This window comes from Hypomesus transpacificus, chromosome 11 (genome assembly GCF_021917145.1).
Source record: "Hypomesus transpacificus isolate Combined female chromosome 11, fHypTra1, whole genome shotgun sequence".
In the NCBI taxonomy this organism is placed as follows: domain Eukaryota; kingdom Metazoa; phylum Chordata; class Actinopteri; order Osmeriformes; family Osmeridae; genus Hypomesus; species Hypomesus transpacificus.
The window spans coordinates 1,957,858-2,246,215 of NC_061070.1; the positions used below are offsets into that span (position 1 = coordinate 1,957,858).

Genomic DNA, 288,358 nt, shown 5'->3' on the forward strand with positions numbered 1-288,358 from the left:
CTGAGGAGCACAGAATCCTAGAATAGAATCTCCTGAAGGTTATTAGGCCCAGGTTCCAACCCTGGCTCGCTCGGCGTCTGGGCTGAAAGCTGGCATGTCTGTACGGGGAAATAAGCTCAAGAGAGACCTGCACCCACGGTTCTGCTGGAGCCTCAACACTGGCTCTCCTGAAAACGCCTCCACACTGAGCGGCTCGTCAGAAGACAGGGAGGCTGGTGGTGCTCTGAGAGAGGCTGGTGGTGTTCAAGGAGAGGCTGGTGGTGATCAGGGAGAGGCTGGTGGTGTTCAGGGAGAGGCTGGTGGTGTTCAGGGAGAGGCTTGAGGTGCTCAGGGAGAGGCTGGAGGTGTTCAGGGAGAGGCTGGTGGTGTTCAGGGAGAGGCTGGTGGTGTTCAGGGAGAGGCTGGTGGTGTTCAGGGAGAGGCTGGTGGTGTTCAGGGAGAGGCTAGTGGTGTTCAGGGAGAGGCTGGAGATGTTCAGAGAGAGGCTGGTGTTGTTCAGAGAGAGGCTGGTGTCGTTCAGACAGAGGCTGGTAGTGTTCAGAGAGAGGCTGGAGGTGTTCAGAGAGAGGCTGGAGGTGTTCAGGGAGAGGCTTGTGTCGTTCAGAGAGAGGCTGGTGGTGTTCAGGGAGAGGCTGGTGGTGTTCAGAGAGAGGCTGGAGGTGTTCAGAGAGAGGCTGGAGGTGTTCAGAGAGAGGCTGGTGGTGTTCAGAGAGAGGCTGGTGGTGTTCAGGGAGAGGCTGGTGGTGTTCAGGGAGAGGCTGGTGGTGTTCAGGGAGAGGCTGGAGGTGTTCAGGGAGAGGCTGGAGGTGTTCAGGGAGAGGCTGGTGGTGTTCAGAGAGAGGCTGGAGGTGTTCAGAGAGAGGCTGGTGGTGTTCAGGGAGAGGCTGGAGGTGTTCAGGGAGAGGCTGGAGGTGTTCAGGGAGAGGCTGGTGGTGTTCAGGGAGAGGCTGGAGGTGTTCAGGGAGAGGCTGGAGGTGTTCAGGGAGAGGCTGGTGGTGTTCAGGGAGAGGCTGGAGGTGTTCAGGTAGAGGCTGGAGGTGTTCAGAGAGAGGCTGGGAGTAACTTCTGACACCAGACACCCACAGTGTTGGGTTAGTACCAATGTAACCCTAACCCTAATGTAACCAGTGTGAATCGATGAAACTCACTCCTCAGGTATGTAACAGGCCACCCGCGTCATCGAAGAGCTAGCTTTTCTTTGGCGTAGCTGGTAGTGGTTGCACTTGGCAGTCCAGAGGTGGCAGGTTCGACTCCCGATGGCAGTGATTGATAGCCTCGCTGCCAGCCCAATTTTTTTTCGGGAAGTTGGGTCTGGGGTTGGTAGTTTTGGGAAAAAGTATGTCCGAACAGGAGCTATTCGGACCAATCAAATTGTCAGGGCGGTGATCAACAGTAACGTAATCAACCACCTCATCAAAGAGCGCTTCGGTGGAATTTGTTTGGAACAAACAACATACTACGTTGCTCTGATTGGTTGTAGGTATATCCAATTGAGCGAAGAGGCATTTTACGAGTTTGGTCGAAAAACGCCCCATACTCACAGCCCAACGGAAAGTTATCAGACTCATATTCTGACTCGAATTATATGACATCGTCAGGCTAAGTGAACGACGCCCCAGGCGGAGCAAGACCACGCCTCTTACACCCCCGTTACATTAACACATTAACACATTGCTGGTCAGGCACAGTGAGAAACCAAGCGAAACCACACACCAGAGGAAACCACACACCAGGCGAAACCACACACCAGGGAAAACCACACACCAGGGGAAACCCCACACCAGGCAAACCCCAGACCAGAGGAAACCACACACCAGGGAAACCCCACACCAGAGGAAACCACACACCAGAGGAAACCACACACCAGGGGAAACCACACACCAGAGGAAACCACACACCAGAGGAAACCACACACCAGAGGAAACCACACACCAGGGGAAACCACACACCAGAGGAAACCACACACCATAGGAAACCACACACCAGGGGAAACCACACACCAGGGAAACCACACACCAGAGGAAACCACACACAAGAGGAAACCACATACCAGGGGAAACCACACACCAGAGGAAACCACACACCAGAGGAAACCACACTCCAGAGGAAACCATACTCCAGAGGAAACCACACACCAGAGGAACCCACACACCAAGCGAAACCACACACCAGGGGAAACCACACACCAGGCGAAACCACACACCAGAGGAAACCACACACCAAAGGAAACCACACTCCAGGGGAAACCACACACCAGGGGAAACCACACTCCAGAGGAAACCACACTCCAGAGGAAACCGAACGTTTTATAAGTGCTTTGTGATTGCAGACATAAAATACAGTACCGCATTTTTTGGAAATAAAACTGCGGCTTGTACCCTGATTTTACAGTTTTCTTGTGGTTGTACGGCTTATATTTCGAAGCAGCTTATAGCCCGGTTTTAGAAAAAAAAGTGGTTTCACCATGAGCAGCACAGTACAGATGTTTCACCGTGAGCAGCACAGTACAGATGTTTCACCGTGAGCAGTACAGTACAGATGTTTCACCGTGAGCAGCACAGTACAGATGTTTCACCATGAGCAGCACAGTACAGATGTTTCACCATGAGCAGCACAGTACAGATGTTTCACCGTGAGCAGCACAGTACAGATGTTTCACCGTGAGCAGCACAGTACAGATGTTTCACCGTGAGCAGCACAGTACAGATGTTTCACCGTGAGCAGCACAGTACAGATGTTTTACCGTGAGCAGCACAGTACAGATGTTTAACCGTGAGCAGCACAGTACAGATGTTTTACCGTGAGCAGCACAGTACAGATGTTTAACTGTGAGCAGCACAGTACAGATGTTTCACCATGAGCAGCACAGTACAGATGTGCAATGACGTTGTGCCTCACAGGTGCTACATGTTATTTAGAAATAAAGACTTGAATTTGCAACCCCACAGGCCGTTTCTGCTTCTAACTGGAGTGAAGCACGTCTCCCCAGGTTTTAGTAGCACCATAACTTTGTTATGTTGGGCCTTGTTAGCAAACCAAAAACATAGTGTCTTTAGACTTTAAACTACACAGATGTTGGCAGTGATGTAACTGAAAGAACATCCACCTTTTCCATCACAAGAGCATGAATGTACGGCCACCCTTCTGGGTAGTGAAACAGGCAACCCCGTCTCTCACACATAGTGCACATACACACACTCACACACGTACACACGCTCATACACACCACGCCTTCCGCACATAGGACACACACACTCATACACAGTCACTCAAGAGGACTGGAGGAGCAGGGTGCGAAAGAGGAGTACTGGAGGAGCAGGGTGAGAGAGAGGAGTAGTGGAGGAGCAGGGGGAGAGAGAGGAGTACTGGAGGAGCAGGGGGAGAGAGAGGAGTAGTGGAGGAGCAGGGGGAGAGAGAGGAGTACTGGTGGAGCAGGGGGAGAGAGACGAGTACTGGAGGAGCAGGGTGAGAGGAAGGAGTAGTGGAGGAGCAGGGGGAGAGAGAGGAGTACTGGAGGAGCAGGGGGAGAGAGAGGAGTAGTGGAGGAGCAGGGTGAGAGAGAGGAGTAGTGGAGGAGCAGGGGGAGAGAGAGGAGTACTGGAGGAGCAGGGGGAGAGAGAGGAGTATTGGAGGAGCAGGGGGAGAGAGAGGAGTAGTGGAGGAGCAGGGTGAGAGAGAGGAGTACTGGAGGAGCAGGGGGAGAGAGAGGAGTACTGGAGGAGCAGGGGGAGAGATAGGAGTACTGGAGGAGCAGGGGGAGAGAGAGGAGTACTGTAGGAGCAGGGGGAGAGAGAGGAGTAGTGGAGGAGCAGGGTGAGAGAGAGGAGTACTGGAGGAGCAGGGGGAGAGAGAGGAATAGTGGAGGAGCAGGGGGAGAGAGAGGAGTAGTGGAGGAGCAGGGGGAGAGAGAGGAGTACTGGTGGAGCAGGGGGAGAGAGAGGAGTAGTGGAGGAGCAGGGGGAGAGAGAGGAGTACTGGAGGAGCAGGGGGAGAGAGACGAGTACTGGAGGAGCAGGGGGAGAGAGAGGAGTAGTGGAGGAGCAGGGGGAGAGAGAGGAGTACTTGAGGAGCAGGGGGAGAGAGAGGAGTAGTGGAGGAGCAGGGGGAGAGAGAGGAGTAGTGGAGGAGCAGGGGGAGAGAGACGAGTAGTGGAGGAGCAGGGTGAGAGGGAGGAGTAGTGGACGAGCAGGGGGAGAGAGAGGAGTACTGGAGGAGCAGGGGGAGAGAGAGGAGTAGTGGAGGAGCAGGGGGAGAGAGAGGACCACTGGAGGAGCAGGGCGAGAGAGAGGCTGTAAGGGTTTGAGTCACCAGAGTTGCCCTCTGACCAGCAGGTGAAACAACCACTCATTATTCAATGTAATTTTGTAAATTCATAGATTCCTGGTGTCATGCCAGTTTTATGAGTAGCACTTTCCTTACTTATGGCCCATAGCGAAACCATAGCTTGCTTTACGACTGCAATGCTAGAAAGATTAATACCAAACGCATTATGCATGTGTAATGTGTTTTGGCGTGTTATTCTTGAATGTGAGTCTGACTGGTGCTACATGACAGGGTTCAGAAGAATGACTTTGCACGGGTAGAGAGATGGACCCCACACAGCACATACACATGCAAATACACATCAAATTAACAATCATAATCTCCAAAATGATCAAGATAATAGCAGACAGAGGCCTGGGTGAGGGCAGAGGAGTACAGAACTGCTCACAGAACAGTAATAATATTCCATCACATTCATTCAGCAAAAGCAACCTACCGATACTGCATTTAGAGAGTACAGCTCAAGATCAAGGATTAGAAATGCTTAGTTACGGACAGTGTTTTGGTGATCTAAGTAGCGGTCTGTATTCACCACCCCTAGCCAGTTCGTCAGTAGTACTTCACATCCACACTAGGCAGTATTGCAGTAGTACTTCACCAGGCAGTATTGCAGTAGTATTTCACCAGGCAGTATAGCAGTAGTATTTCACCAGGCAGTACTGCAGTAGTATTTCACCAGGCAGTATTGCAGTGGTACTTCACCAGGCAGTACTGCAGTAGTATTTCACCAGGCAGTATTGCAGTGGTACTTCACCAGGCAGTATTGCAGTAGTACTTCACCAGGCAGTATTGCAGTAGTACTTCACCAGGCAGTATTGCAGTAATACTTCACCAGGTAGTATTGCAGTAATACTTCACCAGGTAGTATTGCAGTAATACTTCACCAGGCAGTATTGCAGTAGTACTTCACCAGGCAGTATTGCAGTAGTATTTCACCAGGCAGTATTGCAGTAGTACTTCACCAGGCAGTATTGCAGTAGTACTTCACCAGGCAGTATTGCAGTAGTACTTCACCAGGCAGTATTGCAGTAATACTTCACCAGGTAGTATTGCAGTAATACTTCACCAGGTAGTATTGCAGTAATACTTCACCAGGCAGTATTGCAGTAGTATTTCACCAGGTAGTATTGCAGTAGTACTTCACCAGGCAGTATTGCAGTAGTACTTCACCAGGCAGTATTGCAGTAGTACTTCACCAGGCAGTATTGCAGTAATACTTCACCAGGTAGTATTGCAGTAATACTTCACCAGGTAGTATTGCAGTAATACTTCACCAGGCAGTATTGCAGTAGTACTTCACCAGGCAGTATTGCAGTAGTATTTCACCAGGCAGTATTGCAGTAGTACTTCACCAGGCAGTATTGCAGTAGTACTTCACCAGGCAGTATTGCAGTAGTACTTCACCAGGCAGTATTGCAGTAATACTTCACCAGGTAGTATTGCAGTAATACTTCACCAGGTAGTATTGCAGTAATACTTCACCAGGCAGTATTGCAGTAGTATTTCACCAGGTAGTATTGCAGTAGTACTTCACCAGGCAGTATTGCAGTAGTACTTCACCAGGCTGTACTGCAGTAGTACTTCACCAGGCAGTATTGCAGTAGTACTTCACCAGGCTGTACTGCAGTAGTACTTCACCAGGCAGTATTGCAGTAGTACTTCACCAGGCAGTATTGCAGTAGTACTTGTAAAGGAAGAATTCGAGTGGCACTGTGTCGATCTGAATAGTCAAGGGATATGGTTTTAATACAATTTATTAGACTATACAATTACATATGATTTAAACAAAGTACTTTGTGATCCGTCTTGGCGAAGGGTGTGATAGCCACAAATCGTTCGCAAGAGTGATGATCAGCCAGCACACATGCACTGCCTTATATAAACTTAAGATCAAATGGCATTCTATATGGTCAATCAATCAATGAAACAAACTCTGTGATTGGCCAACTCAACTTGGTGACAGTTTGAAACAATACATCTCCTATGTGTCCCGAAGTTCTTTGATGTCACAGCTCTCTCCAGAGCAGTAGATAATAAAGCCACAGGGGTTGACCAGTCAAATGGTCAACTGTCCTTTGTGTGACCATCTTCAAACAATACTTTTAATTAACACAAACAATGAAACAGGACACAGTCCTTCTAGCCAAAGTTCAGAGCAACTGTCTCATTGACCCCTTACAGTAACCAGAGGACAGAAGGCCATATAAAATGCTTCACCCATCCCCCAGGGCAAGCTGCCCACAGAGCCATCAGCACCTCACATTCCTTTGAACTCAACTTAATTATCTTCCCTTCCTGTCTCTTACCAATGAACATAGAAGATTATAGATTTCATACACATACATCTATGCATATGACCAACATTTCCATTACATACTTCACCAGGCTGTACTGCAGTAGTACTTCACCAGGCTGTACTGCAGTAGTACTTCACCAGGCAGTATTGCAGTAGTACTTCACCAGGCAGTATTGCAGTAGTACTTCACCAGGCTGTACTGCAGTAGTACTTCACCAGGCAGTATTGCAGTAGTACTTCACCAGGCTGTACTGCAGTAGTACTTCACCAGGCAGTATTGCAGTAGTACTTCACCAGGCTGTACTGCAGTAGTACTTCACCAGGCAGTATTGCAGTAGTACTTCACCAGGCTGTACTGCAGTAGTACTTCACCAGGCAGTATTGCAGTAGTACTTCACCAGGCTGTACTGCAGTAGTACTTCACCAGGCAGTATTGCAGTAGTACTTCACCAGGCTGTACTGCAGTAGTACTTCACCAGGCTGTACTGCAGTAGTACTTCACATTCAGAACTCCCAGCTGACAGCCACAGGCTGAGACATGTGCCTTGACAACCTCCAGGCACATAAAACATCATGTGAATAATAACATCAAAACTGTTTTAGGAAGGAGTTCAAATAAATGCTTCACATGCAAAATGTTTTATGGGTAAAATGTGTTTGGTGTGAATGTTCGGCCCCAGATGTCGACAGACTGCGAACATGTTGAAGGCTGGAGATCTCTTCACGGACATGTGCTTCCACCCCATCTCTCTGTCTCTCTGTCTGTCTCTCTGTCTGTCTCTCGCTCTCTGTCTCTCTCTCTCTCTCTCTCTCTCTCTCTCTCTCTCTCTCTCTGTCTTTCTCTCTGTCTCTCTCTCTGTGTCTCTACCTCCTACCCATCTCTCTCAAATTCAAAATGCTTTATGGGCCTGGATGTTTGGAAGCCCATAGAGGACTATATTCAATTCCTTTTCAATACATGTAAGTGTTATATGAGACAATATTGAAATGAAACTGCAACAATCCAAATTGCATTTGCATTGTCACGTCATATGGGCATTTTATGACGATGTAAATGGAATAACGGTTTGACATTTCATTTGCAAAGGCATACCCCTCTTTACAGTGGACTATGTTCAAATGTTAATGCAAATGGGAAAATTCAAATGCAAAATGCAACAATGTAGCCACATTTTCCATTAGTGCAAGCATTATTTGAGTCTCTTTGACACAGCATTCCAATGCAATAAGCTAACCAGCACTCCCAGTCATTTCCACGCTCTTTTAGGGACACAATTCAATCATGAAAATGCAATCCGTCAGACCTCTCATCAAGAAAGGTCTTCAGTCTCTGTAGAGCAAACTCCATAGGCATTCTACCTAAACCTGACTTTTGAGGTCATTGTGTGATGGCATCGTCTGTATCGCTGCTCTTTGTAGCATTGGTTGTGCTTAAGTCACTAAGGCGGGCTGATCCTGGCCTGCACATCAGTGTCTATGCTCCACCTGGTCTCACTGGAAGATGTTTGAATGAAGTGAAGGGAACACACACAGCAGTGAGGTGTCACTGTGTGAAGATGGTCACAGTGAGCTCAGAGCTACAGGCCGGGCAGTGTCTGTAGGGTTCTTCTCATCATTATTAATGCTGTAATTTTCAAGCTGTCCTTTCACTAGGAACTGCCTCATGGTATAACATATTTCAATGACTTGATTGAGTGTTTCCAGAAAATGGGGAAAGAAGATGACCATAAATTACTTTGTTCCAAAACATCCCGTTCTCAGGAACACTAAAGCTCTCAGTGACAACGAGAGGCTGGACCTGCCAGCAAATACTTATTACTGACACACACACACACTCCCACACACACAAACACACACACATGCTCAAACATATACACACACTCAAACACACACGATCACACAACACACACACCTACAAACACAACACACAAACCAGATATGATTTTTGCTAATTAGAATTGCTGATGGCCCAGCCTCCTCCAACACTGACCCTGGGCCCTCCTCCAACACTGACCCTGGGTCCCCCAACACTGACCCTGGGCCCTCCAACACTGACCCTGGGTCCTCCAACACTGACCCTGGGTCCTCCAACACTGACCCTGGGCCCCCCAACACTGACCCTGGGTCCTCCAACACTGACCCTGGGTCCTCCTCCAACACTGACCCTGGGTCCTCCAACACTGACCCTGGGCCCTCCAACACTGACCCTGGGTCCTCCAACACTGACCCTGGGTCCTCCTCCAACACTGACCCTGGGTCCTCCTCCAACACTGACCCTGGGCCCTCCAACACTGACCCTGGGTCCTCCCCAAACACTGACCCTGGGTCCTCCTCCAACACTGACCCTGGGCCCTCCAACACTGACCCTGGGTCCTCCAACACTGACCCTGGGCCCTCCTCCAACACTGACCCTGGGTCCTCCAACACTGACCCTGGGCCCTCCAACACTGACCCTGGGCCCTCCAACACTGACCCTGGGTCCTCCAACACTGACCCTGGGTCCTCCCCCAACACTGACCCTGGGTCCTCCAACACTGACCCTGGGTCCTCCTCCAACACTGACCCTGGGTCCTCTTCCAACACTGACCCTGGGCCCTCCAACACTGACCCTGGGTCCTCCAACACTGACCCTGGGTCCTCTTCCAACACTGACCCTGGGTCCTCCTCCAACACTGACCCTGTGTCCTCCTCCAACACTGACCCTGGGCCCTCCAACACTGACCCTGGGTACTCCTCCAACACTGACCCTGGGCCCTCCAACACTGACCCTGGGTCCTCCTCCAACACTGACCCTGGGTCCTCCTCCAACACTGACCCTGGGCCCTCCAACACTGACCCTGGGTCCTCCAACACTGACCCTGGGTCCTCCTCCAACACTGACCCTGGGCCCTCCAACACTGACCCTGGGCCCTCCTCCAACACTGACCCTGGGTCCTCCAACACTGACCCTGGGCCCTCCTCCAACACTGACCCTGGGTCCTCCAACACTAACCCTGGGCCCTCCAACACTGACCCTGGGCCAAGTGTTCCTCAGGTTCTGATTGGACGCTCCCTTCAGCCAGATCCCAAGGATCAGGCCTGTTCATCTCAATGTAATCAGTTAAGCGTGGAGTGCTGATCTAGTTGTACTGGGCCAGGGACATAGCTCTTGCTTTCCAGATGTGGACAGGAACATTTCTGCGCATGTCATTTATGGCACATAAATTCATAACAAATGTCTTTCTACAGAATTGGATTCATATTGTATTGAGTCATCCTGTTCTTGCACTAAAGGGGATGATGTCATGGACACACATGGGCACCTTCACCAGAAGAACCTTCACCAGTGGAACCTTCAACAATGGATCCTTCAGCAGTAGAACCTTCACCAGCAGAACTTTCACCAGTGGATCCTTCAACAATGGAACCTTCACCAGCAGAACTTTCACCAGCGGAACCTTCAACAGCCAAACCTTCACCAGTAGAACCTTCACCAGTAGAACCTTCTCCAGCGGAACCTTCACCAGTAGATCTTCACCAGTAGAACCTTCACCAGAAGAATCTTCACCAGTAGAACCTTCACCAACGGAACCTTCACCAGTAGAACTTTCACTAGTAGAATCTTCAGTAGTAGAATCTTCACCAGCGGAACCTTCACCAGTGGAACCTTCACCAGTGGAACCTTCACCAGCGGAACCTTCACCAGCAGAACCTTTACTAGTAGAATCTTCAATCAGTGGATCCTTCACCATTGGAACTTTCATTAGTACAACTTCTCAACCACCAGTACGTAACTCCAGAGAGGCCAAGGCTTTCCTATTTTAATAAACCACAAGAGAGAACATTCCATAAAACCACTTGTATTTTTTTATTAAGAAAGAAGTCACACTCCAGGCAACTGACTATGGAAAGATGTTTGTTCCTGACCACATCTGTGTTTGGGTGTTGTCGTGACGAATACACGGTGTGTGTGTTCTGTGTGTGTATGATACTGGTCTCTGGTCTTGGTTGTGGAGCCCTCTACTCTCCAGGGTTTTGAGACAGGAGAGGCTGGCCCCATCGCTGGGCAGGGTTAGACACAGGACAGGCTGGCCCCATCGCTGGGCAGGGTTAGACACAGGACAGGCTGGCCCCATCGCTGGGTCGAAACACACCAAGCTGCCCATCCAGGGTCCCGGTCAGCAGCTATGAAAGGGAGGGAGGGAACATAAGGAGACTGTACATCACTGTACACCTCATACACCAGTCAAGCATGAAATAACTAATGTTAGCATCAGGATATAAGCTGGAGCATAACATGATTCCAACCAGATCAGTGACTGGTAGCCATTTGCTCTAATCCGCATCCAACCTAACCACAACCCTGGTTCTGGAAACGTCTTTAGAGAAACATGGCTTATACACACACATTCTCAATTCACTTTATCAATCCCAAACTGTAGAGGGTGGGGATGAGGGGAGCATGTGGCCTGACCAGGGTCAAGGATCACAGGTCATCATAGGTTAGCGGTCAGGGCTCTGGTCAAGCTGCTGGGCGGAGCTCTCTATGTTCCTCTCCTCACTCCTGAATCTCCTACTGCACGGTCAAGTCCTTCTGATGCACTCTGCCCTGGACCCAGTAGCTCTCTTACTGTACTGTATTTAATGGCATGGGGATGGTTAGCTCAGTGGTAGAACATGGGGATGGTACAGCTCAGTGGTAGAACATGGGGATGGTCAGCTCAGTGGTAGAACATGGTGATGGTTAGCTCAGTGGTAGAACATGGGGATGGTTAGCTCAGTGGTAGAACATGGGGATGGTTAGCTCAGTGGTAGAACATGGGGATGGTTAGCTCAGTGGTAGAACATGGGGATGGTTAGCTCAGTGGTAGAACATGGGGATGGTATAGCTCAGTGGTAGAACATGGGGATGGTTAGCTCAGTGGTAGAACATGGGGATGGTTAGCGCAGTGGTAGAACATGGGGATGGTTAGCTCAGTGGTAGAACATGGGGATGGGTATAGCTCAGTGGTAAAACATGGGGATGGTTAGCTCAGTGGTAGAACATGGGGATGGTTAGCTCAGTGGTAGAACATGGGGATGGGTATAGCTCAGTGGTAGAACATGGGGATGGGTATAGCTCAATGGTAGAACATGGGGATGGTATTTAGTCATCAGAAACACCTCATTTGCAGACAGGAAAGCGGTTCCATGTGGCTGGTCTGTTCAGACTAGTCTGTTCAATCTGGTCTTTCAGACTGGTATGTTCAGAATGGACAGTTCAGAATGGACTGTTCAGAATGGACGGCTCAGAATGGACGGCTCAGACTGTTCAGAATGGACTGTTCAGAATGGACTGTTCAGATCCCTCCTTGTATCTCTCTGGATCTGTTTCAGGGCTCACAGACTGTAACAATATATTCACTTAACAGATGCTTTTATCCGCAGCGACATACAGGTGGGGATTTGAACCTGTGACCTTTGGATCTGCAATGAAACGATCTGACCCATACCCCATCCCAGAGGCCTGTCTCCAGCCTCAGTGGTTACACGGTGGGTTATTTAGGGTGGATTTGGCTCAGGGCTGTGGAAGAATGATGCACAAATCAAGAGTTCAAAGCACAAAGAATAAAGACAAGACATGATTGAGTTTGCAATATGGGGTTAAATGTTCAGGGGGGGGGGGGGGGGGGGGGGGGGGGGTAAGAGAAGAGGGGAGAGTAGGAGATAGGAGAAGTAGAGGGGGAGTAAGAGGGGTATAAAATAGGAAGGGACAAAGAGAAGAGGGTTAGGAAGGAGAGAAGAGGGGTAGGAAGGAGAGAAGAGGGGTAGGAAGGAGGGAAGAGGGGTATGAAGGAGGGAAGAGGGGTAGGAAGGAGGGAAGTGGGGTAGGAAGGAGAGAAGAGGGGTAGGAAGGAGGGACGAGGGGTAGGAAGGAGGAAAGAGGGGTAGGAAGGAGGGAAGAGGGGTAGGAAGGAGGGAAGAGGGGTAGGAAGGAGAGATGAGGGGTAGGGAGGAGGGAAGAGGGGTAGGAAGGAGAGAAGAGGGGTAGGAAGGAGAGAAGAGGGGTAGGAAGGAGGGAAGGAAGACAGAAGAAGAGAAGATAGACAACATTCTAATAAAGGGGTCTTAACCACTATACCTCCAACTCTGTTTCACTTGACATGATATCACATCAACACAACCACACACAGTGTCCCATCATGCCACTGCATTACATTATAGTAGCTATGCAGCCTGGACCAAATCATGAGGGCAGTCTAACCTTAAACTAGGCCCCAAATTACAGCTTTGACATTTTTGCATTGGTATTCAGGAAAGTGAGAATTACCATATCAGCATAATGAACCAATCACAGAGTCAGCTGTGGGCCTGCTGGTGTTTCCAGCGAGATGGCCACCATGAGACTAGATGAACAAATTTCTGGAAGAGAGGAGAGGACAGGGAAGAGACCATGCCTCCCATTCCCCTCCCCATCCCCTCCCCCACACTCCTCTCCCGCACCCTCCCCTTTCTAAGGCCTCATGATTCCTCTCCCTGTTGAGGACGCTTGCCTGTTGAAGCTCCTGCTCCAGGCTCTGAACTCCGTGCTACACTCTGGTGTGACATTCTAGAACAGTCAGAAGAGACATATGTTGTTTGCTGTCTGCGCTGATGAGAGAGAGAGAGGGGGGGAGCGAGAGAGAGAGAGGGAGAGAGAGATAGAGAGAGAGAGAGAGAGAGAGAGAGAGAGAGAGAGAGAGAGAGAGAGAGAGAGAGAGAGAGAAAGAGAGAGGGAGAGAGAAAGGGAGAGAGAAAGGGAGAGAGATAGAGGAAGGGAGAGAGAAAGGGAGAGAGAGAGAGGAAGGGAGAGAGAAAGGGAGGGGAGGGAGATCCGGTCTTTGACAGCTCTCTGGAACCAGATAGACAAGATGAAGAGAGAGCCGAAGCGGAAAGATGAGAATTGTTCGTTCACTGTGACCATTGGAATCCTGTAGAACTAGGTGAGGGGTGTGTGCAGCACCACTGCAGTACTGGGGTAGGTACTGTACAGTACTAGGGGCTGGTACATACAGTCCACTCCTTGACTCTGACCACTGACATAATGTAGAACTAGGCACTCCATGATCTTCTGCTGTACATCTTCCATGGACTATTTGTATGTTGTGTGGGGGAGGTTGGAAGGGGGAGGAGGAGAGAGAGACGGGAAGACAGCAGGAGCTCTCCCATATGGTTCTCATATTCCCAGATCTTCTGGCGTGTCAGGGTGACAGTCTCCTCCTCCCACAGACAGCTGCAGGTGTCAGCGAGCGGTCACACTACTGCTCAGACACTACTGCTCAGACACTACTGCTCAGACACTACTGCTCAGACACTACTGCTAACACACTACTGCTCAGACACTACTGCTCAGACACTACTGCTCAGACACTACTGCTCAGACACTACTGCTAACACACTACTGCTCAGACACTACTGCTCAGACACTACTGCTAACACACTACTGCTCAGATACTACTGCTCAGACACTACTGCTCAGACACTACTGCTCAGACACTACTGCTCAGACACTACTGCTCAGACACTACTGCTAACACACTACTGCTCAGACACTACTGCTAACACACTACTGCTAACACACTACTGCTCAGACACTACTGCTAACACACTACTGCTCAGACACTACTGCTAACACACTACTGCTCAGACACTACTGCTCAGACACTACTGCTCAGACACTACTGCTCAGACACTACTGCTAAGACACTACTGCTCAGACACTACTGCTCAGATACTACTGCTCAGACACTACTGCTAACACACTACTGCTCAGACACTACTGCTAACACACTACTGCTAACACACTACTGCTCAGACACTACTATCAGACACTACTGCTCAGACACTACTGCTCAGACACTACTGCTCAGACACTACTATCAGACACTACTGCTAACACACTACTGCTCAGACACTACTACTCAGACACTACTGCTCAGATACTACTGCTCAGAGACTACTGCTAACACACTACTGCTCAGACACTACTATCAGACACTACTGCTCAGACACTACTGCTCAGACACTACTGCTCAGACACTACTATCAGACACTACTGCTCAGACACTACTGCTAACACACTACTGCTCAGACACTACTGCTAACACACTACTGCTCAGACACTACTGCTCAGACAGTACTGCTCAGACACTACTGCTCAGACACTACTGCTCAGATACTACTGCTCAGACACTACTGCTCAGACACTACTGCTCAGACACTACTGTTAACACACTACTGCTCAGACACTACTGCTCAGATACTACTGCTCAGACACTACTGCTAACACACTACTGCTCAGACACTACTGCTCAGATACTACTGCTCAGACACTACTGCTCAGACACTACTGCTCAGACACTACTGCTCAGACACTACTGCTCAGACATTACTATCAGACACTACTGCTAAGACACTATTGCTCAGACACTACTGCTCAGACACTACTGCTAAGACACTACTGCTCAGACACTACTGCTCAGACACTACTATCAGACACTACTGCTCAGACACTACTGCTCAGACAGCACACCTCTCTCTCTCTCCCTCTCTCTCTCTCTCACTTTTTTTTCATTTCTCTTTCTCTCTCCCTAAATCTTTCTGTCAAACTTTCTCTGAATCACTCTCTCTCTCTCTGTTTCTGTCTCTGTTGGTGGTCTGACAGGGTGTGTGTCAGGTGGCACACCTGCCTGCCTCCACTCCTGCCTGCCTCCACCCCCTGCCTGCCTCCACCCCCTGCCTGCCTCCACTCCTGCCTGCCTCCACCCCCTGCCTGCCTCCACTCCTGCCTGCCTCCACCCCTGCCTGCCTCCACTCCTGCCTGCCTCCACTCCTGCCTGCCTCCACCCCCTGCCTGCCTCCACCCCCTGCCTGCCTCCACCCCCTGCCTGCCTCCACTCCTGCCTGCCTCCACCCCCTGCCTGCCTCCACTCCTGCCTGCCTCCACCCCCTGCCTGCCTCCACCCCTGCCTGCCTCCACTCCTGCCTGCCTCCACCCCCTGCCTGCCTCCACCCCCTGCCTGCCTCCACTCCTGCCTGCCTCCACCCCTGCCTGCCTCCACCCATGCCTGCCTCCACTCCTGCCTGCCTTCAAGCTCCAATGTGTCAGTTGTGTCAGGAACAGAACAGGGTCCCCTCAGGCATACCCTCCTGCTGTGATGGTCTACACCTCAGAACACTCAACATCAGTGTACAGGTCCACAGGAGAGGGGGCAACAATTTATGGGACAGACTCACTCAGACAGCTACAGTCTGACACAGCTTCAATCTGATACAGCTACAGTGTTCAGACAGCTAGTATCTGATACAACTACAGTGTGATACAGCTACAGTCTGACACAGCTACAGTATGATACAGCTACAGTCTGACACAGCTACAGTGTGATACAGCTACAGTCTGACACAGCTACAGTCTGATACAGCTACAGTCTGACACAGCTACATTGTTCAGACAGCTACAGTCTGATTCAGCACAGTGTTCAGACAGCTACAGTCTGACACAGCTACAGTCTGATACAGCTACAGTCTGATACAGCTACTGCCTGATACAGCTACAGTGTTCAGAGAGCTAGTGTCTGACACAACTACAGTCTGATACAGCTACAGTCTGAAACAGCTAGTGTTCAGACAGTTACAGTCTGATATAGCAACAGTCTGACACAGCTACAGTCTGATACAGCTACAGTCTGACACAGCTACATTGTTCAGACAGCTACAGTCTGATACAGCACAGTGTTCAGACAGCTACAGTCTGACACAGCTACAGTCTGATACAGCTACAGTCTGATACAGCTACTGCCTGATACAGCTACAGTGTTCAGACAGTTACAGTCTGATACATCTACAGTGTTCAGACAGTTCCAGTCTGATCCAGCTACAGTCTGATACAGTTACACTGTTCAGACAGTTACAGTCAGATACAGCTATAGTCTGATACAGCTAAGTGTTCAGACAGCGCCAGTTTGATACAGCGACAGTGTTCAGACAGCTACAGTCTGACACAGCTACAGTCTGAAATAGCTACAGTGTTCAGACAGCGCCAGTTTGATACAGCGACAGTGTTCAGACAGCTACAGTCTGACACAGCTACAGTCTGATACAGCTACAGTGTTCAGACAGCTACAGTCTGATACAGTTGTGCAGGGTGGCCAGAGGCAGGGTACAGACAGGACATCTCCTAACTCAGCTCAGTGCTGGGGTCAGCTCACACACAGCCGGACGAGCCAGGCAGAAACATAGCCTCTCTGTGAAACATGAGATGTTCAGCCAGCCATCAGAAGAGGTCTCTGGCCAGGCCTGCAAGGTGGAGTGGGAACGTAATCCACGCAGATAGACAAAGAGAGGAAAACGTGAACGAGACAACAACATTGCTCCACAGCTGAGAGCTCAGGGGCTATTTAGAGTTGCATTAGAGCTAATGAGACGTCTCTCTTTGGAGGCCCGCATCAGGGTCCTACTGGGATTGGAGCTGGCTAACATCCTGGCGCTAATACAACTGGTGGGAAAGACTTGAGAGAAAGAAAGAGAGAGAGACAGAGAGAGAGAAAGAGAGAGAGAGCAGCTGTTCCTGCCTACAAGATGACAACCCTTAAGGGTTCAGGGAGAAACACTGATCCTCAAGGACAGCCTGCGTTTTCCAGATGCTGTTCTGAAAGGTCCACATCACCTGCTGTCTCTACGGGGTGGGGACAGCCTTTAAAGAATGGAAGGCCAGCCTTTTAAAAACAAGAGGCCCAGCCTCTCAGGACTGCAGGGATAGTCTTCACAAGACTGAAGGAAAAGCCTCAACAAATAGCCCTCAAGTCAAAATAGAGACCAAATTAGAGGTAAAGTTGCCCTTCACCATAGTTTCAAGTTGTTATTGTCAGGTGCACAGAACAACACAAGGTCAGACTGAGCACTGAAATTCATGGGACAAGACAACGCAAACAACCTGGCATAACATAACATATACAGTAAGTACTAAGAACATATATTACATCTATGATAAGCTAAATTAAAATAAGATAAAATAAAAATAATAATAATAAACATCCTAATATACAAAATATACAATAATGCGATCAGTTAGCCAGAGCAGGCTCCAAGAAATTCGTAAAATAGTCTATAAAATATGCAAAGGCTCATGGGTAATCCACAGACCAGTGTCATTGTTCACATCCTGACCCTGGGAGGAAGACAGGCTCCACAGTTGGTCTGCATCAATGGTTCCATCACCTGCAATGATGATCGACAGACCAGAATAATAAGATGCTTTTATTCATAGCGACGCACAGGGGGGATTTGAACCCGCAACCCCTCAATCTGCAGTCAAATACTCTCACTACCAATCCAGTAGAGAAGCCAGGGAGGGTGTGTCTGAGCTGCTGTGGTGCGTGACAGGGCTCAGCCGGCTGATCAGAACATCCAGAGCTGCAGTTTGACTAGCACTGAGCTGACAGCTAATCACAGGACTGCAATCTGATTGATACTGGAGCTGATGGCCAATCAGTGAGCTGAAATCTGACTCCTTCCAAAGCAGGCCGCCAATCACACGACTACAGGTTGACTCCTACTGGAGCTGACAGCTAATCACTGAGCTGATCCAATGAGGTGCCATTCTTTCCTGATGATTATTTTAATCAAATGTAGCTTATCAAGCTATGTGCTGGCAAAATACTGTCCTGATAGCATACGGGAATACCAAAAATCTTACAGTCCGTTTGAATGATACAGGAGCTGTTCTGCAGCCCTCTGGCTACTGTGTGTGTGTGTGTGTGTGAGCAGAATCATCTCAACTAGAACACCCATCTTCTGATCCACAGAAGCTTGATTGTTGTCTTCCTGCTCTGCTCGTCCAGCAGGTCCTGTGGACAGAAGGTCCTCACAGTCACCTCCATGTCCTGCACCTTGTCACCATCATCGATTTGTCGGCCTGCCAATCCAACAGCTCCACAAGGCTGCTGGCTGGGAGGCCAGGGGCGGCGGAGACACAACCGCCAGGTCGCACATTCTGTACAAAACCAGCCAAAGAAAGAAATATTGGAATTTAACACAAAATCCAGGTGTCTGGAAAAACAAAGGAATTACGAAGACGTCTTTAAGAAAACGGTGGATTAGAACATGTGCTTTGTTGTAGGAAAACATGTTCTGTTTTCTGTGTTTAGACGGTTTCTCAGGTCCAGATGGTTCGTCTGACAGCTCATGGACATAAACACTAGCTTTAAAATATTAAATCACCCAGAGTCAAAGATGAATACCTTCGACGCAATAAGAATCGAAGTGGATGTCCAAAGTGATTGAATGGGAGCATTCCTCTTTTGGAATGTGTTCCACCTCACACAACTGATAGAAGCCTTTTATCAGGACATCACAGGAACTCCTCGGAACAGTTAATACCCGAAACATCCTGGATATTTGGACATTGCACAACAGTAAAATTATCAGGTGGTCGGCATAGCTCAAAAGTGGAGCATTTGAATTGCAGACCCAGAGGTTGAAGGTACTTAAAAAAAAGCTGATAAAAGTGTCGGCTGAATTAAAACGATGACAGCCCAGTAGGTCTGACAGCAACAGCCTAGAGCTCTCCCCAAGCAAAAACATTGTATTAAAAGTGTAGAAACACAAACATACTTAGATATAATTAAGTTGGCATTAAGCATGTGAATATACCAAATATGTACATTTTAAGTACACTTCCAATTGTATAGAAATAAATGTAATGAAAATGTATTTCTTAAGATGTCATTTAACTATAGAGTCAGGGATCTCTGTGTGTGTGTGTGTGCGTGTATGTGTGTGTGTGTATGTGGGTGTGTGTGTGTGTGTATGTGGGTGAGACTGTGGCTAAATCCTCATGAAAACTGGGGAGTACTGGGCCTGTATGGACTGGACATCAGAGCCCAAGAGCATGCAGTGTGGTGTGTGACGTGTGGTTCATGACAAACAAGCCTGAAAAAGAAAAGGGTATGACACCATGTGGAGCAGCACTAAAACCACAGAGCCACGAATCTGACAAGTTATATACACAAGTGCACCACCAACGGGCACGCCAGTGAGTTTCACACATTTAAGAGCCCATGTTGCTGCTGGGCTCGGCTGTGAGGCTCTGCCCAGGAAGGAGCTCCCAGCTTAGCTCCCATGTTGCTGCTGGGCTCGGGCCTCCAGCCCACAGGGAACTGTCCAACCACTCACAGAGCAAACAGCAGCCAAGTGACACAGCTACAATGAGTTGTGCAACACTTTCCACCCAGTTCAGGAAATTGCTCCTACTTGCTACATACAGAGACATGTGCACACACCATAAAGGAACAGCATTTCCAAACATCCAGGGCTTTGAAGTCATAAGGACATTTAGGGTCACTGCAGTAGCCTCTTCCTATGTAAACCACAATTCACACTATTTACAGTTAAAGTATGTTAAAATATGTATAGCTCTAGATCAGTTTAGAAAAAGTGCACCGGTCCACAATCTTAACTGTCAAAAAATACTTAAGCACAATGATGTTGGTGCTCCAGTGTGCCTCTGGTGGAAGAGTGTCAGAACAGGGCCAAATGGACAGGACAGCAGCAGCACTAGGAGAGAACTAGGACCAGGACCGCTGGGCAGGGCTGGGCAGGGCAGGACCGCTGGGCAGGGCAGGGCTGGGCTGGGCAGGGCAGGGCTGGGCAGGGCAGGGCTGGGCTGGGCTGGGCAGGGCTGGGCAGGGCTGGGCAAGGCAGGGCTGGGCAGGGCAGGGCAGGGCAGGGCAGGACCACTGGGCAGGGCAGGCTTGCTCAAACTAATGAAGAATTATAACTCTGCAGGGACCACAACAGACAAAGCTTGCGCAAGTTCAGTCAGGCAAGACCAATCCCTGCACCCGGGCTTAATCGTAGTGTACACTACTCACTCCCCCCGCTAAGAACGCCCTACCTTTCCCCCGTTGCTGGGTCGGGCGGTCACTGGGGTTCAGGTTGATCAGCGCTCCCGCTATCAATTAATGGCGTCACATGATCCGTGCCTTTAAATATGATTCTTTCCCTGTGTAGTTTGTCCATGTTATCAAGTGCGCGACCCTCCACCACCCCGTTGCCACCCGGTTCCTCTCTCAGTCTTCGGCTCGATTGGTCGTCGGCTGCGACACCGCCACCAGTGTCTAGACTCCGTGGGGGATTCTTCTTCGGGCAGGCGCCTGTTGATTTGTATAATTCCACGTGGGTTCAAGCTCCAAACACCATAGTTCAGAGGGCCAGCCCAGGACCAGGACTAGCTCAGCACCAGGACCAGGACCAGGACCAGGACCAGGACCAGGACCAGGACCAGGACCAGGACCAGGGCCAGGACCAGCACCAGCACCAGGACCAGGACCAGGACCAGGACCAGGACCAGGACCGAGGGCCAGGACCAGGACCGAGGGCCAGGACCAGGGCTAGGGCCAGGGCCAGGGCCAAGCTCCCATCCAGGATCTGGAGACGAGGCCTGTGTGATTATTTGGGTTGTTTGCCAGCAGTCGCTAGTGTACTCAGAGGGTCTTTATCTAGTTGACAGCCTGCTTCTTGCTGCATGACACCAGCCCCCAGCCCTCCCCTAGCCCCCAGGCCTCCCCAGCCCCCAGGCCTCCCCTAGCCCCCAGGCCTCCCCTAGCCCCCAGGCCTACACCAGCCCCTAGCCCCCATCCCTCCCCCAGCCCTTCCCTAGCCCCCAGGCCTCCCCTAGCCCCCAGCCCTCCCCCAGCCCTCCCCTAGCCCCCAGCCCTCCCCCAGCCCTTCCCCAGCCCTCCCCTAGCCCCCAGCCCTCCCCCAGCCCCCAGCCCTTCCCCAGCCCCTAGCCCTCCCCTAGCCCCCAGCCCCCAGCCCTTTCCCAGCCCTCCCCTAGCCCCCAGCCCTCCCCTAGCCCCCAGCCCCCAGCCCTTCCCCAGCCCCCAGCCCTTCCCCAGTCCTCCCCTAGCCCCCAGCCCTCCCCCAGCCCTCCCCCAGCCCTTCCCCAGCCCTCCCCCAGCCCTCCCCCAGCCCCCAGCCCTCCCCTAGCCCCCAGCCCTCCCCCAGCCCCCAGCCCTTCCCCAGCCCCTAGCCCCCAGCCCCCAGCCCTCCCCCAGCCCCCAGCCCTTCCCCAGCCCCCAGCCCTCCCCCAGCCCCCAGCCCTTCCCCAGCCCCCAGCCCTCCCCCAGCCCCCAGCCCTTCCCCAGCCCCTAGCCCTTCCCTAGCCCCCAGCCCTTCCCCAGCCCCCAGCCCTCCCCCAGCCCCCAGCCCTTCCCCAGCCCCCAGCCCTTCCCCAGCCCCTAGCCCCCAGCCCTTCCCCAGCCCTTCCCCAGCCCCCAGCCCCCAGCCCTTCCCCAGCCCCTAGCCCCCAGCCCCCAGCCCTTCCCCAGCCCCCAGCCCTTCCCCAGCCCCTAGCCCTCCCCCAGCCCCCAGCCCCCAGCCCTTCCCCAGCCCCTAGCCCCCAGCCCCCAGCCCTTCCCCAGCCCCCTGGCCTCCCCATCCAGGAGGGAGAGGATTGAGATAAAAGGAGAGAGGATGGAAGAGAGAAGGGAGGATAGGACAGTGAGGAAAGGATAGGAGAGTGAGGAGAGCAGAGATTTCTTCCTCAGTTATTCTGTATTCTACTGAAAACACATTTGTTCCAAGATTCCTCTAGAACGTAATGCGCTCTAAAAAGACCACTAAGTCTGATCATTCATCAACCATGACATTCATCTTCATCATCATCCTCCTCCTTTGTGCTTCTGTGACCCTCCTCTTCCTCATGACGGTTTGCTAATGGCTTTAACATCCCCAAAGTTACCTAAACTCCCACAATAACAGGCTTCTAAATTACCAGAAAAGAAATCCCTGCATAAAATACATCTGAGCCAAACTCCTATCTGACAGTTTATCATGTCGCTTTGGAACATATTACAATGTTCTAATGTGTACTCCAGACATCAGGACCTCCTATCCTAGACATAAATCATCCTGTCTTTGAACATTGTCACAACAACATGGGGTTTGTGAGAGGGGAGGTGAGGGGGCAACAGAGACGTTCTGAGGTCAGAGGGACTGGAAGGTAAACATCCAGAGAGAGAACTGTACACCAGTCAGTCAACAGCTGCCCAGGGACAACATGGTAGAAAATGATGGTTGAATTCAAAACCTTAACAGAAGGAAAGGTAGAGCCAGGAAGGGAGGAGAAGAGAGGAGGAGAGGTCAATGGAGTAGAGGACAGGAGAGTGGAGGAGAGGTGATGAGAGATGAGGAGGTTGGAGGAGAGTGGAAGAGATGGGGAGAGCAGGGCAGGGGTGAGATGGAAAAAGGAGGATGGGAGAGAAGAGAGGACTACTGCTCTAGTTTGAGTCGTCATAAAGAATGTGATGCAGATGGATGATGTAGGGAGGAGAGGTTTGGCAGGAGCTGCTGCTGTGTGTTAGGAGAAGCCTTAGAGCCACAGCCTGACGCCACGTGAAGTCATTAAAAGCTTGCTGCCGTGTCAGGAGGAATAGTAACACTGGCGTCAAGGGTCAGCAAGACAAGGAGAGACTTTATTTCCAGGATCAGTTAGTGCTTTGTCTCCTTCTGCCTCAAGCAGGAAAGCAGTTGACACAATCCTGCTAGCCTTCCTACTAGCCTTGATGCAATTCTTCTTGACAGCCTTCCTAATAGCCTTCTTGCTAGCCTCCATGCGTACCTTAATGCTAGTCTTCCAGCTAGCTTTAATGCTAACCTTCTTGCTTGTCTGTATCCTGGCAGCGGTGTGGACTACATGAATTGGTGAAAACCTCACAAACTACCAGTCTAATCGCTGAAGGTGTTGTAGAAGTAATGAAGGTGTTCTAGATGACTGAAGATGTTCTAGAATGACTCAAACTCTTTAGGTCCATCTTAAGTGTCAACATACCAAGTTGCTTTTAACTACTGCACTTCAGCTACCTAGGATGGACATCCAGTTCCCCTAGGGAATGGTCAAGTCATGATTTAGGGAAGTACCCTTGAGGAATGCATTTCCTTTTCTTTCCATACATTTACATGTATATTTCATTTATCCTTGTCTATATAAAGGCTTCAAAGCTTTAGTGGAAGTTAACAATCTATAAATGTTCTATTTCAGTCTAAAAGCGACCCCCGCCCTCCATCTGGAAAACCCAGGCCAGCAAGCCGTATGGCCGGGGCTGTAGAACAACTGCTATCAATACTGTGACGAGCAGATGTGTGCTTAGAGAACCTGACTGTTGCTGTTCCTGAACACATCCCAGGAGCATGTCTGGGCTGCTGCTCTGCAGGCCTGGAAGCATGGAGCCTGATGGGATAACCAGGGGCTGGCCTGGGGCACTGCTGTAGTGTGATGTTACCTCAGGTACCTCAACACTGCATTGATGCTGTAGTGTGATGTTACCTCAGGTACCTCAACACTGCATTGATGCTGTAGTGTGATGTTACCTAAGGTACCTCAACACTGCATTGATGCTGTAGTGTCATGTTACCTCAGGTACCTCAACACTGCATTGATGCTGTAGTGTGATGTTACCTCAGGTACCTCAACACTGCATTGATGCTGTAGTGTGATGTTACCTCAGGTACCTCAACACTGCATTGATGCTGTAGTGTGATGTTACCTCAGGTACCTCAACACTGCATTGATGCTGTAGTGTGATGTTACCTCAGGTACCTCAACACTGCATTGATGCTGTAGTGTGATGTTACCTCAGGTACCTCAACACTGCATTGATGCTGTAGTGTGATGTTACCTCAGGTACCTCAACACTGCATTGATGCTGTAGTGTGATGTTACCTCAGGTACCTCAACACTGCATTGATGCTGTAGTGTGATGTTACCTCAGGTACCTCAACACTGCATTGATGCTGTAGTGTGATGTTACCTCAGGTACCTCAACACTGCATTGATGCTGTAGTGTGATGTTACCTCAGGTACCTCAACACTGCATTGATGCTGTAGTGTGATGTTACCTCAGGTACCTCAACACTGCATTGATGCTGTAGTGTGATGTTACCTCAGGTACCTCAACACTGCATTGATGCTGTAGTGTGATGTTACCTCAGGTACCTCAACACTGCATTGATGCTGTAGTGTGATGTTACCTCAGGTACCTCAACACTGCATTGATGCTGTAGTGTGATGTTACCTCAGGTACCTCAACACTGCATTGATGCTGTAGTGTGATGTTACCTCAGGTACCTCAACACTGCATTGATGCTGTAGTGTGATGTTACCTCAGGTACCTCAACACTGCATTGATGCTGTAGTGTGATGTTACCTCAGGTACCTCAACACTGGATTGATGACGTCGTCCCCAAGAAGGTTGTCCAGTCTTTCCCCAATCAGTAGCCCTGGGTTGATGCTGCGATCAGGGCCAACCTGAGAGCGCGGTCTGTCGCCTTTAACTCTGGGGACCCTGATCAGTACAGGACGGCTAGATACGACCTTCTGAAGGCCATCAAAGCAGCGAAAAGGGCCTACAGGACCAAGGTGGAGTCCAGCTACCATGGCTCTGACCCCAGGTGCATGTGGAGTGGACTTAAAGCCATTACAGACTACAAAGGGAGAGACTACAATAGGTTGATACCCTGATATAATGGTGTCAGGACAATAACCTCTCTCTCAACGTCAGCAAGACTAAGGGGATGATTGTGGACTATAGGAGGCGGCAGAAGGGGGAGCATGCACCCCTACACATCAACAGATCCAAAGTGGAAAAGGTCAGCTGCTTCAGGTTCCTTGGGGTGAACATCAGCAATGATCTCACCTGGTCTGTTCACACGGACGAGGTGGTCAAAGGGGCCTGGAAACGCCTCTTCTTCTTGGGGAGACTGAAGAAGTTTGTCATGGACTCAGTTATCCTCACTAACTTCTACATATGCACTATAGAGAGCATTCTGACTGGTTGCATCACAGTGTGGTATGGGAGCTGCACAGACAGGGACCGCAAGGCCCTATGTAGTGTGGTCCGGTCTGCTGAGTTCATCATTGGCAGGAAGCTCCCAGCCCTACAGGACACCTACCACACACGATGCCTCAGGAAAGCTGGCAGGATTCTAAGAGACTGTACCACCCATCCTTCAGTCTTTTTACTCGTTGCCTTCTGGCAGGCGATACCGTAGCATTCGGTCTCGCACACGCAGACTAGACAACAGTTTCTTTCCAAGGGCCATCAGGCTTCTGAGTGAACATTGATATGGACACTGATACACTTCTCACTAGTCACTTTACACACTGTCACTTTCAGCTACTGGTTGCACTATCAGCAATATTGCTCTAATTGTACCTTACTCGTCTCTAGGTTAGTATAGGTTATAAGGTTAGTATAGGATATTATGTGTATTAAAGGTTTAGTATACTGTATTGTTTATTATTTTATTGATGTCACTTCAGGTGTAGTGTGATGTCACCTCAGGAGTAGTGTGATGTCACCTCAGGTGTAGTGTGATGTCACCTCAGGTGTAGTGTGATGTCACCTCAAGTGTAGTGTGTTACTTCAGGTGTAGTGTGTTACCTCAGGTGTAGTGTGATGTCACCTCAGGTGTAGTGTGTTACTTCAGGTGTAGTGTGATGTCACCTCAGGTGTAGTGTGATGTCACCTTAGGTGTAGTGTGTTACCTCAGGTGTAGTGTGATGTTACCTTAGGTGTAGTGTGATGTCACCTTAGGTGTAGTGTGTTACCTCAGGTGTAGTGTGATGTTACCTCAGGTGTAGCAGGGTTGAAAGTAGCTGTGAGGACCACATCAGATTGCTTGTGCAGCTTGTGGAGGTAGGCGCTGTGACGAAGGTCATATACATAGGCCTGTCAAGACATACCAGGAATCGGAGTCATTAGAGTCAAGCTGAGTCAGATTCATTCACATGAGAGTCAGATTCATTCAGATACGACACAGAGCAGCACTCTCTCTTCTAGAGCATGATTCTACTGTGCTAGTGCAGGATTCTATTGTGTTAGAGCAGGATTCTACGTTGTTAGAGCAGGATTCTATTATGTTAGAGCAGGATTCGACTGTGCTAGAGCAGGATTCTACTGTGTTAGAGCAGCATTCTACTGTGTTACAGCGGAATTCTACTGTGTTAGAGAAGGATTCAATAATGTTACAGCAGGATTCTATTGTGTTACAGCAGGATTCTATTGTGTTACAGCAGGATTCTACTGTGTTAGAGCAGGATTCTATTGTGTTACAGCAGGATTCTATTGTGTGTTTTAGAGCAGAATTTTACTGTGTTAAAGCAGCATTCTACTGTGTTACAGCAGGATTCTATTGTGTTACAGCAGGATTCTACTGTGTTAGAGCAGCATTCTACTGTGTTAGAGCAGGATTCTACTGTGTTAGAGCAGCATTCTACTGTGCAGGAGCAGGATTCTACTGTGTTAGAGCAGCATTCTACTGTGTTAGAGCAGGATTCTACTGTGTTAGAGCAGCATTCTACTGTGCAGGAGCAGGATTCTACTGTGTTAGAGCAGCATTCTACTGTGTTAGAGCAGGATTCTATTGTGTTAGAGCAGGATTCTACTGTGTTAGAGCAGGATTATATGGTGTTAGAGCAGGATTCTACTGTCTTAGAGCACCACTCTACTATGTTATAGCAGGATTCTACTGTCTTAGAGCACCACTCTACTGTGCTATAGCAGGATTCTACTGTGTTAGAGCATCATTCTACTGTGTTATAGCAGGAGTCTACTGTGTTAGAGCATCATTCTACTGTGTTATAGCAGGAGTCTACTGTGTTAGAGCACCATTCTACTGTGCTATAGCAGGATTCTACTGTGTTAGAGCATCATTCTACTGTGTTATAGCAGGAGTCTACTGTACTCAAGCAACATTTCCCCCCGTCTGCCCTATAAACAAACAAACTGTCACCATGTGGAAAATATCACAGAACGAGATATGTTTTCAATTTTGGAAAGTCTTCTAGCTTTGAGGAGGAAGAGAGGGTGAGAGGCTGAAGGAGAGAGGAGGGTGCACACAGATAAACCAGATGCTAGAATGTTTGTAACCAGACGGCGAGTCATCACATTCCTGCAGCTGCTTGTTATTAGGGTTCCCTGGAACGCCTGTGAGCATGCTCCCTGAAAGAGGCTTCCTGAACACGTCTAGCCACTGCACATCCACACCACCACACCAAACACATCTACTGGAGTCCTGATTCTGGGGTTACGGGTACTGCTAGGGTTGTTATCGGGTTAAAGTCGGCCTTAAGGTTAAAGTTTGAGTTTGGGTTTTTAGTTATAATTAGGGTTAAAGTCTGGGTTCAGTTTAACAATTTCAAATGACGATATAGGGACTAACTGGGGTCACAAAGGTATAGTCAATTATAAATTCATTGGAGCTTTTAGAAATCTACCATATGGTAGTATATGGTCTGAGTTAGTTTCTACAGGTTATGTTCTACAGGTTAGGTTATATAGGTTAGGTTATATTGGTTAGGTTAAATAGGTTAGGTTCTACAGGTTAGGTTCTACAGGTTAGGTCAAATAGGTTAGGTTCTACAGGTTAGGTTAAAAAGGTTAGGTTCTACAGGTTAGGTTCTACAGGTTAGGTTCTAGGCTGAGCAGATTAAAATAAGCTTGGGAGTGTTTCCCTTTAGAGGACGGAAGTTCTTTTTTCCATGATTGTCTTGTGAAATACTAAGACAAGTACAAATGTCTCCGAACCGCTATCCCACTACCACACAACTGCTGCTTCCAGGAAACAGCTGCTGCTTCCAGGAAACGCTGAAACGTCCTTGGAGACGCTCCCTGCTCTCATTCTTCAGGACTCTCAGTTTCTGAGATTAATATCAACCATCATCGTTTATATTTCAGCCTGCGCACCGCTCTCACTGAACACACACGCTCAAGTAAACACACACCACCTATACATGTTGCTTTCACTGAACACACACACGGATGCATGTACACACACGTACAGACATGCACACAGACACGCACACACACAGACATGCACACACACACAGACATGCACACACACACAGACATGCACACACACACAGACATGCACACACACACAGACATGCACACACACCAGGAGGAATGAGAGATAAAGGAGGGAAGAGCCCCATGAGAGAACCCTGAAGAGCAAGTTTCCACTGTGGAGAAGATCAGTACTCTTTCTTTCTCTCTCTTTCTGTCCTCTCTCTTTCTCTCTATCCTCTCTCTCTTTCTCTCTATCCTCTCTCTCTCTCTCTCTCTCTCTCTCTCTCTCTCTCTCTCTCAGGCATGCAAACATCTCAGGGGTAAAAAAAGGTGAGAAGGATACGGTGAACCCCCGGCCCTCTAGGGTGGTCCAGGGGCATGGTCCCCTTGAAGAGGGGACCCCCCTTTAATTTTTAAAGTTAAACGCATCAATCCGGTGCACTTTGAGAGCAAAATTAGGAGGCTAGATCTACGTAGAATCTGTGCTCTTGTAAACAATGTAATGTTCTTTTAACCATAAAGACATTTTTTTGTATAGCATACAAAAAAAGAATGTCTCTGATAAGCTGTGAGGTTTAGGCATTAGGAGTGATGATTGGTTCCAGAGCCAGTTGTAAAGTAGCGAAGCACGGGTAAAATGCTGTGTTGGCCACGGCCACGACTCCCCCGCCCCCACGACTCCCCCCGCCCCCACGACTCCCCCGCCCCCACGACTCCCCCGCCCCCACGACTCCCCCTCTCATTTTCTCATCGGATCTGCACAAATTACGTTGGTTACCCATTTTGGTTTCAAGTCTCACCTAAAGGTGATGAGTTTGCATGCCTGCTTTCTATCCTCTCTCTCTCTTTCTATCCACTCTCTCTTTCTATCCTCTCTCTTTATATTCTCTCTCTTCATATCCTCTCTCTCTCTCTTTCTCTCTCTCTCTTTCTCTCTCGCGCTCGCTCTCTCTTTCTCTCTTTCTCTCTTTTCTCTCTTTCTCTCTTTCTCTCTCTTCTCTTCTCTTTCTTTCTCTTTCTCTTTCTCTCTTTCTCTTTCTCTCTTTCTCTTTCTCTCTCGCTCTCTCTCTCTCTCTCTCTCTCTCTCTCTCTCTCTCTCTCTCTCTCTCTCTCTCTCTCTCTCTCTCTCTCTCTCTCTCTCTCTCTCTCTCTCTCTCACACCATGGAGTTTAATGCAGACCTCTATAGGGCTGGGGTCAGGAATCCTCAGAGTGCCCATGAGCTGATGCAGGACCTTCCAAAGCTCAGATCAGACCAGCGGGAGGCTTTAGAGGTGGAACTCATTCTCCAAGAGCTCACTGCTGCAGTCCAGCAGCTGTTGGTGGGGAAATCCCCAGGGCTGGATGGCCTACCAGCTGAGTTCTACAGGGACTTTTGGGGCCTGACCTACTGGAGGTTTACCAGGAGGCGTTTGGGGAACACATGCTACAATGCCTTTTTCTCTTTTATGTTTGGACTACAATATATTTTCAAAATGTTTGGCCAACAGGCTGAAGTTGGTGCTAGACAGCATAGTGCACAGAGACCAGTCCTACTGTGCTCCAGGAAGGTCACTAATGGATAAAACATTTCTGAAGCGGGATGTCATTGATTTGGGTATTCTGCCAGTTGATCAAGAAAAAGAGTTTGACCGTGTTTGTCATTCATATCTATTTGAAGTGATGGATTATTTGGGGTTTGGAAATGTGTTCATGTCATGTGTGTGATTGTTGTATTGTGATGTCTCTGTTATGGTAAAGGCGGTGTGTGTGTGGGGGGGCGGGGGGGGGGGGGGGGGGTGAGCCGGCCAGTCCTAGTTAGGAGAGGGATTAGGGAGGGGTGTCCACTGTCCGGCCAGGTGTATGCTCTGACCATAGAGACAATGCTATGCTGCTGTAAGAGGCACTGTTGGAGGTCCTCTCAGTGGACTTGAGTTTCAGCACCAAACTCATCCCTGATAGGATGCTGGCACACCCTATGTAAGCCTCCCACAGGGTAGCGCACAGCTGATCTGCAGTGGAGGATTATCCACTGGGGCCATCGCACGTGGCACAACCGGATCCTATGGTGGAGATGTCTGGTCCGAGACAGACCAGGACTCAGACATATCTTTTATTTAACCTTTTTGTTTGAATAGGAGTAAGATTTTTTTTTTTTTTATGACTGTTGTGGTGTAACTGTTGGCTAGATGGCAATTTTGACTGCCCAATACAGATCTTTCAGTCAAAGTCTCTTTCTTTCTATCCTCTCTCTCTCCCCCTCTCTCTCACGCTATCTCCTTTTTCTCTCAGGATAGAGAGAGAGCTATAGAGAGGAGAGAAACAGATATTTGTACAAAGAGGAAAGAGGTGGAGGAGAGAGAGCTACAGAGAGGAAAGAAACAGGTACAAAGAGGAGAGAGAGAGGAGAGAGGGAGAGAGGTATAGGCCAGACAGAAGAAAGCATTACCAGTTTAAGTAAACATCCCAGAGATACTAGCAGGACGCCAGCTCCCTCCTACTGGCCTCCTGCAGGTCCCTGGGTTCAGAACGAGACATCCACATCTGCACCAGATCCAGCCTATAACTTATTCACATCTGCACCAGATACAGTCTATAACTTATTCACATCTGCACCAGATACAGTCTATAACTTATCCACATCTGCACCAGATCCAGTCTATAACTTATCCACATCTGCACCAGATCCAGTCTATAACTTATTCACATCTGCACCAGATCCAGTCTATAACTTATCCACATCTGCACCAGATCCAGTCTATAACTTATCCACATCTGCACCAGATCCAGTCTATAACTTATTCACATCTGCACCAGATACAGTCTATAACTTATCCACATCTGCACCAGATCCAGTCTATAACTTATCCACATCTGCACCAGATCCAGCCTATAACTTATCCACATCTGCACCAGATACAGTCTTTAACTTATTCACATCTGCACCAGATACAGTCTATAACTTATCCACATCTGCACCAGATACAGTCTATAACTTATCCACATCTGCACCAGATACAGTCTATAACTTATCCACATCTGCACCAGACCCAGTCTATAACTTATCCACATCTGCACCAGACCCAGCCTATAACTTATTCACATCTGCACCAGATACAGTCTATAACTTATCCACATCTGCACCAGATACAGTCTATAACTTATCCACATCTGCACCAGATCCAGCCTATAACTTATCCACATCTGCACCAGATACAGTCTATAACTTATTCACATCTGCACCAGATACAGTCTATAACTTATCCACATCTTCACCAGATACAGTCTATAACTTATCCACATCTGCACCAGATACAGTCTATAACTTATCCACATCTGCACCAGATACAGTCTATAACTTATCCACATCTGCACCAGACCCAGTCTATAACTTATCCACATCTGCACCAGACCCAGTCTATAACTTATCCACATCTGCACCAGATCCAGTCTATAACTTATCCACATCTGCACCAGATACAGTCTATAACTTATCCACATCTGCACCAGACCCAGTCTATAACTTATCCACATCTGCACCAGATACAGTCTATAACGTATCCACATCTGCACCAGATACAGTCTATAACTTATCCACATCTGCACCAGATACAGTCTATAACTTATCCACATCTGCACCAGATACAGTCTATAACTTATCCACATCTGCACCAGATCCAGCCTATAACTTATCCACATCTGCACCAGATACAGTCTATAACTTATCCACATCTGCACCAGATCCAGCCTATAACTTATCCACATCTGCACCAGATACAGTCTATAACTTATTCACATCTGCACCAGATCCAGTCTATAACTTATCCACATCTGCACAAGATCCAGTCTATAACTTATCCACATCTGCACCAGATCCAGCCTATAACTTATCCACATCTGCACCAGATCCAGTCTATAACTTATCCACATCTGCACCAGATCCAGCCTATAACTTATCCACATTTACACCAGATCCAGTCTATAACTTATCCACATCTGCACAAGATCCAGTCTATAACTAATCCACTTCTACACCAGAGCCAGTGTATAACTTACAGTAACTATGTTCTATAATACTCGACTGTCTTACAGTAACCATGTTCCATAGTATTTTACTATCGCAGTAATTGTGTTCCAGTGTATTCCAATAGATCATGTTTTTGCAGGCTTATTTACAGGGTGTTGCTCTACTTTCTATTTGCACTATTTGTATGTCACGGTGGATACAAAAATTGAATACGTTATATTTATAAGGAATTCAAATGCTTCTCATAGATTTGACTGTTCCAGACAGTTATGGGTGCAGATCTCCTCTACACTGTTGGCTGGGTGTGAGGGCTCAAATGGAGCAATATTTAGTCAGCTGCAGATTGGCGAGTTTAGCAGTTTTTATCTACATTTCCGGTCAATGTATACACACACACAAACATGCATCACACACACACTCTCTCTCTGTCCCTTACACACACACACGTTATAAATGGTTTCTCAGGTATTTGAAGGATGTAGCAGAGAGCAGGGTGCGTCCAGGTATTCCTGGTCAGGTAGCAGAGGTCACAGATGGTAGACAGCTCTACCTGTCTCACCTAGGTGACTAATCAATCATCCTGACCACCCTGCTCAACAACACTGACCCCCGGCCCCTGCACACCTGAGGTCAGACCCTGGCTGGAGGCTGGGGGCCAGGGGTGTCACACTGTGTCCTGAGACCTCTGGAGCAGTGGGATGACTTTTCTAATACTCTGCCGTTATGGACAGTTTCACACATGTAAAATGCAGTGGAAGAGAGTTGGAAATGATCATTGGACCAACACAATCTCAACATTGTATTGTGGTTGTTGATTGGTTAGTCACAGATCCCGCCTTGAGGAGGACAGCAGGAGCCCACGCCCACCCCAGGGGTCACTGTTGAAGCATTTTAATAGGAATTTCAAGAACGGATATTTTCCAAAGAAGAGAATAAAATGATCTTGTAAATGATACTGAGATTTGGTAATGGTTTATTTCCACCAATCAATCTCTTTTTTTTACCTCCCTATTGCCTCTCCAAATTGGAGGAGCACCTTCCTCTGCCTCCATGGAACAGCCTCCTGTGCTCTGGGGGACACACCATCTGTAGCTCTGTTAGCAGGCTAACAGCTAGCAGGTTAGCTGGCTAGCAGGGGCGTTTCTACACGGGGGCCTACAGGGGCCAGTGCCCCTGTAAAAATGTCCCTGGCCCCCCCTGTGGCCCCCTGAGCTGACAATTTTTTTTTTATATATACTTTTTTTTACACGTTTTTTTCTTCTAGTAGTCATTATGAAATGAGGAATGGACATTGCAGCCTTTTTTGCCCCAGTAAATAAACAACTTTTTGTATGATTTTAATGTAAAGCAAAATTAAAGGATTGTTGTTTCCGTTTTTTAATGTGGCCCTCTGATTAAACACTGACCCCCCCTTGGCCCCCCCAGTAAAATGAGTCTAGAACCGCCACTGCTGGCTAGTATGGTTAGCTGGCTAGTATGGTTAGCAGGGTTAGGCCGAATCCCAATACTCCCCCCTTACCCCTTCCCCTTAACTTACCCCTTCCCCTTGGCCCTCGAAAGTAAGGGTTAAGGGCTACATAGCCCTAGGAAATGGGACGCCACTTGGTTACAGGTACGTCATCTAGCACGTATCGATATTTCCAAAGCAAGTAGTGTTATGCACTGATATTAAACGAAATTCGCTGCTAATGGAGTTTACTTAGAACTGTAGACATGCTAGGCAAAGAAATGCAGGACTGTTGTGCAATTCAGAACTGTAACATTAACGTACCAAACTAGCGATTTTTAGAAACGTTTCAATTAGGAAAATGGTAGCAAATATATATGTTCATGACTGTATATAACACAAAACAAGACTGTCATTATTTTTTTATCAATTAATTAAGCCGATAATATAACATTTGTCGGACTCTCTGGATGATTTGGTCGCCATTGTTGCCGGTCGCGCAGTTTTCACATAGCCCTAGGTTTCAAGTAAGCTCCCGATCTCACTTGGTTTTAAGGGGTGTATAGCCCTTAGTCTTAGCCCTTCCCCTAGCTCCAAAAGAGTATTGGGACACCACTAGCTCTCACGGGAACGCGCAAAACTAAGGGGAAGGGGTAAGGGGAAGGGGTAAGGGGGAGTATTGGGATCCGGCCTTAATGATTTGCTTGGTTATGGGTAACAGGGTTAGTCTGGTTAGTGGTGAATTGTTTAGCATGATGATCAGGGTTAGTGCTGTACTGTTTAACATGGTTAACAGAGTTAGTGGTTAGCTGTTTAGCATGGTTAACAGGGTTATTGCTGAGCTTTTTAGCATGATTAACAGGGTTAGTGGTTAGCTGTTTAGCATGGTTAACTGGGTTAGTACTGAGCTGTTTAGCATGGTTAACAGAGTTAGTGCTGAGCTGTTTAGCATGGTTAACAGGGTTAGGGCTAACAAGTGTAGCATGTTCAGCATGGTTAACAGGGTTAGGGCTAGTAAGGTTAGCATGGCGTGGTTAAGGTTACTCACACAGCCGTCCTCGGAGCCGGAGCAGATGAAGCGTCCACAGGGGGAGAAGGCACATGTGCAGAGGTGGCAGCGGTTCAGGTGGTTACCATAGCGACGTACACACCTGATATGGAAAGCACAGAACATCACGCAACACTAACCCTAACCCTAACCCCACATAACTCTAATCCTAACCCCCAAACCTTCCATAACCCTAATTCTAACATCCAACCTTCCATAACCCTAATCCTAACCCCAAACCTTCCATAACCCTAATCCTAACCCCAATCCTAACCCCACGGCCCATTCCTATGTGATGTGGTAAATCAGAAATGGAAGACAAACATTTCCACCGGCCAGTGCACACAAAACAATCCGTCAGACATTTAGTCTGACTAATGACGGCAGGGAACCTCTAACATTTCATCTTGACGTTTTCCTGAAAAGGAGAGAGGGACAGAGACAGGCGGGGAATGTGAAAGAGAGAAGCGAGAGAGAGAAATGAGAGACAAGAGAGATGAAGAAGGGGATAGATGGGGAGTTTGAGGGAGAGGTGGAGAGAGGGAGACGTGGAGAGAGGGAAAAAGGTAGAGGGAGACTAGAAAGAGACAGGGCTGAGAGCGAGACAAACAGAGGAAGAGAAAGAAAGATTAGACAGAGAGATGAGAGAGAGAGAGTACTAGTCAGAGAGTTTGCTTCCACAGCCAGCTGCAGCCCAAATGCATCATAGGAGAGAGCCAGTCCTCTGTCATCACTTACAGCTAGGAGGGAAGTCTAGGAGCTAGGATGGTCTAGGAGCTGGGATGGTCTAGGAGCTAGGATGGTCTAGGAGCTGGGATGGTCTAGGAGCTGGGATGGTCTAGGAGCTGGGATGGTCTAGGAGCTAGGATGGTCTAGGAGCTGGGATGGGTTAGGATATGTGATGGTCTAGGAGCTGGGATGTTCTAGGAGCTGAGATGGTCTGGGAGCTGGGATGGTCTAGGAGCTAAGATGGTCTAGGAGCTAGGATGGTCTAGGAGCTGGGATGGTCTAGGAGCTGGGATGTTCTAGGAGCTGGGATGGTTTAGGATATGGGATGGTCTAGGAGCTGGGATGGTCTAGGATCTGGGATGGTCTAGGATCTGGGATGGTTTAGGAGCTGGGATGGTTTAGGATATGGGATGGTCTAGGAGCTGGGATGGTTTAGGATATGGGATGGTCTAGGAGCTGGGATGGTCTAGAAGCTGGGATGGTCTAGGAGCTGGGATGGTCTAGGATCTGGGATGGTCTAGGATCTGGGATGGTTTAGGAGCTGGGATGGTCTAGGATCTGGGATGGTCTAGGATCTGGGATGGTCTAGGAGCTGGGATGGTTTAGGATATGGGATGGTCTAGGATCTGGGATGGTCTAGGAGCTGGGATGGTCTAGGAGCTGGGATGGTCTAGGATCTGGGATGGTCTAGGATCTGGGATGGTTTAGGAGCTGGGATGGTCTAGGATCTGGGATGGTCTAGGATCTGGGATGGTCTAGGATCTGGGATGGTTTAGGATCTGGGATGGTTTAGGATATGGGATGGTCTAGGAGCTGGGATGCTAAAGGGGGGAGGACAAGTGGGTGGGTTCTCACCTGAGAGAGCGCAGGTCCCACAGTTTCAGCCCATCTGTGACTGCACTGGTGAGGAACAGGTTGTAGGAGTCTGGAGTCTGACAGCTGAACATAGAGCCCTGTACACACACACACCACACACATACACACACATGCAAAGAATACACATTGTCACATTGAGATAGTGGTTCAGGCTAGAGAAAGAGAAAAGGAGAGAGAGAGAGCCAGAGAGAGAGAGAGAGAGAGGGAGAGAGAAAAATAAAGAGTGTAAAGGGGAGGGAGGGTGAGAGAAAGAGAGAGAGAGGGAGGAAGAAAGGGGGGTGGAGGAAAGAGAGGGGGGCTGAGAGAATGAGAGAAGGCCTTAAACCATGTTGGTAGCCAGTGTTTCTCTGATGGAATGGAAACTAATGTGTGGTTGTTTTCCAACCCTCCCCGTAGTTCCTACAGGAATCTCCTGCTTTCACTGTCTTTCTCTCTCTCTCTCTCTCTCTCTCTCTCTCTCTCTCTCTCTCTCTCTCTCACTGTCTCTCTCACTCTCTTTCTCTCTCTCTCTATCTCTCACTCTCTCTCTCTCTCTCTCTCTCTCTCTCTCTCTCTCTCACTGTCTCTTTCACTCTCTCACGCGTAAAGCTCTTATCTGGATAGGAGAGCTTTCCAGTAAAAATGGGGAAAGAGAGGGGAAACAGAGACAGAGAGAGATAGTTACACTTTTATTGCCATGAATAATGATAATACATAAATAATCATATAAAAAATAAAAATGAAGGTTTTTATTGTTTTACTTTATACACAAATTTATTTTGAATTATCTCATAATGTACTGTGTGATGTTCCATTACAATGTAAAATTGTGGAATATTAGTTTAAAGAAGTGTGTATCAATCTATGATCTATGTAGGTGTGTATAAATTACTTAATGAGAAACTTCATTGAGAAAATGAGAGAGAGAGAGAGAGAGAGAGAGAGAGAGAGAGAGAGAGAGAGAGAGAGAGAGAGAGAGAGAGAGAGACTAGGGTCATATCTGGCTCAGGACCCCAGAAATACCTTTTGCTCTCCCAATTCTAAACATCAGGACAGGTCAACATAAAGAAGGAAAAGGTGGGGGCAGTGAGGGGGAAGAGGGAGGGTGTATGTATGCTGTTTCCAGGCTGAGTCAATCCCCTCTGATCCTCATGTATTAACACTCTGGGCTCCAGCCCCTCAGCCCCCCGCCCCCCCTCTGGAGAGGCTACCCATCACCAAGACAACACTCCCCCTCAAACACTGGATCCCCAAATCCACCAGACCTCCAGGCCCCCCAATACAACAGGCTCTCCAGCCCCCAGGCCCCTCACATCCACGAGGCCCTTTGGCCCCCCATCCAGACCTCCAGCCCCCTGGCCCCTCACATCCACGAGGCCCTCCAGCCCCCCATCCAGACCTCCAGTCCCCTGGCCCCTCACATCCACGAGGCCCTCTGGCCCCCCATCCAGACCTCCAGCCCCCTGGCCCCTCACATCCACGAGGCCCTCCAGCCCCCTGGCCCCTCACATCCACGAGGCCCTCCAGCCCCCCATCCAGACCTCCAGTCCCCTGGCCCCTCACATCCACGAGGCCCTCTGGCCCCCCATCCAGACCTCCAGCCCCCAGGCCCCTCACATCCACGAGGCCCTCCAGCCCCCCATCCAGACCTCCAGCCCCCTGGCCCCTCACATCCACGAGGCCCTCTGGCCCCCCATCCAGACCTCCAGCCCCCTGGCCCCTCACATCCACGAGGCCCTCCAGCCCCCCATCCATCCACTCACCTGCGCTACTAAAGCCGGGACCCCACACTGACGCAACTTCACCACTGAGTCAACACATCACCTCCTGCCCGCACTGCATTGCATACAAAGGCTGGCGTGACGGGTGGAGCGGTGAGGCAGGAGAGGGGCCGGGGTGGGAGACTGGCTCCCTGCTGGAGATGCCTCTCTGTGTTAATCAGCCACCAGGAGATGTTGACCCAGCTAATCCATCCTAATCCATCCTAATCCGGCCTAATCCCACCAACCCATGATGTGACGTGGTGGGGCCAGCTGTTGCCAGGGCAACATGCAAGAAGGCAGGATTCTCTTCATGTCAACATCAGGATGAATGGAGACAGTCCTCCCCAGCTATCTGTCTCCAAGCCACCACTTTATCCATCAGATCACAGAACCTACCTACAGCTTCAAAGCTCTGGATACTTTTACTGCTGGCAGGTTCATCCACATCACATCCGAAAGAACTAGTCCAAATGGCGTCATCTGGAAGTTTTGCTTGAACTGACTCAAACTGACTTTACAGAGCTGTAACAGTAGATGCACCAGCCAGTCCACAGGCTCACCTGGTTCTGTGTGATGTGGTGGGCAGCTCTGCTGTGGGCCTCAGGGACCTGTGCTGCCACTGTGTCCTGGTTCAGGTCCATCACCTGGAGCGAGCGGTCCGCCCCACACGCCAGGACCAGGTCTGACCACAGGTAAGGACCAACACCATGAGCTAAACAGCAGATCACCTGCATTCTCCAGCATACACAGTCACATCTACCTGTCCATGTGATAGGGTTCACCTGTATAGGAGAATGTTAACCTCTAGGGAGAATGTTAGCCTGTGTGAGTTAAGGCTAACCTGAGTGAGTTAGGGCTAACCTGAGTGAGTTAGGGCTAACTTGAGTGAGTTAAGGTTAACCTGAGTGAGTTAGGGCTAACCTGAGTGAGTTAGGGCTACCCTGGGTGAGTTAGGGCCAACCTGGGTGAGTTAGGGCTAACCTGAGTGAGTTAGGGCTAACCTGTGTGAGTTAGAGCTAACCTGTGTGAGTTAACCTGTGTGAGTTAGGGTTAACCTGAGTGAGTTAGTGTTAACCTGTGTGAGTTAGGGCTAACCTGAGTGAGTTAGGGCTAACCTGAGTGAGTTAGGGTTAACCTGAGTAAGTTAAGGCTAACCTGAGTGAGTTAGGGGCTAACCTGTGTAGAGGCCTTTTTCTTTACTGACAGCTTTTTACCTTCAGCACAGTTAGGAATAAGCCCAGACAGACACAGTGGAAATTCTTACCAACTATCTCATATCTACTTTCCATTGTGTCTCTGGCCAAGCAGCACAATGGTGTGGAATACCCGAGGAACAGACGCTCTTCCAAACATTGCTATAAATGGCCTTGTAGGTTGACTGGATTTATTAGATAATAAAAGCATAATGCATTTATAACGAGGAGGGGTTGGAGCATTCCTGGGCTGTGGAAGCAGTACAGCACAGTGACTTGTAGCTGAGCCAGCCTGAAAGATAATAATGGCTGATAACACTGTTATCTTTAGAACACTGTTCTGATCCATTTAAGATTAAGGAAATGTTTTTAATCTTTCGTTTTAAACCATAACCCTGACCTGGCCAGGTGAAGGTTCTAACCCAGGTAAAGGTTTTAACCCAGGTAAAGGTTTTAACCCAGGTGAGAGTTCTAACCCAGGTGAAGGTTCTAACCCAGGTGAGAGTTCTAACCGAGGTGAAGGTTCTAATCCAGGTGAGAGTTCGAACCGAGGTGAAGGTTCGAACCCAGCTGAGAGTTCTAACCCAGGTAAAGGTTCTAACCCAGCTGAGAGTTCCAACCCAGGTGAAAGTTCCAACCCAGGTGAAGGTTCTAAGCCAGGTGAAGGTTCTAACCCAGGTGAAGGTTCTAACCCAGCTGAGAGTTCCAAGCCAGGTGAAGGTTCAGGGAGGATACAGGAGTGGAAGCTGTTGACGGCGGACAGGGAGGTGATGTCTGTGGAGGCAGAGGTCTGGAGACGACACCCCAGCTGGACAGCACTCCTCTGGTGATACCTGAGGAACAGGAGACCATCACACACGCTGAGCACACACACGCTGAGCACACACACACTGAGCACACACACACAGAACACACATACACACATTGACGAAACACACACTGACCGCACACACAATAAGCACACACACTGACAACACACACACACTGGCCATACAGACACACTGGCATCTCTTGCACTCCGAGATCTAAACACTATTTAATAACAAAACCTGTTCTAAGAGGTAGAAGGGCTGTGTAGAGGTCAGGAGAACAACTGACTGCACATGGAGGGCTCAGGTCCCCACTCTGAGCCTTGAACTCTGACCTTTCAAACTTGACTTCTGAACAGTGAACCTTGAACTCTGAGCCCTGAACTCTGAGCCCTGAACTCTGAGCCCTGAACTCTGAGCCCTGAACTCTGAGCCCTGAACCTTTTGATGGAGTCTCGGGAGTCGTCCAGGTGCAGCAGGTAGAGGAGCAGGGAGGGGCCAGACGCCAGCAACAGGAAGCGGTCCAAGTAGTAGAACTGAGCAGCTCTGATTGTCTTAGGGAACCTGTCAGCCGCCTGCAGGACAACGAAGAACCAATCAACAAACTGAAGTAATCATCAAACCCTGCCCCAAATGACACCCAGAGCGATGCTGTCTATCTGGTCAGGAAGAGGGGAGTTATGTAAAGGTATTCTTCCATTATGACTGTGTTTACTGTAGCTATACTATATTTATCAGAAGATCTTTTTCCCTCCTCTCCCTCCCTTTCTCTTGCTGAGCAGTGTATCTTCCAGGTTGTGTTAGGAGGTTTCACTGGGGCTGCACACTGTGGAATGTATTTTTTTCCATGTGGAAAAAGGGACTCATGAAAGAGAATCCTGGGGATAGGAGGAGGGGGGGAGGGGAGAGAGGAGGATGGAGATGAATTAAGGAGGGAGGGGGGAGGGGAGAGAGGAGGATGGAGATTAATTAAAGAGGGAGGGGGGAGGGGAGAGAGGAGGATGGAGATGAACTGAGAAGGAGAGAGGGGGGAAGGGAGAGAGGAGGATGGAGATTAATTGAGAAGGAGGGAGGAGGGGAGAGAGGAGGATGGAGATGAACTGAGAAGGAGAGAGGGGGGGAAGGGAGAGAGGAGGATGGAGATGAACTGAGAAGGAGAGAGGGGGGAAGGGAAAGAGGAGGATGGAGATGAACTGAGAAGGAGAGAGGGGGGAGGGGAGAGAGGAGGATGGAGATGAATTGAGAAGGAGGGGGGAGGGGAGAGAGGAGGATGGAGATGAACTGAGAAGGAGAGAGGGGGGAAGGGAGAGAGGAGGATGGAGATGAACTGAGAAGGAGAGAGGGGGGAAGGGAGAGAGGAGGATGGAGATGAACTGAGAAGGAGGGGGGAGGGGAGAGAGGAGGATAGAGATGAATTGAGAAGGAGGGGGGAGGGGAGAGAGGAGGATGGAGATGAATTGAGAAGGAGAGAGGGGGGAAGGGAGAGAGGAGGATGGAGATGAATTGAGAAGGAGGGGGGAGGGGAGAGAGGAGGATGGAGATGAATTAAGGAGGGGGGAGGGGAGAGAGGAGGATGGAGATGAACTGAGAAAGAGAGAGGGGGGAAGGGAAAGAGGAGGATGGAGATGAATTGAGAAGGAGAGAGGGGGGAAGGGAAAGAGGAGGATCGAGATGAACTGAGAAGGAGGGGGGAGGGGAGAGAGGAGGATGGAGATGAATTGAGAAGGAGGGGGGAGGGGAGAGAGGAGGATGGAGATGAACTGAGAAGGAGGGGGAGGGGAGAGAGGAGGATGGAGATGAACTGAGAAGGAGGGGAGAGGGGAGAGAGGAGGATGGAGATGAATTGAGAAGGAGGGGGGAGGGGAGAGAGGAGGATGGAGATGAACTGAGAAGGAGGGGAGAGGGGAGAGAGGAGGATGGAGATGAATTAGGAGGGACGGGGGGAGGGGATTGGGGGGAATCGAAGAGAGGAAGATATGGGGATGGGGGGTGGGATAGGGGGGAAGAGGATAGGGGAATAAGGGGGAGGTGGATAGGGGTAATGGGGATAGAGTTGAGTGTATGTGTGTGGTGTGGTTTGTGGTGTTTGTGTGCGTTGTGTGTGTCTATGTGTGGTGGGTGTGTGTGTGTGCGTGTGTGTCTTTGTGGTGTTTGTGTGCGTTGTGTGTGTCTATGTGTGGTGGGTGTGTGTGTGTGCGTGTGTGTCTTTGTGGTGTGTGTGTGTGTGGTGTGTGTCTGTATGGTGTGTGTGTGTGTGGTGTGTGTCTGTATGGTGTGTGTGTGTGTGCGTGTGTGTCTTTGTGGTGTGTGTGTGTGCGTGTGTGTCTTTGTGGTGTGTGTCTTTGTGGTGTGTGTCTGTATGGTGTGTGTGTGTGCGTGTGTGTCTTTGTGGTGTGTGTGTGTGTGGTGTGTGTCTGTATGGTGTGTGTGTGTGCGTGTGTGTCTTTGTGGTGTGTGTGTGTGTGGTGTGTGTCTGTATGGTGTGTGTGTGTGTGGTGTGTGTCTTTGTGGTGTGTGTGTGTGTGGTGTGTGTCTGTATGGTGTGTGTGTGTGTGGTGTGTGTCTGTATGGTGTGTGTGTGTGTGGTGTGTGTCTGTATGGTGTGTGTGTGTGTGGTGTGTGTCTGTATGGTGTGTGTGTGTGTGGTGTGTGTCTGTATGGTGTGTGTGTGTGTGGTGTGTGTCTGTATGGTGTGTGTGTGTGTGGTGTGTGTGTGTGTGGTGTGTGTGTGTGTGCGTGTGTGTCTTTGTGGTGTGTGTGTGTATGGTGTGTGTGTGTGTGGTGTGTGTGTGTGTGTGTGTGTGTCTTTGTGGTGTGTGTGTGTGCGTGTGTGTCTGTATGGTGTGTGTGTGTGTGGTGTGTGTCTGTATGGTGTGTGTGTGTGTGGTGTGTGTCTGTATGGTGTGTGTGTGTGTGGTGTGTGTCTGTATGGTGTGTGTGTGTGGTGTGTGTCTGTATGGTGTGTGTGTGTGTGGTGTGTGTCTGTATGGTGTGTGTGTGTGTGGTGTGTGTCTGTATGGTGTGTGTGTGTGGTGTGTGTCTGTATGGTGTGTGTGTGTGGTGTGTGTCTGTATGGTGTGTGTGTGTGTGGTGTGTGTCTGTATGGTGTGTGTGTGTGTGGTGTGTGTCTGTATGGTGTGTGTGTGTGGTGTGTGTCTGTATGGTGTGTGTGTGTGTGGTGTGTGTCTGTATGGTGTGTGTCTGTATGGTGTGTGTCTGTATGGTGTGTGTGTGTGTGGTGTGTGTCTGTATGGTGTGTGTCTGTATGGTGTGTGTCTGTATGGTGTGTGTGTGTGTGGTGTGTGTCTGTATGGTGTGTGTGTGTGTGGTGTGTGTGTGTGTGGTGTGTGTCTGTATGGTGTGTCTGTATGGTGTGTGTGTGTGTGGTGTGTGTCTGTATGGTGTGTGTGTGTGTGGTGTGTGTCTGTATGGTGTGTCTGTATGGTGTGTGTCTGTATGGTGTGTGTGTGTGTGGTGTGTGTCTGTATGGTGTGTGTGTGTGTGGTGTGTGTGTGTGCTCCACCAGAGTGAGGGAAGGCTCAGGGTTAGGGTCAGGGTCAGGGTTAGGGTTAGGGTCAGGGCTGCTGGAGGACCAGATGTTGACGGTTCGGTCCTCTGATGCACTCAGCCACCACTGTCTGCTGTGGCTCCAACACACCCTGCTCACGGCCTTGTCATGACCTACACACACACACACACACACACACCACACCACACACACAGAATAACTGTTTATTTGTCAAACCAGTCTCCTCCACCAGGAGCAGCAGCCATTTGTGTACATACTGCAGTGAAGTCAGCCAGATCACACAGAGCTAACATAGAGTCTGATCCAATATCCTGTCAACCTGAAGAGTCTGATCCAACATCCTGTCACACCTGTAGAGTCTGATCCAACATCCTGTCACACCTGTAGAGTCTGATCCAACATCCTGTCACACCTGCAGAGTCTGATCCAACATCCTATCACACCTGAAGAGTCTGATCCAACATCCTGTCACACCTGTAGAGTCTGATCCAACATCCTGTCACACCTGCAGAGTCTGATCCAACATCCTGTCACACCTGTAGAGTCTGATCCAACATCCTGTCACACCTGAAGAGTCTGATCCAACATCCTATCACACCTGTAGAGTCTGATCCAACATCCTATCACACCTGTAGAGTCTGATCCAATATCCTGTCACACCTGTAGAGTCTGATCCGACCACATCAGACAAACCTAATCAGCCCTCTTTACACCCTCAGTATGCTGATTACCCACCAAACGCAGATGCAAAGGAACCATAGAGTTGGGGGGGGGACTTCCCCAATCTGCACGTGAGGCCCTCCTGCTAACTTCAAAGGGCCTGTTTGAGACTACACGTCTCATTTGTGCTCTTTGAACAAAAAACATACGTTGATCAGAACTTTTGAGGAAAGTTCTTCAGACTTCACCTTTACCACAATAGTAGACTTTAATAAATTAATTGTAAATATATTTTGACGTGTGCATGTTCACTAATGTTACAATTGGCTCTACACTTAATCCACAATAATGAACAAATTAATTACTAAAAATGAGATTAATGATTATATATTAATTCCTTAATCTCCTAAAACCAATAATAAGGTGGTGCCCCATTCTAAACTAAATACTTGATTATAAATTAAGCATTTATATTCTTAAAAAGCAAACCCCACCCCAGCCCACCTAACCCCAGCCCACCTAACCCCAGCCCACCTAACCCCAGCCCACATAGCCCCAGCCCACCTAACCCCAGCCCACCTAACCCCAGCCCACCTAGCCCCAGCCCACCTAACCCCAGCCCACCTAACCCCAGCCCACCTAACCCCAGCCCACATAGCCCCAGCCCACATAGCCCCAGCCCACCTAACCCCAGCCCACCTAACCCCAGCCCACATAGCCCCAGCCCACCTAGCCCCAGCCCACCTAACCCCAGCCCACCTAACCCCAGCCCACCTAGCCCCAGCCCACCTAACCCCAGCCCACCTAACCCCAGCCCACATAGCCCCAGCCCACATAGCCCCAGCCCACCTAACCCCAGCCCACCTAACCCCAGCCCACATAGCCCCAGCCCACATAGCCCCAGCCCACCTAACCCCAGCCCACCTAACCCAGCCTACCTAACCCCAGCCCACCTAACCCCAGCCCACCTAACCCAGCCTACCTAACCCCAGCCCACCTAACCCCAGCCCACCTAACCCAGCCTACCTAACCCCAGCCCACCTAACCCAGCCTACCTAACCCCAGCCCACATAGCCCCAGCCTACCTAACCCCAGCCCACCTAACCCCAGCCCACCTAACCCCAGCCCACCTAACCCCAGCCTACCTAACCCCAGCCCACCTAACCCAGCCTACCTAACCCCAGCCCACATAGCCCCAGCCTACCTAACCCCAGCCCACCTAACCCCAGCCTACCTAACCCCAGCCTACCTAGCCCCAGCCCACCTAACCCCAGCCTACCTAACCCCAGCCCACCTAACCCCAACCCACCTAGCCCCAGCCCACCTAACCCCAGCCCACCTAACCCCAGCCCACCTAACCCCAGCCCACATAGCCCCAGCCCACCTAACCCCAGCCCACCTAAACCTGAGGCTTTCATCGTCCAATCACATCTAGCTGGCCAGGACAAACAACCAATAGGATGACTGCAGTTTTAACAAGGAATAGCCTTACTGAAGCCTTATATAGCCTTACTTCTGATTCAAACCAAATATGGATTACATTTAGTTGCCATAATAAATAATGATAAAGATAATGGTAATGAACACTTCGAGTAGGGAGGGAGGGAAGGAAGAAAGAGGGAGAAAGGAGGGAGGAGAGATGGAGGCACAGAAGGAAAGAGGAGAGAGGGGGGAGAGATGGAGAGAGGAAAGTGGGAGGGAGGCTGTTACCGGTGTAAACTGCAGGGTGTCCAGTTAGAGTAGACTTGTACAGCAACACAGATCGGTCTCCCATGCCACAAAGAATCTGCTTCCCATCTCCTGGAGAAAGACCCAGAAAGAGACAGAGAGACACAGAGAGAGAGGATATCTCTGGGCAAAGGGCCTTCTGCAAGCCGTGCTGCTAGATATGTATCTAAAAGTCACAACCTGAGGGACATTGAATCAACCTTGTATGACTGTTAAAACCTTTCTGTATCTTAACATGCATTTATCTGTTACTTTTCTACAGTCCCCAACTTACTATGCTACTGTTATTTTGCCATATTATTATTGTTAGACTCCTTGTTAATTGTTATATATACAGTATATATACAGTGTTTCCCACACATAGACTAATTAGTGGCGGTGCGCCACAGAATCAACACCGGCCGCCACATATAGCGTTTCGTTATTTCTTTTTTTACAATATTTAAACATGCAGCATATTTGTTCAGCTGCATTTCCTTTCCCTGCTCTCCCTCCATCTCTCAGTCACTCACGAGTCTCTCAAATACACACACACACACACACACACACACAGTCACAACGTCAGCACACGTTAGCAACAACACTCTGCGATATCAGCAAAGCTTCAGCATTAGTACCGTAGCTAAAAGTCTAGGAAAGTTGAGGCTACTTTTCGCTAGGTTCCTACTAACACGTCTTAATCTGCTAGACCAGTAGGTTCCCCTTCGTTCTTTTGGTGAGCAGTCCCACGCCACAAATTGCTTTCTAATCTGTGGAAAACACTGATATTTATATACAGTACTGTGCAAAAGTCTTAGGCACAATAAAAATAAATAAAAAGTTAAAGACAAAATGCTTTAAGAAATAATGAAATATTTTTTTTACAAAAGATTTAGCAAAATTGCACTTTTATACCGCTGTCAAATAAAAAAATTATATTACATATATTTCTTTGATTAAATGTTGCATTCAAATCTGATACACTTAAACGAAAAAATGTAGCAACATTAAATTTAGATTTACTATAATTCTAATGTATTTTTACTACAAATAGGTACGATACAAAACTTTCTGCATCACTGTAAGTACCTCATCTGCCTCCTCACCGACGAGACACCAGAGATGTCGCCTACTAATTAATAAACTGCTTTGCGCAATTCCTGTGTTGTTCTTAACTACAAATGAAATATTAATAATAAAAGCTGCCTTCGTGTACACACCGCCTTCATCGAAACATGTAATTCAAGAAAAGCTGTAGCATTTCATCGAAGAAAAACACTATAAGTACATTATTTGTGTAAAAAATCTTGGGTGCCCAAGACTTATGCACAATACTGTATGTTAAAATGTCCATTCAATATGGACTGCTTTGGCACTACTGCTCAACCCGAACTGTCATGCCAATAAAGCATTCTGAACTTAACTGAACTGAGAGAGACAGAAAGAGAGACAGAACAAGAAAGAGAGAGACACAGGGAGAGACATCAGAGGAGAGAAACAGAGAGAGAAAGAGAAGCACAAAGAGAGAGATACACAGAGAGAGAGACACAGAGAGAGACACAGACAGAGAAAGGCACACAGAGAGACAGAGACAGAAAGAGAGAGAGGAATAGAGAGAGAGAGAGAGAGAGAGAGAGAGAGAGAGAGACAGAGAAAGGCACACACAGAGAGAGACGTCAGCAGAGAGACACAGAGAGAGCCCTCAGCAGCACTCAGTAATCCTCCATATGGCCTGCCACCAGGTGAGGTGGGAAAAGCCTTACCTGAATACTGGCAGCAGCAGACAGGTGTGGGGGAGGGGCCTGTGCTCAGGTGAGCGTGTAGAACACTCGGCGCCACAGTGTCTGATGGGTAATCTCTCAGCAGACTTCTAGGAGACAACACACCAAGAGGTTGACACAGGAAGCACGGTGGTAGGTCATTCACCTCCAGAAGGTCAATTCCAGGTTGAATCCATCAAGCTGGTTCTGGGGTGACTGCACCAGAAGCCCAGCTCACCTGGAGTGGTCGGGCTTCGTGTGACCTGGGGTCTTCGGAACATTGGTTTTGGGTGAAAACATGGTCCTCCTAGAAAGACACATTGGTGCTCAGAATAATTTTTCATCCAGACTGAGCCTACTGCTACTCTGCCCTGGCCCTGGTCTATCTACCCTGGTCTACCTACCCTGGTCTACCTACCCTGGTCTAACTACCCTGGTCTATCTACCCTGGTCTATCTATCCTGGTCTATCTATCCTGGTCTATCTACCCTGGTCTATATACCCTGGTCTATCTAACCTGGTCTACATACCCTGGTCTATCTACCCTGGTCTATCTACCCTGGTCTAACTACCCTGGTCTATCTACCCTGGTCTAACTACCCTGGTCTATCTACCCTGGTCTACATACTCTGGTCTATCAACCCTGGTCTACACACCCGGGTTTATACACCCTGGTGTACATACCCGGGTCTATATACCCTGGTCTACATACCTTGGGCCCTGGTGGTATCCTGATGACCGCACCTGGGAGTGGAACACCAGAGGCTGCTCTCTGACCCCTGAAACCACACACACACTGCTGCTGTTACTGCTGTTGTTACTGCTGCTGCTGCTACTGCTGTTACTGCTGCTGTTACTGCTGTTGTTACTGCTGCTTTTACTGCTGCTGTTTCTGCTGTTACTGCTGCTGTTTCTACTGCTGTTACTGCTGCTGTTACGGCTGCTGTTACTACTGCATTACTGCTGCCGTTACTGCATTTACTACTGCTGTTACTGCTGCTGCTGTTGCTCCTGCTGTTACTACTGCTCTTACTGCTGTTACTTCTGCTGCAAGTGCTGCTGTTACTGCTGCTGATACTGCTGTTACTGCTGCACTGCTGTTACTACTGTTACTGCTGCTGAGGACTGGGGGGGTAGTTACTGCTGCAGTTACTGCTGCAGTTACTGCTGCAGTTACTGCTGCAGTTACTGCTGCAGTTACTGCTGCAGTTACTGCTGCAGTTACTGCTGCCGTTACTGCTGCCGTTACTACTGCCGTTACTACTGCTGTTACTGCTGTTACTGTTGCTGTTACTACTACTGTTACTGCTGTTGTTACTATTGCTGTTAATGTTGTTACTGCTGCTGTTACTACTGCATTACTGCTGCCGTTACTGCTGTTACTGCTGCTGTTACTGCTGCTGTTACGACTGCTGTTACTGCTGCTGTTAGTGCTGCTGTTACTACTGCACTGCTGTTACTACTGTTACTGCAGCTGAGGACTGGGGGGGGGGTAGTTACTGCTGTTACTGCTGCTGTTACTGCTGCTGTTACTGCTGCTGTTACTGCTGTTACTGCTGCTGTTACTGCTGCTGTTACTGCTGCTGTTACTGCTGCACTGCTTTTACTACTGTTATTGCTGCTGGGGCTGGGGGGGGTAGTTACTGCCGTTACTGCTGTTACTGTTGTTGGGGACTGGTGGGGTAGTTACTGCTGTTACTGCTGCTGGGGACTGGTGGGGTAGTTTCTGGTGGGGTAGTTACTGGTGGGGTAGTTCCTGGTGTTACTGGTGGGGATGTTACAGGAGGGGTAGTTCCTGGTGTTTCTGGAGGGGTAGTTCCTGGTGTTACTGGTGGGGATGTTACAGGAGGGGTAGTTCCTGGTGTTTCTGGAGGGGTAGTTCCTGGTGTTACTGGTGGGGATGTTACTGGAGGGGTAGTTCCTGGTGTTACTGGAGGGGTAGTTCCTGGTGTTACTGGTGGGGTCATTTCTGGAGGGGTAGTTCCTGGTGTTTCTGGTGGGGTCATTTCTGGAGGGGTAGTTCCTGGTGTTACTGGTGGGGTCATTTCTGGAGGGGTAGTTCCTGGTGTTACTGGTGGGGTAGTTTCTAGAGGGGTAGTTCCTGGTGTTACTGGTGGGGTAGTTACTGGAGGGGTAGTTCCTGGTGTTACTGGTGGGGTCATTTCTGGAGGGGTAGTTCCTGGTGTTACTGGTGGGGTCATTTCTGGAGGGGTAGTTCCTGGTGTTACTGGTGGGGTCATTTCTGGAGGGGTAGTTCCTGGTGTTACTGGTGGGGTCGTTTCTGGAGGGGTAGTTCCTGGTGTTACTGGTTGGGTAGTTACTGGAGGGGTAGTTCCTGGTGTTACTGGTTGGGTAGTTAATGGAGGGGTAGTTCCTGGTGTTACTGGAGGGGTAGTTACTGAAGGGGTAGTTCCTGTTGTTACTGGTGGGGTAGTTACTGGAGGGGTAGTTCCTGGTGTTACTAGTGGGGTCATTTCTGGTGTTACTGGTGGGGTAGTTACTGGAGGGGTAGTTCCTGGTGTTACTGGTGGGGTAGTTACTGGTGTTACTGGTGGGGTAGTTACTGGTGTTACTGGTGGGGTCATTTCTGGTGTTACTGGTGGGGTAGTTACTGGAGGGGTAGTTCCTGGTGTTACTAGTGGGGTAGTTACTGGAGGGGTAGTTCCTGGTGTTACTGGTGGGGTAGTTACTGGATGTTGGAACAGTTCCCTCTTCCTCATCCTCTACTCCTGTTAGAACACCCACCTTGATGCAAACTGAACTCACTTTTTCCACCGCCATTAAAACGTGTTTGGTTTCAAAATAAAAACCAATCCTGTCAACTGCAGGCAGGAGAAGGAAAAGTCAAGCAGCTCTATGGTTACTTAGTAAGACAGGCCTCCGAGGACTGGAGGGAAAGAGGGAGAGCGAGAGGGACAAGAGAAAAAGAGTAGAAGACAGAAAGAGAGCGAGGTAGAGGGAGAGGGAGGGAGATATATATATATATATATATATATATATATATAGAGAGAGAGAGAGAGAGAGAGAGAGAGAGAGAGAGATGAAGAGGTAGAGACAGGTCTGAAGAATGGGACCAGTAGAAGACGTTCGGAGGAAAACAGGAGTTGGTGAATATTTGTGGTTTTGGGTCTGATGTTGCAGTCACGCACCAGCTCCTAACTCAGAACACTCACACACATTCACACTCACACACATACACACTCACACACGTACACACTCACACACATACACACTCACACACATACACACTCACACACGTACACACTCACACACACACATACACACTCACACACATACACACTCACACACATACACACTCACACACACACACTGGGGAGTCCTGCTCCTTAGCAGCCTGCCTCCAGCACCTTGCTAACTGTCATCATGGAAACCACAGTCTAAGCTGCTGTCTCCAGCACACACACAGCACACGCACACTGCACGCACACACTGCAGACACACACTGCACACACACACACAGCACGCACACACTGCAGACACACACTGCACACACACACTGCACACACACACACCGCACACACACACACTGCAGACACACACTGCACACACACACTGCACACACACACACCGCACACACACACACTGCAGACACACACAGCACACACACACAGCACACACACACTGCAGACACACACTGCACACACACACTGCACACACACACTGCGCACACACACACACAGCACACACACACTGCAGACACACACTGCAGACACACACTGCAGACACACACTGCACACACACACACACACAGCACACGCACAGTGCACATACACACTGCAGACACACACTGCACACACACACTGCACACACACATTGCACACACACACCGCATACATACCGTACACACACCATACACTGCTGTCTACTGCAGAGAGGTGCGCAACTGCTGCAGACACTGACCTGTCTGCCTGGTTGTCTGTCTGTCTGTATGTGTCTTTCTGTCTGCTTGCCTGTCTGTCTGTCTGTCTGTATGTGTCTTTCTGTCTGCCTGCTTGTCTGTCTGTGTCTCTCTGTCTGCCTGTCTGTCTGTCTGTCTGTTTGCATGTGTCTGTATGTCTGCCTGCCTGCCTGTCTGTCTGTCTGTATCGATCTGGGAACATACCTGTCTTGTCTGTTACTAGCCAAACAATGTGTTCGCTTAACATCAGCCCCACAGCAATGCTAACATGTTGATAATACTGTAGTAGGCAGAGCCACATCATCACATCATCACTAGCCCAATGCTGATGTGGCCCCCTGAGACAGAGGGAGCTGGTGACTGTCTGCCACCTCCTCTGACACACACACACACACACTCTCTCTCTCTCACACACACACACACACACACATATACCTCCTTTGACACACACTCTGACAAAGACACACACAGACACACCCCTTCTGTGATGCAGTAGCTTGACCACAGCCAGAGCAGCTCTGTAACCATGAGGCTATTCACAGGAAGTGACCTGTGGCCAAACAAAACTTTCAAAGTGCCAGTCAGAAGAAAAACCATAAAACGCTTGCTTCTAAAACCCACATTTAATAACACGTGTGTGTGTGTGTGTCAGGGTATGTGTGTGTGTGTGTCAGGGTATGTGTGTGTGTGTCAGGGTATGGGTGTGTGAGTGAAGGTGCTGACCTGTTTTCTTGGGTTGTTTCGTCTCTTTCCTCCTCAGCTGAGTGTTCAGGGGGGAGCTTGGGATAGGAGGAGCACTGGGAGTAAGTGTGTGGGGGGGGGGGGGGGGGGGGGGGGGGGCAGGAGGGGCAGGAGGGGCAGGGGGAAAGAAACCGTGGTGGTGAAATGAGAGCTCCATGTTGACTTCCTGCTGTGTCAGCACTGTGAGACTACTGAGGCTTTCCTACCAGGGTGCTTCCCCTCCTCCTCACACCATCACCCTCCTCCTCACCCCTCCTCACCCCTCCTCCCTACTCACCCCTCCTCCCTCCTCACCCCTGCTCCTCCTAACCGCTCCTCCCTCCTCACCCCTGCTCCTCCTCACCGCTCCTCCCTCCTCACCCCTGCTCCCTCCTGCTCCCCCTCCTCCTCACCCCTCCTTACCCCTGCTCCTCCTCACCCCTCCTCCCTCCTCCCTCTTGCTCCCCCTCCTCCTCACCCCTCCTCCCTCCTCACCCTTGCCCCCCCCTCCTCCTCACCCCTCCTCCCTCCTCACCCCTGCTCCTCCTCACCCCTCCTCCCTCCTGCTCCCCCTCCTCCTCACCCCTCCTCCCTCCTGCTCCCCCTCCTCCTCACCCCTGCTCCTCCTCACCTCTCCTCACCCCTGCCCCCCTCCTCTTTACCCCTCCGCCCTCCTCCTCCCCCTCCTCCTCACCCCTCCTCCCTCCTCACCCCTCCCCCCTCCCCACCCCTGCCCCCCCCTTCCTCACCCCTCCCCCCTCCTCACCCCTGCTCCCCCTCCTCCCCACCCCTCCTCCCTACTCCTCTTACCTGGGGAAGACAGACAGATGTGTAGGCCAAGCCGGGGCCAGGCTTGCAAACAGACTGTCTATGGAACCTGGCATCTTCACCTCCAACACTGATACTGCAGGAACAAACAGACTGCTGGCCAGACACACCACCTGAGAGAGAGAGAGAGAGACAGAGAGACAGAGAGACAGAGAGAGAGAGAGAGAGAGAGAGAGAGAGAGAGAGAGAGAGAGAGAGAGAGAGAGAGAGAGAGAGAGAGAGAGAGAGAGAGAGAGAAGGGGGGGGGGGCAGAGAGGGAGAGAAAAACAGAGACATAAGTAGAAAGGGGGGTATGGGGTATAGAGAGGGGGAGAGAGACAGAAAGTTAGTGTAGTTAGGTTGTAGTTGGAGTTTAGTTAGGGTTTGTTGGGGGGTAGTTGGTGGGTAAGTAAGAGGGGGAGATGTGGTGAAGCCTCTCACTTGAGAAAGAAAAGTCTCTTTCCTACAGGAAACAAACCACAGGCTTGTAAAACACCTCCCACAATCCTCCAGAAACCATGCAGACTTAATTATATATATTTATAGTTTATATTTATAGTTAAAAAATAACAAAGGTCAAGTATGTAAACTCTAACATGTGGAGGGGGTGTAGTAATATTAACTGTAAACTATCTAATTATTATTAATCCTAATGGGGAGACTTCATGAAACTAAAACAGCTTACATTTGATAAAATAATAGTAAAAAGGGTAATTCCCCTCATGTGACAGCTCCATGTTTCCAATCCTACAGACATGACGGTGGAGACTCAAATAAACTGAACGTCATACACATGTAATCTTAGCACCTAGGATTATTCAAGGTTTTATGATTATCATCGATTCAATTTAGATTACTGATAAAATGCTGAGCAGCCCATCTGGTGAATGAATCCAGGGCTAGTTTGAGTAGAGAACTGAGAAGGAAAGGGGAGAGGCCTGCCCCAGACCTGCAGCTCTTCACTAATGACACACCAAGTCTGCCCTCTGCTGGTGGGACTGGGACATGCAGGCAGGCCTTACCAGGCAGCCTCTAATTTAGGGGCCTACAGCCTCTAACCTACAGGCTACAGTCTCTAACCTAGAGGCTACAGTCTCTAACCTAGAGGCCTACAGCCTCTAACCTAAAGGCTACAGCCTCTAACCTAGAGGCCTGTTCCTGGTTGGGGGTTGAGGACTCACATTGTTGTCTCTTCCTTGGCAGAAGGACCAGGATCCAGCGAGGGTGATGTTCAGACTGGGATAATCTGGAGTGGAACACACACACACAGAAATTATTTTCCTGTATTCATTTCACAATGCTCCTGTACTCTGAGTGTCACATCTATCCTGCTTGTCTGAGTTAGTGACACACCACACAGCAGGAGAGACACAGACAGCAGGAGAAGAGACACACACAGCTGGAGGAGAGACACACACCGCAGGAGGAGAGACACAGACAGCAGGAGGAGAGACACTGACAGCAAGAGAGACACAGACAGCAGGAGGAGAGACACAGACAGCAGGAGAGACACAGACAGCAGGAGAGACACAGACAGCAGGAGGAGAGACACAGACAGCAGGAGGAGAGACACACAGCAGGAGGAGAGACACAGACAGCAGGAGGAGAGACACAGACAGCAGGAGGAGAGACACAGACAGCAAGAGAGACACAGACAGCAGGAGGAGAGACACAGACAGCAGGAGAGACACAGACAGCAGGAGAGACACAGACAGCAGGAGGAGAGACACAGACAGCAGGAGGAGAGACACACAGCAGGAGGAGAGACACAGACAGCAGGAGGAGAGACACAGACAGCAGGAGGAGAGACACAGACAGCAAGAGAGACACAGACAGCAGGAGGAGAGACACAGACTGCAGGAGGAGAGACACAGACAGCAGGAGAGACACAGACAGCAGGAGGAGAGACACAGACAGCAGGAGGAGAGACACACAGCAGGAGGAGAGACACAGACAGCAGGAGGAGAGACACAGACAGCAGGAGGAGAGACACAGACAGCAGGAGGATAGACACAGACAGCAGGAGGAGAGACACAGACAGCAGGAGAGACACAGACAGCAGGAGAGACACAGACAGCAGGAGGAGAGACACAGACTGCAGGAGGAGAGACACACAGCAGGAGGAGAGACACAGACAGCAGGAGGAGAGACACAGACAGCAGGAGGAGAGACACAGACAGCAGGAGGAGAGACACAGACAGCAGGAGGATAGACACAGACAGCAGGAGGAGAGACACAGACAGCAGGAGAGACACAGACAGCAGGAGAGACACAGACAGCAGGAGGAGAGACAGACAGCAGGAGGAGAGACACAGACAGCAGGAGGAGAGACACAGACAGCAGGATGAGAGACACAGACAGCAGGAGAGACACAGACAGCAGGAGGAGAGACACAGACAGCAGGAGGAGAGACACTGAAGGAGGAGAGAGACAGACAGCAGGGGCTTCCTCGAACCATTTCACCAAGGAAAGTTTTCAAAACCTGGCACAATGTAAAGCAGGATTTGCTATGAAGCTGTTGCTGAAAAGAGGTGCTGTTCCGACCTTATGTTCATCACAACTGCAAGCTGTAGTATGATGTCGCCAACAGTTACTAGCAATGCTAATGTATTCTGCCTGTATCTAGCATTGGTAGAATGTCTGACAATTTAGTTTATTGGCAATGGGGCTCAAGTAATTTCATGTTCCTGACTGTGTTTCTTTCGAATAAATAACCTGTGTTGTCATCTAAATCTACAACTCAAGATATATGTTTGTTCAGATCAATTTTAATCTGTTGAAAAGAGTGTTGTGATTTATTTGTACGTTTTTATTTCAAGTCTCCACTTCGATGTTTCAGTGAGTGCAGTTGGACGTGTTGAGTCTTTGCTCTGCAGCTTCGCTCGTAAACAAACCAATCAGCACGCAGCTCATCTATATATTCATGAGCATACCATAAAAGGGAGAAACCCTCTAGTTTCATTCCAGGGCTATTTCACTGGATGCATCAGGGCTCATAGAACAGCACCCGGGCCATTTTCAGCCCAACCAATGTTACATACTGTATGTATTGCAAAACTAACTTAAAGCCTTACTCTCTTCAGAAAGTAACTAACTAACTTTAAAAGAAATGTAACTAGTAACTGTAATTACTTACTTTAAAAAGTAACATTACCCAACTCTAACAAACACACACCAGGATACACACAAACACCAGGGTACACACACACACCAGGATACACACACACACACACACACACCAGGATACACACACACACACCAGGATACACACACACACACACCAGGATACACACACACACACCAGGATACACACAAACACCAGGATACACACACACACCAGGATACACACACACACAGCAGGATACACACACACAGCAGGATACACACACACACACACCAGGATACACACACACACACACCAGGATACACACACACACCAGGATACACACACACACACACCAGGATACACACACACACACACCAGGATACACACACACACCAGGATACACACACACACCACAGTATTATACCTCTGAAACATAGAGTGGTCAAAATCTCGGATGTTGCCAGGTCAATCAGGTACAGACCATCTGAGCTGCCCAGCCACACCCAGCTGGGGAGGACAGAGGACAGGTGGAGAGGAGAGGAGAGGAGAGGAGGAGAGAGGAGAGAAGGAGAAAGGAGAAAGGAGAAAGGAGAAAGGAGAAAGGAGAAAGGAGAAAGGAGAAAGGAGAAAGGAGAGGAGAGTAGGATTCAAACAGACTCATTTAAACACATTAATACATTAACATAATAAGGTTAGCATTTAAAAACATTAAAAAACTACTATTACATGACCAACATAAAATGAAGAGCTGATGAAAGCTGGAGCATGAGAATGTGTGACCCTGGTTGTGTCGTGATTGTGTTGTGTCGTGGTTGTGTTGTGGTTGTGTTATGTCGTGGTTGTGTTGTGTCGTGGTTGTGTTGTGTCGTGGTTGTGTTGTGTCGTGGTTGTGTTGTGGTCGTGGTTGTGGTCGTGTTATGTCGTGGTTGTGTTGTGTCGTGGTTGTGTTGTGTCGTGGTTGTGTTGTGTTGTGGTTGTGTCGTGGTTGTGTCGTGGTTGTGTCGTGGTTGTGTTGTGTCGTGGTTGTGTTGTGTTGTGGTTGTGTTGTGGTTGTGTCGTGGTTGTGTCGTGGTTGTGTTGTGTCGTGGTTGTGTTGTGTTGTGGTTGTGTTGTGGTTGTGGTTGTGTTGTGGTTGTGTTGTGGTTGTGTCGTGGTTGTGTTGTGGTTGGGGTGGTGTTGGGGTGGTGTTGGGATGGTGTTGGGGTGGTGTTGGGGTGGTGTTGGGGTGGTGTTGGGGTTGTGTTGTGGTTGTGTCGTGGTTGGGGTGGTGTTGGGGTGGTGTTGGGGTGGTGTTGTGGTTGTGTTGTGGTTGTGTTGTGTCGTGGTTGTGTTGTGTCGTGGTTGTGTTGTGTTGTGGTTGTGTTGTGGTTGTGTCGTGGTTGTGTCGTGGTTGTGTTGTGTCGTGGTTGTGTTGTGGTTGTGTTGTGGTTGTGTTGTGGTTGTGTCGTGGTTGTGTTGTGGTTGGGGTGGTGTTGGGGTGGTGTTGGGGTGGTGTTGGGGTGGTGTTGGGGTGGTGTTGGGGTTGTGTTGTGGTTGTGTCGTGGTTGGGGTGGTGTTGGGGTGGTGTTGGGGTGGTGTTGGGGTGGTGTTGGGGTTGTGTTGGGGTTGTGTCGTGGTTGGGGTGGTGTTGGGGTGGTGTTGGGGTGGTGTTGGGGTGGTGTTATGTCGTGGTTGTGTCGTGGTTGTGTTGTGGTTGTGTCGTGGTTGTGTTGTGGTTGGGGTGGTGTTGGGGTGGTGTTGGGGTGGTGTTGTGGTGGTGTTGGGGTGGTGTTGGGGTTGTGTTGTGGTTGTGTCGTGGTTGGGGTGGTGTTGGGGTGGTGTTGGGGTGGTGTTGGGGTGGTGTTATGTCGTGGTTGTGTCGTGGTTGTGTTGTGGTTGTGTCGTGGTTGTGTTGTGGTTGGGGTGGTGTTGGGGTGGTGTTGAAGTGGTGTTGGGGTGGTGTTGGGGTGGTGTTGTGGTGGTGTTGGGGTGGTGTTGGGGTGGTGTTGTGGTGGTGTTGGGGTGGTGTTGGGGTTGTGTTGTGGTTGTGTCGTGGTTGGGGTGGTGTTGGGGTGGTGTTGGGGTGGTGTTGGGGTGGTGTTGGGGTTGTGTTGTGGTTGTGTCGTGGTTGGGGTGGTGTTGGGGTGGTGTTGGGGTTGTGTTGTGGTTGTGTCGTGGTTGGGGTGGTGTTGGGGTGGTGTTGGGGTGGTGTTGGGGTGGTGTTATGTCGTGGTTGTGTTGTGTTGTGGTTGTGTCGTGGTTGTGTCGTGGTTGTGTCGTGGTTGTGTCGTGGTTGGGGTGGTGTTGGGGTGGTGTTGGGGTGGTGTTGTGGTGGTGTTGGGGTGGTGTTGGGGTTGTGTTGTGGTTGTGTCGTGGTTGGGGTGGTGTTGGGGTGGTGTTGGGGTGGTGTTGGGGTGGTGTTGGGGTTGTGTTGTGGTTGTGTCGTGGTTGGGGTGGTGTTTGGGTGGTGTTGGGGTGGTGTTGGGGTGGTGTTATGTCGTGGTTGTGTTGTGTCGTGGTTGTGTTGTGTCGTGGTTGTGTTGTGGTTGTGTCGTGGTTGTGTCGTGGTTGTGTCGTGGTTGGGGTGGTGTTGGGGTGGTGTTGGGGTGGTGTTGGGGTTGTGTTGTGGTTGTGTCGTGGTTGGGGTGGTGTTGGGGTGGTGTTGTGGTTGTGTTGTGGTTGTTTTGTGTCGTGGTTGTGTTGTGTCGTGGTTGTGTTGTGGTTGTGTTGTGGTTGTGTCGTGGTTGTGTCGTGGTTGTGTTGTGTCGTGGTTGTGTTGTGTTGTGGTTGTGTTGTGGTTGTGTTGTGGTTGTGTCGTGGTTGTGTTGTGGTTGGGGTGGTGTTGGGGTGGTGTTGGGGTGGTGTTGGGGTGGTGTTGGGGTTGTGTTGTGGTTGTGTCGTGGTTGGGGTGGTGTTGGGGTGGTGTTGGGGTGGTGTTGGGGTGGTGTTATGTCGTGGTTGTGTCGTGGTTGTGTTGTGGTTGTGTCGTGGTTGTGTTGTGGTTGGGGTGGTGTTGGGGTGGTGTTGGGGTGGTGTTGGGGTGGTGTTGTGGTGGTGTTGGGGTGGTGTTGGGGTTGTGTTGTGGTTGTGTCGTGGTTGGGGTGGTGTTGGGGTGGTGTTGGGGTGGTGTTGGGGTGGTGTTGGGGTGGTGTTGTGGTTGTGTCGTGGTTGTGGTGGTGTTGGGGTGGTGTTGGGTTTGTGTTGTGGTTGTGTCGTGGTTGGGGTGGTGTTGGGGTGGTGTTGGGGTGGTGTTGGGGTTGTGTTGTGGTTGTGTCTTGGTTGGGGTGGTGTTGGGGTGGTGTTGGGGTGGTGTTGGGGTGGTGTTGTGGTTGTGTCGTGGTTGGGGTGGTGTTGGGGTGGTGTTGGGGTGGTGTTGTGGTGGTGTTGGGGTGGTGTTGGGGTTGTGTTGTGGTTGTGTCGTGGTTGGGGTTGTGTTGGGGTGGTGTTGGGGTGGTGTTGGGGTGGTGTTGGGGTTGTGTTGTGGTTGTGTTGTGTCGTGGTTGTGTCGTGGTTGGGGTGGTGTTGGGGTGGTGTTGGGGTGGTGTTGGGGTTGTGTTGTGGTTGTGTCGTGGTTGGGGTGGTGTTGGGGTGGTGTTGGGGTGGTGTTGGGGTTGTGTTGTGGTTGTGTCGTGGTTGGGGTGGTGTTGGGGTGGTGTTGGGGTGGTGTTGGGGTGGTGTTGTGGTTGTGTTGTGTCATGGTTGTGTTGTGTTGTGGTTGTGTTGTGGTTGTGTTGTGGTTGTTTTGTGGTTGTGTTGTGGTTGGGGTGGTGTTGGGGTGGTGTTGGGGTGGTGTTGGGGTGGTGTTGTGGTGGTGTTGGGGTGGTGTTGGGGTTGTGTTGTGGTTGTGTCGTGGTTGTGTTGTGTTGTGGTTGTGTTGTGGTTGTGTTGTGGTTGTGTTGTGGTTGGGGCGGTGTTGGGGTGGTGTTGGGGTGGTGTTGTGGTGGTGTTGGGGTTGTGTTGTGGTTGTGTCGTGGTTGGGGTGGTGTTGGGGTGGTGTTGGGGTGGTGTTGGGGTGGTGTTATGTCGTGGTTGGGGTGGTGTTGGGGTGGTGTTGGGGTGGTGTTGGGGTGGTGTTGGGGTGGTGTTGGGGTGGTGTTATGTCGTGGTTGTGTTGTGTCGTGGTTGTGTTGTGGTTGTGTCGTGGTTGGGGTTGTGTCGTGGTTGTGTCGTGGTTGTGTCGTGGTTGGGGTGGTGATGGGGTGGTGTTGGGGTGGTGTTGGGGTGGTGTTGGGGTGGTGTTGGGGTTGTCTCATGGTTGTGTCGGACCTGCTCTGCTCGGGGGAGCAGTATCTGGAGCTACATGAGAGAGAAAACATTGTGAGGACCGGTCTGTCCATCTCCACAGAGCCTGGCTTCTTTTCCACACCTGGAACACACACACACACAACACACACACACATACACATGACACACATGCATCAACATAGGACACACACACACATTATAACCGTGCACATACTGGAGTCGGTTATAGCTCTACATAGTATAGCATTTCAATGGAGTATCCTTGTACATGGCTGTTGACAGGCATCTGCTAAATTAACACACATTCCACTGCCTGCTCCTCCTGTCCAGACTGACTACTGGGTAGCGTGGCATCTCACCCATGTTCTGGGCCTGTGTGTCCAGGTGCTGCTGGTGTCTCTGCTGGTGTCTCTGCTGGTGTCTCTGCTGGTGTCTCTGCTGGGCCTTGTGGAGGTCCAGCCGGCTCACCGTCCGACAGCGGCCGTCCCCAGGCAGGGAGAAGCACCACACCTGGCACAGGGGATCCAGGAGAGCAGACAGGTGAGCGGACAGGCCAGCAGCCGGCTGTGTGGTCGAGGGGTTACACTTGTTGCGTGGTGTGGGTGTATGTGTGTGTATGCATGTTGATTAGTGTGCCTGCGTGTTTGTGTGTATGCAGGGCTCAACATTCACTTTTTGAGGCTCTTGTCCTTTGGACTAGTACACTACTGTAACGTTTCACTTGTCCATGCACAAAAGTCACTTGTCTGGGTAAAATTTATCATTTTATATATATCTTTTTTGTTTTGACGTTAGCTAGCTAGCACAGCTGTGCACCTAGCAAGCATTAGCAGCATTTGTATCGGTTAAATGAACGTAGTTAATATCAGCTAATGTTCAACTGTAAAGTTTACACCCATTAAAGGATTCCTTGGTAAATCAGCCTCTGCCTAACACCAACATTTAGTGGCATAATCCGTTGTTATGTCTAAATTATTAAAACATTATTTTAGATATTGTCTGAGAAATTTAGGATGTAACGTTATATTCTGAAAATACTGGTGCTAGCATTCCTTGTCAGCAGAGAACCCAGTCCCTACATGATCTATAGATGACACTAGACTTACGTAAACAAACTGACCTAGGTCCTACTCTCCTCGTCCTGATTGGTCAGCTGTCAGAAAGGCGCTTGACGTCATCCAGCGCTTTTCTGAAAAGTTTAGAAAATTGAACTCAAAAAGGCGTCGGGCGCTGCTCTTTTTTAGAAGTTTTTAAAAGGCGGCCGTTTTGAGAAGGCGGCCACTTTTTCCTTTTCCTTTAGGGTTGCATGTAAAAAAGGCGCTCAAGTCAAGCGTGAACACGGCCTAACATGGCATTTTATTTTGTATGTGTTTTTAATTGTCCAAAGGGGCAAGCGTAAAGGGACTCAGGTGGCTGAGCGGTTAGGGAGTTGGGCTAGTAATCTGAAGGTTGCCAGTTCGATTGCTGGCCGTGTCAAAATGACGATGTGTCCTTGGGCAAGGCACTTCACCCTACTGGCCTCGGGGGAATGTCCCTGTACTTACTGTAGTCGCTCTGGAGTGTCTGCTAAATGACTAAATGTAATGTAAATGCAAGTACAGTTGTCTTCCACTTGCCCTACAAAAGAAATCCACTTGTCCCGGACGAGCGGACAAGCGGACGAGCATTAATTCGCCTTAGTCACATGCGTCGCCATTTTGATATCGAGCTGAACGAAAACGAGGCTTGAGGGGACAACAAACCAGACTCCAGACCAGAGTGATGTCCTACTGCTGCGTCCCCGAGTGCAATTCTAACAAAAAAAAAACTATCTTGCAAACTGAAAACATTTCACCGCTTCCCTGTAAATTCCGCAATTCGTCGAGAATGGGTTGTTAAAATAAGGAGATATTGGGCCGCATTTTAAGGTAAGACAATGATGTACAAAGGCTAGCTACTGTAATAGCAACCCCAGAGCTAACGTACAAATTAGCTCGTGAATGTTTGGTGTAAATAAACAACTTTCGGGATTTATAATAATGTTACTCAAGCAAAACTAGTCAACACAATACATTAACACAATACAAGTAAACTATTATTAGATATTGTTAGGTAACGTTATTGACACCAGACAAGCCAGCTAGCAAATGTTATCAACGCTAGCTAGCAGGCATGGCACGAAGGCACCAGCCAAATGCAAGTCGGGCTGGCTAGATTTGTAGCTATCAATTACTAATTAGTTTTGATGCTAGTTATGATCATTGTTTTTACAGATCTCAAATAACACGAGAGTGTGTTCAGATCACTTCCCCGAAGAGTTCTTCACAGAGTCGCTATGTGGCATCAGGAAACTGAAGGAGGGGGTTGTGCCAACTGTTTTTACGTGGTCCTCGATCAAGCCTGGCAGGCGGAAGATTGTTAGAACAGCAAGGTATTTATTTTTGGCAATGTTTAACAACCTTCGTCCAACAGTCAGTATTGATCAGTGACCATCGATTTAACTAAATACTACTGAATTGAATTAATGCGACAGTTTGTTTTTCAGTCATGTTGCCACTACCACAGGTGGAGAGGATGCACTGGGTGAAGAATTGGATGAGTCAAGGTAAAACACCCAAAGCCTATATGAGCTAATTGGTTAAATCTAATGTACATTAATGTGCTGCTATCACTTTCATTTGTTCCTTATACCTAAATAATGGTATATTTGATCGTATCTGCAGTCACTCAGTGGGACAAGACCCCCAAGAGGACATTGCCTGCACATCAAGGTGAGCCTTATCTATGATAATTTTGTTTCAATGTCACACAAGATTCAGTTGAGATCATTTGGATGAAATGCTTGTGATTGAGAAAGGCATACCTCCAGAACAGAAGCATTTAATTCAAATAATTACTGAAAAAAAACATGCGTGGCAGTAAATATTTATGATAGTTGTTTTGTTTGTGGAGGAGGAAGTCATGTTTGTTCTTGTAAAGCATCTTACCATTTATTTTTTAACCTGGCCATTCCAGCGAAGTAGAGACAAGCGTGCCATACGCAGATCATGACTATACTCAGCGGCCCTTGTCCTTGGAGGAGCAGCTTCAAGAAGCCTGCAAGACCATCGCTCGCCAGGAAGAAGAAATATCGACACTTCGTAGCAACCTGTTCCTCCTCAAACGCTTTCAGTGTGACGACAAACAAATCCAGTTCTACACAGGATTCAGAGACTATAGTACACTCAAAGCTGTGTTTACAGCTTTACAACCTACAGCTGAGCACATGGTGAGATGGAGTCAAGCACAGAAGGCAAAGCAAGCCAGTGAGCACATTAGACAGGGATTTAATGTGCAAAGCCTAGCTTTAATTGACCAATTCTTTCTTTATCTTTGCCGTGTGAGACTGGGCTGTCTACAACAGGACCTCGCTAATCGCTTTAACGTATCACAATCAACCGTCAGCAGAATATGTATCACCTGGACAAACTTCCTCTACTTCATGTTGGGATCGCTTCTTATTTGGCCTTCAATAGAGTCTGTAAATGATCTTATGCCTCAATGCTTCAAAAGTACATTCCCAAAAACCAGAGTTATTTTAGATTGCACAGAGATACATGTACAAAAACCAAGCTCAAAAGTACTGAATTCAGAAATGTACTCCCATTATAAAGGAACTACAACCTTAAAGTCCCTAATTGGTATAAGTCCGTCAGGTTTCATTACATTTGTTAGTGACCTATATACAGGATCAATATCGGATAAGGAAATTACCAGGAAGTCAGGCGTTCTCTCTTTACTCGAGGAAGGGGATCAGGTAATGGCAGATAAAGGGTTCCTTATTGGAGACCTTTTGTCTGACATCAATGTTAGTTTAGTTATTCCACCCTTTCTGGGTGCAAATGCACAGTTCAGTGAGGAGGAGGTGCGGCAGACACAGGAAATCGCCCGCCTTAGAATTCATGTCGAACGGGCCATAAGAAGAATAAAAGAATATCACATTTTTGATAGAACATTACACATGACAGTTATGGGGTCTGTCAACCAACTGTGGTCTGTCTGTGCCAGCCTACAAATCTTCAAGGACCGTTGTTCTGAACCTGAAGAAACAATCAAATTGAGGACTACCTGGACTTATGAAATACATTGCAAAGAAATTTAGATTTAAAACTCAGTCCGATCATTTTCCTTAAATGTGTATAAAACAGTGTGGAAAATACATTGCCCGCCTTAGAATTCATGTCGCCATTGTTCTGAACCTGAAGTAACAATTAAAAAAAAGTAAACTGAGGAATACCTGGACTTATGAATGATGAAATACATTTATTGCAAAGATATTTAGAATTAAAACTCAGGTCATTTTCATTAAATGTGTATACAATAAAGTGTGGAAAATACATTGTGTGGTAGTTATTTCATTTTTATATATATATATATATATATATATTGGATGACAAATGTACTTAGTACTTTATTAAACAGACTATAAAACTATCTAAATAGTGCTGGCAAAAAATGCTGGAAATAAAAGAAGTCTAGTTTAGATTTTACTTCTTCCCACTTTTTGACATCGAAGTGTAGTCGCTCCAAGTGGAAGTCATTGTGAGACATCACAAAGAAGTCACACCACTTTGCTCCACTAACACCCATCTGTCCGAGTATCTGGAATTGATATTCATGGTCAACTTTTAACGCTAAATCACCATCTGCCTGTCGGATAAGATATGGACAATCTGCACATGTGCTTTTGTCTGGGCACTTAATTTCTAAGAGGCCGTAGGGAGAATCTTCGGATTGGTCAATCACTCTTCCGTCTGGGGATGCCCCTAAGTGGGGAGCGTTTGGGTTTACCACAAAACCACATGGTAGAACAACGGTTCCTTTTAATGCAGTGTACTTTGCTGCAGCCACTGGTTCCATTTTAATTCCCCTCCGCATAGCTTTGGTCTGCACTGTTTTTTTATCCCTCGTGAGCTCTGCAGCAAGACTGTCAAAGTCAGCTCGTCTTGAGCACACCCTTTTAAAATTAGACGAGGTAATGCGCTGAGACCGCACGCGATGCCAGACCTTGTTCATGCTTTGGCCTCTTGTCTCATTCTCCAGGAGTTCAGAGTCAGTCTGAGTCATAGATATACCACTGTAGTAGTCCATCTCCTCTTCACCAAGAACAGTGGCATAGTCTCTTGGCTGTGGGGGCAAAGGGAAGGGGGGGTAGTCATCAGACTGGATAACTGCAGGGCGAGTCTGATAACTCAGGATGGAGCCCAGAGGTACATCACCATATGGTGAGGGCACATACTGTGGCTGATATGAGGGCAAGTTCATTAGTGTGACCAACTGACATGTACTTCCTATGTCATTAAGAATTGACTTCAGCCTCTGTGCAAAATCCTTACAAGGAAGTGGGAGTGGCACTGGACAGTACAGATTGCTGACTATTCCTTCACTTCGCATCTGTTTGGCAGGGGGAAAGTCATTTTGCTGGGGTTTTATTTTATTTATTTGTACCTCAGTAATGGGTTTTGGACTTAACCCCATTGAGCGTCGGGGGATGTGCCAGGTTTGTGGCAAAGAAGTCTTGCTCTCCACAGGAGGGACAGACTTGCAGCCTAATTTTATATAGTGTGCTACAGTGTAGAGCAACCCAATAACATGTGCACAATGTCCTTGGCCTGCTTTGCAGTTGCATTCTGCCTTTTCAATAAAGGGACTTTCCAGTGAAAGGTCCACCTGAAAGGTGTAAAAGGACAAAATGCATGTTAAGTGACAATCCTTGTGTCTAATCTGATTATCTATGCTGTTCTGTGAGTATGATAATTGATCATAATATTATGAAATGCACCATACATACCATGGAATGTGTGTGCCAGAATACTGTAAAAGCTCAGAACGCGAGCAACCTTTGAACAGCCTCGGAACGTGAGGAACTATTTTGCCTTAACATCTAACTTAGCTACCTGGACCATGTACGGGGGCTCATTCTTTCTCATAGAGGGAAATGCCCTCGCTCTCACACTTGCCCTGTCGCTCTCTCTCTTTCTGACTGCAAAAGCATTGTTATTCACAAGATCATCCCGGTTAGAGAAGAAAAGATGCTATGAATCACCTGTCATTGTACACATTTTTGGAGAGGCAGCTAAATCTTTTTTTGCGTTTTGGACGTCCATATGGACGTCCATAGACTGACGGCGATGGCTGCTGATCTTTGCATGGATGGACGGACGGCGATGCTGTTCAGAGTGCCGTCCATAGAGGGAGCATATATTTTGGACGGCGTCATAGCCGTCCATATGGACGGCGATGCTGTTCATAGTGCCGTCCATAGAGGAAGCAGATATTTTGGACGGCGATGGATTAGCAGGGACGTCCCTCGTGCCGTCCATAGAGGGAGCAGATATTTTGGACGGCATCATAGCCGTCCATATGGACGGCGATGCTGTTCAGAGTGCCGTCCATAGAGGGAGCATATATTTTGGACGGCGATGGATTGAATGTTTAGCAGGCTGTTGAGCTAACAGAACTGCCGAAGGCTACCATAGCATGTAGCTAGCTACATTAACTTTGGATGACTCAATCTTTTGTCAAGTTAATTTGTATGAATTGCATGTTAGTGCAATATTTACGCCTTTATTCTGTTTTTTTTACATAATCAGCAGTATGATCTCATGACAATATAGACTTGAAAAACAATATGTTATGGTTTGGGTTTGCCTATAGGCTACATATATTTTAATTATTTCGAGAATTGTTAATAAAGACTCATTTAAAATTTTAAAATTTGGAGTGTTAGGCCCATAGGCTATTACGTTTTGCATTTGTCTCCGCTCAAAGTGGTTCGTGCGCAACATTGGAGCTACTGACTGGTGGCTCCAAATCCACCCATAAAACACTTTAAACTGACGGCTTCAAAGACCTAAAGGGCAATGTATTTCATAGGGTCATAACACAATGTTAAAATCTTAATTGAGTCTTTATTAACAATTCTCGAAATATTTAAAATATATGTAGCCTATATCTAGGCAAACCCTATAACATATTGTTTTTCAAGTCTGTATTGTCATGAGATTATATTGTTGATTGGCCTACTTTTGTATGTTAAAAATAAAATAAAGGCGTAAATATATAGCCTTCACTTAAATGCAATTAATACAAAATAACGTGACAAAACTTATTGAGTCATCCACGGTTGCTGTAGCTACATTCATGGTAGCCTTTGACGGCTTTGGTTTGGCTCAACACATCGTATTGTGTTTTGCATTGGTCTCCGCTCCAAGCGAGTGTTTGTTGTTTTGCGTTTGTCTCCGTGCGCAAAGTTCGTGCGCAAGATTGGAGCTACTGACTGGTGGCTTCAAATCCACCCATAAAACACTTTAAACTGACGGTTTAAAAGACCTAAATGGCAATGTATTTCATAGGGTCATAACACAATGTTAACATTTTAAATGAGTCTTTATTAACAATTCTCGAAATAATTAAAATAAATGTAGCCTATAGGCAAACCCAAACCATAACATATTGTTTTTCAAGTCTATATTGTCATGAGATCATACTGCTGATTATGTAAAAAAAAACAGAATAAAGGCGTAAATATTGCACTAACATGCAATTCATACAAATTAACTTGACAAAAGATTGAGTCATCCAAAGTTAATGTAGCTAGCTACATGCTATGGTAGCCTTCGGCAGTTCTGTTAGCTCAACAGCCTGCTAAACATTCAATCCATCGCCGTCCAAAATATCTGCTCCCTCTATGGACGGCACTCTGAACAGCATCGCCGTCCATATGGACGGCTATGACGCCGTCCAAAATATATGCTCCCTCTATGGACGGCACTCTGAACAGCATCGCCGTCCGTCCATCCATGCAAAGATCAGCAGCCATCGCCGTCAGTCTATGGACGTCCATATGGACGTCCAAAACGCAAAAAAAGATTTAGCTCCTACTGCATTTTTGACTTAACATGCTACCAATTCTGACTATAACTTTGCTGCCAATTGCAAGCAAGCAAAGTAAATAACCATGATGCTGACGGTGAGTTGCAAAAAACAATTTAACCTTAACGTATATTAACTAGTTACTGTAAACACATTAATAGCAGAGTTGGCCAAAATGTTCTTCCATTTATTTAATAGCTAATGTTAGCTAGCTAACGTAAGACAGTGATTAACTTACCTTCAACATCATGGACATATCGATCCAGTTGCTGTACCCTTTGGTCTGGACAAGTTTGGGGATCCGGTGTTTCTCGTCCGCCCATTTATCGATTAATGCCGCAGTTATAGGAGGCAAGAGCAGAAGATTTGTGGTCCATTTTCCGTCCATCATTCGTCTTCGTATAGTAGAGAATCACTTCCGTTCGATCAAGCCTCGTTTTCGTTTTCAATATGGCCGCGACGTGACTAACGAGAATGTCGAGCCCTGCATAGTATGAGTGAGTTTGTGTGGGTGTGTGTGAGACTGTATTTCGGTCAGTGTATGTTTGAGTGTGTGTGTTTGTGTATGTGTGTGTGCACATGTTTGAGTGTGTGTTTGGGTGTGTGTCTGACCTGCCCATCTGCAGAGCCAGTGACCAGCTGCTTACTCTCCCCCAGGAAAGCAATGCTGAGGAGAGGAGAAGCTGGGAAAGACAAGAACAAGAACATGAACTGCATGCCCATAACACTCAGCTACACAACACTGTAAACACCACATTGAGCTACACAACACTGTAAACACCACCTCAGCTACACAACACTGTAAACACCACCTCAGCTACACTACACACTGTAAACACCACCTCAGATACACAACACTGTAAACACCACCTCAGCTACACAGCACTGTAAACACCACCTCAGCTACACAACACACTGTAAACACCACCTCAGCTACACAACACTGTAAACATCACCTCAGCTACACAACACACTGTAAACACCACCTCAGCTACACAACACACTGTAAACACCACCTCAGCTACACAACACTGTAAACACCACCTCAGCTACACAACACACTGTAAACACCACCTCAGCTACACAACACTGTAAACATCACCTCAGCTACACAACACACTGTAAACACCACCTCAGCTACACAACACACTGTAAACACCACCTCAGCTACACAACACTGTAAACACCACCTCAGCTACACAACACACTGTAAGCACCACCTCAGCTACACAACACACTTTAAACACCACCTCAGCTACACAACACACTGTAAACATCACCTTAGCTACACAACATACATCACCTACATGGATATCACCAACACTTGGTTCTTAGCTCCACAACATGGTTCTCAGCTTGCACATACCTGACAACACACTGGACCGGTAGAGAACAGCTTCCTTATTCACATCCCATACCTGAAAGAAATATACATTCTACTTGTAAGATCTTTTAATTTAATATGTAATCATATACACAGACATACAGTAATGGTATCTGTGTGTGTGTTTGTGTGTGTGTGTACCATAAAGGTCCGGTCCTCTCCAGTGGACACCAATGTGTCCTGATCCCAGGGGCAGAACTCTGCTGCAGTCACCGGGCCCCGGTGGCCCTTCAGAGCCCCGCCCACTTTCTCCTGCTGCCTCACAGACACACACGAACACCCTGCTAGCACGCACCAGTACTCACCAAACTCTCCAACACACTAGCTCCACCCAGCTAGCTCCGCTAGCACCGCACCACCTACCGCATGCACTTTTACAATGTGTTTTTACCTAGGGGGAAAAACCCAGGCAGCAAGCATGCGCTTAATAGGTCTTTCCTGTTTTGCTTCTGTAGAGGCACACTATACTCCACAGCTATGTGCATATGTGTACATGAATGAGACGAGCAATTCCACTTAGACCTCCATGAAATGTCCCGTCCTAGGTGCAGTGTGACAGGTGAAATGTCCCGTCCTAGGTGCAGTGTGACAGGTGAAATGTCCCGTCCTAGGTGCAGTGTGACAGGTGAAATGTCCCGTCCTAGGTGCAGTGTGACAGGTGAAATGTCCCGTCCTAGGTGCAGTGTGACAGGTGAAATGTCCCGTCCTAGGTGCAGTGTGACAGGTGAAATGTCCCGTCCTGGGTGCAGTGTGACAGGTGAAATGTCCCGTCCTAGGTGCAGTGTGACAGGTGAAATGTCCCGTCCTAGGTGCAGTGTGACAGGTGAAATGTCCCGTCCTAGGTGCAGTGTGACAGGTGAAATGTCCCGTCCTAGGTGCAGTGTGACAGGTGAAATGTCCCGTCCTAGGTGCAGTGTGACAGGTGAAATGTCCCGTCCTAGGTGCAGTGTGACAGGTGAAATGTCCCGTCCTAGGTGCAGTGTGACAGGTGAAATGTCCCGTCCTAGGTGCAGTGTGACAGGTGAAATGTCCCGTCCTAGGTGCAGTGTGACAGGTGTAATGTCCCGTCCTAGGTGCAGTGTGACAGGTGAAATGTCCCGTCCTAGGTGCAGTGTGACAGGTGTAATGTCCCGTCCTAGGTGCAGTGTGACAGGTGTAATGTCCCGTCCTAGGTGCAGTGTGACAGGTGAAATGTCCCGTCCTAGGTGCAGTGTGACAGGTGAAATGTCCCGTCCTGGGTGCAGTGTGATGTGGCTCCAGCAGGCAGACACCTACCTGGGAGCTGAGGATGTAGATAAAGGTGCCCGAGCAGGCAGACACTCTCTGGTCAAGTCTGCTGAAGGAAAGATGCACCACAGTGCCTAGGAGGGTTCCAACTACGGTTCCATCAGCAGCCAGACCTGAGCAAAGTGTTTCATTTATTTAATTACACATTTTCAACCCTTTCATGTCTGTCCAGTCATTGATAGCACATATTCTTGGTCAGAGAATATCAACACACACTATAGTGTTCCTATCAAACAGTCTCAACCGTATCTCCTTTTCATATCAGTGTCATTGCCACCTCCCTGATATACTGTTGTAGTTGTGTTGTTGTTACTGTGTTGTTGTGTTACTGCAGTTTTGTTTTGTAGTTGTGTTGTTGCTGTGTTGTTTTGTTACTGTTTTGTAGTGTTGTAGTGTTGTAGTGTTGTTTTGTTACTGTTTTGTAGTGTTACTGTGTTGTTTTGTTACTGTGTTGTAGTGTTACTGTGTAGTAGTGTTCCTGTGTTCCTGTGTAGTAGTGTTACTGTGTTCCTGTGTAGTAGTGTTACTGTGTTCCTGTGTAGTAGCGTAGTAGTGTTCCTGTGTTCCTGTGTAGCAGTGTTCCTGTGTTCCTGTGTAGTAGTGTTACTGTGTTCCTGTATAGTAGTGTTACTGTGTTCCTGTGTAGTAGTGTTACTGGGCTGTATAAAAGTGTAGTAGTGTTACTGTGTACCTGTGTAGTAGTGTTACTGTGTTCCTGTGTAGTAGTGTTACTGTGTTCCTGTATAGTAGTGTTACTGTGTTCCTGTGTAGTAGTGTTAATGGGCTGTATAAAAGTGTAGTAGTGTTACTGTGTACCTGTGTAGTAGTGTTACTGTGTTCCTGTGTAGTAGTGTTACTGTGTCGTCACCTCTTCTGCTCCTGCTGCTGCATCTGTCCAGGTCCCAGACGATCACATAGTCAGCCGAGGCAGAGCAGAGAAGGACAGGGGTGCCCTGCGCCCCGAACTCCAGAGCCCCGACCTCTCCATGGTGTCCACACAGACGCACAGGCTGCACAACCATGGAGGACCATATTATCATCTTACCATGGAGGACCATATTATTATCTTACCATGGAGGACCATATTATCATTACTATCGAGGTATTATCTTATTATGGAGGTATTATATCATTATTATCTTACCATGGAGGTTTTATCTTTATACACTTTATACATATATAACTAAATGATTACTCTGAATGAAATCATGCTTGTGTTAACTAAACCTATTAACGACTGGCCAACGACCTGAATGAGTTCTACTGTCGCTTTGAAAGACAAGTGGACTGTCCTGAGGCACACCTGCCCACCCCTGAGGCCCCCCACCCCCGAACCCCCCACCACCCCCGAGGCCCCCCTTTTGAGCGCCTGGTGCTGGCACACCTCAAAGCCATCAGACTCTTCGACGTATATGCCAGCCTTGAATTGAAACTGTATTGCAATACAATGCAATTTAAGTTTCAATATGATTTACATATATATATATATATTTTTTTTTTTTTTTTTTTTTTTTTTTTAATGTGTGTTTAAATGTAATATGTATGCTACTTGTAACGTATGACGGACCTTCTCTGCAGGGTTCTGATGGTTGTACACCAACAAGTCGTTGCTGTCAGATGGTACGGCACAGTAAGAGGGGCTGCAGGCCAGCGGCATGTGAGAAAACCGACTGTCGAAGGACAACGACAGCCTCTCCACCATCACTATTTTGTTTCCACTATCTTCGCCAAGTCCGCTCATGGTTCTCTAAACTTGGACAGTGTTATGTTTCTAAATGTAACACACTACAGTACCCTACTGCCAAACGTCAAAAGGCACAAACTAGATCGAGTTGTTGATAACACACACAAGACACCCTTTCTGCCGATTGCCTAACCTAGCTCTGATGACCTTTCATAACCTTGAATCTTGTAACTTTTGTTCTCAGACGCTAAGTAGTTGTGGCTATTGTATTGTAGCTACTAACTAGCTAGTGCTAGCTGTTCAAAATACAATGCTCCGGTCGAGTGTTGCCTAGAAACGAGTAACGTTAGCTAATGACTCAAAACATCTTCAACCACAAGGTGGCAGACTCACCCCACAATATCTTTCCATGTTGTTTGAAATGACAGCCCAACGCCGGTCCACACTATCTCGACATTTTATCCCGGGACTCTTCTGTTTCGCTTCTCCAGGTGCACTCACATTACACAGCTATTGAGTATGTGCTGATGTGAGAATGAATTATAAAAATAGAAGGCGCACTGAGATACAGTCAACCCGGACTGCCTTGAGAGCATTAATGCTAGTTCTAATTATAACTATGTAGTAGGTAGCTAGTGCTAATTGTAAAGTAAATTAATATGTGATGATCCGCGTGTGTGATCTGCAATATTTAATACATAGCCTAGGCTACTGTATGCTAGTTATTAAGATGACTCGACAACATAGTTTGCCTATCTAGAGCTATCTGAAAATAGGTACGTCGTCACAGGTATAGAAACTTGAGGTGAACTAAGAATAAATCGTAAGTAGATTTAACGGGATCTTATTTGTCAGACCAAAGAATTAACTGGTTCACATGCTCGGGTTCCCAGGTCCTAAAAAAAAGACTATGAATGAAGAGAAGACGCATTGTGGGAAATGTAGTCCTGCATTGTAAAATGACGCCTTGGCGTGGGGAGGAGCCAGCTTGGTGCTCAGTGAGAGGAAAATAGCCCAGTGGACTCCGACAGCGGTCAGATGATAGCTAGTTAGCTAGCTGACCAGCAACACTACCGATACGGATTTTAACAGGAGTAAATCACGACTATTTCAATCGCCAAAGCACTCCATTTTCGTTTTTAAGGAAGAATCTACGACTGAAAATCGATAATTTATTTTAGTAAAGCAAATTTAGAAGAATGTCAGTTAGTGCTAATATATTAGGCGACTGAAGATAACTTGGATGCTAACATTAATACCACCAAACTACAAAGGGGTCAAGTAGAATAGCAAGTTAGCTCCGACAAGAATATAGCAAAAAGCCAGTAGTGCTGGCTAGTAGCAAACGTGCGCTGTCAGATAACGTTGGCTTAACTAGCTTCAGGTTTCCAAGCAAAGAACAATAAAAATACATTTTTGGAAACTGTAATATGAAAAGAGACGCGTCGGAGACATTAGGATTTGTCCCTCAAAAAGACATTGTCTACAACAAACTTCTGCCTTATGCAGACAAGTTGGACGAAGAATCCAATGATATTTTGATCAAAATAAAAACAAACTTGGGCCGGGCGGTTCAGCTCGGAGAGATATGGCCGGGAGTCCTGTTTTGGACACGGAAACTTTCCACGTAAGTTGTTGAACTATGTAGGCTAGCTATATTAATGGCTAGTGTCCTCATTGTTAAACGTGTTAATTGTAATATAAACATGTACACATTAGTAATGTGTTGTGTTGTGAGGTAGCTAGCCATCTATTTGCTAAGTTAGCGTGTTTGCTAGCTAGCTGTCATTGTTTTTTCTGCAACCTTCTTGATCTCAGTGCAGAGTGGCTAACTTTGCGGTTCTTCGTTTCAGTTATCTGGGTCATCCCGCGGTGCGACTGATTGCATAGCTGCAATTCCATGTGGAATCCGCTTCTAGTTGAGCCGGTTGTACCGTGCTTGAGCGACACCTTCATTGACATGAGTTAAGCACGTGGGTAGCACCAGTTACATGTCTAATGTGAGGCGGATCTAGTCTACGTTAACTAGCTCCGATTGGAAAACTGGGACGTAGCTGGATAACCAACGCTTTTTGGCTAGTCACCGCCTAGTTTTTAAAACACAAAAAGAAACACGAACCGACCTAATAATCTAATCTGGCTATTATTGAGTAGGCCTTGTTGTGGACAGAGGCCCATTATCGTAGCAATAGATAATGCTACATAATACTAAGCAGTCTTGAATTGTGTGTTGGGATAGAGATAGCAAGCTAACTAGAAGTGGTGGAACGTGTCGCTCACCACAGTTGGCTATCGTTAGCTAGCTAGGCTGGCCATATCGGCAGTTGCACAACGGTTTTAGGGTATGTTAACCACGATAAGATAGTATTTAACTGGGTGTCTATAGACTGCTATAGCTGCTGACTGCGTCTAGTATTGTAACGGGCTATCGCAGTGGAAAAAGCTTCCTATCTAGCCTAGGTAGTTTGTATCGTTGATAAATTCAAGAGGCTAATGCTTTCTAGCAAGAGAGCGAATTGACCGGAACGTAGTTACGCAGCCCAACTGATGTCAATCAGTGCGCTGTTTGTAAACATGTTGTCAGTGATATCTTTCCACTGCACTTGTTACAGACAGTGCTTAGTCACGCTTTATGCCAGGGGTCACCAACCTTTTTGAACCTGAGGGCTACTTCATGGGTACTGAGTCATACGAAGGGCACCCAGTTTGATACACTCTTCTGAAATAAAAAATGTGCTCAGTTTGCCTTTAGTTATGTATTGTTATTAATGATTAATGATATTCATCTATGTGAAGACACTGATCATGTTAATGATTTCTCACAATAATTATCAACAATGACTTAAAGCAATGACTCAGCAATTGATTACATTTGCTTACAGGATCACTATAACATTTCATAGGAAAAATCTTGCCAGTGACAAACCCTTTTGACAAATCTTAACTATGTAGCACCTTGTTTGAAAAATAAATCAATTATGTAATGTTTAAGAAAAATCAATTTACATATTTTCAAATAAATCGAATCACATTTTGAATAATGACCAAGTCTGCTGCATTTTTACAAAATAATCTTTTACATTTCATGAATACTCTTTTGAATGGAACACAATTTTTCCTATTTTAAATTCACAACATTTCATAGGAAAAATCTCAAATGTTCACTAGCCAGTGACAAACTCTTTTAATAAATCATTAACTATGTATTGCACCTTGTATGAAAAAGTAATCAATTATGTAATGTTTAAGAAAAATCAATCAATTATGTAATGTTTAAGAAAAATCAACTTACATATTTTCAAATAAATCTAATCACATTTTGAACTAATGACCAAGTGTGCTGCATTTTTACAAAATTATATCTGTTACATTTCATGAACACTATTACATTGAACACAATGTATCCTATTTTTGATTCAGCTTTGCAACTGACACTTTGTTAGTGGGAAGACTGGCATTGCATGCTGTTCACCAGTGTGTTGTAGTCTGGTGTGTAACTTGACACTGCAACTCTGAGTGAGTCTTGCAGATGTGCATCAGTGAGGCGGGTTCTGTGTTTGTTCTTGATGAAGTTCATGTCAGAAAATGCTGATTCACAGAGATAGGTTGAACCAAACAGGCTGGCAACCTTCATAGCTGCTGTGCTTACACCACTGTACTTTTCTGTGTCAACAAGGCTCCAAAAGTTTGGTGCAGCTTGGTGAGCTTTGAGGTGCAGGTCATTCTGCAATGTTACAATTTCAATCTCCACCTGTCCAGCATCCAAGTTGAACGTTGCACTTAGTTGCTCAGCAATGTCAGTTATGTCCTTGTTCATGAAAGGATTGGAGATGAATGAAACACATGGCTCAAGCTGATCAAGGTCACAAAACCTATCCTCAAACTCTTGTCCAAGTCTGTTTATGACTTGACAGTACTTTTCTGCATTTTTGTCCAATGCCTCAGATGCAGAAGCATTGTCTTTCAGCACCGACTGCACAGAGGGAAAGTGCAGCATTTTTTTTCTCTGTAAATGCACAGAGAAAATGTTCATCTTGGCTTTAAATGCATTTAAAGCACTTATCATGTCAACAACAGTCTTACCTTTGCCTTGCAGCTCGCAGTTCAAGTGGTTTAGTTTCCCAGTAATGTCCGTTAGAAATGCGAGGTCAAGTGTCCACTCTGTGCCCTCTAGCAGCGAGACATCTTCCCCTTTGGACTGCATGAACTCCTTGATTTCACCCAAAAGTGACAAAAAACGAAGCAAAACTCGTCCTCTGCTCAGCCATCGGATTTCTGTGTGTAGCAGCAGGTCGCCATATTCTGCTGACATCTCCTGCAATAGCACCTTGAAGATCCTGTGCTGTTTCGCTTTGGAGCGGATGCTGTTGATGATTTTCACAACGGGAGTCATCACGTGCTCAAAGCCGATCACTTTTGCACATAACGCCTGCTGGTGAATGATGCAGTGGTAATGCAGAAGTTTTGGGAAGTCTGGGTCACCTTTACAGTGCGCGATGAAACCTGCATGTCGGCCGATCATAGCAGGAGCCCCGTCTGTAGTCACCGCTACTAGCTTTTCCAGTGGCACCTTTTTCTGTACGAAAAACTCCTTCACCGCGTTGTAAACGTCAACTCCCCTCGTAGTTGTCTTTAAGGGCAGTAGTGTCAGGAGTTCTTCTTTTGTGGATAAATCTGCAAACACCATCCGGATAAAGACTGACAGCTGCGCTGTACTGCTGTTGTCCACGGACTCGTCGCACTGGATGCTAAACCACCTGCACCGCGCCAGATCCCGGTCCAGCTGCTCTGCCAGGTTAGTGGACATAGCTGACACCCGTCTAGTCATCGTCGATGACCCCAGTTGGACATCGGAGAGAGTGGAGATTAGATTGGCTCCATTTTTCTCGTCTTTAAGTACAGTGTTGGCAATAATCATCATTGCTTCTTTGAACACTTCTCCGTCTGAAGGCCTTCTTCTTCTTTATCAGAAAATGTGCAGCTCTAAAAGAGGCTTCGGTTGCTTTTATGGAGTTCTTTGCCGGCTTCGTGAAAAAAGACTGCTGCTTTCCCAAAGCTGCCTTTAGCTCACGGGCTTTTTCTGCCCGTAGCGCGCTTCCCGCGGGGTAGTTAGCCTGGTAGCTGTTGTGTGTAGCAAAGTGTCTCTCCACATTGTGCCGCTTTGCCGTCGCCACAGTCGCGCCGCAAATGAGACAAACGCAGTTTTCTTTCACACTTGTAAAAAAGAATTCTTCCTCCCATTCACTGTGAAAATTATAGGTTCTCTTCCTTTTTTCTGCCATGTTTTTGGGGTAAGAATGTGCATTCAGCTCATGGATTCAGCTCCCCATCATCGCTGTTCCCGCTAAACGCTCAGCCCCGCGAACACTGAATCTTCCTTTGTCATGCGCACTCATCTTTGAACTAGAATAGGTCAGAAATCGACTGAATTATCAAAACTTCCATGAATTGTACAAATATTTTTTTATTTTTTATTTTAAAGATCTTGTCATATTCATATAGCCTACATATAAATGCAAGTGTGATTTTTTTTAGACGCAGCTCACTGGAGAGTTGTGCTATTTTTAGAACAGGCCTGCGGGCGCCTCAAATGGTCCTTGCGGGCGCACTGGTGCCCGCGGGCACTGTGTTGGTGACCCCTGCTTTATGCAATCTTAGTTGACTAGAACTAATAGTGTGACTGAGTACCTTCTGAATACTGTTTCTATCTTTTTTGTTCCTTTAACCAACTGACCTGTGGATTGAGTAAAGCAGGACAATATTATCAAATTATTCATTATTTCCCCTACAAGCTCTGAATATACAACACTCAACACTCGTGGTGACCATGTTTTGTAACCAAATGCCATCAGTATGTGCTCATAACACTCACGTACTGAGAACCATGTGGAACTCGACTCAAGTGAAGATTGCACAAGGATTGAGTGAACTGCGTGCTGTAGCCTTTTGAATGTGCTTGTTGTTGTGTACACAGATGAAAGGCATGTAACAGCTAACCTGATCCAGAGATGGGCTCCGCTCATGGTCAGAGCTGTATGGAAACATTCCCCTAGGCCAGTTGTAGGTTTGGGCTGGCTACAGACAGTTTTATCTAAAGCAATGTACAGAGGAAGTTGAATCTGCAATCTCTTAATCAGGTTTCAAATGCTCTACCCCTGAGATATCCTCATGTAATCTAGAGGGTAGGCAAGTGTACCTAACCCCTGGTTTCGGACCTTGAGGGGTAGGCAAGTGTATCCAACCCCTCCCTCCTCTCGTGTATCTAGAGGGGTAGGCAGTTGTATCTAACCTCTGGTCTCTCTAGAGGGGTAGGCAGGTGTAGCTAACGCCTGGTCTCTGGTCTCTCTAGTCTAGAGCATTGTTTCCCAAAGACTGGGTCACGACCCTCAGCTGGGTCGCAAGAGATTTTTGGGGGATAGCCTTGTCACGATCCGCTCTTGCCAAATTATTCACTGAAGCAGGGCTCCATACTAATTTTTAACCTTGGTTGCACTGGTGCGCCAAACCTTTTTATTTAGGTGCACCCAAATTTTTCCTTGCGTTGCCACAATTTCACCTTTTTATCACGCTGCATATACATTCATATATATTATGTAAATGATCGTAAACAAGAATAAGGTGCATATTAATAAATTTTAAAAATGTGAAGCACAATTATACTGTATATAAAAATATTACTATTTTAAGTGCTTCACTGAGCTGCCAAACTATAACATTTTAAGCAAAATAAAACATTTCTAAATAGAAAGTGCTACTGTTCAAAAGTGCTCAACTGTTTAAAAAAGCTCAAAGTCTTATAACGAGTCTCCCCTTGCTGTCGCATGCCCGTCAGATTGCCCTTTGGCCTTGGCTAAACCAGCTTGTCACACTCCCTAGCATCAAAATCCCAGCTCCATGGGTTAGCTCCATGGCCCAGCTCCGTAACTCAGGGGTGGGCAATACATTTTTACAAGGGGCCACATCCTCTCCACATCCACAACCTGAAATGTGTTGGAGGGCCGCATCAATGATAACTTGAACTGAATTCTGCTCACTATTCATTTTCTCCCATTGAAAAAAGCAGTAAAGTATATATTATGATTAGCTGCTACTGGTTATCAGAAGAATAAGGATATTCTGTAAATATACATGTAATTATTTTAAGTGTTGGTCAACTAGGAAAAGACTATTGAAGTAACAGTAAAAACTAAAACAATCATTACGTCAGTGTTTCATTTTATTTGTAAATAGTTTATCTTCACAAACACTGAAAAGTTGTTTTGCAGTATGTTAAAGATATGCAATTGATCAACTTTATACAAAAAACAATATGTTTTTTTCAGTTAATTTAGTTTTGTGAGAGAAATCCAGTGGGCTTGAACAAGTGCATCAAAATCTGGGTGAATGTATGAGGTGGATATGCAAAGGACAGCTGACAGGTGACGATCCGGGTCTGCAGTTTAACTAGCAAACCATCAGCAGCCCGCACCCACTGAATCAGTCAAGTTCTTATGTCCGCGCTCGTTTTTTTCTTTAGTGCCGATTCAAATTATAATCTTTCAACACAGCGACCTGTTCTCCAAAACTAAGAACACAGCTTTGACTTTGACCTCAGTAAACATACTTAGAATCCATGTCTTGTTAAAAACTACATTCTGAATCAACCTTTCGTTTTTCATTTTCAAGGGCTAACCAGCAGTTAACTCTTCTGTCGGTAAGGTTGTGCAAGCGCACATATGTAAATCACCTGGCTGATCACTGTAGTCTTTCAGGACTACATATTTACTACCGCTCATCACATTTATTTATTTTACCTTTTTTTTTTTTTTTTTTACCTCACGCGGGCCGGATTGGGACAGCCTGTGGGCCGGTTGTGGCCCGCAGGCCGTACAATGTTCAGGTCTGCCATAACTGATTATCTGGTGCTCAGGTAGTAATTTCTATCGCACAGCACGGAGCAGTGTAGGCCTACAGGAATATCTGGACCACAGCTAATCAGAGGCGAAGACCCGCCCCATCTCTCTCTGATTAGTTTAGACCACAATATGATCCAACCATGAGTGTGAGTTCCGTCAAAGGAGAACAAACGCTTTGTTCGTGGAGAGGCAGCGGACGCGAGGAGGTTAGGTGCACCGGTGCGACCTAGGAAAATCTTTTGTCGCACCCGTACAAGTTTTGGTCGCATATGCAACCAAATTGGTCGCACTCTAGAGCCCTGGTTTCATGATTGGCCTCTCAATTTGTCTTATCTGGCCGACATCATTTCATCCATCAACGAACTGAAATTGAAATGACAGGTATGACAATGTTTTCCTTAATTGGAAAAGTGTTCAGGCTTTCCAAAAGTCCTTGAAGCTGTGGCTTGCACGACTCAGAAGGCCAGACCTAAGTCACTACATCCCACCGTGTTGCAGCACGTAAAATAAACTTGATGTTGCGGCCACACAAGTGAAACACCTTTCTGCGCTATTTCAAATTCATCTCGCTGCACTTATTGAGAACTATGATCGCTATTTTCCAACAGAGAGGTATGCCTTTTGGAATGATAAAATGTGGATCCAAAATCCATTCAAATTTGAGAGTCCTGAGTCTTTGCTTGAGTTGACGCTTAGTCCTGCAGAAGAATCCGAGCTGTTGCAGCTTAGCTGCAATTGCACTCTGCAAAGACGCTATGGATCTGTGACCTAATCATCATTCTGGATAAGAATTTCGACAGAATATCCTATTCTCAGTATGGCCAGTATTTTCTATGCTTATTCCTTTCACTACTACATGTATGTGCAAATTTTCTGTGCTCACAAAAATGAAGACAAAGCACAGAAACAGACCGAATGTCTGAGCCTGAGCACAGAAACAGACTGAATGCTGAGCCTGAGCACAGAAACAGACTGAATGCTGAGCCTGAGCACAGAAACAGACTGAATGCTGAGCCTGAGCACAGAAACAGACTGAATGCTGAGCCTGAGCACAGAAACAGACTGAATGCTGAGCCTGACAGAAACAGACTGAATGCTGAGCCTGACAGAAACAGACTGACTGCTGAGCCTGACAGAAACAGACTGAATGCTGAGCCTGAGCACAGAAACAGACTGAATGCTGAGCCTGTTATGCTTGTTGCGCTCTCCTCACCCCGGACTGAAACGCGCTACAAAAACACAGACAGACCCACTTATCCTATTAGCAATGTTGAAATGTTTCGACATGTTTTGTATAATTTGTATTCATGTTGTAATTATTTCATATTTTGTTCCAATATTGATGGTTCAATTGAATGTTGAAAAGAAGAAGAAATGGGCTACATGTTTTTCTTTTTTTTGTTTGGAAATGTAATGTCCAAATAGGCAGTTATTGGATACCTAATTTTAATATTGCTGGTTCAATTGCATTGTTTTTCATTGTTTAAAACTTGAGTAGTACTAATTGTTCAGAGAGCAGTGATCACTCAGTCTGAGATAGCTTATTAACAAGGGCCGGGTTCCTAAGAAGCTCTTGGCGTTAAGAGCTTCTCAACGAATCTGGGAAACCCGGCCAGTGGCAGTATGTCTACAAGTTCTGAAATAACAATAAAATATAATTTATAAAATAACAATAAAATATCCTCATTAATGCTCAATAATGGTCAAATCCACCTTTATTTTGTGATTTACGAATAATGTCTATTGCCTTTGGTCACGAAGGCTTGTGACTTTTAAAATATGGGTCCCAGAATGTTTTTGGGGAAACACTGCTCTAGAGGGGTAGACAGGTGTATCTAACCCCTGGTCTCTCTGCTGTAGGTATATGCGCCTGTATGGAAGGAAGTTCAGCAAGGAGGACCATGTGCTGTTCATCAAACTGCTGTACGAGCTGGTTACCAGCCCCAAGCTGGAGATCAGCATGATGCAGGGGCTGGCACGACTCCTCATCAACCTGCTCAAGTAGGAACCTACCTCTCCAATACATGCTGCAACATATGATCACCTCTCCAATACATGCTGCAACATATGATCACCTCTCCAATACATGCTGCACCATATGATCACCTCTCCAATACATGCTGCAACATATGATCACCTCTCCAATACATGCTGCAACATATGATCACCTCTCCAATACATGCTGCAACATATGATCACCTCTCCAATACATGCTGCAACATATGATCACCTCTCCAATACATGCTGCAACATATGATCACCTCTCCAATACATGCTGCAACATATGATCACCTCTCCAATACATGCTGCAACATATGATCACCTCTCCAATACATGTTGCAACATATGATCACCTCTCCAATACATGCTGCAACATATGATCACCTCTCCAATACATGCTGCAACATATGATCACCTCTCCAATACATGCTGCAACATATGATCACCTCTCCAATACATGCTGCAACATATGATCACCCACAATACATGCTGCAACATATGATCACCTTTCCAATACATGCTGCAACATATGATCACCTCTCCAATACACGCTGCAACATATGATCACCTCTCCAATACACGCTGCAACATATGATCACCTCTCCAATACATGCTGCAACATATGATCACCTCTCCAATACACGCTGCAACATATGATCACCTCTCCAATAAACGCTGCAACATATGATCACCTCCAATACACGCTGCAACATATGATCACCTCTCCAATACATGCTGCAACATATGATCACCTCTCCAATACATGCTGCAACATATGATCACCTCTCCAATACACGCTGCAACATATGATCACCTCTCCAATACATGCTGCAACATATGATCACCTCTCTAATACATGCTGCAACATATGATCACCTCTCCAATACATGCTGCAACATATGATCACCCACAATACATGCTGCAACATATGATCACCTCTCCAATAGATGCTGCAACATATGATCACCTCTCCAATACACGCTGCAACATATGATCACCCACAATACATGCTGCAACATATGATCACCTCTCCAATACACGCTGCAACATATGATCACCTCTCCAATACACGCTGCAACATATGATCACCTCTACAATACATGCTGTAACATATGATCACCTCTCCAATACATGCTGCAACATATAATCACCCACAATACATGCTGCAGTAATGATCACCTCTCCAATACATGCTGAAACATATGATCACCTGTCAAATACATACTGCAACATATTACTATCACCTCACCAATACATGCTGCAACATATTACTATCACCTCACCCAGGGCTCGAAATTTGCACCAACCAAGCGCCAATGGCGTGTAGATTTTTGGGCTGGCGACTAGGTTGTGTCCGATGCTCCGTCATTTGTCAAGTGAAATTGCGGAGTACAGCTCTCGACTACCGCGCCCGTCATGGTTTTAGAAAGCTTGCAACACGAACAGTTGTGCGCGCATCTAGGTGGCAGAAAACTGGGAAGATAGCTTTTTAAAACAGCTAGAGAATGACACGGATAATACAAATAGTTATATTTAAAAAGACAAAAAAAGTCGAGGATGACAGCATTTTAGAGAGAAAGCAATTCCCCATTGATCTGTCACATCAGAATATTGATTTTGGTCACGAAAGTCTTGAAATTTGAGTGAGTGCGTCACCAGATAGACCGCATAGTCTTACTAGGCTGCAGCCATTTCTCTTTCTTGGTCGCGTCATGTCACAAAGTTCATAATTTACAGTTCGGGCAATTCTACAACAAAAGTTTTCCACCAAAAAAGTCATTCTGGTTTTAGCCAGCTGGTCCGATGCAAAGACCAAACCTCATGGACAAGGACAACCCATCTCACACTGAGCAAGAGGAATAGTAGGTCCCTGGAATCCCCTGAATTAATAAATTAATTCAAAAAGTAAATTGGTTGATTTTGTTTAATCCATTCTGAGAGTGATTTGCAATCATATTAAAATCATAGGTAAAGGTTGTTTAAGTTAAACAATTTCAGAGTACGTCTGAAATGCCAGGTTTAATTTTGGCCAGTAAAAAATATTATTGGCTGGTAATTATTTTTCATCTACCAGCCATTTTGAGTCCTGACCTCATATGCTGCAACATATTACTATCACCTCACCAATAGGGTTGGGTATTGTTTCAAATTTGATCAATTCCAATTACGATTCTGGTTTTGAATCCATTTTTTTCTAGAGTTAGATGAAAATAAACACGAGGGAGGGGTAGTTCTATTGTTCAGTTTACTTGCAAGACGCCTCACTTGTGCGTAGTGTCAGTCTGTGCTGCTATCAACTACCAAACCAACGTGAAGTGCTGATGCTATCAAAACACACGGCTAGCTAGCACTACACTCATCAAGACTCAATTGTTTTCTGCCATCTTAGAACGTCAAAGCTCGAGTCACCACCAAAAGATTGTCTGTGGCGACAGCTACGCTCTAATCCTTAATATCCATTCATTTCTATTTGACATATTTTCCAAAGAATATCTCAGAGCTCTCCAGCGAATTAGTTTGAGCAATTTTGCCTTTTTTGTGCCCCACTGTTAGACTGATGTTGTCATACTCATAATTCTAGTCAGAATATGAGTCTGAAAACTCTCCGTTGGGCTGTGACTACGGGGCATGTTTCAACCAAACTCGTAAAACAAATGCCTCTTCGCTCAATTGGATAGACCTACAATCAATCAGGGCAACGTAATATGTTGTTTGTTGAAAACGAATTCAACCCAAGCGCTCTTTTGTGACGTTGTTGATTACGTTACTGTTGATCATCTGTCCATCATCGTATAAAGCCCGCCCTGGCAATTTCATTGGTCCGTCCCGATTCTGGTTTTCTGTAGTTGTCCCCAATACGAGACCCTCCAGACCCAACTTCCCGACCAAATGTTTTTGTGGGTGGGGAGAAGTTGGGCTGGCAGCCAGGCTTACCCCACTGTGCCATTTTCATTTCATTTTGTCAGGCGATCATTTCATGACTAACCTGCAGTTAGGCTAGGAGGTTTGGTGCTTTATATTTGATCTGTTAAGTCAACCAATCATCCTGTAGCCATGTGAAAGGCTCAACCAGGAAGTACAAACAGTGCGGAAGAAACCTCTTGAAAATTAGCAATTTTATCTACTGAAAAATACCACCAAGGGATCGTAATACCTTTTGTAGTAGTTAGTAGGGGTGGAACGGTACATGTATTTGTACCGAACCGTACGGTACGGGCGTCACGGTTCGGCTCGTGAAATTACACGGAGAATACACGGTATAAAAATTAATTAAACTTGCGTGCAACGCTAGTGCTAAATATGAATGTTCGTAGTGTAAGAATAGCGAAAATTAGCCTAAGCTTTCCTAGACTTTTAGCTGCGGTACTAATGCTGAGGGCTCGCTGATATTGCTGTCTTACTAGAACGTGCATTTAGTCTAGCAGACGCTTTTATCCAGAGCGTAGTATCTATGAGTTGTTGCTAACGTGTGCTGACGTTGTACACACCCAATAAATTCCAAATTTCCAGGCCTCTAGTTTCTACTCTGCCACGATCTTCCGTAGCTTCTCAGCTAGGTGAGTGCTTGTGTGCTGCTCATACAGGGACGGAGGGTGCAGTGTCTGTAGAAAGTGTCTGTAGAAATTACGCTTTCATTTCCCACTCAGTCAATAAAATGAGCAGTCACCGTGAGGTACCATCAGTCGTTAGTGAAACGGAGGGTGCAGCTGACAACTCGCGCTCCATCAACGTCCGTGTTTTGTTGTATATGTAAGGGACCACGGCCGGCGTTGCTGCTACTGTATCCCTGCCTGTGTTTGCGCTGTTGGTCAGCTAGTAGCCTGTCGTGGTGTAGGAGGACAGATCGACAAGCGCATCATACATTTAGCTAAGACTTGCATGTACAGTAGTTAGTCTGGAGCCCTGCTTCTGCATTTTTGTTTTGCTTTTCCCCCCATTGTACCGAACTCGTACCGAACCGTGATGTCTGAACCGCGGTACGAACCGAACCGTGACTTCAGTGTACCGTTCCACCCCTAGTAATTAGGAACCCGAAGTGAGGAATCTAAATGCGCGTTTGGAACCGGTCCTTGATACACAACCCTTCTCAACAATACATTCTGCAATATATTAATATCACCTCACCAAAACATTCTGAAATACTAATATCACTACCAATAACTTGATGTAATATTAACATCATACAAATAAGGTAAAAATGCTGCCAACACTGCTAAAGAGAACTCTCTTTGTGGCTTGGGGTTACAAAAGAAAATATGCATCTTGCCAAAGTCCTGTTATTGTGACAGCTGCTCGTCTCTCTGGGACAGTGACCCAGATGGGTGGGTGTGGCGATGTTGTAAGCCCCTGTGCCATCCTTACAGGAAGAAGGAACTTCTCTCACCTGAGGACCTAGAGTTGCCATGGAGACCGCTGTACGAGCTTCAGGACAGGATCCTCTATTCCAAGACTGAGCATCTGGGCCTCAACTGGTTCCCCAAGTAGGCCTCCACATTATCATACCTACACAGTAGGCCTCCACATTATCATACCTACACAGTATGCCCTCACATTATCACACCTACACAGTAGGCCCCCACATTATCACACCTACACAGTAGGCCCTCACATTATCATACCTACACAGTAGGCCTCCACATTATCATACCTACACAGTAGGCCCTCACATTAGCACACCTACACAATAGGCCCTCACATTAGCACACCTTCACAGTAGGCCTTCACATTATCATACCTACACAATAGGACCTCACATTATCATACCTACACAGTAGGCCCTCACATTATCATACCTACACAGTAGGCCTCCACATTATCATACCTACACAGTAGGCCCTCACAGTAGCACACCTACACAATAGGCCCTCACATTAGCACACCTTCACAGTAGGCCCTCACATTATCATACCTACACAGTAGGCCCTCACATTATCATACCTACACAGTAGGCCTCCACATTATCATACCTACACAGTAGGCCCTCACATTGGCATACCTACACAGTAGGCCCTCACATTGGCACACCTACACACTAGGCCCTCACATTAGCACACCTACACAGTAGGCCCTCACATTAGCACACCTACACAGTAGGCCTCCACGCTAGCACACCTACACAGTAGGCCTCCACGCTAGCACACCTACACAGTAGGCCTCCACGCTAGCACACCTACACAGTAGGCCCTCACATTAGCACACCTACACAGTAGGCCCTCACATTAGCACACCTACACAGTAGGCCCTCACATTAGCACACCTACACAGTAGGCCTCCACGCTAGCACACCTACACAGTAGTCCTCCACGCTAGCACACCTACACAGTAGGCCATCACATTAGCACACCTACACAGTAGGCCCCCATGCTAGCACACCTACACGGTAGGCCCTCACATTAGCACACCTACACAGTAGGCCTCCACGCTAGCACACCTACACAGTAGTCCCCCACGCTAGCACACCTACACAGTAGGCCTTCACATTAGCACACCTACACAGTAGGCCTTCACATTATCATACCTACACAGTAGGCCCTCACATTAGCACACCTACACAGTAGGCCCTCACATTAGCACACCTACACAGTAGGCCCTCACATTAGCACACCTACACAGTAGGCCTCCACGCTAGCACACCTACACAGTAGGCCTCCACGCTAGCACACCTACACAGTAGGCCTCCACGCTAGCACACCTACACAGTAGGCCCTCACATTAGCACACCTACACAGTAGGCCCTCACATTAGCACACCTACACAGTAGGCCCTCACATTAGCACACCTACACAGTAGGCCTCCACGCTAGCACACCTACACAGTAGTCCTCCACGCTAGCACACCTACACAGTAGGCCATCACATTAGCACACCTAAACAGTAGGCCTCCACGCTAACACACCTACAAAGTAGGCCTCCACGCTAGCACACCTACATAGTAGGCCCTCACATTAGCTCACCTAAACAGTAGGCCTCCACGCTAGCACACCTACATAGTAGGCCCTCACGTTAGCTCACCTACACAGTAGGCCTCCACGCTAGCACACCTACACAGTAGGCCTCCACGCTAGCACATCTACATAGTAGGCCCTCACGTTAGCTCACCTACACAGTAGACCTACAACTATATTGTAGGCCTTGCTGGCACATCAAGAGTGTGTTTTTGAATGGAGCTCATCTTAACGTTAGTGGTGTAGTGAAGGGCTTACCTTGTGACAGTGGTGGACTCCAGCTTTGTTTACATGTTTTAAGCACACAACACATATATCTTTTGGCAACACTTTACATTAAAGTTGCATGAACTTGTAACTATACAGCAATACCTAATAGAAACAACTTTGTAGGTACATTGGAATTGCTATTAAATTAAATGGTATCAAGTGTTAGTGGTATAGGTTAGTTCAAACGTGTAAGAAGGCACAGTATGGTGGAGCTTTTTAAGGTGTAGTTGGAGGTAGTCTTACCAAAACAGGATCAATGTTAACTTACCTCTGGAAAGCCCAACCTTTCCTATACCAAGTTGTATTGATGTTATAACTTACCGCTAAACCTTCAGGAAGTGTTTCTACATAGCAGTTCCTACAATGTTGTACAAGTGGTATTGCAATATAGTTACATGGTAGTTATCGTAACCTTCTTGTAAGTTCTGCCCAGTGTTTAAACAGATGGTGCACTAGTCCTTCAGCTGTAAACAGATGGTGCACTAGTCCTTCAGCTGTAAACAGATGGTGCACTAGTCCTTCAGCTGTAAACAGATGGTGCACTAGTCCTTCAGGTTTAAACAGATGGTGCACTAGTCCTTCAGGTTTAAACAGATGGTGCACTAGTCCTTCAGGTTTAAACAGATGGTGCACTAGTCCTTCAGGTTTAAACAGATGATGCACTAGTCCTTCAGGTTTAAACAGATGATGCACTAGTCCTTCAGGTTTAAACAGATGGTGCACTAGTCCTTCAACTTTAAACAGATGGTGCACTAGTCCTTCAGCTGTAAACAGATGGTGCACTAGTCCTTCAGGTTTAAACAGATGGTGCACTAGTCCTTCAGCTGTAAACAGATGATGCACTAGTCCTTCAGGTTTAAACAGATGGTGCACTAGTCCTTCAGGTTTAAACAGATGGTGCACTAGTCCTTCAGCTGTAAACAGATGGTGCACTAGTCCTTCAGGTTTAAACAGATGGTGCACTAGTCCTTCAGGTTTAAACAGATGATGCACTAGTCTTTCAGGTTTAAACAGATGATGCACTAGTCCTTCAGGTTTAAACAGATGGTGCACTAGTCCTTCAGCTGTAAACAGATGATGCACTAGTCCTTCAGCTGTAAACAGATGGTGCACTAGTCCTTCAGCTGTAAACAGATGATGCACTAGTCTTTCAGGTTTAAACAGATGGTGCACTAGTCCTTCAGCTGTAAACAGATGGTGCACTAGTCCTTCAGCTGTAAACAGATGATGCACTAGTCTTTCAGGTTTAAACAGATTATGCACTAGTCCTTCAGGTTTCTGCTCTGGGATGTGTGGAGGACTCTTGGATTACAGCATTGGAATTCCCCTCAGTCATAAACTTGTTTAGGCCCATATTAGTTCTGTCACCTCTCAGACCACCAGCTCCAAACCACCGCCCCCCTCCTGACACACACGCACACACACGCACACACGGGCCAGCAGTGCGAGGGGCTCTTCTATGGTGCCATGGGAACATTGTCAGACACCTTCCTTTAACATCAGCACCACGCAGGGAAGCAGGCGGCAGTGGCTCCACCCACTGGCCCACCTCTTCTCGTCTCTATTTTTTAAACTGATATTACGAAAAGCTGATTCTGTGGAAGGCCATGTTTTTGCTAAACATGTTGATGAATTGGTGTATTCTGATGATTCATATTGAGGTGGGATTGGCTGTTGGTATTGTGCTAAACATGTTCTTCATGCCTTTCTCTCCTTTTACATTCAGTTCTCCTCGGCCTCGTGCTTCCTCTAAACACATAATCATAAAATTGTTTCAGAGGTGGTAAGGACAATACTTCTTTGTGTTATATATTTTTTGTCCCACAAGGCACCTGTTTTTATATGTTGCATGCAAAACCTAAAAGCACTCGGGACACGCTGCTTCGTTGACTTTGACACGGACAGAAGTCCTGAACAATCAATGTTAACATTCCACTCATACTGGAGACTGTCGCACTGCAGCTAATAAGATCATTATTATTTTGTTGTCACCCATTCCCAATCTTATTAGCATCACCAGAAGCAGACCCACACCAGTCTTAGCATTAGTATCACCAGAACCATCCCACCACCATGTAGAGCAGCTCTCTAGGTGAGTCATGGTCGGACAGTAGAACAGCAGCTCTGTAGGGGAGTCATGGTCGGACAGTAAGACAGCAGCTCTGTAGGGGAGTCATGGAAGGGGAGGGTTTGGAAGAGGGGGTTGCAGGTCAAACTAAAGGTTATTGGGTCTGCAGGTACAGTGTGTCGTCGTCTTGGAAAGCTGACACTTATCCAGTCCCCTGCCTAGAAATAGGAATAGCAGGTCACATGTTTGCTCCGTGAGATGTGACAATGTGTAGGACTACTATCGAGTAGTTAGTAGGCCTGCACTAGGATAGTAGTCTCAAGGCCTGTAGTATTGGAGTCAGTAGGCCTGCACTAAGAGAGTAGTCTCAAGGCCTGTAGTATTGGAGTCAGTAGGCTTGCACTAAGAGAGTAGTCTCAAGGCCTGTAGTATTGGAGTCAGTAGGCCTGCACTAAAAGAGTAGTCTCAAGGCCAGTAGTATTGGATTCAGTAGGCCTGCACTAAGAGAGTAGTCTCAAGGCCTGTAGTATTGGATTCAGTAGGCCTGCACGAAGAGAGTAGTCTCAAGGCCTGTAGTATTGGAGTCAGTAGGCCTGCACTAAGAGAGTAGTCTCAAGGCCTGTAGTATTGGAGTCAGTAGGCCTGCACTAAGAGAATAGTCTCAAGGCCTGTAGTATTGGATTAGTGGTAAAACATCTCAGGTGTCAGGCAGCCAGCAACTGTGGCCCAGAAGTGTCCTGGTGTCAGCCTGGTGGTTCATTACAGTTGGCTTGAATGAATGAGAGATTGGTGACCAGCAGGATTAAACTGGCCCTCAGCTTGCATGAGAGTGCAGAGAGTGAGGGGGGTGGCAGTACACCTACTCAGTTGGAAAATGATATTGGTCCAAAGTTTCTGACTCTGTTCTGTGACCATAGTCTTAACTTGTCAGCCCATGTAAGGACAGGGAAGAGTTAGAATACTCAGGAAATAAAAAGCAGCTCAGTGGTTAGAGGGTTTGATTCTAGATCAAGAGGTTCAAAGGAAGTTCAAATCTCCCCCTGTACGTAGCTTTGGATGAAAGTGTCTTCTAACTGAATACATTATGATTATGACATTATTATAAAGCCTTCATATTAAAGCAGACTGGAGTCTAGCAGCAAGAGCCGAGAGTGAACATTCCGGTCAGAGGAGGGTCCTTCTTTAGTGGATTTACATTGTCACTCAAGCGTATTTCTACTGACCTGTCTGGAAGGAAGGCATGCTCCTGGGTTTTGAACCAGACACCGATAGGCTACAGTGTAGGATTCATGACATCTGAGGTCTGATTCGCCTGGCTCCTCCGTATACACTCAAACATTGAGCTTGAGACGCTCTTGGGATACATGTTCACGGATGAAAAAAATACGTCAAACACGAAAAATGTACAGCGTCAAACACTGGGATGTGGTGAAACACTGGGACATAGGGATGTGGTGAAACACTGGGACATATGGATGTGCTGAAACACTGGGACATAGGGATGTGGTCAAATACTGGGACATAGGGATGTGGTCAAACACTGGGACATATGGATGTGGTCAAATACTGGGACATAGGGATGTGCTGAAACACTGGGACATAGGGATGTGGTCAAACACTGGGACATAAGGATGTGGTCAAACACTGGGACATAAGGATGTGGTCAAACACTGGGACACAGGGATGTGGTCAAACACAAGGCAGTGTCAGCAATTATACGAGGGAGTGAGAATGTGGCGTTAGTCGAGGTAAAGCCTGGTGAGGGATGATGTGTTAATCAAACTGATCTCACCACTACAGGAAGTGTTATTCAGACTGATCTCACCACTACAGGAAGTGTTATTCAGGAGACTGATCTCACCACTACAGGAAGTGTTATTCAGACTGATCTCACCACAACAGGAAGTGTTATTCAGGAGACTGATCTCACCACTACAGGAAGTGTTATTCAGGAGACTGATCTCACCACTACAGGAAGTGTTATTCAGGAGACTGATCTCACAACTACAGGAAGTGTTATTCATCAGACTGATCTCACCACTACAGGAAGTGTCATCAGACTGTTCTCACCACTACAGGAAGTGTTATTCAGGAGACTGATCTCAGCCCTAAAGGAAGTGTTATTCAGACTGATCTCACCACTAAAAGAAGTGTTATTCAGGAAACTGATCTCACCACTACAGGAAGTGTTATTCATCAGACTGATCTCACCACTACAGGAAGTGTTATTCATCAGACTGATCTCACCACTACAGGAAGTGTTATTCATCAGACTGATCTCACCACTACAGGAAGTGTTATTCAGACTTATCTCACCACTACAGGAAGTGTTATTCAGACTGACCTCACCACTACAGGAAGTGTTATTCAGACTGATCTCACCACTACATGAAGTGTTATTCAGACTGATCTCACCACTACATGAAGTGTTATTCAGGAGACTGATCTCTCCCCTGCAGGAAGTGTTAGTCAGACTGATCTCACCACTACAGGAAGTGTTATTCAGGAGACTGATCTGACCACTACAGGAAATGTTATTCATCAGACTGATCTCACCACTACAGGAAGTGTTATTCAGACTGATCTTACCACTACAGGAAGTGTTATTCAGAAGACTGATCTCACCACTACAGGAAGTGTTATTCAGACTGATCTTACCACTACAGGAAGTGTTATTCAGAAGACTGATCTCACCACTACAGGAAGTGTTATTCATCAGACTGTTCTCACCCCTGCAGGAAGTGTTATTCAGACTGATCTCACCACTACAGAAAGTGTCATTCATCCAACTGATCTCATTCCTGCAGGAAGTGTTATTCAGACTGATCTCACCACTACAGGAAATGTTATTCACCATACTGATCTCACCACTACAGGAAGTGTTATTCAGACTGATCTCACTACTACAGGAAGTGTTATTCAGGAGACTGATCTCACCACTACAGGAACAGTCAGCCGAGAAGTCACCCTACTGTATTTGTGCCTGTCGCTACCTGAAATGCCCCCCCTCCACCTGATTCTCCCCCGGAAGTAAAAAGAGTCCTCTGCTCAATGTGGAGTGAAATATTAGAGAAATACTTTGACTTATTTAATTGGTTGAATTATATATTTACGTAAATCCGTAATGCAATCAACCAGAACATATGTAATTACTTACTGTAACATTTGAAATTACATGGATTTCAATCAAATGTTTTCAATAAATAAAAGTATCTCTTTTAATTCCTGGTGCGAAGCAGGCGGTGGTGGGAGGGGATATTTCAGGTAGTGACAGAGCCTATGTCCCAGCCCCCCTTTGGTCCTGCTACTGTCCCATTCTTGTGTGACTCCTCAGTGGTGTAGCTGTGTGTTTTGTGCATGGTGGAGGTGTGTGTGTGCATGGTGGAGGGGTGTGTATGTGTTGTGCATGGTGGAGGGGTGTGTATGTGTTGTGCATGGTGGAGGGGTGTGTATGTGTTGTGCATGGTGGAGGTGTGTGTATGTGTTGTGCATGGTGGAGGGGTGTGTATGTGTTGTGCATGGTGGAGGGGTGTGTATGTGTTGTGCATGGTGGAGGTGTGTGTGTGTGTGCATGTTGGAGGTGTGCGTCTGCATGGTGGAGGTGTGTGTACATGATGGAGGTGTGTGTGTGTGTGCATGGTGGAGGTGTGTGTGTGTGTGTGTGCATGGTGGAGGTGTGACTGCTCTGCATGGTTATTTTGTACGTGTCTTTCGATAAAAGCATCTGATAGATGAATCCAGTGTTAATGTGATGTAGCTGCATTGGTGTGTTGTATACTGGGCGTGTGAAGAGCAGCAGAAGATCAGGTGTCACCTCCTGCCCTGTGCTCTGGTCCCCAGCTCAGTGGAGACCGTCCTGAAGACCCTGGTGAAGAGCTGCCGGCCGTGAGTACATCCTCTCCTTCCTCTCTGTGTCCTCAGGAACCACCTTCCACTCAGAGATTAGCCCCAAGGACAGTATCCTATTAGATATACAAACATTTATTAAGTCTTTTATACTAATATTACAACTAATATAGACTTATACTATTATAACTAGGATATAGTAATACTAGTAATAGTACGTTTATTCTACTAATATTATGGTTACTAGACCTTTTATATTATACTAAATATTGTATACTCTGAAAGCACTTCTGGTGGTTGGTCATTTCTGCTCCACAAGAGTCGGGTCACTGTGAGACAGTACCAGCTGTGTGTTGGTGTGTTTGAGATGAGACAGTACCAGCCGTGTGTTGGTGTGTTTGAGGTGAGACAGTACCAGCTGTGTGTTGGTGTGTTTGAGGTGAGACAGTACCAGCTGTGTGTTGGTGTGTTTGAGGTGAGACAGTACCAGCCGTGTGTTGGTGTGTTTGAGGTGAGACAGTACCAGCTGTGTGTTGGTGTGTTTGAGGTGAGACAGTACCAGCCGTGTGTTGGTGTGTTTGAGATGAGACAGTACCAGCTGTGTGTTGGTGTGTTTGAGGTGAGACAGTACCAGCTGTGTGTTGGTGTGTTTGAGGTGAGACAGTACCAGCTGTGTGTTGGTGTGTTTGAGGTGAGACAGTACCAGCTGTGTGTTGGTGTGTTTGAGGTGAAAACCTCACGGTGCTCAACGTAGCTCTTCAGCAACCTGCTGAGGAGGGATGAGGAGAGGAGGTCTCACCTGGACTCAGGAAGGAGACAACACATACTTATCCTTTAGTAACCTGCCAGCAGAATTAGAAGAGCGTTCCCCAGCACTAGACTGTGTGTGTTTACTGAAGGCTTAATCCTATTAGCTCATCTAATTGTGGCCCAAGATGGAGTTTCCTGGTCCTGAGAGGAGGAAGCCTCTACAGCCCTCCTCACTCCTTCACGGTCCTCCTTACCCCTCAATGTCCCCCCTCACTACTCCTCACCCCTTCACATCCTTCCATGCACTGGCAGGTCCAAGAGGTAGCAATAGGTGACAGCTGCCAACCCAATATCCAGACATCCAAAGTCTCCCGGAAGTTCCGGGTGTCTCCCGCATTTCAATAGCCCTTCCTGACGCCCGCAAAAGCTATTCAACCTCCCGGAAATCGGGGATATAGTTTTTAGAGGGAGCGAGAGACTCTCCTATGGCTATTTCTGGTAGAGACAGGTGCATATCGCGCGTCCAGACTGTGTCCCGGGGGGGGGGGGGTATCCAAATTTTTCTTTTAATAATTATTGGACCGTATTTTTCAGAAAATAAGCCGCATTTTCTGTAAACCACACCCCACTAGAATGGGAGCTTTGTGTTTGTAAATCGGAGTATAAACTGCCCTGGAATATATGCCGCACTTGATACGGGAACAATGATACCAAGCAATGCACGAGTATAGGTGATCTTACAGCATGCTGTTGCAACACAATTTGAAAACGAAAGTAAGTGCGTAATATATGTTTTCTATTGCCCGGGAATTAACTAATATTAACTTTACGACGCGTGAGTTCTAAATACTTACGACAGTCCCCAAAGCGTGTTACTTTTCCGAAACGGTAGCTAGCTAGCTTTAGTTAGCTTCCGGGCTAAGTTAGCTAGCATAATACTCGTAGCAATGCTACTACCATGCTAGTGTTACTTGTTAGCCTTCTCATTAGGACATTTTGGAGACTGTTTTGTTATAAAAACGTTCTAAGCCGTTTTAAAATATAAGCCTCACCACCACTAAAAAAAGTTAAATCGGGGTATAAACCGCGGCTTTATTTCTGAAATATATGGTTTTATTAGTGGCATTATGTAAACTACAATGTTAAACAGTTTATGTTAGCATCGGGTCACACCCTCCTTCTACACCTCCATTTCACCCTTCAACTACCCCCTTGCCACCCTAAGTGTTTAGGTCTTCCCCTGCCTCCACATCTCTCCTCACCCCTTCACAGTCCTCCACATCACTACTCACCTCTCCACATCCCTCTTCACCCCTTATAATTCCTCCTCATCCCTCCATAGCCCTCCTCACCCCCCTCAGCCCCTCCTGTGTCTGGGATGAGGGCAGGGTTGGGGCTGGGATGAGGGCAGGAATGGGATGAGGGGAGGGTCTGTGAGAGAGCCTGAGTTGTCAGTCTAAGGGTCAGCTTCAGGGCTGGTGTGTGTTACATGGACTGGGAGGTTCATAAGAGGCTTGACCCCTCGTGTGTCTAAGCTGTCACTGGGCTGGAGGAGGTGCCAGCCAGCTTACACCTGATCACATCAGGTGACATGACCTCTGATGCCTAACATGACCTGACCAAAGGTCAGCAGTTTGCTTATAATTGAAATGACCACCACAACCCTAAAACTACCGATGAATAGAAGGTTTGTATGATGTTTAAAGTACAGTAAACCAACATAGTTGTAGTGCTGTAACAGGGTGATTAGCTGTGTTCTGAAATAAGCCTAGTTTGTACCTCGCTAAACCTCCATGACTAATAAGGAATTATTCATGTTTGGTGTGTAGTCTGCTACTTTCTATGATCTACAAACCGTCTCTGGAGGAGGGGATCCCTCACTGAAATTCTCATCCAGATGTTGTGCCCCACTACTAGCGCATGCCGTGATTGGTGGTGTCTTGAGTACACCCATACAAGCGTGCTCTGTGATGTGTGATGGTTGTGCTTCAGTACCACCATACGAGTGCGCCCTGTGATTGGTTCCTGGGCAGGTACTTCCCGGAGGTGGCAACGGAGGAGATGCTGGAGGAGTGGCGGCCGCTGCTCTGTCCCTTCGACGTCACCATGCAGAGAGCCATCAGCTACCTGGAGCTGTACCTCCCCACCACCCTGCCCCCAGAGCTGCACCACCGGGGCTTCAGGTACACACACACACACACAGTGTAATACAGTTATATTACAATAAGTGTGTTTGTGCCATGTTATATGGTATGTACAGTGTAGTGTGTGTTAATGTGTACATCCAGTTTATATGGTAGCTAATTGTGTGTCTCTTGCAGGTTGTGGTTTGATGAGTTGATCAGTCTGTGGGTTGCAGTGCAGAACCTGCCTGGCTGGGAGATGGTGAGTCTTGTTCTTATCAACCTTGAAACCTGAAAGCTTGTTACAACAGCCTAGAACCTGTTACACTAACATAGATCCTCTTAAAACAGCCTAGAACCTTCTCACACCAACTTAGAACCTGTTACAACAGCCAAGAACCCTCTTACACCATCATAGAATCTGTTATACCAGCATAGAACCCTCTTACACCAACCTAAAAACCTGTTACACCAGCCTAGAACCCTGTTATACCAACCAAGAACAGAGAACCTTCATACACAATCTTAGAACCTTGTAACACCAACTTAGAACCCTCTTACACAATCCTAGAACCATGTGACACCAACCACAAATCAGTTTTGAACCTCTAACCCTCTCGTATGAGTGCAGAACCTTTAAACCAAGACTATTCAAGCCCCTCATCTTGTGTTTGTCTGTAGCATCTGGTCAACCTGTTTGCTCGCCTGGCTAATGACAACATAGGCTACATAGACTGGGACCCCTACATACCTAAGGTGAGCTCTACTGGAACCACACAAGCAGTGTACTCACCCTGTCACTGTTAATCAGTCTATACTCACCCTGTCACTGTTCATATAAGTCTATACTCACCCTTTCAATGTTCATATCGGTCTGTACTCACCCTGTCACTGTATCAGTCTGTACTCACCCTGTCACTGTTCATATCGGTCTGTACTCACCCTGTCACTGTTCATATTGGTCTGTACTCACCCTATCACTGTTCAAATCAGTCTGTACTCACCCTATCACTGTTTATATCGGTCTGTACTCACCCTGTCACTGTATCAGTCTGTACTCACCCTGTCACTGTTCATATCAGTCTGTACTCACCCTATCACTGTTCATATCGGTCTGTACTCACCCTGTCACTGTTCATATCAGTCTGTACTCACCCTGTCACTGTTCATATCGTTCTATACTCGCCCTGTAACTGTTCATATCAGTCTGTACTCACCCTGTCACTGTTCATATCGGTCTGTACTCACCCTGTCACTGTATCAGTCTGTGCTCACCCTGTCACTGTTCATATCAGTCTGTACTCACCCTATCACTGTTCATATTGGTCTGTACTCACCCTGTCACTGTTCATATCGGTCTGTACTCACCGTCACTTGATCAGTCTATAATCAGCTACTCACCAGCTGGTGTCAGGGTGTGTTCTGACAGTGAGCTGAAACAGAGACTGTGATCATCTTACGTACCTGAGCTGCCTCTATGTCTCAGTGCCATGAACACATCTTAGATGTTAAATCAACACCAGCTACTAAACAGGTCCACAGAACATGAGGTATCTGTGGAGTGGTTTGTGATGTGTCCATGTTGTTGTGGTAGATCTTCACCAGGATCCTGCGCAGCCTCAACCTGCCTGTGGGTACCAGTCAGATGTTAGTGGCCAGATACGTGACCAACGCCTACGACATCGGCCATGTGGTGCTCTGGGTCTCCTCCCTGCTGGTCAGTCTAGCCCCTTGTCCTTGTCCTAGCCCTTAGTCCTTGTCCTAGCCCTTAGTCCCTGTCCTAGTCCTTGTCCTAGCCCCTAGTCCTTATCCTAGTCCTTAGTCCCTGTCCTAGCCCCTAGTCCTTGTCCTAGCCCTTAGTCCCTGTCCTAGCCCCTTGTACTAGCCCCTAGTCCCTTCCCACTTCAGTTAAGTCCCAATGGTCCCAGGTCCATCCTTACTGATCCGTCCCCCTCCAATTTCCTATACTAAGCCTAACCTTGTTCCGGGTCCTGTCCTCTATCCTATCCATTAGCCCCGAGGGGTGGGCGATATGGCCAAAATCTTCTATCACGGTATGAGTAATTTTATATCACGGTTACGGTATATATCACGGTATAGTAATTGTTCTGTAAATTCAATTAAGAAATGGTACAAAATAACCATACCGTACATCATCACACTCTATTATTGATTTATTACAAACAAAAACAACTGTCACATGAGACAACAATTGAGTTAAAAACAAAAGACTCAAACTGTACTGTGGCTACAATATCCAATTTATCGATTAAAGATTATCTGGACTGCGTGAGCTTTCTAGCTATCTGTCAACCTGGACACAATAATTTGCGTTCGGGGGTTAATAAAGTACCTATCTATCTTATCGACTATGGAAACTTTATCATATGGCTTCAAATTTTACAATGAGGAGGCTAACAAGTAACACGAGCAGGAAGTAGCATTGCTACGAGTGTTATGCTAGGTTGCTTGGTAACGGAAGCTAGCTCGCTTTTTTAATGAATGTTCATTATGTATTTGTAGCCTACTTATCATTTTGATAATAGGCTAATATAGCTAATATTGACACTTAGAGCATGTGTTGCCTTCATTATAAGGCTTATATTAGGCTTTTAATTTGTTTGCGGCTCCAGACAGAATAGTTTTTTTTTTTTTTTGGGGTCCAATATGGCTCTTTCAACATTTTGGGTTGCCGACCCCTGTCCTAGATCAAGAATTCTAGCAACGCCACCAGTGTAATTTTACAACGAGAATTTTACAGCGAGAATTTTACAGCGCGAGACATAAAACTTGGAACAACAAATCGAATTGGTTATCTGCAGAATGGGACATCAACTATATAAGTAATTAGCATCGGCATGAATGCAGTCCGCTTAGACAAAATACACTCCACATCGAAAATTCCGTCAGACCAACGCAAATGTGCTTCAGGTCAAACGAAAATAGCAAATCAAATAGAAGTTAAACTACAAATGTAAATATTGCAAGAACGCGATTTATATGATGGCTTATATACAATACAACAACCAGACATTTAATTGACACGTGTAATACAAAAATATAGTATCAAGTATACCGCGGTTGAAACGGTATAGACAAATCTCTCCCGGTAGACACATTTCTACCGTCGCACGGTATATACCGTCATACCGCCCAGCCCTATTAGCCCCTATCCTAGATCCTGTCCCCTATGCTAGATTATATTAATTAACCACTATACCTTGCCCCCTATCTTAGATCCTGCCCCCTATGTTAGATCATACTAACCCCATCCTAGATCCTGCCCCCTATGTTAGGTCATACTAACCCCTATCCTAGATCCTGCCCCCTATGTTAGATCATACTAACCCCTATCCTAGATCCTGCCCCCTATGTTAGATCATACTAACCCCCTATCCTAGATTCTGCCCCCTATGTTAGATCATACTAACCCCTATCCTAGATCCTGCCCACTATGTTAGATCATACTAACCCCTATCCTAGATCATGTCCCCTATGTTAGATCATACTAACCCCTATCCTAGATCATGTCCCCTATGTTAGATCATAATAACCCCTATCCTAGATCATGTCCCCTATGTTAGATCATACTAACCCCTATCCTAAATCTTGCCCCCTATGTTAGATCATACTAACCCGTATGCTAGATCATGTCCCCTATGTTAGATCATAATGACCCCTATCCCTTAGCCTCTATCCTAGATCCTAGCCCCTTATGTTAGATCACATCCTATCCCTTAGCCCCTGACCTAGACCCTGTCCCCTGCCCAAGTCCCTAACCGAGATCCTATCCTAGATCTTGGAGTTCAAACTTCTTCATTGTGTGTGTGCGTGCAGGGTGGGCCCAGTAAGATGGCCCAGGCTCAACTCAGTGGCCTCTTCAACAGCATCACTTCCTTCTTCCACCCATCCAATCACGGACGCTGGTTGGTGAGTCTCCTCGTGTCATAGCAACACATCCTTATACTTGATGACAACACACCATAGCAACACGTCCTTACAGACATGCCAACACAATGTACCATTTACAGCATACCAACACTGACTGTAGCTGAGATGTTATTATCATTGTTCACCATGCCTGGCAACTGAGATGTTATTAGCATTGTTCACCATTCCTGGTAGCTGAGATGTTATTATCATTGTTAACCATGCCTGGCAACTGAGATGTTATTATTATTGTTGACCATGCCTGGTAGCTGAGATGTGAGTAGTGTCTGTTAAACAGTCAAATGTTATGTGTGTTGTGTTCATGTGGTAGAGGAACCAGTGGGATGTTCCTTCAACATAAATGAAGGAAATGTCAGGCTTATTTTGGTAAATCTCCGTTCTGTTCCATTACGGTGGCTTATTGGTGTCCTCCCCCTGTCCTCCCCTGTCCCTCTGCCTCCCCCCCCTGTCCTCCCTCTGCCTCCTCCCCTTGTCCTCCCCCTGTACTCCCCTTGTCCCTCTGCCTCCTCCCCCTGTCCTCCCCCGTCCCCCTGTCCTCCCCCTGTCCCCCTGTCCTCCCCCTCTTCCCCCTGTCCCCCTCTTCCCCCTGTCCTCCCCCTGTCGTCCCACTGTCCCCCTGTCCTCCCCCTCTTCCCCCTCTCCTCCCACTGTCCCCCTCTCCTCCCCCTGTCCCCCTCTCCTCCCCCTGTCCTCCCCCTCTCCTCCCCCTGTCCTCCCCCTGTCGTCCCACTGTCCCCCTGTCCTCCCCCTGTCGTCCCCCTGTCCCCCTCTCCTCCCCCTGTCCCCCTCTCCTCCCCCAGATGAAGCTGATGAAGCTTCTCCAGCGTCTCCCTGGCAGCGTGGTGCGGCGGCTCCACCGGGAGCGCTACCGGAGGCCCACCTGGCTGACCCCGGTACCGGACAGCCACCTGCTGACGGAGCAGGACATCACCACGTTTGTGGAGAGCATGATGCAGCCGGTGCTGCTGGCCATGTTCAGCCGCACGGGCAGCCTGGACGCCGCTCAGGCCCTGCAGAACCTGGCCCTCATGAGGCCAGAGCTGGTCATCCCCCCCGTGCTGGAGAAGTGAGTTCCACACTGTGTGAAGGAGCGCACACATGTGACTGGTGTGTGTGTGCCCGGTGTGTGACTGGCCTGTGTGTGTGTCCAGGACCTACCCTGCCATGGAGACTCTGACGGAGCCTCACCAGTTGACGGCCACACTGAGCTGCATGATTGGCGTGGCACGCAGCCTGGTGTCCGGAGGACCGCGTTTCCCACAAGGCCCCACTCACATGCTGCCCCTGCTCATGAGGGCGCTGCCCGGCGTCGACCCCAACGACTTCAGCAAGTGCATGGTGGGTACTGTAGTAGGGATCCAGCCTGGTGATGTGAGTGTGTGATGGCTATAGGTCTGAAGGCATGTTCTTTCTTTGCAGATCACGTTCCAGTTCATCGCTACATTTGTGACTCTAGTGCCTTTGGTGGACTGTTCATCTGCTCTTCATGACAGGACTGACCTGACGGAGGTATCTGTCTCTCTGTCTGTCATCCATCCATCTATCCATGTCTGCCTGTCTCTGTGGGTCTCACGCTCTCCCTCTCTCCTCCCTCTCTCCTCCCTCTCTTTGGTCCCTCTCTCCTCCCTCTCTCCTTCCCTCTCTCTCTCTCTCTCTCTCTCTCTCTCTCCCTCCCTCTCTCTCTCTCCTTCTCTCCTCCTTCTCTCCTCCCTCTCTCCTCGGTCTCTGCTGCAGGTGGAGAGAGAAATGTGCTCAGCCTCTGCTGAGTTTGAAGACTTTGTTCTTCAGTTCATGGACAGGTAGGACTGTCTGTCAGCCTGGCTGTCTGTAGGACCAGGTAGCAGCTAAGTGGGACAGGATGTGTTAGCAGGAAGGTGCAAAGATCAATGTGTGTGTGTGTGTGTTTGTAGGTGCTTTGCCTTGATCGACAGCAGCACCTTGGAGCAGACCAGGGAGGAGACAGAGACGGAGAAGATGACCCATGTGGAGACTCTGGTGGAATTGGGACTCTCCTCCACCTTCAGCACCATCCTCACTCAGTGCTCCATGGACATCTTCAAGGTAGGGCCTCTCTCCTGCTCTCTCTCCTGCTCTCTCTCCTGCTCTCTCTCCTGCTCTCTCTCCTGCTCTGCCTCCTGCTCTCTCTCCTGCTCTCTCTCCTGCTCTCTCTCCTGCTCTCTCTCTCCTGCTCTCTCTCCTGCTCTCTCTCCTGTTCTCTCTCCTGCTCTCTCTCCTGCTCTCTCTCCTGCTCTCTCTCCTGCTCTCTCTCTCCTGCTCTCTCTCCTGCTCTCTCTCCTGTTCTCTCTCCTGCTCTGCCTCCTGCTCTCTCTCCTGCTCTCTCTCCTGTTCTCTCTCCTGCTCTCTCTCCTGCTCTCTCTCCTGCTCTCTCTTCCAATATCTCTCTCTCACTCCTTGTGCTTGTCTCTCATCTCTCTCTTGTGTCATGATGTCATTCCCCAGGTAGCCCTTGAGAAGGTGTTTCGGTTCGCCACCACCAACATGTTTGAGACTCACGTGGCTGGCAGGATGGTGGCAGACATGTGCAGAGCAGCCTCCAAGGTAGTGCCCCACTGCCTCTACCCCACCCCTCCACCCTACCCTCCACCCCTCCACCCTGCTCTCCACCCCTCCACCCTGCTCTCCACCCCTCCACCCTACTCTCCACCCCTCCACCCTGCTCTCCACCCCTCCACCCTACTCTCCACCCCTCCACCCTGCTCTCCACCCCTCGACCCTACTCTCCACCCCTCCACCCTGCTCTCCACCCTTCCACCCTGCTCTCCACCCTGCTCTCCACCCTACTCTCCACCCCTCCACCCTGCTCTCCACCCCTCCACCCTACTCTCCACCCGTCCACCCTGCTCTCCACCCCTCCACCCTACTCTCCACCCCTCCACCCTGCTCTCCACCCTACCACCCTACTCTCCACCCCTCCACCCAGCTCACCTCTCCACCCCTCCACCCTGCTCTCCTCCACCCCTCCACCCTGCTCTCCTCCACCCCTTCACCCCGCTCTCCTCCACCCCTTCACCCTGCTCTCCTCCACCCCTCCACCCTGCTCTCCTCCACCCATCCACCCTGCTCTCCTCCACCCATCCACCCTGCTCTCCTCCACCCCTCCACCCTGCTCTCCTCTCCACCCCTCCACCCTGCTCTCCTCTCCACCCCTCCACCCTGCTCTCCTCTCCACCCCTCCACCCTGCTCTCCTCTCCACCCCTCCACCCTGCTCTCCTCCACCCCTCCACCCTGCTCTCCTCCACCCCTCCACCCTGCTCTCCTCCACCCCTCCACCCTGCTCTCCTCTCCACCCCTCCACCCTGCTCTCCTCCACCCCTCCACCCTGTTCTCCTCCACCCCTCCACCCTGCTCTCCTCCACCCCTCCACCCAGCTCTCCTCTTCACCCCTCCACCCTGCTCTCCTCCACCCTTTCCACCCTGCTCTCCTCCACCCCTCCACCCTGCTCTCCTCCACCCCTCCACCCTGCTCTCCTCCACCCTCCACCCTGCTCTCCTCCACCCCTCCACCCTGCTCTCCTCTCCACCCCTCCACCCTGCTCTCCTCCACCCTCCACCCTGCTCTCCTCCACCCCTCCACCCTGCTCTCCTCTCCACCCCTCCACCCTGCTCTCCTCTCCACCTCTCCACCCTGCTCTCCACCCTGCTCTCCACCCCGCTCTCCTCCCTGCTCTCCTCCCATCCTTGGTCTACTAACCCTCGGTGTCTGTGTTTCAGTGTCACCCGACCGAGTCTCTCAAGCTGTTTGTACCACACTGCTGTAATGCCATCAACCAAATAGCTGTCAGTAAGTATCCCTATTCAGCTGCAGTAGCAGTAAGTATCTATTCAGCTGCAGTAGCAGTAAGTATCTATTCAGCTGCAGTAGCAGTGAGTATCTATTCAGCTGCAGTAGCAGTGAGTATCTCTATTCAGCTGCAGTAGCAGTGAGTATCTTTTCAGCTGCAGTAGCAGTAAATATCTATTCAGCTGCAGTAGCAGTGAGTATCTATTCAGCTGCAGTAGCAGTGAGGATCTCTATTCAGCTGCAGTAGCAGTAAATATCTATTCAGCTGCAGTAGCAGTAAGTATCTATTCAGCTGCAGTAGCAGTGAGTATCTATTCAGCTGCAGTAGCAGTGAGTATCTATTCAGCTGCAGTAGCAGTGAGTATCTCTATTCAGCTGCAGTAGCAGTGAGTATCTCTATTCAGCTGCAGTAGCAGTAAATATCTATTCAGCCGCAGTAGCAGTGAGTATCTCTATTCAGCTGCAGTAGCAGTAAGTATCTATTTAGCTGCAGTAGCAGTGAGGATCTCTGTCTGGTCATCTTGAGGGATTCAGAAGTGGAGGAGGAGGTGATGGTTTGGAGAGGGTGGAGGAGGAGGGTGGAGGAGCAGGAGTGTTGAGCAGGAGTGTTGAGCTGTTTAGATGAGGAGGGTTGAGCTGTTTAGATGAGGAGGTGGTGGTCTAAGGAGGAGGTGGTAGTCTAAGGTGTTCTGTGTTTCAGATGAGGAGGTGTTGAACGAGGAGGAGCTGGACAAGGAGCTGCTGTGGAACCTCCAGCTGCTGTCAGAGGTGAACACACACACCACACACGTATGACCCTCCAGGATCACCAGACCACCACATCCAGTTACACCCAGTCTCCCTCAGGTGACGCGTGTGGATGGGGACAAGCTGCTCCCCTACAGCAGCCAGCTGCTGCAGGTGCTGCAGCTCAGCCTGCACCTGAGGTGTAAGCAGGGCTATGCCCTGGCCTGCAACCTGCTGCACCACATCCTGCGCTCCAGCGCCCTCATCTACCCCACCGAGTACTGCAGCATCCCTGGGGGCTTCCAGCCGCTCTCACACTCCTACCTGCCCATCAAGGTACAAACATACACACACACACACGCACTGTACCTGCCCATCAAGGTACACACATACACACACACGCACTGTACCTGCCCATCAAGGTACATATTTGCACATCCTTTTTTGTGGCAGCAAGCAACACTGAAAATCCTCTTCTTTTATGTAACCCTTGCTGTCTCTTGCTTTACTAACTGTTTTGTGTGTGTGTCCAGGACTGGGGCCGTCCAGGAGACCTGTGGAACCTGCAGATCCAGTGGCATGTCCCGTGTGTGGAGGAGACTGCCTTTGTCTTCTACATTCTGGACCTCATCCTGCAGCCAGAGCTGCTCAGGCTGCAGAGACACGCCCAAGGGGACCTGGACATGACCAGGTGAGGACACAACCAGGTGGGGACATGACCCGGTGGGGACATGATCCGGTGGGGACGTAAAAGTGAGGTGTGTAAAGGTGAGATATGTAGAAGTGAGAGACATGTAAAGGTGAGGTATTTTGAGGTGAGATATGTAAAAGTGAGACATGTGAAGGTGAGGTGTGTAAAGTTGAGGTGATGTGAAGGTGAGGTGTTTAAATCCGACCTATACTTCCTGTTGATAGAGATGACGTCCTGCAGAGTCTAGTGATTGTGCAGCACTGCCTTCTGGGAGCTGGCAGCGTGCTGCCCCCACTGCAGGGAACCCCCGTACCTGACCTGTAAGTACTGATCCACTAACACCCCAACCCTGTACTACCCCGGGCCTTCCTTGCCCTCTACCACGTGTGGTACAATGTGGTGCAGAGAGTATGGTGCCAGTGAGCATGTCTCCCCCCTCTCCAGAGTCCAGAGCACAGTGAACCTTGATGAGACAAGCCTCTTCACCGGCATGGAATATGGTGAGTACTCTCTGTTATCACCGCCAGGGGGATAACTGTGGGTTATCATCACCATGGTGAGTACTCTGTTATCACCGCCAGGGGGATAACTGTGGGTTATCATCACCATGGTGAGTACTCTATGTTATCACCGCCAGGGGGATAACTGTGGGTTATCGTCACCATGGTGAGTACTCTAGGTTATCACTGCAAGGGGATAACAGTGGGTTATCATCACCATGGTGAGTACTCTAGGTTATCACCGCTAGGGGATAACTGTGGGTTATTGTCACCATGGTGAATACTCTGGGTTATCATCAAGACTATAGAGACAGGAGCAGGTTACAGATATGGTATATTGGTATACAAGGTTTATAAACTGCCAAAACATTTGTTATAAAGGGTTTATATGCTGTGATAAACATGGTATAGGTCATAAGAATTGCATAACATATGTGTTAGGGGTGATTAGCATGTTATAAAGGGTTTGTGAAGTGTCATTAAATGTTATTTAGCATGCTATAAAGTGTTAGTGCGCATGTAACAATCAGTTGTTTAGTGTATTAAAGGGTTATCAAGCATGTTATAAAAAGCTGTAAGCATGTAATAAAGGGTTTATAACATGAGACATACTTCCTCTGATCAGATGAGTCCAGGGAAAACTACAGAGACGCCATCTGCAGAGTGATGAGACTGCTGTTGCGTGAGTCTCTCTCCCCTCCTACCCCTTCCTACCCCTTCCTACTTCCTCTACCCCCTCCTACCTCCTCTCTCCCCTCCTACCTCCTCCGACCTCCTCTCCCCTCCTACCTCCTCCTCTCTCCCCTCCTACCCCCTCTACCTCCTCCGACCTCCTCTCCCCTCCTACCTCCTCCTACCTCCTCTCTCCCCTCCTACCCCCTCTACCTCCTCCGACCTCCTCTCTCCCCTCCTACCTCCTCCGACCTCCTCTCTCCCCTCCTCTCCCCTCTACCTCCTCCGACCTCCTCTCTCCCCTCCTACCCCCTCTACCTCCTCTCTCCCCTCCTACCCCCTCCGACCTCCTCTCTCCCCTCCTACCCCCTCTACTCCCTCCGACCTCCTCTCTCTCCTCCTACCCCTTCCTACCCCCTCCTACGTCTTTTACCCCCGACCCGGCCCCACATTAAAGAAAGGAAAATTATCTGGCCCTCGCAGAAAACAGTTTGGGGACCCCTGCTCTACCCCCTTCTACATCCTCTACCCCTTTAAACCTCATCTACCTCCTCTATCTCCTCCTACCTCCTCTATCTCCTCCTACCTCCTCTATCTCCTCCTACCTCCTCTATCCCCTCCTACCTCCTTTATATCCTCCTACCTCCTCTATCCCCTCCTACCTCCTTTATATCCTCCTACCTCCTCTACCCCCTTCTACCTCCTTAAACTCCCATTCCTCCTCCACCCTATCATACCTCCTCGACAGCCTCCTAACCCCTCATGCCCCTCCTCCCTCACCTGACTGTTGCATGTGTTTGTCTCCTCAGATCACATCCTGGAGCACTCTGAGGACGACACCAAGTCTCTGTTCTCCATAATCAAGGTAGGAGATCTGAGGAGCGCAGCCATGGCAACGGTACACTGTTACCTGCCTATTTAACCAGTAGCCATGGCAACGGTACACTGTTACCTGCTGACATGGCAATGTTACAGTGTAACCTGCCTATTTAATCTGCCAACATGGCAACGTTTTTATGTTACCTGCTAGGGCTGGGCGGTATGACGGTATATACCGTGCGACGGTAGAAATGTGTCTACCGGGAGAGATTTGGCTATACCGTTTCAACCGCGGGATACTTTACACTATATTTTTGTATTACACGTGTCAATTAAATGTCTGGTTGTTGTATTGTATATAAGCCATCATATAAATCGCATTCTTCCGATATTTAGAATTGTAGTTTAACTTCTATTTGATTTGCTATTTTCGTTTGACCTGAAGCACATTTGCGTTGGTCTGACGGAATTTTCAATGTGGAGTGTATTTTGTCTTAGCGGACCACATTCATGCCGATGCTAATTACTTATATATTTGATGTCCCATTCTGCAGGTAACCAATTCGTTTTGTTGTTCAAGTTTTATGTGTCGCGCTGTAAAATTATTGTTGTAAAATTACACTGGTGGCGTTGCTTGCATTCTTGATCTAGGATGACTAGTGAAGGCTAACTACTTACTTACTGAGAGTGAGGTCATGCCGGGAAATATCAAACTGAAACGTATCGACCGAGCTTTAACGAGGTACGCCGAAACCGAAGTTACATGGATAGTAAAAGTCGGAGGGCATTACGGATCCGTATTGAGCTGTGAGTAGGTCACCACGCGGATGGCATGACTGCGCATCAGCCAATCGGAACACTCTACTCGTAACTCGTTTTTTGAGTCTTTTGTTTTTAACTCAAGTGTTGTCTCATGTGAGGCAGTTGTTTTTGTTTGTAATAAATAAATAATAGAGTGTGGTGATGTACGGTATGGTTATATAGTACCATTTCTTAATTGAATTTACAGAACAATTACTATACCATGATATATACCGTAACCGTGATATAAAATTACTCATACCGTGATAGAAGATTTTGGCCATATCGCCCACCCCTATTACCTGCCTATTTAATGTGCCTGGCCAGTGTTAGCTGCTTCAGATGTTTCTTTTTCCCCCGCCAGATCATCAGTGACCTGCTGCACTTCAAAGGCTCTCACAAACATGAGTTTGACTCTCGCTGGAAGAGCTTCAACCTGGTGAAGAAGTCCATGGAGAACAGGGTGAGTCCTCCAGGACTACAGGAGGGTGGAGGAGTCCTCCAGGACTACAGGGGGGTGGAGGAGGACTACAGGGGGGTGGAGGAGGACTACAGGGGGTGGAGGAGTCCTCCAGGACTACAGGGGGGTGGAGGAGGACTACAGGGGGGTGGAGGAGTCCTCCAGGACTACAGGGGGGTGGAGGAGGACTACAGGGGGGTGGAGGAGGACTACAGGGGGGTGGAGGAGGACTACAGGGGGGTGGAGGAGTCCTCCAGGACTACAGGGGGGTGAAGGAGGACTACAGGGGGGTGGAGGAGTCCTCCAGGACTACAGGGGCGTGGAGGAGTCCTCCAGGACTACAGGGGGGTGGAGGAGGACTACAGGGGGGTGGAGGAGTCCTCCAGGACTACAGGGGGGTGGAGGAGTCCTCCAGGACTACAGGGGGGTGGAGGAGTCCTCCAGGACTACAGGGGGGTGTAGGAGGACTACAGGGGGGTGGAGGAGTCCTCCAGGACTACAGGGGGGTGGAGGAGTCCTCCAGGACTACAGGGGGGTGTAGGAGGACTACAGGGGGGTGGAGGAGTCCTCCAGGACTACAGGGGGGTGGAGGAGTCCTCCAGGACTACAGGGGGGTTGGGGGGAGGGTGCAAGTGTGCAATTTGCAGATATGGAGTTCCTCATGTTTCTTCTTCTGTGGTCTGCAGCTACACGGGAGGAAACAGCACATCAGAGCCTTGCTGATCGACCGTGTGATGCTACAGCACGAGGTAAGTGCTACTGTTACAGACGTGCTACTGTTACAGACGTGCTACTGTTACACACCTGCTACTGTTACACGCCTGCTACTGTTCCACACCTGCTACTGTTACCAGGGCTCGCAACTAACTTTTTTTCCTCACTGTCCCACTATCCATCCCAAACTGAACTTGACCTGTCCCAAAATGTAAAATCCATTGTTTTTTGTGCATTTTGACATTCTGACCTGGGTCTAGGTTATTTACAACATGATTTAACTAATCCATACAGTTGTGGGGCTCAAATTAATGGTAGGACAACGTTACATTTCAGCCCTGATTATGACACCTCTGGTACTACAGGTTTACACCTCTGGTACAACAGGTTTACACATCTGGTACTACAGGTTTACACTGGTTTACACCTCTGGTACTACAGGTTTACACTGGTTTACACCTCTGGTACTACAGGTTTACACCTCTGCTACTACAGGTTTACACTGGTTTACACCTCTGGTACTACAGGTTTACACCTGTGGTACTACAGGTTTCCATATGTAAATGTTCCTTCTCAAGTGTATGCGTGTGTCTGTGTGTGTTTTCAGCTGCGTAAGCTCACAGTAGAAGGATGTCAGTACAGGAGTATCCACCAGGAGCTGATGAAGGACCTGCTGAGACTGTCTACCAGCACCTACAGTCAGGTCAGACCACACACACACACCTACAGTCAGGTCAGACCACACACACACACACACACACCTACAGTCAGGTCAGACCACACACACTCACACACCTACACACACCTGCAGTTAGGTCAGTCCACACACACACCTACAGTTAGGTCAGTCCACACACACTCACACTTACAGTCAGGTCAGACCGCACATACACAAACCTACACACACCTACAATCAAGTCAGACTACACACACATGTACACTTACATACCTCCAGTGAGGTGAGACCAGAGTCAGTATGTCTGTCGATGTGTGTGCTGGGTGCAGCAGCAGGGCTGTAAGGTGACGTGTGTTGCCCTGCAGGTGCGTAGCCGCGCCCAGACAGTGCTGTTCACCGCCCTTGGGACCTACAACTTCTGCTGCCGTGACCTCATCCCCCGCGTCCTGGACTTCCTGCAGCCCGCTCGCTCAGATATCAGCCAGCAGCAGTTCAAGGTAGCAGAGGAGTACAGCTCAGAGGCCCCGCTGTAGCCCAGCATGTGGATCAGGGGGTTAGAGAGAGGGAAGAGGGGGTTAGAGAGAGGGAAGAGAGGGAGGGATGAGGGGGTTGGAGGGAGGGATGAGGGGGTTGGAGGGAGGGATGAAGGGGTTGGAGGGAGGGATGAGGGGGCTGGAGGGAGGGATGAGGGGGTTGGAGGGAGGGATGAGGGGTTGGAGGGAGTGATGAAGGGGTTGGAGGGGGTTGGAGGGATGGATGAGGGGGTTGGAGGGAGGGATGAAGGGGTTGGAGGGGGGGATGAAGGGGTTGGAGGGGGTTGGAGGGATGGATGAGGGGGTTGGAGGGAGGGATGAGGGGGTTGGAGGGAGGGATGAGGGGGTTGGAGGGAGGGATGAGGGGTTGGAGGGAGGGATGAGGGGTTGGAGGGAGGGATGAAGGGGTTGGAGGGAGGGATGAGGAGGTTGGAGGGAGGGATGAGGGGGTTGGAGGGTGGATTGTGGGTGTTGGGGGTATAAGTGGATATAGGTAATGAATTAAATAATGTAAATGAGCCGTGTAGGATGGGTACTAGCCAGTCCTCCTCACCCACTCCAGGGTGCGTTATACTGCCTGCTGGGGAGCCACACAGGGGTGTGTCTGGCCAACCTGCATGACTGGGAGTGCATCAGCCTGACCTGGCCAGCCCTGGTGCTCTGCAGCCTGAGCCCAGCCATGTCCCTGGAGAAGCCCTCCATCGTACGGCTCTTTGACGACCTGGCAGACAAGATCCACCGGCACTACGAGACCATCGGCATCGACTTCTCTGTGAGAACACACAGTACACACACACACACACAGTGTACACACAGTACACACACACAGTACACACACACACAGTGTACACACACACACGCACTTGAACACACACACAGTGTACACACACACATGCACACACTCTGTAGGGCTTGAAATTGCGACAATTTTGGTCACATATTCTCCCCGAAATTTTGGCCCTAGAACCACAGTTCTAACGTTACATAACCAATTATGTGAATTACTTCATCTCTACGTTCTAAACTTTAATGCAGATTTTAGATTTATATTTTATTAATATTTTGGTTAATATAAGCTGTCAGTCGCTACTTTTCTCTAAGCTCCATTGTCGCGTGACAAGGAGTTAACCAGCGTGCAAAATAAATAAATAGAATAATCATTGTAGTTGTGGTGCTCCTTAATATTCAGTGTTTGCTCCTAAAGCTTTGCTGGTGCTCCTATGTTTACCAGTGCCCCCAAGTTAAACTGTTATTTTCTTGCCCTGCTCTGTGCTGACCTGACCTCTGACCTGTAGATCCCTGAAAAGTGCGTTTCCGTGGCGAAGCTGCTGCTGACGTCAGGGAAGCCCCTCCTCCTGGACGCCGTGCCCTCCGAGGAGGAGACGGCAGACGGCCTGATGAGACAAGACACCAGAAACACTGACTCTGTCAGGTAGGTCCTCACACTCACCTTACACACTCACCTTACACACTCACCTTACACACTCACCTTACACACACACCTTACACACACACACCTTACACACACACATTACTCAAACCTTACACACACACTTTACTAAAACCTACCTCAAACCTTGCACACTCACCTTACACACTCACCTTACTCAAACCTTACACACACACCTTACTCAAACCTTACACACACACCTTACTCAAACCTTACAGACACACCTTACTCAAACCTTACACACACACCTTACTCAAACCTTACACACACACCTTACACACACACCTTACTCAAACCATACAGACACACCTTACTCAAACCTTACACACACACCTTACACACACACACCTTACTCAAACCTTACACACACACCTTACTCAAACCTTACACACTCACCTTACTCAAACCTTACACACTCACCTTACTCAAATCTTACACACATACCTTACTCAAACCTTACACACTCACCTTACTCAAATCTTACACACACACCTTACTCAAACCTTACAGACACACCTTACTCAAACTTACCTCAAACCTTACAGACACCTTACACAAACACCTTACACACACACCTTACATACACCTTACGTACACACCTTACACACACCTTACACACAGACCATACACACACACACACAGAGACACACACGGTGCTGTGTTTAGCGCATTTTAGCGTCTGCTAAAATGACTAAATGTTTAAGGGAGTGTGTCAGACTGACTGGTGTGTTCCTGCAGGAGGTACGAGAATCTGGTGGAGGAGCTACTGGACTGCCTCAGCAACAGAAACATGTAGGTCCCACATGTAGCAGGGGTCATGTGGGGGGTCATGTGGGGATGAGGGGTCATGTTTGTGCTCTGGGTCACCTGAGCAGCTAGTGTCAATGACTGATTGATCTAAAGGTTGTGTGTGAAAGGTCATATCTGAAGATATCAGATGGTTACTATGACAACTCCCGTGTTCCAGGCCCTGGAAGTTTGAGCACATTGCCATCGGCTTCCTGTCCCTGTTGCTAAGAGACGACCACCCTCTTCCTGCTCCTGCCGTTCTCTTCTTCGTCAAGAGCCTCAACCACGACTCTCTGCTGGTCCGCAAGGTACACACACACACACAACCACAACTCTCTGCTGGTCCAGTAGTTACACACACCCACAACCACGACTCTCTGCTGGTCCAGTAGGTACACACACACACACAACCACAACTCTCTGCTGGTCCAGTAGTTACACACACCCACAACCACGACTCTCTGCTGGTCCAGTAGGTACACACACACACACAACCACGACTCTCTGCTGGTCCAGTAGGTACACACACACACACACAACCACGACTCTCTGCTGGTCCAGTAGGTACACACACACACACAACCACGACTCTCTGCTGGTCCAGTAGGTACATACACACAACCACGACTCTCTGCTGGTCCAGTAGGTACATACACACAACCACGACTCTCTGCTGGTCCAGTAGGTACACACACACACATACACACAACCACAACTCTCTGCTGGTCCAGTAGGTACACACACACACATACACACAACCACAACTCTCTGCTGGTCCAGTAGGTACACACACACACATACACACAACCACAACTCTCTGCTGGTCCAGTAGGTACATACACACAACCACAACTTTCTGCTTGTCCGCAAGGTACACACACACACACACACACACAAACCTCACTGGGAGCAGTGCTCCTTCCAGGGTAACCCTGGATGATCCTGCAGAGCTGCAGATGCAGCAGCTACATGCCGTTTACCTGCAGGGTCTGTGTCGTCCTCCAGGTGGCGATCTCTGCTGTGGCTGGAATCATGAAGCAGCTCAAGAGACCACACAAGAAAATCCCTGTCATCTTCCAGCAGCTCAGTAAGTCTGTGTCCTAACCCCAGCCTTTCTACCCCAGCCTCTCTACCCCAGCCTCTCTAACCCAGCCTCTCTACCCCAGCCTCTCTACCCCAGCCTCTCTACCCCAGCCTCTCTACACCAGCCTCTCTACACCAGCCTCTCTACCCTGCCTCTCTACCCCAGCCTCTCTACCCTGCCTTTCTACCCCAGCCTCTCTACCCCAGCCTCTCTACCCCAGCCTCTCTACCCCAGCCTCTCTACACCAGCCTCTCTACCCTGCCTCTCTACCCTGCCTGTCTACCCTGTCTGTGTACCCCAGCCTCTCTACCCCAGCCTCTTTACCCCAGCCTCTCTACCCTGCCTCTCTACCCTGCCTGTCTACCCCAGCCTCTCTACCCCAGCCTCTCTACCCCAGCCTCTCTACCCTGTCTGTCTACCCCAGCCTCTCTACCCCAGCCTCTCTACCACAGCCTGTCTACCCTGTCTGTCTAGCCCAGCCTCTCTACCCCAGCCTCTCTACCCCAGCCTCTTTACCCCAGCCTCTCTACCCCAGCCTCTCTACCCTACCTGTCTACCCTACCTGTCTACCCCAGCCTTTCTACCCTACCTGTCTACCCAGCCTTTCTACCCTGTCTGTCTACCCTGCCTCTCTACCCTGTCTGTCTACCCTGTCTGTCTACCCTGCCTGTCTACCCTACTTCTCTACCCTGTCTGTCTACCCTGCCTCTCTACCCTGCCTCTCTACTGTAAGCAATATTCTTAGAATATATCCCACCATTATATTCTTAGATTCTTATAGAAGTTAAGAAAGCTTTATTACTTGCGGCCGGCCCACAAGGAGACAAAAGGCCACACACCATGGTGGATACAGAGTTTGTCTGGTTCTTCATGGAACACCATTTAAACATTCATAATGATACATTTTATTTTCCAAGGCGCCTTTCTCAGCACTCAGGTCACCGTACAGAGGTACTAAAAACATTAAAAGCAGCAGAAAAATAAAGAATACAACAACATTAAAAACAACAGAAGGAGGCAGTGCAAATTAAATTAAGTGGAATAAGCAGTATTAAAGAGGTGTGTTTTGAGTTGAAATTGGGAAATGAATCCATATTTCTAATTTCGGGTGATAGTGAGTTCCAGAGATGGGGAGCAGAGGGGCTGAATGCTCTACTCCCCAGGGTGGTGAGACGGGCAGAGGGGCTGAATGCTCTACTCCCCATGGTGGTGAGATGGGCAGAGGGGCTGAATGCTCTACTCCCCATGGTAGTGAGGCTGGCAGAGGGGCTGAATGCTCTACTCCCCATGGTAGTGAGGCTGGCAGAGGGGCTGAATGCTCTACTCCCCATGGTAGTGAGACAGGCAGAAGGGCTAAATGCTCTACTCCTCATGGTAGTGAGACGGGCAGAGGGGACAGACAGGTGTATGGAGGAAGAGGATCTGAGGGAGGTAGTGGGACCCTGGAGGAGATCAGACACACATGGGGGGGTGAGATGGTGGATGGCCTTGAATGTAAACAGGAGGATCTTGAATTGAATACTGAACTGGACCAGGAGCCAGTGGAGCTGTTGAAGGAGACAGGAGTGATGTGTTGGATAGAGGGGGTGCCAGTTATAATGCGGGCAGCTGAGTTCTGGACCAGTTGAAGTTTATGGAGGGATTTGTGAGCAAAGGCCAAAAAGGAGGGAGTTGCAATAATCTGCATATTGGTGGGAAGTGTCCTCCCCTGCATATCAGCTGTCAATGTGATCGATCCATGTGTCCACGCGTCCCTAGCAGTGGAAACTTACAAAGTTCTCTGAACCCTCCTAGGCTGACCATATGATTCACTTATACAGATAAGGTTAAACATGTGCTATGGCCTCTCCAGTAAGATTGTGGTCAGCCCAGGTCCCCTTGTCTCGTTAGCCTTGTGTTACCCAGAGTTCACATTTGGGGGTAGGCCTCCCTGAACACAGTTTCATTCTTATACAGGATGAAAAGGTTACATCTTCAACTTTTCCGACATCTACCCTACCTGTCTACCCTGCCTGGGTACCCTGCCTCTCTACCTGTCTAGCCTTACCAGTCTACCCTGTCTGTCTACCCTGTCTGTCTACCCTGTCTGTCTACCCTGTCTGTCTCCCCTGTCTGTCTATCAGTCTACCCTGTCTGTCTACCCTACCTGTCTACCCTGCCTGTCTATCCTGACTGTCTACCCAGCCTCTCTACCCGTCTAGCCTTACCAGTCTACCCTGTCTGTCTACCCTACCTGTCTACCCTGCCTGTCTACCCTGCCTCTCTACCTGTCTAGCCTTACCAGTCTACCCTGTCTGTCTACCCTGCCTGTCTACCCTGTCTGTCTACCCTGCCTGTCTACCCTGTCTCTCTACCCTGCCTGTCTACCCTGTCTCTCTACCCTGCCTCTCTACCAGTCTACCCTGTCTGTTTACCCTGTCTGTCTACCCTGTCTGTCTACCCTGTCTGTCTATCAGTCTACCCTTGCCAGTCTACTCTTGCCTGTCTACCCTTACCTGTCTACTATGTCCCTGTCTGTTTACCTGTAACTACATGCTAACCTGCCCTGCCCTCCCCAGGTGTGTCCCAGACTGGGGGTGTGGTGGCGGGGGACCGGCCTGATAACCAGTGGCTCCAGTACAACAGCAGCTCCCTGCCCCGCTGCAAGAAGGACTGGGATGGATGTGTGTTCATAGAGAAGACACACTGGGGCTATTACAGCTGGCCACGGTACACACACACACACACATCCTGCTCGCTCACACATACTGCACAGACCAGTGGCGATTTCTTTAAGACTGCATGGGAAGCTCAGCTTCTTCTAACATTTCAAAAAATTCATGGTCAAATATTTACTTGTGTTAACATTTAAAATGCGTTACAACACTTTCATATTGAAGACGAGTTTGTTCAGAATCAGCTACATATATTAGCAGGTCGATTGACTGATTTCCTTCTCATACATTCCCGTAGTGCCACAGTGCATTTCCCTGTTGAAGCTCAGCTTCCATGGACTTCAATGGGGCTGCTTTGAACAGTTTTTTTCAGTGCCTCAAAACGGTCATTAGATAAATGCTGAGATGATCCCGCCTCGGACGCTCAGCGTCTCTGGGGGTGAATGGAGGAGTGGGCTGGCCTGGACGTTGGGCTTCCGCGTGATGATTGGAGGGTCTGTCGAAAGACTGCATCTCCTTTTGATTGACAGTCATTTTGTACTATAAAAAGTAGTGGTTGGCCGTTATCGGCGTTAACGGCAATAAAAAAAATATTGCCGTTAATCTATTCTCAAAGTTTGGTTGGGAGCTGGGACTATACTACACAAGCTATGATGACTTTCACCTTGATATTTTAGCGTGGATGTATACCTAGCCAAATTGCACTGTAGGGGGCGAGAACGAGTCTTCGAACCTGTGTGTATGCCTTGTGTATGAAATTATCACATCAAACGTGACATGCTAACATGGAGGCAGCTATGAAGCCGCCTGGTTTGCTTAAGAGAAAATGTTTTTTTAAGAAGCTTCCCAATGTAAACCTCGACAAGACTATGGTTGTTTGCACCTTGTGCTATGCGGAATTAGTTTACTGTACGAGTTCTTCCAGTCTCAAATACCACCTAAACGCAAAGCATCCCTTTGCTAATGCGGGAGATGCGGGCCAAGCACTGATGTAGCGCAGGGGAAGAGTCGTCGTCAAACTACTGTTTAAGTGCAACCAAGGCAAGCCCGTCAGCACAGCTCTATCAGCCAAGCTAACTAATCTCCTCGCTCACCTGGCTTGAGAAACCCGTTCTCGAAGACTTACTTTTAGTCATGATTTGGGTAGCACACATATTCTGAATGCCTTCGGCGGAATTCAAATGAGCCATTTTAATTTAGATTAATCTAGATTAATTCCAAGATTACAGTGAGATTAATCTACATTAAAAAAAAAAATCTATGCCCACCACTAATAAAAAGTAATTGAAGCTATTCAAGCTCAGTCCCATCGCGGATTTCGCAACTTTAGTTGAAAGACAAACTGCAGCAACCTGTTTCTTGGTATTTGATTGGCGAAATTGCTAACCAATTTTCATACAATTATACACCACGCTCCTTGTTTCTGTTTAACCTAATTTCCACATTTCCTCCTTCGAGATTAATATTGTTTTGTTACATCGTTCGTTCGTTCATTAATTCATTCAGTAGGTTAGGCTAGTATCATAGGGGTGAACTAGCCAGTGAACTAGCTAAATAAATGGAACGTTTTTAGGATGTAGGCCGAAAATGAGCTTCCCCTCTTTGAAAGACCAGCAGACACAATCCTGTACCCATGCACACACATGCTTGCAAACATAGTGTACACACACACACCCGGTCCACATACACATATCTATACATTCACACACATGCCACACACACAAACTCTGACCGTGTGTGCTTGTGTATGTGTGTGTGTATGTGTGTGTATATCTGTGCGTGTGTGCGCAGAAAGCTGATGACATATGCCCCACCAGAGGAACAACCCAAACAAGACCTGACCAGAGACCAGATGACTGAGGTGTGTCTCTCACACACACACACACACCGTGCTCACACACACACAGACTGTCACACCCACACACACATTAAATACTTATCTACAGATGCCCCCAGCACCAACACCCCCCTGAGCAGTGTCCTGTGTGTGTGTGTGTCCCCTAGAGAGAACAGATCATCTATGACCACTTCTCTGAGCCGCTGTTCATCAAGCAGCTGATAGAGTTCCTGTCTCTGGAGGACCGCAAGGGCAAGGACAAGTTCAGCCCTCGAAGGTTCTGTCTGTTCAAGGTAAGACACACACAGTCTTACACACTCACAGATACAGCCTGTCTTAGATAAACACACTTACTCACCAACTAAACTTCTTTAAAGGGGTCATTGACTGATTTTCTGGATATTTCACATTGTTCCTTCTCCGAATAGGGTATGTAACATTGGTTGGGCTGAAAATGGCGTGGGTGCTGTTCTATGCTCCCTAATGCAACCCTGTGAAATAGCCCTGGAATAAAGCGAGAGGTTTTCTCAGTTTTATGGTATGCTCATGAATATATTGATGAGCTGCGCGCTGATTTGTTGGTTTACAACGAGCGAAGCTGCGGAGCAAAGACGCAACATAGCCAAACATGCATTGTGAATTATAGATGTACATGACAACTCTGGTTATTTATTCGAATGAAACAGTCAGAAAAATGAAATACCGTATTTCTTCGAATAATGCCGCAGCATTTATTACACAATGTTAATTGTTGGTGCAGTGTTTTATTTGAGGGCAGCGTTAGGCTAGCTGTGCTAGCATGCTAGCGTGTCTTTAGACAAGGTTGCTAGTTTGCTACATTTAATGTTCTTAGCTAGTTTGAACAGTACAGTCTTCTAAATCACAGATTAAGCAACGAGCACATGTCAATGTTAGCTAGACTAGTTAGCTCTATCTCATCTGCTTTTTATTAACCCTGATTTGCAAGGAATGCAAGAACAGCTAGATAGCGAAAATACCTACCTACTGTAGCCATGTAAACTAGTTTAGCTTGCTAATGCAAGAGCACCTGCCTCTCTCCAGTTCTTTTAAACTTCCAAACTTTCTTTGTAATTCCCATTGAAGTACACAGAGCAGCTTGGCGCTAAACTAGTGTCTGAGGTCTAAATTTTGGGGCGTGACAAAGGTACAGACCAGAGCCGAAAAAGGTGGAGCCACAGAACTAACGTTAGTTTGGTGGCTTTTTGGAAACCAACCATTTACAGCTAAAACATTTTATTGTGAGATTTTTATAGGAAAGAGGTGTCAATGGGACTTGAGGTTCACTGTATGTCCATTTTACCCACCAAACTGTCGTTATTCAACTATGACAAGGTAAACTGGGTTTTGCAGTCAATGACTTCTATAACAACTCCTAACTCCACCACCCACCCCCCTCCTCCTCCTCCTCTAGGGTCTGTTCCGGAACTTCGGTGACAGCTTCCTGCCGCTGCTGCAGCCTCACCTGCAGAGTTTGGTGTGTGACTCTCACGAGAGCAAACAGCGCTGTGTGGCCGAGATCATCTCGGGTCTCATCCGGGGCAGCAAGCACTGGAGCTACGACAAGGTAGCACACACATACACACACATACACACACACACACACACTGGAGCTACGACAAGGTAGCACACACATACACACACACACACACTGGAGCTACAACAAGGTAGCACACACATCCACACACACACACTGGAGCTACAACAAGGTAGCACACACACACACACACACCCACACACACACACTGGAGCTACGACAAGGTAGCACACACATACACACACACACACACTGGAGCTACGACAAGGTAGCACACACATACACACACACACACACTGGAGCTACGACAAGGTGGCACACACATCCACACACACACACACTGGAGCTACGACAAGGTAGCACACACACACACACACACACACACACACACACACACTGGAGCTACGACAAGGTAGCACACACACACACACACACCCACACACACACACTGGAGCTACGACAAGGTGGCACACACATACACACACACAAGCACTGGAGCTACGGAAAGGTGGCACACACATCCACACACACACTGGAGCTACGACAAGGTGGCACACACACATCCACACACACACACTGGAGCTACGACAAGGTGGCACACACATCCACACACACACTGGAGCTACGACAAGGTGGCACACACACACACACACACACTGGAGCTACGACAAGGTGGCACACACATCCACACACACACACACTGGAGCTACGACAAGGTAGCACACACACACACACACACACACACACACACACACACTGGAGCTACGACAAGGTAGCACACACACACACACACACCCACACACACACACTGGAGCTACGACAAGGTGGCACACACATACACACACACAAGCACTGGAGCTACGGAAAGGTGGCACACACATCCACACACACACTGGAGCTACGACAAGGTGGCACACACACATCCACACACACACACTGGAGCTACGACAAGGTGGCACACACATCCACACACACACACTGGAGCTACGACAAGGTGGCACACACATCCACACACACACACTGGAGCTACGACAAGGTGGCACACACATCCACACACACACACACTGGAGCTACGACAAGGTGGCACACACACATCCACACACACACACTGGAGCTACGACAAGGTGGCACACACATCCACACACACACACTGGAGCTACGACAAGGTGGCACACACATCCACACACACACACTGGAGCTACGACAAGGTGGCACACACATCCACACACACACACTGGAGCTACGACAAGGTAGCACACACATACACACACACACACTGGAGCTACGACAAGGTGGCACACACATCCACACACACACACTGGAGCTACGACAAGGTGGCACACACATCCACACACACACACTGGAGCTACGACAAGGTGGCACAAACATCCACACACACACACTGGAGCTACGACAAGGTGGCACACACATCCACACACACACACTGGAGCTACGACAAGGTGGCACACACACACTGGAGCTACGACAAGGTGGCACACACATCCACACACACACACTGGAGCTACGACAAGGTGGCACACACATCCACACACACACACTGGAGCTACGACAAGGTGGCACACACACACACACACACACTGGAGCTACGACAAGGTGGCACACACATCCACACACACACACACTGGAGCTACGACAAGGTAGCACACACACACACACACACACACACACACACACACACTGGAGCTACGACAAGGTAGCACACACACACACACACACCCACACACACACACTGGAGCTACGACAAGGTGGCACACACATACACACACACAAGCACTGGAGCTACGGAAAGGTGGCACACACATCCACACACACACTGGAGCTACGACAAGGTGGCACACACACATCCACACACACACACTGGAGCTACGACAAGGTGGCACACACATCCACACACACACACTGGAGCTACGACAAGGTGGCACACACATCCACACACACACACTGGAGCTACGACAAGGTGGCACACACATCCACACACACACACACTGGAGCTACGACAAGGTGGCACACACACATCCACACACACACACTGGAGCTACGACAAGGTGGCACACACATCCACACACACACACTGGAGCTACGACAAGGTGGCACACACATCCACACACACACACTGGAGCTACGACAAGGTGGCACACACATCCACACACACACACTGGAGCTACGACAAGGTAGCACACACATACACACACACACACTGGAGCTACGACAAGGTGGCACACACATCCACACACACACACTGGAGCTACGACAAGGTGGCACACACATCCACACACACACACTGGAGCTACGACAAGGTGGCACAAACATCCACACACACACACTGGAGCTACGACAAGGTGGCACACACATCCACACACACACACTGGAGCTACGACAAGGTGGCACACACACACTGGAGCTACGACAAGGTGGCACACACATCCACACACACACACTGGAGCTACGACAAGGTGGCACACACATCCACACACACACACTGGAGCTACGACAAGGTGGCACACACATCCACACACACACACTGGAGCTACGACAAGGTGGCACACACATCCACACACACACACTGGAGCTACGACAAGGTGGCACACACACACACATACTTCCATTCCTGTGGTCTGACCCCTGCCCCCTGACCCCTGCCGCAGGTGGAGTGCCTGTGGGAGCTGCTCTGTCCGCTGCTCCGCACTGCCCTCAACAACATCACCATAGAAACCTACACTGACTGGGGGACATGCATCGCCACTGCCTGCGTAAGAGAGGAGAGGAGGGGAGAGGAGGGAGGGGGGGAGGGAGGGGGTGGTTGGGGGGAGGGAGGGGGTGGTTGGAGGGAGGGAGAGGAGGGAGGGGGGGAGGGAGGGGGTGGTTGGAGGGAGGGAGAGGAGGGAGGGGGGGAGGGAGGGGGTGGTTGGAGGGAGGGAGGGAGGGGGGGAGGGGGAGAGGTGAATGGAGGCACAGAGACACAGAGATAGATATGTAGATAAGTTCCATGTGGCATGTGTGTTCCCAGAGTGTTAAAATATATTATGGTGTGTGTGTTTGTTACAGGAGAGCAGAGACCCCAGGAAGCTGCACTGGCTGTTTGAGCTGCTGATGGAATCTCCTGTCAACGGGGAGGGAGGGTCCTTCGTGGATGCCTGGTGAGGATCTGCTGCATATACATCTATATATGAGGATCTGCTGCATATACATCTATATATGAGGATCTGCTGCATATACATCTATGCAGGAATATCTGCAAACTACAACGATATATCTTGTAGTGTACATACTTCTCCAACTTCTCACCAAAAGAACGAAGGGGAACCTTCGATTAAGACATGTCCGTAGGTACTTAAAGAAAAGTAGCCTCAACTTTACTAGATCTTTAGCTACGGCACTAATACTGAAGGCTCGCTGATATAGCTCTCTGTTCTTACTAGAACGGCGTAGGTATGCATCTTTGCTAACGTGTGCTGACGTTGTGACTGTGCGTATGTGAGAAAGACGCATGAGTGACGGAGGGAGAGCAGGGAAAGGAAATGCAGCTGAAGGAATACGCTGCGTGTTTTAACCTAAATAGTGTTAGTGTTTAAAAATGTATTGACGAAATGCAATATGTGGCGGCCGGTGTTGATTCTGTGGTGCTAATGCTGGATGGTAAATGTAGATGTACCAGTGCTGGATGGTAAATGTAGATGTACCAGTGCTGGATGGTAACTGTAGATGTACCAGTGCTGGATGGTAAATGTAGATGTACCAGTGCTGGATGGTAAATGTAGATGTACCAGTGCTGGATGGTAAATGTAGATGTACCAGTGCTGGATGGTAACTGTAGATGTACCAGTGCTGGATGGTAACTGTAGATGTACCAGTGCTGGATGGTAACTGTAGATGTGCCAGTGCTGGATGGTAACTGTAGATGTGCCAGTGCTGGATGGTAACTGTAGATGTGCCAGTGCTGGATGGTAACTGTGTGCGTCCCCAGCCGGCTGTACGTGCTGCAGGGGGGCCTGGCCCAGCAGGAGTGGAGGGTTCCTGAGCTGCTCCACAGACTGCTGGCCTACCTGGAGCCCAAACTCACACAGGTCTACAAGAACGTGAGGGAGCGCATCGGCAGGTACTCACACACAAACATGCTGTCATACACACAGGACCCAGACTGACACATGCACACACATCTCACTCACACACACATTCATAACCCTGTCTCCCTTTCTGCAGTGTGCTGACCTACACACACACCCCACCATATACACTCTCTCACACAACCCACCATATACACTCTCTCACACACACCCCAGAACACACACACACTCTCTCACACACCACACCCCAGAACACACACACACTCTCTCACACACCACAACCCAGAACACAAACACACTCTCTCACACACCCCAGAACACACACACACTCTCTCACACACCACACCCCAGAACACACACACACTCTCTCACACACCACACCCCAGAACACACGCACACTCTCTCACACACCACACCCCAGAACACACACACACTCTCTCACACACCACAACCCAGAACACACACACACTCTCTCACACACCCCAGAACACACACACACTCTCACACACCACACCCCAGAACACACACACACTCTCTCACACACACCCCAGAACACACACACACACTCCCTCACACCACAACCCAGAACACATACATACTCACACACCCACGCCCCCTCCTGACCCTGACCCCTATCTGCAGTGTTCTCACCTACATCTTCATGATCGACGTGACCCTGCCGTCCGTCCAGCCCACCTCCTCCCCTCGCATCGCTGACTTCACGCAGCGCGTCATGCAGCACCTCAAGCCTCTGCTGGAGGGAGACGAGGAGATCCAGAACCACGTGCTGGAGGAGAACGAGGGCGGCCTGCAGGACGAGAGGACCCAGGCCATCAAGCTGCTCAAGACAGGTAGGAGCAGGTTACCATGGAGATGGGTAGCAGGTTACCATGGAGACAGGTAGGAGCAGGTTGCCATGGAGACATGTAGGAGCAGGGTGTGTCTCAGTGGAGTATTGTAGTACAGTAGTGATGTTATGTCTCCTCTAGTACAGTAGTGATGTTATGTCTCCCCTCTAGTACAGTAGTGATGTTATGGCTCCTCTAGTACAGTAGTGATGTTATGTCTCCTCTAGTACAGTAGTGATGTTATGTCTCCTCTAGTACAGTATTGATGTTATGTCTCCTCTAGTACAGTAGTGATGTTATGTCTCCTCTAGTACAGTAGTGATGTTATGTCTCCTCTAGTACAGTAGTGATGTTATGTCTCCTGTGTCTCAGTGCTGAAGTGGCTGATGGCCAGCGCTGGACGATCCTTCTCTACTGCCGTCCCAGAACAGCTCCAGCTGCTTCCTCTGCTCTTCAAAGTGAGCATCATGCCTGCTCCTTGTTGTCCTGTCACTTGCACTTCCTGCTTCCTGTTGTCCTGTCACTTGCACTTCCTGTTGTCCTGTCACCTGCACTTCCTGTTGTCCTGTCACCTCCACCAAATAACTTATATTGACAAAAGGTGAACGCCAATAGAAAACGCTCCATTGCAACACCAGTGCCCAGTAGCAATGCTACGTTTCCGCCATTTTGGGGTGAAAGTGACTCGGCAGTCCACTAGCTTGCTGTCGCTTTTGGCAATATCAGCTGCTTTGTTAAAAAAAAAAACTGAATGATGACAACACAGAATAACGTTATCACTAGACTAGTGATCATCAAATCCCTTTTTAACAGTTTATTTCACAGACTTACAGACAAGTCTTCCACTTTTTTTTCACAAAAAAAGTTTGGCTTGACCTTTTTTAAAGCACATTTTCTATTGTGCTGATTTGGCTGTGAGATTCGCTGATTTTGGGTGTCCAAGATGATGGATTCTGATCTGTATCAAGAGTCTAGTCAACAGGGCTAGACATTAAGGCTTGTCTGGGACAAGTGGATTTTATAGGGCAAGTCTGGAAGAGAAATGTGGGCTACTGGACAAGTTAAAACTCAAACAAAATAAAATGCCATGTTACTTCACGTTATGTGCCACTCAATACCTTTACTCAACATTACCGATTTTATTTGACCGTGTTCTGCATTAGCAAAACACAAAAAGTGGTTTCATCCCAAGATCACAGACCGTGCAGCTAGTTTAATGCTCAACACTTCAACGGGGGCTTATTACTTGAAAGAAGAATGATTTACTGTGTCGTCTCAGTTACACTCTCAGGGGATACTGTGACTTGCTAAAGTAGGCAAATGGCTAGTACATAACATTTCATAATAATTTCAGTAAATCAACCAGCGCTGCAAGACCCAGTGAAATGTTATATAGCCCACAGCTAGCAAACTAACGTTAGCTAGCATCGACATTGGCTAACTCAACTTCGGTAGGCTATCCTAAGTATTTGCAAGCTAGCTAAACTTATACTATATAAAAAAAATAATTTTTAGACATAACAATGGATTTAGCCACAAAACGTTGGTGTTAACTCTTTTTTTCTTAAAAAATGTTTCCCTTTCTACCCGGCAGAGGCTGATTGAAGAAGGTGTATACCTTACAGTTGAACATTAGCTGATATTTAACTACGTACATTTAACTGATACAAATGATGCTAATGCTCAGCTGCCGACGCTAGCTAACATAAAATAAAAGATCTGTTACCTATAACTAGCTAGTATGTAGCTAACTATCTGTGCTGTTGTCCAGTAACTCCAGTTGGAATATTCACTCCACAATGGCGGCGCGCTACCGAAGCGTCCCCTAGTGACTGTTACCAAAAAAGCATCAGAGTTTCGCCTCTTGTGCTTCTATACTCTTTGCCTGCACGTATAAAGGGTTTTCACCGACGTCACGTTCTAGGTGGTAACCCGGATGAGCGGCCATATTGGAGGCACTCGGTGTAAACAACTGAACGGAGTACAACCAAAGAACGTATATTCTATACTCTTTGGTGCAACTGTAGCCATGTATAAACGACCGAAATGGTCATCAAAACGCGTCCAAGATCCAAAGGCATATTAGGGAAGGACTTGGACCACAAGAAAAGGGTCGATATTTTGAGAAATTTGGATTTATTGGCGGTGCAGATCCCTACCAGTTAGCTCCCTCTACTTGGATCCGTGACGATCCGGTGATTCTGCCTTCAGTTGGATATCCCGATATTGTTAACTACTGTACCTGGTTTTCTCGCCGAACCCATACACATGCAGTAGTTTGATATGAATTATATTATGTCAACGTCAGCTTTACAGTAAAATAAGTGCACAGTAAAAACAATAAAAGCAGTAATTGTTTTTACTATTTACTATTAAAAATATTATCATTACAATAGAAAAAATGTTTTGAGCCGCTGAAATAAACAATTCACAATACCTGACAAGAAATGTACCGAACAAATCCGTATGTTGTCCAGATTTTTCCCTCGTAGATCTTAGTTGAGCTTTGCCAACCACAAGCGCTTCCTTTCCTCTGACAATCTGGCATTCCTTTCCCTGGTTTCTAATAACTTTTGGAACTCGATAATACACCAAATGTTTTTCACGATCTGTGCTATTTGTACAACCTGAAACACTGCAATAATTCTCCATTTTCCTTGACGACGTTCGGGATATACTTCAGTGCCAGTGCTTTGTTGTGATGCGGAGTGTCTCCAAGATGGCGACTTCCGGTCTGATGACGCGTCGGTGAAAACCCTCTATTGCTTCATGTTGTCCTGTCACCTCCACTTCTTGTTGTGATGTCATGTCCACTTCCTGCTACATTTCTGCCATGTCACCTCCACTTCCTGCCTACTCTCCTGTCACCACCTTGTCCTGTCCAAAATAATCAGTTATGTTTCAGATGAGCTCCAGTAAAGGAACTGTGCTCCCTGTCTGTGCCCTCGTCAGATTGCTCCGGTGGAGAACGACGACAGCTATGACGAGCTGAAGAGGGATGCTAAGATGTGTCTGTGTCTGATGTCCCAGGGTCTGCTTTACAGTCAGCAGATCCCCCAGGTGCTGCGCACTCTTCAGGAGGTGAGACACACACACACACACACTGCAGAAGTCGCACAGCTTTTCACATCCTACCATGGGAAACACTCGTTACCGTAGCAACCAGTCACACTCACTACCATGGCAACCACACACACTCACAATCATATTCATGTTTACATCCCTGTTCTTGTTCTAAAGATACAAATAATATTCAAATCGGATTTAATGGCCAAGCCAGAATGTTAACACACACACAGTATGTGAGTGCGTGCGTCTCTTTATAACCCAACGGAGTGCAGTGCCTTTATAACCCAACGGAGTGCAGTGCCTTTATAACCCAACGGAGTGCAGTGCCTTCATAACCCAACGGAGTGCAGTGCCTTTATAACCCAACTGAGTGCAGTGCCTTTATAGATGAATAGAGAACAAGGAAGTGGAACTGATCTGTGTGTGTGTGTGTGTGTCCAGATCGCGGGCAGCAGCTCCTGGCATGCCAGGTACACAGTGCTGACGTACCTGCAGATAATGGTGTTCTACAACCTGTTCACCTTCCTGAACCAACCCAGCGCTGTGCAGCATGTCAGACAGCTGGTCATACAGCTGCTGCAGGATGAGCAGCTGGAGGTATCCCCCTCTCTCTCTCTGTCTGTCTCTCTGTCTGTCTCTCTCTTTCTGTGTCTGTCTGTCTGTCTCTCTGTCTTTGTCTGTCTGTCTCTTTCTGTGTCTGTCTGTCTCTCTCTCTGTCTCTATCTGTCTGTCTGTCTCTGTCTATCTCTGTCTGTCTGTCTGTCTCTCTCTCTGTCTATCTCCGTCTGTCACTGTCTGTCTGTCTCTATCTCTCTATCACACACACACATACATATACACCGATCAGCCATGACATCATGATCACCTGTATTGTGTAGGTCAGGCCTGTATGGTGTAGGTCAGGCCTGTGTTGTGTAGGTCAGGCCTGTATTGTGTAGGTCAGGCCTGTATTGTGTAGGTCAGATCTGTGTAGGTCAGGCCTGTATTGTGTAGGTCAGGCCTGTGTAGTGTAGGTCAGGCCTGTATTGTGTAGGTCAGGCCTGTGTAGTGTAGGTCAGGCCTGTATTATGTAGGTCAGGCCTGTATTGTGTAGGTCAGGCCTGTATTGTGTAGGTCCAGCCTGTATTGTGTAGGTCAGGCCTGTGTAGTGTAGGTCAGGCCTGTGTAGTGTAGGTCAGGCCTGTATTGTGTAGGTCCGGCCTGTATGGTGTAGGTCAGGCCTGTGTAGGTCAGGCCTGTATTGTGTAGGTCAGGCCTGTGTAGTGTAGGTCAGGCCTGTATTATGTAGGTCAGGCCTGTATTGTGTAGGTCAGGCCTGTATTGTGTAGGTCCGGCCTGTATTGTGTAGGTCAGGCCTGTGTAGGTCAGGCCTGTATTGTGTAGGTCAGGCCTGTGTAGTGTAGGTCAGGCCTGTATTATGTAGGTCAGGCCTGTATTGTGTAGGTCAGGCCTGTATTGTGTAGGTCCGGCCTGTATTGTGTAGGTCAGGCCTGCATTATGTAGGTCAGGCCTGTATTGTGTAGGTCAGGCCTGTATTGTGTAGGTCAGGCCTGTATTGTGTAGGTCCGGCCTGTATTGTGTAGGTCAGGCCTGCATTATGTAGGTCAGGCCTGTATGGTGTAGGTCAGGCCTGTGAAGTGTAGGTCAGGCCTGTGTAGGTCAAGCCTATGTAGTGTAGGTCAGATCTGTGTAGGTCAGGCCTGTATTGGTGGCAAAAGGGCCACGTACACAATACAAGGCAGGTGGTCATGATGTCATGGCTGATCTCTCCCTGTCTGTCTCTCTCTCTCTCTATGTATATAACAGGGCCGGCCCAAGGCATAAGCGAACTAAGCGGCTGTTAAGGGCCCCCGTAGCTGCCAGAGGGCCCCCAATATACATGAAGTTACAGTTAAATGTACCGTGTTTCTGCAATAAAACGCTGCTCTCGATTAAACGCTGCACCAAAAATGAACATTGTTTAATAAACACCGCCCCAGAAATACGGTAAGAGTAGCATGTCCTGAAATACCTAGTAGCAGCATGTCATTAATGAACATTTTCTTTTCTTGCACTTGGGGTCCACTGTTGGGTAAATACGTTTCAAATATCACATCAACATACCTTACTTAGCAAATTACTCTAGCTAGCTAGAGGCTAGCTGTTAGGCTGCATTAGAACGGAAGCTTACGAAAAAATAACCAAAAAAGAATAGCAGTCTAGCCTATTGCTAACGTCTGTCTAGATTATGTATTGAAAGAACTGGAGAAACAAGTGCTCTTGCATAAGCAAACTAAACTAGTTTAGAGGCTGTACAGTACCTTAGGTAGTCTAGGTGTTTTCATTATCTAGCTAGGTGTTCTTGCATTCCTTGCAAATCAGCGTTAATAAAAAGCAGATGGAGATAGAGCTAGCTAGTTTAACTAATAATGACATTTGCTCGTTGCTTAATGAGTGATTTAGAAGACTGTACTGTTCAAACTATCTAAGAACATTTCATGTAGCGAACTAACACGTTATAGCATGCTAGCGCAGCTAGCACAGAATTCTATATCTATCGGTGCACCAAAAATGATGGAAATGGAATGATGGAAAAAATTATGTGTAATAAATTAAATCAAAGAATTACGGTAATTAAGAAGAAAAAAAATCAGCGATGCGGAGGGGCCCCCAAATAAATTCTGCTTAAGGCCCCATAAAGGCTTGGGCCGGCCCTGTATGTATATATATATATATATATATATATATATATATATATATATATATTTATATATTTATAGATCTCCCTTTTTCGTGGTTAGACCTTCCCCCCCTTCTCCCTCTCTTTCTATAAATCTCCTTCTGTCTATTTCCCTTTCTGTTTCCTCTCTCTTTTCTTCTCTCTTTCACTCTCCCTCTCTTTCTCTTTTAAGTCCTCTCCCTGTTGCTTTGAGGCTCAGGCTGCAGGAGTAGCCTGTTGCCATGGAGATCATGTTGAGATTCAAAGGGGATGGGGGGATGGATGGAGGGATGGTCTCTCTCTCTCCAGTCCTCTCGTGTGTAACTGCTTTCAGCCATGGGAAATGCTACGCAGTGATTAGGGTTGGGTATCGTTTCAATGTTATCGATTCAGATTCTGGTTTTCAAATCCGGTTCTTGTCGAATCTTGAAAGCTGGAGTCACCAGAAGATTGGCTGTGGCGACAGCTACGCTCTAATCCTTAATATACATCCATTCATTTCTATTTGCCATATTTCGCCAGAAAATATCTTGGATCTCTCCAATTAATTAGTTCCAGCAATTTTGCCTTTTTTGTTCCCCACTCTGCTATTTTTGTTTCATTTTGTCAGGCCATCATTTAATGGAGAGGCAGTAAGCAAGAAACTTTTTGGTTTTAGCCTATATTTGAACTGTAAAGTCAGCCAATCATCCGTAGCCATGTGAAAGACTCAACCAGGGGAGTACAAGCGACAGTGCGGAAAAAATGAGCAATTTTATCTACTGAAAAATAACACCAAGGGATCGTAATACCTTTCGTAGTAGTTAGGAAACCGAAATGAGGACTCAAATGTCTTATCGAACTCACGGTTCTTGTAAATTGACGGTCTGAATGTGTTCTGTTCGGATTTAGAGGTCAGGGTGTTTCAGCTTTCTCTCATTGTCTTTGTCTCCCTTTCCCTGCCTCCCTCTCTCCATCCTTCTCTCATTCTCTTTATCTCTCTTTCCATACTTTCCTCTCTTTCTCTCTGTCACTCCCTCCCTCTCTCTATCCTTCTCTATTGTTTCCTTAATCCTCCCTCCCTCTCTGTATTTCACTCCATTTTTCTCTCCCTCCCTCTTACAGTCTGTCTAGATATGTACCTGCTGTATGTTCAGTCCTAGAGGATGGTAACTCTAGATGGTTGTACCTGCTGTATGTTCAGTCCTAGAGGATGGTAACTCTAGATGGTTGTACCTGTTGTATGTTCAGTCCTAGAGGATGGTAACTCTAGATGGTTGTACCTGCTGTATGTTCAGTCCTAGAGGATGGTAACTCTAGATGGTAACCCCCCCAGGTGAGGGAGATGGCTGCCACCACGCTGAGCGGCTTCCTGCAGTGTAACTTCCTGTCCATGGACCCCTCCATGCAGAGCCACTTTGAGGAGCTGTGTAGGACCAGACTGCCCAGGAGCAGAAGGAGGGAGCAAGGCTCTGCAGCGGACAGCATCCCCTCTGGAGGTACACAACCACACAGCATCCCCTCTGGAGCTACACACACACACCATCCCCTCTGGAGCTACACACACACACACACACCATCCCCTCTGGAGCTACACACACACACACCATCCCCTCTGGAGCTACACACACACACCATCCCCTCTGGAGCTACACACACACACACCATCCCCTCTGGAGCTACACACACACACACACACACACACCATCCCCTCTGGAGCTACACACACACACACACACACCATCCCCTCTGGAGCTACACACACACACACACACACCATCCCCTCTGGAGCTACACACACACACCATCCCCTCTGGAGCTACACACACACACACACACACACACACCATCCCCTCTGGAGCTACACACACACACACACACCATCCCCTCTGGAGCTACACACACACACACACACCATCCCCTCTGGAGCTACACACACACACACACACACACCATCCCCTCTGGAGCTACACACACACACACACACCATCCCCTCTGGAGCTACACACACACACACACCATCCCCTCTGGAGCTACACACACACACACACACACACACCATCCCCTCTGGAGCTACACACACACACACACACACCATCCCCTCTGGAGCTACACACACACACACACACACACCATCCCCTCTGGAGCTACACACACACACACACACCATCCCCTCTGGAGCTACACACACACACACACACACCATCCCCTCTGGAGCTACACACACACACACACACACCATCCCCTCTGGAGCTACACACACACACCATCCCCTCTGGAGCTACACACACACACACACACACACACACACCATCCCCTCTGGAGCTACACACACACACACACACCATCCCCTCTGGAGCTACACACACACACACACACCATCCCCTCTGGAGCTACACACACACACACACACACACCATCCCCTCTGGAGCTACACACACACACACACACCATCCCCTCTGGAGCTACACACACACACACACACCATCCCCTCTGGAGCTACACACACACACACACACACACCATCCCCTCTGGAGCTACACACACACACACACACACACCATCCCCTCTGGAGCTACACACACACACCATCCCCTCTGGAGCTACACACACACACACACACACACACACACACACCATCCCCTCTGGAGCTACACACACACACACACACCATCCCCTCTGGAGCTACACACACACACACACACCATCCCCTCTGGAGCTACACACACACACACACACACCATCCCCTCTGGAGCTACACACACACACACACACACACACCATCCCCTCTGGAGCTACACACACACACCATCCCCTCTGGAGCTACACACACACACACACACACACACACACCATCCCCTCTGGAGCTACACACACACACACACACCATCCCCTCTGGAGCTACACACACACACACACACCATCCCCTCTGGAGCTACACACACACACACACACACACCATCCCCTCTGGAGCTACACACACACACACACACACCATCCCCTCTGGATCTACACACACACACACACCATCCCCTCTGGAGCTACACACACACACACACACACACACCATCCCCTCTGGAGCTACACACACACACACACACACCATCCCCTCTGGAGCTACACACACCATCCCCTCTGGAGCTACACACACCATCCCCTCTGGAGCTACACAGTGAGTGTGTGTATATAAACGTGTGTAAACGTGTGTGCAGACCTGGTGAGGCGTCATGCGGGCGTGTTGGGGCTGAGTGCCTGTGTCCTCTCCTCTCCCTACGATGTCCCCACATGGATGCCCCAGCTGCTCATGGACCTGAGCGCTCACCTCAACGACACCCAGCCCATAGAGGTACACACACACACACACACACTCCATAGAGATACACACACACCCAGCCCATAGAGGTACACACACACACTCCATAGAGATACACACACACACACCCAGCCCATAGAGGTACACACACACACACCCAGCCCATAGAGGTACACACACACACACCCAGCCCATAGAGGTACACACACACACACACACACACCCAGCCCATAGAGGTACACACACACACACACACCCAGCCCATAGAGGTACACACACACACACCCAGCCCATAGAGGTACACACACACACACCCAGCCCATAGAGGTACACACACACACACCCAGCCCATAGAGGTACACACACACACACCCAGCCCATAGAGGTACACACACACACACACACCCAGCCCATAGAGGTACACACACACACACCCAGCCCATAGAGGTACACACACACACACCCAGCCCATAGAGGTACACACACACACACCCAGCCCATAGAGGTACACACACACACACACACCCAGCCCATAGAGGTACACACACACACACACACACCCAGCCCATAGAGGTACACACACACACACCCAGCCCATAGAGGTACACACACACACACCCAGCCCATAGAGGTACACACACACACACACACCCAGCCCATAGAGGTACACACACACACACACCCAGCCCATAGAGGTACACACACACACACACACCCAGCCCATAGAGGTACACACACACACACCCAGCCCATAGAGGTACACACACACACACACACCCAGCCCATAGAGGTACACACACACACACACCCAGCCCATAGAGGTACACACACACACACCCAGCCCATAGAGGTACACACACACACACACACCCAGCCCATAGAGGTACACACACACACACACCCAGCCCATAGAGGTACACACACACACACCCAGCCCATAGAGGTACACACACACACACCCAGCCCATAGAGGTACACACACACACACCCAGCCCATAGAGGTACACACACACACACCCAGCCCATAGAGGTACACACACACACACCCAGCCCATAGAGGTACACACACACACACACCCAGCCCATAGAGGTACACACACACACACACCCAGCCCATAGAGGTACACACACACACACCTCTCACCCTCCTCTCTCTCTTTCCTGCAGATGACGGTGAAGAAGACTCTGTCTAACTTCCGCAGGACTCACCATGACAACTGGCAGGAGCACAAACAGCAGTTCACTGATGACCAGCTGCTGGTGCTGACTGACCTGCTGGTGTCCCCCTGCTACTATGCCTAGACAGGTACACACACACACAGGACCTGCTGGTGTCCCCCTGCTACTATGCCTAGACAGGTACACACACACACACACAGGACCTGCTGGTGTCCCCCTGCTACTATGCCTAGACAGGTACACACACACACACAGGACCTGCTGGTGTCCCCCTGCTACTATGCCTAGACAGGTACACACACACACACAGGATCTGCTGGTGTCCCCCTGCTACTATGCCTAGACAGGTACACACACAGGACCTGCTGGTGTCCCCCTGCTACTATGCCTAGACAGGTACACACACACACACAGGACCTGCTGGTGTCCCCCTGCTACTATGCCTAGACAGGTACACACACACACACAGGACCTGCTGGTGTCCCCCTGCTACTATGCCTAGACAGGTACACACACACACACACACAGGACCTGCTGGTGTCCCCCTGCTACTATGCCTAGACAGGTACACACACACACACACAGGACCTGCTGGTGTCCCCCTGCTACTATGCCTAGACAGGTACACACACACACACACACACAGGACCTGCTGGTGTCCCCCTGCTACTATGCCTAGACAGGTACACACACACACACACACAGGACCTGCTGGTGTCCCCCTGCTACTATGCCTAGACAGGTACACACACACACACACACAGGACCTGCTGGTGTCCCCCTGCTACTATGCCTAGACAGGTACACACACACACACACACAGGACCTGCTGGTGTCCCCCTGCTACTATGCCTAGACAGGTACACACACACACACACAGGACCTGCTGGTGTCCCCCTGCTACTATGCCTAGACAGGTACACACACACACACACAGGACCTGCTGGTGTCCCCCTGCTACTATGCCTAGACAGGTACACACACACACACACAGGACCTGCTGGTGTCCCCCTGCTACTATGCCTAGACAGGTACACACACACACACAGGACCTGCTGGTGTCCCCCTGCTACTATGCCTAGACAGGTACACACACACACAGGACCTGCTGGTGTCCCCCTGCTACTATGCCTAGACAGGTACACACACACACACACAGGACCTGCTGGTGTCCCCCTGCTACTATGCCTAGACAGGTACACACACACACAGGACCTGCTGGTGTCCCCCTGCTACTATGCCTAGACAGGTACACACACACAGGACCTGCTGGTGTCCCCCTGCTACTATGCCTAGACAGGTACACACACACACACACACAGGACCTGCTGGTGTCCCCCTGCTACTATGCCTAGACAGGTACACACACACACACACAGGACCTGCTGGTGTCCCCCTGCTACTATGCCTAGACAGGCACACACACACACAGGACCTGCTGGTGACCCCCTGCGACTATGCCTAGACAGGTACACACACACACACACAGGACCTGCTGGTGTCCCCCTGCTACTATGCCTAGACAGGTACACACACACACACACAGGACCTGCTGGTGTCCCCCTGCTACTATGCCTAGACAGGTACACACACACACACAGGACCTGCTGGTGTCCCCCTGCTACTATGCCTAGACAGGCACACACACACACACACAGGACCTGCTGGTGTCCCCCTGCTACTATGCCTAGACAGGCACACACACACACACAGGACCTGCTGGTGTCCCCCTGCTACTATGCCTAGACAGGTACACACACACACACAGGACCTGCTGGTGTCCCCCTGCTACTATGCCTAGACAGGTACACACACACACACACAGGACCTGCTGGTGTCCCCCTGCTACTATGCCTAGACAGGTACACACACACACACACAGGACCCGCTGGTGTCCCCCTGCTACTATGCCTAGACAGGTACACACACACACACACAGGACCCGCTGGTGTCCCCCTGCTACTATGCCTAGACAGGTACACACACACACACACAGGACCCGCTGGTGTCCCCCTGCTACTATGCCTAGACAGGTACACACACACACACACAGGACCTGCTGGTGTCCCCCTGCTACTATGCCTAGACAGGTACACACACACACAGGACCCGCTGGTGTCCCCCTGCTACTATGCCTAGACAGGTACACACACACACAGGACCCGCTGGTGTCCCCCTGCTACTATGCCTAGACAGGTACACACACACACACACAGGACCTGCTGGTGTCCCCCTGCTACTATGCCTAGACAGGTACACACACACAGGACCTGCTGGTGTCCCCCTGCTACTATGCCTAGACAGGTACACACACACACACACAGGACCCGCTGGTGTCCCCCTGCTACTATGCCTAGACAGGTACACACACACACACACAGGACCTGCTGGTGTCCCCCTGCTACTATGCCTAGACAGGTACACACACACACACACAGCACCCGCTGGTGTCCCCCTGCTACTATGCCTAGACAGGTACACACACACACACACAGGACCTGCTGGTGTCCCCCTGCTACTATGCCTAGACAGGTACACACACACAGGACCTGCTGGTGTCCCCCTGCTACTATGCCTAGACAGGTACACACACACACACACAGGACCTGCTGGTGTCCCCCTGCTACTATGCCTAGACAGGTACACACACACACACACAGGACCTGCTGGTGTCCCCCTGCTACTATGCCTAGACAGGTACACACACACACACACAGGACCTGCTGGTGTCCCCCTGCTACTATGCCTAGACAGGTACACACACACACACACAGGACCTGCTGGTGTCCCCCTGCTACTATGCCTAGACAGGTACACACACACACACAGGACCTGCTGGTGTCCCCCTGCTACTATGCCTAGACAGGTACACACACACACACACAGGACCTGCTGGTGTCCCCCTGCTACTATGCCTAGACAGGCACACACACACACACAGGACCTGCTGGTGTCCCCCTGCTACTATGCCTAGACAGGTACACACACACACACAGGACCTGCTGGTGTCCCCCTGCTACTATGCCTAGACAGGTACACACACACAGGACCTGCTGGTGTCCCCCTGCTACTATGCCTAGACAGGCACACACACACACACAGGACCTGCTGGTGTCCCCCTGCTACTATGCCTAGACAGGTACACACACACACACAGGACCTGCTGGTGTCCCCCTGCTACTGTACACACACACACACCACCAGAGACCAGTGCTCATTCTGGTATCCTGCTCTGTCTTCAGATGGTGATCAGCTGAACATCTCCTCCATGGTTGCTCTGGTCTCCTGGAGGGATGCTCTTGGCCAGGAGGAGTGACAGGAGATGGCACAGGAGATGGTACAGGAGATGGCACAGGAGATGGTACAGGAGATGGCACAGGAGATGGCACAGGAGATGGTACAGGAGATGGCACAGGAGATGGTACAGGAGATGGTACAGGAGATGACACAGGAGATGGCACAGGAGATGGCACAGGAGATGGCACAGGAGATGGTACAGGAGATGGCACAGGAGATGGTACAGGAGATGACACAGGAGAGGGTACAGGAGATGGTACAGGAGATGGCACAGGAGATGGCACAGGAGATGACACAGGAGATGGCACAGGAGATGGTACAGGAAGCCGGAAGGAAAGAAGATCTTGACTGCTGGTCTCTACTGGACTCTTCCAGACTCTACTAGTCAATATTGGTCTCTACTGCTGCAACATTGTCTTTTCTGGAGTCTACTGGTCTAATATGGTTCCTGCTGGTCTCTGCTGGACTGTTGAGAACCCAAGACAGACAGAGGCCAGGGCGGGAGGAGAGGACTTAAATAAAGAATTGTGTATTTATGTATTGAGCGCTCATTTACATTTCTACTATACTAAATATTTAAGGTTGAATCACAGCAGGAATAACTGGTCTGCGGTTTGTAATATTACTGTACAGGTGTGTGTGTGTGTGTGTTTGAGACTGCCTACATCTCTGAGTATCTGGCCATGTGTGTGTGTTTTATCTATATGATTATATGCATATTTTATGTATATATCCTGTATATAACAAACACAACATATTTATTGTATTTATTTTGAAGTGTTCGTGATAAAAATCTTTTTAGAGAGTTCATAGATTTGGTAGAGTGCTATCTTTCTACCTGTTCTTGCTACGTCTGTGTGTAATTGAGAGTGTGTATGTGTGCGTGTGTGTAATTGAGAGTGTGTATGTGCGTGCGTGCGTGCGTGCGAAGTGTGTGTGTATGTGTGTGTGTGTGCTGTGAAGTGTGTGTGTGTATGTGTGTGTGTGCTGTGTGTGTGTGTGTGTGTGTGTGTGTGTGTGTGTGTGTGTGTGTGTGTGTGTGTGTGTGTGTGTGTGTGTGTGTGCTGTGAAGATCTGAGCGCATTGTGATGTACACGTCCCAAGACCCCCCTCTCTCTCCCAGCAAGACCAGTATCTCTGTACCAGGAGAGACCAGCAAGACCAGTATCTCTGTACCAGGAGAGACCAGCAAGACCAGTATCTCTGTACCAGGAGAGACCAGCAACACCTGTATCTCTGTACCAGGAGAGACCAGAAAGACCTGTATCTGTACCAGGAGACACCAGAAAGACCTGTATCTCTACCAGGAGAGACCAGAAGCAAGACCTGTATCTCTGTATCAGGAAAGACCAGCAAGACCTGTATATCTCTACTAGTATCTGTATCTTTGTACCAGGAGACACCTGCAACACCTGTGTCTCAGTACCAGGTGAGACCAGAGGCCAGACCTGTATTGCGGTATCAGGAGAGACCAAGACCTGTATCTCCATACCAGGAGAGACCAAGACCTGTATCTCCATACCAGGAGAGACCAAGACCTGTATCTCCATACCAGGAGAGACCAAGACCAGTAAAACATCCTGCAGTTCCCTCTCTTCTTCATTTCTTACCTTTACTTTCTTTGAATGCCCGCTGAGAAACCTTTTGGTTAATTGTTTTGGCCTCCTGGCCATTGAAATGTGAGCCCAGTCTCTCAGACACACCATCCAGTTTAGTACCTCACTTCTGAAGAGTGTAGTGCCAAAACTGACTTTTTTTTGATGTACTGTTTGCTTATATTTAATGAATAAAAATAAACAAATTGGTTGTTTGTATGAAACTTTTGACTGTGTTTTGTCTTTCAAAGTGTTGCAGGCTACTTAAATAACAACGGAATCTAATTATGCTTGAATAGTTTTGTGTGTGAGAGGGGGGCGGGGCGGGGGGCATGGTTAGACCTAAATACAGTGATGATACAGGATCTTTGACTATAAGATTTAAAAAAAATCTACGAATTATCCGCTCAAGCTTGAGGCGGTACCCGCGTTTATACGTCGGTAGTGACTTCATACCTCCCTCACGTCCTGCCCGACGTCTTTCTACCAAGAGGATGGATGTGCCGTCAAGAAACGAATAAACGGTGTATTGTCCGATTTTTTTGCATGCGCGGATATGTCACCAATTATGGATACATAAGGTAAGAATTCTAACGAAAAAAAACGAAATTCATCTCCCGGTATGTCTTCTGGGGCCGTTGCTAGTAAAACAGCCTTTCAAAATGCGCCGTTTTTGCTGCAGTGTGCAGGTTCTTCACGTCAAAAGGGCTCCAATGTGTATAATGTGGGATGTTCATTATAATGGAGGCTCACGCGTATGCATCGTTTCTAATACAACTGGGATTTTAGATGACAGTCATTTTAAACATGTTTTAACGAACGCTGTTTGTGCCATCACCATTGAAATGGGCATCGATAACGTCACTGTCTTTTGTGCATTTTTTTTTCTTCAAAACTCGATGTTCAGCCAGTACGTTATAATAATACAGAAACGTATTTATCATAGACATGTGGACGTTTGCATGATCTAGCGGCTTACCGGCTCCGTTCCCTGTGTGAGTGTTGTGTTCTGTCCCCTAAGCTGGAGCCAGGGGCAGCAATGGCGGAGCCGGCCTGCAGGAGGATGTGAAGACGAGCTCCCACCCCCCTGAGAGCCATGAACGCCTCCCTTCCCCCCCCAGGGCTGCTGGTGCCTCCCCAACCCGCCCTCAACACCAGCTCCGACCCCCACGCCTCCCCCCGCTGGGAGCTGATCCACACCGCAACCCTGACGGCCTGCTCCCTCCTCCTCATCATCATCTTCATCCTGGGTTCCTACGGTAACCTGGTGGTGTTTCTCTCCTTCTTCGACCCTGCGTTCCGGAAGTTCCGCACCAACTTTGACTTCCTGATCCTGAACCTGTCTGTGTGCGACCTGTTCCTGTGCTGCGCCGGGGCGCCCATGTTCGCCCTCGTCCTCTTCCTGGACGGAGGGGGCGGAGTCTCCCAGGGCTTCTGCTTCGCCTTCCAGCTCAGCAGCTCCGGCTTCGTCCTGGTCTCCCTGGAGACGGTGGCGGTGATCGCGCTGCACAGGCTGCGCGTGGTCCTGGGGCAGCAGCCGTACCGCTCCGCCTCCCCGCCCTGCACCCTGGCCCTCACCGCCCTGCTGTGGGCCTCCAGCTTCACCATGGCCACACTGCTCACCGTCAGGGCGTACGCCCGGAGGGACGGGCCCTGCCTGCCGCACCTGGGCCCGGCCGGGGCGCGAGCCCGCGTGGTGCTCTACGTCTACCTGGCCGACTTTGCCTTCTGCGTGGCCGTGGTGACCGTCTCCTACCTGATGATCGCTCGGACACTGAGGAAGAACGCGCGGGTGAGGAGGTGCCCTGTGATCGCGGTGGACGCCACGCGCCCCCCCGCCCCGCTGGTGGTCGCCGGCTTCGAGGGCGTCCAAGTGCCGTCGCTCTACCGCAACCAGAGCTACAACAAGCTGCAGCACGTCCAGACTCACCAGCTCCCCCCCCGCGCCACGCCAGTGCCGGGCGCCGCCCAGGGCGCCACCTGCTGCCAGCTGGTCTCCTCCGTCAACCTGGCCTCGGCCAAGGACTCGCGCGCCGTGAGCACGTGCGTGGTGATCGTGTGCTGCGTGCTGCTGTGCTGCCTCCCCATGGGGGTGGCGCTGGCGCAGGACGTGCTGGGCCCACGCAGCAGCTCCGCCCACCTGCAGCTGGAGCTCTGCAGCCTGGCGCTCATCCTGCTCAAGTCGGGCATCAACCCGTTTGTCTACTCCCGGAACAGCGCCGGGCTGCGGCGCCGGGTGCTTTGCTGCCTCCAGTGGGTGGCGCTGGTGTTCCTCTGCTGCAAGCACAAGACCCGTCTGCACGCCATGGGCAAGGGCAGCCTGGAGGCCAACAGGAACAAGTCGTCTCACCACGAGACCAACTCGGCGTACGTGCTGTCGCCGAAGCCCCAGCGCAGGCTGGTGGACCAGGCCTGCGGGCCCAGCCAGTCCAGGGAGCCTGCAGGGAGCCCCCGCACCACCGGGGGGCGCCGCCCGCGCCCGCCCAGCACCTCCACCCCCATCAACACGCGCATCGAGCCCTACTACAGCATCTACAACAGCAGCCCCTCGGCCGGCCCCAGCTCCCCCAGCACCCTGCAGCCCAACAGCAACCCAGCCTTCAGCCTCGCCAAGTCCTACGTGGCACTGCACTACCACACCCACCAGGACGCCCTGCAGGACTGTGAGAGCAGCACAGTGCACCAGATCCCCATCCCATCTGTTTAAGGCCCTCACCGTAACCTCTTACCCCTAACCTCTCACCCCTAATCTCTCACTCCTAACCTCTCACCCCTAACCTCTCACTCCTAACCTCTCACCCCTAACCTCCTACCCCTAACCTCTCACTCCTAACCTCTCACCCCTAACCTCTCACTCCTAACCTCCTACCCCTAACCTCTCACCCCTAACCTCTCACTCCTAACCTCTCACTCCTAACCTCTCACCCCTAACCTCCTACCCCTAACCTCTCACCCCTAACCTCTCACTCCTAACCTCTCACCCCTAACCTCTCACCCCTAACTCCTAACCTCTCACCCCTAACTCCTAACTTCTCACCCCTGACCTCTCACTCCTAACCTCTCACCCCTAACCTCTCACTCCTAATCCTAACCTCACCCCTCCCCTCCCCCCCCTAATCCTAACCTCCTTCCCCTCTTTCCCTAACCTCCCCTCGTCTCTCCCAGGGAGTTTATACATGGTTGCCCTGTCTGAGGAACTTCCCATCCCTCGGAGCTTGGAGTCTGCGGACCAGAGAGTTGTCATAATCCAGATTGGATTTTCATAACAAATGAAGTGTTATTCAACTGACTGAAAGACACCATTACAACATTTTACATATTGTTCTATTTAGATGGTATTTCTCTTCAAAATAATACAGTGATTGTGAACCTCATGCATTTTCTATCAATCAATAAATGTTTTGCGACTGTAGTGTGTCTAGTTGTATGTAGTAACATGGTAGTTAACCCTTTAACCATCTACATGGTAGTTAACCCTTTAACCATCTACATGGTAGTTAACCCTTTAACCATCTACCCCCTACCCATCTAAATGTGTGGATGGTTACATTAGGGGTAGATGGAATGGGAACATGTTTGCCCCACACAAGTCCAGGAGAATATATTGAATGTCTTTTACAATCAGTTACCCAATGTTATACAGTATATTACTGTCATTTTAAGTATTAACCTGGCCTACAGCAGTGAACAATTTATATTTCCTACAGCAGTAAGTATTCATATGTCCTACAGCAGGAAGTATTCATATGTCCTACAGCAGGATGTATTCATGTGTCCTACAGCAGTAAGTATTCATATGTCCTACAGCAGTAAGTATTTATATGTCCTACAGCAGTAAGTATTCATGTGTCCTACAGCAGCAAGTATTCATATGTCCCACAGCAGCAAGTATTCATATGTCCTACAGCAGCAAGTATTCATATGTCCTACAGCAGCAAGTATTCATGTGTCCTACAGCAGTAAGTATTCATGTGTCCTACAGCAGTAAGTATTCATATGTCCTACAGCAGCAAGTATTCATATGTCCTACAGCAGCAAGTATTCATATGTCCTACAGCAGTAAGTATTCATATGTCCTACAGCAGTGCCTGGGTATGGCTCAGCACAGTGGCTTTCAGCTGGTCTAACTTCAGGACCCACAGTTTTCCTTGGCCATGAAGTCACGACCCCAAAATAATTTCACTTCCGAACCATTATAATTTATTTCACAAAACAATTGCAGTGATCATTTGTGTTCTAGAATGCGGGCGGCACAGTGTGGAGCCTGCGCACATTTCAAAATAAAAGCAAACCATGGGAAGTTTGGTAACTTAAAAAAATAAAAGTTTGACTCTGACGGAGCCGAAGCACATGTACCCAACCCTCTTCACACCATCTTATTTATATTAAAGATGTTTTGGGCCCTTTCAGCTTCATGTACTCAGTCAGGAGATAAACAGAGATAAACAAGAAATCAGGGAGAGAAAGATGCAGAAAATGACCCAGGGTGTGATCGAACCCAGGGCCCTTGGTTAAGGCTCATTGGGGGGTATACATCAAATATTCACGTGATATTTTCAGGTGTTTTGTATCATTAGCAGCCTTTTTATATTTAAACTACATTTTTATTATTTCAAAATCCAAACTCTTTCCTTCCAGGTGGAGAACAGGTAGACCACAACAACTGATTTGGTTCAGTTACAGCTACTGGTTGTAGCTTATTTCCCATAACAGAAGATGTGCCAAAGTCAATGTAAAATGACAGGAGACACAACAGCAGTTGTAGTTTTTAAATCTAAATGGAAGCACCGTCCAACTAACATCTCAGGATAAACAACTTTACAGTCTGCATGTGTCAGTGTGACAGGGTTTAGTTGTTATTTCAGCTGAGATGCGGGGTGGGGGTAGGTGGGGGGCGAGTCGGGGCGGGGTGGGTGGTGAAGAGAGGGGCAGGGTGGGGGCAGGTTGGGTGGGGAAGAGAGGGGCAGGGTGGGGGCAGGGTGGGTGGTGAAGAGAGGGGCAGGGGGTGGGTGGTGAGGTGGGGGTTGGGGCAGGGTAAGAGTCAAGGTGGGGGTCGGGGCGGGACGGGGGTCAAGGTGAGGTGGGGGCAAGGTGGGCCTTCTCTGGGCCTGTCAAGGTTCTCTCTCTCAAGAACCCCTTTATCCTCCATCCTCTTGTCTTTCCTTCCTCCTCTCCCCTCCTTTAGCTGGATATGGACAGCAGGCCCTGTTCCTCTCCTCCTCCTCCTCTCCTCCTCCTCCTTTAGCTGGATATGGACAGCAGGCCCTGTTCCTCTCCTCCTCTCTCCTCGTCCTCCTCCTCCTTTAGCTGGATATGGACAGCAGGCCCTGTTCCTCTCCTCCTCTCCTCGTCCTCCTCCTCCTCTAGCTGGATATGGACTGCAGGCCCTGTTCCTCTCCTCCTCTCCCCTCCTCCTCTTCCTCCTCCTCCTCCTCTAGCTGGATATGGACAGCAGGCCCTGTTCCTCTCCTCCTCACCTCCTCCTCCTCTAGCTGGATATGGACAGCAGGCCCTGTTCATCAGCTGTGTCCAAGATCTTGCAGATGACCGGAGACTCCACCTTCAAACCAACACACACAACCATGAGTCCTGAGAGTGTGCGTGTGTGTGTATAGGTGTGTAGATACGTGTGTGTGAGTGTGTATCTTCTACCCCGAGGATGTACTGGCAGGTTTGAGGCTCCAGCATGTAGACGGTTACAGCATGAGGGGACTCTGATTCCTTACACCTGGAACACACACAGAGTCACACACAGAGTCACACACAGAGTCACACACAGAGTCACACACAGAGTCACACACAGAGTCACACACAGAGTCAGATCAGTGTCCAGGGCCAAGCTTCCTGAGGAGTCAGTAAACCCTTTCCTTACTTCAGCTTGACGATGACCTGTCTGGGTTTCCCCGTCATGTCACACAAGTCCCCGTGGCCGTAGAAGTGAGACACCAACCTAAAGAGACAAGAAAAGAGAGACCTTCAGCATCTCTAACTCAAGATCTTCAGGATGTAATAAGACAATATAAGAGACTTTCAGTATATAATAAGAGGATTTATAGGAGCCTTCTGCAGACCCACTGTGGGTCTCAGAGAAGCATGGCAACACCTTTTCTAGATACTGGAAAAACTCAATGTAGGGGAAGACAGGAAGAGAGAGAGAAGAGAGGGAGGGGAGGAGATGAGATGGAGGAAATAGAGGAGAGGAAATGGAGGAGTGTCGTACTTGACTTTCTGCTGGCCGTTGTCCTTCAGCTGGTAGGACCGAGCTACGTTCCTCTGAGCCCAGTCCAGATGTTCCTCTAGACTCCAGCTGCCCACCACCACGATGCTCTTCCCCTGCTCCTTATCCTGAACGCACACACACAAACACACACCTGTATATATACACACACACGCATGTGTGCACATACACGCGATGCATTGTCCAGAATGTCCAGACGCTGCGAGCAGACAGACTCACCTCGTGGTACTGATGTACATGTCTACCGTAGCAGAACTCATACTTCCACCAGCCCACCCCCTGGAGCACACACAGGAAGGAACGACATCACACACAGGAAGGAACGACATCACACACAGGAAGGAACGACATCACACACAGGAAGGAATTACATCACACACAGGAAGGAATGACATCACACACAGGAAGGAACGATATCACACAAAGGAAGGAACGACATCACACACAGGAAGGAATGACATCACACACAGGAAGGAACGACATCACACACAGGAAGGAACGACATCACACACAGGAAGGAATGACATCACACACAGGAAGGAATGACATCACACACAGGAAGGAACGACATCACACACAGGATTTAACGTCATACCACATCCCAGCGAGCAACAACCTGTAGGAGAACAGATCTCACCCCATGCAGGCAGTAGGAGCCACTCAGAAACTCCCTGATCAGCTGCTCATCTGTCAGGTGGGAGATGTGGGTGGAGCCTACCGTCACCTGAGTCTGCCCGCCCACCACCAAGGGCTTGTGGGTGGAGCTAAATGCCTCTTCTCTGACTGGAGACTCTGCCTCCTCCTGGAGAAGACGGGGACAAGTTAGAGTTGACAGAGGTTCATACCTAGTTCACTGTCCTACTGTCCCCCCCATCCCTTCTCCTTCTTTCCTCTCCCCCTTCCCTCCCTCCCTCCTCCCCTCCTACAGTCTCTCCTCCCTCACTCATCCTCAATCTTTAACTCGTTTCCACCTTCAACTGTCCCAGTCTCCTCCCACACCCTCTGTCCCCCGTCTCACCTCCTTGTCTGGGGCAGCGGAAGAGGAGGAGGATGGGGAGGATGGGGAGGAGGAGGAGGAGAAGGAGGAGGGCGCTCGCAGCAGGTCTCTCTGCTCCTGGTCCAGCTTGGTGAGTCTGAAAGGTCTGAGAGGAGAACCTGGCAGCGCCTGGCAGAAGATGGCGTTCACCGGAGACGACTTGAACCTGAACACACGGCGGGGGGGGGGGGGGGGGGGGGGGGGGGGGGCTTAGAAACACTGTTTTAACTTGTCCCAGATGGCACTGTTGTTTTACAAGGTGTGTGTGTGTGTACCAGGTGTGTGTGTGTGTACCAGGTGTGTGTGTGTGTACCAGGTGTGTGTGTGTGTACCTGTATCTGGGGTGGGAGCAGAGCAGGGGCGTGAGCACCACCACCTCGTACTCGCAGGTGGTGACCTCAGCGATGGAGAGGATCTCGTGCTTGGCCTCGGGGTGACACACGTACAGCACAGAGGTGGAGCGCGGGCCGCCCTGCCTCAGCAGGCACGGGGTCCCCGCACCCATCCACACGCGGTGGAACGCCATCAGCTGACCCTCCACGTTCTTAGTAGGCACCTGGAGGGAGGAGAGAGAGCAAAGGGAGGGAGGGATTAGAGAGAAAGGAGGGAGGGAGGAGAGGAACAGGCCTGGGAAAGGAAAGGCTAGCGCGCCACTAACCTTCCCTGATTCTGACTTCAGCTCAGACATCTTCTCTGCTTCTGGAAGGAAGACAAACACATGAAAATCAGAAACTGTCTTCTCAGACAGGAAGTAGAGGAACTGACTCTCCAACAGGAAGTCGTTTGTACCTGTGGCGTCGTCTGTCCCGGCCATGTTCCCCAGGAAGTATTCCTGGATGTTGATCTTCTAGGAGGAACACACACTCACACTGACCTCCTCAAACAACACACAATACTTTAAAAAGATCATCTATCTTTAGCATACTACAATGACCAGCTAATGCAGTAGTTGTGGTTCTGTCTGTACTGACCTGCCCTGTCTCCTTCTCCTCATGGTATTGTCTCACATGCTTCCCATGGCACACCTCGTACGTCCAGTAGGACTCGATCTGCACCACCAGGACATGTGTTAGCGTATGTTAGGGGGAAGTGTGTGTTGGTGTGTGTGTGTGTTAGCGTGTGTTAGGATCAAATGTGTGTTAGGAGGAAGTGTGTGAGACTGAAGCAGGTTAGACATTTGGAGTGAGACAAGTTAGACAGGTGTAGAGAGTGAGACGGGTTAGACAGGTGTAGAGAGTGAGACGGGTTAGACAGGTGTAGACAGTGAGACGGGTTAGACAGGTGTAGAGAGTGAGACGGGTTAGACAGGTGTAGACAGTGAGACAGGTTAGACAGTGAGACGGGTTAGACAGGTGTAGACAGTGAGACGGGTTAGACAGGTGTAGAGAGTGAGACGGGTTAGACAGGTGTAGAGAGTGAGACGGGTTAGACAGGTGTAGACAGTGAGACGGGTTAGACAGGTGTAGAGAGTGAGACGGGTTAGACAGGTGTAGACAGTGAGACAGGTTAGACAGTGAGACGGGTTAGACAGGTGTAGACAGTGAGACGGGTTAGACAGGTGTAGAGAGTGAGACGGGTTAGACAGGTGTAGAGAGTGAGACAGGTTAGACAGGTGTAGACAGTGAGACAGGTTAGACAGGTGTAGACAGTGAGACGGGTTAGACAGGTGTAGAGAGTGAGACGGGTTAGACAGGTGTAGACAGTGAGACATTTTAGACAGGTGTAGACAGTGAGACATTTTAGACAGGTGTAGAGAGTGAGACAAGTTAGACAGGTGTAGACAGTGAGACAGGTTAGACAGGTGTAGACAGTGAGACAGGTGTAGAGAGTGAGACGGTTAGACAGGTGTAGACAGTGAGACAGGTGTAGAGAGTGAGACAAGTTAGACAGGTGTAGACAGTGAGACAGGTTAGACAGGTGTAGACAGTGAGACGGGTTAGACAGGTGTAGAGAGTGAGACGGGTTAGACAGGTGTAGAGTGAGACGGGTTAGACAGGTGTAGAGAGTGAGACGGGTTAGACAGGTGTAGAGAGTGAGACGGGTTAGACAGGTGTAGACAGTGAGACATCTTAGACAGGTGTAGAGAGTGAGACAAGTCAGACAGGTGTAGACAGTGAGACAGGTTAGACAGGTTTAGACAGTGAGACAGGTGTAGAGAGTGCGACGGTTAGACAGGTGTAGACAGTGAGACAAGTTAGACAGGTATAGACAGTGAGACAGGTTAGACAGGTGTAGAGAGTGTGACAAGTTAGACAGGTGTAGACAGTGAGACAGGTGTAGAGATAAAGCAGGTTAGACAGATGTAGAGAGAAGCAGGTTAGACATGTGTGGAGTGAGACAGGTGTTGTTCCTCACCCTGTATGAACAGCTGCTCTGCTTGAAGAGAGGTTCCAGGAGAACACTGGGACTAGGACCAGCGTAATCCCTCTCTTCATTCTGGGACAGGACACACACAGACAGACAGAAACTTGTTGAGAGGGAGGATGACTCCTATTTGCACGTTTGTCATCATTACAGTACACAGCCGTTAACGTTAAACAGAGTTTTACCTCATCGCCATTGGACAGAGAGGGAAGGAGACATTTATATCTCTCTTTCTCCGCTGTTGTCATGATGACAAAGTCCTCATCTTTGTAGAGTGCACCCGATGATGGCTAACAAGAAATATAGGTTATCATTTTCATTATTTAATAACATGACAGCAGCTTTATCCTACACCAGTAGCTAGACAGCTAGCTTGTTAAGATATCTGCAATCGGGAATCAATGCACACACCAACACTTACCAGGGTGAATTCTGATCCCGGCCAGTTGATTTTAAATGGGATTTCATCTGTGAACGTTTGATACCCTCCTCTGTTTGCAGACACACCGCTGCAAACGTCTATCAGACCCCCGAGAACTACAAACACCAGCCGGTCCATCGCCCGTCAGGCTGCCTAGCTAGGTTAGAGTTAATGTCTGTTCAGCCTATTTAAATAAGTCAACGATGCATATTCCTTACAGCCACCGATACAGTTTCGCTGTAAACAAGGAAGCGGAACTGTTTCAGTCACTTGCCACGTCTTTTTCCGGTTGTGGAAAATTCCAGTTGTAGAGACAGAAAGTACCATAGCGACACCAAGTGGAAACAAATGGAACTACATACACCTCAGGAACTCTTCATGTAATAATGATCCACATTCTATCCATAGCAGGGGCGTAGCCAGAATAATATTTTGGGGTAGGGTTAGAAAAATATGGATAGGCATCGTTTCTGTTTTTTTTATTATTTACTTTGCGATGTGCACCCAGTGAATAATTTTTCGGATATATTTTTGGTTTTGGGTAGGCCTTAGAACAAATTGGGTAGGCCTGTGCCTATCCAGGCCTACCCGTGGCTACGCCCCTGATCCATACAAAGATAAACTTTTAGAAATGCCAACATTAAGATTGCTGAACATCCCTACATAAACATACTCTGATGTTAAACAGTGTGGTCAGTGGGCAGAGGTCCTGATCAAGGTCCAGAGACCAGCGGAAGACCCAGCCAGTAATTAGCAGCAGAACAGGGCTGGTGTTAGGACCCAGGAGGATAACAACTGGCCCCACCAAACCAACACTATGGCCCTCTGAGTAACACACGGGAGTCGAGACACACAAAAGGCTTTTATGTTCTGAATGCCGTCCAACCAAGCACCATTTTTTAAAGCCCTTTTTACAAGCAATGTCATAGATCAGCAGCCATGACCAACCTAAACCCTGAAAGTGTATTTGTCAGCTCTGCATACATGTAGAACTAAAGATATGCTGATGATTCAGGTCCAACACACCGTTCTTGAGCTAGCTAAACACATCTCTGGTCAACGTGATAATGAGGTAAACACACCCATCATGCGTTTCACTTTCAGTCTGTTTCATGTCTCAACATGACCTGTGACCTGTGACCTTTGACCTGAGCCCAGGAGCTGCCAGCACATGCTGATTGTTGTTTAGTGATGACCCTTGACCTTCCTGTAATACAACACTCTGCAGACCCATGTCCTCACACTGCCACATCCAGCTGCTTTCTGGTGAGGACCTTTAGTTTCTTACATGTTGTTATTCTGATATTAACAGAATAACAATTATTATTTTAAACCTAATCTGTTCTGATCAACAATATATGTGAAATCTCATGTAACCATCAGTAACTGTGTGAGAGACTCAGAGAAGCCAGGGAGGAGATTCTTCCTCCAGGTGGAGCTGTTGATATGTCTGAGGAAGAGAGGATAGGAAGAGAGGAGGAGAGGAGAGGAGACAGGAGGGGAGGAGAGGAGAGGAGGAGAGAGCGAAGAGGACAGGAGAGAGGAGGAGTGGAGAGAGAAGAGAGGAGGAGAGGAAAGAGGAGGGGAGGAGGGGAGGAGGAGAGGAGATGAGAGGAGGAGAGAGAGGAGGAGGGAGGAGGGGAGGAGGAGAGGAGAGGAGGAGAGAGAGGAGAGGAGAGAGGAGGGGAGGAGAGGAAGAGAGGAGAGAGGAGGAGAGGAGAGAAAGAGAGGAGAGAGGAGGGGAGGAGAGCAGATAGGAGGAGAGGAGAGGAGAGAGGAGAGAGGAGAGAGGAGAGAGGAGAGAGGTGAGAGGAGAGAGGAGAGAGGAGAGAGGAGGGAGGAGGGGAGGAGGGGAGGAGAGGAGAGGAGGAGAGAGAGGAGGAGAGGAGAGAGGAGAGGAGGGAGGAGGGGAGGAGAGGAAGAGAGAGGAGAGGAAGAGAGGAGAGAGGAGGGGAGGAGTGGAGAGAGGAGGAGGGGAGGAGAGGAGAGGAGGAGGGGAGGAGAGAGGAGAGGAGGAGAGAGGAGAGGAGAGAGGAGAGATGGGGAGGAGAGGATAGGAGAGATTAAGAGGGGAGGAAAGGAGGAGAGAGAGGAGAGGAGGAGAGGAGAAGAGGAGAGGAAGAGAGAGGGGGGGAGGGGAGGAGAGCAGGAGGAGGAGAGGAGAGAGGAGGACGAGAGAGGAGAGAGAAGGACAGGAGATGAGAGGAAGAGAGGGGAGGAGAGGAGGAGAGGGGAGGAGAGGAGGAGGAGAGGAGGAGAGAGAGGAGAACAGGAGGAGAGGAGGAGAGGAATGAGGAGGAGAGGAAAGGAGGAGAGGAGAGGAAGAGAGGGGAAGAGAGGAGGAAAGGAGAGGGGAAGAGAAGAAGAGAGGAGGAGAGGAAGAGAGGAGGAGGAGAGGAGACAGGGGAAGAGGGGAGGAGAGGAAGACAGGGGAGGAGAGGAGGAGAAGAGGGGAGGAGGAGGAGAGAAGGAGAGAGAGGAGAGGAGGAGAGGAGAAGGGAGAGGAGGAAGAGAGAGGGGGGAGGACAGGAGGGAGAGGAAAGGAGGAGAGGAGGCGAGGAGGAGCGAGAGGAGAGGTGAGGAGAGAGAGCAGATGAGGACAAAGGAGAGAGAAGAAAGGATGAGAAGAGGAGAGGAGGAGAGGAGAGGGAAGGAGGAGAAGAGGAGGAGAGAGAGGAGACGAGGAGAGAGAGGAGAAAAGGAGAGAGAGGAGAGGAGAGGAGGAGAGATAGGAGGAGAGAGGAGAGGACAGGAGTAGAGAGAGGAGAGGAGGAGAGAGAGGATTGGAGAGGAGGATAGAGGAGAGGAGGAGAGAGAGGAGAGAGGAGAGGAGAGAGGAGGAGAGAGAGGAGTGGAGTGGAGGAGAGAGGAGAGGAAAGATGGAAGAAGGGGAATGCAGTGCAGGGGAGAGGAGAATTAAGTAGTGAAAAACAGAGGAGAAAAAGAGAATGGAGAGATTACAGAGAGAGTTTGAGACAGAAAGAGAGAGGATTAGGAGAGAGGGATGTAGGGAAACAGGATGGAACATGGAGAAAAACGACAAATACAAAAAAAACACACACACACTCTCACATATACACACACCCACACACATACGCTCTCTCACCAAAACATACACACATGCTCTCTTACCGAAACACACTAACATGCCTGAAGGCCTACCTTTTCTGTTATTGATCAACTCATCTCAATTATCAAACAATGCAGCAATCAGATCCAACTTTTAAGATGTGTTTCCATAGTAACTGTGGTGCCTCATCTTGATTAGTGCCTCACAGTTGTGAAGCAGTGTGATGACCCAGGGTTGAACTGTACTAGACCTGACCCAGGGTTGAACTGTACCAGACCTGACCCAGGGTTGAACTGTACCAGACCTGACCCAGGGTTGTTCTGTACTAGACCTGACCCAGGGTTGTTCTGTACTAGACCTGACCCAGGGTTGAACTGTACTAGACCTGACCCAGGGTTGAACTGTACCAGACCTGACCCAGGGTTGAACTGTACTAGACCTGACCCAGGGTTGAACTGTACCAGACCTGACCCAGGCTTGAACTGTACTAGACCTGACCCAGGTTTGAACTGTACCAGACCTGACCCAGGGTTGAACTGTACCAGACCTGACCCAGGGTTGTTCTGCACTAGACCTGACCCAGGGTTGTTCTGTACTAGACCTGACCCAGGGTTGAACTGTACTAGACCTGACCCAGGGTTGAACTGTACCAGACCTGACCCAGGGTTGAACTGTACCAGACCTGACCCAGGGTTCTAGGTCTGACCTGGGGTCGTGCAGCTGTAGAACTGAGCCAGAGTTATTCAGTAGCAGACAGACAGGTGGTCCGGCAGGGCTGGGAGGACACATGCACTGCTGTAGCAGACAGACAGGTGGTCCAGCAGGGCTGGGAGGACACATGCACTGCTGTAGCAGACAGACAGGTGGTCCAGCAGGGCTGGGAGGACACATGCACTGCTGTAGCAGACAGACAGGTGGTCCAGCAGGGCTGGGAGGACACATGCGCTGCTGTAGGACAACATGAGCTCTGTGGTTTATCCAGGCAGGCTGCTGCATTGTGCAAAGGAATTGAGATTGAAGTGAGATTAAATAAATATGAAATATAAAACATTACATTGACACATGGTGAATAGATATTAGACTGGAGATCCTGCTCGAATAATCCTGGCTCCCGTCCCATCATCTTAAGCTGCTCCACGTCTTCCTGAATCCCGTACGACCCGACCCAGCTTTACAGCAGCGCTCATGTGTGTGTGTATGCATGTGTGTGTGTATGTGTGGTAGTGTGTGAAGGTGTATATTTGTGTGTGCAAATGTGTCTGTGTACAAGTGTATGTGTGTGTGTATGTCTCAGAGAAGGCAGAGTGTGACTTGATCTAGTGGAGCCGCAGTTTAATTGGCTGACGGGCGTGTGGAAGCCAAGCTGCTTCATGTGTGAGTGGCCTGGCAGCCAATTATCCACCTGGAATACTGGATCAGCACACACACACACACACATGCACAAACAGACACTTAGACACACGCACACACTTCCACACGTGCACACACATACATATAGGAGAGGAGGATGGAGGATGGGAGGAGAGGAGGAGAGGAGGATGGAGGATGGGAGGAAGAGAGGAGGATGGATGATGGGAAGAGAGGAGGATGGAGGAGGGGAGGAGAGGAGGATGGATGATGGGAGGAGAGGAGGAGGGGAGGAGAGGAGGGGAGGATGGAGGATGGGAGGAGAGGAGGATGGAGGAGGGGAGGAGAGGAGGAGAGGAGGATGGAGGATGGGAGGATGGATGATGGGAGGAGAGGAGGATGGAGGTGAGGAGGAGAGGAGGATGGAGGATGGGAGGATGGATGATGGGAGGAGAGGAGGATGGAAGGAGAGGAGGATGGAGGATGGAGGAGAGGAGGATGGAGGAGGGGAGGAGAGGAGGAAGGGCGTTGGAGGTGAGAAGTCCGTCTAAGAGTGTACCCTCTACAGGCTGACATCTCCCACCTCATTGTTGCAGTAGTTATGACACTGTGTGAACAACGTGCTTGTGTGTTCATTGTTGCAGTAGTTATGACACTGTGTGAACAATGTGCTTGTGTGTGTGTTAGAGCAACGTGCTCAGTGCAACACCAGCAGTCTAAAGGAATGAGCAACATCGAACAAAATGAATCTTCCTGAAGTTTACAGTCTCCTTTGAAGAGAGCTCCACTAATTTGGTATCGACAGCATGTAGAAGCTGCCTCTTCACCTAGAGATACAGAGAAACTGACCTTTTAATGGCTGCACTGGTGTCAGCAGCTGACCTTCAGGAAGCACTCACACACCTCGCTGAACTTCTCAAACTGCTCATCACAGAATCCTGAGCCTGCTGGGCGTGGGAGGCAAACACAGAGGGGGAGGAGCAGGAGGAGAGAGGAAGGTATGGAGGCAAACACAGAGGGGGAGGAGCAGGAGGAGAGAGGAAGGTATGGAGGCAAACACAGAGGGGGAGGAGCAGGAGGAGAGAGGAAGGTATGGAGGCAGTAAAGTGGAGAGGAAAATATTTATTCCAGAAGCCCGATTCGAGTCTTTCTCTGCATTTCACCTGGTTAGAGATCAGCTGGTTAGAGATCAGCTGGTTAGAGATCACCTGGTTAGAGATCAGCAGGTTAAAGATCAGCTGGTTAGAGATCACCTGGTTAGAGATCACCTGGTTAGAGATCAGCTGGTTAGAGATCAGCGGGTTACAGATGACCGAATCAGGCCTCATGTTTAAGAAAGATGCATGATAAAGATTCATACATGGTAACAGACACAGGCTGTCTGACAGGAACCACAGCCCTGTAGCTGGGCTGTCAGACAGGTACCACAGCCCTGTAGCTGGGCTGTCAGACAGGAACCACAGCCCTGTAGCTGGGCTGTCAGACAGGAACCACAGCCCTGTAGCTGGGCTGTCAGACAGGAACCACAGTCCTATAGCTGGGCTGTCTGACAGGAACCACAGCCCTGTAGCTGGGCTGTCAGACAGGAACCACAGCCCTGTAGCTGGGCTGTGTGACAGGAACCACAGCCCTGTAGCTGGGCTGTCAGACAGGAACCACAGACCTGTAGCTGGGCTGTCTGACAGGAACCACAGCCCTGTAGCTGGGCTGTCAGACAGGAACCACAGCCCTGTAGCTGGGCTGTCAGACAGGAACCACAGCCCTGTAGCTGGGCTGTGTGACAGGAACCACAGCCCTGTAGCTGGGCTGTGTGACAGGAACCACAGCCCTGTAGCTGGGCTGTCAGACAGGAACCACAACCCTGTAGCTGGGCTGTGTGACAGGAACCACAGCCCTGTAGCTGGGCTGTCAGACAGGAACCACAGCCCTGTAGCTGGGCTGTCAGACAGGAACCACAGCGAGGATCATGTACGCTGATTCCAATACCTATGGAATGATCAGAAAAGGTCCATTTCATCCACCTTGTCAACACATCTTTGATTTATTGATATTTTTTATGTTTTATGTCAATTGAACATGGCCAGCACCAAATTGGCTGGCAAAGGTTAATTTCTAGAATCCATTACTGCATGAGATGCTGCTTCAGGTCAATCATTACCTTCAAACTGAACACCCTGACAACACCACTAGAATGTTTCAATGTTGTGTGTGCGTGCGTCTGTCCATGTGTGAGTGTTTAGTGTGAGTGTGTTTAGAGTGAGTGTGTTTAGTGTGAGTGTGTTTAGTATGAGTGTGTTTAGTGTGAGTGTGTGTGTGTTTAGTGTGAGTGTGTGTGTGTTTAGTGTGAGTGTGTTTAGAGTGAGTGTGTTTAGTATGAGTGTGTTTAGTGTGAGTGTGTGTGTGTTTAGTGTGAGTGTGTGTGTGTTTAGTGTGAGTGTGTTTAGTGTGAGTGTGTTTAGTGTGAGTGTGTTTAGTGTGAGTGTGTTTAAAGTGAGTGTGTTTAGTGTGAGTGTGTGTGTGTTTAGTGTGAGTGTGTTTAGTGTGAGTGTGTGTGTGTTTAGTGTGAGTGTGTTTAGTGTGAGTGTGTTTAGTGTGAGTGTGTTTAGAGTAAGTGTGTTTAGTGTGAGTGTGTTTAGAGTGAGCGTGTTTAGTGTGAGTGTGTTGAGGAGATGTACATGAGTGGTCCTCCCAGTAACAGCCTGGTCCTCCTTCATGTCTTACTGCTGTTTCACTTCTCCTCCATTCCTCCTTCTGCTTCTTCTTTACTCTACTCGTTCTATCCCTCTTCTCTCCTCCTCCCTCCTCTTCTCCCTTTATCTGTCTCTTCCTCTCCTCTCCTCCCTCCTCTCATGTGACAGGGAGATAACTAGCGCACAAAATAAATCCAGGGCTCTCGAGTCCCACGCATTCGCTGTGAGACTCACTTAACACCTTGTATTTCTCATGCTGAGAAGTAAGGGATGACTCGTCTCGCCCTCTATTTTGTGTGATCTCAAAGCGCTCGTCCAAACAACGTCCACCACGGCACCGCACGTCCTGAATCCTGAGATTGACACCTGCAAAATTACAACTTTGCACTGTGCCTGGTTCATGAGCTAATCATTACACTAAAATCCCACTATAAAACTTACACACACACACCGAGACAGACAGACAGGCAGACAGACGGACAGACAGAGAAGTTCTTACACTGTTCTGAGGAACACTTCAGACTTCATCTGCTCCCCAAACCTAATTTTCCTTGGAGGTGACCAAGAAGAGAAAGCCGGCCAAGAAGTGCCTCAACAGGAAGGCGAGGACAAGGCAATTTATTGGAGCCGGGCGGAGGTGACCTTTTGATGGATGCACGCTGTCAGATATGAGTCTCTGCATATCGAGCTGGGAATGTTTTTTCGTAGGCCATTCTGAGAGCTGTGATAAAGTTCAGCTTATTTTACGAATGTGTTGCTGGGAGCTGCCGCAACACTTCTCACTTCTGAGACATGAGAGTAAAGGCTTCTCTGGTCAATGTCCTCTGAATGTTCTTGACCCACTCTTCTTATCATCCCTTACCTCTTGTTCCCCTCATCCTCTACTCTCCACCTCCACCCCTTCTCCTCTCCTCCTCCACCCCTTCCCCTCTCCACCTCCACCCCTTCCCCTCTCCTCCTCCACCCCTTCCCCTCTCCTCCTCCACCCCTTCCCCTCTCCACCTCCACCCCTTCCCCTCTCCTCCTCCACCCCTTCCCCTCTCCACCTCCACCCCTTCCCCTCTCCTCCTCCACCCCTTCCCCTCTCCACCTCCACCCCTTCCCCTCTCCTCCTCCACCCCTTCCCCTCTCCACCTCCACCCCTTCCCCTCTCCACCTCCACCCCTTCCCCTCTCCTCCTCCACCCCTTCCCCTCTCCTCCTCCACCCCTTCTCCTCTCCTCCTCCACCCCTTCCCCTCTCCTCCTCCACCCCTTCCCCTCTCCTCCTCCACCCCTTCTCCTCTCCTCCTCCACCCCCTCTCCTTCCCTGTCCTCCTCCTCCACCTTTTCCCATTCATCTCTCCTCCACCTCCCCTCCTCTCCTCCTCATCCAGCAGAACAAACAGAGGGTGTTCATGAATAAGGGATAGAGTTACAGCAAGTCACACGGCTTAGCATGCTTGCTTTTTATATTGATATGGGCCGTGACATTAAAAGATTTATAAATTATAAATTATCTTTGTGCAGTAATGTATATTCTTGTATGAGAATACATACATCCTCAGATCAGACATGTGACCTTCAGGATTCATAGTGTGATGTATGATGTGTGTAAGACAGGCAGGCAGACAGACAGACAGACAGACAGACAGACAGGCAGGCAGGCAGGCAGGCAGGCAGGCAGGCAGGCAGGCAGGCAGGCAGGCAGGCAGGCAGGCAGGCAGGCAGGCAGGGACTTACACACACACTTGCTGTGTTATGTGATCTCATGCTAACCTTTCCGTCATTATCTGCACCTAAGCTTGGGTCCCTGCCCTGCTCCCAGCCCCGCCCTGCTCCCGGCCCCGCCCTGCTCCCAGCCCCGCCCTGCTCCCGGCCCCGCCCTGGCCCTGCTCCCGGCCCCGCCCTGGCCCTGCTCCCAGCCCCGCCCTGCTCCCGGCCCCGCCCTGCTCCCAGCCCCGCCCTGCTCCCGGCCCCGCCCTGGCCCTGCTCCCGGCCCCGCCCTGCTCCCAGCCCCGCCCTGCTCCCAGCCCCGCCCTGCTCCCGGCCCCGCCCTGGCCCTGCTCCCAGCCCCGCCCTGCTCCCGGCCCCGCCCTGGCCCTGCTCCCGGCCCCGCCTCGACCAGCCCATAGCACATTCACACTCCTCCGTTCCCCCTGCCTGACTTCATGGCCAGCAGGCATGCTGTCTGTTCCTCCAGGGTCGGCCTCACAGCCTTGATGCTGCACAAATACCATCGATTTATCAGGGCTGGTGGCTATAATACAGACATTGGTAGAGGCCAGTGGCTGTAATACACACATTGGTAGAGGCCGGTGGCTGTAGTACACACATTGGTAGAGGCCGGTGGCTGTAATACACACATTGGTAGAGGCCGGTGGCTGTAATACACGCATTGGTAGAGGCCGGTGGCTGTAATACACACATTGGTAGAGGCCGGTGGCTGTAATAAACACATTGGTAGAGGCCGGTGGCTGTAATACACACATTGGTAGAGGCCGGTGACAATTACAAGAATCTCCTACCTTTCTCTTAGTGTAATCAATATTGTTGATATTATCATTCACCCTTGTAGATATGTAATAAAGGGGTGAATTGCTCAGTCATCATAACAATCCCAAAACACATACTTCAACCCTTTGTGTACCACCCCAGGAACACATCACCCCACACTCCCTGAAACATCAGAATCAGAATGAGTTTTAATCACCATGAGAGTTTGCACAGACACGGAATTTGCTTTGGCAGGAAGGTGCATACATTAAACATATAGGAATCTTAAAAATGTCAATGAGGTTTTAGAATTAAAATAAAATATACAATTGAATAAAAAATACAAATAAATACCTAAGTTGCCATAATTTACAATATAGAAATACAAAAAATACAATGCAGTGTAAAATGTGTTTAAGACATTAAAGTCATTAAAGTCACCCTTGGCCTTGAACATACCCATCTTGGCTTCACAGTAATAATAATGATCCTCTTTTCTCCCCACCCAGCTCCCCCTGAGCCTGGTTCCTTGACCTCCTTGTTTCCAGGAGTGGTGTTCTGCTGGTGTTTGATGCAGCAGAGATGTGACAGGCTGAGGGGGCTGCTCTTTAGCTGTGCTCAGCACACCAGGTGTGTGGGATGTTGTTATTGTGTGTGTGTCTCAGTATCCTTTCACCCCCTATCCAGCCAGCCTCCATCCAGTCTCCACCTAGCCTCCATCCACCCATCCAGCCTCCATCAATCTATCTATCCATCTATGTATCCAGCCAGCAGGGGCTGAACATGGTACTGTAATATCAGAGTACTGAAACGTTGATGACGTATGGACGTTCAGGATTACAGATCCACTCTGGAGGAGAACGGGAGAACAAAATGTGGAGTGCTGGGACAAGACCAGGGCTCGCTGAATAAAACAGCACTGCTGCCAGGGCTCAGATAACCCCTGAGAGAGAGAGAGTGGGAGAGAGAGGGGGAGGGAGAGAGAGGGAAAGAGAGAGGGGGGAGGTAGAGAGAGGCGGGGGGGATGGAGAGAGAGAGAGGGGGGGAGGGAGAGAGAGGGGGGAGAGAGAGAGGGAAAAATAGGGGGAGAGAGAGAGGGGAGGAAAGAGAGAAAGAGAAGGAGGGAGAGAGAGAGAGACAGAGGGCGGAAGAGAGGGATAGAGAGAGAGGGGGGAAAAGAGAGAGACAGACAGAGCGACGGAGAGAGAGAGAGAGAGAGAGAGAGAGAGAGAGAGAGAGAGAGAGAGAGAGAGAGAGAGAGAGAGAGAGAGAGAGAGAGAGGGAGGGAGGGAGGGAGGGAGGAGGGAGGAGGGAGGGAGGGAGGGAGAGAGAGAGAGAGAGAGAGAGAGAGAGAGAGAGAGAGAGAGAGAGAAGAGAAAAAAGAGGGAGAGAGTGGGGAGAGAAGGGGAAAGAGAGGGGGGAAGAGAGAGAAGGAGGGAGAGAGGGAGGAGAGAGAAGGAGGAACAAAGAGAGAAGGAGAGAGGGAAAGAGAGAGCGAGGTAGAGAGAGAGGGACGAAAAGAGAGAGAGAAAGGGAGAGACAGAGGAAAGGAGGGAGAGACAGAGGGAAGGAGGGAGAGAGAGACTGAGCTGTAGACTGAGCTGTCCAAAGCAATCAACATTACTTCCTCTTTAATACAACATGAAAGCGGTGAACTTCTGAGGAGAATGTGTGTGTTTCCTGATGCTGTACATTAAGACATTCATCCATTCATTCCACAGAAGAGTAACAGGCTGTATCACACTATCACATAAACGGTCCAGTATACAGTAACAGGCTGTAACAGACTATCACATAAACGGTCCAGTATACAGTAACAGGCTGTAACACACTATCACATAAACAGTCCAGTATACAGTAACAGAATGTAACACACTATCACATAAACAGTCCAGTATACCAAAGAGTATAGAAGCACAAGAGGCGACACTCTGATGCTTTTTTGGTAACAGTCACTAGGGAACAGCACAGATAGTTAGCTACATACTAGCTAGTAACAGATCATTTTATATATATTTTTTGTGTTTTGACGTTAGCTAACTAGCGTCGGCAACTGTGTAATACCTAGCAAGCATTATCAGCATTTGTATCGGTTAAATGTACGTAGTTAAATATCAGCTAATGTTCAACTGTAAAGTATACACCTTTTACAGTTGTTCTCCATTGCTTTGGCTCATTTCACGAAACAGAAATGACATTCTCAAAACAACACTTGCAAACCTCCAAACCGCTGGGCACTTGTTCACAACAGATTAGAATTTTTCATTCCTTTAATCAAATTGCAATTGTATTAGCGCATCCTTGTAAATGACAAGTGCATTACCTACAGTTTGCACACATTTCAAATGATTTAGCACATCTTTGAAATGGTTAGATATAATTGCCAACTATCTTAGATTCAATTAGGCCAACTATCAATTGGAAATATCCTGCTGGTCTAAACTGACTGTTGTTTCTCAGTCAAGTGGTTGTTCTCTGCAAAACATATTGGCATAATTTCCTTGTGTACATCATCACCTGCACAATAGTTCACTCCACTGTCAAAATCTTTCAGGCACATAATACCATGAAAAACATTATGGTATATACTGTGATATGGATCTCTTGGAACATCTGCTTACAGTCATTGTCAGGTGCAACTACAACTTTACTAAACAAGGGGATGCATCCGATCACCAATCACACAGTAAGTTTAGTTAGCTGACAGGAGCTATGCAGCAGTATAAATGCTTCCATCAAATATATAGAGCTTGTCCCAGGCCAGCTCGGGGGAAACATCACTGTGTGTGCTGCCATTTCAGAGAATGGTGTAGTCCCCCACATTCCCAGTCTTGGCCCATACAATACCCAGACACTCCTGGTGTCCTTGGACTGCCTGCACTCCGATCTTATCCCTCTACATGAGACCACTTTCTTACATTTGTCATTGTGTGGGACAATGAAAGCTTCCACCGTCGCCCACTCATCAGGGTTCACTGCCCATCAAAGAATGCTGATGGTGCTCATATCACCTGACTCCCCATTCCTTAGTCCTATCCAGGAGGTTTTTTCTGCATGGAGGTGGAGGGTTAATGCATCGGGCTCAAAACCAGAGCTCCCTGCTCCAGACAATGGATGCTGCTTGTGATGATGTATCTATCTGTTTGAGGCATGCACAACGCTTTTTCCTCTGTTGCATCGCAAGGGAGAACATCAGATGTGATGTCAATGAAATCTGTGGCCAGACAGACAGGAGCGTGAGGATGAGCAGGAGAGTGAGGACGACAACTAGTGAAACTCCAGCTTTGCTTTACTTTCTTACTGTATGTTTCCTTCTTGCCATGAAATGCACCCTCTGCAACTCTGACTGGGAGGGTCAGATGCCTGAAAAGTACCGTGGTTACTCATACTAGTCCCCTCAGTGTACAATAGGAATCATTTGATGCTGGGATATACAGAACAGACAATAGAGGAGGTGCATTTCATGCCAGGCTTACTGTAATGCACCCCCTGCTAACTCTGACTAGGAAAGAGTCACTTGCCTGAAACTTACTGTGGTTACTCATACTACTAGTGTGGGTTATACATAATGTTAGTTTTGATGTGCTTATTGTATGACAGTATATTGTGCTGTACACATTTCCTGTTACAGTAACCATGATGTATGGCAATTACAGTAACAATTTCCATGGCAGTGTAAGTGTAATATGTGATGTGAAACCTTGTAGGCTACTCTTGAATTACTGTAATCTTTTTTCTGTTTGATAGACATTTACATTTTACATGTATTCATTTAGCAGACACTTTTATCCAAAGCGACTTCCAAGAGACAGCTTTACAAAAGTACATAGGTCAATGATCCTAAACAATGAGATAGCCCAAAAAACATTGTGGTTAGCCAAAACATGAAGCTTACATTACAGTATTGTTGCTTGCTTTTCTACAGGTACACTCTTGCACTTTTGAGGTTCATGTTGTTTAGTTGTAACTTGTTTGGCTACATGCTCTTACGGTTCTTCTCTTTGGCACTTGCTATATTTGGGTTTTTCACAACATCTTGTTGTTATTATCAGTGACCTATGCACTTTGTAAAGCTCTCTTGGATGTCGCTTTGGATAAAAGCGTCTACTAAATGAATACATGTAAATGTCACAACGGGTGCTCCACCTTTTTTGGCTCTGGTCTGTACCTTTGTCACGGCCCAAAAAGGATATTGAAAATGGACCATCATAAATGCAGTGTTTCAGGCTGGACAGGGAATGCTGACACTTTACAGAGTCTTCCTAAGGAACCAAACACTCGACAGGCTGTGATGTTTGTCTATGAGAAGATCCCTGTGCAGTTTGACACTCAATTATTCATTTGCTCGAACCATTTCACCAAAGACAATTTTGAAAACCTTGGACAATATAAATCAGGATTTGCTAAGCCGCTGTTGCTGAAAAGAATTGCTGTGTGTGGTGCTATGCTCATCACAACCGCAAGCTTTAAGTATGATTTTGTCGCTAACAGTTATTAGCAATGTTACTGTAACGTATCCTGTATCTAGCATAGGTAGAATGTGTGATTATTTAGTTTATTGGCAATGGGGCCAACGTTATTTCATTTCCTGAATGTTTCATTTGAATAAATAACCTGTGTTGTCATGTAAATCTACAATTCACAATGCATGTTTGGCTATGTTGCGTCTTTGCTCCGCAGCTTCGCTTGTTGTAAAACAACCAATCAGCACCCAGCTCATCTATATATTCATGAAGGGAGAAAACGTCTCGCTTTATTCCAGGGCTATTTCACAGGGTTGCATTAGGGCTCATAGAATAGCACCTGGGCCATTTTCAGCCCAACCAAAGTTACATACCCTATTCGGAGACCTTAAGGAAATATGTGAAATATCCAGTAAAATCAGTCAATGACCCTTTTAATGACAAAATGCACTTACATTGGCCGTGTTTCCCAGATTCGTTAAGAATCTGTGTGAGCCGTGATGACAGAGGAGAGACACACACAGACAGACATCCTCTCACACAGTCAGACAGACACACAGACAGACAGACAGACAGACACACAGACAGTCAGACACACAGTCAGACAGACACACAGACAGTCAGACACACAGTCAGACAGACACACAGTCAGACAGACACACAGACAGACTTCCTCTCAAACAGTCAGACAGACACACAGACAGTCAGACAGACATCCTCTAACACAGACAGACCGACAGTCAATCAGACAGACATCCTGTCACACAGACAGTCAGACACACAGTCAGACAGACAGACAGACAGACAGTCAGAGAGACAGTCAGACACACAGTCAAACAGACAGACACACAGACAGAGGCTGTCAGAGGCTGTAGACACCAGCAAAAGGCTGTAATGAGGAGATGTGTGCCAGGACTGGATGTGGTTGGGTGGGTAACCAGGGCAACACTCCATCTGCTGGTTCTGCTGCACAGTGCTGGGGGGTGGGGGGGAGAGGGGGGAGAGGGGGGAAAGGGGTCTGAGAAGGGGCCAGTAAAGCTGAGGAATCAGGACAAGTATCAGAAGGAGTGGCAGGAGGCAAACACATGTGTGTATGACTGTGTGTGTGTGTGAGAGACTGTGTGTGTGTGACTGTGTGTGTGACTGTGTGTCTGTGCATGACCGTGGGTGTTTGTGTGTTTTAGTGTGTGTGTATGACTGGGAGTGACCAGGGAGAGTGTAACAGTGTACACACCCAGAGCCCTGAGGCCAATCAGGAGAACAGATTAACCCCCAATCTCTCTCTCTCTCTCTCTCTTTTTCTCTCTCTTACCACCTCCCTCTCTCTTTTTCTCTCTCTCTTACCACCTCCCTCTCTCTTTTTCTCTCTGACTAACCACCTCCCTCTTTCTCTCCCTCTCCCCTCCTTTCTATTTTCTATCTCCTTAACATACTGGTAATCAGAGCAGAAAAATATTACACAACCTTTTCTACTGTTAATAGAGTCCCAGAAACGTGTCTTGATGAAACAGATGGCCTTCACTCCAGCAAAAACTAACCCTTACCTTTACCCTTAACCATAACACAACCATTACCCATACCCTGATACAGGGACAGGCAGTGGTAAAGCTGGCGATGTTTGCCCAGTTCCTAGCTCTCTCCAGAACTGAGCAAAGGGTGTGGTTGCTAAGGGTGACAGATCAAATCAAATGTATTTGTATAGCCCTTTTTAAACGCAAGCATGTCACAGCGGGCTTCACATACGCCCATAGAACTGCCTCTCAACCAACCTAAACCCTCAAGGAAGACAAGGAAAAACTCCCAGAAAAACTCCCAATAGGAGAAAAAAATTAAGAAATCTTGGGAGGAGAGGGATCCCCTCCTCCAGAGACGGTGGTAGGAGAGAGGAGCAGAACACAAGCCAAACATAGTCACACAGTGTCAATGGGTTTTGAAACATCAAAATCCATTGTTCAACTTTATAGATGTAGGACAGGACCGGGAGACTGGTTTCCGGTTGACGACCGGGTCCAGCATTGTCCGACCCACAACCAGGCAGGTGCTGAAAGCTCAAAACCCCCACACCACAAGGAATGTGTGTGTGTGTGGGGGGGGGGGGGGACAGCAGGGATTAGAGAATGCCAGGAGCAGCTAACAGTTACAGTCATAATAGAATGAGATACCCACCGGTCAAGTGTGAACTAGCGCAGAAATTTAACAGAGCAAAAAGGGGTATTTGATGCAGCCCCACACACCAAGACAGCGACAGCGCCCCTCGGTTGGAACATTAAATCTGTTCCAGGGGAAAGAACTCAAAAATAAGTTATACTTATACGAATAAGGATGAAAACAACCCGTCCCCCGTTGTCTCCAACTTGTAACAGAAACCATAACAGTAACAATATACAGTAACAGGTTTACTTTATTTGTAACATCTAGATGTAACATCTAGATGTTACAAATACATCCACATGCTATGGATGTAACATCTAGGTGGGGCAATGTGAACATTTAAGCTATAATTACAATAAAAAAATTACATTATACACACATAGGCAAACACACACCCAAGGTTTACATATAAAGTACATGCACACATGCTTACCTTTAACAATCGTAGAATTGACTAAACAAGAAAGTTTTTAACCTAATTTTAGATGTCGAAACAGGTCATTTGTTCCAGAGAAGAGGTGCTCTATATGAGAACGCCCTACCTCCAGCTGTTTTTTTCTTAATTTTGGGAGCCACCAGATAGCCTGCATCTTGAGATCTAAAGTAAGTGTCCTTGCGGGGCAATAGGGTGCAAGGAGACTGGAGAGGTACAGTGGTGCCAATCCATGCAGAGATTTGTAAGTTAGAAGTAGAACTTTGAAATCAGCTCTGGCTTGGATAGGGAGCCAGTGTAAAGAGATAAGAGTAGATGTTATATGATCAAACTTTCCTTTTCTAGTCAATAGTCTAGCAGCAGCATTTTGCACCCGCTGTACATTTTTTAGCTAGGTAATTGGGAGGCCAGAGAACAACACATTGCAATTGTCCAATCGGGACGTAACAAATGCATGTATTAATTTTTCAACATCATCCTTTGAGAGGAATTTTCGTATTTTGGCAATATTACATACATGGAAAAATGCAGTTCTAGTAATTTGCTTAATATGGTACTCAAACGAAAGGTCTTGGTCCATCGTGACTCCTAGCTTTTTAACCAGCTGGCTTTGTGACAATTTGACGCCATTTGAGTCTAAGGTCAGATTGGATAAATTATTTATGTATTTTTTAGGACTGAAAAGTTGAACCTCGGTTTTATCTGAATTAAGAAGAAAGTCATTTGCTGTCATCCAAGTTCTCAACCCATTTTCCATAGCATGTGGAAAATCTCCAGGCTTTATAGACATATACAGCTGAGTATCATCTGCATAACAGTGAACATTTACCCCAGAGCTTCTAATTATGTTTCCTAAAGGCAACATATAGAGTGAAAATAACAGAGGGTCTAGAACTGAACCCTGTGGTACTCCGTATTTTACAGTGGAGCTCCTGCATGAGCAACCATCATAGTGGACATATTGTGATCTATCAGATAGATACGATCTAAACCACTGAAGTGAGGTACCAGAAATCCCAACATAGTTCTCCATACGTTCCAGGAGAATCTCATGATCCACAGTGTCAAAAGCTGCACTTAGGTCAAGAAGAACCAGGACAGAGATAGAGCCTGCGTCAGGGGCTAATAATAGATCATTGACTACCTTGGCTAATGCAATTTCAGTGCTGTGGTGAAGACGAAATCCAGACTGGAGAGGTTCATAAAGCTGATTTGAGGAGAGGTGCTCAGTGAGCTGTTGTGCCATAGCTTTTTCTAAAACTTTGGGGAAAAATAGCTAATTTGAAATTGGCCTGTAATTGCTGTAATTGTTTTTTTAAGAAGGGGCTTAATTATAGCTTGTTTGAAATCGTCGGGGACTTGGCCAGATACAATAGATTCATTAATAATACTAAGCATGGGTGATCCAATAATATGGAGAAGTTCCCTAAAAAGTTTGTCAGGGACCGGATTGAGAAGCCAGCTAGTGGGTTTCAAGGAATCTATCAGCTTGGTGAACGCTTCCATAGAAATAGGGTTAAAGTGAGTGAGAGCCTCAACATGCAGCATGCTGGGTATAGAGGGAAAATCTGTATTGATAACCACTCTTCCAGGACTAGTCTGTAGTTTGTCCCTTATTGCATAGATGTTTTGGTCACGGAAATCTAAGAAATCATTGGGAGAGAGATCTGAACAAACACAGTGTACTTTTCTTAGTGAGTATGCAACAGTATCAAATAGGAACTTAGTATTGTGTTTGTTCTTACTAATCAATTTAGAGAAATATTCTGATCTGGACCTGATGAGGACTTGCTTGTACTCCATGTGGCTGTAATTCCAGGCCAGGCGGAAAACCTCCAGGTTTGTGGTACGCCACTTATGTTCTAGTTTTCTAGTGGACCTCTTGAGAGTGCGGGTTTCCTCTAAATACCATGGAGCCCGTTTCTTCTCTTTTCTTTTCCTTGGTTTGAGTGGGGCAACAGAGTCTAGGGATAGCTGAAGAACCAAATTCAGATCCCTCGTTTTAGCATTTAATGATTTATTTGGGACTTCAAGTACTTTTAGTGCAGCGGGTAGAATACTAGCCAGTTCCAGAGCTGTGTTTGGGGTTATGCAGCGGCTAGTAGAAATATTCTCAGTGCCTCCAAGGCTCTGGCAGAGGTCCATTTTAAAGGTAACCAGTAAATGGTCTGATAACATAGGATTGTGGAGGTGGACAATGACATCACTAATCTGGATTCCCCGCGTGAGAACTGAATCCAATGAATGCGAGTGAAGATGGGTAGGTTTGGAAACCACCTGAGTGAGACCTGTGGAATCCATTAGAGCAGCAAAGGCCTTACTTAAAGGATCTTTTGGGTCATCTACATGAATGTTAAAGTCACCCATAATTACAGTTTTTTTCAATCGCTAAGAAGCGCTTACCCATACTTCGGATACTTTTTCTAAACTCTTAATACAATTAGCACAGCATCAGTCTTTTTTGGCCATACAATCACATATTTCATGTCTTTTTCACATAATATGCTGTCAGTGAAGACATTTCCACAACGCTTACATTTTCTTAACAGACAAGCTATACCTCCCAACAAAATGATGTATTGTTTGTGTAGTATTTATGAATGTTAACACACAACATCCCACAATAGTAAAAACAATTATCCAAACCTTAGATACAGTATAAAAACATCTGCTTCTGCAATGATATTAGTTAAAAAACAACATATCTCAGCAACAAACAAAAAAAAGACAATTGAAAAATGGACACACAGCTGATTTATGTTGGGTAAAGTGGGCCAACCACAGCTGATTCCAATGTAGCTTAGACTCAGTGGCAGGGGTTATTTCCTTCAATTACTATAAAAGAAGGACTTTGAGGAGAGATGTTGTTGGATTTAGGAAACAGAAACAGACAAATACAAACACTGTAATGTTTGGACGAGGAAGAGCAAGGGGCCCAGGGAGATTCGAGCAGGCCCAGTGAAAGATGGAGGGAGAGGTGCAGGTACAGTGAGAGGAGCAGGGCTGGGGATAAGACCAGGCCCAATTAGAGGGCAAGGTAAAGGTGTAAGAATGCATGGTGGTGGCATTCCAAGGGCTGCAAGAACAGTAGTCAGTGATGAACTTCGTACCACTATAATGTATAACTGTAATCAACCACAGTCTTTTATTACTGTAAGAGAGGCTGGTGAAAGAGTGCAACCCAAGTTGAGGCGGTCAATGGTTGCCTCCATTATACGCATCTTTCAACAAACCAATATTTTGTTCACTGTAAGCATTACTGTAAAACTTTCTGTTCTATTACTGTATACTGTGTTTCTACTGTACTTCCTTTACGTAGTAAACAGTAAGAAAAAAAAGAACTGATTTGCTTTTTACTGAAATGTGTTTGAATGTGAACACTATTGTATATGTGGACATACAGTTCCCAACCAATAAATTTAGTGTAAAAGGTGGATTGCATGTTTTCCATGCAAATACCTGAAACATAAGTCTATGCAGTTTTTATAATGTCAACAATAGCCAGTATTTTGAAACCTGGTGTACTTTGATTGACTGCATGTACCTTGTGAAGTGAAAACAAGTGTTATTCTTTGACAGAATATTTTCATTTTGAGTCAGATTTCCAGTGTTTTGGTAAAGTCAGTGTTTGCAGAGAAACATGTGTTCTGTCTTGAAATGGAGAGTTAGTATATATTTAACAAAATGTGTTTTTGAGAAGAAAATTATCCATTTGGCCAATTGTGTTTTGTAGGTGTCAGTCTGTGTTAAGAGTTTAGAAAAAGTATCCAAAGTATGGGTAAGCGCTTCTTAGCGATTGAAAAAAACTGTAAGATATTATCAGTATATGTCACAAGATAGGCACTAAAAGGAGCAGGTCGGAGCCCTTATTGGTCCTGGTCAAAGGACAGTGAAGGAGAAGCAACTGTTATTGGTCCAGGAGCAAGATAATCTGTGATTGCTCTGGGAGGAGAAGCTGTGAATGGTCTGGGAGGAGAAGCTGTGATTGGTCTGGGAGGAGAAGCTGTGATTGGTCTGGGAGGAGAAGCTGTGATTGGTCTTGGAGGAGACGCTGTGATTGGTCTTGGAGGAGACGCTGTGATTGGTCTTGGAGGAGAAGCTGTGATTGGTCTGGGAGGAGAAGGAGTTCTGATGAGAATCAGGAGTTAATCAGGTTTATTAGTCTCCTGGCCCCTGAGGCAGGTCAGCCACGGGGGGGGGGGGGGGGGTGTTTCTGTAGGTGTGAGTGTGTGTCCATGTGTGTGTGTGTGAGTTTGTGTTAGTGTGGGTGTGAGTGTGTGTGTGTGTCAATGTGTGTGGGTGTATGTGTGTGAGTGGGTATGTGTGTGTGTGGTATGTATGTGTGTGTGGTATATGTGTGTGGTGTGTGTGTTGTGTGTGCAAGCTCTCTGTTGTTATCTGGTGAAACACAAAGATAGATGTTTCTGTTGGTCTGACTTACATTCAGACAGAAACATCACACTGTAATCCTGGAGAAATCCTCTACCTTCTCTCCCCCCTCCACCTCCCTCCACCCCATGCCTGTCCGTATCTATACCTACACAGGCAGAAAGAGAGAGGGAGATAGTGGGCTGGGAGAGAGATAGAAAGAGAGAGAGGGAGAGAGAGACAAAGATGGAGAGAGAAGGAGAGAGAGAGAGACAGAGATGTAGAGAGAGGGAAAGAGAGAGAAATGGAGAGAGAGGGAGAGAGATAAAGAGACAGAGATGGAGAGAGAGGGAGAAAGAGATGTAGAGAGAGGGTGACAGAGAGAGGGAGACGGAGAGAAAGGGAGAGAGACAGAAATGGAGATAGAGAGAGAGGGAGACGAAGAGAGAGGGAGAGAGACAGAGATAGAGGGAGACGAAGAGAGAGGGAGAGAGAATGAGAGAGAGAGATGATGAGAGAGGGAGACGGAGAGAGACAAAGAGGAAGAGAGAGTGCTGCCACAGGCTATGCTGTCAACTGGCATCTCCTTCACAGGAAGCCTAATGAGCAACATTGCAGCCTTAGACCCACCTCACACATTCACTCACACACGCTGACCTAGCCTAGCCTAGCTCAATCTCACACATTCACTCACACACGCTGACCTAGCCTAGCTCCACCTCACACATTCACTCACACACGCTGACCTAGCCTAGCCTAGCTCCACCTCACACATTCACACACACACGCTGACCTAGCCTAGCCTAGCTCCACCTCACACATTCACTCACACACGCTGACCTAGCCTAGCTCCACCTCACACATTCACTCACACACGCTGACCTAGCCTAGCTCCATCTCACACATTCACTCACACACGCTGACCTAGCCTAGCTCCACCTCACACATTCACTCACACACGCTGACCTAACGTAGCCTAGCTCCACCTCACACATTCACTCACACACGCTGACCTAGCCTAGCTCCACCTCACACATTCACTCACACACGCTGACCTAGCCTAGCCTAGCTCCATCTCACACATTCACTCACACACGCTGACCTAGCCTAGCCTAGCTCCATCTCACACATTCATGCGCTCCCCAGCTTAGCCTAGCCTAGCTCCACATCACACAACACACACTGACACTCTCTGTCCTAGCCTAGCCACCAACACTCACGTACATTTACATTACATTTATTCATTTAGCAAACGCTTTTATCCAAAGCTACTTCCAAGAGAGAGCTTTGCAAAGTGCATAGGTCACTGATAACAACAAGATAGCCTCCAAAACATTGCGGGTAGCCAAAACATGAAGCGCATATTGTGAACAACCAAAAATAAGTGCCAAAGGGAAGAACCATAAGAGCATGTAGTTAAGCAAGTTACAATTAAACAACAAGAATCGCACACTCTCCATCTCTCTTTCTCTCTCTCTCTCCATCTCTCTCTTTCTCTCCATCTCTCTCAGTTCAGTTCAGAATGCTTCACTGGCATGCATGTTAAGGTTAAACAATATTGCCAAACAATATGCTTCAACCCATAAAGCACTGACAGTGGCCCATTGGTAAAAAATGGGTCGGGCCGGCCCATAGAGAGCTCTAACGCACACTCACATACACACATACAGCCATACTAACACACACTCTCTAACAGACACTCACATACAGCCGTGGTAAACAGGTACAAACTGACATGCAAACCAGACTCAGACACACAGGAGCAGAGAAATCTAACCTTCAGCTGAAAACATTGGCCTAATACATGTACCTGTCTGTCATGACCACAGCAGCATGACAAGCCTTGTCTAACACAGAATCAGTCCCACACAGAATGTCTGTGAAACACAATAGATGTGAAAGGAGATGAGGAGAGGAGGGGGAGGAGAGAGAGACCAGAGGTGTGTGATGGGGGAGAATTTGAAGGATTTGTTATTGGCACATGGTAATCCAATCTGTAGATCCAGTCTCACATAATATTTACATTTACATGTAGCAGATGCTTTTATCCAAAGCAACTTCCAAGACAGAGCTTTACAAAAGTGTATATGTCAGTGATCATTAACAACGAGATAGCCCCAAACATTGCGGGTAGTCATAAACTTGAGGCATACATTGTGAAAAGCAAATAAGTGCCAATGGGTAGAACCAGCATGTAGTTAAACAAAAATTAAACAACATGAACGTGCTAGAGTGTATCTGGAGCGAGTACAAGTAGTTAAATCAGTTACAACTAGCCAACAAGTGCAAAAAGTCCTTCAATAAGTGTCATTGTGTTCCTGGAGGAAGTAAGCTAACATCTGATCCAACAAATCTTTCTTAAATGCCGTTGTACTCCTGGAACAAGTGAGTCTTTAGCCTTTTCTTGAAGGTGTAGAGTCAATATCTCTGATTGAGGTGTGGAGATGATTCCACCATTGGGGGGCCAGACAGGATAAGAGCTTGAGTTGGGACCGGGCCTCTTGAGAGGTGGGGCCACCAGGCGGTTGTCTGAAGAAGACCATAGGTGGCGGGTGGGGTGTAAGGCTGGACGAGAGACTACATATAGTCAGGTGCAGTCCCGTTCACCGCTCGGAAGGTCAGTACCAGGGTTTTGAATCTGATACAGGCCGTGATGGGAAGCCAATGGAGAGAGATGAAGAGCGGGTTAACATGGGAGCGTCTGGGTAGGTTGAAGATCAGGCGGGCCGCTGTGTTCTGAATCCTTCGGAGAGGGTGGGTTGCACATGCGGGGAGACTGGCGAGAAGCGAGTCCAATTTGGAGAGGACAAGTGCTTGGACTAGCAGCTGGGTGGAGTGCTCAGACAGGTATCTCCTGATCTTCCGGATGTTGTAGAGGGTGAATCTACAAGACTGGGAGACCGCAGCAATGTGGGCGGTAAGGGAGAGCTCATCGTCAATGGTAACCCCGAGGTTCCTTGCAGAAGATGGAGGAGTCACCGTTGCAGATCCCAGGGTGATTGAGAGGTCGTGGGAGATGGAGGGTGTGGCCCGGATGAGAAGTTCAGTTTTGGTGAGGTTCAGCTGGAGGTGGTTTTAACTTGTTAATTGTCCATGACATAACTTTATTGGATAATAATGCGCCCTGTGTTGCAATCTTGTGTCCCCTGTCTCTCCAGGTTGTGTTCATGTCCTGTGGCCAGACTGGGCTGAATGCTATCAGACACTGGACAAACTGCCTGACTGGATTAACATGTGCCAATTATACATTCTCCACAATGGTAATAGTATAACATCCTCCTCAACTCACTCCAGCGACACAGAAGCTCTTCTGAGAATAAAAATACTAATTTATTATAACTACTGTAATAATCATATTTCTGCTGTTTATCAAGAAAAATTCTGAGTGTGTTCTCACACACACTGTCTGTATACAGTATGGTGTAACCTTTCTCTCTTTTTTCTTTCACTGTCATACATTCACACACGCCATGACAATCAAACAGCTGTAATCAAATATCACCTCCTTCAAAGACTGTAGTGGCAGTGAGACTAGCCTGCATCAGTGTGTGTCTGGGTGGGGAGCTGAGCTGGGTGCAGCTGGCATCGCTGTAGTGTGTGGAGCACAGAGGAGCTCAATCTGTTGTTGTGTTATTTGAGGAGAGAAATCCCCAGAGAGGCTTGGAGACCCGGAGAAACAGAACTGCTTTCAGCTGCAGATCAGTGAAGCTCCATAGAGCAGGATGGTTGGCTGGGGATGGGTGTGTGTGAGATAGCGTGTGTGTGTGTGATAGAGGGTGTGTGTGTGATAGGAGGGTGAGTGTGTGATAGAGAGTGTGAGTGTGTGTGATAGAGTGTGAGTGTGTGATATAGAGAGTGTGTGTGTGTGATAGGAGGGTGAGTGTGTGATATGGAGTGCACTTGTGTGTGTGATGGAGGGAGGGTGTGTGTGCGTGTGACAGAGTGTGAATGTGTATGTGTAATTGAGAGAGGAAATGTGTGTGTCTGGATGAAAGAAAGAGGGAGTGTGTCAGTGGTAGGCGGGTGATAGAGACGTGTTTGTGCGTGTTAGAGAGAGTGAGAAACAGAGTGTGTGTGTTCGTCTCAACGTGTACCTGCACATGTGGGTGTGCTTGTGTGTGCTTGTGTGTGTTTTAGGGTTACTGAGATGTTAGACAAAGGGCCAGACAAAAATGAACCTCGGCCGCTGGGAAACGAAACTGCAGGGTAGGGTCATAGCCCTCCCAGTCCACCAGGTACTGCAGGGTAGGGTCATAGCCCTCCCAGTCCACCAGGTACTGCAGGGTAGGGTCATAACCCTCCCAGTACACCAGATACTGCAGGGTAGGGTAATACTCTCATCTTCCGAATAAACGTACCGGTACGTTTATTTTCTTTACCCGAAAAATCCACCCGGTACATTCTTATTTTGGACGGTACGTTTATTTTTTTGGGGGAAAATCAAGACATCGTTTTAGAAAATTCCATGCATTAATTTCGGAATTTGAACTCTTTGATGTGAAAACGTCAGCTACCTTAGCTAGCTAGCTACTGGCAAGTAGCTTACATTATCCAACGACATTAGCTACCAACTGGTTGTCAGTGCAAGCTAGTAAATGTTAGCCAGAGCCTCATTATGGCTCGGATGTTAGCTCTAGCTTCTGTACACTCACATAACGGTTCCCATTCAGCACACCAGCATGACAGTCACAACCTATAGACAACGACCCTCTCATCGTCAAATAGAAATCCCAGGGCATTTACTTTTTTATATTTTGCAAACTCAAGTACAGTAGATAGCTACTTTGAAGGTGTAACTAGTACTGGTGCAAGTTCAGGATTGTATGCCGCACAAGACACGGAATATGAGGTGCTGCGAGACGATGTCATTAGAAATATCACAGCACTTGCAATTGTGCTGCGCGGCAGTCGTGTCTACTATAAGTTTGTTGAAGTACCGTATACCAGTAGTCATGGCATGTTTGTTATTTGACAGATTTGTAACTATGTATTTCCAAGTTACAGGCATTGAAGTATGTCCAGTGTTATGTTTCAGTCATGTTGACTGTAAGTTTTTGAGGAAAACTACCATATATTTGTAACAGCCTCTTTTTAGAAAATTTGTAATAATGTTATTGTTGTTGAGGGTCATAGCCCTCCCAGTCCACCAGATACTGCAGCGTAGGGTCATAACCCTCCCAGTCCACCAGATACTGCAGGGTAGGGTCATAGCCCTCCCAGTCCACCAGATACTGCAGGGTAGGGCCCTAGCCCTCCCAGTCCACCAGATACTGCAGGGTAGGGTCATAGCCCTCCCAGTCCACCAGGTACTGCAGGGTAGGGCCATAGCCCTCCCAGTCCACCAGGTACTGCAGGGTAGGGTCATAGCCCTCCCAGTCCACCAGATACTGCAGGGTAGGGTCATAACCCTCCCAGTCCACCAGATACTGCAGGGTAGGGTCATAGCCCTCCCAATCCACCAGGTACTGCAGGGTAGGGCCATAGCCTTCCCAGTACACCAGGTACTGCAGGGTAGGGCCCGGGCCGAGTAGGCTAGACCATCATCCAGGAGGAGAGTGGGGGGGGAGGAGCCAGGTCCACAGCAGGATCTGAGACCCCTGCGGCCACACACTTGACCACTGGCTTCAGCAGGGAAACGTGGAATGAGGGCGAGATCCTGTAATGCAGTGGCAGCTGTAGCGGGGTATACGAGTTTAAGATTAGGAATACTTAATTGGGGTGTGCTTGCCTTCGGCAACGGACCAACCTTTGTTCTCTTACATATATCTTATTATTATTATTATTGTTATTTTTGCCCCCCTAAAACTCAGTCAATATTTGGACTACATAGACTAACGGTGGCTACCTTGCTAGCCACAGTCAATGACGCTAATTACGTCACAAACGTCACGAAAACTCACGTGACTACCTCTAGCAGAACATTAATTTAGCAGCATGTTAACTTCTGGGAGATAGCTAGGCTAACTGCTTTACTGCAAGGCAGCTGAAGAAAAACGCCACAAGCAAAGAGGCCACTTATAACTATTTACTCACTTTACTTTGTGATATGACACACAATTGTGATGTCTAATGTACAATATAAGTTGATAGTATTAAGGAAGTAAATCTACTTTTGGAAACAGTAGGCTACTATTTCACAGAAGCATTAGCATCATGACATTAGCCTCTGTTGCCCGGGCAACACATACTACAGTGGTCTATGATGCATCTGTTTTTAATTGTTAAAATAAACGGTCCTCACAAATACATTTTCGTTGTAGGATCTATTGTGACATTAGATTACTAGTAAATGATTTGTGGGTGAAATTATTATTACCTGTGGCGTCAAACTAGTGTAGCTCACTGCAACGCTGTAACCTAGTCTAGTAGCTAACAAAAACATCTCCAGCTGTTTACAGTAGGAATTCAAACGGCGGCACTACCCTTACTTAAATGAAAAGTCTTTCAATAGGTGAAACTATTTGACTAGTGACTACTAACCTGGACTCTGAACTGAAATGAATTATTCATTTCAGCCTAAACCGTACAACGGAACGTTAAATCGAATTCAACCAACGCAATTGCTACCAAGACGAACACAGTCTGGTACTGTATTCAGGGCTGCCAACTTTTCCAAAAACCTTGGCGTGAGATTTGGTAGAGGAGGAACGGATGAACCCCTGATTCAGAGCCTCCTGGATGTAGCATCCCATGGATTTTGATTCCGGGATGGACAACGGGTAAATACGTCCCCTCGGAGGAGTGGTGCTGGACAGTAAGCAGTGCCGGTTCTAGACAAACTTTACTGGGGGGGGGCCGTATTTAATCAGAGGGGACAGTACAAAACGGAAACAAATGATATTTAAACATTAAATACTTTAATTTAGCTTTACACTAAAATTAAACAAACGGCTCTGGCTCTCCCTCTTCCAGCTCCTCAGCTATCTCAATACCTTGTTATGTTTCTCAAACCTTTTTTATTTACTGGGGCAAAAAAGGCTGCAATGTCCCTTCCTAGTTTCATGATGGCTACTAGAAGAAGAAAAACGTGTAAAAAAGACAACTGGCAGACAGGGTCTCAACAGTAGAGGCACAGGTGTCGGTCGATGTGGTGCTCTCTCTCTCTCTGCTGGGTCGAGACGAGTTTGCCCCAAGTCCATGGGTTTGACCGAGCCCTGACTCAGTGGTGCTTGTTGACGCCTGGTGGAGCTTGCGTTGCTTTACCAAGCTCGGATGATGTTGTCAAGCCGAATGGACAGTTGGATGAGTTGTTCCAGCCCCAGGTTCTCGTCCCGGCAGGCCAATTCCGACTGTAAGGTGGAGTTAAGCCTGCGGCGGTAGGTGGTGCTTAGGGCGCTTTCATTCCACCCGCTACCCTCTGCAAAAATGCGGAAGGCCATGGCACACTGATCGAATACTTGGCAGAAGTGGTCCAGAAAGCCTTCCAAGAAGACAGTAGAAGCACCTTGTTGTTTCCAGACTGCTAAAGCCCACTTTAACGCAGTTAAAGCATGTGCCGCTGCTGCGGGTGGCGGAGAGGGGTCTACAGGAGCAGGCTGTGGCGTCTTCAGAGCGACTGGTGGAGGGATGCGTGTAAGAAGCTCCTCCAGGAGGTATTTGACATGACGCAACTGGGTATCATGTTCCCCTAACAAACCTCCCTGCCTGTGCTGGGGGATCTCCCTCTACCTCCCTGGGCTGATAAAGCTGAGCGCAGGGCCTCAGCCTCCGCTGGGTCCATGAGATGGCGAAGTGTTCTGTAACCAGACCAGACTCGGATCCAAGTGCAGAGGGATTGATTCAAAAGGGTAGTCAATGAACAGACAGAGGTCTGTAAACAGGGCAATAGAGGTTATTCAAAATCGTGGTCGGAAGACAAGCAAATGGTCACTATCAGTCACAGACAAAACTTATTTGAAATACGGCTCAGACTGACAATTCAAGAAAAGAGTAGACATCGCAAAGAAACTAAGAAACACTGGGGTTTAAATAGCAAACTAAAATGGGTCAAACAAGCGACAGGTGAAATCAATAAATTCAAAACTCAGGGGAAGTAGAGTACATGACACTGTGAGTGTAGCAGGGTTAAGGTTAGTGTGTGCGAGTGTTGCAAGGTTAAGATTAGTGTGTGTGTGAGTGTAGAAGGGTTAAGATTAGTGTGTGCGAGTGTTGCAAGGTTAAGGTTAGTGTGTGCGAGTGTTGCAAGGTTAAGATTAGTGTGTGTGAGTGTAGCAGGGTTAAGGATAGTGTACTGTGATGTGTGGTCATGTACAGTGATGTGTGGTCATGTACCGTGATGTGTGGTCATGTACCGTGATGTGTGGTCATGTACCGTGATGTGTGGTCATGTACCGTGATGTGTGGTCATGTACTGTGATGTGTGCTCATGTACCGTGATGTGTGATCATGTACTGTGATGTGTGGCCATGTACCGAGATGTGTGGTCATGTACCGTGATGTGTGGTTATGTACTGTGATGTGTGGTCATGTACCGTGATGTGTGGTCATGTACCGTGATGTGTGGTCATGTACTGTGATGTGTGGTCATGTACCGTGATGTGTGGTCATGTACCGTGATGTGTGGTCATGTTACACTGATTTGCCTTTCTGTTCTCCTACTTGTTTGCTGACTACTGACCTTCCTCCCATTATGGTGACACAGAGAGTAGCTGCCCCTGGCAAAGCTCTGTGTGTGTGTGTGTGTAAGTGTGGGTGTATGGGTGTGTGTGGGTGAGTGGGTGTGTTTGTGTTGAGGCTGCGTATAGTCTGTGCTGGAGTGTGTGTGGGTGTAAGTGTGTATGTGTGTGTCGAGGCCTCAGCAGAATCTGTGCTGCAGTGTGGTGTATGGGAGGCTGTGCACTCAGCCAGGCGAAATAAAGACATGCCAGACACACTAACCGTTACTGGTCAGCCTCAGACTCTGACACTGATGCTGCAGAGAGAGAGAGGTAGAGATGTAGAGAAGGAGAGAGGGTGAGAGAGTTTGAGAGAGGTGGAGGGAGAGAGGTAGAGAGAGGAAGGGAGGAGGGGGGAGAGGTAAGGAAAGGGGGGGGAGGGGGAATAGGTAGAGAGAGAGAGGGAGGGAGGGAGGGAGGGAGGGAGGAGGGGGGAGAGGGAGGGTATGGGAGGGGGGAGAGGTAGGGAAAGGGAGGGAGGAGGGGGGAGAGGTAGGGAAAGGGAGGGGGAGGGGGGAGAGGTAGGGAAAGGGAGGGAGGACGGGGAGGGGGGGAGAGGTAGGGAAAGGGAGGGAGGAGGGGGAGGGGGGAGAGGTAGGGAAAGGGGAATGAAAAGGTCCTGTCTGCATATTCCATAATGCAGCCATGGAAGTGGCACACACTCTCAAAAACACACTCTCTCTTTCTCTCTTACACACACACACACACATTAAACCTTGCAGAACAAATTCCTATTTCCTACAGTTTATGTGACAACACATGGTTCCAACCCAAGAGTCTGGTGGAGATGTCGCTCATGTGAACCTATCAGGACAGTGTTGCAGTTTGAGGGTTTGTAGAATCCCAAATGAGGTTTTCTCTCTTCAGAGCAGCAAAGAAGCTAAAATGGCCGACCCCCCGCAAAGTCGCTTGAAGGAATGAGAGAGTCAACAACTCCCAGATCCCTTTCTGATTTTAGGTCATTAGTATGCATCCTGGTGCATGTTGTTGAGAAGCAGAGACTGTTTTCATCACAGTGGTGAGGGCATGGACAAGACTTCACAAGACTCAGCCTGCTTTCTCTAACTCTCTCTCTGTAACTGTGTCTAAGTGTCTCTCTCTGTAACTGTCTCTGACTGTCTCTCTGTAACTGTGTCTAAGTGTCTCTCTCTGTACCTGTCTCTGACTGTCTCTCTGTAACTGTGTCTAAGTGTCTCTCTCTGTAACTGTCTCTGACTGTCTCTCTATAACTGTGTCTAAGTGTCTCTCTCTGTAACTGTCTCTGACTGTCTCTCTGTAACTGTGTCTAAGTGTCTCTCTCTGTAACTGTCTCTGACTGTCTCTCTGTAACTGTGTCTAAGTGTCTCTCTCTCTGTAATTGTCTCTGACTGTCTCTCCCTCAGCTCATCACATACACTGTTGACCACATGGCCCTTAAAGTGGTTTCAAAAGGAACGCGTAAATCTCATCTTTATTGGGTTAGGGTTAGGTTATTGGGTTAGGGTTAGGTTATTGGGTGTGCCTTGCCTTTGGCAAGGGAAAACGTATGTTCTCTCACATACATATTTATTATTTTCCCACCCCTAAGGATCCATCAATATTTGGACTACATAGACACTCTTTACCACAGCTATTGCAGCTACATTGCAGCTACATCATATCACAGCTACATCACATTACAGCAACATTGCAGCTACATCACATCACAGCTACATCACATTACAGCTACATTGCAGCTACATTACAGCTACATCACAGATACATTACAGCGAGTGTTGGGGGTAACGCGTTACAAAGTAATGCATTACTGTAATAAATTTACATTTGTCTGTAAAGCAGTCATATAACGCGTTACTGTTAACTTCAGTAATTGCTTTACAGTTACTTATAAATAAAAAAATTTGCGTTACTTGCATTTCTTGCATTCGGCAATCTGCATATCGGGAGGAAAAATAAATCAATCAAACTCCCCTCAACAGTACGTGTGTTTGCGTGACACTCGTCACTTTGACCTTAGCACCAAAATTCAAGAGGGGTAAACATAATGGCAGAGCCACTTAGGACATCGTTTGAGGGATGGAGGTATGCACATTACTTTGTTTTAGTTGCGCAAAAGGGCAAAGACTTCCAAAAGGTTGACACTGAAATCAGCTCTTTTTTAAATTTATTACCAGATCTATGGAGTTAGATTAGTTTCATAATTCAAACAAACAAACGCAACACGATTCAAACAAACTTAACACGATCCAAACAAACGTAACACGATTCATACAAACATAACACGATTCAAACCAACAAACGTAACACGATTCAAACAAACGTAACACGATTCACAAACGTATTTCGTGATTCACAAGTGTAACGCGATTCACAAATAAATGACCCTATTACATTAGTTTGCAACCTGACAAACACAAGTTACAAATCCCTGCATTCGTTGGTGTGAATCCCTGCATTCGTTCGTGTGGATTTTTGGAACTTTCCTGACGCGCTTAGATTCACAAATGCATTTTTTCTAAAAGATATCCTCTGCAGCCTATCAGATGTCTCCAATTTTAGCCAATCACCGGAGAATGTCTAATATGGGTAGACGGGCTCTGCGTTAGCCTAGGAAACACGGAAAATGACTAAACATGAATCCTGCCATTCTCAACAATATTCAATCACGTATGATCATCGGTTTAATAAGCTTAACAAGCAATATTTCACCTACATGCTACCAGACGATATTGCTCGTGATCTGAAGGAGACGATGTCCGTCATTATGGCAGGTTGTTGAAGTCCACATAGACACGTTACTGTAATGTGATTGGCTACAATTGGAAGAGACGATCTGATAGGCTGCAGAGGATGTCTTTTAGAAAAAATGCATTTGTGAATCTAAGCGCGTCAGGAAAGTTCCAAAAATCCACACGAACGAATGCAGGGATTCACACCAACGAATGCAGGGATTTGTAACTTGTGTTTGTCAGGTTGCAAACGAATGTAATAGGGTCATTTACATTTAGTCATTTCAGCAGACACTCTTATCCAGAGCGACTTACAGTAAGTACAGGGACATTCCCCCCCGAGGCAAGTAGGGTGAAGTGCCAAGGTGAAGTGGTGAAGTGAAGTCCCAAGGACACAACGTCATTTGGCTTAGCGGGGAATCGATCCGGCAACCTTCCGACTCCGGTGAGGGAGTCCGACTCCCTCACCGCTCAGCCATCTGACTCCCTCATTTATTTGAGAATCGCGTTACACTTGTGAATCACGAAATACATTTGTGAATCGTGTTACGTTTGTTTGAATCGTGTTGCGTTTGTTGGTTTGAATCGTGTTACGTTTGTATGAATCGTGTTACGTTTGTTTGGATCGTGTTGCGTTTGTTTGTTTGAATTATGAAACTAATCTAGCTCCATACAGATCTGTCAAATATCTGCCTCAAACACATCATTCTGTATGCTTTTGGTGTATAATACTGTAATACTGTTCACAACTGTCTGCATTGTTGTATTAGAAAAGAGAAGAGAAATATTGTGTATGTCCTCATTATAATAAGAATTTGAGTTGATTTGGGCATATATATATGGTACATATTACTATTTGGCAAGTAAGTTATAGTGCATCTCAGGTGATGTTACGGAGTAATCCAAAAGTTATGTAACTAGAAGTGTAACTAGTTACTTTCATCACTTAAAAAAAAAGTAACTAGTAATGTGTAATTTTTTTTTTTTTTTTTATAACTACCCCAACTCTGATTACAGCTACATCACAGCTACATTGCTGCTACATCACATCACAGCAACATCACAGCTACATCACATCATAGCTACATCACAGCTACATTACAGCTACATCACATTCCAGCTACATTGCAGCTACAGCTTAAGCAGAATTTATTTGGGGGCCCCTCAGCATCGCCAATTTTTTTCTTCTTAATTACCGTAATTCTTGGATTAAATTTATTACACATCATTTTTTACATCGTTTTTGGTGCGGCGTTTATTCAAGGGAGGCGTTTATTTGAGGGCGATGTTTAATCGAAGAAATAAGGTATTCTAGGCTAGCTGCGCTAGCATGCTATAACGTGATAGTTCGCTACATTAAATGTTCTTAGATAGTTTGAACGGTACGGTCTTCTAAATCACCCATTAAGCAACGGCCCTGCATCACATCACAGCTACATCACAGCTACATTGCAGATACATCACAGTAACATTACAGCTACATTACAGCTACATTGCAGCTACATCACAGCTACATTGCAGCTACATCACATCACAGCTACATCAAAGCTACATTACAGCTACATCACAGCTACATTACAGCTACATTGCAGTTACATCACATAGGGTGACCAGACGTCCTCTTTTATCCGGACATGTCCTCTTTTTGAGACCTAAAAAATGCGTCCGGCAGGGATTCCAAAATCGTCCGGGATTTTGCGTCGTTGGATATTTGTGTTTCTCTGGATCTTTCACAAACTAATTATTACACCCGGCCTTACAAGTTTTGGAAGGGTAGGCTATCTCCCTTACGTTCCACCTTCTTGTGCGAGCTCTGACCGTAGAGGAGAACTGTCATTGGTCAACCGCCTTTTCAGTGTTGCCAAGATGCACGATAATTATCCTCCAAATACGATGATTGTGAGCCTTTGGTATGATACCATTTCCAATCTGGCAACAATGTGAGCACCTTGCCGCCGTTGAAAAGTGTCTTAATTTTCTTATGTTAATATGTGACCATAAACAATTTATTATTTAGAATTTTGTATTTGTTATCATTGTTGCTTTAATATATGGATAACCCACATTAAAGACATTAAACAACCACTGAAAGCCACCGAAGCATTGGACTAAATCCCCCCCCGCCCCCCCCCCCCCCCCCCCCCCCCCCCCCCCGTGACGAAGTGTCCTCTTTTTCACAAACTCAAATCTGGTCACCCTACATCACATCACAGCTACATTACAGCTACATCACAGCTACATTGCAGCTACATTACAGCTACATTGGAGCTTACATCACATCACAGCTACATTACAGCTACATTGTAGCTACATCAAATCCCAGCTTCATTACAGCTACATCAAATCACAGCTACATTAGAGCTACATCACAGCTACATCACATCACAGCTACATCACCTCACAGTTACATCACAGTTACATCAGTTCACAGTTATTTCACAGCCTGGATTCAAGGAGCAAATGATCTCTGCCTCTACCACTGTGTCACATCTCTCATCTAAGAACAGTAAACGAACCAGCCGCCTAAAAGTCCATGAACGTACCATTCCAGCCTGGATAAACAGATACACATGGAGATATACTCAAGACAGGTTGCAAGAATTTGTCATGTTGACCAAAACATTTTTGACCTAAGACTTTAAATCACAGTTAAGAGTTTTAGGTCTGCATTTTCTTTCTGACTGCCACATCAACCAATCTTTAATAAAGTTATAATATGTTTGATAACAGTGTTTATTGACAGTTATATTCATTAGTTTCAGTCCATCATTAAGATACGGCACATATAATCTAATATGTCTGTAGCAGTCTGTAATCCACCTACAGTCAATCTTGACCTTCCAAGTGGTTTGTTTGTTTTGACCTGTGGGCCTGCAGCCCTGGGCTGTCTGGCGTGGTCTGGGTCCTTTGATCATTCCTGGGCAGGCTCAGCGCTGGCCAGGCAGGCGAGCAGAACGTTTCTTTGAAGATCTCAATCCTCCAACACTGATCAGGCTACTATCTGCTTGCCCCTCCTGGTCCAGAGAGACATCTAAGGTGATGGAGTGCCCTGATGACACCCACTGTGGTCGGAGGGTGGGCGAGGACAGGAAGGAGAGAAGAGGAGGGGGGGAGGAAAACAGGAGGGAAGAAGGGGGGAGGAGGGAGGGAAGAGGGGGGGGAGAGGGACAGGAGGGAGGGAGGAAGACAGGAGGGAAGAGGGGGGAGGAGGGAGGGAAGAGGGGGGGGGACAGGAGGGATGGAAGAGGAGGGGGAGAGGGACAGGAGGGAGGGAAGAGGAGAGGGGGAGGAGGGTGGGGAGAGGGGGAGGAGGGTGGGAGAGAGGGAGGAGAGGAGGAGGGTGGGAGAGAGGGAGGAGTAGGGTGGGGAGAGGGGGAGGAGGGTGGGGAGAGGGGGAGGAGGGTGGGGAGAGGGGGAGGAGGGTGGGGATAGGGGGAGGGGGGGGAGGGAGGCTCACCAAGGTTTTCATGTGCTTCCTATCTCACTTTGCCTGATGTGACTTAGTCATATTGAAAGGTCTTTGCTTAATACATGTGATGTGTGTGTGTGTAGAAGGGCAGTGGGAGGTCTTTGAAAGCGTATTCTGAAAGATGTGTTTGAGCTCTGAGGCTTAAACACCTGTGCTAGGCTCCTGCTGCATCATGATGTGTCTATTGCTCAGTCAGGCTCATCAGGACCAGCACATGCAGGGTCAGACCCTGTGATTACCTGCCAGCTTTCCTTTTTCTTTGTTTTGTTTTTGTGGAAGTAGATTGTTCATGGACACAGACATGGGGCGTTTGGGTAACTGAATATATTACAATGGATGGCGAGATAAAATGCATTTGGCCTCGAAGAGGATTATTGTCTACATATTTGGTTGCAATTATGTAGGATTTTACTGGATTAAAGAGAGAAATAACTGATAACTTGGTTTTACTATCGTTTATACATTTATGGAGCAACATTTAGTTACCGGTAGCTTGTTATCTACATCAGATTCAACTGTGTTCAGGTGCCCCAGAGTACCCCGGCTGTGTTCAGGGTGCCCCAGAGTGACCCGGCTGTGTTCAGGGTGCCCCAGAGTAACCCAACTGTGTTCAGGGTGCCCCAGAGTGACCCAGCTGTGTTCAGGGTGCCCCAGAGTGACCCAGCTGTGTTCAGGGTGCCCCAGAGTGACCTAGCTGTGTTCAGGTTGCCCCAAAGTAACCCAGCTGTGTTCAGGTGCCCCAGAGTGCCCCAGCTGTGTTCAGGGTCCCCCAGAGTAACCCAGATGTGTTCAGGTGCCCCAGAGTGACCCAGCTGTGTTCAGAGTGCCCCAGCTGTGTTCAGGTGCCCCCGAGTGCCCCAGCTGTGTCCAGGGTCCATAGCTCAGTGGTAGAGGATGTAACTCAGTGGTAGAGCGATTAACTCAGTGGTAGAGCGATTAACTCAGTGGTAGAGGGTATAGCTCTATGGTAGAGGGTATAGCACAGTGGTAGAGGGTATAGCTCAGTGGTAGAGCGATTAACTCAGTGGTAGAGCGATTAACTCAGTGGTAGAGGGTATAGCTCTATGGTAGAGGGTATAGCACAGTGGTAGAGGGTATAGCTCAGTGGTAGAGCGATTAACTCAGTGGTAGAGCGATTAACTCAGTGGTAGAGGGTATAGCTCTATGGTAGAGGGTATAGCACAGTGGTAGAGGGTATAGCTCAGTGGTAGAGGGTATAGCTCAGTGGTAGAGGGTATAGCTCTATGGTAGAGGGTATAGCTCAGTGGTAGAGGGTATAGCTCAGAGGTAGAGGGTATAGCTCTATGGTAGAGGGTATAACTCAGCTTTAGATGAAATAGTCTGATAAATTGATACATTTCGAACCAGAGATGGTTTGGTTTCTCATGAAGGGCGTCCTATAAATAACAAGCATTGATAATAATATGGCGGGTTAGGGTTAGAGATGGGAATGAGACAATGTGTAGGGGGTGGCCTTGAATAGTTTCCTTTTACATTTTAAATTTCTAACAGCATAATTTTTCATTTGCATGTAACTCATTAAAGATATTTATTTTATAGCTAACTTTCAATCTCAGGTTACCAATCGTGTGCATTAATTTATCCAAGTCACCAATGTCAGGCTTGTTCCAGATCCACACCATTGCTGTGAATAATGACTAATCAATATCAAGTAATGATCATAAATTGTTCACATTAGCTACAATATAATATAAGCATGGTTGGCTGAATTTGCTAAAGGGTTATTCTAACAGTATTCCCTCAGCAGTGAGGTGATGGAACATCCTTCTCTGACTATACAGCCCAGAACACAGGGTGGACTATACAGTCCAGAACACAGGGTGGGCTATACAGCCCAGAACACAGGGTGGACTATACAGCCCAGAACACAGGGTGGACTATACCGTCCAGAACACAGGGTGGGCTATACAGCTTAGAGGGAGTTACAGCTGGTTACAGAATTCTGGGCTGTGAATGTACGTGAATGTTCTGTCCATCCTGAGACAGAGAAGGCCTTGTGGGCCTATTGGGCACTGTTAGACCAGGGCCCTGTACTACTGGGCAGTGTTAGACCAGGGACCTATACTAGGAGCACTGTTAGACCAGGGACCTGTACTACTGGGCACTGTTAGACCAGGAACCTGTACTAGGCGCACTGTTAGACCAGGGCCCTGTACTACTGGGCACTGTTAGACCAGGGCCCTGTACTACTGGGCACTGTTAGACCAGGGACCTGTACTACTGGGCAGTGTTAGACCAGGGCCCTGTACTAGGGGCACTGTTAGACCAGGGCCCTGTACTACTGGGCACTGTTAGACCAGGGACCTGTACTACTGGGCACTGTTAGACCAGGGACCTGTACTAGGGGCACTGTTAGACCAGGGACCTGAACTACTGGGCACTGTTAGATCAGGGACCTGTACTACTGGGCACTGTTAGACCAGGGACCTGTACTAGGGGCACTGTTAGACCAGGGCCCTGTACTACTGGGTACTGTTAGACCAGGGCCCTGTACTACTGGGCACTGTTAGACCAGGGTTCTGGGCACTGTTAGACCTGGGCCCTGTACTATTGGGCAGTGTTAGACCAGGGCCCTGCACTACTGGGCACTGTTAGACCAGGGACCTGTACTACTGGGCACTGTTAGACCAGGGACCTGTACTAGGGGCACTGTTAGACCAGGGCCCTGTACTACTGGGTACTGTTAGACCAGGGTCCTGTACTACTGGGCACTGTTAGACCAGGGCCCTGTACTAGGGGCACTGTTAGACCAGGGACCTGTACTACTGGACACTGTTAGACCAGGGCCCTGTACTACTGGACACTGTTAGACCAGGGACCTGTACTAGGGGCACTGTTAGACCAGGGACCTGTACTAGGGGCACTGTTAGACCAGGGACCTGTACTACTGGACACTGTTAGACCAGGGCCCTGTACTACTGGGCACTGTTAGACCAGGGCCCTGTACTAGATTACTGTTAGACCAGGGACCTGTACTACTGGGCACTGTTAGACCAGGGCCCTGTACTACTGGGCACTGTTAGACCAGGGTTCTGGGCACTGTTAGACCTGGGCCCTGTACTATTGGGCAGTGTTAGACCAGGGCCCTGCACTACTGGGCACTGTTAGACCAGGGACCTGTACTACTGGGCACTGTTAGACCAGGGCCCTGTACTACTGGGTACTGTTAGACCAGGGACCTGTACTAGGGGCACTGTTAGACCAGGGCCCTGTACTACTGGGTACTGTTAGACCAGGGTCCTGTACTACTGGGCACTGTTAGACCAGGGACCTGTACTAGGGGCACTGTTAGACCAGGGCCCTGTACTACTGGGCACTGTTAGACCAGGGCCCTGTACTACTGGACACTGTTAGACCAGGGACCTGTACTAGATTACTGTTAGACCAGGGACCTGTACTAGGGGGCACTGTTAGACCAGGGCCCTGTAGTACGAATTAAGTTTAACACGTCCGGGATCAATTCTCGTTATCTTTCATCACTAAGCCTAACAACCATGATAACGGTGGTTATCAACTCCTTAACTCAGCCCAGAATTACATTTACATTTATGCATTTAGCAAACGCTTTTATCCAAAGCGACTTCCAAGAGAGAGCTTTACAAAAGAGCATAGGTCACTGATCATAACAACAAGGTAGTCCCAAACATTGCAAGCAGCCAAAACATGAAGCATACATTGTGAAAAAACTAAACAAGTGCCAAAAGGGAAGACCCATAAGAGCATGCAGTTATACAAGTTACAAATTAAAACAACATGAACCACAAAAAGTGCAGGACTGTACCTGTAGAAGAACAATCAACAGAAAAATATTTCACAGCGAGTACAAGACTTAACTTCATTATAACTAACCTACAAGAGCAACAATTCACTCAATAAGAGTCATTGTGATCCTGGAGGAAACTAACATCAGGTCCAGCCATGCATTCCTAAGTGCCGTTGTACTCCCGGAACAAGTGTGTCTTCAGCCTTTTCTTGAAGGTGGGGAGACAGTGTCTCTGATGGAGGTGGGGAGTTGATTCCACCATTGAGGGGCCAGACAGGAGAAGAGCTTGTGTTGGGACCGGGCGGTCTTGAGCGGTGGGACCACCAGGCGCTTCCCCACTTGAGCGATGAGCGCGTGCACAAAAAAAGGGACGTGTTTGCAAAATATGACCAATTACAAACATGGACCAGTCTTGAGCGCCGTACTTTACAGAAGAAAAGCAAACATTAATTTTAAATAAATACAAACAGTTTAAAAGCATAGTTCAAACAAGAGGCAACACTGTTTCAAAACAAAAAGGAATGTTGGGAGAAAATTGCCAACTCTGTGAATGAGTAAGTTTATGGCCTTCTCAATATCACTCATTGAGACAGTAGTAGATTTGACTTTAATACATTAGTTGTCCATCCAATTAGACCCACGGGATCTTCAACAAATGATGATGTCATTTTCCAAGACGATTTTGGTTGGTCAGTCGGCGGTGCTTTTATACGTGTTGATCTGTTTTCTCAAACATAACCTGCTATGGAGCAGGTTAGGTGTGCAGCATTAGTTACCATGGTGATCTATCCTGGTAATAAGTGAACCACCGTTGTGACACTGAAAATCCAGAATTAAACCTGAAGTTACCTCCCTAACCCTAAATCTGGCTTTGTGGTATAGGGCTCTGGTCATCTGCTCCCTCCAGCTGAAGGAAGATGGTGTGCTGCGACGAGAATATGTACGTTTAGATGGTTCTACTTCACTATTGCAGTCGTACTTGTCAGAACCATTCTATTAGCAGGAAGCTGTTTCAGCGACGTGGATGCACAAGACTGCAGCACACAGTTTTAAATCACATTGGGACTTGGGACAAGGCTGAAAAACAGTTTGTTGTGGTTGTGTCACAGCTGTGCCTATTCCTACTCTACCCTCTCTCTCTCTCCCTCCCTCTCTCTCTCTCTCTCTCTCTCTCTCTCTCTCTCGGGTCCTTCACATCCTCTCTCTCTCTCTCTTTCTCTCTCCCTCTCTCAGGTCCTTCATATCCTCTACCTCTCTCTCTACCTCTCTCTCTCTCTCTCTCTCTCTCTCTCTCTCTCAGGTCCTTCATATCCTCTACCTCTCTCCCTCTCTCTCTCTCTCTCTCTCTCTCTCTCTCTCTCTCTCTCTCTCTCTCAGGTCCTTCATATCCTCTGCCTCAGTGTTTCCCAAAGACTGGGTCGCGACCCTCAGGTGGGTCGCAAGAGATTCTTTTGGGGTCGCCTTGTCACGATCTGCATCTCTGCCAGTGGCGATTTCTTAAACAAATTAATGGTCAAATATTTACTATTGTGTTAACATTTTAAATGCGTTAGAACACGTTCATATCGAAGACGAGTTCATTCAGAATCAGCTACATATATTAACAGGTCGACTGACTAATTTCCTTCTTATTCATTCCCGTAGCGCCAGAGTGCATTTCCATGTTGAAGGTCAGCTTCCATGGACTTCAATGGGGCAGTTTTAAACAGTTTTTTTAAAGACTTCGAAACATGCGATTATGTCCCGCCCATGGACGCTCAGCGTCTCTGGGGGTGAATGGAGGAGTGGGCTGGCCTGGACGCTGGGCTTCCGCGTGATGATTGGAGGGTCTGTCGAAAGACTGCATCTCCTTTTGATTGAAACTAATTTTGTACTATAAAAAGTCACCAAAGCTATTCAAGTTCAGTCCCATTGCGGATTCTGTAAGTGTAGTCGAAAGACAAACTGCTGCAACGTTTCTTGGTATTGGCTTGGCGAAGTTGCTAGCAAATTTTCATCATACATTTCATAGAATTATAGCTACACCACATGCCTTGTTTCAGTTTAACCTAATTCCCACATTTTCTTCGAGTTTAATATTGTTTCGTTGATCGTTCCTTCATTCATTCATAGTGATTCATGTTGTTTAATGGTAACTTGTTTAACTACATGCTCTTATGGTTCTTCCCTTTGGCACTTATTTCGGTTGTTCACAATGTGTGCTTCATGTTTTGGCTACCCGCAATGCTTTGGGGCTATCTTGTTGTTATTATCAGTGACCTATCGCACTTTGTAAAGCTCTCTCTTGGAAGTCGCTTTGGATAAAAGTGTCTAAATGAATAAATGTAAATAAACAGTAGGCTAGGCTAGTAACGTAGGGGTGAACTAGCCAGAGAACTACAAAATTAATGTAAAATATATATGATGTGGGCCGAAAATGAGCTTCCCCTATTTGAAAGACCAGCAGCCGTCTGCGCTTATTCAAACTCGATGTCGTTGCGCTTATTGAGAACTTTGATTGCTATTTTCCAACAGAGAGGTATGCCATTCTGAATGATAAAAGTAGGATGCAAAATCCCTTCGAATTTTAGAGTCCTGATACTTTGCTTGAGTTGACGCTTAGTCCTGCAGAAGAAACCGTGATGTTGCAGCTCAGCTGCAATCGCACTGACCCTATGGATCTGTGACCTTATCGTCATTCTGGATAAGCATTTTGTCAGAATATCCTGTCCTCAGTAGGGCCAGTATTTCTATGCCTATTCCTTTCACTACTACGTGGGCCTACATGTGCGAATTGGGATTTTCTGTGCTCACAAAAATGAAGACAAAGCACAAAAACAGACTGAATGCTGCGCCTGATATGCGTGTTGCGCTTTCCTCCTGCACCCCGGACTGGAACGCGCTACAAAAACGCAGACAGGCCTGCCTATCCCATTAGCAATGTTGAAATGGTACATGTTTTGTATAATTTGTAATCTTTTTGTAATTATTACATATTTGTTCCAATATTTCTGGTTCAATTGAATGTTGAAAATAAGAAGATTTTTTTTTTATAGCCTATATTTAATGTCCAATTAGGCACTTATTGGATAACTTCTTTAAATATTGCTGGTTCAATTGTTCAGCGAGAAGTGATCACTCAGTCTGAGATAGCTTATTAACAATGGCAGAAGGCCTACAAGTTCTGAAATAACAATAAAATAACAATAGAATTTCCTCATTATTGTTCAATAATGGTCAAATCCACCTTAATTTTGTGATTTACGAATAATGTCTATTGGCTTGGGTGGTGAAGGCTTGTGACTTTTAAAATATGGGTCCCCAGAAAAAAAGTTTGGGAAACACTGCTCTACCTCTCTCTCTCTCTCTCTCTCTCTCTCTCTCTCTCTCTCTCTCTCTCTCTCTCAGGTCCTTCATATCCTATACCTCTCTCCCTCTCTCAGGTCCTTCATATCCTATCTCTCTCTCTCTCTCAGGTCATTCACATCCTCTCTCTGTCTCTCTCTCTCTCTCTCTCTCTCTCTCTCTCTCTCTCTCTCTCCAGTCCTTCACATCCTCTCTCTCTCAGTCTCAGGTCCTTCCCATCCTCTACATCTCTCTCTCTCCAGTCCCTCACATCCTCTCTCTCTCTCTCTCTCTCTCTCTCTCTCTCTCTCTCTCTCCAGTCCTTCACATCCTCTCTCTCTCTCTCTCAGTCTCAGGTCCTTCACGTTGGAAAGAACAACACCTGCCCCCTGATTACTATGACAACATGGCGGCTTAATTGCGTTCATTGTCACTTGACAGCGCAGCATGTGGCTGAATAGTAATGAGGCTCTGAGGAAACAGGAGCTCGGGGGAAGAGCGACTGGCCCAATGTTGTCCTTGGACAACAACCCAATTCACTGCTTGGCCCTGAGGACTGGGCTGAAGGGCTCTTCAGAGAACAGCCTGGCGATGAGAGAAGCAGATCATTTTGTTGGAGCTGGATGTGCGTGTGGTCCATCAGGAGTCTCCTCGTCTAAAGGTGATGGACTGCTGTGGTCACCACACTCACTAGAAGCAGGAAAAGGCTGCAAGACCAGAACAGTGTGATAGGAAACTAAACAGTGGGAAATTATGGTGGAATAAACATTTGTAATAAATGTTGACTGTCTGCTGTCTGTGAGTCACTCTGGCAGTTCAGTTGTACAGGCTGTGTTTTGGAGAGACCAGACCGCTAACTAGACACATCACGTTGCTGTATGGAGAGACCAGACAGCTGTCTAGGGAGAGAGAGACCACACTGCAGTCAGGAGAGACCACACAGCAGTATGTAAGTACAGTTTAAAACTTCTTGAAACTACATAGAAGTGTTGCTATGTGGTTTCGTGGTTGTTAATATAACCTTACTGTCAAGTTTTGTCATTGAGTTTCATGGTGTTGCCTCTGCTGAACAGTGTTGCCTTGCAATTTCATGGTGTTGCCTCTGCTTAACAGTGTTGCCTTGCAGTTTCATGGTGTTGCCTCTGCTGAACAGTGTTGCCTTGCATTTTCATAGTGTTGCCTCTGCTGAACAGTGTTGCCATGATTGATCCACAGTGACAGGCAGCAGTCCTGATGTGCACTGCTAAGAACAGCAGCTTGACAACAGTGATTGCTATATAAATTATAAGTGTCATTAGCAGCAGCATCCATCATTACAGTAGGTGAGGACTGGCATTCCTGGAGTTGCCTCTAATGATGTATTAATGAAAGCAGTCATTATGCAGATGTAGACAGCCAGGTGTGCTGGCGATGGCTGCTGTGATGGAGACTGATGAGGAGGAGGATGTTTGAGAACAACATTGAGACAACGTCAGACCTCGGCTCAGAGATGGATTCTCTACATGTCCATTATAATCACACACACACACACACACACACACACACATATACTTCACAGGTGTCCTCAACACAACCAGATGAACAAGCTTTTCCAGGTTGTTGTTTACTACAAATCAGCCATGATGGATCACCATTCACCTGTTACACCCTAACACACCTGTTACACCCTGCCACACCTGCTACAGCCTACCACACCTGTTACACCCTGCCACACCTGCTACAGCCTACCACACCTGCTACACCCTGCCACACCTGCTACACCCTACCACACCCTGCCACACCAGTTACACCCTAACACACATGCTACAGCCTACCACACCTGTTACACCCTACCACACCTGCTACACCCTACCACACCCTGCCACACCAGTTACACCCTAACACACCTGCTACAGCCTACCACACCTGTTACACCCTACCACACCTGCTACACCCTACCACACCCTGCCACACCAGTTACACCCTAACACACCTGCTACACCCTAACACACCTGCTACACCCTGCCACACCAGTCAAAGATAGAAGATTTGGATAACTACCAAGTTGTGATAGTTAGGCTATGTTTAATTTCAAATATAATAAAAATTACCGTATTTCTTCGATTAAACGCTGCAGCGTTTTTTCCGCCATAAATGTTCATTTTTGATACAGCGTTTATTCGAGGGGGCGTTTATTTGAGGGCGGCGTTTATAAGAAATACAGTATTCAAGGCTACCTGTGCTAGCATGCTAACGTGTCTCTAGACAATATTGCTAGTTCGCTACGTTAAATGTCCTTAGCTAGTTTGAACAGTACGGTCTTCTAAATCACTGATTAAGCAATGAGCAAATGTCAAAGTTATCTAGACTACCTACCTCTATCTCATCTGCCTTGTATTAACGCTGATTTGCAAGGAGTGCAAGAACAGCTAGATAGCGAAAACCGTATCGATACGGCTCCAACAGTAGCTAGGGTTTTGTGCACTAATATTAATATGAACTCATGGAGATTAAATTTGATCGATGGCCCTATTTGATTTAATTAGTTATCATGTACTACAAACAATACGATATGAATGTATACGGGAATTCTATGTTTAGTGCTTAATACCTGGACTAACCTGATCACGTAAATGTATTGGATCCTCCTCCCTGACGCTGGACCACTGCGCATCCGCACAGGTGTCAAGAATGGAGTGGAATTGTTTTGACAGGTTAGAGTGTGAAGAGCAACAGTTTCTTCAGTCGCATGAGTATCGCATGAATATCGTTTTCTTAGATGTTTCAGTTATATATCTTAATTTGTTAGGGAAGTAAACCGGAGTTTGTGATCAATAAACGCCTTTTTGTTATTACGACCGCATCTCCGTGAGTGCTTTATGGACACGTGTATCGGGAGAGACCTCACCTCTAACCTCAAAGGGCTAGGGTTAGTAAAGATGTAAAGAAGATTAGCCCCCACACCTACCTACTGTAGCCTTGTAAACTAGTTTAGCTTGCTAACGCAAGCACCTGCCTCTGTCAGTTCTTTCAATGGATCATCTAGACAGGCGATAGCAATAGGCGTCTATAAAAATAAAAAGGCGTTTTTTCGTAGGCCTAAGCTTCCCTTTTAATGCCGACTAACAGCTAGTCTCTTGTTAGCTAGAGTTATTTGCTAAGTAAGGTTGTGGATGTGATATTTGAAACGTATTTAGCTAGCCGGGGGCCCCTGTAGTGCAACACGAGAATGTTCATTAAAATGACATGCTGCTACTATCGTATTTCTGGGATGACGTTTATTACACAATGTTCATTTTTGGTGCAGCGTTTATTCTAGGTCGGCGTTTAATCGAAGAAATACGGTACATTATATATTTTTTTATATAGTAGGTTAAGATGTGTGACTTCTGAAATGACTGGAAGGTTAGTTGTTGTATTGGCCTTATTTTAACAAGCCTTCAGTCCCAGTACAACCAGCGGAAAAGATTGTTAGCTCTAGCATCTGAGCAGTTAGGCTATGTAAAAAGGTCAGGGGGCGTGTGCTTGTGATTCGGTTGGGCCAGTATAGGCAGGATCTCGAAACTGCGGCTCCGCCACCCGATCACTAGTGTGTGTGGTGGGTGTGTGTGGGGTGTGTGTGGGCTGGGTGTGGTGGGTGTGTGTGGGGTGTGTGTGGGGTTGGTATGTGGGCTGGGTGTGGAGTGTGGTGGGTGTGTGTGGGGTGTGTGGGCTGGGTGTGGGGTGTGGTGGGGGTGTGTGTGGTTGGTATGTGGGGGGTGTGTGGGGGGTGTGTGTGGGGTGTGTGGGCTGGGTTTGGGGTGTGTGGGCTGGGTTTGGGGTGTGGTGGGTGTGTGTGGGGAGTGTGTGGGGCGTTGTTAGACATAAAACTCTACTGGAGCACAGGCCCATGTTCATATCCCTTTTTTTCCTTTCAAGCTTGCTCACTTTCATGCACTACTAGGCTATAGAAACTCCCCTTGCTTAACCCATTATACAACAGTTCAGGGACGCAAGTTTTATATCAGTTTGTCAGGGACATCAATAGTTAATTCAAGCATGCACATTTTTTTGCGCATTCATTTGAGCAAAAACATAGCTTCATGTAATATTGTTTTTATGTTTAAGTAAAAATAAGATGATTGGTAGGCCTATCATTTAGAAATGTTCTTTAGTTTTATAATGTTTTCTTAGCCTACATCAATTCTGACTTGTTTGCCGAATCTGACACCTGGACTTCTGTGTGCGTGCTGCAGTGGCTATTTGGCAAGCTCAGAAGAGCGCACTGACATGGAATTCAGTTAAACTGCTTTGATTTTACAAGCGTTGATCGGGATACTGCGTTTATTTTGTCCAGGATTATCAATCTAAATTAATGGTTGTACTGGGGCACAGCAGATTTATACTGGGGCACGTGCCCCAGTAGAAAGGGTCCAACGATGCCCCTGGTGGTGGATATTGTGGGTGTGGGGTGTGTGTTGTGTGTGGTGGGTGTGTGGGGTGTGTATGGTGTGTGGGGTTCACACACACATGCACACACACGCACACTCTAACACACACACATTCACACACGTACACACTCACGCACAAAGACACACACTCACTCATGCATACACTCTAACACACATACAGTCACACACATACAAACTCCTTCACACATACACACTCATGCACACACTCACACTCATACACAGGCAGACACTCAGGCACACACACACGTATTGTACAAATACACACACACATGTGCACACACTTACACACCCAGACTAGAAATACACACAGGAAAATTAATCCACACACACACACTCACTGCAGCTCCAGCAGTAGAATAAACCAACAGAACAGATGGACTCAACGTTAGCAGGATATAAATAAATTCTAACGCTGCAGTGCAATTTAATTTCCATCTTGTCTCCCAATTCATTTAATGCATAATTTTAATCAGACAAGTATTTTGTCCCCAGCTAGTACTGTTGGAAACTGGTATTGTACGGTTGCTCTAGTTCAATGTCAGGATTCATTTATAGTAATACAATGAGATTGAGAACATTTCTGTTTCTCTGTGTCAAAGGGATGAGAGAGGGGTACTGCAAAAATATCATTTATAGGAAGTGTTGAAAAATGATTGTGCAATGTAGGAAAAGGTTGGTGTTAAGGGTTGTGAGTGTTAAGGAGTGAGTGTGTGTGTGTGAGTGTGTGTCTGAGTGAGTGAGTGTTAGAGGGTTGTGAAAAGTGTCTCTTTGACAGAAGAAGCTCATGAAAGGTAGAATATCTAAACCGCCGTCTGAAGTTGGCATGGCAACAACAGCTCCTGTCGGCATTGTCTCCCTGGGACAGTGCACCTCGGCCCTCCCCCCACACACTCCCCCCCCCCCCCTCCTCCTGCCTCCCCCTCCCCTGCTGCCTCAGGAGACCTCAAGGAATTCTCCCCCATCCCCTCCACAACCCCCTCCTCCACATGCCCACCTCTCTGGCCTCCCCTCCGACTATCACACTCCCACCCCCCTCCTCCTTGTCATGGTAACAGTTTGAATCCTCATCGCTTCCCTTGATTGCATTCAGATTTTCAGATGCAGAAGAGCTACAGTCAGCACGAGAAACCAAGTTGGAACAGTGAGGTTGCTAAACTCATTTCTATCCTGAGCTGAGAAACAGAGATGACCAAAGAGAGAGAGAAGGAGAGATAGGAGGAGAGGAGGAGGAGAGGGGAAGAGAGAGGAGGAGAGAAGGAAAGAGGAGGAGAGATGAGGTGAGAGGTGGAGAGGGTAGGAGAGATGAGAAGGGAGGAGAGATGAGGAGAGGTGGAGAGAGGAGGAGAGGGGAGGAGAGGAGGAGAGAGGAGGAAAGAGGAGAAGAGGGGAGGACAGATGAGGAGAGAGGTGTAGAGAGGTGGAGAGGAGGGAGGGGGTGACTGAGGCATGCTGGAAGAGAGAGAGGGTAACTGAGGCAGGCTGGAAGAGAGAGAGGGTAACTGAGGCAGGCTGGAAGAGAGAGATGGTAACTGAGGCAGGCTGGAAGAGAGAGAGGGTAACTGAGGCATGCTGGAAGAGAGAGAGGGTAACTGAGGCAGGCTGGAAGAGAGAGAGGGTAACTGAGGCAGGCTGGAAGAGAGAGAGGGTAACTGAGGCATGCTGGAAGAGAGAGAGGGTAACTGAGGCAGGCTGGAAGAGAGAGAGGGTAACTGAGGCAGGCAGTTGGCAGCTGTTAAAAGAGAGAGCGTACAGGCCGCACCTCAAGTTTGCCAACGCATTTAAATGTTAATTATTCATTTTCCTTCCCTCATAAATGTTAACTGCAAGCCTTTGTGATTAAAACAGGACTAGACCCTCCTTAGGGAGCTGGCATCTTTTAAGCCCAATAAAGGATTGGAGAATAATAATGACTGCACTCTCATAAGGATGATCCCTGTGGACCGGCAGGGCTGGGTCTAGACCTGGAGAAGGTCCTGTCTGGTCTGGAGAGGGTCCTCTCTGGTCTGGAGAGGGTCCTGTCTGGTCCGGAGAGGGTCCTGTCTGGTCTGGAGAGGGTCCTGTCTGATCTGGAGAGGGTCCTGTCTGGTCTGGAGAGGGTCCTGTCTGGTCTGGAGAGGGTCCTGTCTGGTTTGGAGAGGGTCCTCTCTGGTCTGGAGAGGGTCCTGTCTGGTCTGGAGAGGGTCCTGTCTGGTCTAGAGAGGGTCCTGTCTGGTCTTGAGAGGGTCCTGTCTGGTCTGGAGAGGGTCCTGTCTGGTCTAGAGAGGGTCCTGTCTGGTCTGGAGAGGGTCCTGTCTGGTCTGGAGAGGGTCCTGTCTGGTCTGGAGAGGGTCCTGTCTGGTCTGGAGAGGGTCCTGTCTGGTCTGGAGAGGGTCCTGTCTGGTCTGGAGAGGGTCCTGTCTGGTCTGGAGAGCTACCCTCTCTCTTGTTACCGAGGACATGCAGCCCCGTTACCGAGGACATGCAGCCTTGTTACCGAGGACATGCAGCCCCGTTACCGAGGGAGATGAAGCCCCGTTACCAAGGAGATGAAGCCTCGTTACTGAGGACATGCAGCCCCGTTACCGAGGAGATGCAGCTGAGCTGGGTTTTCAGATCGCTGTTCATGTCCTGCCTAGTGTGTCATGGTTCATCTATGACCCTCCCCCATCCCCGTGAGGCTGAATCATCAGTGACATTATTAAAAACAGCTAAAGTTAAAGGTCTCTGCTAGTCACCATCTTCCCTCACGGCAAAACTCTCTCCTCCCTCACTAAATTCCTCCTCTCTTTCTGACCATTCTTTTATTATTACCCTCTCTCTCCCTCCTTCCTTTTCTTCCTCTCTACCCCTTATTCTTAAGAAACTGAAATTTACCGAGCTTCCCCTCCCTCCCTTCCTCCCTCCCTCCCTGTATCTCTTTCTCTCTCTCTTTTCTCTGTGTCTCCCTCTTTCCCTTCTCTCTGTGTGTCTCTCTCCCTCTAGCAGAAATGTCTGTGGCAGGACTTGGCAAGGGCAGTGTTGACCTAACCTTTATGAGACTGTTTTCCTCGCGATGCTGCTAATGTCATTAAACAACAGCAGTGTTGTGGTGGTGTGCAGGTCCTTGCAGGGTTTGGTCTGTTCAGCCATCAGATAACCACTCAGCATAAGAAACTATCTGTTCTATTCATTAGAAAGACACATCATTTTGTGTTATGTGACACTGAAAAAGGCGTTCTTGAAAGAACAATTTGGATTTACATACTACATTTATTTCTCTAGTTTATTAGCCTGGCTGCCAGTCCAATTTAGCCCCGCCCACAAAGAAATTTGGTCGGGAAGTTGGGTCGGGAAGTTGGGTCGGGAAGTTGGGTCTGGGGTAGCTTGGTAGCTTGGTTGCCTCTGCACAACCAGTATCTTAATTGGATTTTCGCTGGAAAAGCGCTAACACAACCTCTCAAAGTTTTGCATGTCTGCACCAAACATTTCAGCCACCACTGTTTCCTTAACTTGCGCCTATACGAAGTTGGCCTTGCTGACCGTCTGAAATTAAATTCTGGATCAGTACTTGTCAGAAGTATTAATCTATCAAGCATTGCACAGTCAGTCGGTGAACAAGTTTAAGAAAGCTTTATTGCTTGTGGCCGGCCCACAAGGAGACAAAACATCACACCCCATTGTGCTACAAGTTTGTCCGCTAGCATGTTGCGCTAGCTAGCTATTTAAGCAGAACCGCTCTTTACAGTCATTGGTTAAGACAAAGGCATGCAAATGTTCCATTGCTCTTCTTCATTGGCTCCTTGCATAGACCTGGCGCGCGCGTGTGCGCGTGTTTGAGTGTGTGCGTGTGTGTGCCTTTTGACCCCTGTAAGCTTGACCACATGATTCACCCAACACAGATAAGGCCAGACATCTTTTATGGCCTCTCCAGTAAGAGAGAGTGGTCAGCCCAGGTCACCTTGTTTACGTATGCCTCATGTTACCCAAAGTCCAGATTTGGGGGTAGGCTTCTCTCTACACACAAGGAATGCTGAACACAGAATCATTCTTATACAGGATAAATGTGTTACATCTTCAATTTCTCCAACATGTCCCTCCTGTTTATCCTGAATAAAATGTGTTATTCCAAAGCCACGCCTACACACAGTCAATAAAATCAAAAATACATAAAATAAAAATAATTCATAAAAATCAAAAATGTGTAATATTCAATAAGACTACACAGCATTATAGTCTAGCAGTGTGAATGCTTGGACATGACGGAAGCCCATGGTATTGGGTAAAACCCGTCATCACTTAGCAGAATGGTCATTTGACGTCTGATGAGTTGGACCTCATCTCAGATCTCCTTCACACAAAATCAAATAGAAACAAAGATTGCAACAAAGAATTCAATACAGAAATTATCAGGATATAAGAACATGCCTACTTGTTGTCTACCTGGTCATCTCTAAAACCATCAAACATTCAGTAGACTGTCAGTCAGGTTTTTCTAAGACAGGCCCTGATTGTGCTCTTCCTCTCCAGGTTAGGTGATAAGCATTTCTCTCCAAGTCAGTGATCCAAAAGATCACTTTTGCACATCTCCTGAAATCTCCTTACATGTTCTCAATTTCTGTTTTCAAATTAATATCAACTTTCTGTGATGCAACCAAGTTTCTCAAAAGCAAAACATCAAGCTTTAATGCAACTCCCAAATAATACTTAATCAAGTCATATAAATGAAGTATTGTAGTATCATGGTCACAGTATTGTTATCTCCTCTTCCGACAGTCAATAACTGTTCTCAAAACATTCAAACTTCTGCCCTGGAACATAACATATCAACTGGACATCTTTACATAACTGGTAGAACGTATCATGATAGGAGTGTTTGTACCTAAATTTTATTCTACAGAAAAGTTTCTTACGTATCTCAAGATTAAAACAACACTTCTGAATCTGTTTAACATTTGCATTGTTATCAATTAAACAGTTAAATCATATCTGTAGTCATAGCACCATGTAGTTCCTACATATTTCAACATCCAAAACGGAACGTCATTCTCAAGACAATTCCCCTTGTTTCTCAAAGTCCAATTTCCTGAAACTGATGCCATGATTGTGTGCATGGTGATTGTGTAATCTTCTCATAGAAAATGTAATCTATCTAAACGGCAACCTCAACGCACTGTACTATAGGCACAGCACAGAGTTTTCCTCTCTGAAACTAGCCAGGAATGACCCCGTTCACCTCGGGTCCTTTTCCAGGACTTAACGTGTCAAATCCGTCACCACAATCCAGTCTCCTTGGGTCAGGGACCTCTCACTGGATTGAGACAGCATCTCTCTCCTGTCTGCGAATTTCAGAACAAAGTAGACTACACAGTAATTAAAATTACATTCTCACAGAGGTCAGTTGAAAGCAACTGACTCGTCGTTGGTCCATACCTAAGTCTTTACAACATTTCGTTAGCTCAATAAAGTTCATGCATATCTTGTTCTCTCTCAAAGTATGCTAAAAAAGTTTTTCTTAAAGTTTTCTTGAATAGTTTGCAAATCCATATACTGTGAACACTCTTTCGTTATCACTCCCTCCTGTTGAGACATGATTAATCTCATGGCTCAATATTATAGCATAACGAAATAGATTCTTCAGTAATATAAGTTCCTCCTGTGAATTCACACAACCCATCATTTTGGTGACACTTCTTGCATAAGTTGCATAATCCCTCAAGACAGTCCCATCCACATTATACCCTTCCTAATGTTAAGACAGACCTGTATGGCTGCCTCTTTTGCTGTCACATCTGCTTTAGCATTTCCAGAAAAATAAAATCAATGTCATCAGTATGAACTTTTAGTAGACCAAACAAATTCTTCATAATCGCCATCTTTCCTTGTAGATAGTCACTGAGGTTAAAATATTGCATCTTTTAACCATAGGGAACAGCAAAGTAAACATTATCCATTCCAACCACTAATTTTCAGTTATTAAATCCAGTTCTTAATACTAGTTCGTTTTGCTCGTCTCAGCGGTGTTGTCTTTATCTGTCTTATTGTTTCCACTAGTGGCATCATACAGGAGCAATCACCTTTTCAAACCATGGTATAGGGAAGACTATTATGAATATTAGCAACAGTAAGCTACATATGGTACCACAAAGGTCACAATACTACGGATGAGGAAATAGGTCACCCATCCTTTCTACCTTTCCCTGCATACTGTCTCCTATCTTTTTAGCCTATTTAGTCTACACCCTATGTCTCTGTTGGCCGTTGATTTCTTCACTGAGTTTGAGACGCGCCGTTCTTTAAGAGAATGACTCCCCTTTGTAGTCAGACTTGTGCCTCAAGACTGTGGTGTGTAACTAATCTGTCCCTGTATCAATGTCCCTTACTTACAATGTGACAAATGCATCCAAAACGTCCTCTCTGCTATTTTGACTGCAGTGAGTGTGGTGAGTAGTACCTGATACGGTCCCTCCCACCTGGGCTGGACCAGTTATTTCTTTTTGATAACTTTAATCAATACCCAACCTCCTGGTTTGACTCATCCACTCTTTGGTTTACTGCTTCACCTGGAACAGAATTTAGCAGAAGATCTCTTTTCTAGTTATCATTTTATATAAAATCGGTTAACTTTTTGATCCACTTCATCAGGAATTTGGATTACTTCTAGTAGAACCAACACAAGTTATTCAGAACTCTTATTTATCCATTGTTGAACAAACATGTATAACAAGAAAATACCTCATCATTTGATATTCAACTCCAATTACTGATGTCTAGAAATCTGTTTCTTTGTTCCCTTTTAAACAAAATCAACTGTTAGTCTAATTTCTTTCACTCCAAAAACCTTTTCTTTCTTTCAAACCCGGTAAGTTTAAGACCGATATAGTTTTAAATTCTCTGTTTAACCAAATCACACCTCTTTTTTGTCAAAGATATGATAAAACCATTGTCATTATCCCAAACCAGAATTCAATCTGTATGTTTCTCAAATGAAAATATAGACCACATAATGTTCCCAATGTAGTGTTTAACAAAACATGTTTTCAACTATATTTTCCATAAAGTTCAGATAGGTAGAACTTCATAACTTGCTTTGGCTGCAGTCCAAAACAAGCTAATTAGCACAAACCATCATAACCACAATTTATCAGACTTATGAGTCATCCCAAATTATTTCAGAACAAAGGTTATAATAACCCTCCTTATGCACTAAAGACATTTATTAATACAACCTTATCACAGCCTAACTGTTTGTCCAAAACATTGTGTCAGGCTCCTAATAAAACATCCAGTAAAACTTAAAATCATATTTCAATCAAACTCAAAATAAAAGTATATTTTAGTTATTTTCTCTTTCTCATTTAAACCAAAATTTAACCAAATTGTATCCAATACCTTTATCAAAACTCTTAAAAATCCTACATTTTACTATTTTGACTTAAAATGTTTTCCCATACATTCAAAGTATATGCATATTTCCCTTTTCAGATCAACGTGTTTAAACCAATCATCTCTTCACATCCACAAAACGTTCTCTTGCTTCATTTGATAAACTTTTTATGGTTCACTCTAACCAATCTTTCATGTAACCATCTAATCACTTTCTAAATCTTTCATATTTCCTTTCCTCAAACCCAAATAAAACATTTGTGAAAAAAACACAGCTTCAAAATAACCCAACTAGAAAAGTGCCATCAATTGATTCCATGTCAATGGATATTTGATGTGCATGTGGTTATTAAAATCAGATGTAGATAATAAAGTTACAATCTCAAATGAACTCAAATCCTTAAACAAAACACATTCCTTCGCCAAATAAAAACAACCTTCCTGTCCAAACACAAACTTCCTATAAGTTCCCATAACACACAAGGTTGCAATTATTGACTTAATTTCGCCTTTGATTTCAAAATTAGCCTTCTACTAATTCTCTGAGCCACATTTTAATTTGCTTTAAACTATCGTTATCATAATGTTGTTTCATCAAATCAATGTTCGGACAGTTAAAACTGCTCCCAGACCTTAGTCACTCATGCCAGTATTATGCTCCGTAATCACGTCAACCTGTCTTAATGTCCTTAAGACAAAAGAAAATATAAATTCTCCCTTTTTCTTTTCAACCTTTAAATTCACAATTTAACAAGAGTATCATAAGCCCGTAAAACACAAACCTTATTCTTTAACTTCTCAAATGTCTTATCAAAGCATACAGAGAATACTCCTTTGAATATGCTTTAAGTCTATATTTACCAGCCATTACGCTCTCAACATGCGTAACGCACGTACAATTCTTCAAATCTCAATTTTGCGGACCAAAACCCTAAATTAAGATATTTAATTTGAATATTTTGTAGTTTGTATTATGATTTAATGCAACTCTCTTGTTACTTTCTCAATTACTCTTAGTTTTACTCGAATAACTCAAATCTATCACATTGTTTCTATCAGCGCCTGCTTCAAACTCGAATCACACAAACAGCGCGCTCTGGAACAAGCAAAAACCTTTTTTTTCTCTCTTTGAACAACACAGATGGTTGGCGTTTACCTTCTATTCACTTAATTTTGCTCTATAACTCTTGCGATTGTATTGGAACCAATTTATAAACCAGGGGTTCAATTTCTGCATTCTTATTGAATACCATAACACATCAAAGATATGCCGCTTTTAAATACAAGTTCTGGTCGGAAAGGCTTCAAAAAACCTCCCTGTTTGGCTAGGAATTACAACAAATGTTTATCATGCATTTGTTAACCACCAAACTTCGAATTCTTCCAAACGGACACATCTCTCAGCATTAATACTCACATAATTATGCAGAATGACCCTCTGGGATCACCTTTGCAAAACTTCAACGTAACGGGACGCTTAGCCCCCACCTTTCCTCGGAATTTCTGAAACTCATGTAAAATGTACTCGAACAACCAAAAACCTTGTTAGCAAATGTATCAAAATAGGCTACTCTTCACTTAATATATTTCAAAAGTAACCAAATTAATGTGTAAATTCGCTCCAAATTCATCTATTTCTCTAAATTTGCGTATTTTCAATCTCTCAATTTCTTATTAGTCTGCGCATGCGTCATGAGGTTACTCATCTGGATCTCAAATGTCAAGCTGCAATACCTTTACTAGCCTGTACCCGCCGCCATCGCTGTTGAGTCTGTATGCAAGTTTGTTAGCTACAAATGTTGTTGCCATAGTTGCAAATTCAACTTCCTGGACTCTCCTTGGTCTCAGGACAGAGCAAAATCTCTGGCAAAATGCACTTTCTCTATGTTTTCACCATTAGCCATTAGCTATTAGCTAACAAAGTCACAGCTTGGATCTTTTCCTCTCAGATCCCAACAATTTGTAAAAGACTTTGTTCAACAGACAGCGGACTGGCAAATTCACTAGAATCATGTCAGCCTTCTTTTAGACACATTTGAAACAAAAATGACCACATTCTCCTCACTACTCTTTAACTTAAAAAACGGTACTCAAACAAAACTTCAATTTCACCATTGAACCCGAATTTTGGTTTCCATATTTCAAAGCATTTCACAATTCCTCTGTACAACTTTTAAAACAATTAACCATGGTTATATATACACAATAGGTCCGCGGTTTATACAATTAGTCCTCATCGACTAATTTAGTACTATCTTTTACGTGCGCACGGAGTCATTTAATCCCGTAGTCTTCTCACAACGACTGTGGACGGCCCATTTACCTCAACGGCTTTCTACAGATTTAGCAAAATAGGTTACTACACTGTTCCCGGTACCCCCGGCGCCATATGTTAGTAAACGTGGCTTCTGTGATTAGCCTGCACCATCTCACAACTGGATCTGAATTAAGCAAATGTAGATGATAGAACTGCACGTCTAATTTATCTTTAACTTAAAAATCGAGAGTCCAAATTCAGCATTGTACACTGAAAAGTCCTATCTTATGTTCACACATACATCTGAGTCCTGGTCGCCCAGGCCTTTTCAACCTGTTCGTTTGGCTAGGATTTAATAACACATGTTTGTAAGGCACGTGTCTACCACCAGACCCAGATCTATCAAAACAAACACATTTCAGCAACAATAAACACACTTATGTAGAACTCCACTCTCTAATGGCATGTCAAACGCCTTTACCATGTGTAAATTACAATTCCCAATTCATCAGCAATAACATCAGTTATTGATCAGTTATTATGTCAATTTCAACCAATATACATTTACAGGTCAGGATCCATTGTGAGTTTAGTTCACGACTTCACAGCGGAGTATTTCATCCAACTCTGTTTTACTGCAATGGCATTCCCACAGAAATCAGCAATAATCTTTCCATTTGGTTAGGTATTTAACTACCACCAAACTCAGATATATTTCAAATATCTCAGTTCTGGTCGGTCAGGCCGTAACTGATTCTGTTTCCCGGAACTTCCGGCACCATTTCTTAGCAAAACATACAGTCTATTTACTTCACCGATCTATCTGCTCCCAATGCGTCACAGATCACGGGTCTCAGTAAATATGACGCCCCACTCGCTGCACTGGGTTTCCACCAGGTCTTAGCTGATAGGGACCAGAGTGCTTTAATGACTACACTATGGAGTTTTTAAAAATCAATTTGGAGCACAAAATTCGACTATATATATATACAATTTCATTCTTACCTTGTCCATCGAAAGCTGTGCCTCTTAGCTAGTCCAGAATTCCGTCACCTTTCCACCCCCCCCCCCCCCCCCCCCCCCCCAAAAAAAAACTGGCCTCTTTTTAAACAGCCATTTTTGCTGCGAGGTTCTCCATTGTCATGCACGTCTGCACGATTTTAGTTCTTGGTTCTTGGGTTCTGGATGGTGGAATGGATGTTGAAATCCGGCTCGAAGGACCATTGTGTCAGAAGTATTAATCTATCAAGCATTGCACAGTCAGTCGGTGAACAAGTTTAAGAAAGCTTTATTGCTTGTGGCCGGCCCACAAGGAGACAAAACATCACACCCCATTGTGCTACAAGTTTGTCCGCTAGCATGTTGCGCTTGCTAGCTATTTAAGCAGAACCGCTCTTTACAGTCATTGGTTAAGACAAAGGCATGCATATGTTCCATTGCTCTTCTTCATTGGCTCCTTGCATAGACCTGGCGCGCGCGTGTGTGCGTGTTTGAGTGTGTGCGTGTGTGTGCCTTTTGACCCCTGTAAGCTTGACCACATGATTCACCCAACACAGATAAGGCCAGACATCTTTTATGGCCTCTCCAGTAAGAGAGAGTGGTCAGCCCAGGTCACCTTGTTTACGTATGCCTCATGTTACCCAAAGTCCAGATTTGGGGGTAGGCTTCTCTCTACACACAAGGAATGCTGAACACAGAATCATTCTTATACAGGATAAATGTGTTACATCTTCAATTTCTCCAACAGTACTCCTTGGTCCAGCTACAAACTTCGGACAAGTAAGTCAACTAACGCTATATCATTTTGTTGCTTACTATATGATTACCTAGCTTACTACCCTTAGAATCTGGCTGTAACATTAGCTCTGCAGCTAACAGATGAGGTACTGTCGCTAATGTAAAGGTAGATACCATCAAGTATGTGTGTGAATACACATTCTGTAACGCAGTGTTGTACGCTTTGTTGTTATTTGGATAACATTCTGCTGTTGGTGTTATGGCGCGATATCCGTCTTTCCCCACATTGAAATGACTGAGTGTGCAGCTCTGCAAACCAGGGTTATCAGATGAGAATGAGCAATTTCGAGGCATCTTACAGCGGGTTAGGGTTAGTTTATCTCTTGGTCTACACACGGTGTAGCTTTTCTTTTGGCCCCCTGGCAAGGAACAAGGGGACAGGCACGCTACCCATGGGTTTACACCTCCCATCACGTAGGTAGCTTTACCTGTTGGAGAAACATTAGGTAAGGAGCGGGTGCCACCCCTTGTACTTTTGTTTAGTTAGTTTGTGGTTAGGCAGACAGGGTGGTTTTTACTTCGTTCTTTCATTTGGCAACGCTCTCCGTTCCCTTGTACCCTTCTCCAGGTTGTTTAACCAGCCAATAAACCTTTGCATATATATATATATCTCTGTGTCCAGTCTTCCCTGTCATATGGTCTAATTTTCCTTGTTACACATTGGGGTAGGAGCATTGCATCTTCTCCCCGCCCTATGCAAATTACATCTGGGGAGGGTTTTTAACAAGTAGGCTAGCTGGTAGCCTCGTTTCCCTCAGGGGAAAACATGTCAGACAACAAAATGTGCTTAACTTTTTCAAATAAGTCCCACAAGTAGCTTGTGCTGTTTACATGGTCATGGTCACATGATGGACTGTTTGTCTCATCCAGTGTATTTTTTGGTTTTAATCTGATGGATAATTGCTGCTTGTAAAAACAATTGTTCCAGTGTTTATTTTTAACACCCATGCAGTGCATGTTTTGAAATTAAAATATACATTGCCCTGATGTACAAGCAGGTTTTCAAACAGACAAGCTATGTCGGCAGTGTGTTCGGTTTTTCCAACCCCTGTGTTGAGTCGCCGGATCCACCCCCCTTCCTGCGCTCCGGGACCTCCCACTTCGCTGGATATACAGAAAATACACCGAAAATACAGAGAGAACACTGACATGGTCATGTTTTTTTCTTCCCCCTAAGTTGCTAAACAAAACTGAACCAAAACCGAAACCGTGACCCAAAAAAACGAACCGTGGGCTTGTTGAATTGTTGCACCCCTAATGCTAACCTTTTTTACTGCTATACTACAGTTTTTCTCAATTGCTAAGACACATTTCTTGAAAGTGTACTTTGTTTTCTCCAAACTCTAAACACACATCTTCATACTTACACTGTTTTGCCCAAACCCTTGACTTTTGACCCAAATCAAACATTGTGGTCAAAACCATATTATCTGTCGTACAAACCTAGCTTTGCTTATAAAATACACACAAAGCCCTCAAATAAATTCAACCTTCTGAATTCCTTTTACACACTGTTGGGAGGAATTGAAAACACGATTATAAAAAGGTTTTCATGAACCATTGACTATAACGTGTCCCTGAATGTTTTATGTGTTCCACCTCATGAGTTTGACATGATGTAAATCATAACATTCACAAATACTGCAATTGTCCTTCTTACAGGCTGTTGATTTTCCATTTACATTATACAGCAATTGCCTTTTGAGATCTTGTTACTGTTGTGGTCACGGTTTACAAATAGTAGTATTGTATCAACAACACAAATTCATTACTGTAAATTGTAATTTGGGGATCAAAGGCTAAGAAAACAAAGAAATAAACTAAGCATTTTCACCTGGGTTACAGGGCTTGTGTACGCAACAGTACTGATCATTCAGGGTCAGCATCCTGTCTCTGACCAGGGTCAGGCCAGAGATTTACCTCAACACCACAGGCAATGTTTTCTCAAGCCAAACAGCAGGGAAAATGCCCTTGAATGCCTGAGCCATCCCTGACAAGACTCCACAGCAATGTCCCCACAAGCTTCTTCCATGGCTTGGAGAAGGTTGTTCTGTCATAGTGTGGCATGGATCTCATTTGAGATTGTTGTTCTTCTTCCTCTTCCTCTCCCTTGTCCACCTCCTCTCATTCTGACAATTCTGTCTCTTCCTCTGATATTTGTATCCATGATTTCTAATTACAGATGAGTTACCTTTGTATTCATTCCAAACCCCTGATTTCTTGTTGAGTATATTTGCTTGTTAGTGCTTACACATGGATAATTGGTTGGTAAGGGTGTTTGAATTGCACTGGTTTGGGTTTACTTATCAAACGGCGGTGTTTTCTGAATGACATAATGGTGATAATGGTGTCTTAAAGTGAGAGGTGTGTTAAGACTTTTGCAAAGAAGTGTGAATGAACTTGAGTAATGTGTCAAAAAGGGTCAATTGTGTTTAAAGACTGGGGTACATGGTCTTTCTGCTGGGAATTGGAAAAATTGTTTTGTGAGGATGGATTACATATATCATTTTTGCGTGTTAGCAATCGAGAAAAAATTTAACATGCTGAGGTTATTAGAGGGTCTTTCACAGAGACGATTGTTGATGGAATCGTCAGTGTTGCTAGGGGACCCTCCATAATAGTTGGGTTTTAAAATCTGTATGAAATCACAGTGTGCCTTTTCATTTAAGGCCTTATTGTATATAATTGTTACAAAAATAGCTGAAAAAGTTTGTGTCATGGCACAATGATGAGTGTCTGCCTCACATTTCCTGTCTTTAATCATTACATATTTTAAGGCCTTAATTGTAGTACACAATTAAACGGTGATTACTAAATCATGACCTGTCAAATAGTTCCGTTTATGCTAGCACTTGCAAAAGATAAAGTATCCTTAAGGTTGATATAATTAATGCTGAGAGAAAGAGACAGGGAGAGAGAGGGAGGGCGAGAGGAGAGAGATTCAGAGAGGGAAAGAGTGGGAGAGAGGACTGAAGATGGGGAAGCTGGATCTGGGTGTTGAGGTGAAAATATGCCCTTACAGGTACGAATGAAATATATTTCCAATAAACTAATATAAACTCACACCTTCTCTCTCCAGCCCCCTGCCTCTGTGTGTGTGTTTACCATCAATGAAGCCTCATTCTAACTCGCACTGAACCCACTTTAATCTCTGTCCTTGACAGTAATCTTGCCTGTGTGCAAATGTCTCACTTTATCACTGCAGAGGCAGCAGGTCTGGCCTGGAGATTAAGGTAGAGCCAGCAACACCAAAACACTATCACACAACACCAACACACTATCACACAACACCAACACACTATCACACAACACCAACACACTATCACACAACACTAACAAACACACTATCACACAACACCAAAACACTATCACACAACACTAACAAACACACTATCACACAACACCAACACACTATCACACAACACCAACACACTATCACACAACACCAAAACACTATCACACAACACCAACACACTATCACACAACACCAAAACACTATCACACAACACCAAAACACTATCACACAACACCAACACACTATCACACAACACAAACACACTATCACACAACACCAACACACTATCACACAACACCAACACACTATCACACAACACCAACACACTATCACAGAACACCAACACACAACACCAACACACTATCACACAACACCAAAACACTATCACACAACACCAACACACTATCACACAACACCAAAACACTATCACACAACACCAACACACTATCACACAACACCAACACACTATCACACAACACCAACACACTATCACACAACACCAACACACAACACCAGCACACTATCACACAACACCAACACACAACACCAACATACTATCACACAACACTCACTACGTTTAAATGATGGTATCATTTCGAATCTAGCTTTATTCGGATAATGCACATTTTTGGGGCAACTGCTATTATCCGAATATATATGGCAGTGAATAAATCGAATCATTGGCCGAAAGCATGTCATATCCCAGTACGATACGTAGCGCTGTTTTCATTACAACTAGTGGTGATACAACCCTTTCCGCTTGACCTCTTCACCACTACCAACAACAACAACATTTCGAGAAAGACGGCGAACGGAGAGCAAGGTGAAGCTACGTCTCTACATTTCGTGCAGGATGACAATAGGAGTACTGCGAATAAAAACGGCGCTATTGGCTCGGGTTGTTTGTTTCTGCCGGGCCGGCTCCCGGCAGCGACAACTTATCGTCTTTTTCGACTTCCAGGTCACGACCTGAGAGGGAGAGCGGCGGGATCTCAAGCATGTGTAACAGGGAAGATTTGGTTTTGTTCCACTTGCAAACTTTTTGTGCTATTAAACCACACTGAGCATGCGCATGAGCCATAATGTATGTTGAACTGAGTGGCTCTCCTCAGAGGTCAGAGGATGAGTCACGGTGAGTTGTGTGCAAAGAGAGCTCCTACACTATTGTCTTAAGATGCAAATATTGAACGTCTTAAATTCATACTGATTATGAAAAGGTGTTCCACATTCTGTCCTTATATAAATAGTGTTTGTTTTAGTAATTATGCACATCGTAATGTATATATCATCGAAGTTCAAACTAACGTGTGGATAGCTAACATTTCATCTCTAACATTAGCATAGAATGTTGTGATCCACTCTGCTGCACTACGAAGTCCCAACTTGTTGTAATTTGTGCCGGGTACATGTTTTGTATTGTCTTTCAACATTTCTATTATATATTGTATTTACTATTGATATTGTATTTTGTAATTCAACTTGAATTGACGCTGAGAGTTCAGAGGATGAGTCACGCATCGAATGTTATGATCCACTCTGCTGCACTACGAAGTCCCAACTTGTTGTAATTTGTGCCAGGTGAATAAAACTGGCAAACTGGACACACATCTCCCGACGTCTTGAGAAATAAACAAAACGCAGACAATATACAGGGGGTTACACATGCGCAGAGACGCAGAGTCCAGTTCATAGTCCAATTCACCGTTTACAAGCATGCAATGTCCGAATTATCAACCGACTCGGATTGAGTTATCTCGGGGTGTCGATCGGATCGTAGACGGACAGCAATTATTCGAACAAAGGTGTTTACAAGAAAGGGATCATTCTATTTCAGTCCAAATAAGCCAGTAATTCGAATCCATGTAACTACGGTGACTATCACACAACACCAACATACTATCACACAACACTATCACACAACACCAACACACTACCACACAACACCAACATACTATCAATCAACACTATCACACAACACCAACATACTATCAATCAACATTTACATTTAGTCATTTTTACATGTAGTCATTTAGCAGACGCTCTTATCCAGAGCGACTTACAGTAAGTACAGAGACATTCCCCCCGAGGTAAGTAGTGCCCAAGGACACAGTCATTTGACACGGCTGGGAATCGATCCGGCAACCTTCTGATTAATAACCCGATTCCCTAACCGCTCAGCCATCTGAAAACACCAACATACAATCACACAACACCAACACACTACACTTTACTTACTACACATTACCACACTACACACTAACCCCTGCTCTAAAAAACTTACAATACCACTCATTACAGTTTTTTTTCGATTGCTTAGATGCATTGGTCAAAACTGAAACCAGTTTAAAACTGTTTTACTGTAAAGCAAATATATAGATTTTCGATATATTTCAATCTGGCAACTGTAGGATTGCACAACATTTGCCATCATTTGCCACATTTTTGAAAACGATGTGTTAGCATTTGCTGCTAACAATGTGGTTCAAATACAGTTGTATTTTGCAGGTGGTGGAGTATCAATGAGAAAAGAGTTCATGGATTTTGGAGAATCTGGTCATTGAATGCAATTTATGTGAAACCATCGAAAGATGATTCACAGTTTGGTTCACGAACACTTCTGTTTTGCTGACTGTGTGAAGAGTTTTGACAATGTGACTTCAGTTTTGACCAATGCATGTAAGCAATAAAAATGTTTTTAATACACACACATCACTACATGATGCAACGTTACTACACACTATCCCAAGATGCAACAGTACCACATCCTATTACACTCTCCGTCTCTGGCAGTGGCAGAGGAATAAGATTGATGACATCCTCTACCATCCCACACCATCTCTCCCTGTCTCTCCTGTCTCTCTCTTCCTCTCTCTTCTGTCCCTCTCCCCCTCTCTCTTCTGTCCCTCTCTCCCTCTCTGTTCTCTCCCTCTCTCTCTATCTCCCTCTCTTCTGTCCATCTCTCCCTCTCTCTTCTGTCCCATGTCGGGGAACACAGGCAGCTGTGAAATATTGCCTCCTATCTTGAGGTATATATCTTGTTTTACTGCTTCCTGAAGCTATCTTTGTGGGGCGGAGGGCAACATAACTTCCAGGCGCCAGCAGAAGGACTGACCTGCATGCTTTATGGGAGTCCTCCGGCCAGCTGCTAGAACGTGCCTCTGTGTGGCTGCAAAACAACCAAGAGTCAAACTGTTGTTTTGTTTCTCCTCTGTGGTGCTAGCAACCCATAGTTAGTTCCCTGACCTCTAACCCCTACAGAGGAGCTGTGACCTCTGACCCGTACAGGAAGGCTGTGACCCCTGACCCCTACAGTGCAGCTGTGACCCCTAACCTCTACAGCTGTGACCCCTGACCCCTACAATGCAGCTGTGACCCCTAACCTCTACAGCTGTGACCCCTACAGTGCAGCTGTGACCCCTAACCTCTACAGCTGTGACCCCTAACCTCTACAGCACAGCTCTGACCCGTGACCTCTACAATACAGCTGTGACCCCTGACCTCTACAGTTACTACCCTGACCAAAGGTCCAGGTCCATTTGCGTCATACGGAGTGTGTCACCATGGTGTTTATGAATACTGCAGCTCCATGGATGAACACTGCAACTAGAATCAGGTCATCTGCTACCACAGCCCCATGTTCCTGCAACAGACACTCACAGTCAACATCACAGCAGATCACTAACACAGCATCACAGCAGATCACTAACACAGCATCACAGCAGATCACTAAGACAGCATCACAGCAGATCACTAACACAGCATCACAGCAGATCACTAACAGCATCACAGCAGATCACTAACACAGCATCACAGCAGATCACTGACAGCATCGCAGCAGATCACTAACAGCATCACAGCAGATCACTAACACAGCATCACAGCAGATCACTAATACAGCATCACAGCAGATCACTAACACAGCAGATCACTAACACAGCATCACAGCAGATCACTAACACAGCATCACAGCAGATCACTAACAGCATCACAGCAGATCACTAACAGCATCACAGCAGATCACTAACACAGCATCACAGCAGATCACTAACAGCATCACAGCAGATCACTGACAGCATCGCAGCAGATCACTAACAGCATCACAGCAGATCACTAACACAGCATTACAGCAGATCACTAACACAGCATCACAGCAGATCACTAACAGCATCACAGCAGATCACTAACAGCATCACAGCAGATCACTAACACAGCATCACAGCAGATAACTAACACAGCATCACAGCAGATCACAAACAGCATCACAGCAGATCACTAACAGCATCACAGCATATCACTAACACAGCATCACAGCAGATCACTAACACAGCATCACAGCAGATCACTAACAGCAGATCACAGCAGATCACTAACACAGCATCACAGCAGATCACTAACAGTATCACAGCAGATCACTAACACAGCATCACAGCAGATCACTAACAGCATCACAGCAGATCACTAACACAGCATCACAGCAGCCTAACGTCTCATCACAGCGCTCAGCCCTGGGGAGCCAATCAGCTCGCCTCTCATGTGCTGGTGTTTTAGTTACTGATTTTGTGTATTTTGAAATGCTTCTATGCGTTTGTGTGTACATGTGTGGGAGTGTGTGTTCCGCAGGGAGCCAGATGTGTGTTGGATCCAGAGGAGCATTTAACAGCTGCTCAAAACAAAACATTAAAAAGACATACATTTTGTTATTTCTCCTCCCCTCTCCTCTCCTCCCCTCTCCTACCATGTGGCTAGGAGTCCACACACACACATGCACACACACACCTTAGTGAACTAACCCCAATCCTGGTGAGCGGTAGCTATCTGAGCTGATCCAGTGGCATACCTAATGTTTTGCTACTGGGTGAGTGTAGCTCCCAACTCCCACTGCCAGAGAGAGAGCCATGGGAGTAGGGATGATTCTAGAAGCAGGAAAGAGGCTTGGGGAGTCTGTTTAGAACAAGGTGAAGTGAGGAACACTGAAAACAGCAGACCTGAGAGCTTCTGCTCTGCTGACAATGATTAATGATAACACACACACAAAGACACCCCACCCCCCTCACACATACACACATACAACCCCTCTCACACACACACACATACCCCCTCACACACACACATGTACACCCCACACACACAGACACACTAATGAGCACCCCCACACACACACACACACCCACACATGCACACACACAAATACAGAAAACCTCTGTTTAGCCTGGTACCTTATATATCACCCTTTCATCTGGAACACTAAAACAATGGGTGATGAAAAGTCCTATTTAGTGGGTAAGTTGATAAAGATTACTCTGCTGAAGCAGTGTAATCAATACAGTTTCACCAAGCAGCTCAGTGGTGGTGGGTTTGCTCCTGCAAGACAGGTATGAGGGGCTGAGTAGGCCATAATTCAAGCTCACCTCATACACACCGTAGAAGATCGTTTGCCTTTCACAAACACTACTAAAATACTAGCCTGACGTTGTCATACTCATAGTCAGAATATGAGTCTGAAACCGCTCCGTTGGGCAGTGAGTATGGGACGTGTTTCAACCGAACCCGGAAAAAAATGCCTCTTCGCTAAATTGGATAGACCTACAACCAATCAGAGCAGTGTAATATGTTGTTTGTTGAAAACAAATTTAACCCAAGCGCTCTTTAGTGACGTGGTTGATTAAGTTGAATTGAACCATAGGGGGCGATAACGAGTCTTCGAACTTATGTATGAAATTACCACATCAAACGTGACGTGCTAACATAGATGCAGCCGGGGGCTGACCGGGGAAAAAAAGTGTCCAGGGAGTTAAACCAGAGAGGGTGGGCCTGGAGGATGTGCTCAGGACGCTGGTGGGTGGGGGGGGGCCTAGGGACCCTGGGGGGTGGGGCCTAGGGACCCTGGGGGGGGGGGGGGGGGGGGGGGGGGGGGACCCTGGGGGGGCGGGTGGCTAGGGACCCTGGGGGGGCGGGTGGCCTAGGGACCCTGGGGGGGCGGGTGACGGCCTAGGGACCCTGGGGGGGGGGGGGGGGGGGGGGGGGTGGTGACGGCCCTTCCCTGTGCGACCATGCTGGCCAGGACTGGTGGGTGTGATGCTGGTGGCTCATCAGGGCTAAGTGGACACACCTGGACCTGGGAAGGCTTGAGGCTTCAAGTGCCTGTTCCAGGGATGGGTGGAGTTAGTTCGACCTGAGCTGCCCACCAGGCTAGGGAGAACCATAACCTTTGTCTGTTACCGGGTTGCCAATTAAACGTTGTTAACCGTTCCAGTTGTGCTGACGTCTCTCTTCCTGATTACATCCGTGAGCCAGGTGCAACAATGTTTAAAACGATTTTCATGAGAAATCTCTATGTAGGTGAACTGGATTTGTAACAATTGTGGCAATTTCCTCCCACGCCTGTTTAACCGAAGCTAATTTGGGTGGGTTTCTTCTCCCATCCCAATCAGAATGCGGTTTATTCGCCATGTATGTTACACAAACATGGAATTTACTGTGGCAGGAAGGTGCAAACAATAAACATATACGGGTCTTAAATTAAGTTAAAAAGTACAATGGTTAAACTAATTCTAATAACTAAACAATTAAAAAATATAACAATTTAAAAAATCTAATATATATAAAAAACCTCCTGTAAAAGCGCACCTCTATTTTGCGGTAAAAAGTATCTGCCTAAAAGCAGCGTTAAAAGCAGGTGAAAACCATGATGCGCATATGCCTTCTGGTGAAATGGCAGCAATAACCCGAGCAAGACGAAGACAGGCCAAAGGATTTTTGCCACAAGGATCACACTTTTTGAGTTGAGTGACAGATTAAGCAGCCATGCAATAATATATTTACTGGAAGAAATCAAAGATTACATAGAATCTCCGACTCAGCGCTTACATTCCATTCCAGCAGTTGCTGAACTCCTCGCTACATTACAAATATTGGCATCAGGATCATTTCAAACAGTCATCGCTGTTTTGACTTTGGTGGCTGATCCATGATAGAAAGAGAGAAGGAGGCCCATTCAATTGCGTGTTTAAATGCTCGCAATGTACGGTATAGTGGGCGGAGAAAGGCGCTGATTACCCGATGACCTGCAGGTTTCATAAGTACGACGTAAACTGAAGTATCACCGCGTTTTCTGCATGTTGGCCATGGGGCTAATAACGTTACGTTTGCAAATGTACATACATGAGGACCACAGTGTTTAAAACCACAGACCTTAAGACTTTAAATCTTTGCCATTTATTGCACTCATGCCATCTTTGCACCCATGTCATTGGCACTAAGTACCCTTTTTGTATTTTTGTATTTATAGTGTACATTATAGCTATTTTATACTTTATATTTAGTTTATTTTACATACCTGTCCCCTTAGTCTTAGTTAGGATTAGTTAATTAGGCTCTGCACCTTGTATAGTATAGTTAGACTTGTCTATTTGTTTATTTAAGATTTACTCTTATATGTTGAATGTATGCACCTTCCTGCCAAAGTAAATTCCTTGTCTGTGCAAACTTTCCTGGCGAATGAAACCCTTTCTGATTCTGATGAAACAATGACAAGACATCAGTTAGTATTCCTAATCCAGCAGTCTGGGACTCGGGGGTGGGGGAGGGGCAAGGCTGGACACCTGGACCAGAGTACAGGACAAGGTTGGGGGGGGGGGGTTAGAGGAGCCAGCCCTGCCTCCTACCCAAGCCCTACCTCTCACCACAGTCCTGCCTCCAGCCCCACCTCTTACCCCAGCCCTGCCTCCAGCCCCACCTCTTACCCCAGCCCTGCCTCCAGCCCCACCTCTTACCCCAGCCCTGCCTCCAGCCCCAGCTCTCACCCCAGCCCTGCCTCCAGCCTCCTATCCCAGCACTGCCTCCAGCCCTACCTCTTACCCCAGCACTGCCTCCAGCCCTACCTCTTACCCCAGCACTGCCTCCAGCCCCAGCCCTCCCTCTCACCCCAGCCTATCCTCCAGCCTCCTATCCCAGCCCTGCCTCCAGCCCCACCTCTTACCACAGCCCTGCCTCCAGCCCCACCTCTCACCCCAGCCCTGCCTCCAGCCCCACCTCTTCCTCCAGCCCCAGCTCTCACCCCAGCCCTGCCTCCAGCCTCCTATCCCAGCACTGCCTCCAGCCCTCCCTCTCACCCCAGCCCTGCCTCCAGCCCCAGCTCTCACCCCAGTCCTGCCTCCAGCCCCAGCCCTACCTCTTACCACAGCCCTGCCTCCAGCCTCCTATCCCAGCCCTGCCTCCAGCCTCCTATCCCAGCCCTGCCTCCAGCCCCAGCTCTCACCCCAGCCCTGCCTCCAGCCTCCTATCCCAGCCCTGCCTCCAGACAGCCTCTCTCCCAGCAGGGCAGGCAGACAGCCCAGCCAGGGATAATTCAGCTAATAGCTTTATTACAGCCATGAAAGAGGCATCAGCCTCAGTGAGGAAGTCATTTAGATATGGAATACAGTTGATATCAGAGGCCATTCCTCTTTTCCACACGCCCTGGGTCTCATTCATCTTTTAATGAACACAGAACATGTGGCTGATTCTCCCGAAGGTCTGTTTCTGAGCGTGAGGCCCATCAACAGGCTGTTATTGGGAGAGGACAGTAGGCATACAGGCATCTCCAGTGTGCTCCTCATAGGCAATGCAGATGTAATTATCTAGATGTGAATAAACATCACCTCGGTGTTGGTGGCAGGCTAGGCAATGTTATGAGACTGATACGTCTTCATCTACAGTTAATATGCAGAGTGATTAACCACCACAGGCCAATGTCTCTCCGGTCTGTGGCTTAGGAGAATCTCTGCCAGTGTGTGTGTGTGTGTGTGTGTGTATGTGTGTGTGTGCAGAGCGGGAAGATTCTGGTCTCTAACTCAGTGCAGGGCTCCAGCCAGACTGTTTAGCGAGCTGTTAGATTTCAGCACGAGTGAGTGTAGTTATGGTGACTACCTGCAGGCCTGCCTGTGGTTTGCTGTATGAGGCTGGAGATTAACCCAGCCATGCTGATATTCACTGTAACAGCAACATCACCTCCAGTGGGATACAGCTTTGATACAACAGTTCTACAAGAGACATTTATTAGTCAACATTAACAGATAATGATTTATTTGTTTATTTAATCATTGATTTGGCTCAGCCAACACAAATTGCCAAGCAATTCAACAGTCTCCTGCACACTAGCAACTGGTAACCATGTTTAGGACTATACCCTCTAAGCCAGCCTCTAACCAAGGCCCTAACCCAGCCTCTACCCCAGCCTCTAATCAGGCCTCCTCCTGTTTAAGCAGCCTCTAGAATAAAGGCAATCAGCCTCATGGGGTGTAGCTGGGTCTCTGACTGGTCACCTGATCACACAGTGTCAAAGCCTGATTGGACTCTGAAGTATGTATTCTGTGCTCCTGCTCTACATAGGATGTGCATGTGTGTGTGTTGTTAGTTTGTGTGTGACAGGGGTGTGTCTGTGTGTTGTTAGTGTCGGTGTGTGTTGTTAGTGTCTGTGTGTGTTGTTAGTTTGTGTGTGTGTGACGAGTGTGTGTGTGTTGTTAGTGTGTGTGTGTGACGAGTGTGTGTGTGTTGTTAGTGTGTGTGTGTGACGGGTGTGTGTGTGTGTTGTTAGTGTGTGACGGGTGTGTGTGTTGTTAGTGTGTGTGTGTGTGACAGGGGTGTGTGTGTGTGTTGTTAGTGTGTGTGTGTGTGACAGGGGTGTGTGTGTGTGTTGTTAGTGTGTGTGTGTGACAGGGGTGCCATGTTCTTCAGAGACAGCTGAACAGACAGGGTGACCCAGCTGTCACTCTGCTGTTGTGGAGCTGCTAAAACCAGGCCTGGCAACACAGCCCAGAGAGACGTTGACTAACAGCAGCCTGGCATCTCAACAAGACACCTACAACAACAGAACAGTAGGATTATAACAACATTTTCTTCATCCTATTTTTTTTAAGATGATCTTTTCTTTAACTATCTATCTCCTCCTCCCTCCTATATCTCCTCCTTTCTATCTCCTACTCCCTTTATCTCCTCCTTTTTTATCTCCTCCTCCTTCCTCTATCTCCTCCTCCCTCCTCTCTCTGTCTCCTCCTCCCTCCTCTCTATCTCCTCCCCCCTCCTCTCTATCTCCTCCTCCTCCTTCGTTTTTATCCCTTCCTCCTACCTCCTCTCTCTGTCTCCTCCTCCCCCCTCCTCTCCATCTGTCTCCTCCTCCCCCCTCCTCTCTATCTGTCTCCTCTTCCTTCCTCTCTCTGTCTCCTCTTCCCTCCTCTCTCTATCTCCTCCCTCCTCTCTATCTCCTCCTCCTTCCTCTCTATCTCCCCCTCCCTCCTCTTTCTATCTCCTCCTCCTTCCTCTCTATCTCCTCCCTCCTCTCTGTCTCCTCCTCCCTCCTCTCTCTATCTCCTCCTACCTCCTCTCTATCTCCTCCTACTTCCTCTCTATCTCCTCCCCCCTCCTCTCTGTCTCCTCCTCCCTCTATCTCCGCCCTCCTCTCTCTATCTCCTCCTCCCTCCTCTCTCTATCTCCTCCTCCTCCCTCCTCTCTCTATCTCCTCCTCCCTCCTCCTCTCTCTATCTCCTCCTCCCTCCTCTCTCTATCTCCTCCTCCCTCCTCTCTCTATCTTCTCCTCCCTCCTCTCTATATCTCTTCCTCCCCCCTCCTCTCTCTATTTCCTCCTCCATCCTCTGTCTCCTCCTCCCTCCTCTCTCTATCTCCTCCCTCCTCTCTCCTCTCTCTATCTCCTCCTCCCTCCATCTTCTCCTCCCTCCTCTCTATATCTCTTCCTCCCCCCTCCTCTCTCTATTTCCTCCTCCATCCTCTGTGTCCTCCTCCCTCCTCTCTCTATCTCCTCCCTCCTCTCTCTATCTCCTCCCTCCTCTTTCTATCTCCTCCCTCCTCTCTCTATCTCCTCCCTCCTCTCTGTCTCCTACTCCCTCCTCTCTGTCTCCTCCTCCCTCCTCTCTCTATCTCCTCCTACCTCCTCTCTATCTCCTCCTACTTCCTCTCTATCTCCTCCCCCCTCCTCTCTGTCTCCTCCTCCCTCTATCTCCGCCCTCCTCTCTCTATCTCCTCCTCCCTCCTCTCTCTATCTCCTCCTCCCTCCTCTCTCTATCTTCTCCTCCCTCCTCTCTATATCTCTTCCTCCCCCCTCTTCTCTCTATTTCCTCCTCCATCCTCTGTCTCCTCCTCCCTCCTCTCTCTATCTCCTCCCTCCTCTCTATCTCCTCCCTCCTCTTTCTATCTCCTCCCTCCTCTCTCTATCTCCTCCTCCCTCCATCTTCTCCTCCCTCCTCTCTATATCTCTTCCTCCCCCCTCCTCTCTCTATTTCCTCCTCCATCCTCTGTGTCCTCCCTCCTCTCTCTATCTCCTCCCTCCTCTCTCTATCTCCTCCTCCCTCCATCTTCTCCTCCCTCCTCTCTATATCTCTTCCTCCCCCCTCCTCTCTCTATTTCCTCCTCCATCCTCTGTGTCCTCCCTCCTCTCTCTATCTCCTCCCTCCTCTCTCTATCTCCTCCCTCCTCTTTCAATCTCCTCCCTCCTCTATCTCCTCCCTCCTCTCTATTTCTTCCTCCTCTCTATCCGTCTCCTCCTCCTTCCTCCTCTCATCTATTTCTTCCTCACGTTCCTCTCCTCCTGCCTGTTCTACCCATTTCTCCTCTTCTCCTGTTATTCTTAGAGGGTGAGATTTGAGTCACTGCCCTCTGAGTGTAATAGAGTCTGTACTGGGCCAGTCAGTATGAATGGGAATGAGGTTCATTTCCATGTTCAAAGTAGACATATGAGACTCTGTAACCCTCCTGCTGTGCCCTACCTATCTGAATCACGGCAACCAATCATAAAGTTACCACAGAATTATATTACAGTTTTTCACAATTGCTAAAACACTAAACCCCATTCTCTGAATCAAATGTTCAGTGAACTAACCCATTTGTCGATCAGACACTCTTTTGGAAAAATTCTAAACACATTCTCATTCACTTAAACCATTTTGCACTGTGATGCACTTCTGCTGCAAAATGGTAAACACAGGCGGCAAACAGTAAACACAACTACAACACAGTTGTCATCTTTAAAACACAATGACTCAAAATTGTTCACACTTGTTTCTAATCCTGGTTTGGGACAATGTCAGCTTTCACCGTGGTGTCCGTATACGAGAATAGTTCAACATCAACCAGCATTTTTTACTGTAAATGTTTGCCTTTCACCATACAGCCCTTTGCTCAACCCAATTGAATAATTTGTCTCTGTGTGGCGGTGGAAGGACTATGACCGAAACCCATATACCAGGGTAAATCTCCTACAGGCATTGGAATTGGCCTGTGGTGACATAGGCGTGGAGTGTTTTCAAGGCTGGATCCAGCACAGCATAAGGTTTTTACCCCATTTTTTCTTTGTTCTTTGTTGACAGTACTAAGTTGTAATGATTGCTGTAATATTTTCAAATCAAATTTATAGTGTTTGTATAGCCCTTTACAAGCAGAGGGCTTCACATACGCCCATAGAACTGCCCCTCAGCCAACCTCAACCCTCAAGGAAGACAAGGAAAAACTCCCAGAAAAACTCACTAGAGGAGAAAAAATTTAAGAAACCTTGGGTGGAGCAATTCAGTGAGGGATCCCCTTCTCCAGAGAAGTTTGGCAAAAGAGAGGTGCAGAACACAGGCTAAACATAGTCAGGAATCAGGAAAGTGTCAATGGGTGTTGAAACACCAAAATCCAGTGTTTCAAAATCCTTTTTTTTAATTTTCTTTATTGCTAAATGCATTTACTTTGTATACATAAACATATTTGTCTTTATATGTAACTACATGCCCTGGATACTGTGTTCTCAATTTTGTTGTGTTGTGTTTAATGATTGCTCCATAGTGTTTATATATTGATTTGCTGTGTTTATGATCACAAAGCATTGTTTGATTTTGAGCACGTTACAGTTTTTTACAATCGCTATAACAATTTTCATAACACAAAAATACACTAAACAATACACCATGTCTACTACGGCAACCACGCACGCTGTCCGGAATTATAATAAAAAATAATATTAAGTCTACCCCAATGTTTACTCCATGGCTACGGCCTTGATCTTCAGTACTTAGTAGAGCACCCTTTGAAATGATTCAACTCCCTGTATCAAGCACACCTGGTGCAACTAATCAAGGGCTTCATTAGTTCAGGTGTGCTTGAGATAGAACACATAAATACCTGGACTGGCTAGGGTTTTGTTGAGAGTGACGTTTGATTGCATGTTATAAATATGACTAAATCAAAAGAATTGTCCAAAAAGTTCAGAGATCGGTGTTTTTGCCTTGCAAAAACAAGGAAAGGGATACAAAAAGATAGCAGGAGCACTGAATGTCCCTAGAGATACAGTCGGAAGCATAGTTGGCAAGTTCAAAGTTGAAGGAACAGTGGCTGAAGTAAAAAAGAAATGGGCCGATGTGAAATCGGAGGCCAAAAAAAGAATAGCCAAAGTTAACAGAGAGATCATCGATCTCCTAATAAAACAAGTAATTAGAAGAATAGAGGCCTACTGTTGCTGGAGCAATCAATTCCGCACAGATACTTACCAATTAGCCACGAGTCTCCAGCGTCTCCTTGCTCGAGGTGCACACCCACAGCGCTGTTTGAAAAGATGTAGGAGTCATGTGCATCTCCTGGGAAGCAGGAGACCACGTTGAGAAGGTGGTCCTGGGTATCGCAGATTATCTGCCCATTTATGGAATGATACCGTTTCCTATTTAAATAGGGGAACGGATCTGGAGAAGATGCCTTGATGTGCACGTGAGTGCAGTCTAGTGCACCGATGGTGTTTGGCAGACCAGCAATGGCATAAAATGCCCTCTTCACTGGGATCTGCTCCATCTCGCTATACAGGAAGCAGATATATTCTGGGACCAGTTTGACAAAATCATTAACCACCCTTTGGAGGCTACGGGTGATTGATGGCTGTGAAATGCCCAACCTGTCTCCCAGCTCCCTCTGAAATGTCCCAGTGGCTTAAAAGCCCAATGCAGACAGCACCTGGACGTGTGGTGGCACTGGGTTGGAGCGTCTGGTCCGGCTCCTCAGTGCTGGCTCCAGTGTGTTGCATAGGTCCAAGAGGACAGGTCTCGGAAGCCTAAAGCGTCCAATGAAAAACTCATCGCTCACTGCGAAAAGGTCCAGATGGTCGCGGTACAGGCGCTCCCTCCTCAGCGCACGATCAGCAATTTGCTCTAGCAACAGTAATTGTGCCATATTGTATGGCTAAAATGCGCACTTGTCCCTTTAAATAGTTCGAGTGATCAATGATAATTGGATGGCCTGGTTGAATTTATGATGTCCAAATGCAAGTTAAAGGTTTTATTTGTCACATACAACATAAGACCAGTAAGGTGAGCAGTGGAATTGTTCTCCACTGGATCTAACAGTGTGCACACTAAGCAATGTAAATTATTATAATTATTTTAATCCGAGAATGTCTGTAGAGTTGATGTGAACGCAATCACTAACGATTTCTCACAAATTCATTAACACTTCTAACACGCAGAGTTTACTTAAATGCGATTGGCCATCTTATGTTTTTTTAAGGAATCACATTTGAGACAACTCTGGGCAATTTATGACTGGAAAGTCTTCTGAAGTTTATGGACACCAGATGAGAAAACTTTCATGAATGCCAAATGTTTTTCTAAATCCAATTCAGAAGAAATTCCGTCTTAAATTTTTCTTAACTGCGTTCGAGAATGAGGCCCAATGATCCCAAGCAAAAGTCCACCAAGACTTGGATTCAGAAGAAGAAATGGAATATTCTAGAGTGGCCGTCACAGTTGCCTGACTTCGAAACCCACTTGCACTTAGAGATTCATGTTGTGTAATTGTAACTTGTTTAACTACATGCTCTTATGGTTTCTTCCCTTTAGCACAATTTGTTTTTGGTTGTTCACAATGTGTACTTCTTGTTTTTGACTACCCGCAATGCTGTGGGGCTATCTTTTTGTTATCATCAGTGACCTATGCACTTTGTAAAGCTCTCTCTTGGAAGTCGCTTAGGATAAAAGTGTCTGCTAAATGAATAAATGTAAATGTAAATCATAGAATGTGTTTTTCCATGCAGTTTCTTTTGAAGCCTCTCTACACTTGAGTTTTGTTGGGTTTAGTAACTGCACACATTTTGTTTCTTTTGCTGCAGAAATTCAGAAAATAAAAAGAATGATCCATCTCAGAGTAGCTTTATAGAACCTATGGTTTATGAAAAACAGAATTTCTGCAGTAAAGGTCTAATTTGCAACAGGACATTACAGTAAAATTACAGAAATATGCAATATAGATGCCATTTACAGTATTTCATCAGTTACCCTAGCTCTGGCCCTTCTGAGCGCCACCACACATTCTAAATCCTCTCCCTTGTCCCTCTCCTCTTTCCTTGTTCCCTTTGTTTGGTTAAATAAGGTTTATCACTCCCTGACCTGGAGAGAAATGCTAATCCCCTAACCTGGAGAGGAAGAGCACAACCAGGGCCTGGTATAGACTGTCTTAGACGAGACTGACGTCTACTGAATGGTTGTATGATGTTCTGATAATTTCTGTATTGATTTCTTTGTTGCAATCTTAATTTATATTTGATTTTGGTAGTGAAGGAGATCTGAAATGATGTCCAGTGGGGTATTCCAGGTGGCGGGTTTAGTGAAAACTTCGAGTTGTTTAACCTTGAAAAGAGGCTTACTCCAAGGATTACGTTCCAGAAAGAGAGGTTACAAAACCTTTTGGGAAGTTTCCATGGTAACTTACCTGCTTACTCTGCGTTCTACCTATCCCCTCCCACTTTCTGAGCCAGCTAGTATTGGCAGACATGGGATATCCTTTCCTGGTTCAGCTGAGCGATCATTTCACAGTTCCACATGTAGAATTCACCTGCCATTAAATGAACATCTCACTGTATACAGCATCCATGACCTGTTGTCAGAATGTGCAAATCGTTTTTATATCCATTATTCTCATAATGTCAGTGTAACTGACAATTCCACACAAGCTTGTAAATAAAAGTACATGGAGAGAGAACTACCAGTAGCCTGGTCCTAACCAGACCCTCGTACATTTCATTTGTACAGAGGGTCTAGGATCGCTACATTGACAAACGTTAACTTCCTTGAAGGCGGGTCTTCTGTTGAAGTTTAAAACTATTGGATCTGCCCAGAGCCACTCTGATTTGCCATAACCAATCGCAAGCGTTCGCTTTAGCCAACTCCTTCACCACTACTGTAACGGAGCTACCTGCCGTAGCTGGAAAATCAAACTTTTCCCGAACCCCGTGGGGAGGAGGGCCACAACATCATGGCCACCAACAAAACTCAGCAAGGAATGTTCTTGCTCCGGCTTTTACTTATGGATATTCGGCAGCGTTGCCACAACCGCAGAATAGTTTCGCTCGCATCTTTCTCCGCCGCCATTACTGAACTACTCAAACTAGTGCACGACATTAACGTCATCGTTCTCAAACACTCCCTCTGTTCGCTGATTGGACCTACAAAAAAATGTTTCTGAAAACCGACTTCAAAGTCAAACTCCCAGACCTAGTACAGAAGCAAAATCCAAATTGAGCGGAAGTACGTAGGAGGGCAGAGCCAGGCTAAACTACCAATAGCTAGCTACCATACATAATTCTCTGCAGCCATTTCTGCGGAAGCAGTCATTAATGTCTGTCATGCTCCTGGATCCGCTGAAACAGACAGCATGAGAATGCAAATTATGGTATGGACACACATAGGTCAACACAATGGGCTACTGTGAAAACACTGTAGAAAAGGAACAATATTGAATTACAGGTACAATACATGCATGTATTGTACCTGTAATCTGTAACATTGTACATGTGCTGAATGTATGGGACTTACAAGCAGAACGTCTCGCCGTAACTTGTTGATGTGGTCTGTGGGTCCCAGTGACTGAACCCAGACACAGACCTGGACAGGTAGGTGGTGAAAAAGGCCATGTTTATTGGTGATACAAAAATGACTGAAGATGTGTTGCCATATGTGAAGACAGGTGAGTACAGGTGATGGGAGGCAATGGTGGTGCCGAACATGCAGGTCAGTGGTTACTGGTGGCCACGCGGGAGTGAAGGGAATTCCAGGGTGAAGAGAGTTAAGAAAAGAAAACACAGACTAGTAATTATAAATTTTATAGGCTGACATGCTCAACATACGAGAACAACTAACGATCTGGCAGGGACTGGATGTCAGGCCACAGCTTAAGTAGTGTAGTGATGATGATCAGGACCTGGGGCCTCATGTATAAAGGATTCCGCAGATTTCATACCGGAAGTTGGCGTACGGCCAAAACTCGAAAGGTACCTACGCACAGAAATATTCACATGTATAAAACCGGTCGTACGCCAGGTCCTGCGCACCTTTCCTTTATAAATCACAATAAACGTGAGATTGACCGCACGTGAACGAGCCACTGACCCCGCCTTGCCTCCTCCCATAAATTAATATGCAGATGGACTGTAAATGCACTCCTGAGGTCATTTCTTTGTCTGAATTACCGTATTTCTTCGATTAAACGCCGCCCTCAAATAAACGCTGCACCAAAAATGAACGTTAAACTCCGCTGCGTTTATTCGAAAAAAATACGGTGATTGTGAGATCGAGGTTCTGACAACCGAGTGTGAAGGCGAGAAAATGTGGCCTGTTTGGCGGCCTGTCATCAGGTATTAGCGACGAAAGAAAGTCGGCGGAGTTGAAAACTGTCACTATTTGCGCCTTTTCTTGTTTTTAACCTGTATCACTTTGAGATTTAGCTAAATGTAAAGTGCATTACAAATTAAATTGTTATTATTATTATTATAGGGCCATAAATGCTGTGGGTTCAGTGAACCGGACCATGGCAGAAATTAAGAAGAAATGGTCCGATGTAAAACTTTAAATGAAGAAACGAGTGGTGGCGCATCGTAACAGCATGGCAGCTATAAGGTTAGCGTGACTTATAGCGTGAGTAATTTTGTCGTTTGTTTGACACCCTCAAGTTTAACAGAAGTTATTAAATGGTGGCGGATTAAACCGAAGGCTATATAGCATTTCCCGTTTTGGGTTTTGGCATTTTGATTTGATCATCCACATTAATGATCAAACTTAAATGTTTATGTTTTTTGAATAGTGAACGTCATAAACGTAGTTGTGGAAACTTTATTCTGTAATATTTGGTGAGTTTCGGCACTTTTCAGTTCGAATTTGCCATGTTACAGAGCCAGCCAAGACTTTGCGGACGGTCCGCACATTCTCACGTCTGCTCAAAAGTTTCCGTGACGGCCCGCACATTCTCACGTCAAGTAAATCTTTATACATCACTAAGTGTGCGTGAAAACCAGCGTACGCAAGCTTTTTGTGCGTACGCAACGTTTTATATATGAGGCCCCAGGTGTGTTTATTGCTGAAGAGGAACAGGTGAGAGCAGGTGCGTTGCCTGGAAACCGGAACGGGGTACGTTCAGGAACGCAAGACAAAACACAGAACAAACCAGACAGACAGGGACAACAAGTTCAAGGGGGTCGCGACACCGCTCCTGTCGAACGGGACCCTGTACACTTGTTTCATCTGCATGGCATTCCTGCGGAGAACACAGTCCAGTGTAGAGAGGCTGACGGTCTGGATGTTTCTAAATGTGGCATGGTTAACTAGGATCCTGGTTTGTATCTGTCGGAGTGTGATAGTGTTGTTTTCATGAACCATATTCACAATGTCAGTCTCCTGTTCGGCTGTGAAAGTGTGTAACGGGTATGCAACGGACGTGGTCTTGCTCCGCCAGGGCCATCGTTCGCTGCCATCGGGAGTCGAACCTGCCACCTTGTGGCCTGCCAAGCGCAACCACTACTAACTACGCCAAAGAAAAGCTAGCTCTTCGATGACGCGGGTAGCCCATTACATACCTGAGGAGTGAGTTTCACCGATTCACACCGGTTACATTCACCCCTCTGAAACTCGCTCCGGCGGTTGGCTGGCGCTAACCTTGTGAGATCCGGGTCATGGCACCAATGTAACGGGTATACCCTCCATCTCCCACGATCTGTCAATCACCCTGGGATCTGCGACGGTGGCCCCTTCATCCTCTGCCAGGAACCTTGGGGTTACCATGGATGACGAGCTCTCCCTCACGGCCCACATTGCTGCAGTCTCCCGGTCTTGTAGATTCACCCTCTACAACATCCGTAAGATCAGGAGATACCTATCTGAGCACTCCACCCAGCTGCTAGTCCAAGCACTGGTCCTCTCCAAGTTGGACTACTGCAACACAGTAGAGTTGAGTCAGATAGCTGAGCGGTGAGGGAGTCGGCTAGTAATCAGAAGGGTGCCGGATCGATTCCCCGCCGTGCCAAATGACGTTGTGTCCTTGGGCAAGGCACTTCACCCTACTTGCCTCGGGGGGAATGTCCCTGTACTTACTGTAAGTCGCTCTGGATAAGAGCGTCTGCTTAAATGACTAAATGTAATGTAAATGTAACTCGCTGCTCGCTGGTCTCCCAGCATGTGCAACCCGCCCTCTTCAGAGGATTCAGAACGCAGCGGCCCGCCTGGTCTACAATCTACCCAGACACTCCCATGTTCCCCCGCTCCTCATCTCTCCACTGGCTACCCATCAACGCCCGTATCAGATTCAAGACCCTGGTACTGACCTTCTGAGCAGTGAACGGGACTGCACCCGACTACATCAAGTCTCTCCTGCAACCTTACACCCCCACCCGTCACCTACGGTCTTCTTCAGACAACCGCCTGGTGGTCCCACTGCTTAAGACCGCCTGGTCCCAACACAAGCTCTTCTCCTGCCTGGCCCCCCAATGGTGGAACCAGCTCCCCACCTCCATCAGGGACACTGACTGTCTCCCCACCTTCAAGAAAAGGCTCAAGACGCACTTGTTCTGGGAGTACAACGGCACTTAGGAATGCTTGGCTGGACCTGATAGTTTCCTCCAGGATCACAATGACTCTTGTTGAGTGACTTGTTGCTCTTGTAGGTTAGTTATAAGGAAGTTAAGTCTTGTACTCGCTGTGAAATATTTTACTGCTGATTGTTTTTCTACAGGTACAGTCCTGCACTTTTTGTGGTTCATGTTGTTTTTAATTTGTAACTTGTATAACTGCATGCTCTTATGGGTCTTCCCTTTTGGCACTTGTTTAGTTTTTTCACAATGTATGCTTTATGTTTTGGCTGCTTGCAATGTTTGGGACTACCTCGTTGTTATGATCAGTGACCTATGCTCTTTTGTAAAGTTCTCTCTTGGAAGTCGCTTTGGATAAAAGCGTCTGCTAAATGCATAAATGTAAATGTCTGCAACGGACGTGGTCTTGCTCCGCCAGGGCCGTCGTTCGCTGCCATCGGGAGTCGAACCTGCCACCTCTGGACTGCCAAGTGCAACCACTACCAGCTACGCCAAAGAAAAGCTACCTATTCATTGACGCGGGTAGCCCATTACATAGCTGAGGAGTGAGTTTCATCGATTCACACCAGTTACAAGTGCATGTTTTTCCTCCACGGTGTGGTTCACTTTCAGTCCTGCAAAATACAAATACTGTGAGCAAACTGGATTCTAGAGAGAGAGGAAAGAAAGAGGGAAAGAGAGAGAGAACAGAGTAAGAGAGAAAAATTGATGAAAAAATTTGAAAAAGGGAGTGAGGAGAGGAGTGGATGTGCATGCGTGCATGTGTTTGTGTGTAAGTGAGCATGTGTATATTTGTGTTTGAGTGTGGAAGCGTGTTTGTAATTGTTTAATTTGTGTGTTGGTTATTGTGTGTGATTGTGTGTGTGTCATAGTGTGGGTTAGGTGAGTGTCATAGTGTGGGTTAGGGGTGTGTCATAGTGTGGGTTAGGGGTGTGTCATAGTGTGGGTTAGGGGTGTGTCATAGTGTGGGTTAGGGTTAGGTGTGTGTGTGTCATAGTGTGGGTTAGGGGTGTGTCATAGTGTGGGTTAGGGGTGTGTCATAGTGTGGGTTAGGTGAGTGTCATAGTGTGGGTTAGGGGTGTGTCATAGTGTGGGTTAGGTGAGTGTCATAGTGTGGGTTAGGGGTGTGTCATAGTGTGGGTTAGGGTTAGGTGTGTGTGTGTCATAGTGTGGGTTAGGGGTGTGTCATAGTGTGGGTTAGGGGTGTGTCATAGTGTGGGTTAGGTGAGTGTCATAGTGTGGGTTAGGGGTGTGTCATAGTGTGGGTTAGGTGAGTGTCATAGTGTGGGTTAGGGGTGTGTCATAGTGTGGGTTAGGGTTAGGTGTGTGTGTGTCATAGTGTGGGTTAGGGGTGTGTCATAGTGTGGGTTAGGGGTGTGTCATAGTGTGGGTTAGGGGTGTGTCATAGTGTGGGTTAGGTGAGTGTCATAGTGTGGGTTAGGGGTGTGTCATAGTGTGGGTTAGGTGAGTGTCATAGTGTGGGTTAGGGGTGTGTCATAGTGTGGGTTAGGGTTAGGTGTGTGTGTGTCATAGTGTGGGTTAGGGGTGTGTCATAGTGTGGGTTAGGGGTGTGTCATAGTGTGGGTTAGGGGTGTGTCATAGTGTGGGTTAGGTGAGTGTCATAGTGTGGGTTAGGGGTGTGTCATAGTGTGGGTTAGGTGTGTGTGTGTCATAGTGTGGGTTAGGGGTGTTTGTGTGGGTTAGGGTTAGGTGTGTGTGTGCCCGTGGCTGGCTCCGTGCTATGTAAACATAGAGCTGCTTCATCCCAAGGTCCCGACTAGAGCAGACTCTTCCGTTGCTGTGGAGACGGAGCCAACTAGAACGGAGTTCTCTCCCACAGAAGAAGCCACATTACACTCTGCTTACCCAGAGGAGGAGGGAGCGGAAGAGGAGGTAGAGGAGGAGGAAGTGGAGGAGGAGGTAGAGGAGGTGATAGAGGAGGTAGAAGAGGAGGTGGAGGTTGAGGAGGTGATATAGGAGGTAGTAGAGGAGGTACAACAGATAGAGGCGGTGATAGAGGAGGTAGAGAAGGAAGAGGTATAGGAGGTGGTAGAGGAGTTAGAAGAGGATGTAGAGGAGGTGGTAGAGGATGTAGAGGCGGTGATAGAGGAGGTTGAGGAGGTAGACAAGGAAGAGTATTTCCTACTGGCGACTGCAGCTATAATAGACAGCCAGTCTGGGACAAGATAAACAACAGAGAGACAGGGGTGTTCATCCATTCACAACAACAGCACCCCATTCTACCTATACCTCTCTCTCTCCATCCTTCTCTCTCACACACACTCACCCCCTCTCTCCTCCCCTCTCTCTCTGTCACTGTCTCAAGGTGTAATGTTCTGTAAAATGGAGCTTGCTTCGCTAAGCCCCCTTTATTAGTTTCCTTTTTTATAGGCGAGGATTTGCACAAATAATTTCCTGGTGTCCATATGTTCTCCATGGGCCAGCGGCTGCTGTCTCAGAGTGCCTCTCAGGTGGTTAGTGAGCAGAGAGGAGAGACAGCCTTTCAAGACACACCTGCACCCTGCCTGTTCGCTCCGACTCAGCCCTGCGCCAACACCCCACCACCACATCATCATCACCACCACCACCAATACCACACACCTTCACAAAAAACTCGAAGATTTAGTGTACGACATTGCGCCACATCAACAGGGCGTTTCAAACCAAGCAGGCTGTCTGTTCTCCCAGAATGCATTATTGATGCTCTGTCTCCCAGGCCCTAGGTTGAGGTGCTCCTGGAGAGGCGGGGGGAGGGGGGGGGCAGGTCATTGGTTGACGGTGCTCCATTATGAATGAGAGGGCTTTAGCATTCCTTGGTCATCTGGTTTAGAGGTCTGCTGTCGGCAGAGAGGAGAGTCTGGTGGTTCCATCTGGAGACTGCAGCTTTGATCACAGCTGCAGAGTGACAGCTCTGTGTGATCACACTGAGCTCAAGTGGGAGGGAGGGTGGAGGGGAGGGGGCTGGAAGGATGGAGAGAATGAGAGAAAATCAGCATCTCACACACACCAACGCTGAAGACGCTTAATGTGATCTTGACACGAGAGATCACTGTGGGGACAAGGACACGACAACATCAAAAAAATCTGAGGGACCGATGAGAGAGAGGCCACACAGGAGAGAGAGGGGGGAGGAGGGAGAGGGGGAGCAAGAAGGGGAGGAGGGAGAGGGGGAGCGAGAAGGGGAGGAGGGAGAGGGGGAGGAGGAAGTGGGAGACGTTAGAGGAGGAGGAGGGAGAGGAGGATGAAGGAGTTGCCTTGCTTGCTGTCCTCGGCCGTCCTTTAAGGAGTGGGTGGTTGTATCTTAATGGACCGCATGTCTCCTCTTAAAAGCTTTCTCTCCTCTGGGCTTCACTGGCTTTTAGGACACAGACACCAGTTCACAGGAGCAGACTCTGATGACAAGTTGGAGAGACGTCTAGACCAGGGGTGTCTGGGGTATTGTACAGACCAGGGGTATTTGTGGTATTCAAATATACATTACAGACCAGGTGTGAGAACCTGGATTACCATATAGACCAGATGTGAGTATTTAGGTTACTGTATAGACCAGGTGTGTTTGCTCCTTACTAGCATGCTTTCCCGAGCATGCTAGTAAGGAGAACCCTCGTAACCGTTAAGGAGTAGCATTGCACATATGCGATCGTTCAAATGCGGGTCTCACTGCGTAGGGTCGCACGTTTCAAACAATCCAACTGAATATTTTACGATAGACAAAAACTATATGACAAACTATAGTTAGGCTTCAAAATGTACTAATGAGGAGGCTAACAAGTAACACTAGCAGGTAGTAACAGTGCTACAAGTATTATGCTGGGTAACTAGGTAAAGGAAGCTAACTAAAGCTAGCTAGCTTCGTTTCTAAAAAATAACTTACGCTGTGGGGACCGTCTGAATTTTTTTTAACTCACATATTTAAAGGTTAACAAGATGTACGTAATTACGGAACGAAATTACGTCAGTCAGTGGGGTCAAGAGAGGGGGAAATTACATCTGATGACATCAGTCTTTCCCATAAAAAGGCAGAAGCAATTAGGTCTTCTCTAAGCCAAACTGGCGGTGGCCCTAGCTCTGCCACGTGTCTGTCACCAGAGGAGGAGAGGGCAAGAAATATCATGGGTGTCACTTCCACTGATGACATCACCGGGGAGGGTGGATATCTGTGGGGGTGTTTTGCCCACAGTGATAAGCATCTCAGACGAGGGAAGAGCAAATGAGCCTGAATGTCTGGTCTCCCCTAGTCTCTCCCGGTTTTCACTGGTCCCCCCTAGTCTCTCCCGGTCCCCCCTGGTCCCCCCTTGGCTCCCCTGGTCTCTCCCGGACCCCCAGGTCTCTCCCGGTCCCCCCTGGTCTCCCCTGGTTTCTCCCGGTCCCCCAGGTCTCTCCCGGTCCCCCCAGGTCTCTCCCGGACCCCCAGGTCTCTCCCGGTCCCCCCTGGTCTCCCCTGCGGTCCGAACCGCAACCAATTATGAGGCCACCTGTGCTTGCAGCCAGGATCTGGTGGAGCTGGAAAGATAGAAGATAACCATCCACAAAGACCAACATCCAACAAACCCTCAAGGAATCAGCGACAACAGATGCTAAATTCCAAGAGGAAGTCTTGGAGATCAAGAGGGCTCGTCTCCAAATTGAGGAGAGGAAGCTCCTGTTTGAGGAGATGAAGTTCACAAGGCCCTCCATTTCTGTGCCTATTCTTCTGCCCAACAAACAAGCTAATGTCACATTTAGGTTACCTTACAGCCTAAGCATACAATGTTTATTTTAATTAAGTGAAGTCTGAATTGTGTATTGTATTGTATCATATATTCAGTGTTCCCTGTCCCATCTTTAAATGTGTTTTTTTTTTCTTCTTATAGATTCAAGTAAGGAGCAGAAGCAGGGAGAACAAACTCTAATAAAAACCTATATTTTTCGAATACCTTGTGCCTGGGTCTTTAACTATTCCTATATTTACTACTTCATTGAACTACAAGGTTAAAAACCATGCTTATAAATGGTATCACACATGCCATGTCCCAGCTAGCAGCCTAAATAATTTAATGTACAAATACAAGCATCTCAATCTCCAACATATTTACTGTCTTATTTTCTAGTGTTGAGTATATCTACAATCTTGCAATAATAGGCAAACAGCTTTTCAAGACCATGTTTGCAATATCATGATTCTCACATTGGCCAGAAATGACAAACACATAAGTAATGAACACCCCATGTCTTCAACATGTAATCATTGATTCTGACATGAATAATCAACTTTAATTTATGGTTGATAAATTATACTCATTATGCATGTAAGATGTGTCAGATGACTCTAATCAGTTTAATTGACATACAGACCCGTCCATTACATTCTCAAGGTATATAAAGGAAAGGTCTAGCCTACTTCTCAAACGGAACAAGGCTGCAATACAGCAAATCATACGTTTGAGAGAGAGCGACGGCGGCCCAGCAGTAAGCTGGTCAGACTCAATGCCTTTGTAAGGACAACAATGAATCCACTGGACATCCTGGATGAGCTGAGGAGGACTGATATCTTGATGCTCCTGAACATAAAGCAGACCTGCAGATGACAGGAGGTCCTTTGCACTGCCCCATGCAACCCAGCTCCTGGCAGTGTTAAGGTTCTATGCCACTGGTAGTTCTGGAGGTTCTTGGAGATGGGACATAGGCTCTCCCAGGCCTCAGTATCAAGATCAGTGGAGGCTGCAACATCAGCATTACTTTGCCACATCCCAAACCACATCCCAAACCACAACCAGAGGGGACAAGTCTGCGGTGCAGGACTTTCTCAAACAATATCCCCCAAGTCATTGGGGTAATTGATGGCACCCGCATTCCCATCCCTTCCAATGAAGACCATGTTTATTTTTGCAGGAAAGGTTATGCTGCCATCAATTGCCAGGTTATCTGTGACCATCAGGGTCTCATCACAGATCTTGTGGCAAGATGGCCAGGCAGCAGCCATCTGGCCTCTGTTGGCCAGGAGGCACAAGCTTCCAGGGATGGATGGCTGCTTCTCGGGGACAGTGGGTATCCCCTGAGGCCATACCTTTTCACTCCTGTCACCAACCCCCACAACGAGGCTGAGGAGAAGTACAACGAAGCTCACCGTGTGGCCAGGAGTGTCATTGAGAGGACTCTTGGCAGATGGAAAATGAGATTCCGATGTCTCCACAAGTTTGCTGAAGGTCTTCAGTTTCACCCATCTAAATGTTGTGCAGTTATTGCAGTGTTACGACCCAAGCGGGTGAAAACATATTTAAAAGAGGACACAGCAGGCCAGACAGTTGTCGTTCCAAACTTGGATTTTATTTATGTGGAGACATTCATTTGTTCAAGTGTTTTTTTCTTAAAACATGATGTACAAAACCCCCTCCCATGCCCCATACAGAAAAGAAACAGAGGAAGGATGGACCTGGTGAGCAGGTCAGAAAAGAACAAAAAGAAGGTGCGACAGCAGGCCACGACACATCACAACTTTTAACATATTGCAGCTAATATCTGTCTTCTCTGCACTGCCAAGATCATATGTGACAGCACTTAAATATCAGATGTGGAAGCCAAATGGCCTGGCTTGGTTCACAACGCAAGAATATATCATGAGTCTACCCTGAGCAACAGAGTGGCAAATGGTTAAGCTTTGAACAAATATCATTCCCTTGTCTCCCTCTTCTACCACACTCAAATGTACCCATTATATAATTACAGGAGAGTTTCATGGCCACCTGCTCGGTGATAGAGGGTACCCATGCCAGCCCACTCTCATGACCCCTTACCATGACCCTGATCCGGGCCCTCAGCAGTGGTACAATGTGGCCCACTGCAGGACAAGAGCCTGGGTGGAGATGACCATAGGTATTCTTAAAGCCCGGTTCCAGTGCCTACGTACACTGAGGGTAACCCCAGGGAGGGCAGGTGACAATATTGTTGCATGTGTTGTTCTCCATAATATTGCCACTATTAGAGGAGAGCAACACCCTGCCGTACAATACGACCTTGGGTTCGACCATCCCCTCCACTCTGCAGATGTCCAAGATGGAAGAGCAGTCAGAGACATACTGTGCCGCACACACTTCCACCAACCCTGACACAAATCATTACCATTTCATTTGGTCTTCTTTATTGCCTACAAACAGAAATGCAACAATTAATATTAATATATTGTTCTGACAATTAACACTCACTCACCTGTGACCATGCACCCACCTGCAGCTGGTGTTCTAGCAATTCAATTTCTAGATCCGTCTTCTTTATCTTCCATCCCAAATACACCATCTCTTGGTCAGTTTTCTACATTTGTTTTAACAAATGGAGTTTGTTCAAGTCCTTAACTGGTAACTGGGAATACATTAGGATGACATTAAATCCCAGTTCCACACACAGAATTCACCTGCCATTTACTGAACCTCTCACTGTCTGTAGCTGTGCTGTGGAGGTTGATGGACCTCTCTCCTGGCAAGGCTCATCCATGTTCTGTTCAACAGGATGAGACTGTGCATTTAGTTTATACATTCATTACTCTAATCACTTCAGTGTACATTTTAAACTGTCAATTCCACCCAAGACTGTAAATAAAGTACATGGAGAGAGAACTATCAGTAGCTAACATATATGTAGGCCTCTGCATCCCGTCTGCGGCAGCAGTCAATGAGTCATCATCTTCCTCATCATCATCCTGTGATGAAAAGTATTGTTTCAGTATAGTCGCCACTAGTGTTGCTTTTGTCAACAAAAATTATGACTGAATATTGTCGCCAACGAACCTTTTATCACCTGACAAGACTAGACTAAAACTCATTAAAACAGGCCGCCAAAAACAACACTAGTCACCACTACTATGCATAATGCAGTGTTGAGTGGTCTTCTTACAAGTGGAAGGGGTACTGTTGTGCAGAGGCTTGCAGGAGGCTCAACGACATGAATTACACCATCAGTGACTAGAAGTGGACCAGAGTGGAAAATGAAAACACCAACATTATATGTCACATACCTACATCTTATGTAGGCACTGGTGTGGGGGGGGATTGGCTCTGATGAGCTTCCTCCAGGGATGCCTTCAGCCACTGGACGACCAATGTTGTGGCTCAGAGCCAGCTCTTCTGCAGAGGTCAGAGGTGATGGTGCCCTCCACCCGTTTTGCGTGCCTTTGCTTTCATTCCATTTGCTAAATTCAACTCAATGTTAATTTAAGCAAGATATCAGGCGACAGGACATTGAGTGTTTCCGCCACTACAGGATAAAATAGGCAATGAGGATATTCACTTAGTATGTCAAATATGATACCAAAGTGATGGAGGCTACAATCATGAACCTATAGGCCAAAAGGCAAAAAATTCCTTACCTGTTTGAATTATGTTTTTATATTTCATTTTCAGTTGTTGCCAAGTGCGCTTCACGCCTGTGGGATTGTACCTAAATATGAACATTGCATTTGATTAAATTACAATTCCACCACTTTTTCACCTGTAATTTGAACGGACATTAAATGTTCGATTTATGGAATACATTCAAACTTACGCATTGACTCAATCAGCAATTCTTTCCCACGCCAACTGTCTGTCCTTCGCCTCTACAGCTGTGTTACTTTTTATCCGAAATATGTGCTTGGACTCACCAAACGCACGGATTAAAAGGAGAGCAGAGGTCAGAGGTGATGGTGGTGGCCCTCCACCCATTTTGCATGCCTCTGCCTTCTTTCTATTTGCTAAATTGAACTCAATGTTAATCTAGTAAGCATGATATCAGGCGACAGGACGTTGTGTGTTTCCGTCACTACAGGTTAAAATAAGCACTGACGGATATTTACTTGGTCAAATATGAGTAACACCAAAGTGATGCAATATAAAGATCTTTTCTCTGAGTGGCTTTGAGTGTTCTTTTGTCTTCATGTTTGCAATTGTAGCAGGAATACTGATGAACCAGAGACTGGACCTCCCAGACACGGGTGTTTTTATACTACAATCACATGACACACGTCAAATGCACACAAGTGATCTCCATTTCACTAATTATGACATTGCTGGCTCAACTAGCTAGCCTGACGTTGTCATACTCATAATTCTAGTCAGAATATGAGTCTGAGAACTCTCTGTTAGGCTGTGAGTATGGGGCGTGTTTCAACCGAACTCGTAAAACAAATGCCTCTTCGCTCAATTGGATATACCTACAACCAATCAGAGCAACGTAGTATGTTGTTTGTTGAAAACGAATTCAACCCAAGCGCTCTTTGGTGACGCGGTTGAGTACGTTACTGTTGATCATCTGTCCATCATCGTATAAAGCCCTCACTGACAATTGGATTGGTCTGAACAGCTCCTGTTTGGATATCGTTTTTCCCCAACCAAGCTACCCCAGACCCAAATCCCCGACCAAATTCTTTTGTGGGCGGGGCTAAGTTGGGCTGGCAGCCAGGCTATCAACTACCTGCACCTCTGTTGAATTAGGTAAGTCACTTCAAAGGGGAATATTTAAGCAAACACTTATTTTACACTCTATATTTTTAATTAATTGACATTAGTTTATAAAAATCTGTTTTAACTTTGACATGAAAGAAGCTTTTTTTTTTTTTTGCAAATTCTTGTCAAAAAAGCCAAATTATATGGACCATGATTTCATGTATTAAAGCAACAAAAAGGGAAAACATCCAAGAGGGGTGAATACTTTTTATAGGCATTGGAGCAGAAAGCTAATTAGCACAGCTGTCTCAGGTGTTTACCTACATCTTCAACACCTCCCTGGAGACATGCCATGTGCCAGCCTGTCTCAAGTCCTCCACCATCATCCCTGTACCCAAAAAGCCCAGGCCAACAGGACTTAATGACTACAGACCCGTCGCCCTGACCTCTGTGGTGATGAAGTTGTTTGAGCGCCTGGTGCTGGCACACCTCAAATCCATCACAGATTCTCTCCTGGACCCCCTCAGCATCCTACGCCAGGATCCTGTTTGTGGACTTCAGCTCTGCCTTCAACACCGTCATCCCTGCCCTGCTTCAGGACAAGCTCTCCCAGTTGAACGTGCCCGATTCCACCTGCAGGTGGATCACAGACTTCCTGTCTGACAGGAAGCAGTGCGTTAAGCTGGGAACACAAGTCTCTTACCCCTTTTCCACCAACGCATTTTAGGAGCCGGTTCGGAGCCGGTGCCTTATCGCGAACCAGTTCTTCCTCTTTCGACAGACTGGGAACTGGAAAAGTGGTTCGTACGTGGTTCGCAACGAGCACCACTTCGGAGCTGGTCTAGTTTACGAACCAACAAAGAACCGCTTGGGGCGGGGTTACCGTGACCAACAAAACGCTTTGGCCGCCATTGCAAAGTTTTTACAATTCATATTTCAGCTAAACGGTACTTGTAAATCAGAATCTGAATGAAAATGTATCGAGAAGTGGGCAGTGTAGTTGCTGAAAATAAGCTTATTTTATTGATGAAACTGCTAATTTGTAAATTTGATCCGACTTTTATTATTCTCGATTGTAATGTAAACATTCGGGATGCGCGCGCAATGTGAAAACCGGGAAAGGATAGAATTTTTAATGGAAAAAGGACCACACGGATAATACAAATAGTTAAATTTAAAAATACCAAAAAGGTCGACGAGGACAGCATTTAAAAGATAAAGCGATTACCCATTGATCTGTCGCATCAGAATTTTGATTTGGGTCACGAAAGTCTTGAAATTTGAGTGAGAATGTTGCCCGGTACAGACCGCATAGTCGAGTGGCAACCATGTCTTCGTCATGTCACTAAGTTCATAATTTAACAGTTCATAATTTTACAGTTTAACAGTCAATTTTACATTTTAAAAGTCGAGAAGGACAGCTTTCAAGAGATATGGGAATTCTGCTTTTAGCCAGCTGGTCCGATTGTTTTTCTGATTTGTTCATACTGGCCATGAGTGAGACTGCGTCCCCGTTACACTGTTTTGACGTGAGCCTCAGTCTCACTGGCAGTGTGCACAATGTTGTGATTCACTCAATTTTACACCAGAAACGTTAGGGAGGACTGCCGAATGTAGATACGAGCCTGATGAAGATAGTCAGCATCTCGGATTTCTTTAACCAAGCCTGTTTAATTCATCATTTGCCTGAGTAAGCGACCTCCGTTAGCCAGGCTAGTTTTGGCTGATCACTTGGTCAGGCTATTTAAGGGTATCGGGTCAAGTGAATTTTGTGCATAGACAAGTGAAACGTAAATGTATTTGTCCGAAGGCCAAGAGCCTCAAAGTTAATATCAAGCCCTGCAATTCAGTGGCCAGAGATATATGATGACCTGATCGACACTCCAAGTGTAATAGACCGGGGAGAAGTTCGTCTTTTACAACCGAAATGCGCAGTTGAGACTGCTTGACAGTTGTGTGACGTACGGTGATAATTAGTCTATACAAATGGCGAGTTGAACAAACACGTCGGATGCGCCGTGTTTGGATGCCGATATAGGTTCGCAAAACCATGAGCAACAACAGCAACGAAATGTCCGCCATTGTTGATGTTGTGTTTGGCGCTACCGCGCTAGCGTTGCTTGGAAATATGAGACGTATACAGTGACGTAATGACGTGGCTCTGTGGTGGCTCTCGCCCGTGGAAAAGCAAACCGGTTCTTAGTAAGCTCCGTTCTTGAACCAGCTCCGAACTGGCTCTAGCACCAGCTCCGAACAAGCTCCCGGTTCACTTTGGTGGAAAGGGGGTATCTGACTCCCGGTCCATCAGCACCGGATCTCCTCAGGGCTGTGTCCTTTTCTCCTCTGCTCTTCTCCCTGTACACCAACAGCTGCACCTCCAGTCATCCGTCCGTCAAACTCCTGAAGTTTGCGGACGACACCTTCCTTATTGGGCTCATCTCTGGTGGAGACGAGTCTGATTATAAGTGGGAAGCGGCCAACCTGGTGACCTGGTGCAGCCAGATCAACCTAGAGCTCAATGCTCTCAAGACAGTGGAGATGGTTGTGGACTTCAGGAAGAACACAGCCCCACTCACCCCCATCACCCTGAATGACTCCCCAGTCAACACTGTGGAGTTCTTCCACTTCCTGGGCACTATCCTCTCCCAGGACCTCAAGTGGGAACTGAACATCAGCTCCCTCATCAAGAAAGCACAACAGAGGATGTACTTCCTTTGGCAGCTGAAGAAATTCAACCTGCCAAAGACAATGGTGGTGCATTTCTACTCAGCCATCATTGAGTCTATCTTCACCTCCTCCATCACCGTCTGGTACGCTGCTGCCACTTCCAAGGACAAGAGCAGGCTGCAGTTTATCATCCACACTGCTGAGAAGGTGATTGGCTGCAATCTGCCTTCCCTCGAGGACCTGCACACCTCGAGGACCCTGAGGCGAGCGAGGAAGATTGTGGTCGACTCCTCCCACCCTGGACACTCCCTGTTTGTCACTCCCCTCTGGCAGAAGGCTGCGGTCCATCAGGACCAATACTCCACGCCACAAAAACAGTTTTCTTTTCCCTTCCGCTGTTGGCCTCTTCAACAAGGCCAAGGGTCCACACTGACTGTAAATGACTTCCTGCTAAAAACACATTACATCTACACAATTCTACCTTGTACATTTGTATCTTTTGTAATATTTGTATTTTTTGAATTTTCATATTTTTATTTAGCAACTTATATTTTATTTTATTGTACATTTTGTTTGATTCTAATTCCACTTAGTACTGCTAGTTTATGTACCCTTAGTATTGATAGTCCACATATTTTAATTTTTGGTTCCGATATGTTTATTGTATGCACCTTCCTGCCAAAGTAAATTCCTTGTCTGTGCAAACTTTCATGGCAAATAAATCCCTTTCTGATTTCAGATTTTTTTAATAGTTTTCGGATCAATCCTCCGGTTGTAAAACATAGCAATGCCTGTTTATTTGAGCCCATCACAACCCTCCGATCATCTGTTTAGCGAGACTGTGTAAACCACTGCAAAACAAGCCAGGTTCACCACAGAAGCTAGCTACTTGTAGTCTATTCATGGAAGGGTCAGATTCACAACTGACTAATCTCCAATGAACTACATTGACTGTTCAAGTGGATCCCTTGCCTGTTGCGCAAATTAATTTCAGTTACCTAAGCCAAGACGCATCACCACTGTTGCTCGGCATAATTTGAAATTCCCTTCCAAACAACCTTTTTAAAGCACTACGAGTGAGCTATTCTTTACAGCAGCAACCCAGTCATCCCGTTGTCCCGTTTTTATAGGAAATGTACATATCTTGATTGTGGACAACTTTTTTTCTCCCAATCTCAACAAACAGACGAACACAGCAACAGGATTGATATTGTTAAAAAAATTACCACAGTAACTTTCTCACTTCTCATGCTTCTAAACTCGCAGAATTCCATCAAAACAATCATTCACGTGTCTGAAAAAGGAGATAGTCTACAAATTAAGAAGATAATTATTGAAGTAAAGGAGCTTTTTATATCTTTTAACATTTACATCAACGTCCTTGTTTGTGTTTTTGTGCAATACCGCAAACTTCATGTCCTTAACAGTAGGTGGCACACAGGGGCGGACTGGGGGAAAAAGTTGGGCCCGGGAGGTAATTAGCAGGCAGATGTTGCTCACCCAACATCCACTCAATGAGAAATGTTAACAGTGATTCTCTCAAATGAACATTCTGAATGAGGGTGTGGTTACAAGGAGCATCCTGAGTGAGGGTGTGGTGAGAGTGAACGTCCTGAGTGAGGGTGTGGTGAGCGTCCTGAGTGAGGGTGTAGTGAGAGTGAGGGGGGAACGAAGAGGAGGAAGAGGGGGAAGAGGAGGAGGAGGAAGAAGGGGAAGGGAAAGGAGGAAGAGGAGGAGGGAGTGTAAGGAGAGGAGAAGGGAGAGGAGATGGAAAAGAAGAACGAGAAACATGGAAGCAAACAAAGATTGGAGGAGTACGAAGAGAAGGACAATGAACAGAAGGAGGAGGAGGGGCAAGATATAAGGAAATGGAGGCAGTGAGGAGGAGGAGAGAGGAGGATGAACTATGCTCTGCTAGCTATGTGGAACACTACTGAACTCTGCTCCTATCAAACCAGGGAACCTTGAATGTTTGGCTGCTGGCGTCTGCAGACATCTCTGTTCTCCTCTCACTGCGTTTAGCAGCCCTCAACTCTAGTGGACACACTCCATCCTCTCAGGGTATAGGAACTGCAAGTGCCAAGTACACACACACACACACACCCACACACATACCACACTGTGCCAAGTGAACTGAACAGTCATTATACTCTCCCATGACTTCCAGGCTACAGTGTGTCCACCCTGCCATCCCAGAGCCCCGGAGCAGAGCCCCTCTGAGGCAGGCAGTGTGTCCACCCTGCCCTGCCAGGGCCCGGGGGCCGGAGCACCAGCCGGCATGCTGGGTCTGTAATGACATTCAGGGGAGGCTGGGCTGGACAGCAGCCCAGTGCTGGAAGCTCTGGCTGCACTCTTACCTTGGATAACCATCATTACCGCCCTGGCTGTTAATAAACAATTAACCTCAACAGCCAGGCTCAGCATTAGGCCTACTGCTCTGACAGCACGCAGAGAGACAGAGAGAGACAGAGAGAGACAGAGAGAGAGACAGAGAGATAGAGACTGAGACAGAAAGGTAGCTTGGTGGAAGAAATTAGGGGTGGAGCTGGGTGGAGGAGAGGATTTATATCCTTCCTGGGGTCACGTTCACTTCAGGAATCTGGAATCCACTGCTACACACACTGACACGCTGTCTGAGCGGGGTACATAGCTTCTATGTACCTGCCAATCACACCTAGTGAGAGAAGAGAGAGCCACAGGAGTGTGAAGGGAGGAGAGAGAAGGGAGAAGGGGGGCATGATAGAGGGAGGGGAAGAGTGGAAGAGGGAAGGACAGGAGGAGACAGAGAAAGAAAGGAGGGAGTGAAGATGGTGGAGAGAGAGGTGCGGTGAGGCAGAGACAGAAGAAAAGAGGAAAAGGAGGAAGAGGAGAGGAAGGAAGAAGAGGAGGAGAGAGCGGTGAAGGATGAAGGAGAAAAGAAAGAGTAGAGAAAGGAGAGAAGAAAGAGTAGAGGAAGCAAAGGGAGAGGAGGAATATGAGGGAGAGTGCCTCTCTTTAGTGACATTTAAATCCTGCTCCCTCACCTATTCCAACCCTGTCTCTACCCTCGACTCTGCTCTCTCTGTCTCTCTCTGTCTTTCACCCCCCTCTCTCTTTTTCTTTATCTGTCTTGCTCTATCACCCTCTCTTTATCTCTCTCTTTCACCCCCCTCTCTCTTTTTCTCTCTCTCTGTCTTTCTCTCTCACCCCCTCTCTTTCTCTCTCTCTCGCTCTCACCTTCTCTCTGCTTTTGGGGAGGAGGCGAGGTGGGGGGGAGGCTGGGGGAGATGGAAAACTGGAGCAGAACGGAAACATGTGAACATATTTATGAGATATGGAGGTGCAGGCCTGGTCTGTGTTGTATGGAGGTGCAGAGTCTAGCCCAGGCTTGGTCTGTGTTGTATGGAGGTGCAGAGTCTAGCCCAGGCCCGGTCTGTGTTGTATGGAGGTGCAGAGTCCAGCGCAGGCTTGGTCTGTGTTGTATGGAGGTGCAGAGTCTAGCGCAGGCTAGGTCTGTGTTGTATGGAGGTGCAGAGTCTAGCGCAGGCTTGGTCTGTGTTGTATGGAGGTGCAGAGTCTAGCCCAGGCCCAGTCTGTGTTGTATGGAGGTGCAGAGTCTTGCCCAGGCCTGGTCTGTGTTGTATGGAGGTGCAGAGTCTTGCCCAGGCCTGGTCTGTGTTGTATGGAGGTGCAGAGTCTTGCCCAGGCCTGGTCTGTGTTGTATGGAGGTGCAGAGTCTAGCCCAGGCTTGGTCTGTGTTGTGTGCAGTAGTTAAAAGATGTCTGTATTACTGTTCACAGTGCCTGGTAGCTGAGATGGGGTTGCTTTGCATTGTGACTTGTAAACACAGACCATTCCTTTGACCACCACAATACTGTTAGAACTCTGCACTTCTGATCCTTGATTCTCTGCTTTACTTTCTATGGACACTATTTGTAGGTTGCTCTGGATTAAAGTGTCGGCTACATAAATACAGAATGAAAATGGACCTGAGGCTGGTCTCTCTCCAGTCATCAGCAGAGAGGCTGGGATGAGTTTGGCAGGCTTGGCAGGGGACTCCATGTGTCTGTACTTTACTGTTGTGTTTCAGCTGAGCCGAAATACTAGATGAATGTGTTTGTGTTGTTCTGAAACACACACATGCATGTGAGGAAGCAAGCTTCTCTATGGCAGCGACAGCAGCTGTGTGTGTCCGTGTCATCAGGTTACGAGACATTCCTGTTAGGGTTAGGGTTCTCTGTAGTACTGAGCTGCAACAGGGAGGTTCAGGGACAGAAACTGGCTCCTGATTGGCTAGAATAGGTTTCTCAGTGAATCATGCTGTTCTTTACACAACTACATTGTTGATGTCCTTGCTGTTGAACACAAATACACACACACACACACACCATCACATACACCATCATACACACACCATCACACTCACCAGTAAAGCTTAGTATTCTTCACTTAGCAACCACACAGATAGCAAGGATGAAGTGTAGTGGTTCCAATGTGACAATCAGGCCTGATTACATGATCACACAGGTCACATGATCACACAGGTCACAGGTATTTTATACTGTAAATTGGCAACTTATATTTTATTTTATGGCAACTTATATTTTATTGTATATTTTATTTTAATTGCATTCCACTTAGTATTGCTAGTTTATGTATCCTTAGTATAGTTAGACCATATATCTAAATTTAAGATTCCTATATGTTTATTGTATGCACCTTCCTACCAAAGCAAACTCCTTGTCTGTGCAAACTTTCGTGACAGGTCACATGACCACACAGGTCACATGATCACACAGGTCACATCAACACTCAAAGTTCTGACAGGGTCAGGATGCAGATGGAATCCTAAACTGTGTGCAGACGTGGTCTGCAGTGTGGTTGTTGGGTTGAGTGTGTGAGTATGTGTTCCAGTGTGTGAGTGTGTGTTCCAGCAAGTGAGTGTGTGTGAACAGTATCTTTGATCTGCAGTGGAGGGATCTCAGCCTGACAGTGTGTGTATTCCAGTGGGTGTAGACGTGGTTTGCAGAGTGATGATTGACAGTAGACTGTGTGTGTGTGTGTGTTGCAGTGTGTATAAATTGTGTAAGTGTGTGTTTTCTATAGTGTCTAGGCATACTGACTCTTCTTCAGAGCCTAACCCTTTAGACCAGGGGTCGGCAACAGGCGGCCCGCGGGCCAATTGTGGCCCGCCAGCGATTTTATTTGGCCCGTCAAAATATTTCCAATGATATATTTTTTATAACGTTTTTTTCCCCGTCGACTTTTATTTTGAAACCGGAAACTGGGTATGGTGTCATTAGATGTTGTCGACTTCATGCAGCGCCGGCGTCGCCTGCAGCCCGGTTGACTTGAAGTAACCAATGGCATTCTCAGCTTCAAGGCAGCCGGCTGTCGGCGCTGCCGTCGCTGCATGAAGTCGAATACACTTATTGACTTTTCTGAAGTATTTTTTCGCCATGTCATCGCTACCATATGATCGCTACACCTCACGGCTGACAGATCGCCTGAGGTGAAAGCACAGTTATGGTTAGTAATCATGGGCAGCGCTCTCTATGGCAGCGCTAGGAAGGGGCTAGCAGGTGCTTCAGCACCCCCAAGAAAGACCAAAGCACCCCGATAGCACCCCCCACGACATTGCTTATTAATTTATAGTTTCAGGCCCGGAATGGCCATCGGGAGAATAGGGAGAATTCACGGTGGGCCGCTTTGCCCGCTTATAAATTGGGCCAGAAGATCGCCTGCTTTCTTTTTGTTTTTTTCACACACCGAATAACAGGATATGCCTTAAGTTTGTTAAGTTACTGTGTGACTGAAAAGTAAGCTAATAGGCTACATTGTGTTTTAATCTAATTAAGCGCATGATCAGACCGTGCATTAAAAAGTGCAATTCAGTTGTCGCGCATGTTTCTCAAACACAAACCATAATTTATTGTTGTGGAGGGAGTTAGCTAGATTAAGCTGAAGCGAAAAAAAAATAAAAATGGAAGGGATAAGATCCCAGGAGGAACTGAAAAAGCCAGGTAAAAAATTAAATTTTTGCTCGCATTAATGTGAAGTTCCGATTTCACCTCACATTAAAACCTTGACTAGGTCCTAGTAATCCTATTCTCACTTGATGAGACAGTATTTATGTGCACCAACGATGACGACCCACCACGTTGGGATGACAGTGACGACCATGTTGATACAGTTCGTTAACAGACCACCAATGGGCTCATGCACATGGTTTATTATCGTTAGCTATTTGTAGTAGACCTACCCATTCTCCATGTAGGCCTAGTTGTTGCGAGTGCACGTATCGCAAGGGCACCTATCGCAGCGTCTAAATAGGCAGTAACCCAGACTCTGGCCCGCCGTCTAGTGGCGAGGAAAAATACTGGCCCGTGGCCCAAGTTACTTGCCGACCCCTGCTTTAGACCAATGTTTTTCAAAGTCTGGGTCGGGGATGACAAATGGGTCGGCAAATATTTTTTCATAATTATTTTGTCATATGCAGTGCTCGAAGTGCTTGCGTACTGCTACTTCTCGCATGTAGCCGGCCCAGTACTCTACCACTGACAGAGAAAGTGTCAGAGAGATTAGTAATGACCCTAACGTTACATAAACTACACTACCCAGAGGGCTCTAGCACTACGTGACTTATCTTGGATCTTGACGAATCACATAAAGGCAAGCAGTCGGCCCACCCTATCAGAAGTTGGCTTCTCCACGGACGCTAGTTTGAAAAAGCTGTCTGATGCCTGTGTCGAGTGTGTCTAGTTTCGGAGTTTGTAAGTCGAAAGGTACTAAAAGAAGAAGTGTGCCAAAGCCAGACACGTCAACAGAGTCCAACCAGAAACATCGGGTACGAATCATGAGCTTCAATCTTGTTTAAACTAGAAAGGGTACAATTTCTGGGGAAATTGTAGGGTGTGCTTGCTTGCGTCGGTTGCAGGTGGGTCCGTTTTCCCCTCTAGTGATATTTTCAAGCATTTAGCCTACTCATATTACATAATTCATTAAGAACACCCTTTGAAACAAGAACCCCCTTTGAAACAAGCTACTGTAACAACGTTGTCACTATGGAGCTAGACAGCTGACAAAAGTATCTGAATTTGAATGTGAAAGATCTGAAATATTTGTATGTCGAATTTTATAAAACTGAAATATTTTACTGTTAAATATATAATATCTGAATTATTTGTATGCCGAATTTAACAAAACTGAATTATTTTGATCCAGAAATACACATTTCTAAAATTCAGATTGCTGAAATTCAGATTGCGTGAATTCAGATTCTTGAAATTCAGATTGCTGAAATTCAGATGGCGGAAATTCAGATTTTGTCTGAACTATGCCAAAGGTGAAACCACTTGCTTTCACAGGGAAGAGTAAACGATTTCAGAACGACAGAATCTAGACTGACTATTCTCTGATCGAATTTTATCTCAGAACAAAAGCTAAGAGTTGCTCGTTGGAGGAAGAGTATGGAGCAAGTGCTTATGAAACTTGTAAAAACTTGTGTCTTCTCCTCTGCCAAAATCGGCAGTTACTTTTACCAAGTGAGTCGAGACTGAGTCGGAGGGCAGCGGAGACCGATGGAAGACACGGAACAACTGGCAAAGCTGTAGCCTATACATTTATGTTCCGTTGTTCTCTTTTCTGTGTTGGAGTTCTTTTAAGAGCTTGATGGCATCAACATCCAACCTGATATAAAATCATGAACTTCAATTGTGTCTCTTAATTATAATACCCACACAGAAAATCCAGGTTGAATCAAGTCACACTAGCTAGCTACTGTATTACTAATAGCCAATTTTGGATGGTCAAGCATATTTTTCATTGTCTCCTTATTCCTATCAAAGTCAATGTTCAGCCTATAGGCTATGTTCATTTCCTAAGTGACATTTCAGATCGGTTATGGATAATTAAATATTTGCTGTCTGAGAGATCGGACATAGTATTTAACAGCATAGATATAAGAAGTTATATATGGTTAACAGGATATATCTGTAGTGCGGCCAGGTGTGATTTGATTCATCGTCCACATATCGTCTGGAAGTCAGTTTCGATCAAATGCCAACTATCTCCATACTAGATCTTGCCGATGTATCTTCTACACATCGGGAAGTATGTGTGCTATCCCAGATATGTATGTGTGGTCTTCCTCCAACTAGCAACTCAGTTTGTTTTGAGGTAAAGTTCGGTCGTTCTGAAATTGTCTACTTTTTCCTGTGAAAGCAAGCTGTTTCACCTTTGGTCTAGTTCAGACAAAATCTGAATTTTCGCAATATGAATTTTAGCAATCTGAATTTAAAGAATCTGAATTCCTGCAATCTGAATTTTTAAAAAATGTATTTTTGGATCAAAATAATTCAGTTTTATTAAATTCGGCATACAAATAATTCATATATTATGTATTCAACAGTAAAATATTTCAGATCTTTCAAATTCAAATTCAGAAATATTTGTCAGCTTTTTAGCTCCATATGTCACTGGCAGTATTTCAGATGGAATTGCGATTCAAATAGTACCGTCTGCTAACTGAAAATAAGCCCCCCAAAATGTAAATATGTTCGATATTAATTTAGGGGGACATGGCTAATTCAAAAGCAGTTTGCTAGAGGCAAGCTAGCTGCTGTTGCTAGCCGGAAATGAGAACGTTTCTTTTGTAAGGGATAATGTATAGAACGCCGGTCATTATCGAGAAAATAAGCCCCGACAGGGCGAAATTGCACCCCGACGCGAAGCGGAGTATTTGTTACCATTCATATTGTTGATCAGCAGATAAATAGTTCGCCAAAGACGTTGAACTTCATAGACTTTGAACATTATTTAGGCTTTCAATCAGCTGACGTCGCTAAGCAACAGAGTACGCTGGGGTTGAAAAGTTACCGGATTACTTGCGGAGAGCAACGAAAGACGTGAATCCAAGGCAAAAAGGCCACTTCCCTTGACAGCGGTCAAATATGCAAAGCAATGGTCAAATATGAGAAAATATGTTCACCGCAGAACGTTGGAAAGCCCCATTCAAGTGAATGAAGCATTCTACAGCATTAAGAACAGCTGTGTAATAAGACATAATAAAGTTAAGCCAGAGCTCTGGCATTGAAGACAGGATTGTAGCCTACTACAAGAGTCAGATGGCTGAGCGGTTAGGGAATTGGGCTAGTAATCAGAAGGTCGCTGGTTCGATTCCTGGCTGTGCCAAACGACGTTGTGTCGTTGGGCAAGGCACTTTGCCCTACTTGCCTGAATGTCCCTGTACTTACTGTAAGTCGTTCTGGATAGGAGCGTCTACTAAATGACTAAATTTAATAAACGTACTACTACACACTGCCAGTGGGCGAAGCCGAGTCTGTGACTCAGAGGCTAACGTCAAAACAAGACGCAGTCTCAATCAAATTCCAAGTTTTACACAAATCACAAAAATATGCTGACCCGCTGGCTGTCTTCACAATCGCCATATCTTTAAAACACTGCTCTCCATTTGGATGTAGAATTGACCCTGGTACGAAATTAAGAAAATACTCATCAGACTCAGATCGACAACAGCTGCCGCAATCGTCAATGGAGGCTGATGGGGCTCTCACATACCAAACAAATCAAAGTTTTTACAGCAACCTACATTAAAATCTCACCACCTGGCTGTCTTCACAATAGTCACATCGTCATAACATTTCCCTCTTTCAGTTTTTTTGTGTAAAATTGAACTATAAAATTAGCTGCGAAAATACTAGACTAAAAGACTAGGCGGTCTCATGGGTGACCCACACTCGCTCAAATTACAAAGACTTTCACAACCTAAATCAAAAATCCGAGATTGCAGTTCCACTCGAAATCGCTTTCTCAACAAAGCCAAATGGTTGGGATTTTTTTGGGGTGGTATATTTCACTCGTAATCCAAGCTCCAATTTGAGTGCTAAAACGTCTCTATCATGTTGTATTCATGCGTCGTTGCTAACGTGTGTTGACGTGGTGACGTAGCTAGCACAGATTACCCTTCGTTGACTGAAGGCACTTTGTCGCCACAAAAACAACTAAACTGTGCAACGGAACGTAAATCCTAATACAAACAACCCAAACGAGACCAAGACGAACATTTTGACACAGGCGTTGTGGATGTAGTCCAAATATTGAGTGAGCCTTAGGGGCGCGAAAATAAACAATAATAAATAAATATATATAAGAGACAACATTGGTTTGTGCTCGCCGAAGGCAAGCCTACCCCAATAAATACATACCTAGGGGTGCTGAGGGTGCTGCAACATCCCCTGACAGCACGACAATTTAAAATTAGACGACTTGAAAATCCACCACCAGGGGCACAGCCCCACAGTGACTGGCCATCGGGAGCACCGGGGGAAGAATAACAATGAAAAACCAGGCAAAGAAACGTAAGGGTGGGGCTGAAAAATTAAGAGACAAAAATATACAGACATCCCAACCTGCAGAGACTCATTTCCGGTAGGTGTCCCCCCCCCCCCTCCCGGGGACGCAATTAAGACGCGTGATATGCACTTGTTTCGACTTGTTTGGCCATTGCACAGTCTCGCGCTCGCTCTAGATACAAAGTCCCCGAAATCCGAGAGATTGTATAGCATTTGCAGGTGTCCGGGAGCCGCTATTGAAATGCGGGAGACTCCCAGAACTTCCGGGAGACTTGGGATGTCTGAATATATCACCTAGACAAGGTTTTACAAATAAAAAAACGGCTATGTTTATTTTACATACAGCTTCAAAAACAATTTTACGCTCAAATAAACGCCCACAAAGTTGGCTTGCGCGCTACGCGGGCATTAAGTATCAAACTCACGAACTAGCATCGCATCAAACACAGACTGTGCATGCATTTGCAGGGCAGCTGTGGTGTCAATATTATTACTTATGACAATTAGAACAAATTATTCTGTTAAAACGTGTACAAATAAATAATAACAATAGGGAAATTGTATATTTGCAAACACCCTTTTTCGTATAATTTAGGTCGCAATGGTTTGTCATTTTTAAAATGTGGGTCGCCCCCCAAAAAGTTTGAAAACTTCTGCTTTAGACCAGACGGGGGAAGCTTGCTTCCCTTGCAAGGTGTCCAGACATCACTTCAGATCCCAGAACCATACCCAGACATAACTGTTGATCCCAGACCCACCGATTAACATACTGCTTTGACTTACATATTTCAAATGTAGAGAAATGTAATCAATTCTAATGTTCATCGCTTTCACCAGTTAACATTTGTTAGCGTGGGTGTGGGGGGGGGGTGCATTTCGATGTAATTGTGGTCATGGGAGGCAGAAGTCTTGAAGTCAATGGCGTCTACTTTTAGACTGCACACGTGCTTTCAGGTCTATTGTACGTATTCTTGTCTTGCTTTGCCAACTACAGTATATTACACCAATACAACATGAACATGTGAGTGTGTGTGGTGTAATTACACCTATGTATAAGTTACCGTGAGTGTCTCTCTGTATGTGAGTGTTTGAAATATATGTGAATGTAAGAGAGAGAGAAAGAGATAAAAGGAGGGAGCAAGGGAGGGAGAGAGATAGGCTACTGTATTTCTTCAATTAAACGCTGCAGCGTTTATTACATAATGTTCATTTTTGGTGTGCCAATTATTCGTGGTCGGCGTTTATTTGAGGGCGGCATTTAATCAAAGAAATACGGGAATGTAGCTTTGGAGAAGATAAAGGTATTCCTCTACCCAAAATGGGAGTGTCAGAAGACACAATGACAGTATGAAAGTTCAAAGCACACGATCATTAGCTCCTTGGATTTACCAACGGATTACACTTGCATTTGGGATTACATTTTAGTTTGGAGTGTTGTTTGACTGGACCAATTGGTAAAGAGCTAGTGGGACTGGACCAGGGGGTATTTGATGATATGTTTCTGTGCAGGTTGGATGAGGTGACACAGATTGCTGTGACAGTCTGTCTGTCTGAAGTGTTGTTTGTGTTGAGAACCCATGGACAGCAGGGTCTGAAGGACACACTGATCCACTGTTTCAGCTCTGATGTCTTTGTGATAGCCTGCACCATACATGTAGTTAGTTACAGAATGGCTTTGCCAGACATTAATCCTCGTAAACCCTGTGGGTAAACCAGGAGGTGCTGACACATTGATCCAGAACCACGGTGTGACATTCATAGAATCACCAGGGAAAGCCTTGAGCCTCAAACAATCTGGCTTAACTGTTTTAATATTTACTTCAATCTAATCTGCAGTATGGACACCAACCATCTGGCCTTACCAGAGCTCTATGTACTCCATACACCATAAGTGTGTGTGTATGAGGTGTATGTGAATGATGTGTGTGTGTGAGGTGCGTGAGTGTGTGAGTGAGGTGTGTGTGTATCATCTTTATCTTCTTCTTCATGTCTTTAATGTTTTTTCTGCTCCTTTCATCATTACCTTGCTGCCCCACTCTCTATCTCTCCCTCCCTCTGTCCCTTTCTTTGTCTCTCTGTCCCTCATCTGTTGTCCCACACAGCAGCAGGAGGAATCTCCCATCCTTCTTCTAAACAGTCCCTTCACTGACAGGAAACCCCCTGGTAGGTTCTGGAGGAGAAGCGAAGCCCACATGGTTGTAAAAGGATGATACCAGGAGGACACTGGGAAGTCCCTGACAGCCAGGATAGGACATCTACTTCCTGCTTCCTGTGTAGGGGGAGATTGAGAGGGAAGAGATCTGCTCCCCTCCTGGTTTCCTCTCAGCAGCCAGAGGGTTGTCCATCACTGGCCATCAGCCATTAGACTGTCTGCTGCCTAATGGACTTGTCCAGGCGCTGAGACATGAAAACAAGAAGGATGGTAAATACGACCAACGGTAGACAGGCAGGAGAACAAGAAGGAAGTATGAAGGAGCAGAGGAAGAGAGGAGGAGAAGGTAGGAGACGGAGACATGAGGAGGAGGAGAGGAGGGAGAAGAACGAGGAGACAGGAAGGGTGGGAGTGGGAGGAGGAGAGGTGAGGAGGAGAGGTGAGGAGCAGAGGTGAGGAGCAGAGGTGAGGAGGAGAGGTGAGGAGCAGAGGAGGGAGGAGAGGTGAGGAGCAGAGGAGGGAGGAGAGGAGTTGAAAAGGACCTCGGCCCACATTGATCGACCTGTCAAATAGGAGATTTCAATCTCCCGTCTCCATGACGAAGTGAATCTTTCTCCTGTCATCGCTGTGGAAACTCTCCCAGTATCGGTGTACTACGTACTCTCGTCAACAGATGATCTTTAAATATGAAGGAGAAGCAAGTAGAGGAGAGGAAGAGAGACAGAAAGAGACAAAGTGAGAGAGATATACAGAGAAGGGGAGAGAGAGAGATTGACAGAAAGAGAAAGGGAGAGAGAGATACAGAGAGAGGGGGAGAGAGATACAGAGAGAGAGTGGGAGAGAGATACGGAGAGAGAGTGGGGGGGAGCCAGGTAGAGATGGATGTGAAGTCAGAGCAGTGAGAGTAGGGTAATAGCAGCTAGATGTGGGCTGGCTCGTCAGCCTGCTCCCATCATGTTAGGAAAGATAAACTGCCTCTCTCTGTAAATACAGGGATCTGCTTTTGCTCCCTGTGAAATGAGTTAATGATTTATCTGCTGGCAGGCCGGAGCAGCTGTGAAAAATCTTTAACACACACTTATACCTTATTTATAGGGACACACAGAAACGACCAAATAGGTTAAGGTGTGCGTCTGGGTGTGTGTTTATTTGTGGAATTGGTGCACCAATTCAACAGTTTAGTTTTGTAGGGATTTAAATGCAATCTTTTATCAGATTGTGGAAGTATGCACAATTTTACCCCTAAAGTAATATAAAGTCTCAAGATACTGTCTCTGGCCGGGTTTCCCAGATTCGTTATGAAGCTCTTAACGCTAAGAGCTTCTTAGGAACGTTCTAAGAGCTTCTTCACAAATCTGGGAAACCCGGCCTCTGTAAATACTAATGTTAAATACATTAAGGACTGAATTCAAAGCCAGCCTATTATCTGATAAAACCAGAATAATCTAAGGAATTATATAGTGATCTAAAACCTTCTACAAACTGGTGAACCTGGTAGTATATGTGTTCTAGAAGATGGTAATGCATGTGTTCTAGAAGCTGGTAATGCATGTGTTCTAGAAGCTGGTAATGCATGTGTTCTAGAAGCTGGTAGTTTGACTGATGTAGTCCCCTCCGTAAAGGTGCTTTGGTGCTGACAGATGCCCACCATCTTCTAGCTCCACTAGATGTGGGGACTGATGTGCTGCAGGATTTCTGCTTTAGAAGATATAGCAGGCAAGGCAGCACAGTGTCAGGGAATATTTTAGTAATTGAAAAGCACAAGTGATGGTCCCTCAGCAGGCAGAGCTGTTTCAGCCACGGTGGCGCGGGAGGGAGAGGGGCGCTGGAATGTTCTGACTGTTCCAATCTCACAGATTAATGAACCACTCCGCCCACTCTTCCTCTAGGAACACAGGATGCACAATGTTCAATATCAAAATACCCCAAACCAGCAACCAGCCTAAATGAGGCTGGTCTCTCCCCAGTCTGGTAGGTGAGGCTGGTCTTTTCTCAGTCTGGTCTGTGAGGATGGTCTCTCCCAGTCTGGTAGGTCAGGATGGTCTTTCCCAGTCTGGTAGGTAAGGCTGGTCTCTCCTCAGTCTGGTAGGTGAGGATGGTCTCTTCTCAGTCTGGTCGGTGAGGATGGTCTCTCCCTGTCTGGTAAGTGAGGCTGGTCTCTTCTCAGTCTGGTCGGTGAGACTGGTCTCTCCCTGTCTGGTAAGTGAGGCTGGTCTCTCCCAGTCTGGTAGGTGAGGCTGGTCTCTCCCAGTCTGGTAGATGAGGCTGGTCTCTCCCAGTCTGGTAGGTGAGGTTGGTCTCTTCTCAGTCTGGTAGGTGAGGCCGGTCTCTCCCAGTCTGGTAGGTGAGGATGGTCTCTCCTAGTCTGGTAGGTGTGGATGGTCTCTCCCAGTCTGGTAGGTGAGGCTGGTCTCTCCCCAGTCTCGTAGGTGAGGCTGGTCTCTCCCAGTCTGGTAGGTGAGGATGGTCTCTCCCAGTCTGGTAGGTGAGGCTGGTCTCTCCCAGTCTGGTAGGTGAGGCTGGTCTCTCCCAGTCTGGTAGGTGAGGCTGGTCTTTCCTCAGCAAGGCCCTGAATCAGTGTGTAACGCTGTGATCCTTCCTCCTCAGTGTGTGTATGAACCCTCAGTGTGTGTGTGAGTGTGATTCTTCCTATGTGTGTCCTTAGGCTAGCTCAGTTTGTATGTCAGAACTCCCGGAGAGACGGGGGAAGTTCAAATGAATTTTCAAGACAGCCTGACTGAACTGTTGTTCTGGTGTTATACCAAGGTACTGGCAGTGTTTATGAAGAATATGATCTGCTCTCCATCTCTCTGTACCTGCACTGACAACAAAGGAAATCCTTTTTAGTCTTTAGCTGCGTGAGTTCTTAATATTTCCAACGGCCCCCACAGCATAAGTTATTCTTCTGAAACGGTAGCTAGCTTTAGTTAGTTTCCGGGTTAAGTTACCTAGCATAACCCTTACGAAAAAGAAGAATACTTCAAGTTCAATTTGTAAGTATACTTATGTATAAAAGGTATACTATTATCATGGTACTTAAAGTATACTAGCAGTGTACTTATTTATATACTATTTTTGTACTGAGTAAACTGAATTGGCCCACTTTTTAGGTAATTTAGTACACTTTAAAGTACACTTATAGTGTATTTGAGGTTTACTTTTGAATACTGTAAAGTAACCTGTGTAGTGCAATTTCAGTTCATCAAGTATACTTCCTAAAGTACTTCAAAGTATACCTTTGAATACTCTAAAGTAACCTGTGTAGTGCACTTTCAGTTCATGAAGGATACTTCGTAAAGTACCTCAAAGTATCCTTTGATATACTTTCAAGTGCACTTTCAATCAATCTAAGTACTTCAAGAAGTAAACTTAATAAATGTCCATTACTATGAATTACTAAAATATTTAAATGTTTAGTGGCCCCTCAAACGCCACCGATCCTGCGTCAGTTGACGAGAGCGGAGGCCCTTGCCAAGTGACACTGCAGATTATTAACTGTATGAAGCTCATTTCTGCGTATGCACTCATATCATAGAAATCCAGCTTTTCTGATCAAACGTAACAGTCATTTAACTAAAGGTTACAATGGTAAACCAGCACAACAATGACAATTACCACGCATCAAAACACTACATTCTAAGCAGACACATTTAAAAAACGAAATTCATGAATTTACATTTGTATTTCGATCAAACGGCACATTTATCAGCAAATTTTGACAATATAAATCGCCTTGCATTATGGGAATTGACCAGCCAATGAGCCACGCTATCTTCATTTATTCACTGCATTTCAATGCATACTGCAATGCTTCTTTCTCAAGTTGCTTTTTTCCATTAATACTCCGATTGATAATTATTAGTATAAGAATATAGGGCTTTGAAATGTTTTGGCAGTAATTAAGGTTACAGCTTTAATACCAAAAAAGATTAAAAGTGCAATGCATAATAGATTTTCCTAGACATTAATAATTAGAATAAGATGGGTTTAAAAATGTTTACCTGTAATGTATGTATTTTGACAGTTTTTGCTGTATAATAATAGAAAACGTACATCCTACTCCAGAGGAAATGTATACCATTTTCTGTTTTGAAGCATACTTCTTAAAAGTATATCAAAAGTGAACTATTTTCAAAGCATACTTAAAAGTATATCAAAAGTGAACTATTTTCTAAGTGTACTTCTTAAAAATATATCAATAGTGAACTATTATCTAAGCATACTTCTTAAAAGTATATCAAAAGTTAACTATTTTCAAAGCATACTTCTTAAAAGTATATCAACTATAAAGTATATCAACTAAGTATATCAACGTACCACCTAGCAGCATCTAACATGGAGCAACACGTAGCAACATGAAGCATGTAGCACCACATAGCAACATGAAGCATGTAGCACCACGTAGCAACATGAAGCATGTAGCACCATGTAGCAACATGGAGCACCACGTAGTAACATCTAGCATGGAACATCACGTAGCAACATGAAGCATGGAGCACCACACAGCAACATGAAGCATGTAGCACCACGTAGCAACGTGGAGCATGGAGCACCATGTAGCAACATGAAGCATGTAACACCACATAGCTACATGGAGCATGGAGCACCATGTAGCAACATCTAGCATGGAGCACCACTTAGTAACACCACTTAGTAACATGTAGCATGAAGCATCACGTGGCAACATCTAGCATGTAGCATCACGTAGCAACATCTTGCATGGAACATCACGTAGTAACATCTAGCATGGAACATCACGTAGCAACACTGTCTTTGTCTATGTCTCCCTCTCTCTTTTACACAAACACACACACACCACAATCCTCACGTCATCATCATTACTCCATCTCCAGGCCTATCACAAGAAGATGTTCGAAGTTAAGGAAAATTTGACCAGCTAAAACAGTTTTCCCTCATTAGCTACATTTAGTCATTTAGCAGACGCTCTTATCCAGAGCTTCATATATATACATCTTATACATAGCTTCAAGTTATTTCAGTTCAGGGGACTCTAGGTAAAGATATAGTGATGCAGAGCGCTTAGCAACAGCAATCATTCAAAGGCTTTCATTTTGGAAGGATCTGTTAGTGTAACAGACGAGGTTGCTCACCTGTCGGAGGTACACTCTGCTGTTGTTTGTCCGCCACCTCATCATCCCAAGAGAGAACACTACCAGCTACGCCAACAAAAAGCTAAAGATGCTCTGGCGCGAGGGGCCTGTACACATACCTGAGGAGTCAACTTAATCGATCTATGCCGGCTACACTAGGATGCTAATGCATAATGACCCTAGACCTGTAGAATGCACAGGATACTAGAATTCTAGAATGCCATGCCAACAGTTCAAATTGCTCCCACACTTCAGTATTTTCATATAAATTGCAGTTTTCATCCCTTCAAATCCCCTTTGTACCCAACCTCTTTTGTGTGTGTTTTGTGTGAGTAGGCGGTGGGGGGTTGGGGGGTGGGGGGCTTGTGGTGGGTACTTTACAGTAAGAAGGCTCTCTCCCAACTTTAAATCTCAGACTCAGAGCAGAGTCAGTTTTGCACTCAGAACAATACTATCATAGATGATACAGAAGAGTTCTTCATAAGGTGAGGCAGCACTGACGGTGTGTGATGAGTGTGTGTTTGATTGTTGGGTATATGGAGACCATTGTTCCTGCTCTGTTATGGATGAGATATGATCTCATCCATAACAGAGCAGGAACAAAATGTTTCTCTCATTACGCTGGAGTTATTTGTTTAAGTTTCTAATTATAATATTTTTGTATGACCACCCACAGCAGGCGTAAGGTTACTTCACCAAACTTACTGCTGATCTGGGACCAGTGTTTAAAAGGTAACTGGACAGTTATTCAGTTCAAAGAGAATGTCTGCTGGAGACTTACAGTATTACCATGTTTGACAGGAAACTTGCACACTAAAAAGGGCAAGTCTCACACTGTCTGACTAATTGGAGCATTTTTGTGTTTCATTTTCAATCTTGGCAATGAGTCAGACTGAGGCCCACAAATTAGGGTCCCTTAGGGGTGTGTGTGTTTTCTTCTGTGTGTATGCGTGTGTTACTCTGTGTGTGTGTGTGTGTGTGTGTGTGTGTGTGTGTATTTGTGTCTGTAGAGAGGGCCATCTGGATCTTAATCAGTCATAGCTGGATACAGAGAAAATAATATGAATGTCATGAAGGGACTCCACACCAGCATGCCCTCCAGGCTGCAGGAGAGGAGGAGATGAGGGGAGGGTGGAGGCTGGGGAGAGGAGGAGATGAGGGGAGGGTGGGGGCTGGGGAGAGGAGGAGATGAGGGGAGGGTGGGGGCTGGGGAGAGGAGGAGATGAGGGGAGAGTGGGGGCTGGGGAGAGGAGGAGATGAGGGGAGGGTGGGGGCTGGGGAGATAAGGGGAGGGGGGGGCTGGGGAGATGAGGGGAGGGGGGGGGCTGGGGAGAGGAGGAGATGAGGGGAGGGTGGGGGCTGGGGAGAGGAGATGAGGGTGGGGGCTGGGGAGAGGAGGAGATGAGGGGAGGTGGGGGCTGGGGAGAGGAGGAGATGAGGGGAGAGTGGGGGCTGGGGAGAGGAGGAGATGAGGGGAGGGCGGGGGCTGGGGCTGGGGAGAGGAGGAGATGAGGGGAGGGCGGGGGCTGGGGAGAGGAGAGGAGGAGACAGCAGGAGGAGAGCATGGATGCCACAGTGAGAGTGTGTTGTGTGTGTAGGAGGTGGCAGGGACTGGGGAGACAGGCATGGCACCTGACTGCTGGGGCAGAAACAGGAATAACTAGTGAGGAGGCTGAGAGAAATGAGAGAGAGAGGGGGAGAGAGAGAGGGAAGGAAGTGTAGTGGGAGAGAGGAGGGAAAGAGAGGGAAGGAAGTGTAGCCGAAGAAAGAGGGAAGGAGAGAGAGAGGAGTGGAGGGAGAGAGGAGGGAAAGAGAGGTGTGGAGGGAGAGAGGAGGGGTAGAGAAAGAGGGAAGTGTGGAGGGAGAGAGGAGGGGTAGAGAGAGGTAGGTGTGGAGTGGGAGAGAGGAGGGGTAGAGAGAGGGAAGTGTGGAGGGAGAGAGGAGGGGTAAAGAGAGGTAGGTGTGGAGTGGGAGAGACAGTGAGAGAGAAACTGTCCTCTTGTCGGACTTCTCTGGGTTGTGAGAGGTTCATGCTCTGCTGATCCTGCACAGTGACGGCTCTGATGCTGCTGGTGTCAGATGCTTCCCTCTTCCCCCCACCTTCACCACACCCCCACCCTCCCCCATCCCCCCACCTTCACCACCCCTCCACCCTCCTTAACCACAACCCCACCCGGGTGTCTTTTCACCCATCCCTCAAACCTCCAGAGCACTCCAGAGAGTTCCAGAGCATCTTGAGCAGAATTTTGAACAGAGAAGCCCTAGACAGGAATCACAATAACACATACCATCTGACACACACACACCACACACATACACACACCACACGCAGACACAAATACAGGCATACACCAATCACACACAAGCACATGCATGTACACACGCGCACACAGCCTCTGACACACTGTAACACATGGGCAGGTTGACATGAAGCAGCTGTGGAGATGCTGAGAGAAGACAGGAGAGAGAGGTGTGGAGGGAGGGATGAGGGAAAGATAAAGGGAGGGATGAGGGATGGATGAGCGAAGGAAGAAGGGAGGGATGGGGATGGGTGGATGGGGGAGGGATGTGTTGTGGCAAGAAGAGAGAGGCTAGCTGTGTTGTGGCTAGCAGCGAGAGGCTAGCTGTGTTGTGGCTAGCTGTGTTGTGGATAGCAGGGAGACGCTAGCTGTGTTGTGGCTAGCAGGGAGAGGCTAGCTGTGTTGTGGCTAGCAGGGGAGAGGCTAGCTGTGTTGTGGCTAGCAGGGAGAGGCTAGCTGTGTTGTGGCTAGCAGGGGAGAGGCTAGCTGTGTTGTGGCTAGCAGGGAGAGGCTAGCTGTGTTGTGGCTAGTAGGGAGAGGCTAGCTGTGTTGTGGCTCTCCACAGGGATGTGGAAGCTGCGTCCAGCTGCTCAGTAATGAGCTGCATCTTCATCCCCCCTGTGTCTCGCCCTGGAAAATAAACAGAGCATATTGTTATATTTCTCGCTACAGTCCAGTGAACCTCAATATTAGTTTTCTTTTGTTTGCAAGAAAAAAAGGTGATTTGGTTGGCTCATTTTCCAAAGAAAACACAGCCACATGTCCCAGAGTTGCAAGAGGCAACATTTTCATTTGAGGCCTGGTAAAAACCCAACCCTGCTCTAATGTCTTTTGAGCACAAGCTGAAATTCACTGATTGAATTTAATACAGAATGTAATTCAATTCAACAAAACAACATTATTCTTTAAAATCCACAATAAAATTATATGTCAGACTGTTCTCTCAACTAACAGCATTACACAGCTTTTTAACATTTACTGTAAATGTTCAACAGATGTCCTCAATAAAAGTCAATATTTCTACTTTATAATAATTACAGTCTTTGACATCCAAGGACAATGGAAGCCCTCTGTAGAGGCCAGCTCGCAAATACATGTAAACACTTCTTCAATGGTATGTTTTCCAGCAATTCTTTAGCTTTGTTTGTAGATACACAGGTGTGTATGGAGGTAAACCATTTAGCTCTGGTGTTTCTGTGTGGCCAAGACCTGAAAGGAAGAAAGAGGAGGAAAGAGGAAGAGAGACCATAAAAAAGGAGCTAAGAGGAACAGAGAGATACAAAATCAAGATAGGAGGAGAGGTGAGTTGAGGAGGAAAGAGGAGAGGGGAGGAGAAGAGGGGAAAGAGAAAAGAAGAGCTGAGGAGGAGAGTGGATTGAAGCGCGGGAGAGAGGAGTGTCTGAATCTCAGCTTCTCTAGTCTGTGTCTGGACACACCCGGTCCAGCAGAGGAGAGCCGAACAAATCTCATGTGTTGGCCGGTTTTCTCCCTCCATTCTGGGGCTCACTCTGAGCGTCAGGGGCTTAGAGGATCCTGGTGTTGGGGCTCAGCACGGGAGGCGGGGGAGAAGGGGGAGGCAGACTTCAAGGAACTTAAATCTCTCCTTGGTCATTGCTGCAGATAAATCTGTATAAAAGCCTCTCTGACAGAACAATAGACTCTATCAAATTTCACCAGAGCTTGTCTGTTTTGGCGCGGGTTAAAATGGAGACACAGAAGAGTCTGAATATGTCCTGAGAGGTTTGTAAGGATTCACTGCACACTTTCTCATTGGTCTTATTTTGTTGTTCTCACATTGAAAGATTATGATAAACAATGGAGGGTTGGATACAATTTGCATGACAGCATTGCTCAGCTTTCAGCTTGAGAGTTCAGTTACATTACAATTTGATGGTAGAAGTGCTGCACAAGCTCCAGTGGTGAACGTGAAGAAGCTGCTGATATGGAGGAGCCTTACAGGTCCTGTTGAGACTGAGGCCCTCATTTACTAACACATGCGCAGTTTACGCTGCGTCTGTTTATGCGAGTTCGGTAATAGCGCCCGCTATGCTACCTAATTTTGCGTAGTATTTATCAAACCTGACACTCATTAGGCAATCAGTGCATACTCCGCCCTCAAGCGCAATTATTGCACCTCTATGTAACCGGGTCATATTTTGAGGTAGTTCATTTCTTCACAGTTGTAATGGGACATGTCTCCTTTAAATGCCAGATAAACCGGCATTGACATCAGGGGGTAGTTCCTTGATTGGTTTTGTAGTGAATTCTGGGTAATTGGACAGGATTGAGAACGTGGTGCATCAGAGAAGGTGGCTGACTGGAGGGAGAGTTGGTGGTTCTTGATTAATATTGCTTGTAAGTGGGACATTTGTCTTGAAATATTGTAATTGCAATGCAGTATATATTTGATTACTATGAATGGATGAGTTTGTTTTGTAAAAAAATTTGAATGTAGAATGTGAATGTAGATTTTGGCCACGTGAATTAGCCCAGTCGTTCTGCCATTCGTGAGTGTCATTAATTTAAGTGTACATTTGTAAAATGCAATCCCCGTTTTGGTTTATGGAGTGAATAATGTGAGGTGATGTAGTTAAAGTAGAAGTTCATAGCCTGACGTTGTCATACTCATAATTCTAGTCAGAATATCAGTCTGATAACTCTCCGTTGGGCTGTGAGTATGGGCGTGTTTTAACCGAACTCGTTAAACAAATGCCTCTTCGCTCAATTGAATAGACCTACAACCAATCAGAGCAAAGTAATATGTTGAAAACGAATTCAACCCAAGCGCTCTTTGGTGACGTGGTTGATTACGTTACTGTTGATCATCTGTCCATCATCATATAAAGCCCGCCCTGACAATTTCATTGGTCCGAACAGCTCCTGTTCGGACATAGTTTTTCCCCAACCGAGCTTCCCCAGACCCAACTTCCCGACCAAATAGTTTTTGTGGGCGGGGCTAAATTGGGCTGGCAGCCAGGTTGAGAAGTTCATGTATTTGGCTAGGAAATTAAGTTGTATCCAGGCTGTGTTAAGGTGAACTGTGTCACGTTTCACCTAGCAGATTTAGCCATACTGGTATCCTGTGAGCACACATGTTGAGGATCGAGATGTGTGCGTGTTCAAGTTCAAGTCTTTTATTTGTCAGGTACACAGAACAACACAAGGTTAGACTGGGCACTGAAATTCTTAAGACAAGACAACGCAAGCACCTGGCATAACATAACATATAAGTACACGGAACAAATTTACATCTATGCTGAGCTTAAATAAGTGAAACTTCCTAAATATACAGATAGCAATAAATAAACGACTATACTAACCCTAACACTAAAACTTCCTAAATTACAGATACAAATAAATTGTACGCTATACTAACCCTAATGCACAAAAAAAGTTTCAACCCTATAACCTATTCTAACCTAAGTGGAGTACAGTGCAATAGTGCAAATTTGCAGATCAGTGACTATGTCAATGACCAAACAGGAGCCTGGTGGCGAGGTACAGTGAGGTACAGTAGTGCAATGTAACTGAAAGAGCAACCAGTAGCTGAAAGTGACAGTGTATAAGTGACTAGTGTGCAGTAAAGCAATGTCCATATCAGTGTCCATTGAGAAGCCTGATGACCCTTGGGTAGAAACTGTTGTCCAGTCTGCATGTGCGTGACCGGATGCTGCGGTAACGCCTGCCAGAAGGCAACGGGGTAAAGAGACTGAAGGATGGGTGGGAACAGTCTCTTAGAATCCTGCTGGCTTTCCTTAGGAAACGTGTGTGGTAGGTGTCCTGTAGGGCTGGGAGCTTCCTGCCGATGATGAACTCAGCAGAACGGACCACACTTCGTAGGGCCTTGCGGTCCCGGTCTGTGCAGCTCCCATATTACACTGTGATACAGTCAGAATGCTCTCTATAGTGCATCTGTAAAAGTTAGTGAGGATGACTGAGTCCATACCAAACTTCTTCAGTCTCCTGAGGAAGAAGAGGCGCTTATGGGCCGCTTTGACCACCTTGTCCGTGTGAACAGACCAGGTGAGATCATTGCTGATGTTCACCCCGAGGAACTTGAAGCAGCTGACCTTCTCCACTTCCGAACCATTGATGAGTAGGGGTGCATGCTCCTCCTCCTGCCGCCTCCTATAGTCCACAATCATCTCCTTGGTCTTGCTGATGTTAAGAGAGAGGTTGTTGTCCTGACACCATGATGTCAGGGTGTCAACCTCCTCTCTGTAGGCTGACTCGTCACTGTCAGAGATGAGGCCCACGATGGTTGTGTCGTCAGCAAACTTAACGAGGAGGTTGGAGCTGTGCGTTGCCGCACAGTCGTAGGTGAACAAGGAGAACAGGAGAGGGCTGAGCACACAGCCCTGAGGGGTGCCTGTGTTGGTGATCAGTACAGATGAGGTGCGGTCACCGATTCTCACCACCTGTGGCCTCCCCGTCAGGAAGTGGAAGATCCACTTGCAGAGGGAGGTGCTTAGTCCCAGGTCCACAAGCTTGGAGACCAGTCTGGAGGGGATGATGGTGTTGAATGCAGAGCTGTAGTCAATGAACAGCATCCTCACATATGTATTCCCCTTGTCCAGGTGGGAGAGAGCGGTGTGCATAGTCAGAGCGATGGCATCGTCTGTAGACCTGTTGGACCGGTATGCAAACTGCATAGGGTCCAGTGTGGGGGGCAGCGAGGAGCAGATGAATGATTTGACTAGCCGCTCTAAGCACTTCATGATGACAGAGGTCAGTGCTATTGGCCGATAGTCGTTCAGACATGTGACCTTGGTGTTCTTGGGCACAGGGATGATGGTGGTCCTCTTGAAGCAGGTGGGGAGTACAGACAGTGTTAAGAGCATGTACGTGTTGGTATTATTTCTTTGAACATACTGGTGTATATTTTGGTTTTATGTATTTGATGTTAGTGGTGTACTAATGATGTTTTGTATTTGTCTACTCTCAGTATCACCACTACTTTTGTAAGTTTTGTACTGCTGAAAGCTTACCTACTATTCATTTTATTTTCTGATGCGCGGCTATTTGGGCTACAGTTTTGGGATAGGTTTAGCTTGTGTACCTGTTCGGTTGTCATATAAATCTATCAGATAAAGAACCCTTGCTCTTTAGTTAGTTGGTCTTGTGTGTTTTTATTCCCCGCCAACATCTAATAGAACAATGGGCCCGTGTGTTTCTATTATGGATCTTCCTACGGGAAAAAGAAAGCGCAAGCTTGAATTTAGTGACGTGCATGAAGTAACAGCAAACCTGAACATATTGCAGGGCAGATCATTTACATGTAGGGGAGACACAGGGTTTGGTTGTAACACGGGGAGGGTTGTAACACTAGCAATTCCATGAATTAGGGATAAGATAGGAGTCATGTGACAGTTTCAGTTTCCTCAGGTTTCCTTTACGATCCCACATGGAGGTTTTCCAGTTTGTGTTGCTATCTCTCCTGAAGCTACAGCAGAAAATGTAATTCAGAGGTAAAAACTTCTACGTCTACCGTTGTAGATATGTATGAGTTTTATCAGGTCAAACTATAGTTTCTCTAGTAAAGAATGGTGCATCAACCTCCTGCTAATTTCAAAGCACCATGCCAGTACAGCAAGCTAAACAATGGGTGACAGTGGCGGGGATGGTTGTAACACAGGTTTTTAAAGTGTTACAACCAAAGAGACAGGTAGGAATAGGAAGAAGATGCGCTTGGAACTCCTCACTGATACACCAGTGAAGCAGGCATTGGAAGAGGAGGAGCGTCGAAAAGGGAAAAACATCAGATATATACATATGAATGTGCATGTACTGACATGCACACACCAACGCACACTTGTGCATGCACAAACACACAATATGCAGACACTCCCCATATTCACACATTTAATTGTTGCAGCCATTCATTTAAAATAAAACTGTTGTTGTGGCATATCACTTGTTTTTTGTGCATTTTGTCTACCTGTTACAACTTACCCCAGTATGTGTTACAGCCTACCCCGGTAGTGGGGTTGGTTGTAACAAAGGACCACGTTGTAGTTGTCATCATCTCACAAGTCTGTGATATAGTTGAAGAAATTAAAATTGTTGCCATTTGTATGGCAAATATGGGTTCTTTGCCTAAAAGTTTCAGACGTGTAGCTAAAAAAGAAAGGTTGTTTTAGGTGCTGAAGAAAAAAGTGTTACAACCATACCCAGTCTCCCCTACATTTATGCATTTAGCAGACGCTTTCAGTTTCATCCAAAGCAACTTCCAAGAGAGAGCTTTACAAAAGTGCATTGGTCAATGGTCATAAACAACGAGATAACCAAAACATGTAGCATACGAACATGAAGTTCATCCAACCCCTTCGGAAAAAATTGGCCTATGTCTTCGCCTTGCTCGGATCACTGCTGCCATTGAATAAGGTACATTTGTACACACGCTCCTGGTTTGCACCTGCTCTTAAGAGGCAGGGAATTTCCCCTGCAGAATAGAGGCGCACTCTTACTGGCAGTCTTTGTAAATATCGCAGAATATATAATTAGGCGCACTTTACACGTATCCTCCCACCTTTTTGGGTGGAACTCCCACTTTCCCCACGACCGCTCCCTCAAACACATATTGAAAGCGCAACTCGCTCCCCTGACTGTGTCTCCTGTCATTCTGGGTGACTGTATGTTTGAGTGTGTTGCTAAGGTGACTGTATGTTTGAGTGTCTTGCTAGGGGGACTGCGTGTTTGAGTGTGTTGCTAAGGTGACTGTATGTTTGAGTGTCTTGCTAGGGGGACTGCGTGTTTGAGTGTGTTGCTAAGGTGACAGCATGTTTGAGTTTGTTGCTAGGGTGACTGTATGTTTAAATGTGTTGCTAGGGTAACTGCGTGTTTGAGTGTGTTGCTAAGGTGACTGCATGTTTGAGTGTGTTGCTAGGGTGACTGTATGTTTAAGTGTGTTGCTAGGGTAACTGCATGTTTGAGTGTGTTGCTAGGGTGACTGCATGTTTGAGTGTGTTGCTAGGGTGACTGTATGTCTGAGTGTGTTGCTAGGGTGACTGTAGGTTTGATTGTGTTTCTAGGGTGACTGCATGTTTGATTGCGTTTCTAGGGTGACAGTATGTTTGATTGTGTTTCTAGGGTGACTGTATGTTTGAGGATGTTGTTCAGCCATTCTTAGATAAACCATGAACAGAGGAGCTGTCCAATTAGTTTTGTCACAATTTCTTCTTTATTCTCTGTAGAATGTTTTGATGCTCTGGTTTTAATTCTTGATAAGATCATCTTTAATATTCTCTATTTCTGTTCTGCAAAGAAGAAAAATTACTGAATAATTAATACATTTTATTTTGCCCTGGAGTTTTAATTCCCATGTTATTAATTAAAGCCATGAATGACTCCACAGCACAACCTGCTGAGGCTGCAGGCCCTTTCTAACTCTTGATGTAAGAAAGGCTTATTGGGAGGTCATCACAGGGAGACTAACAATCCCCTCAGACAGAAGCAGGAGAGAGCACAGCCAGACAAGAGCAGCGGACAGCTGAGCCAGACAAGAGCAGCGGACAGCAGAGCCAGACAAGAGCAGGGGACAGCTGAGCCAGACAAGAGCAGCGGAAAGCAAAGCCAGACAAGAGCAGGGGACAGCAGAGCCAGACAAGAGCAAGGGACAGCAGAACCAGACAAAAGCAGCGGACAGCAGAGCCAGACAAGAGCAGGGGACAGCAGAGCCAGACAAGAGCAAGGGACAGCAGAACCAGACAAGAGCAGCGGACAGCAGAGCCAGACAAAAGCAGCAGACAGCAGAGCCAGAAAAGAGCAGCGGACAGTAGAGCCAGACAAGAGCAGCAGACAGCAGAGCCAGACAAGAGCAGCGGACAGCAGAGCCAGACAAAAGCAGCGGACAGTAGAGCCAGACAGCCACACAGGAATAGCACCAGTTTATGTGAGACTGGTACCGTATCAACTATCAAAAGCCTGAGCTGTTGATTGAAATATCTGAACCCGGACTTCATCCTCTGACATCATCCCCTGACTCCATCCCCTGACTCCATCCCCTGACTCCATCCCCTGACTCCATCCCCTGACTCCATCCCCTGACTCCATCCCCTGACATCATCCCCTGACTCCATCCCCTGACTCCATCCCCTGACTCCATCCCCTGACTCCATCCCCTGATGTCATCCCCTGCTGCTGAGTCTTGTGGGGCATGACCCCTGACTTCAGCAAGGCTGATGGGAGACGTAACATTCTGTCCCAGATCAAGGTAGTAGTTTCAAGTCCCCCCTGGACTGTAAATCGCTTTTGTTTAAAGCATCTGTGAAATAAACACATTGTTACATGACTTTATGAAGAAGAGGGGGTGCAAGGAGCCCTCACGTATTTATTTGGTGTCGGAAGGGAACTTCTGGAGGAGAGTCCTGGGGAACATCAAGATCATGTGATGACATGTGATGACTTGATGACATGTCATTGCCTTTATTAGACAATATAAAATGTTATCACTAGGTCGATGTCCAAGGAATATGCAACTATTCAGATACATTTCTTCCCATGTTGAAGTACTCTGGTGTAACGATTACTATTCCGCATACATGCAGATGTCTTAAAGGAGCTGAAGAAGTTATGAATCTGCATTTAAGGGAATGATTAAATGAGTCGTGCTTAAATGTGACAAATAGCTTGTGAATGGACCCACCCACCCCCACCCTGCACAGGAGCACACCAGGATGCTGATGTTAGTCTGCTACATCTGCAGTCACATGACGTGTTGGAAACTAAACAATATATACCCGTCCAGGCATGGAGGCACACTGTGATGATGAGAAGAGGAACTCTAGCTACCTGTTCCTCCTCCCACCTCTGTTGCTCCCTCCCTCCTCCCCACCTCTATTCCTCCTTCTCCCATCCTCTCTCCATCCTCCCCACCTCAATTCCTCCTCCTCCCATCCTCTCTCCCTCCTCCCCACCTCTATTCCTTCTCCTCCCATCCTCCATCCTCCCCACCTCTATTCCTCCTCCTCCCATCCTCTATTCCTCCTCCTCCCATCCTCTCTCCATCCTCCCCACCTCTATTCCTCCTCCTCCCATCCTCTCTCCATCCTCCCCACCTCTATTCCTCCTCCTCCCATCCTCTATTCCTCCTCCTCCCATCCTCTCTCCATCCTCCCCACCTCTATTCCTCCTCCTCCCATCCTCTCTCCATCCTCCCCACCTCTATTCCTCCTCCTCCCATCCTCTATTCCTCCTCCTCCCATCCTCTCTCCCTCCTCCCCACCTCTATTCCTCCTCCTCCCATCCTCTCTCCATCCTCCCCACCTCTATTCCTCCTCCTCCCCACCTCTATTCCTCCTCATCCCATCCTCTATTCCTCCTCCTCCCATCCTCTCTCCCTCCTCCCCACCTCTATTCCTCCTCCTCCCATCCTCTCTCCATCCTCCCCACCTCTATTCCTCCTCCTCCCATCCTCTCTCCATCCTACCCACCTCCTCCACCCCTCCTCCCATACTCCCTCCCACCTCCTCTTCCACCCCTCCCCCCATCCTCCACCCCTCCCACCTCCCGACCTCCACCCCTCCTCCTCTCCTCTTTTCCACCTCTCTTCCTCCTCCTGTCCTGCTCCTCCTCCCTTGCTCCTGCAATTAAACCAGAAGACAGCACCTTAACAAGCACACACACTCATACTCACACACTCATATACACACACCCTTACTCACACACTCATACACACACACACTTACACACACCAATCTACTGTTCTATTTTAGTTTCTTAATTAAGGCTGGAATTCAGATGTTACAGATGGTGTCTTGTCTGCAGTAGGGTGTAGATCAGCTTGTTGGAATTCTTGAACCCCACACATCATTATTAATATGATAGCCCTCATAACCAACCACACAACCAGCCACCTAACCAACCCAGATAACTAACCCACATTACCAACCTACATAACAAACATCCTAACCAACCCACATAACCGAGTAAATACTAATCGATTAAATGCCCTAAATAGATGCATAGAGATGTATGAATGGACAGATGGATATATAGACAGAAAAATGGACAGATTGACTGACAGATACATGGACAGACTGACAGACAGACAGACAGACAGACAGACAGACAGACACACGAACAGACAGACAGATAGATAGACATATGGAGAGACAGATGGACAGATCTACGCAGACCAGACCTGTGGTAGTGGAGTGTTGCGGTCAGGGCATTGATCAGGTTTAGATCGGTAAGCTGTCATCACGATCCATCAGAGCAACAGCAGCAACGACCAGTTCAGCTTGACCTGTCTCTCCCCCCGTTTGGCCTAACATCTATCTGGATGGCGAGCATCCATCTCCAACGCTGCAGGACGAGGCATGACGTTCTCCCCAGACTCCCCTGAAGAGAGGGGAGCGGGGGAGGTGGGCAGGGGATGGGGAGGTGGGGGCAGGGTGGAGAAAATGAAATTGGGTGTCGGGCAGATTCCATTACACTGCTGCACTCTCTCAGCCAGCAGTGCACTGGGTTCTCTGTCCACAATGTGCCTCAGTATTTGGTCATCCCATCTCACACACACATCCTCACACACACACACACATACATTCTCTCTCGCACACACACACATTCTCTCAAACACTCATACATAGACACACCTACACACACATTCTCACATCTCCCCCCACCCCACGGCCCCAGGTGCAGCTCCCAGCTGAGGCCTGGTGGAGTGACGGTACCTCCTGAACGATGCCACCTGCCTCGGGCCCTCATGTCCCCCCAGTCCACTGCAGCCTCCAAACCCCGGAGGAGACGTGGTTATGAGACGAGAGCAGACCAGTTATGAGACAAGATGGAAGAGGAGGAGAGGAAGGAAGGAAGAGAGAGAGAGAAAGAGAGAGAGAGGGAGAAAGGAAGAAAGAGAGAGAGAGAGAGAGAGAGAGAGGGAGAGAAGTGGAGAGAGGGAGAGAGAGACAAATGGAGAAAGAGAGAAAGGAGAAGAGAGAGAGAGATGTAATTTACTTGGACTCTGCGAGGAGCGTCTCCAGCAGCAGGGGCAGACTGATAGCTTGTGGTTATGGGGGAAGAGGAACATCAGTTATCTGCTGGCTAAGTGACAGGCCTGGTGATAGTACACAACACAACCACAGCTCTAAGAAGAGGAACACAAGGCCCTAAATCAAAGAAATCCCTGTCTTTTCTCTCTTGTCCTCGTCGGCATTCCATTTCTTTTTAATGCTTCCCCAGCAGCTAACACCGCTCTGTGCTTTGCAGAATGAGGAGAAGGTGGAACTGGGCACTAGGTTCTTCTGTCCCTGACTCAAACCCACCAGAGACAGATGGAGTGTTCTACAGCAACCACCCTAAGAGATGCTGTGTTACATACACACCAACTGTTACAGACTCCCAAACAACCTGGGAGTTAACTCTACACAGTACACAGGGTTAACTCTACACAGTACACAGGGTTAACTCTACACAGGGTTAACTCTACACAGCACACAGGGTTAACTCTAAACAGTACACAGGGTTAACTCTACACAGGGTTAACTCTACAGTGTACACAGGGTTAACTCTACACAGGGTTAACTCTACACAGCACACAGGGTTAACTCTACACAGGGTTAACTCTACACAGTAGACAGGGTTAACTCTACACAGTACACAGGGTTAACTCTACACAGGGTTAACTCTACACAGGGTTAACTCTACACAGTACACAGGGTTAACTGTACAAAGTACACAGGGTTAACTCTACACAGTACACAGTGTTAACTCTACACAGTACACAGGGTTAACTCTACACAGGGTTAACTCTACACAGTAGACAGGGTTAACTCTACACAGTACACAGGGTTAACTCTACACAGGCTTAACTCTACACGGTACACAGGGTTAACTCTACACAGTACACAGGGTTAACAAAACACAGGGTTAACTCTACACAATACACAGGGTTAACTCTACACAGTACACAGGGTTAACTCTACACAGTAGACAGGGTTAACTCTACACAGTACACAGGGCTAACACGACACAGGGTTAACTCTACACAGCACACTGTGTTAACTCTACACAGGATTAAAACTACACAGTAGAGAGGGTTGACTCGACACAGGGTTAATTCAACAGTCTATTACACTAACCACACCAGGACATACAGTATTGTGCGCCAAACTGATTTTTTTTGTATTGTAGTAGAGATTTTAGTAATCTTACACTGTGCCTGGCAAATACAGACCATTCCTTGACTCTGACCAACAAAATACACCACATACTTCTGATCCTTGATTTTCTGCTCATATTTTTATTAGCACCATGTATTGGTTACTTTGGATAAAACTGTCTGCCAAATGAATTAAAACAATGAAATGTGCAGTGGGACTGCTGTGTAGTACCCAGACCTGAGATGTGCCATGTTCCTCAGGCCCAGCAGAGACAGATGCATGATGCTCATTTGTTTCACTGGATGTGAAGGTGATGTTAATGTCGGTCATGCATGCTCAGCACGTCACAAACTGTTTACCAGATGGAACACAGACTGAAGAGAGAGATCAGCTGGTCTGGGGAAAGGACATCTGGCTGATTTACTGAGGATAATTGACTAAAGAGAGACCTACAGTATCTGCTCTACTGAGGAGAAACTTACAGAGAAGGAGATACCTATCTGCTGTACTGAGGGGAGACCTACAGTAGAGGATATACCTATCTGCTCTCCTGAGGGGAGACCTACAGTAGAGGATATGCCTATCTGCTGTACTGAGGGGAGACCTACAGTAGAGGATATACCTATCTGCTGTACTGAGGGGAGACTTACAGTAGAGGATATACCTATCTGCTCTACTGAGGGGAGACTTACAGTAGCTGCTCTACTGTAGAGACACCTGCAGTGGACGAGAGTCCTACCTTCTCCACACAGCAAGTCTGCTCTGTATGCTTATTGTAATACAGCCTCCTCTGCAGTGATACCCAGGTTATTAAATGATCAATGGCATGTCAGAATGACTAACCAAATCAGGCCAAAAAGCGTATTATGCTAATTCCCTTCAAAAGGCCACTTTTGATTACACTGCAAATATGCTGCTGGCTCAGGGGGGCTGAAGAGACGAATCTTATTACTGAAATACCCAGACATGACAACATCCTCATACTCGGTCTCATAATCATCCTTGGCTTCATCCACGGCCTCATCCTCATCCTTGGCTTCATCCACGGCCTCAGCCACGGCCTCATCCTTGGCTTCATCCTCGGCCTCATCCTCATCCTTGGCCTCATCCTCGACCTCATCCTCATCCTTGGCCTCATCCTCGACCTCATCATTAGACTGTTGCTCTTGTTGGTTAGTGGTAGCTGATTTAAACTGTTGTATTATATTTAATCCTATTTTTATTGCTTTCCTTCAGGTACACTTGCACTTAGAGATTCATGTTGTGTATTGTCATTTGCTTAACTACATGCTCTTATGGTTTCTTCCCTTTAGCACTTATTTTTGGTTGTTGACAATGTGTACTTCTGTTTTTGGCTACCTGCAATGCTTTGGGGCTATCTTGTTGTTATTATCAGTGTCCTATGCACTTTGTAAAGCTCTCTCTTGGAAGTCGCTTTGGATGAAAGCGTCTGCTAAATGAATAAATGTAAATCCTTGGCTTCATCCTCGGCCTCATCCTCATCCTTGGCCTCATCCTCGACCTCATCCTCAGCCACGGCATCATTCTCGGCCTCGGTCTCGGCCTCATCTTCATCCTTGGCCTCATCTTCATCCTCGGCCTCATCCTCAGTCTCATCCTCTGCCTCATCCTCATCATCGGCCTCTGGCTGCTTGTCTGTGTGCTGAATGGCAATGCATAGTAATAGTAACAATGCTCCTCACCCCCTCTCACTTCCTCATCCTGCTCCTCACCCCCTCTCACTCCTTCACCCTGCTCCTCACCCCCTCTCACTCCTTCACCCTGCTCATTAATGACAGCTCTGTTACAACCTCATCATGAATGTGGACCAGCATCATTAATGACAACTCTGTGAAGATGGAACATCAATGTTGGAACATGATGATCAAAGATGCCTGCAGTTAAACATTTATGTATTTCATGCTTTCATCAGACACTTGTATCTAAATAGTCATACAAATGTGCATAGTAGGTACAGAAGAAAATCAAGGATCAGAAGTACATGGTTCTAACCACCTCAGGTGATGGAGGTGTAGGCAGGCATGTTTACACCAGGTGATGGAGGTGTAGGCAGGCATGTTTACACCACCTCAGGTGATGGAGGTGTAGGGAGGCATGTTTACACCACCTCAGGTGATGGAGGTGTAGGCAGGCATGTTTACACCACCTCAGGTGATGGAAGTGTAGGCAGGCATGTTTACACCAGGTGATGGAGGTGTAGGCAGGCATGTTTACACCAGGTGATGGAGGTGTAGGCAGGCATGTTTACACCACCTCAGGTGATGGAGGTGTAGGCAGGCATGTTTACACCACCTCAGGTGATGGAAGTGTAGGCAGAAATGTTTACACCAGGTGATGGAGGTGTAGGCAGGCATGTTTACACCACCTCAGGTGATGGAGGTGTAGGGAGGCATGTTTACACCAGGTGATGGAGGTGTAGGCAGGCATGTTTACACCACCTCAGGTGATGGAGGTGTAGGGAGGCATGTTTACACCAGGTGATGGAGGTGTAGGCAGGCATGTTTACACCACCTCAGGTGATGGAGGTGTAGGGAGGCATGTTTACACCACCTCAGGTGATGGAGGTGTAGGCAGGCATGTTTACACCAGGTGATGGAGGTGTAGGCAGGCATGTTTACACCAGGTGATGGAGGTGTAGGGAGGCATGTTTACACCACCTCAGGTGATGGAGGTGTAGGCAGGCATGTTTACACCAGGTGATTGAGGTGTAGGGAGGCATGTTTACACCAGGTGATGGAGGTGTAGGCAGGCATGTTTACACCAGGTGATGGAGGTGTAGGCAGGCATGTTTACACCAGGTGATGGAGGTGTAGGGAGGCATGTTTACACCAGGTGATGGAGGTGTAGGCAGGCATGTTTACACCAGGTGATGGAGGTGTAGGCAGGCATGTTTACACCACCTCAGGTGATGGAGGTGTAGGGAGGCATGTTTACACCACCTCAGGTGATGGACCGAAGCTGCTGCACATGGTAGGATCCCCTCTTATTAAGAAGCTGTTATTGAATCCTTCATCAAAAGTAGAAATATCTTCATTACACAGTATTACAATAGTACAATTTGTAGTGCAGACTGATTTGTGCAGACAAATCTGTTACAGAGTCGGTTGACTCTGCAACAGAAGTGCTAAGCCAACAGCCTGTTCCCAGTCTGAGCGTCCTCCTTGCTGGACATACTGTTGTAAACATTCTCTACGAGGGTCACTGTCTCCACCAATGTAAGAGGTGTCATGTGCTAGCTAACCTTCCCTCTGCATCAGCTCTCTGAAGGTTTAGTTACAGACCAGGGGTCTCATTTATAAAACTGTGCGTAGGATTCTTACTAAAAGTGAACGTACGCCAAAAAACCTAAAATGGCGTACGCCCACAAAAAATCTGATTTTAAAAAACGTGCGTAAGCACACCTGTAAGTAATGTTCCCTTTATAAATCACAGACTACCCACAAGTGTGTGTACGTCAATCTGCATTTTACCCCGCCCTGAACACGCCCATTTTTAACCATAAATGGTCAATGCCAAGCAACTCATGAATGCTAATCCAGTATGTTAATGACCCTGTCATGCGATTGTTCCTTACGGTGAATCATGGCGCATGACAACTTCTCAGACACTGTTAACCTATTGGCGGAGGCCCAAAAACCACATTATTTGGTGGACGGTGGATCACCAATAAAAAAAACTGTGCGAGTGGCGTCAACTGTGCCAGTGATACCGCAAGTCGAGATACAATTTAAAAGGTTATGAGCATTAATCTATTGAAGTCTGGACTGATATCGAGGACGTGGAGTTGTGATTGTGCGGGAGCTTAACGACTGTATTTCCAGTTTTTGACATATGATGATGGACAGTATTACATAAATATATTTGGTTATACCTACACTGTGTTCTGCAGTTATCTAAAGGTAGGATTTGTGATGTTATCCTGTATTCCATGTAGTCGGGGAATCTCCCCCTCCTGCACTCCCGTAGTGGACAATCTGATGGTGAGACATACAGCGCTACATTTTTATTTAAAATTTGAGTTGAATTGTACAATGTGTTTATGGAACAATTATCACTCAGTACAAGCGCAAATAATACTGCTGGATTTAATCTTCATGATAATGATGAAATCGAGGGAAAAAAACGTGTGAGGAAAACAAAATATATAAACATTACGAGTAATCGTTCTTCCCACATTCACTTTCTGCAGTCTGACTACAGTACGGTCATCTGAGTCGCCAATTCCAACTGTTTCCAAAATGTGCGTAGGCCTACAGGAGGGTCAGAGTTTACGTGGAGGACCGCACATTCTCCCGTCAAGTTCGTTTTTTATAAATCAGAACTTTTGCGTGGAAAGTGGCGTACGCACATTTTCAGCCCCGTTTTGTGCGTATGCAAGTTTTATAAATGACCCCAGAAGCAGACCCTTTGTGACCCTATCAGCCACACCTCGCTCACACAGCCACATGTCACCCTGAACGCAAACACACCATCAAACACATATACTCTTAGTGCTGTTGAACCGCAGCAACCACAACATATTAAGAACCTTCTTCTGCAAATGACAAGCAATTAAATAAGGATTAAGCCATGAGATCTTGTAAACAATGACGGCATCACAGCTTGTGTAATGCTTCAGCAGATGAATCAATGGCTTCATTTGATTAGCCATCTCCATCCATCACCCAGCTGCCAATTAATGACCATCAAAGCAGGTTAAATCAACTTAGAGATGTCATAATGATGGGTAATGCCATTGATGTGTGGTTCCACCATGATGAAGTGCACCAGCCCCTCTGTTTGGACTCAGTGGGAGGTTGCTGGGCAAGGCGGGAGGCCAGTATGGGGAGGGATTAGAGGGGGCTGGAAGGCGACATTGTGGTGTGTTTACCATGTTCTCTCCTGGGTGATGTGCTGATTCTCCCACACATATGGAAGGCTTTACTGTAGAGCCCTACACACTCATCTGTTTCTGTCTCCTCCCCCCTCTGCTCAACCTCTCCCATCTCCACTCCTTCTCACCCCTCCCATCCTCTCCTCCTCCCTTCTCTATACCTCTCCCATCTCCTCTCCTTCTCACCCCTCTCTTCTTCTCCTCCTCCTGCCTCTCCTTTCTTCCTCTTTTATCCTCTCTCCAGTCCTCCTCCTTATTTTCCTCTCTGTCTCGAGGTTAGAGTATTTTCATTTATTTCTCATTTGTTTACATCCCATGGGCATGCCGACATATTGCAGGAAGCTTAAAATGATGTTTTAGAGGTAATTAAGATAGCAATTTTAGCAATGGTTATTATTCATAAGTGAATTAGGAAGATTGAGTCCCTATTTCATATTTTTTCCATATTATACACACACAAAAGTGGAACCATGCACACAATTATGAAACCTTGAAGCTCATGTATCAGCAGCAAGGTTTGACACTGCTAAATTCTACAAACTATTCTGTTGTTTTCAATCAAATAGAAATTCTAAATTGCAGATCATTTACCACCATTTGTTTTTCTGGAAAGCCTGGAACCCCAGCCTTCTAAACACCACCCCTTACTGCTGGTCTCACTGCTGAAAAGCCCTCTGAACACCACCCCTTACTGCTGGTCTCACTCCTGAAAAGCCCTCTGAACACCACCCCTTACTGCTGGTCTCACTGCTGAAAAGCCCTCTGAACACCACCCCTTACTGCTGGTCTCACTCCTGAAAAGCCCTCTGAACACCACCCCTTACTGCTGGTCTCACTGCTGAAAAGCCCTCTGAACACCACGCCCTACTGCTTGTCTCACTGCTGAAAAGCCTTCTGAACACCACCCCCTACTGCTGGTCTCACTCCTGAAAAGCCTTCTGAATACCGCCCCCTACTGCTGGTCTCACTGCTGAAAAGCCTTCTGAACACCACCCCCTACTGCTGGTCTCACTCCTGAAAAGCCCTCTGAACACCACCCCCTACTGCTGGTCTCACTGCTGAAAAGCCTTCTGAACACCACCCCTTACTGCTGGTCTCACTGCTGAAAAGCCTTCTGAACACCACCCCTTACTGCTGGTCTCACTGCTGAAAAGCCCTCTGAACACCACCCCCTACTGCTGGTCTCACTCCTGAAAAGCCTTCTGAACACCACCCCTTACTGCTGGTCTCACTGCTGAAAAGCCTTCTGAACACCACCCCTTACTGCTGGTCTCACTGCTGAAAAGCCTTCTGAACACCACCCCTTACTGCTGGTCTCACTGCTGAAAAGCCTTCTGAACACCACCCCTTACTGCTGGTCTCACTGCTGAAAAGCCTTCTGAACACCACCCCTTACTGCTGGTCTCACTGCTGAAAAGCCTTCTGAACACCACCCCTTACTGCTGGTCTCACTGCTGAAAAGCCCTCTGAACACCACGCCCTACTGCTGGTCTCACTGCTGAAAAGCCCTCTGAACACCACGCCCGACTGCTGGCCTCACTGCTGAAAAGCCCTCTGAACACCACGCCCTACTGCTGGTCTCACTCCTCACTGGTCAAACTGGAATTCCAAAACCCTACAACTGTGTGTGAGCAGGAGGCCTCATGCGAGGGGAACCCTGGAGACTACAGAGGTGTGAAAGCAGGAGCCCTCATGCAAGGGGAACCCTGGAGAGTACAGACGTGTGAGAGCAGGAGGCCTCATGCGAGGGGAACCCTGGAGACTACAGAGGTGGGGTGGGGCTAGGAAAATCTATTTTTTGTTGCATTTATTTTTAGTCAGTTGAACATTTTACTGTGTTACAGTGACACAACAATTGCTTTATTTTCTTTTTTGTATTTGTGCTGCAATTTTATCATTATATCCGCAGAAAGACAGTCCAAAATGTTTTCATTTACTTCAGTGCGGTGAGTTTAGCCAAAATAGGTAACAAAGGTAACATTTGTGTATTCTCATAATTCTAACAAGGTTGCCGTATCAACTACAAGTTTACACTATGACTCTGGGAAACTGGATTGTGATAACCATGGAAACAACATGTAGTCTTCTGTCAGCTATTGTTTGTTGTGTGTAGACTAGTAGCTCACGGTGGTGTTGTGTAGACTAGTAGCTCATGGTAGTGCTATGTAGAATACTCTGGGTACTGTCTCTGCAGGTCAGTTGTTGCTGCGGTTTAGACTCAGGGGGAATGAGCCTGCTGCTCCCTGGATCTGAGGAACATCCTCCCCCATGAGACCTTCTGCTGCTGCCTGCTCCACCACACATTGTACATTTTAATTACCTATAAACACAACTGAAGGAATAGAAAATAACTCCCTCTGTGAGTCCGGCCAATTAATGCATCAATAGAGAGGCTGGATCTTCAGAACAGAGAGACTACACTAGATTGGACAAGCATCCAATAGAGTAGCCTGGTCCTAACCTCGTACATTTCATTTGTACAGAGAGTCTGGCCTTGCTCCATTGACAAGCCTTGACTTCCTTGTAGGCGGGTACTCTGTTGAAGTTAAAAACTAATTGGATCTGCCCAGAGCCACTGCCAATTCCTTCACCACTACTGTAACAGAGCTAGCTGCCGTAGCTGGAAAATCAAACTGTTCCCGAACCCCGTGGGGAGGAGGGCCACAACATCATGGCCACCAATAAAACTCAGAAAAACTTGTTCTTGCTCCGGCTTTAGTTTATAGATATTTGGCAGTGTTGCCACAACGGACCGAATGGCTTCGCTCGCATCTTTCTCCGCCGTTATCATGGAACTACAACACAAACTGGCGCACAACATCAACATCATCGTTCTCAGCCATTCCCTCTGTTCGCTGATTCGCCGGTAGAAAATCAACTTGCAAAATCTGACAAATGCACCGAATGGCCAGACCGAGTACAGAAGCAAAATCCAAATTGAGCGGAAGTACATAGGACAGCTGCAGTGGCGGTCCTAGCACATTGTGCGCCCAGGGCGAGTTTATCACTTGCACCCCCTCCCCCCCCCCCCCCCCCCCCCGGGAGGAAGAAATCTTGTGCCGCCCCCTACCCCGTCGTCCGCCCCCCGACAGCCCACGGAACAAGCACCGCTACTACCTGCCGGACGAAAATGCTGCTCGGCACCGTCTCAGCAAGCAGGGGTGCCTGGGGCAGCCTGAAGGGGGCGCCAATATGCCAGTTCCCCACAAACTGAAATTATAAATAAGAGAAAACCGTGCAGAGATTTCTTTTTTTTTATGCTCGTGCGCCCCCCACGTGACATGAGAAAATGCCGCCCTGGGCGGCTGACCGGTCTTCCCGTGCCTAAAACCGCCACTGGACAGCAGAGCCAGGCTACCAATAGAGGCCCTGCAAGATGAATTCTGTAGAATTATATTGAACATACAAAGGAAAACACTCACAAATGCATGCAGAGCAGAATTAGGTCGATATCCATTAATTAAAAACATCAAAAAAAGAACACAAAAATTCTGGATGCATCAATTCCCCAAAATATACTGCAATTTGAAGCACTGCAAACTCAAGAAATTAACCTAAAAAATAGTATTTTCAGTCAGCTGGTCATGAGACTTACTAACCAACTAACACCTAACAATGTCGCAACTCAGATCAGCACTGTTTTACAATCATAAATCAGAGTAAACCAAATTGTTCAACAAAACAAAAAGGCCTATCTGGAACATAGGCACAACCAAAACAAAAAAACAAAACAAACTAAGTTGCTATCGGGCCCTAAACAGAGATTATGAATTGGCTAAATTATCTTTATACTGTCAAAGATATAAAACAGAGACAGATACTGACCAAGTACAGGATCAGTGACCACAGTCTAGCCATTGAAAAAGCCAGACACAAAAAAACCTGGTTACCAAAGTAATCCAGAGTATGTGGTCACTGTACCTCAGGTGAGGGTAGAGACAGAGATGCACGTTCTACTACACTGCCAACAATACAGAAATACCAGACAGCATTTCTTTAATACATTTGAAACCCTTATACCGTTCACCACACTGTCCGATGATGAAAAGATCAAAGTGCTCTTAGGGGAGGGACACACAGCCCCCCTATCTGGATGATTTCTTAAAGAGTGCCATGAAATCAGGGAAACCCTGAGTGTAGTGTGACCAGCCGTGAAGTGTTGCCTTTTATTTATTATATTTATTGTCCATTTTACTGTGTACTATTCATTTTAGTTATTTTTGTTATCCTTACTTGGATTTTGTTTTGATTTTGTTGTCACTGTGTCTTACAAATTATTATTTTCTGTTCTTAACTCTATTATGACTGGTGTTATTACTGTGTAGTTGTGCTAACTGTGGTATATTTGTTGGCAGTTTTTGTTCATCTGAGCGTTTTGTTGTTGTCACATATTCCAAACAATACTGGCTGTTGTTCCTTATGTTGTTTTTGACTGTTATTGTTGATGTATAGTTATCTGTTGTTGTGCCTCTAGCTTTGGCAATACGGTTGTAGTGACTGTCATGCTAATAAAGCTGAATTGAATTGATAGAGAGCGAGACTGGTTCTTCAGGGACACAGAGGTAAAGAGAGAGAGAAAGAGAGAGAGGTATATAGTGAGAGGCTGTGTCATGGATCAGAGAGGGGGAGAGAGAGAGAGAGAGAGAGAGAGAGAGAGAGAGAGAGAGAGAGAGAGAGAGAGAGAGAGAGAAAGCGAGGTATATAAAGAGAAGAGAGTATGGTTTATCGGAGAGGGAGAGAGAGAAAGAGGTATAGAGAGAGAGAGAGAGGCTGTGTCATGGATCAGACATCAGTCTCCCCAATGACTGTCAGAAGAGCTGTAGAAGCCGGTCATCATGGTACTGAGATTGAGACAAGGTGCTAGTATGGAGTTGATAGAGAGACAGACAGGGTGCTAGTATGGAGTTGATAGAGACAGACAGGGTGCTAGTATGGAGGTGATAGAGAGACAGACAGGGTGCTAGTATGGAGGTGTTACAGAGACAGACAGGGTGCTAGTATGGAGGTGATACAGAGACAGACAGGGTGCTGGTATGGAGGTAATAGAGAGACAGACAGGGTGCTAGTATGGAGGTGATAGAGAGACAGACAGGGTGCTGGTATGGAGGTGATAGAGAGACAGACAGGGTGCTGGTATGGAGGTAATAGAGAGACAGACAGGGTGCTAGTATGGAGGTGATAGAGAGACAGACAGGGTGCTAGTATGGAGGTGATAGAGAGACAGACAGGGTGCTAGTATGGAGGTGATACAGAGACAGACAGAGTGCTGGTATGGAGGTGATAGAGAGACAGACAGGGTGCTGGTATGCTCGGTGAGGAAGAGGAGGAGCAGCCTTTGTCCCTGGACACAGCTCCTGGGGGCTGACTGACTGAAGGCCTCATGTGACTTCATTAGTCTGATCCCTAGTGGGATCCAGAGAGAGACGGAGAGATGGAGGGAGAGAAAGAGGGAGAAGGGAGGGAGCTTCCCCATTGCTTCTTCTGTCTTCCCTCCACCCTCCCACTTCTCCACCCTTTTCCTCTCTCTTTGTCACCTCCCTTTGCCCCCTCAATCTTTGCTGTTTATAGATCTCTCGCTCTTTGCTTTTTCGTTTAATCTCAATCTCTTTATAGGCATTGCTGAAGCGTTCATCTCTTAGTGTAAATAGTCAAGAAGCTGGTGTTTAGAGTTCAGTACCCTGGTGTCGCTGGTCTACTAACACAGTCTGTACAGTGAACCTGGTGTCGCTGGTATACTAACCATA

The 288,358-nt window shown here is 47.1% G+C and overlaps 5 protein-coding genes and 1 long non-coding RNA gene across 8 annotated transcripts; 3 read left to right on the plus strand and 3 right to left on the minus strand.

The window, feature by feature from the left end:
* Positions 1 to 10,469: 10,469 nt before the first annotated feature.
* On the minus strand, positions 10,470 to 73,310 carry wdr27 (WD repeat domain 27). Its single transcript, XM_047028734.1, has 24 exons — positions 72,877 to 73,310; positions 72,178 to 72,319; positions 71,298 to 71,422; positions 70,164 to 70,277; positions 70,005 to 70,056; positions 69,251 to 69,321; positions 61,105 to 61,255; positions 60,767 to 60,866; positions 56,946 to 57,028; positions 54,597 to 54,661; positions 53,419 to 53,549; positions 52,612 to 52,685; positions 48,682 to 48,748; positions 48,208 to 48,276; positions 47,973 to 48,079; positions 46,213 to 46,302; positions 43,837 to 43,994; positions 40,755 to 40,888; positions 40,240 to 40,337; positions 38,872 to 38,993; positions 36,549 to 36,646; positions 34,965 to 35,067; positions 26,248 to 26,346; positions 10,470 to 10,783 (listed from the first exon to the last, which is right to left on the minus strand). Exons 1-24 carry the CDS (start codon positions 73,048 to 73,050, stop codon positions 10,709 to 10,711), a joined length of 2,502 nt encoding a protein of 833 aa, XP_046884690.1. The 5' UTR covers positions 73,051 to 73,310; the 3' UTR covers positions 10,470 to 10,708.
* LOC124473394 lies at positions 62,360 to 65,763 on the plus strand. The gene is made up of 5 exons (XR_006956723.1): positions 62,360 to 62,652; positions 62,998 to 63,155; positions 63,270 to 63,329; positions 63,448 to 63,495; positions 63,740 to 65,763. It is a non-coding gene; the product is annotated as an uncharacterized LOC124473394 (long non-coding RNA).
* LOC124473390 lies at positions 65,195 to 69,073 on the minus strand. The gene is made up of 2 exons (XM_047028737.1): positions 68,877 to 69,073; positions 65,195 to 66,433 (listed from the first exon to the last, which is right to left on the minus strand). Exons 1-2 carry the CDS (start codon positions 69,027 to 69,029, stop codon positions 65,195 to 65,197), a joined length of 1,392 nt encoding a protein of 463 aa, XP_046884693.1. The 5' UTR covers positions 69,030 to 69,073.
* A 665-nt stretch (positions 73,311 to 73,975) lies between the features above and the next one.
* psme4a (proteasome activator subunit 4a) lies at positions 73,976 to 141,004 on the plus strand. Of its 2 annotated transcripts, XM_047028728.1 has the most exons (48): positions 73,976 to 74,620; positions 82,749 to 82,889; positions 87,254 to 87,370; positions 90,830 to 90,886; positions 95,012 to 95,056; positions 97,801 to 97,950; positions 98,089 to 98,152; positions 98,572 to 98,646; positions 99,485 to 99,607; positions 101,728 to 101,820; positions 102,642 to 102,907; positions 102,993 to 103,179; positions 103,261 to 103,350; positions 103,576 to 103,640; positions 103,752 to 103,902; positions 104,302 to 104,400; positions 105,575 to 105,644; positions 106,345 to 106,412; positions 106,491 to 106,706; positions 106,904 to 107,061; positions 107,286 to 107,381; positions 107,506 to 107,561; positions 108,187 to 108,243; positions 109,043 to 109,098; positions 110,218 to 110,316; positions 111,000 to 111,062; positions 111,635 to 111,730; positions 112,069 to 112,200; positions 112,799 to 113,008; positions 113,532 to 113,668; positions 114,425 to 114,478; positions 114,654 to 114,783; positions 115,481 to 115,562; positions 118,118 to 118,268; positions 120,005 to 120,074; positions 120,218 to 120,343; positions 121,483 to 121,635; positions 124,272 to 124,376; positions 124,672 to 124,763; positions 125,591 to 125,722; positions 126,333 to 126,541; positions 126,911 to 126,996; positions 129,491 to 129,619; positions 130,049 to 130,204; positions 133,621 to 133,783; positions 135,497 to 135,630; positions 136,765 to 136,903; positions 140,019 to 141,004. In XM_047028728.1, exons 1-47 carry the CDS (start codon positions 74,424 to 74,426, stop codon positions 136,897 to 136,899), a joined length of 5,541 nt encoding a protein of 1,846 aa, XP_046884684.1. In that variant the 5' UTR covers positions 73,976 to 74,423; the 3' UTR covers positions 136,900 to 136,903; positions 140,019 to 141,004. The 2 variants fall into 2 exon arrangements, with proteins under 2 accessions (XP_046884684.1, XP_046884685.1); XM_047028729.1 differs by lacking the exon at positions 90,830 to 90,886 and having other exon boundaries at positions 73,977 to 74,620.
* Positions 141,005 to 142,812: 1,808 nt separating this feature from the next.
* Positions 142,813 to 144,375, plus strand: gpr75 (G protein-coupled receptor 75; the record flags this gene model as incomplete). Its single annotated transcript, XM_047029307.1, has 1 exon — positions 142,813 to 144,375. A coding segment is annotated over one exon (1,563 nt), but the record flags the coding sequence as incomplete, so codon positions are not given.
* Positions 144,376 to 147,081: 2,706 nt separating this feature from the next.
* Positions 147,082 to 151,990, minus strand: erlec1 (endoplasmic reticulum lectin 1). Of its 2 annotated transcripts, none has more exons than XM_047028736.1 (14): positions 151,728 to 151,990; positions 151,492 to 151,596; positions 151,298 to 151,378; positions 149,914 to 149,991; positions 149,732 to 149,786; positions 149,601 to 149,641; positions 149,275 to 149,498; positions 148,925 to 149,108; positions 148,544 to 148,708; positions 148,126 to 148,185; positions 147,889 to 148,013; positions 147,541 to 147,618; positions 147,321 to 147,396; positions 147,082 to 147,228 (listed from the first exon to the last, which is right to left on the minus strand). In XM_047028736.1, the coding sequence occupies exons 1-14, from the start codon at positions 151,863 to 151,865 to the stop codon at positions 147,157 to 147,159; spliced, it is 1,482 nt and encodes a 493-aa protein (XP_046884692.1). In that variant the 5' UTR covers positions 151,866 to 151,990; the 3' UTR covers positions 147,082 to 147,156. The 2 variants fall into 2 exon arrangements, with proteins under 2 accessions (XP_046884692.1, XP_046884691.1); XM_047028735.1 differs by having other exon boundaries at positions 149,732 to 149,789; positions 151,728 to 151,989.
* Positions 151,991 to 288,358: the final 136,368 nt, after the last annotated feature.

Excerpts from the sequence above, each read along its gene's own strand:
- LOC124473390 (XM_047028737.1), bottom strand. The coding sequence starts at position 69,029 with ATGATGGACGGAAAATGGACCACAAATCTTCTGCTCTTGCCTCCTATA. Across the intron at positions 66,434-68,876 it reads ATATGTCCATGATGTTGAAG|GTGGACCTTTCACTGGAAAG; the intron begins GTAAGTTAATCA and ends TACACCTTTCAG.
- erlec1 (XM_047028735.1), bottom strand. The coding sequence starts at position 151,865 with ATGGACCGGCTGGTGTTTGTAGTTCTCGGGGGTCTGATAGACGTTTGC. Across the intron at positions 151,379-151,491 it reads CTCTGTCCAATGGCGATGAG|AATGAAGAGAGGGATTACGC; the intron begins GTAAAACTCTGT and ends GTCCTGTCCCAG. Across the intron at positions 147,619-147,888 it reads AACGGCCAGCAGAAAGTCAA|GTTGGTGTCTCACTTCTACG; the intron begins GTACGACACTCC and ends TTGTCTCTTTAG.
- psme4a (XM_047028728.1), top strand. The coding sequence starts at position 74,424 with ATGAAAAGAGACGCGTCGGAGACATTAGGATTTGTCCCTCAAAAAGAC. Across the intron at positions 105,645-106,344 it reads CATCAACCAAATAGCTGTCA|ATGAGGAGGTGTTGAACGAG; the intron begins GTAAGTATCCCT and ends TCTGTGTTTCAG. Across the intron at positions 113,009-113,531 it reads CCATCGGCATCGACTTCTCT|ATCCCTGAAAAGTGCGTTTC; the intron begins GTGAGAACACAC and ends TCTGACCTGTAG.
- wdr27 (XM_047028734.1), bottom strand. The coding sequence starts at position 73,050 with ATGAGCGGACTTGGCGAAGATAGTGGAAACAAAATAGTGATGGTGGAG. Across the intron at positions 35,068-36,548 it reads TGGGACCTGCGCTCTCTCAG|GTGTGTACGTCGCTATGGTA; the intron begins GTGAGAACCCAC and ends TTTCCATATCAG. Across the intron at positions 26,347-34,964 it reads CCGGCTCCGAGGACGGCTGT|GCCTATGTATATGACCTTCG; the intron begins GTGAGTAACCTT and ends ATGTCTTGACAG.